The 286,534-nt window shown below is 44.7% G+C and overlaps 7 protein-coding genes, 3 long non-coding RNA genes and 2 pseudogenes across 28 annotated transcripts in view; 6 read left to right on the forward strand and 6 right to left on the reverse strand.

Moving 5' to 3' along the window:
* Window positions 1–1,784: 1,784 nt before the first annotated feature.
* FOS (Fos proto-oncogene, AP-1 transcription factor subunit) lies at window positions 1,785–5,238 on the reverse strand. Its single transcript, XM_008138816.3, has 4 exons — window positions 4,927–5,238; window positions 3,879–4,130; window positions 3,355–3,462; window positions 1,785–3,229 (listed from the first exon to the last, which is right to left on the reverse strand). Exons 1-4 carry the CDS (start codon window positions 5,065–5,067, stop codon window positions 2,588–2,590), a joined length of 1,143 nt encoding a protein of 380 aa, XP_008137038.2. The 5' UTR covers window positions 5,068–5,238; the 3' UTR covers window positions 1,785–2,587.
* A 15,224-nt stretch (window positions 5,239–20,462) lies between these two features.
* Window positions 20,463–22,285, reverse strand: LOC114230580 (uncharacterized). Its single transcript, XR_008556062.1, has 3 exons — window positions 22,234–22,285; window positions 21,757–22,063; window positions 20,463–20,691 (listed from the first exon to the last, which is right to left on the reverse strand). It is a non-coding gene; the product is annotated as an uncharacterized LOC114230580 (long non-coding RNA).
* A 45,893-nt stretch (window positions 22,286–68,178) lies between these two features.
* LOC129149111 (60S ribosomal protein L29-like) lies at window positions 68,179–68,655 on the reverse strand (annotated as a pseudogene).
* An 8,125-nt stretch (window positions 68,656–76,780) lies between these two features.
* Window positions 76,781–117,238, forward strand: TMED10 (transmembrane p24 trafficking protein 10). The gene is made up of 5 exons (XM_008138818.3): window positions 76,781–77,093; window positions 97,444–97,555; window positions 103,162–103,235; window positions 113,042–113,168; window positions 113,851–117,238. Exons 1-5 carry the CDS (start codon window positions 76,866–76,868, stop codon window positions 113,970–113,972), a joined length of 663 nt encoding a protein of 220 aa, XP_008137040.1. The 5' UTR covers window positions 76,781–76,865; the 3' UTR covers window positions 113,973–117,238.
* Window positions 103,846–105,384, forward strand: LOC114230581 (eukaryotic translation initiation factor 1-like; annotated as a pseudogene).
* Window positions 117,239–123,898: 6,660 nt separating the features above from the next.
* NEK9 (NIMA related kinase 9) lies at window positions 123,899–162,832 on the forward strand. Of its 2 annotated transcripts, XM_028141366.2 has the most exons (22): window positions 123,902–124,432; window positions 126,860–127,037; window positions 129,404–129,459; window positions 129,987–130,057; window positions 131,566–131,671; window positions 134,162–134,293; window positions 136,141–136,251; window positions 137,499–137,563; window positions 139,730–139,780; window positions 140,240–140,432; window positions 143,111–143,255; window positions 143,870–144,070; window positions 144,392–144,438; window positions 145,644–145,799; window positions 146,885–146,993; window positions 147,485–147,646; window positions 150,905–151,075; window positions 152,247–152,306; window positions 155,113–155,321; window positions 156,400–156,549; window positions 158,544–158,756; window positions 160,375–162,832. In XM_028141366.2, exons 1-22 carry the CDS (start codon window positions 124,217–124,219, stop codon window positions 160,495–160,497), a joined length of 2,925 nt encoding a protein of 974 aa, XP_027997167.1. In that variant the 5' UTR covers window positions 123,902–124,216; the 3' UTR covers window positions 160,498–162,832. The 2 variants fall into 2 exon arrangements, with proteins under 2 accessions (XP_054571883.1, XP_027997167.1); XM_054715908.1 differs by lacking the exon at window positions 160,375–162,832 and having other exon boundaries at window positions 123,899–124,432; window positions 156,400–156,553; window positions 158,544–158,719.
* A 40-nt stretch (window positions 162,833–162,872) lies between these two features.
* On the reverse strand, window positions 162,873–173,055 carry ZC2HC1C (zinc finger C2HC-type containing 1C). Of its 2 annotated transcripts, none has more exons than XM_054715909.1 (3): window positions 172,892–173,055; window positions 170,432–171,764; window positions 162,873–166,190 (listed from the first exon to the last, which is right to left on the reverse strand). In XM_054715909.1, the coding sequence occupies exons 2-3, from the start codon at window positions 171,743–171,745 to the stop codon at window positions 165,927–165,929; spliced, it is 1,578 nt and encodes a 525-aa protein (XP_054571884.1). In that variant the 5' UTR covers window positions 171,746–171,764; window positions 172,892–173,055; the 3' UTR covers window positions 162,873–165,926. The 2 variants fall into 2 exon arrangements, with proteins under 2 accessions (XP_054571884.1, XP_054571885.1); XM_054715910.1 differs by lacking the exon at window positions 172,892–173,055 and adding an exon at window positions 172,762–172,871.
* Window positions 172,523–222,612, forward strand: LOC103283568 (acylphosphatase-1). 12 transcript variants are annotated; one of them, XM_008138825.3, is made up of 14 exons: window positions 178,187–178,301; window positions 178,710–178,807; window positions 191,788–195,112; window positions 197,627–197,725; window positions 198,730–198,815; window positions 199,575–199,679; window positions 200,777–200,849; window positions 206,484–206,555; window positions 208,242–208,353; window positions 209,359–209,518; window positions 217,040–217,063; window positions 217,166–217,244; window positions 219,442–219,593; window positions 222,213–222,612. In XM_008138825.3, the coding sequence occupies exons 2-14, from the start codon at window positions 178,718–178,720 to the stop codon at window positions 222,330–222,332; spliced, it is 4,497 nt and encodes a 1,498-aa protein (XP_008137047.3). In that variant the 5' UTR covers window positions 178,187–178,301; window positions 178,710–178,717; the 3' UTR covers window positions 222,333–222,612. The 12 variants fall into 12 exon arrangements, with proteins under 12 accessions (XP_054571882.1, XP_008137047.3, XP_027997171.2 ...); XM_028141359.2 differs by lacking the exons at window positions 178,187–178,301; window positions 178,710–178,807; window positions 206,484–206,555 and having other exon boundaries at window positions 191,806–195,112; XM_028141360.2 differs by lacking the exons at window positions 178,187–178,301; window positions 178,710–178,807; window positions 197,627–197,725 and having other exon boundaries at window positions 191,809–195,112.
* On the reverse strand, window positions 190,189–194,850 carry LOC114230582 (uncharacterized). 3 transcript variants are annotated; one of them, XR_008556063.1, is made up of 4 exons: window positions 194,579–194,674; window positions 193,342–193,425; window positions 192,317–192,454; window positions 190,189–190,707 (listed from the first exon to the last, which is right to left on the reverse strand). It is a non-coding gene; the product is annotated as an uncharacterized LOC114230582 (long non-coding RNA). The 3 variants fall into 3 exon arrangements; XR_008556064.1 differs by lacking the exons at window positions 193,342–193,425; window positions 194,579–194,674 and adding an exon at window positions 194,802–194,850; XR_003616492.2 differs by lacking the exon at window positions 193,342–193,425.
* A 6,305-nt stretch (window positions 222,613–228,917) lies between the features above and the next one.
* On the reverse strand, window positions 228,918–237,210 carry EIF2B2 (eukaryotic translation initiation factor 2B subunit beta). Of its 2 annotated transcripts, none has more exons than XM_008138826.3 (8): window positions 236,974–237,205; window positions 236,734–236,854; window positions 236,444–236,592; window positions 235,101–235,264; window positions 234,375–234,470; window positions 233,212–233,349; window positions 231,955–232,021; window positions 228,918–230,759 (listed from the first exon to the last, which is right to left on the reverse strand). In XM_008138826.3, exons 1-8 carry the CDS (start codon window positions 237,134–237,136, stop codon window positions 230,602–230,604), a joined length of 1,056 nt encoding a protein of 351 aa, XP_008137048.1. In that variant the 5' UTR covers window positions 237,137–237,205; the 3' UTR covers window positions 228,918–230,601. The 2 variants fall into 2 exon arrangements, with proteins under 2 accessions (XP_008137048.1, XP_054571886.1); XM_054715911.1 differs by lacking the exon at window positions 228,918–230,759 and adding an exon at window positions 231,790–231,849 and having other exon boundaries at window positions 236,974–237,210.
* Window positions 237,201–240,079, forward strand: LOC114230583 (uncharacterized). The gene is made up of 3 exons (XR_003616494.2): window positions 237,201–237,466; window positions 237,874–237,907; window positions 239,725–240,079. It is a non-coding gene; the product is annotated as an uncharacterized LOC114230583 (long non-coding RNA).
* A 32,690-nt stretch (window positions 240,080–272,769) lies between these two features.
* PGF (placental growth factor) overlaps window positions 272,770–286,534 on the forward strand; it is a 13,978-nt gene continuing 213 nt past the window's right edge. Inside the window, exons 1-7 of one of the 3 annotated variants that reach the window (XM_008138827.3) lie at window positions 272,770–273,160; window positions 274,362–274,404; window positions 278,628–278,824; window positions 279,619–279,695; window positions 281,783–281,812; window positions 281,918–281,980; window positions 285,947–286,534. The exon at window positions 285,947–286,534 is cut by the window's right edge and continues 213 nt beyond it. In XM_008138827.3, the coding sequence (XP_008137049.1) occupies window positions 273,086–273,160; window positions 274,362–274,404; window positions 278,628–278,824; window positions 279,619–279,695; window positions 281,783–281,812; window positions 281,918–281,975 (480 nt within the window). In that variant the 5' untranslated portion in view covers window positions 272,770–273,085 and the 3' untranslated portion in view covers window positions 281,976–281,980; window positions 285,947–286,534. The remainder of the gene's footprint in view (window positions 273,161–274,361; window positions 274,405–278,627; window positions 278,825–279,618; window positions 279,696–281,782; window positions 281,813–281,917; window positions 281,981–285,946) is intronic. The other 2 variants (XM_028141373.2, XM_028141375.2) reach the window with 2 other exon arrangements.

A 286,534-nucleotide genomic window follows, 5' to 3' on the forward strand; every position in this document is an offset into this window, starting at 1 on the left:
CGATGAGAGAGAAACATCGATCAGCTGCCTCTTGCACACCCCCCACCGGGGGGGGGGATGTGCCCGCAACCAAGGCACATGCCCTTGACCGGAATCGAACCTGGGACCCTTGAGTCCGCAGACCGACGCTCTATCCACTGAACCAAACCGGTTTCAGCTAGATGAGGTCATATTTAAAGGCTACAGAAAATCTACCCTCTGAGCAGCAAACAGGGAGTCTTTATTATTGCCAGACAGGAAAACATATTATGCAAGTGGTGTGTGATATATCAGTGCTCTTAAGAGCCTAAAGTAAGTTGCTTTTAAATGCCAATTATAATGTAAAAAGCAGGGAGATGACAGGTAAGAACATCAGCCTCAATGGAATTGTCATTTTAAATTAAAACTTTCAATTTGACGGAGTGTGACACCCGTAACCACCCAGTGATTTTCATTATCACCAAAGCATGAGAAGGCTGGCCCCGAAGCTGCTCTGTACCCAGCATGTGTGCAAACATGGTCTCTGGCTTCCGAGCCGGTGCCCACGGGACACCTGAGCACGGGAGGAAGGGCGCCACCTGCTTTCTTTGTGATGTGGACCTGTGCGTGTAAGTGCCCCATTACCAGAGGTGTCCCAGACAAAGGTCATGTTCTTCTTTCAGATGATAAACTTCTAGGGTAAAGCTTATTCAGAGTCATGCTGACTTCTCATTAAGCTGTTACATAATTTTTTATTTACCAAATGATCAACCATTATTTGTACAGTTTGAGATCGCTTTCAAATTCTCAGAGCCAACTTTTCTTCCCCCAGTGTAAACTAAATGGCAGGCATATGATGTTAAAGAAAATTTTTGAAGTACAATGTGTTTATTACCAAGGGGTAGGGCAACAGCCTCCTTTCTTTCTGAGAAGAAAAATAATCCAACTAAATAAATGTATGTTAGAGTTAAGGATGGAAAAGGTCGGGGGGTTGGGAGGAGGTTCTAACCAAATGAAAACTTTTTTTTTTTTTTTAACCAAGTATTAAGAGAGAGTTCAGCCCGACCTGTGTGTCTCAGTGGTTGAGCATAGACCCATGAACCAAGAGGTCACAGTTTTATTCCCAGTCAGGGATCATGCCCCAGTTGCAGGCTCAATATCCAGTAGGGGGGCATGCAGGAGGCAGGTGATTCTCATCATTGATGTTTCTATCCTTCTCTCCCTCTCCCTTCCTCTCTCTGAAATCAATAAAAACATTTTTAAAAAAAAATTTTTAAAGAGGTAGTTCAGCCTGGTCGATAGGATAATGAGTGAGGAAGATTCCAATCCCAATAATGAGACATTGAGAAAGTCATGCATTCTAACCATTCTTCAATTTGCTCACCTTAAAAGTGGAGGTAACCCTTCACATGATGTTGTTGGATTAAAAAGTCAAAGTAGTTTGTGCACAGCTGAATTTTATTTGTGAAAAGGGTTCCTTTAAGATCAAGACATTTAAATTTAATATTGGCGTAACTAGATTTAAATATTCATCCCTTTGACTTTCAAAATAGAAAAAGAAGCAGGAAGACATGTACTCACAAAAGCTATCTCAGAGCGGGTTCCCGCCCTCAGGATTACAGGGAGAGAATCGTAGTAGTGCACTGTGAAGACTCCCAGTATTCATAACGTATTCCAGCATCCGCTCTAGAGTTTCCTTCTCCTCTTTGATAAGAGACCAAACAAAGGGTGTGTCCCCCTCCAGAAGCTACCCTTCTTGACAAACTGGTCTCCGAGACCTTTCAGAATCTTACCAAACTTCCAAAGTGAAAAGAGCACGAGGTTGGTCGCATTCAACTTAAATGCTTTTATTGACAATGTCTTTGAACAATAAGCAAACAATGCTTAAATTTTTCATTCAAATTCACTTTCCACATGTCAAAAGACCTCAAGGTAGAAAAAAATAAAATAAAAATATAAATATCTGAGAATCCATCTTAATAAATAAATTAAAAACACAATAAAACGTTTTCATGGAAAACTGTTAATGTCAGAACAATCATTCCACCTCAACAATGCATGATCAGTAACATTACAATGAACATTGATGTTGAAGAAAAACTACAGTACATGGATATAAGCTATTTACTTCTATCTACTAGAAAATAAAGTCCGATCTTTTCTTAGTTTAATATTGGTCATTGCTAATCAGAACACACTATTGCCAGGAACACAGTAGTTATTGTTAAAATCAGCTGCACTAGATACAATTTGAAAATATCCAGCACCAGGTTAATTCCAATAACGAACCCAATAGATTAGTTAATGCTATGAGAAGACTAAAGAGAAAAAGAGACACAGACCCAGGCCTGGCTCATCATGCTACTAACTACCAGTTCTCAGATGTGTCACTGGGAACAATACACACTCCATGCGTTTTGCTACATCTCCGAAAGAGGTAAAGACTTGAGTCCACCCGTGGATGCTTTCAAGTCCTTTGAGGCCCACAGCCTGGTGTGTTTCACGCACAGAAAAGGTCCTCCCTAGGTCTACGGGAACCCTCGAGGGAAGATGTGTTTCTCCTCTCTGTAATGCACCAGCTCAGGACAGTGGCACTGGTGTGTGCCGGCTGCCTCCCCTCCTTGCCTGCTCACAGGGCCAGCAGCGTGGGTGAGCTGAGCGAATCAGAGGAGGGCTCGTTGCTGCTGCTGCCCTTACGGTGGGCAGCCGCACAGCTGGGGAAGGAGTCAGCCTCGGGGTAGGTGAAGACAAAGGAAGACGTGTAAGTGGTGCAGCTGGGAGTACAGGTGACCACCGGGGTGCACAGGGGCTCCAGCTCTGTGGCCATGGGCCCCATCCCCAGGGAGCCACCGTGCAGGGGCTCCCAGTCTGCTGCATAGAAGGAACCAGACAGGTCCATGTCTGGCACAGAGCGGGAGGTCTCAGAGCCGCTGGGCCTGGACGATGCCGGGAACAGGAAGTCATCAAAGGGCTCAGCCTTCAGCTCCATGCTGCGCACGTTTTTGATGGGCTCCACTGCAGGCTTGGGCTCAGGGTCACTGAGGAGGGGCAAGGCGAAGGCCTCCTCGGACTCAGGGGTGGCAGCCTCAGGCAGGCCTCCATTCAGATCCAGGGAAGCCACAGACATCTCTTCTGGGAAGCCCAGGTCATCGGGGATCTTGCAGGCAGGTCGGTGAGCTGCCAGGATGAACTCTAGTTTTTCCTTCTCCTTCAGCAGGTTGGCAATCTCGGTCTGCAAAGCAGACTTCTCGTCCTCTAGTTGGTCTGTCTCCTGTACACAGAGGGATAAAGCAACGCATGAGACACCGTCTTGCTCAAGGACACCGCCCCTCGATGCCCAATTCTCCAACTTTCCCCTTAAGTTTTGAAAAGGGGCAACCCATGCCATCTACCTACCGCTTGGAGTGTGTCAGTCAGCTCCCTCCTCCGATTCCGGCATTTGGCTGCAGCCATCTTATTCCTTTCCCTTCGGATTCGCCTTTTCTCTTCTTCTTCTGGGGACAACTGGAAGGAAAAAGGACCAACAGTCAGTAACCGCGTCTGCCAGGAGCTCCGTTCACCTGCCCCAGTGAAACTGGCTCCCGCAGCTTCCCCGCTTCCTGACACCTCGGCTGCGAAGCCACTTCTTTCTAACCTGCGCTTTCAGGGCTTGCATTTCAAATAAGATGCTCCGCAAGAGAATGGAGAAGAGCCCAGTGTCAAAGCATGAGCCGGGGACCTCTTAGGGAAGGAACTAGTAGGGACTACCAGAGCCTGACTCCAGATGGAGTGGGCTTGGGGCCAGAGTTCCCCGTTCAGGATGTGTAGTCAGTTCCTTCATCGACTTCACCCTACCCACTGTGCTCTCCGTCTACACCAGTGCGGATCCCGCCCCCCCACTCCCTACCCCTAAAACACGGAGAGGGTGCGGGAGGACTCACCTGTTCCACCTTGCCCCTCCTGCCAATGCTCTGAGCTCTGCTTCCTGTCACCGTCTTCATGACGCCGGCCCTGGAGTAAGCCCCCGCCGAGGGGGCGGGGACCCCGTAGGGGTGGTGGGCTCTGGTCTGGGATGGGGCCACCGAGGAGACTAGAGTGGGCTGCACCAGCCACTGCAGGTCCGGGCTGGTCGAGATGGCAGTCACAGTTGGGATGAAGTTGGCACTGGAGGACGCCAGATCCGTGCAAAAGTCCTAGAACAAAACAGAAAGGAGACGCTGACGTGAGCGAGCAGGTTCGGGACGCAGGTGAGGTGAGTGTCCCAGCGCCGCATGCAGCAGGGGCGGGGGGGGGGAGGAGACATGGCCCTGCCGGGGACTGCTCGTGTCTTTGTATATTCCCCTCATCCAGGATGAAAGGTCTTCCCCTTTCCTCCAAGAATTCCGGGGCGCAGCGCAGTGCCTTTCTCCTCCATCCCGCTGCTGCGTTCCCGTTATCCCTTCAGCATCGCTTGCTTGAAAGGGGGTTTGTTATAAATATCCCTGACGTCTGCGCTGACGCAGGCGCCGCTCCGGAGTCTCCTGAATGAACTCGCTTTTTATCAATGAAACTGCCTTACACACCCGCCTGCTGCGCCCTCCTTCCCCGCCGCTGCTTCAGGCTGGGAGCGGAGGGGGGCGGGGGGGTTGCCCCTTTTTGCCGCCGCCCTGGGGGAGTCAGGCTCTAGTTAGCCAGTCTTTGCTTGGGACAAGTTTGCCCCAGCTGGTATCAGAGACCAGTCAGAGCGCGCGGGCCGGGGGCGGATCAGAACCAGCCTGCCGCGGGAAAGGAGAACCAATTCTAACTTTGAAAAGCGCGTGTGCGCTCCCGACAAGTCCGGGGCTCCCCAAATAGGGCTGCTCCGGCCGGGGCAGCCTCCCTCCCCGGCCCAAAAGGAGTCCCCGACTCAAAAGGAGTCCCCTTCCTCATCTTACTGAGCTTCCCGTCCCGGCGTCTCCTCCCCGGCGACCCCGAATCCCCGTCCCCGCGGTGGCGCGGAGCCAGCCTTACCTGCGCATTGACAGGGGAGCCCATGCTGGAGAAGGAGTCGGCCGGTGAGTGGTAGTAAGAGAGGCTGTCCCCGGCCGGGGAGGCGCTGCTACAGCGGGACGAGGACGCCTCGTAGTCCGCATTGAAGCCTGAGAACATCATGGTCGCGGTGGGTCAAAGCCGGGGCGAAGGGCTAAGGGGACAGAGGCAGGTAGCAGCTTTGGGGCAGAGCTGGGTGGGAGCGCGGTCACTGCTCTCCTGCTGCGCCGCCGCCGCTGGCTCTGTCTCCACTCCTCGGCTGCTCGCTGCAGATGCGGTTGGAGTACGAGGAGCCGCAGCCACCGCTTTTATAACAGCATTTTATGAATGAGTCAATGACGTCACAGCGCAACCATTGCCGCCCTGGAGGGGTGGCGCAAGAGCCTAAACGTCTCTGCGGCCTCCCGGTTGCCCCTGCCGCTCTCGCGGCTCCCTTTGCGGTCCCCGGTCTTGCTGCGTTTCCTTATTTTATTATTGTTTAGCCATCTGGGTGTTAGGGGTCCCTCAGAACCCCCTAGGATGAGGGGCTGCAGGGAGGGCTCCCCCCACGACCGCAGGGACCGGCCGTGGAAACCTGCTGACGCAGATGTCCTAATATGGACATCCTGTGAAGAGGGAGGAGGGATTGACGGGAACTGCTCGCCGGCTGCAGCCAACAACTGGGGTGCAGCGCGGGGGGGAGGCGAGAGCTGCAGCCGGGGGAGGGGAGGCGGGAAAGGCACAATACGAGCGAAGAACATTCGTCCCGGTTCTATGGGAACCCTTGTTCCCGCCGCAGGGGGGTGGGGTGGGGACGCCTTTTTACCGGTATTACTACCATCCAGGAACAGTTCTGAGCAGAGGGGAAAGAGAAACAGGTATACAGCCTGAGGGAAGGTATACAAGCCTTCGCCCGCGAAGTCAGGCGCCTCTACCCCCATTCCCAATTCTAGCAAATTCTGTGCAAACTGTACACCCCCTTGCCTCAAGCCCCCAAGCTCGAGCCAAATACTAGGGCTGTTGCTGCGTTGGGAAGCAAAAAGTAGGGGAATCCAAAATACAAGGATAACCGACTTGGCCTTCGCTGCTAAGGATTTTAGCTTTATTATTATTTTGTTGTTTTTAAGGGGAAAGGCGCTTTTATTTTTCTCAGTCGTATATGGGTCTATTCCTGTTACTGTCAGATCCCTGAGACACTAGACATTAAACATTAGGCAGAATCTCCACGCAAGGCTGTCTGAAGGCTTCAGTTGCCTGGTTCTGAGAAGAAGCCTGGGCCGTGGGATAGGGATAGGGGGTGTTCTGTAGACAAGGTCGTCAGTTTGCTCTTGGGGGGGCCGAAAGTCTGAACGGGGGGGGGGGGGGAAGCGGGGGCGGGGGAGGGGGGGTGATTCAGTCCCCCAGGAAACTCGGCTTACGGGGAGCCCGCATCGGGTGATTTTCCAGCGAGGCTTGGAGCGGGAAGGACTGGGGTCCCCGAAAGGACCTTTGTGCCCAGCAGTGCCTCAGGTGCGGCTCCGTGCCCCGGCCAACGGGGCTTTGGAGCTGCAAGGTGCTCAAGAGTGCCTTGCGCCCCGAGACGCCCCCAGCCGCCCGGTTCCACTGCAAAGGACAGCCGGGTCACATTGCCCGGCTCGTTCCCAGGACCGGCCACCTCCAGGGGGGGGGGGGGGGGAAGCCGTAGGTTCCCGCAGAGCCCCTTTGTCTGCCCGCCCCACCCACCCCCTTCTTCGGGCCCGGGGGTCACGGTGGGCACCTGAAGAGGTGGCGGACGGGATGGGCAGGGGCGGGTCCTTGGGGATGAACTGGGAGTGGGGCCGCCGACCTGCCTCCAGCCGCCGCACCCCGGAGCCGGGCGATCCTGCTATAGATAGTAACAGGGAAGCTGCTGTTTACAGCAACACTGCGCCGCCAGGGCCGTCTCCAGGCGACGCCGTGCGGCCGGGTGCGCCGTCGTCCTGGCGAGGCCGCCCGCCCTCCCCGCTCCCCCGGGGCCTCGGCCTCCCCGGCCCGCTGCGGCCGCTCCCGCCGCCTGACATCATCCGCCGGGTCCGTGGGCTGAGCGCGGCTCGCGCGCGCGGTGGTGCGCTAACCTCCATTCTTAGAGATGCGAGCCCGGCGGGATCAGGGAGGGCAGGGAGGCGGGGATTCGTGGAACTGGGCCACTTGCTATTTTTGCATTCCCTGTCACTGGCAGAGGTGAAAACAGAATTTCATCATTCTATGTCACTGGTTTATGTTGGTGGGAATTTAGGCGCTTTATTTTTTCCTCACTTCAAAAATGGGAGAGAAAAGGAAAATCACATAAAACAAACAGACTTCTTGGAGCTGCTCTGAGTCCTAAAGTAATTCTGCGGCCTTCGGTTCTCCTAAATCATGTAGTCAGGCTGGATCACTATCTTTGATTACTTCATTTCCCAAAAAGTTTATGAAGGCAGCTCCATGTCTCTCTAATTAGCTTTGGACAAAGTAGGTCAAGCTTTGGATTCCTGGGTCTGGCCTTGCATTCCATTCATAACTGGATCTCGGGCCTCTTCAGAGGAAACCTAGAATGATTTCATTTACTTCCCCTCCAGACTCTTGAATCTGCTCAGGCCAACACCTAAAGGATGTTTACATCCAGGGTTTATCTATTACGTGACTTATCCTCCCTCTGCCAATAAAAAAGAAAAAGGGTCCTTGGATAAACATGTCACCTCTGGATAGCTTAACTTTTTCCTTCCTGGCACCGTTATGACCAGAGAGTCGGAGACAATAAATCATCCTCTGGAAAGGACCATGAATATATTCATTCATTTATTTATTGAACACAGAACTACTGAGAGCCACCTGTGGCAGGGGCCCGGTGCCAGGGCTGGCACTTACTGAAATGAACAAGGTGGACCTATTCCTACCCTCAGAGAGACCCCAGCCTCCTGGAGAAGACCAACAAGTCCATAGAGAATTGCAGGGCAGCAGTACATGGGTTGACAGTTGAGAACAGGGTGCTATGGAGCACAGAAGGGGGTGTGAAGACAGGTATCCGAGGAAGTGACTGCAATACAGAGATGGGAGCTGGAACCCCTGTCCTCTGCGAAACAGCATGATAAAGATTGACATGCCAGAGCATCTAGGGAAGCAAGTGCTCCGTGCCACGCAGTCGTATCAGATGATACCATCACAAGCTTCCTCTAACATCTGAACCTGTGATCATTCTGACATACTCTCACACGTCTCAATCTACTCCTGGTATCTATTTCAGGACTGTAAAATCACATCTTTAATGAGGAGCTCACATGATGTGGCCTTAAAATAAAGAGAAATCAGAACCAACATGTGAAATTATCTTGGCCATTTGCAAAGGTCAGGGTGAGCACAGAGCTGCCTTCCAGCAGGGCAGCGGTTCCATGTTCTGTTCAAGGCTGAGCACATAAGACCCAGACTCACGTAGTTTGTGATCTGTGTGCTGAGTTCCTCCTATTTGGAGATCCAAAAGGGAAAAGGAGGGTAGAACCCCAGATCTGATTTTTAACCCAAACTGCAAGCAAATTTATTTCTCCTCAGCAGTGGTTCCTTATCAGATAGAGACTTTTCCAACTTTGCAGTCTCTGGCACCTGAATTAAGAGACCTGACCCACATTGAACATCTCTGGAATTCAGTGCACATGGTTTAGCTTGGTGTTATTGCAACATTAAGTGAAAGGCTGCCGTCTGTGCCGCCTACGTAAATGCTGCCACACACAATCCATCCCCAACATGCAGAAGTAGTTATTTATTTGGGGAAGTGTGGTCTAGTGGTGAAGGGTTGTGGTCAGAGCACGGGACCAGAAGTCAGGAAGACGCATGTAGCAAAAGCAACTCCTTCAGGGACTTGGGGGAGTCGCTTCTTAGTTTAGCATCTACATGCTTTTGCCCTTGTCTTTTTCATGTACTGATAGTCACTTAGCACCTAGCACAGGGCCTGGCCCAAAATAGGTGTTCATTAAATATCTACTGAATGGATGAATGCCATCATCCAAGCAAGGGGAATATATATTATTGTCCTTTATGCGTATTTAGAAATCAAATAGATAATGTTCTTTAATCTTTGGGAAGTCTGAACAAGCTGAGTCTGTCATTCTTGAGTATGAATAGGCAAAAATTGGAAAAGAGAAATTAACAAGATGCTAGGGCTATTTTTAGCTGGTGCAACCTCTGTGTATGAAGAACACCCCAGTGATTCGTGATAGAACATCAAACTTGCCCTTGTTAGTTAGCCCCGCACATAAATGCTACATTGTCTGCAGTGATGATGACCTTGTTACCACCACCCTCTAATCTATTCATTCTAAATGTCTGGACCCAAAGGGGAGAAGCATTCCACAATTTCTGCAGGACTCACACACATGTGAGCCCAATTAAGGGTCTTGGGGGTCAAGGTTACTCACCCTATGGCTCAGACAGCAAATAAAAAGACTGCCTGTTTTAAAAGAGTGGAGACAGGATTAACAGCACCATCACCACACACACACAGCCCCCACCACCACCACCACTACTAATTAGTACTAAGGATTTAGCCTTTTTGAGAAAAACTGTTTTCATTCGGAACAACTCTTGGCTTTGTGACAGGAGATGATGATTCAATGGGATCCCCGTCCTGCTGCTAATGCCAGCATTTAAACAAAGATCTGTGTGGTCCCCGGGACACGCTCCATCTGGAGCTGATGAAACTGGGGAACAGCTATGGTGTCCAAGAAGGACACAGTTCAACCCAAACTGGGGCACCTTTCACCTCAACCAGCAGCATGGGACCCTCATTCTGTTAGCCATGCTGAACTCAGCTGCAGAAACCAGAGCTCCCCATGGGCAGCCAAAGTCTTCTCCAGGCTGTCAGCAACTCAGGTGTCCTGAGCTGAACTTTCAAGGCTCTGGTGGACTTAGCTGCTGGAATTCCAAAGGAACTCTCTCTACGTCACTAAACCTATAGACAGCACACCCTGACTAGAAACCTCAACTGCAGGCTCCCATCCACAATCAGCAGGGGTGGGGCGGGAATGGGGGGGTGACGGCTAACATGGGCTGGCTCATGACGTGCACCAGAGTGTTAGGACATCTCAAGCATAGTTTATACCAGTTTATCCACTGCCTTACTCAACAAGAAAGATCTTTAAAAAAGGCATTAGTATTGTAACACACCACACACACACACACACACATACACACCTCCTTACCTCCTTTCCTAAGCAGGGAAAATCCTGACCAGTCAGTTAGGCTGCCTTCTGACCTACAGATTATAGTTTTATCCTGAGATGTGAGCACTTTTTGTCTCAGTTCACTACTTGATTGCGTTCTACAAACGAATTTCCAGTTGCAACTCCCAGCTGAGGTTTGGTTTCCTCCACTGACGTTTTACCTGGAGTGTCAGTGAGTTACAGATCACTTGTGAAAATCCCCAAAATGACTCCATGAAGAATTCCACCTTCAGGCTTGGACCCAAGGAGATTGTGAAGTAATCAATTAATACAGGGACAGATCGAACATTGACAGAATACTCCTCCACTTAGTGGGGTTCTGAATTAAATCATAACACTAAATACTAAGTCATAAATGCCTCCAAACCTTTTAGTGGCCAATACACAGAATTATGCTAGGGGGTTGGGATCTATCTTTCTTATGAAGTCTACCAAGTCTGGGTGACCCCAGGTCCTGCCTAGCCCTCCAGTCTCATCCTGAACCACTTTTCCTCTTCGCTCCACTTCACCCACACCGGCCTTCTGTCTGTCCCTCAAATATGCCAAGTTAGCTCTGCAGCTGAGCCCTTGTACTCACTGTTTCCTCTTCCCTCCCCCCCCCCGATCTTGACATGTTGATTCTTCTTCATGATCAATATCTGCTCAAATAGCACCTTTTCCCAGAAGCCTGTGCGGTCCCTCCTTGTCCAATGTTTCATCCCTCCTCCTTGCCCCTCAGTCACTTTCAGTCACACTACCTGGTCTTATTTTCTGTCTAGTGCTTACCACTATGTTACCCTGTTTGTTAATTTAGAGACTTCCTACTGTCTGTCTTTCTCTACTAAACCATAAGCTCCACAAAGGCAGGGATCTTATCTGTCAGATTCAGCAGGCATCTATCCTCGGTGCCTCGTTTCTGTACACTAGTAAGCATTCCATAAATATGTGTGGAATGAATAGATGTTAAACAGAAAGCTCCTCAGCTCTTGTCTAGGCTGAGAAGGCAGCAAGGATTCCCTTTTTAGATAAAGGGCTTGATGGGTGACTTCTTACCTCGGGGGAAAGGAACGAAAATCCTGAACAGAACATTTCTCTCTCTTTTTTTTAAATCAGACATAATAATTTAGATGCTTATAAACCAAGGGCTGCACCGATTCTTAGAACTCTAGATCCATCATATCTGCTGTCTAAATACTTCCACTACCACCAAGAGGATATCAGTGCTGTAGTTTAAATAATAGGTTTTTAAATTTTATTTTAAAGAGACAGTAAGGTGGAGAGAGAGAGAAAAAAAAACCAACAACACTGATTTGTTTTTCCACTTATTTATGCATTCATTCATTGGTTGACTCTTGTGTGTGTTCTGACCAGGATCGAACCCACAACTTTGGTGTATCAGAGTTACCCAGCCAGTGCTGAGTGCTGAAGTTTTAAATCTGCAATCACCCTGACCAGAAGCTATCAGCACAATAAAAAATTTCATCTCGCCCTAGCTGGTTTGGCTCAGTGGATAGAGCGTCAGCCTGAGGACTGAAGGGTCCCAGGTTCGATTCCGACCAAGGGCACATGCCCGGGTTGTGGGCTCGATCCCCAGTAGGGGGCATGCAGGAGGCAGTCAATCAATGATTCTCTCTAATCATTGATGTTTCTCTCTCTCTCTCCCTCTCCCTTCCTCTCTGAAATCAATAAAAAAATATATATTAAAAAAGAAAGAAAGAAAGAAAGAAATTTCATCTCGAGCGGTTATCTCCCAGATCCTTTCTTTTCCACAAGCAGCCTGATCCCACAGTGACTTTTTAGAAAATATTTGGGCATAAAAATAAAAACCTAACCAACTTTTCAGTTTAAAAGTGCCGAGAGTAGGGCCATAATAAAACTTCCATGGCCCCAATCCTAAAATGATTATGGTACCCTCCCAAGCAATTCTCAATATTAAATTGTAAAATAAATATTTATTTAAAAAAACTAAAACTTACAAGTATGATGAAATGATGCCAGGATGTAAATTCCACGCGGGAGAGGGAAATTGCTGTTTCCCCAGTGCCAAAAGCAGTGCCTGGCTCAGCAGCAAGCACTCAATAAAGAGGAAAATGGACACAGCTTTTCTAACTCTTCCCTGAATGCTTCTTTGAATATCCCACTCCCTCCCCAGCATGTGCTCACTTGGCTTCTTGGGCAAACCAGCCATGATTGGTCACATGGGCGGGGCCATGTTGGCATTTGTTGATTGTTTGACTTACGCAGGGCAGAAGGACTGGGGCCGTGGTCAGCAAACTTCGGCTCGAGAGCCACATGAGGCTCTTTGGCCCCTTGAGTGTGGCTCCTCCACAAAACACCATGGCCTGGGCGAGTCTATTTTGAAGAAGTGGCGTTAGAAGAAGTTTAAGTTTAAAAAATTTGGCTCTCAAAAGAAATGTCAATCGTTGTACTGTTGATATTTGGCTCTGTTGACTAATGAGTTTGCCGACCACTGGACTGGGGTATCACAGGATCACCTGACACCTAGATGCAGCGGCCACATCAGCCTGATGTGCGGCAGCCCAGGTCAGATTGCTTAGCACGGAGGGAGGGAGAGGATCAGTCTGCAGGATTCTTCATTTGAATCACTTGGCAGAACCAGTATATTCCTTTCTCCAGGTTAATCAAGTGGTTTGGAATATTTAAGTCTTGGGTTACCTGTGAGTGGAGAATCTGCTTTCCCCTAGTCTCTGTTGGCCATGAACAGGAAACTTCACAGGAGGTGGAGATTTGGGAGTTGGTCCTTCGCCATCAGAGTCAGGTTTATTTGAACCTGGGGCTCCATCCAGCTGGTGTCTGTCTGAGCTTGGAACTTGGGAAAGAGTGAAGCAAGGGGTTGTGAAACAGGCTGGGAAAATAGAGAAAATCTGATGATCTTCAAATAGCACTTCTCTCATTGGCCTGCCAAAACAACAGGCTCACCAAACAACACCTTCAAGCCACAGTGAGCATTTTGACACCTCCTACCTATTTCTGGCCCATATGGTAAAATGACCAGATAAGTGCACAAAGAATAATAATGGAGAAAACCGAAGAGCTTCAAATTAAGTGATTTTAGATTGTATGTGTGGATAAGAACAGCCCTGCGGTGTTTAAATCACACATTTGGTGTGAGATTAATTTTGTTGTGTTCTTATCAGATATCTTTCTCTTGCTTTCATGTTTCCATTGGTTTCAGAATTCCCTCCAGGGAAGAAAGAGGTGTCACATGCTTCAAGTTATTATTATCTTGCATAAGAGCCAGAAAAAACAGTTACCTACATGCACTAGGCCCTAGTGACTAGGGTATGGGCTCTACAAAGTTAATCCTTTCTCAACTCAAATTATACAATCAATTACTTTATTCTTTCTTCTGCATTCAATGCCTTTATTGAGCACCTACTCTGTGCCAGTCACTGGACTCAGTAGTAAACAAACAAGCTTCCTGCTGACATGAAGCTCACAACTAGTAATTAAAATGGAGGGATGTGTTGTGAGTGGCTGTGTTGCTACTTTGGATTGAGGGAAAGGAGGTAACATTTGTCAAGAGCATTGAATGACAAGAAGGAACCCACCATGGAAGGACGGGGAGCGAAGCATTCTGAGCAGAGGAAGTGTTTCCCAATGTAAAGTTAAATACTGAGAAACAACTTGATTTCCCCTAGCTCTGAACCCAGCAAATCTTCTGTCTTTGCAAGGTGCACCACAAACCCTACTGTCTAAGTTATCAACGAACCATCTCTCCCTCCTCCAGACCATAACCAACTTTGTGATCAGTGCTACCAAATTGGGAAATGTCCCAGCTCTTCCCAGTTTAGTTTCTTTCTTAGCTGTCACTACACTTCAAATAGGACATGGATGGTATCTATTTCATTCTCACACAAAAACCACCCATATGGATCTTATGGAGGGCTCCACACTAAAATCAATGGTTAATAAGATCTCTCTCAATAGCTTAAGAGTCTTAAATGAAAGCACTGACAAATTGATGTAAATTGCCCTAAACCAGGCTTTGAGACCTTCCAGGGCCCTTTTCAAAGGAATTTGAAAACAGGCGAATTCCATTTTGCCTTTTGTTAGAGAGCTATTGACAATAAACAGCTCAGCTTAGAATCTGTGCTGTAAAACAGCAGAACATGCAACAAGCAAAGCTTTCTCACTCAGGGCAACACTCCCCTGGGTGCTGCTGATCCTGACACAGGGTTTAAGCAAGTATACTTGGGAAGTTTATGAGGAACTAAACTCTCAAAGTATTTGTTTCTTGAATTCTTTGTTATTTTGACTGTATGGAGACTACTTCACAATCCATTATTAGAATCCGCCCATCTTCAGTTTCTGTAAACATTATGTCTACACAGAACTATGTGAATTATTTCATGGCTGGAATATGAACCAGGCTGTGAAAACTTGCTAACAGGTCTTACATAAGAAAATTAAAACTTAAATGAGAGTAAAATGCAGCAGTCAAAGGAAGAGTGGCTAAAGGACTATGTATGGGTGTGTTGGGGGAAGGAGCTACCCGCAGGAATTGATTATTCAGCCCATGCTTGCTTATTTAAATCCAGCAGCAAATGTATGCTGACACATTCCTGGGGGCACAAGGGTGACTTTCATTACAGCAAGTGAAAGAAGCTGAGTTCAGTTCCCAGCGGTCATTCTTATCATATTTGATACTAATTGTTCCAAGCAATGAGGACCAAGGGGAGCTGGGGCCGTGACTGGCAACTGTCAGTTAATTCCTGGGAAAGAACAGGCTACAGGCAACCGCTGTCATGCGTTCTGGAGCTGAGGGCTAAATTCAGTCTGGTTGCAAAATTCAGTCTGATTCGCCCATCTTTGGCAGTTCCAGCCTCTGCAACACTTGTGGAAAGGCACTGTAACGTGGAAAGACGAATTCAATATGTTACTAGTATTGTACATATGTTCTCTACTCCCATCTCCTCAACGAAGCCTACTCTTACCCAGGTCTCAAACTTAAAATGTCATAGAGGACTTCTCTGAGCACCCAGGCTGAATTAGGAACCCTTTCCGTAGAAGCCCTCCTTCCACCCTAGCTTTGCATTTATGACACATAAGCACCCACTGTCTGTAATAATATTTATTTAGAAAGCAATCGGGCTAGCATCCAAAAGATAAGTTCCCCAAGGGTAGGAATCTTTATTTTGTTCATTCTCGGGCCCCCCAGCACCTAGAGAAGGCCTGGTATGAGTAGCTGTTAATTGTTGGTGGAATTTGTTTGGTGTCTATCTCTTCATTCCAGGAAGGCAGAAACCTTGCCTATTTCACTCATCATTGATTTCCTAGCCCCTAACATAGTATCTGGTCACATACTATCTGCTCAGAAATATTTCTTGAATGAATGGAAATACAACAGCTAATATTTATTGAGTGTTGGCTCAAGGCTTATGCCGAGTGCTTTATAGATATTGTTATGTTATTTAATATTCAATGATATGGGTATAGTATTATGCCATTGTGGTTGAATAGGTTCAATAAGAATTAAAATAATAATCCTATAATTCTCTAATATACAGTGGATAATTGAGCTACATTTTCTTTCCAGGGTAGTAGGTAGTACCCTGGTGACTTTCCTGAAATAAATAAATGAATTTATTTCCCTAGGTTTTCACTAGAGAGTGACTGATGAGAGAGAAGCTCAGTCTCATGGGTCTTAAATATGCTTATATTGCTTAGAATTATAGCCTTAGCTTCTATTTACATTGGGCTTTGGAGAGCAAAAATATATATGAGATGATAGATAGATAGATAGATAGATAGATAGATAGATAGACAGACAGACAGACATGAATGTTGTACTGGTTGCATTGGGTTCACATACAAAACATGTTGAGCATTTCCAGTTCTATCAGAGGGAACTGGAAGCAGGAAAAAACATATCGGCCAGATCTTGCCCAAGATGCTGGTTAAACTGGCTCTGCCTGTGTCTCCTGCACCTGCCTGGGACACCAGTTGAAGGCAAGTTAGTTCCCTCTTCTGGGAACCATGCCAGTCTCCCCTGTTCAACCCCATCTGATCCGGCTGAACCAGGCATAGAGCAGCCAACAATCTCACTTTCCCAGGTAAAACGGGAAGTGTCTGAGCAGGTGGAGCATGCTCCACGCAAGAATTAGACCAATGGGAAACAAACTGATTTGCCCTAGAGCGGAAACAGGTCCCAGGGAACTACTCAAAATATTCTATTTCCACCACCAGGAACCCATCCTGGTGAGATTATGTTATTTACTTTTACCAAATAAATTGACCCGAAGTGCTAAGTTCAACAAGCGGTCAGTTTGATTAAGGCAGAAAGGGTCTGTACATGTGTGTGTGCATGCGAGCACATATTAATTTTTGAGTCAGACTTGGATCTCTTCTTGATTTCTCCATGTGCTTTTTAAAATATACATATTTTTATTGATTTCAGAGAGGAAGGGAGAGGGAGAGAGAGACAGAAACATCAATGAGAATCACTGATCGGCTACCTCCTTCATGCCCCACACTGGGGATCGAGCCCACTACCCAGGCATGTGTCCTGACTGGGAATCGAACTGTGACCTCCTAGTTCATAGGTCGATGCTCAACCCTGAGCCATGCCAGCTGGGCTCTCCATGTGCTCTTCACCATTGTCAGCACTATGCACGGAGAATGAAGAAGTTATAGAACTGTCAAAGGAAGGTAGGAAAAATCAAAACAAAATGGAGTTTTCACAAAGCTACATATATTCAATTTTAAAAGCCTGTCCTTTAGTCTTAGATCATATCCTCTTGACTTTTTAAAAATGTCTTCTCATATATATATATATATATTAAATTATATATATATATTTAAATTGATATATACTGTATATTTTTTAATTGATTTCAGAGAGGAAGGGAGAAGGATAGAGAGATAGAAACATCAATGATGAGAGAGAATCATTGATTGGCTGCCTCCTGCACGCCCCCCCACAACTTTTAAAAAAACATATCCACAACCCAGGCATGTGTCCTTGGCCAGAATCGAACCTGGAACCCTTCAGTCCACAGGCCAACGCTCTATCCACTGAGCCAAACCAGATAGGGCGTCTTCTCATTTATAAAATGATGATGATAATAAAAGGTGATTGTTGTCATTTGGTAAAATTAAAAGTTGGCAACCCACATCAGTTTGACAACTTTTTAAAAACTTGGCTGGTTCCTAAAATCCAACAGTCCTCCGTTTTAGTGTGCATCAATGTCCTAGGAGGCTTTGAGTGAGGACAGAAAGGAGCCTCCCCCTCTAGTGTGTGAGGAGAGCTACAGGTCTGCTGGGTGGGCTCGAAGCATCCTGTCAGCAACTGGCACAACCGTGAGGGTGAGGGCCGACTTTGAATAAAATGAACACTCCTCTCTAGGCTCCTAACATCCTGTTTCTCAGACCTACCCACAAGTCCATTGTTCCTGTGTGAGAAGGAAACTGTTGCTAACCTAATGTATGCTAACCTTTAGGAGCTCACTACTCATAAAAGAATCTGTGTTTCAAAAGTAAGATCTGAAGAGCCCGGCCACTATGGCTCAGTGGTTGAGCGTCGACCTATGAACCAGGAGGTTATGGTTCGATTCCTGGTCAGGGCACATGCCTGGGTTGCAAGGCTCGATCCCCAAAGTGGGACATGCAGGAAGTGATCCATCAATGATTCTCTCTCATCGTTGATGTTTCTGTCTCTCTCTCCCTATCCCTTCCTCTCTGAAATCAATAAAACATATTAAAACAACAACAACAAAAAAACTAAGACCTGAAGAGAGTGGCAAATGCTTACTCCAAAGGCATATATTGCTGACAACAGAATTTTAGGGACAGTGAGGAAGCACACCAAGATATAGGACGTATCAAATCCTAGGTGGGCATTCATCTAGCCTGTCTATAAATTACGCCCCTTGCCCTGGCTGGGTGACTCAGTTGGTTAGAGCATCATCTCATACACCAAAAAAGATTGAAGTTCAATTTCAGTCAGGGCACATACCTAGGTTGTGGGTTCCATGTTCGGTTGGGGCACATACAAGAGGCAACTAATTGATGTTTCTCTCTCTCTCTCTCTCTCTCTCTCTCTCTCTCTCTCTCTCTCAAAATCAGTTTTGAAAAATATATCCTGTCCCAGCCAGTATTGCTCAGTGGTTAAGCATCAACTCATGAACCAAGAAGTCATAGGTTCGATTCCCAGCCAGGGCACATGCACGGGTTTCGGGCTTGATCCCCAGTGGGGGGCATGCAAGAGGCAGCAGACTGATGTTTCTCTCTCATCAATGTTTCTATCTCTCTATTCCCTCTCCCTTTCTTTCTCTCCAAAAATCAATAAAAACATATAGATATATTTTTAAAAAACATATTCTCGAGTGAGGATTAAAAAACGAAGTAACACCCCGCAAGTCCACCTACACATAGTATCATTTACAGGTCACCTCTTCTTATAAAACATTTTTTTAACTTGAAAATGCCTTCTGCTTTATGGTTTTCAAAGCCCTTTCATAAGCATTACCTAGCATGACTCTCATAACTGTCCTGAGAGGTAAGCAGGGCAGATAGCAATGCCTTCGTTTATATAACAGGAAAGCCAGACTTGAGGAGTGTGAGTTGCAGGGCTGAAATCAGTCAGCAAATAAAAAGTACTGGCGAGGATGTGAAGAAAAGGGAAACTTGATGCACTGTTGGCGGGATTGTACATGTAAATTGGTGCAGCCACTAAGAAAAACAGTATGAAGTTCCTTAAAAATTTAAAAAATGGAACTACCGTAGAACCCAGCAATTCTACTTCTGGGTATTTACCCGAAGAAACTCAAAATACAGATTTAAAAAGATATGTGTACCCCTATGTTCACTGCAGCATTATTTATGATAGCCAAGATGTGGAAACAACATAGTCATCCACCAAAAGATAAATGGGTATTAAGATGTGGTATATAGGTAGAATATCATCAGTAAAAAGAATGAGCCCTAGCTGGCTTGGCTCAGTGGATAGAGCATTGGCCTGAGGACTGAAAGGTCCCGGGTTCAATTCTGGTCAAGGGCACATGCCCAGGTTGCGGGCTCAATCCCCAGTGTGGGGCGTGCAGGAGGCAGCCAATCAGTGATTCTCTCTCATCACTGATGTTTCTATCTCTCTCTCCTTCTCCCTTCCTCTCTGAAATCAATAAAAAATATATTAAAAACAAAAAAGAATGAAATTTTGCGATTTGCAACAACATGGATGAAACTAGAGGATAGTATGTTAATTGAAATTAAGTCAGACAGAGGAAGAAAAACAATATCATAATTTCACTTACGTGTGGAATCTAAAAACAACAACAACAAAAACACAAATGGACAAACAAAACAGAAACAGTCTTTAAAAAACAGACAAACAGAAACAGACTCAGATACAGAGCACAAACTGATGGTTGCCAGAGGGAATGGTGGTAAAGGGATAGGTGAAAAAGGTGAAGGGAAAGAAGAGATACAAACTTCCTGTTATAAATTAAGTAGGTCATGGGGATGTAATGTATAACACAGGGAATATAGTCAATATACAATATTGTAATAACTTTGTACAGTGACAGATGGCTACTAGACCTATCATGGTGATCACATTGTAAGGTATATAAAAGTCGAATCACTTTCCTATACACCTGAGACAAATACAATATTTTATGTCAACTATACTCTAATTTTTTTTTTTTTTAAAGAGCTGAACTCAGTTATGGCTGGGATGTGGAAAAGGTATGGTGTGCACTTGCCCCTTAGAAAGCCAGGTAGGTCACTGCTCCTATACCTTCTGGCCTGGAGCAAGGTCTCTTTACTGTGGAAACCTGGTGGGAGAAGGCTCCATGCAACACTAAGTCAAGGAGGTATTGGGGGAAGTTGAACCCATTAATAATAATCAAGCATTTATATACTAGTTGGTATTTCCACAGTATCGACTAATGATCATTACAATCCTCTTAGCAAACATGTGGGGTCCTTAAGTTCTCCAGACACCATTTTATAGCAGGGGAAATAGGCTGGGTAGATTAATCGCCTTGTGGTTTGAGGAAATCAGTCACATAGCAGGATATTAGGTATCTTAGGTTGAACGTGGTCAGCTAAATGGAGTGTCTCAGGCAAACCACAGGGCAGAAAGGGGTCTGTACATGTGTGTGTGTGTGCATGCAAGCACATATGAAACAAGCTGTTTTTAGCACCATCAGAACTATAATCTATTTGGTATTTTCTAAATTAAGAACTCCCTGGGCCACACACATGGCCCAAGACCATGTTCGGGTCATGGTCAAAAGAACAACAACAACAAAAAGAAACTAAGGAAGAAACAAGTCTGAGAGATGGAGAAAACAGAAAAGCTTTGAGGTTTTAATGATGCCGTTGGACAGAATCGTAAAATCAAGTTCATGTGCTGAAGTCAAATCTAGGCACTTAGAGATACTGTCATCTTCCATCTTCCTCCCCTCTTCCTCTTCCACACTGAGAAAATTCCCTCAGTCCCCTCTTCCAGCTTTTCAGGTCATCTTCAATGTACAATGTCAATATTGCCTCATTATTCCTGTTTCGGTGTAACCCAGATATATTGGCTCTCAGAGACCATGACACTGTATTCCTGGAAATGAAAAGAGAGATGATAGAATTAGAAAGGGATGTTTGATGGTCTAAAAATGACCCTATATCAGACTTTCAAATATTCCCTGGCAGTGTAAAGATGAGAGGGAGACTAGCCTGGCAATTTAATATATTTACTGGGTAAATAGTAAGCATTTGCAGTCTCTGTGACTTAATTAGAATGAAGCTAATTTCGATAAAGAGCTGTGCCCTTTGGTCCTATTTGCATTAAGCAGGCTCCCAATTTCATTTATTATCACTCACATCTAAGGAAACTGTAAGCTATGGGGTTGGCTAAGGGGTTAACTGGGGGAAGGGCAGTTAGTTAGGATATTCGCCAGGGCAGATAAAGGGGAAAGGAGATAGTGGGTAAGATTAGAGCAGAGAGAACAGGTACCCTCCTTATCAACTCCAATCTATGAAAGTAAGTTTTTAACTTGAGGTTTTCATCAGTGTCTATCTCTCTCTGGGTTTTGAAAACATATTATCGGTTAATCTAAATCTTTTATGAACCATTTCAGACTTGTGTGTGCATGAGCTAGTGGAGATTTATTATATTTGACACCATAACTAAAGATTTTAAGGCATTCTTTTAAGCATTCAGCTTGTCTGAATCCCCTGAGGCTGCTAGATCACTATCTCTTGCCAGATGTTAACTTGGTTTCACTGATGGGAGCCCAGGATAAGGTTAAAACTTGCTGTAAACATCATTTGTGCCTTGGAATGTTTAACTCCATCAATATATTACCATTATATATGAAGAAACCTGGGGTTTTACGACCAGAATTCTCCCCCATCCCACCCACATCTCTGTCCTCAATTTATTTCTATATCTTTTGGAAAAGGCAAATGGCCCCTCTTCTGAATTAAAAGAGGCAGAAGAGCAGAAGAGTCCACGAGGGCACGAGTAAAAATACCAACCCATGTTCTTTGGTATCTGCTCAGAACACAAGAAAGCCGGGTATCTCTGGGTGGCAATATGCATACATGGTGTCGTTCAACAGAATTAGAACCAGACCGGGAAGGGTAGCCCAATTCTGCAGGGGATAGCTCTGATAGCTCTCACCAAAGGCCCCCGACGGCGCTGGCGGGCCTAAACAGGTGTAGGTGCGAAGGCAATGCCGTCTCTGGGGTGAGGCTTGGAGGGTACTAGCATTTCTGAGGAGCGATGTGGGGTGGGGTCGGGGCCATAACACCACATATTGGGCCTTGAGGGTCGCCCGGCCTGGGGGGCCTGACTCCCACAAGGGACTGAGCCACAGTGGAAATATGTCATCTGCTGGACTGGGATCGGTAGGCGCAAGCTGCACGTTGTGCACGTTTTCTCCAGGATTTCATCCTTGGCGACGGAACAGGACCTCAGGCTCCAAGATCTGTTGGAGAAATAAACAAGTGGGAGACAAACCACCAAAACAGCAACACGGCGGAGTGGCGGGGAGCCGAGGCCCCGCCTTTGGAAGCCCCGAGCCAATCAGAAGCCTGTTGCTGGGGCCCGGTGTTTGGCCGCCTGACGTTGCCATGGAGACAGAGGAACGTTACACACTAAACACGGGGCGACGTCGAGGTCTATGCATTATATCCTTGGAGACGACAGAGTAAACGTCATCCCGCCCTCCCGCCGCACGCCAGGGGCGGAGGGAGCGACGCAGGCGTCGCCGTCACGTGCGGCCCGTCCGGAGCCAGGCCGGGGGGGCGGGGCCTGTCGCCATGGCTGCGGCGGTGGCTGTTATTGTTTGGTGCTGGAATTAGAAAGCGCTGAGGCGGCTGTGGAGCCAAAACCGATTCTGGGACAGCGTCTCCCGCCCCCGGGCCAGAGAGGGTTCCCCAGCCCCTGGAAATCCAGGACACCCCTAGGCTGTCCCGACACGCCTCAGCCCGGGTCCTGAGCCAAGATCGCTGTGCTGCCTGTGACTCCAGACTGAGGGCCGGACCAGACCAACTCCCTCCACCCTTCGTTGGCCATGATTGTCAGGGTGACCTCCCCGAACCGCCGCGTCCTCCAGACAGCAGCCCGCAGAAGAGCCACTGACTAAACTGCCTTGCCCGTGAGACGGGAACAAAACCCAGCGCTGAACACTTTCCCACTCTAGGAGTGAATTCCAGAGTCGGGAGGAACTGGAAAGTTTATGTTTGTCTTTTATGCCCGTTAAAGGCGGCAGGACGCTGGACATTCGTTCCCTAGACCTTTGCTGAAGACTTGAGGGAGGGGTGCCTCATTAACCCCATTCAAAAACACTTCTTCTCCAAAGGAGAGAACATTTAGAAACCCCTGAGGCCTGTGGTGCTGAAAAGGGGGAAGGCCTGAAAACCCTAGGCCAATAGGAAGCGAAGCTTTGATTTGTACACGCTTAATTTCATCTTGACTAGACAAGCTGGGGGGGGGGGGGGGGGAGTGTGAGAAATCTCTGGGCGCCAGCCTCCTCTCTCTTCACACAGCTCTGGAAACCGTTATAGGAAAGTTGCAGCAACAACGTGTAAACAAAACCAGATCAAGTAGCAGAGGAGTGAAGGAAGGATTGAGATGACAATATGAAAGCAACCACCCTGAACGAAATGTAACCTTTGAATGAAGGCTAAGGCGCCCAGGACTCTGAATTTTCTCCCAATATAATCTTCCAGCCTGGCTGAATTTAAATCCAACTTAAAAAGTTATTTTTGAAGGACAGCAGAGGGGGCGTTATTTGCTGGAATTTAAAAAATAAGCTGTTGAGGTGAGTATGTCGTGTTTTTCTGATGGCAGGAGCATAAAGAAGGATTTCATTTAAAAATGAATGGCGTCAGGGATTGGTTGGGATTCCTCATTTACTCCACCAACACATATCCAATCCCATGTTTCCATCTTTGACGAATCAGAACCTGAGGGTTCCCGTCCTGTTACTCCACGCTAGCCCTCCCTGGGCTCCCAGGGAGGTACTTTATCACCTGCCCCCAGAGCATATCCGTTCCCTTTCAACATTCCCTTGCTCCATCCTCTGACCTACCTATTACTCACTTCCCCGACACCCTTCTTTAAACAGTTCTCCCTTCACTCGCTTCCCACTGTGCGGCCACACCCCAGGTTTCTACCCACTAGACCAGCTCTCCCCCAACCCTTGCCTCATCCACCCATCTCCACCATAGTGTTTTTCCTGTCTGGTTCTTACTTAATAGAAGCTAAAGTCTTTTGTCAATGTTGACTAAACACAGGAGGAAGCTGAACCAAGTCATCTGAATTAAAAAAAAAAAAAAAGCCAGAAAATGGTTGTGATCCATGCCACATATCCAAGCATTATGCGATTCTGCTTTTCACAGGACCATAGGCAAGGCAGCGAAATACTAATTCTGACATTTTCAGGGAAGTAGTGATAATTTCTACTTTTTCTATCAACTGATGATCAAGTTAGACCCCACAGGAGTGTCAGTTTCCCTTCCCCCAATACCATAAGGCCGATTGAAAAGAGAGAAACCTCAAGTTCAAATGGATTGGAAGGTCTGGCTCAAGGGTAGATTAGATGGCATCAGTTTTGGCATGGGAATGAAGTGGTTTGTGTTTTGTTTCAGATGGGAAAGTAAGGCATTTATTTGATTTACCCCCCCACCCCCCGGCACATAAATAACCTATTTTGCCATCTAGGGGAAAAAAAAAAAGTGGAGCCGCAGTCCTTCTTATCTTCCCTACTTTAAACTCAGACATAAGTTAGAATAAGACAGTTTTGTTTACTGTAAGATTATATATCTCTCTCTAGGTCTCTCTTCTAATTCTCAGGCCAATCAGGGACCCAGCAAGCAACTGGCAGAGTGTGGGGGAAGGAAAAACTGAAGACAAGATATATCTACTCTTTAATGTGCCAGGACTGTATAAAGTGCTCTCATTTATGCTCTCAGATCCTCCCAGCACTTCTGTGAATTAGGTCTACTTTTTAAAAAATATATATATATTTTTATTGATTTCAGAGAAGAAGGGAGAGAGAGACAGAGATAGAAACATCAATGATGAGAATCATTGATTGGCTGCCTTCTGCACACCCCACACTGGGGATTGTGTGGATTGAGCCCACAACCCTGGCATATGCCCTGACTGGAAATGAACCGCAACCTCCTAGTTCATAGGTCAATGCTCAACCACTGAGCCATGCAAGCCGGGATGAACTAGGTCTTCTTATGCCCATTCTGACAACCAAAGAAACTGAGGAGTTAAGTAACTTGCCCAGGTTTCCAACCCAGGTGTCAATTTTCAGAGCTTCTGCTCTTCCTACATCCCCACGGTTAGGTGGAATGCAGGAAAAAACCTCTACTTGGATCACTTCACAAGTTTACCTTTCTTTTTTTTATTTTTATTGTTAACAGTACTACAGATGTCCTTCATTTCCCCTCTTTGCCCCTCTCCCTCCAATCCCCGCCCCACCCCAGGTTTTCACCACCTTATTGGCTGTGTCCATGGGCTATGCACATACGCATATATGTTCTTTGGTTAATCTCTTCTCATCCACGGAGACTCTAGCCGCTTTTTCCAAATTCGTTAAAAAGAAAAGGTGGAGGGGAGGGATGGAAGATCAACGGCTAGCAGGGTCGCCTAAGACCACCGGAAAACACAGATATTTATATTATGATTCATAACAGTAGCAAAATTACAGTTATGAAGTAGCAACGAAAATAATTTGATGGTTGGGGGTCACCACAACGTGAGGAACTGTATTAAAGGGTCGCCGCATTAGAAAGGTTGAGAACCACGGTGCTAGATCGTCGTGAAAAGGTGCTGACACACAAAGTAAAAACATTGATCCATCCCTGCCTCCTGGAACTAACCTATATTTACTTATTGGCCCAAGATCCAAGAGGCAAAGAGAGACATGCCCCAGAGCACACGCAGCTGAAAGGTCTGGGCGAGTTCTGGGAGAGTCTGACCCGCCCCAGGCTAGGGAGGCACTAGCTGAGTTCGCAGGCTACCTGGAGAACGCTGCCCAGATTTCTGTGGGGCTGTACTCAGTGCTGGCTCTCCTTCTCCCCTTCCCCCTCCCCCAGGCCAGACCCTGCAGAGAAGCACGTCGAGCACGAATTCCTCCAAACCTCACATGCCTTTAGAATTTTAATGTGTCTAAAGAGTTCCCTCCTTGGCACGCAGCATTAGTCAAGTAGAGTGGGTGGGAAGGGCATTTCCCGGTGATCCAGCGCTTGGGGGAAGGGGAGACCCTCCTCCATTCCAGGCTTGGCAAGCAGCTTCTGGAGAGATCTGTGTGGGTGGCAGTGAGTACAGACAAGCGGGAGGTTTGCTTGCTGGGCAGGAATGCCCACGGGCCACACCTTCCTCAGCCTTCCAAGCACCCCATCGTGTCTGGACCCGTGGAGGGGGTGATGGTGCCAGGGAGTGGGTTCGCCTGTGTCTGGCTCCAACAACCGGTTTATTGTGATGATTCTATTTGTGTTCCCTGTGTTCTGTTTGACTTGGCAGCGAGGGAGGGAAAGGGCAGCAGGTTCACTCTGGTTTGCACTGGGTGGTTCCTGCAGCCACACCCAGGCATTAAAGCCTGAGGCTTGCACCGGGATGCCTTCACCTGGGGGCCCTCTGAGTGCAGAAGCAAGGTGTGGGGAAGTATTTCCTTTTTGTGGGCCAGCCAGGTGTGGCTGGCATTTCACCTATTCCTGTATTACTAACTCCACCCAGATCCAGGTCAAAGGGCAGGCTTAGGAGACCTCCAATCACCCTGGGATCTGGGACCCGGGGCCTATTGATCATGTCCGTTGGGGCTGGATTACACTAAGTCCCTACTACCTGTGGGCACCTTAACTTTTAGATTCAAAGCGAACATCCACGCTGACAATTGTGTTTTACTTCGGGGGACTCAGGTTCCCACAGCTGAAATCTAGACTTTCCTAAAGCATCCAAAATAGGGCTTCTTTTTATACAAGGCGGTAGGTAGCATTCAAAGACAACAGACTTCAGGGCCAAACAGGCTTTAGTCTAGAACTCTGGATTTGCCCCCTTATTTATCTGATCCTCCATCTAGAACGAAAATCTCTGGCATGTGGGAAATAACAGCTAACACTTATGCCGCATTCCTGGCATTGTTCTAAGCATTTTTATGAAAACTCCTTTCAGCTTCCAAACAACCTTAAGAGGTGAGGAGGTGAGTAATATTATCACCATCCCCTTTTACAGATGAGAAACAGAGGCACAGAGAGGTTAAGGCAATTACCAAAGGCCACCCAGCTAAGACAGGGCCAGGATTCCACTGCAGGTCATCTGGCTCTGGAATCCGTGTGCTTAACCACCATGTGGAAGCGCCATTCCTAGAGAGCTCACACTGTACAGGGGCTAGAGATGCCATGGAGAGCAGACACAGATAGAGTCCCCGGTCCCCACCCTGCTTTCCCCACACTTTACTTCCGAGGCTCCCAAGGCAACTTGGAAAGAGCCTTCCTATCAAGCCTAGAAACTTGCCCTTGCCCTGGACCCCGGGATAGCCTTTTGTGAATTCAGGCATTTCCTAGGACAGGTGAAGGTAACATCATGGGCATCCGGCCAGGTCCTAAAAAATGACCTTCAGAACAATTCGCTTTCATGGAGCAAAGCCTTGCCCAGACGCTCTCGGGGCCTGCCTTGAAAAAGCCTTCTACTGGGCAGGGCAGTGTGTGCCTCTCTATGTTCCTTCACATTCTAGGGGGTGGCAGAACCAGGCCAGGGTGCAGGGAGTCACCAAGCATGTCCAGCAAGCAAGGCACAGAGCCCTTCCCTGAAGAAAGTGGCCCTGACCCAGACAGCCAGGTGATGAAACCATTTCCTCTTCCAGAGAGGCTTGCAGGCCTGGCAAGGCCACGGGCTTTGTTCAGCAGGCCGCTCCCTACCGGATGTGATAATGTACACCGTGGGCTGGAGACAGTTAGAATTACTTTTTAAATGGAGGCAAGGTGTAGATAATTGCCATCGCCCACATTTATTGAGTGCTTGGCATGCTTTATGTGGTTGATATGGATTCATTTATTTAATCCTTAAAACAACACTGTGAAATGGGTTCTGTGATTATCCTAATTTGACATTTAAAACACATGGAAGCATAGAGAAGTTAACTTCCCCGAGTCTGCACAGGCAATAAGTGAAATTCAAACCCAGGACGGGCTGACTTCTGAGACCATGATCTTAACTATCTAAAGCAAAGGGGAGGCCCTTTCCTCAGGGTCGGTGGAGACGGGGGACCAGGGAGGAGTCTTGAGACATTGCCATATTGGACTGGCGGGGGGGGGGGGGGGGGGGACAGAGGGGGAAGGAGCGGGGGGGAGGGGGGAGGGGGGGGGGGGGGAGGTCAAGGCTCCAAAGTCCAGTTTTCTGGAGATCCTTAGGACCACTAGATTCATGTCTCCGGAGTGCCATCTGATTCTCAGGCTCTCACTGGCCACTTTGGAGATCCATGAGCCGGAGATGGCTTCAGTAATGCCCCCAGGCTAACTAGATCCCATACTAAAGTCTAAAACTGGGCTCTTTGTCTAGGGGCTCCAGTTGCGCAATCGGTTAGCGCGCGGGTACTTCTAAAACTGGGCTCTTTGTCTGGATATGCCCTGTCCCTCTGCATTTGGGTTCTGCTCTGAGGCTGGGATGGCATCATGCAAGGCCAAAGTCAAAATCCCCAAGGCACCCTTCTATTCCTGGTCCTTTTATAGCACATCCTCTCCCTCCACCTCTTCTCAATAAAACACACACACACCTTGGTAGTATTTAACACCACCAATCCTGGAGCCAGACTCCCTGGTTTTTAATCCTAGCTATGCCACTCATTTGCAAAGTATTAATCTCCCAAATTAATTACTCTACCTGTGCCTCAGTTTTCTTATCTGTAAAACGGGACTAACAATAGTACCTTCCTTATAGTGCTGCTGGGAGGACGGTGAAATACTGTATGTGTATGGCAAATGCTCAACAAATGTTAGGCATTTTTGTGGTGGTAGGTTATTATTTCTTTGCATCCTTCTTTCTCTGGATTTGAGATAAGTGGGTAGAAATCTGGCTCTCAGCTATCATTTTCTGGGCTATTGTTCATACTCCTCCTTCCATGTTCTCCTGCCGTCAACCCTTACGTAGTCCTTTCTGAAGAGATCCAGGATTGGTATTCTTAGAATGGGGAAGAAATCCTTTAGATTAGGTCAGGGGTCTTGGGGAAATTGATTTAAGATAATTTTCCTGAAAATTTTAATAGGTCAACTTGGGCAGGCAGCTATTAATTCATAACAGCTGCTGAGAAATTGTTGTCAACACCTCGTAGAGGTTAGGTTGGAAGTCATGAAACCTGAAATAATTATTGAGCAACAGCAATGTAGGGGATTACTGATGGCAAAATAAACAACCTGTAAAAAAAAAAATCCACCAGCCCCACCCTTGGGGTTCCCCTAGAGACCTCACCTCCTTCTCTTAGATTATCATCTCAGTCTGACTACAAACCATGTCTGAATAGATTTTAATTTCTTTTTGACATCTAACAATAGAGCTATACAAACCCAAGTGCCTACTAAATATAAGCTGATGATGATATGGGCCTAGGATAGAAAGTGAGCAACTAAATGGGTGAGTTAGTGCTGCAAAGGAGGGTCAAGACAAAGAGGTACCTTATCTCAAATCTGAACAAAGGAGTATATTTCCTGTGAAGTCTGATGAGAAGAAAAAAAAAAATGTGGTTTGACTCCATCACACAAAGTAAGTTACAGTGGGTCTTGCCCTGCCGTAGAACTTTAAAGGCCTGAGCAGCACATTTGTGGTTTGGTTGTGTTACCCGATTCTGGGGCTTAGACATGCTGCGCTTAGTTCATGGCTATAGAGTTTCCAGTCCTCCTTTCAGCTCTTACGTTATGGTTTCAGGTTGGCCACACATCTCTCCACTATTCAGATGGAACAGCTGCCAGGTATCTCCCAGAGAGAACATATTAATAATAATAGTAGCTGCCACTGAGCTGTTGCCAATTGCCAGGCATTGCTGCATCTTCTTTCTTTCTTTCATAGAATTTAGAGAAGGGGGTTGGGGTGTGTGTGTGTGTGTGTGTGTGTGTGTGAGAGAGAGAGAGAGAGAGAAACATCAATTTGTTGTTCCACTTATTTATAGCATTCTGTGGTTGCTACTTGTATGTGCCCTGACCCAGGATCGTATTCTCAACCTTGGCATATCGGGACTATGCTCTAAACCAGGGGTCCTCAAACTTTTTAAACAGGGGGCCAGTTCACTGTCCCTCAGACCGTTGGAGGGCCGGACTATAGTTTAAAAAAAACAACAACTATGAACCAATTCCTATGCACACCGCACATATCTTATTTTGAAGTAAAAAAACAAAACAGCAAAAACACCCGCATGTGGCCCACGGGGCCGTAGTTTGAGGACACCTGCTCTAAACAAGTGTGCTACCCGGCCAGGGCCTATGTGTCATTCATAAAATGCCCACTTCATAGGTTAGGAAACTGAGGCTTAATACAAATAAAGTAACTTATCCAAAATCACACAAGTAGAAAGGTGTCGATTCTGCATTCACACCCAGGACCATGCCAGGCGACTGCCCAAACGGAGTACTTATACACTAGGTTACACACCATCCCTGTATTCTTTCCTCCTTCCACACCTTTGCCTTTGCTGCGCTTTGCCCTTTTCTCCTGCACCCCTATTGAGACCGTCATCTCCACTCTATCCACCCTTCAAAGGCCTTCTCTGTTCTGCTGTCCCAACCATTCTAGTGCAAAGTAATCTCTCACTCCTCTGAACGTTTTCATTGGGACGATTTATTTTTGGCACTTAATTATGCATCATCTTGTATTTTTATTCAAATGTTTTATTGCATAAACTACAAGCTCCCGAAACCAGGATCAGTGTATTCCCCCAGCACTCAGCCTAGAACTGTGAACACAGTAGATGCTCACTAAGTGTCCAAGTGAACGAAAGAAAACTCAAGATAAATGTCTCAAATGTGGCCTCTGCACAAAGGGCATTTTCAACAAGTGAGAAAAGTTTTGAGCTCAGCTCCTTTGAACTGTAAATCTTTCTGTAGCGCCTGGTCCAGTACATAGGTGGCAAATAAATATTTGAGGAATGAATGAAAGAACGAAATTCCCTCTCCATCACTTATGAGTGACTGGGGCACATTAGCTGAACTCCAAGTCTCAGTTTCCTTCTCTGTAAAGGGGGGGATGATTCCTAGAGAGTTTATGTGAGCTTAGAGACATGCAAGGCGTCTCCCCTCACAGTCCTTAGCACATGAGAGCTACCATCATGATCATTCTCACCATTATTACTTTCTAAACCTTTCGTGGGAAATAATCCAGCAACTCAAAAACAGAGGACTTGGGTCACTAGAGAGAGGTGGGAAATTGCTACCCGAGGTGAACAAAACAATCCTGAGCAACCATATGACCCACAGTCTCCTGCATGGTGCTGTTTACCAGGTTTCAGGGTTACGTTTTGTTTTTGCTTGTGGCCAAGTCTGTGGCTAAGTCGGAACCCCCATGGTGTCTTCCTATGGAACCCAGCATACCGTTGCTGCGGGGGCCTGCTTTTCCTTTCTTTATTAAGAAAAGGAAACAGGAAATCGAATGTAAAAACCCTCGCACGGTTAGTGTCACACCAAAGTTGTGAATTTAACCACACCCCCGCCCGGAAATGAAAGTACAGTTCTCACAGTGATGTTCCCTCTCCTTTGTGACCCACACAGTGTTTTTCAGATTTTAGTTAGATAGTGCAGGTGAAAGGGCTGAACTCTGGGCAGCGGGCTGTCATTGGGTATTTGTTGATTTGGGCCTAGAGTAACACAGATTTGATATTGCACAAACGGAGAAGGGACTTTCATTTGCTGTAGGACAATGTGGCTCCATCAAACTGTGGGGTCCACAGCAGATTCTGACCCACAGACAGGTTTTTTTTTGTTCCAGCTTACATAACGTATTTTGTTTCTTTGTTAATCCTCACCTGAGGATATTTTTCCATTGATTTTTAAAGGGAGAGAGAGAGAGAGAGAGAGAGAGAGAGAGAGAGAGAGAGAGAGAGAGAATCAGTGTGAGAGAGACACATCCATTTGTTACCTCCCGCACATGCGCCCAGATGGGGGCCAGGGATCGAACCTGCAACCCACATATGTGCCCTTGATGGGGAATCAAACCTGAGACCCTTTGGTGCATGGGTCGATGCTCTAACCACCGAGCACACCAACGAGGGCTACATAATGTGTTTAAAAATTTGCTTCATTGCCAATGTTTAAAAACCGAGATTTTGCACATTTGCACACACACACTCAGTATAGATTTATGGCCTTCCTTGGGGGAAGGGGACTGGTGATAGTGGGTGACAGCTGCCCCTTTAAGTGGACACATGTCTTTGACTTGGTGCAGTCACAAAGCTTTGGCTGCCTTTTAGATACACAGAACATAAGCCTGGTAGCTCAGTGGGGGCAGGCAGGTGAAACAAATGAGTGCAGCGGGTGGGCTGCTGTTGCTGTGCTTTTACCCTGTTGACTATGACCTGTCCATGCGTTACTAGCTTCCTGAGGGCGAGGACTGTGCCTTAGCCCCAGTTGTATTTCCAGAGCCCAGTACAGTGTGCCTGGCCTGCTGGCACAGAGTAAGTGCTCAATAAACATTGAGTGACTAGGCGAAGGGATCACTTGTTGAGTGTTTAGGGCCAGGGAGTCTAGAAATGAGACTCACTCGGAGTCCTCTATGGAGTTGCTGCTAAGTTCTAAAGGTGACATCACTGACCTGGATTCATGAGTATTTTTTTTAATAATGATGTCATGCTGACGTTCATACAGGATTTCCACATTGTTTCTCTAATTCTTATGCAACGAGCTGAAACACACACCTTGCATACCACCAGCAGACAGATTTAAAAGGGCACCTGGGCTACTACAAAGTGGTATAGAATAGTGGTTCCAAGTTTGGGATCTGGAGCCAGACTGCCTGCTCTTCCACTCACCAGCTGTGTGGTCTTGGGCATGTCACTTTATCTCCCTGTGGCTTCATTTCCCCATCTGTGAAATGAGGATATTAAGGGTACCCACCTCTAACATGAGGATTGCCTGAGCTGCTGGATGTAGAATGTTTAGAAGAACAGCGTGCAGTTAGTCGTCAACCAACATTAGGTAGGACCCTCACTATCGAGAACCCCTTTATGTGAAAGAAAGAAACCAAAATAAATGACAAATAGGAGAGACAAATGTGCTACTGAATTTGAAATATCTTACATACTGAGCACAGAGTATATTGTTTTAACTTGTTCTCATCCCTGGAAGATGTTCGAATTCATTATTAGTTTCTTGGCAGTAAAGCATGTGTTTTTCTAGGTGATGGCAGTAGTGCCTAATACACATAATTCCTGTAATACCCACCCACTGTGTAAACCGAGTCCCCTTCCCTCCTTGTCATGGGCTGCAGGATCTTCTCTCCCTTTCCCGTAAGTGGCCCAGCGTCATTTCATTCAGGGGGAGCTACTCTAACCACTGCAGCTGTTCTAAAATTGTGAGCATGCCAGCATCCGTCCTCCTTTCCTCTCGGCTCCCCCAGGCTCTCTCCTGTTCCCTCTCTGTCACAGCAGGGTGAGTAGCTGTCAGGATTTATGAGCCTAAAACAGGCACTCTTTCAGTTCTGAAAATTTCCCAGGAAATGCCAGTTATGTTCCCACCTCCCCCATAGCCAGTTTATTCCTGGGTGGATATCATTATTATTCTGTTACCAGGAGTCAACTCTGAGATCAGGGACAAAGGACTGAAGACAACACATGTGTGTGCACATGCACACAGATTTGTCCTTGGAAGATCAGTAGGCAGCTTCCAACACAGTATCCAGTGAAAATGTTTGGGGTAGTGATGCCTTGAGAGTGTTGAAAAGACAGACCCTACTTTAATAAAGCCCAATACATGGAAGTGCGAATATTAAAACAGATGAATTAAGTGGTGATTAACCATCTTTTAAAAAATCATTTCCTATAAGAAGGCTGCATCAGGGATTTAATTAAAGAGCCTTTCTCAGAACATTTGAAATCAGATTTATAGTACAGGGCCTCCTCTAATCCTTTCTTCATTTTCTCAAAAAAAAAATATGAGCATCAGCTGACACCCAGACCCAAAGAGCCTAATCTCAGTTGCTCAGTATGAAGTGCTCAGCACACGGGTTTCCCTCCTGCGCCTGTGGCCAGCCTCTCCCCATGTGGCAGAGCAGAGGCAGCAGCCAGCCCAGTGGGATGGAGATGTCGGGTTCTGGTGGTGGTGGCAGAATCACAGCTGCTTGGCAGTTCCTTGATGGCACCACGGGGACAACATGGATGGAGGTCTGTGGTCCTCCAAGAAGGACATTGAAGTCCATACGCAAGTCCTCCCCTTCGTTCCACAGATGGATGGTAAAGTGGGTGCCAAAAAGGTGGACCCAGTGCAGACTGTGGGAAAGAGGCTAATCAGTGATAGCTGATCATTGTGGTGAAATGGACGTCCCGCTAACTATACACCCCAAGCAGCAGTCCTGCCTGCAGTGCCACAGGAGTGGGGGGCAGGGCAGGTCCCTCTGCCTTAGGCTTTGGAGACAGACATTATGGGCCCATGGGTATTATTCAAGTTCAAATTTCTCAGGACCTGACCTTGCCTCTTCAATTTCATCTACACCTGATCCAGGCCTAGAGGAGTTAGCACAACTTCCTAAAGAAGGTGATGTTTGAGTTGAGGCCTAATCCTTTAGGGAGGAAAAAGGAAGGCATTCCGGATAGATGGAAGGGTCCATGCTAGCACACAGAGGAAAAGAGAGTTTATCGCATTCAGGGAATTGCAAGTGGTTCAGCAAGCTTTAAGGTATCTGGGAGTGGAATGACGGGGAGAGGGAGGTGGCAGGCTTTGGGGAGGGTTGAGAGAGTTGCTATGTAAGCCATGCCAGAGAGAGAAGCAGGCCCCAGATCATAGAGAGCCTTGTGTGCCTGCTAAAGCATTTGGGTTTTATCTGGAGAGAAAAATGAAGACCCTTTGAAGAAATTTATACAACGGGGTGACCAGATTTGTGTTATAGAAAGGTCACTCTGACGGGAAAGGGGGAAGGACTCGGGGGAACTAGGAGGAGACCACCAAGGAGCCAGAGTGGTAGGTGCCTGCCCCCAGCCAGGGGCAGAGGGGAGGAGCATGAGTGGAGAGATTCTGTTGGTCAGTTAGTAATAAACTAGACACAGTGATTCATTTATACCTTCCCCATTCCTAGCTTCATTTCCCCATCCAGCCCCTACAAGCCGTCTTTGAATCTCGTCCAGTTCCCTTCAGCTCTAGTAGCAGGCTGCCAGATTCCCCTGGTTTTCTTCATGGAAAGCTCCCGAATTTTTCTCTCTAAAATCCCTTAGAAGTGCTTTGGCCAGTGGAGGAGAAGGGTCTTCAATGCCTTTATAAGAGCAGCTAAGAAACAGCGCCTTAGTCAAGTAATGAGAGCCCCATTGCTGTGCTAGCTGCCAATGACAGAAAACCCGAATGAGAAACAGCCGTGCCAGCCTCAGGCCTCACATTCTGTCAGGATGTAAGAGCCAAGCTGTGTGTGCATGCCAAGTCCTCACTCCCCTGGGTGATGCCTTATGGCCTCCATCATGCCAGCCAAAATATACCCTGGGCGATTCTATGTGGGAGACACGTGGCCCACTGAGCACAGAACGTCTCTCCCCTGCTTGTGTTGGGGGCCAAGGCAAATACCTGTACGGTCAGCTCATCAAGCTCCTTTAGGCTTGCTCTGCATGAACAATGTATGTTTTGGGAAGCCTGGTTCTTTCAAATTCATAAACTAATGAGCTGTATTACATTAGGATTCTGCTGTATGTTCATCCATCAAAATGTACATGTCTAAAAATATTTATTAAGATTTAATACTGGGGGAGACAAAGATAAATTAGATATCAGACATGACTAATTCAAGCAAGCCCCAGTCACAAAACCAGCACTGTAGGGCTTTTTGATCTGTGAGGAAAATTTTCCAAGTAAGATTTGTCCCCAGTGATGCAGGAAATGCCATCTTCTTGTCATCGGTCCAGCCCTAAATTCACGCTTTCGTGTTTGTTTGTCTAACTGCTGCTCCTAATTCCAGGTGAAAAATTCCTGCTATTCAGAGGCAGAGCTGTTTGTCTATAATTTATGAAACTCTTGGGTTCCTTCCCAATGAAAAGAGCTACTGAAATAGAAGTTATTCTCATTGCCATGCCAACAGCAGATCCACAACATCATCTCACAAACACACTCTGTCCTACAGCCCAAGGCACATACACTCACGTTCCTCCATCAGGAAGATCTTTCCATTTCCTTCAAAAACAAACCTCCTTCCCGTACAATTCCCCACCCTAGTAGTATATGCAGGCCTCCTCCCCCAGCGAGCTGGCAGAGGTGTACACACGTGTGCACGCACACACAGTCCTCCGGCGCACGCCTCCTTTCTCGTTCCCCAAGAGCCCCGGGGATGTGTGTGTGAATGTCTGCACTGATGACATATTGTGACAGAACGCGCAAGAGTGAGGCACAGCCACAAAGCAATGCAGGTCACGGCAATAGGCTTTATATAACCCAGAGCCACGGAGAGACCCAAAATAGCAGCCTCCCTGCTGCTCAGTTAGTCTCCTCCATCAAGCAGGGATAAAATTAGAGCAGGCACTGACGCGCACCTGCGTCTGCAATGGGACTCCAGGGAGACAGTGAGAACAGCCTCGACACTCTGCCATCGGCCATGCAGACTGCCAGATTCTTCAGGCCCAATCTGTCACCAGACAGAGATGTGTGCGTGCATGTGTGTGTGTGTGTGTGTGTGTGTGTGTGCGTGTGCATTCACACGGGTTGTACGTGTGCACCATGTGGAGCCCTGCTCTGAGGAGAACATTTCAAAGGAATGACCTGGAGATGGTGTAAGGAGCTTGGCTGTTTGGGGCTGTGAAAGGGATGTCCCAGTTCTTCTTCACTGCCCTCCACATCACTTCTCTCTGGCCCATAGGGGGTCAAATTTGGCTGGGATGTCCCCCCTTTAGGATTCCATTCTGCAAAACAAATAAGCAAACAACAAAAACAAAATCAAAATCCTACTAGGTTTACTTCAGTCTGACCAAACATACACAATCTGGTATTATATTAGACTAGAGGCCCGATGCACAAAATTCGTGCAAGGGGCTCAGCCCTCGCAGCCACGCTTCTTTGGCAAGGTCATCCAGAAGGACTTCTGGAAGGATGTCGGGAAGGTTGTTCAGCTGTCCGGTCTAATTAGCATATTACGCTTTTTTTTATTATTATTATATATTGTTCTAAGACATCAAGAGGAGGGACTAGGCTGGGTGAATTTAGCTGACTGTTCTGTAGGTCTCTGGACCTTGACCTTGTCTGGAAGCCAAGATCATTGCTCACAAGTGTCATGGGTGGAAATGCTGTCCAGGTGAGGCAGGGGAGTGATCTGTTCATTCTCTGCTTGAATGTGGGCAGGGCAAAATATTTCCCCCCCCCAAAAAAAAAAATGTAGTTAAATGTTTGTTATCTTGATCACTGGGTACCAAATATAAATTCCAAGGGAGGGCCGGGACCGGTTTGGCTCAGTGGATAGAGCATCGGCCTGCGGCCTCAAGGGTCCCAGGTTCGATTCCGGTCAAGGGCATGTACCTTGGTTTCAGCACATCCCCAGTAGGGGGGTGTGCAGGAGGCAGCTGATCGATGTTTCTCTCTCATCGATGTTTCTAACTCTCTATCCCTCTCTCTTCCTCTCTGTAAAAAATCAATAAAATATATTTTTAAAAAAATAAAATAAAATAAATAAATTCCAAGGGAGGAAACAGAGACCAGAGAAACTATATGAATAGCACAGACAAGATAGAATGAAACTGGGCTGTGTCGTTTTGTTTTATTTTTAAGAAAGAGTCATCATCCTATGCTATTACTTCTGAAATTCTACTAGTACACAGTCATTTCTTGGTTTAGAAAATACAGGCCCTCAGTATCTGGGGGTGTTTCTGTCCCTGGAGTTCTCTTTTAAGTAAATACTTCAGAGAACAGTAGGTAACATATTAAACTATTTCAAATGGAGACATTAGTGATTTATCAAATCCTTTTCCTTTTAAGGTAACCCGAATAAATCCTGGAGCTCCCAGGAGGCCCAGGATCTGCACAGTATCATCTTCCAAAAAACAAAATCAACATATACAGCCCAAATAATCTAAACTAAAAACTTATTGAAATTTTTATTCCCATTTTTACTTAAATATTGAGAAGAGCAAAAATAAAATTAAAAAGAAGGATCTAATCAGTAAACACAGCCACACTCTGAACCTCCCCTTTCCTCTCCTCTCTAAACCTTACAGCTGCTCTGAGCCCCCTAAAGCTTCCAGACACCCAGACCTTGTGAATATTTCTTTCTCTCCCCCAACTTCTTCTCTCTTTTCGTGTAGATTGACTAGCTCTCTGGCTTCTTCTGGTCCTCTCCAGTCTTCCCACTGTTTGGCTTCTCCACACACATACACAAAGAGCATCCAGAAGATGACTCAGAAGCAAAAATCTGTTCCTTCTTAGAAGCCTGGGCATAAAGGGCTCAGGAAGAGTGTGGATATTCATCTTGTTAGACCAGCAGAGCTGTGATGCACTGATGGGTGAGGTCAGGGATCCCTGGAGAGAGACTTCCCAGGAAAGGACCTCTTTAAAGGAGATGGGATGGAGGAATGGAGAAAGGCAAGTGGAGGGAGCTTCCAAGTGAAATTATTATTGTTTGACAGTTTTTGTCTCTAGCTTACCCTGTACCGTCACCAGGCCACGAACTCATTCAAAGAACATGGTGTTCATGACTTAATATGTCTTTCTTTTCTCAGTCCCATCCCAACCTACGGTCCCGCTGAACAACGCCATGGCCATTGAACAGGTTTCTTCATGCTCTTGTGCCTTTGTTTATGGTCTTCTGTCTTTCCAGAATGTCCTTTCCGTACTTCCATCTTCCCTATCCAACCACCTCCCCTCCCTGGCAACCTAGAGCACTTAAATTCACTTTTCAACACTCATCTCAAAGGTTACCTAGCCTGGTACCTTCCTCTTCCTTCTCCCTACCCTTCCCTACCCTACCCTATCCCACCTTTGGTAGGCAAAATTCTAAAATGGAACCCAAGATTCCTGCCCTCTGGTGTACATGTATCCTGGTATGGTATACCCTTGAGTGTGGGTAGGATCTGTGAATATGATATGATATCACTCCTTTGGTTATGGCAGAAGGGATTTTGCTGATGTAACTAAGGCTCCTGATCTATTGATTTTGAGTTAATTAAAAGAAATATTATCTTGGGTAGGTCTGAGCTAATCAGATAAGCCCTTCAAAGAGGAATTGGGACACACACACACACACACTCTCCTGAAATTAGATTCTCCTGCTGGCCTTAAAGAAGTAAGGTGCATGTTGAGAGGGGGCCTATGGAAGGGCCATGTAACAAGGACTTGATAGCAGCAGAGGTTTGGAGAATGGTTCCCACTGGCAGCTGGAAGGAAAATAGGAACATCAGTTATACAGGCTCAAGGAACTAATCACGTGAGCTTGGAAGAGGACCTGAACTCTAGAAGGGAATGCAGCCAAACAGGCACCTGGATTGCAGCCTCATGAGACCCTGAGCCATGCCTGGACTCCTGACACACAAAACTATGAGATAATTAATGTGTCTTGTTTTAAGCCACTAAGTTTGGTAATTCGTTATGCAGCAATAGAAAACTCCTACCAACCCCTTTCCAAGAATGAATTTATCATCCTCTGGACTCCACAGCATATTATACTTGCCAATATCACATCATGTCATAATTATTCCCTGCACATCTGTCATCCCCATTATCATTGCACCCCTAGTCTCAGTCTTCTTTGGGCCTGGCCCTCAGTATCTGGAAGTTAGTAGGTACTAACAGTCAGAAGTAACACGTTTGTTGAATTCATGTCACACAAAAACAAAAATCACTTTAATCTTTACTTGCTAGAAATTTTAAGCAGAGGTCATCTTGTTGACCTCATATGTGGGCAGGGTTGGCTCACTTCTCCATGACATTTTGTACATATATAAATAGATTCAATTATTAATATAACATATCCCATAATAGCCCCTAAAACAAGATATTGTTTCAGATCTCTCCTCTAGCTTTAGGCTATAACATTTCTCTTGGATGTTCCAGGAATATCAGATCTTCTACAACAGCATCTTTAAAATCACACATAATAATGCTGATCCTTAGTGGGCTGTGAGCAGTTGGCAAATCTATGCTTCCATATAAGGACTCCACTCTTAGCCAAATATTGTCTCTCCCAGAGGCCTCTAGGACATCCCCCAGAGCACACCAGAGCATCTCTGCTTAACTATTAGCCAATATAGCCTATGTACCTCATATAGCGGTACCAGTTTCACTATTGCTATATTGTCCCCTCAAAGACAATTGTAATGGCCCGTCCATGAGGCCTGACTTTTGGTTTAGAAAATACAGTCACTAAAGCTACATATGACCCTAAAAATAGGGGACAAGTCTATGAGGTTGGTTTGCCTAATTTCTTCCCCACCTTCATAAACACGTGTGTGCACGTACATAGGTACAGGCTGCACACACACACACACACACACACACACACACACACACACACGCCTTCTTCATTGGCTCCACAGACAATATAAATACCTATAGCAGGGAACAGAGCACTTTATTTCTCTCCGTGTAAAAAAATAAGTACGGAATTAAAGCTCCCAAATGGCACACATTTCTTTGCCACCATTTTGCAACACTGCTCAGAATTTCCTTTGGCCTTAGACAAAAAGGAGGAGGGATTTCTCATGGATCAGGGAATCTATGCCAAGGGCCTTGGGGGCAGGGACAGAAGAGGAAGTGAGGGTGCATGACAGGCACCTCTCTGTGCCTTTGATTCAGACATTCCTGGTGCTTACTGGGTGCAGACACCTTTCTCTGAGCCTATTCCCTTGCATGCAAAATGGGCGTAATAATCACACTGACATCATGGGGTTGTTTTAAGGATTATATAAAACAATGTACGCAAGGCAGACAGCTCAGAGCTTGGCATACAAAAAGCCACTCAGTGCCCTTTAGCTATTACGATTATTTGACCTGTAATCAGGTTCAAAGGGGGTCTTTTAGGGTCTGAGAAATTGGGTGGATACTGGCCCACCCCCAGAGTTGCTGGTTGCTCATCAGTCTTAGGGTCTCTGGAAGGTAAGTCTGACAGACTCCTCATTACAGCCTGTTCCCCAGTCACCTCACCCCCGTCCCTTCCCGGGAGTGGCAAGGAAGGCATTTGGCAAGAAACCCAGGAGTGAGACAATAGGTGTGAATAAAACAGGAAGTTTGGTTTGGAAGCAAGCACCAGCAGAAAACCACTCATGTCGAACACCTGAGTCAGGCTGCTGATTGGGTGCTGAGCCATCACTCAGCTCAAGCTTCAATGGGAAGGTTTATACCAGGGCCCCCAAATTAAAGAATGTTGCCCTTCAGGTCACCAGGGAAATAGATTGAGTTGGGGACCAAGGGCTCGTTTGAGACAGCACAGGCTTTGGCCTTCTGGGTTCAAGTTTGCTGTCACCCAGTTGTTATGTAACCTTGGGTAGATTATTCAACCTTTCTGAGCCTCAGCTTCCTTATCTTTGAAAGGGGTAGGGCTGTTGGGAGGGTTAATGGGAATAACATGCAAAGAACCGAGCACAGCACCTGGCCCACTCCATAAATGTGCGCCCATCCCACTTCCCCTCCCAGGTGTCTGGGACACCCGCCCACCCCTTCCTTGTCTCCCAGCTGAAGACAGTCGACTATGATGTCTGAGATGACGCTGGTTCTTGATTATTTGATATTGCCACATATCTGGCCTTATCACTGGTTATTGACTGTAAGACCGGCTGCTCTCTTCTCTACCTGGCTCCTTCCTGCCAGGCGGTTTCTCTTGACGCACTTAGACAATGATGAAGGGTTGGGCCAGGTCACCTGGTGGCACCAGGATTGATATGAAAAAGCTTCTGCTTAATATTCCAAACCTATGGGAAGGAATTACTTTAAAAATGCAGATATAGCCCTAACCAGTTTGGCTCAGTGGATAGAGCGTCGGCCTGTGGACTGAAGGGTCCCAGGTTCGATTCCGGTCAAGGGCATGTACCTTGGTTGTGGGCACATCCCCAGTAGGGGGTGTGTAGGAAGCAGCGGATCGATGTTTCTCTCTCATCGATGTTTCTAACTCTCTATCTCTCTCCCTTCCTCTCTGTAAAAAATAGATAAAAAATATATATTTTTAAATGCAGTTGTGCTAGTATCTCTGAACCTATAACACACCCCCCTTGACAAGTTGACCTCTTTAGGGTGCCCTGGCCCCATCCTCCCTATGAATGCCCTGCCTAGTCTTTCCTCCACCGTTTTTGTGGTTCCCAGGATTCTCTTCAGGATACTCTATGGGTTCCTCTTCCTTATCCCATCTCCTAAGTGTTGGGATTCCAGGGTTCCACGCTGAGTCTTCTTCTCTCATCCTCCCCCACAGAGATCATCCAGAACTTCAGCCACAGCCATTCTCTGTTGACTTGCTAATCCATCTGTCCGATTCACACTCCTGACCACAGGTTTGTGTATACAGCTGCCTCCGGAACATTTCTGCCCAGTGGTTCCGCAGCCCCTCAGACTCAATCTCCTCAACAACACCACCAAGCAAAACTCCTAATTGGTCTCAGTCTTCTGTGAATTCCATTTCCTTAGTCTCTCTTGACTGTATCCCCTCCTTTCCACCTCCATCCCACAGTCTACATGCAGGCCATCATCTTATCTCCCTTGGAATATTGCAACCCCTGACCAAGTGGACTCCCTGACTCTGCTTCATTCTCTATAATTGCCCCTAAGGAGAGCTTTCTAAAATATAAGTCTCCTCATATAAGCATGGAACAGACTGTAAAATCTCAAAGGGAAGGCAGGGGAAGTAGGTGGGTAGATGGGAAGATATCAACCAAAGGATTTGTATGCTTTATGGGTAACCCATGGACACAGACAATAGTGTGGTGAAGGACTGGGGTGGGGGTGGGGGCGCGATAGAAGGGGTCAATGGGGGGAAATGGAGGACATATGTAATACTTTCAACAATACAATTTATTTTTTTTAATATTAATTTTTTAAAATAAATTAATTAATTAAATGTATGTCTCCTCTTAAAATCCCTCAATCCCTTTCTATCAGTCAGGGTCCAGCCAGAGAGCTAGAATCACACCAGTTACTCTAACAGAGCTCATTTGAGAGTTAAGATTGATGTCAGATCAATTATTTACTAAGTCTACAGTTGTCAACTAGAAAAGTGAAAAGACAAAGAGAATGCTAAGGTATCGCTGAGGTAGCAACTATAAAAAGGCTGTACCACCCACCCCTCTCCCCCAGGGCACACAGGGAAGAAGTTGGGATAATTAATTCCCATTACCTTCATGATAAGGAAACAAACTAGTTTGACATGCAGAGCCCTTACTATCTCCTGCTTATTTCCCTGTCCTTCTCTGCAGACACAGCACCAGCTTCCCCAGCCCCAGCTCCAGTCTGCAGTCATTCTGCTTTCAATCCTCCAAGCTTCTCTTCCTGTACTGAGCATCTGAAATGCTGCTCTCCATCCTTTCCTGCTAACTCATCCCTCAAGAAAGGCTCAGTGAGGCTTCGTATCATTCAGAAAGGCTTTCCTGACCACTGCCCCCACTGCAGGCAGAGTTCCGTGGCCCCCTTTCTTAAGGGTTCCGGTAACATCCTGGTCGGGTCATCACACTGTGTTGTCATTGTCATTTTAACCACCTCTGAGCTGCATGGGGCAGGACAGAGCAGTCCCTTTGTCCTCTTTGTATCCCCAGCTTTCAGCACAATGCCTGGCACATAGTATGTGCTCAATAAATTGTTTAATGTTAAAGTTAGACCCATATTGCCTCTCATGCAAATAATCTCCCCCACCTGCTTTCCTCGTCAAGTCCATCCTTCCTAAGGGCAGCTCTGATCATGTCTGTCCAGTGATCAAAAAATCTTCAGTGGCTCCCCATTGTCTGAGGAATAAAGTCCAAACTCCTGAGCATACCATGTCTGGCGCTTGTCTCTGACCTTCCTATCTTGGCTTATTGCCCTCTACACCCCTGCATGTACCATGAGCCCCTCCCATGACGAGCCACCCACTAGTTCCTCAGTGCCTTGGACTCTTTCCCTCCGGATCAGAGTTCACTCTGTTACCTTCTGGGGCTTCCTTTGCCTGCTGCAATTCTCCCCAACCTTCAAAGCCTAGTTCATAGGTCGTCTACTTCAAGAAACCTTCCTGCATCCTCCTTTAATGATGGAAGATAAAGTCCAAATGGTCAGCAGGCCTTTCACATCCCTGTGGCGCCTGACCCCTGCTCACTGGTCCAGCCTTATCTCTCTCCACTTTCCTCCTTGCTCTGTCTGCCCAGGAATGCTGGCCTGCGCCCGTTCCTGGGATGTGCCATGCTCTTTCACCCTCCTGAGCTTTGGCACAAGCTGTTCCCTCTGCCAGGGAGGCTGTTCCTGCCTCACTTATCCCCCTCACTTTCCTGAACCCCAGACCAAGTGAGTTCTCTGTTACACTCTCCTAGCACCCTGTGTTGTCCTTTTACTCAGCGACTGTCCCTGTGTCTATAGGCTAGATTATACACTGCATGTAAGCAGGCCTTATGTGTGTCTCATTTATCATTATATCCCTGGCAGGGTCCAGTGCCTGGCTCACACTAGATGTTCAATCAACGTAATAAAGGTTTATTCACGAACAAGCTCCCTCATTTATAGTGTTCTAAGCAGTCTGCAGCAAAGTAGTTATTTTTGTACATTTCTCCCCATCTGGATCATAAGCAAACAGAAAAACCCACCTTTTTATTTTGGACATTTTCAAAGATACACAAAAGTCAAGAGAATCCCATATAATAAAAGCCTAATATGCTAAGTGTCTGACCGTTCGTTCAACCATTTGACCAGTCACTATGACGCACACTGACCACCAGGGGGCAGATGCTCCGACCGGTAGGTTAGCTTGCTGCTGTGGTCCAGCCGATGGGGACTGGGCGAGATGGGCCAGACACGCCCTGGAACCCTCCTGTGGTCCCTCCCCGGCCCCAATCGTGCACCAGTGGAGTCCCTTGGCCTGGCCTGCGCCCTCTCGCAATCTGCAATCCAGGACCCCTCAGAGGATGTCAGTGAGCCGGTTTTGGCCCAAACCCCGCAGGCCAGACCAAGGGACCCCACCAGTGCACAAATCCATGCACCAGGCCTCTAGTAATCTATAATAATAAAAGGGTAATATGCTAATTATACCGGACGTCATTCCAGATGTCCTTCCTAACAAAGCCGGGGCCCAAGGGAAGCTAACCGGGTACCAGGTGCCTGCAGGCGGCCTGAGGGAAGGCAGCCCAGGTTCCAGGTGCTAGAGGGAAGCCAGTGCTGGCAGCCTGGGGAAGGAAGGCCTACTTTTGCACGAATTTTCATGCGTTGGGCCTCTAGTATATAATAAACCTCCTTTTCTCATCATGCTGCCTCAACAGTCGTCAAGAGTTAGCCAGCCTTCTTTCTTTTCACCTGTTCTCCCTTTTTCCCCTAGATTATTTCAAAGCACATCTCAGCATCATAAACACTTCTTAAAGGTTGATGTACCTTGTTCATCTTTACTTTTCATATAACCCTTTGCTTAACATCTGGCCCCTAATAGTTAATAAATGTTTATGAATTAATTAGAGAAAGCGTCATTCATTCATATATTCATTCATTCACAAATTCATTTGACAAAGACTTACTGAGCAGCCAATATATGCCAGACACTGTTGACATTGGGGATAGATTTCTAGTGGGAGGACACAGGGAATAAATGAGTGAATGAGTGAATGAATGAATGAATGAATGATGACATTTAAGAAGTACCCCATAGTGGTAAGTTCTATGCAGGTCATTAAACTGGATGATGTGATAAAAGTGATTAAATGGCTACTTAGAACAGGTGGTTAGGGAGAACCTCTCTGAGGAGGTGACTTTTACACTGAGTGCGTAATGGCAAGAAGGAACCAAAATGGGAGTGAGGGGAGAAAGCGGTGCAGACGTAAAGAACAGCAACTGCAGTGTCCTGAGGAGGGCCTGGCTTGAGTGTTGGAGCCACAGACCACAGGGCAGTGTGGTGGACTGGGGAGGCTGGGGAAGTGACAGGAGCTGGGGATGAGGAGCAGGCAGGCCACATCCTATAGGCCTTTATAAGCCAAGGCAAGGAGTTTGGCTTTTGTTGAAGGTTTGTTAAGCTGGGGAGTGATATGATCTGTGTAAAAGATATTTTTGGCTTTGGTGTGGATGATAAACCACAATTGCAACAGCTTAGGAGAGAATGAGGGTGCTTTAGACCAGTTTAGAAGCAGTGACGGTGAACAGATGTGGAAGACTCGGGTGTTTTGGAATCAGAGTCGAGAGATCTCACTGAGGAGCTGGATCTGTGGAGGCGAGGGGAGGATTCCTGGGAGGAAGAAGGTCACTAAGCATCTGGCAGGGGAGAACGTGATCAGGAAGTGCCTGCAAGTGAACGGCAGTGTGGCCACACGTGACACCAGGTGGAATCAACTACGTTCACATAGTTTTACTTTAGAGGCTTCCACACCAGCCTCAGTTTCCTCTTCTGCCCATTGGGCATGGTGATACCATCTTGAGGGTTTATTTTGAAGTTTAAATGAGAAAGTGTGTAAAGGGCGGGCAGTGTCTGGCACAGAGTCAACACACAAGAAATGTGAGTTCTTATCTACTGTCCCACCCCAAACACTCCCCACAATCCATCAGCCTCGGTCTGCCTGAGGATTCATCCTGGGGAGTGGGTGTACTTCCGTCCTTCTCTGGAAGTGTTACAATCCCCCGGGGAGAACCGAATCACCCACTCATTGTTGGGTAATTCTTGCACTTTGGGTGCTTCCGATAAGAAGGGCTGGGACAACAGGGAAATTGTTTCCCCAGGGCTCAAGTTCTCTTGGATGAGTGAAATTCAGAATTCCTGGGGACCCAGACTTCCCCATAGAGGGGTAGGCATGAGAGGGGGCGGGAAGAGAGAGAGACTAGGCACTGCCCCTTAGTCCCATGTGGGGCCCAGGGACATAGGACCCCCTAGGGACCTGCTGCTCTCTGCTCAGGGTTCCTCTCCACCCCTCGATGACTCAGTGAGCACAAAGGGCCCTAGGAACTTTCCTTGACCAGCCCTTAGGGAAATGCATCTGGACCTCCTAGAACCAGAACCCCTGAGCAGGGGCCAGGGCATCCAAGAGTTGCTCCTCCTAGTTTCCCCCTCCCCCAATGGCGCACATGTGCTAATCTTTTTTCTTTTTAAGTTACATATGTATGTGTCTACATACACACATGCATGTATATGCACACACATATGTCACATTTTATAAGTATGTATATGCATAGAAAGACAAAAGAGACATACACTGAAATGTTAAAGGTGAATTTTCTCTGGGTGGCTAAACTAGGAGAGGTTTTCCTTAATCTTTGTGCTTTCCTGTATTTTCCACAATGCAGCATTTCCTAAGTGCACACAATCTTCCATGATTCTAATCTGTTCCTGAAACAGTCTTCCTCGGGACACGCCTGTGAGAAAGTTCCTGAATAGCAGAGAGCATTCATTCGTTCACTCACTTATTTCATTCACTGCTTTATCTGACAAATATTTGAGTGCATAATGGGTATTATTGCCAGACTCTATGGTAATACAAGACACATAAGATAGAGTTCCTGTCCACAAATTTTTAAATTCCGATTTTTAAAAAATAAAGCAGAATACTGCAAGGAAATAAATGAGTAATGCAAAAAATAAAGGGTCCTGAGGAAGATGAGATGGCTTCCATCTGAAAGCATAGTGGATAATTACATACAAGAAACGGGGTTTGAACTGGGCCTTGAGGGGTGGGTCGGACTTGGGTAAGTGGAGCAAGTGGAAAGTTATTCCAGACAAGGTGGATGGCACAGAGGCAGGGAAATGCCAGGGGTGCATGGAAAATAGCAAATAAAAGACTGTCTCTTGGCTGCCGTGGCTACAAGGTTTATTATGTATAAATATATATACACTCACTCAAGAGTTTGCTCAGAGTAATCCAGTAACGTAGATGGGGCAGAAGCATGCTCTCATTTCACAGGTGAGGAAAGTAAAAGTCTGAGGGGATAATGACTTCTGTCCAAGTCCTCCAGGTAACAATGGGAGAAACAGAAGGAGAAAGTTCTCAGATCTCCTGACCCCAAGGGTGCTCACACCTGGGAAAGAACCTGTGGCTAGAGATAGAGGGTTTCTCATGAATGGAGAAAACCAAGTCGCTAGAAATATGGAGCAGCATTCTGTTACTTACAAACAAATGATCAAACAAATAAACCAGCCCTTTGTGGGTATGTAGGTAGGTAGTCTCATTGCTTGGGCATAGAGAAAGGTGTAGAAAACATATGCCATGTTGTCAACATTCGTTTGGGTGGGGAAAGCTGCAAAAAATAAAATAAAATAAAGAAGGAAGTTGGTGAAAGAAGAAAGAAAACAAAAAGTTTTAGAGAACACAGTTGGGAAAAGCATAGATATGTACAAATATGTTTGTTAGCAGGCGTAGTTTATAATGGCAAAAATAGGAACACCTAAAATGTTTAGGTCTAGATTTTAGTTAAAATTATTATGGCATATTTGGACCACAGAAAAACTTTTAGCCCTTAAAATGAGAAAGAGCATATGTAATTATTAACATGAAATAGTGTTTAGAAGACATATTTTAAGTGAAAAAATATGGAATAGTATGAATAATATGAGTCCAGCTCTTTGTTAATTTGCACATGGAAGGCATGTCAACGATGGCTGTCAATGGCTATGAGATTACATATTTTTAGCAATATCCTATCTAATAAAAGAGTGATATGCAAATTGACCATACCTTTGCTACACCCACAAGCCATGTCCACCAGCCAATCAGGAGCGAGTATGCAAATTAACCCAACCAAGATGGCTGCGGCCACAGAGAGAGCAGGTGGCTTGGGTTTCCCCGGCAATGGAGGAAGCTAAGCTTTTCACCTGTCCTGGCCTGCCTTGGCCTCTGCTTAAGGCTACAAAGTTTCAATTATAGAAGATAAATAAATCCCAGATACCAAGGCCTCCGCTTGGGTCGCCGGGGAGCATGGCCGGCCTGCAAACCACCACAGGCCCCTCACCCAGGCCGCCACACGAACCCCCACCCTGATCTGGGACACCCTTCAGGGCAAACCAGCCGGCCCCCACCCATGCACCAGGCCTCTATCCTATCTAATAAAAGAGTAATATTCAAATTGACTGTCACTCCAACACATAAGATGGCCACCACAAGATTGCCAGCAGGGGAGGGCAGTTGGGAGGGACCAGGTCTGCAAGGGAGGGCAGTTGGGGGCAATCAAGCCTGCAGGGGAGGGCAGTTAGGGATGACCAGGCCTGCAGGGAAGGGTAGTTAGGGGTGACCAGGCTGGCAGAGGAGGGAAGTTGGGGGCCATCGGACCTATAGGGAAGGGCAGTTGGGGGGGACCCAGGCCTGCAGGGGAGAGCAGTTCGGGGGGGACCAGGCCTGAAGGGTAGGGCAGTTAGGGGCAAACAGGCTGGCAGGGGAGCAGTTAGGCATCAATCAGGCTGGCAGGAGAGTGGTTAGGGGGTGATCAGGCTGGCAGGCAGAAGTGGTTAGGGGTAATCAGGAAGGCAGGCAGGCGAGCAGTTGAGAGCCAGCAGTCCTGGATTGTGAAAGGGATGTCCGACTGCCCTTGTTGGCCCGGTCCTACCTGGATCAGGCCTAAACGGGCAATCGGACATCCCTCTAGGGGTCCCAGATTGGAGAGGGTGCAGGCTGGGCTGAGGGACACACACCCCCCCTCCCCAAGCACGAATTTCGTGCACTGGGCCTCTAGTATATACATATATACATATACACATATACACATATATTTAGCAATAGATATTTTTTTAAGATTGGGAAAATTTGCAAGAATTTGAATCTGCTTTTAAATTACATTTGTTTACTTGCTGGAATTAATCTCTGGCATTGACCATCCTTCATTTTCCTAATTGATCTAACACCCCTTAGAGCTCTATGAGGAAGGATGCTGCTGGTGCTGCCTGCTTCCTGCAATGTCCCACATGTGGGAAGACTCATCCTGCTGCCCATCCTGGGGCTTATTCACAACAGATCCTCATCCCCAAAATAAACACCCGGGGTGTTTCCTCTTCCTAAAGGGGAAGCAGAAGCCCCTGGTGAGCAGAGGGAAGGGTGAGCCTGTCTAGACCATCATCCAGGGGGAATTCTGTCCTCACAGTTCCCCCTGGAAATCCCCCAGCTCTGCTGACTCAGGCCACCCATTCCGATGGTGCCTTAGATGCCAGCTGTGCTTCCCTAAGGAAAGGCAAATTATTCCAGAGCCATTAGGGGCAGGGTGACCTTTCAAAGGAGAATTTGCTCAGATAAGGTAATAGGTCCAATTATGGCCTCCTTGATTGATGGCCTGTCAAGTTCAGACTTGGGTCTTGCCTGGAGATATTTCTCCCCTGCCAGGCTCTGAAAACAACAATAAGAACAAACAACACCCATCCAGTCAGTGTGGCTCAGTGGTTGAGCATCGACCTATGAACCAGGAGGTCATGGTTCAATTCTCAGACAGGGCACATGCCCAGGTTGCAGGCTCAATCCCCAGTGTGGGGCATGCAGGAGTCAGCTAATCAATGATTCTCTGTCATCATTGATGTTTCTGAATCTCTCTCCCTCTCCCTTCCTCTCTGATATCAATATATTTTATAAACAAAACAAAACACAAAACAGACTGGAATGGCCTGAAGGGACTCAAAGAACAAAGACATTTCAGGAATGCAGGCAAACAGGCCCCATTTTAGTTTCTGAGTAAAAGAATCCTGTGCAGTGATTCCTGACTATGGCCAATGTGCCCCAGGAAACATTTGACAATGTCTGGTGATATTTTGGGTGGCCACAATTGGAGGGGGTTTTGTGTGTTGCTGGCATGCAGGGAGTAGAGGCCTAAGGTGATAGGAAACATCCCACAATACACAGGATAGCACCCTCCCTTGTCAAAGAATCATCCAGCCCCAAATGTCAATAGTGCTGGAGGTTGTGAAACTGGGCTCTAAGGTGTGTTCTAAGCTTTATAGATGCAAAGAAAGGGGACCCTGGGAAATCCCCAGGTGTGGGGATATCGGCAAAGGAAGACCCACTGGGAATAGGATCTTCCTAAAGGTAAGAGGAATGTTTCCAAGCTGCCAGCCCCCACCAAAAAAAATAGTATAACTATTTCAAAAGCATTTTTTTAAAATATGTTTTTGTCCTAGCCCGATTGACTCAGTGGATAGAGTGTCAGCCTAGTTTGATTCTGGTCAAGGACACATGCCTGGGTTGCCGGCTCGATCCCCAATAAGGGGCATGCAGGAGGCAGCCAATCAATGAATACCTCTCATCATTGATGTTTCTCTCTCTTCTTCTCTGAAATCAATAAAAATATATTTAAAAAATAAAATAAAAATATGTTTTTATTGATTTCAGAGAGAGGAAGGGAGAGGAAGAGAGAGGGAGAAACATCAATCATGAGAGAGCATCATTGATCGCTGCCTCCTGCATACCCCCTACTGGGGATCAAACCCACAACCCCCAGCATGTGCCCTGATTGGGAATTGAACCATGACCTCCTGGGTCATAGATTGATGCTCAACCACTGAGCCATACTGGCCAGGCTCAAAAGTATTTTTTAAGTGATTGTCTTATAAGTACTTAAAAAAAAAAAGAATGTGGGAAAAGGGAGAGGACAGGAAGAAAAAAAGGCTTGGATTCTGGCCACTAGCTTTGCTCTGATTCTGAGTATTTGATGATTAAAGACAGATTCTTTTGTCAAGAACCCAGCAAATAAAGCAAAAGAGTGAAATTCTTATTTGTCTTGTTAATCTTTATAATTGTCTGGAATCTTGGAAATGTCTTTGACCATGCCTGAATGCGTACCAACACAATATAAACTGAACTAGAAATATAATAACATTGAGTTAACTAATAGGTGGTCAAATGTCTGCGGTTGAAGTTGAAGTTGCATCAGTGAAGGTTTGAATTAACTATGTCTGGAATGATCATATCTGCCACATCTTCGCTTTGCTTCTCTCTACAAATCTTTGGTACTTACTTGGATATTGTGAGCCTCTGGTCGGATGCTGCTGTGTGTCCTCCTCCTTGGATTCCTTTCCCAAGATCTAATGGTATTCAACAAGCATTTACTGTGCCCTCCCAAAGGGCCCAACAGTATGGTAGCTGCTGTGGATATGTGCACGGTGCATGGATGCTAATTGGGACTAGTCTAGAATTTTGAGACTGAAAGCTTGAAAAGAATGTGTTGCTTCTGATGGAAGAGATACTAGGTGAGTGAGTGGGAGCTGGATTGGGCTGGAAGATAATGACTCGGGACACAAGATGATCAAGGACATCCCAGTGGGAAATGTTCATGAAGTCGTTGGACTTGGAAGGTTGAATCTCAGGTAAGAACATGAGCTCAGGATCTAATTATGGAAATCCCCCACGTAACAATGAGTCCATTGAGATAGGCAGAAAATAGGACAGAAGCCCAAAGGCTGGACCTTGAGGTGTAATTCATAGTTGAGGGGTAGGAGGAGGAAGAGAATGCAGCAAAGAAGATGACTAAGAACAATTAGAGAAACAGGAAGAAAACCAAGAGAGCACAGCACTTTTGCAGTTGAGAAGGGAGAGTATTTTTGTTTTTTTTGTTTTTTTAAGGGACAGTCAAAAAATGTCCAAGATGCATAGCATGAACCCTGAGAAAAGGACCCTGGGATATAGGGTGACCCCAAGGCTGTCCTGGTTTTAGTACTGAAAGTCCCACATCCCAGAAACATCTCAGTCCTGAGCAAACAGGATACTTGGGATGTGCAAAGCCTTGAGCTAGCCACTAAGTTAGGGCACCCAAAATGAATAGTTCAGCAGCCAGTCATGTCAATACATACCTTGTAAGAGACCACATTTTTAAAAAGTCAGATTCTGCATTTGCCACATCCTCTGAGCATGGCCCTGGCTCAGACACAGGCCAAGGTTAATAAACTGAACTCGTTGGAAACAGTCTTTGAAAACCTTTGATCACTTTTTGAGGTTTTTGGCCTGCAAGCATTTCCTATCATAAAATTTAGTTAGCCAAACTCTAATTTGGCTCAAGTACTGCTTCTCTGAATTGCCTCCACTCAAGTGATTGATTTTACTGGAAACTCAACTGTCAAGATAGAGTTGATGGCCTTTCAGAAAAGAAAGTATGCCTAAAAACTGATGCAACTGATAGAAAGATTAAAGAAAATTAGTTCACTCTATCAAAGCTACAGATTCAATTTTGAGGAAACAAACTGATTTGGGGAACTACAAGGTTGTACATCTCTGACAAACTTCCAAAAGCCCATAGCTTTTCTGAAAACCAAAGGTATTGTGTTTTTGTGAGCGATGTTGCAAAGCTCTTTTTCCAGGCTTATCTTGCGATGCTTGGAAATCAGAGGAAACTGTGAATGATTTTCATGTTTTTTGGTTTTGTTTTTTACATGCTTCTGGTTCTGCCCATTTCCTTTAAGCTGGAGGCCAGAAGCTGGCAGCCAGTGGGCCAACTCAGCCTGTGAAAGTGTTTTGTTTGGCCTACAGGGTGTTTTTTAAAAATTTGAATTAGTTGCCAGCATTTAAAAAACAGGACATTTTATAAATAAATAAAAAAAATCCAGATTTCCTGCTTTTCTTGAAAAATTGGAAGATCCAGGACATTGGGGCTGGGTGTACAGATGGCAATAATCCACAGGAGCTGAGCAGCAGCTGCCTTCTTTGGACCAGGCATGTGCCCTTCCCTATGCCCCATCCCCACTGACCTGCTACCTTCCATTACCTGCTAGGCCCATCCCAAGACTCCACAGAGAATGAAGCTCCCAAGTGCCTCAGTCATTAGCTCTAAACCACTTGCCTTGACCTGTTTCCTGTTCCACATCACAACATGTTCCCAAGTCTTGGAGGTTCTGATGTCATTATTGATTTCCTGTTTGTGGATACTACTCATCCCCTTGGTGAAACATCTGGCATCATTCCCCTAGGTTACCTGTGCTTCCTGTCCCTGCCCCTCTAAACCAGGGAGACCCACCCCATGTTCCATGCTGTTAGCAGCCATAAAACCAAGCCACAGGCATCCCACTTGGTTTGCTCTCACTTTGTATCTGTCTGTGCTCTTATTCCCCACTTGCCACTTCTTCCAGGGCCCAGCTGGTTGCTGATTCTTCAACTTGGTCTCCTGTTTCCATCCTTGAAATCATCCCTTGAACTTGACCATAGAGCTCAGCTCTTGTTTGAACTCTGGGCTTCTCTCTCTTGAGCTTTGCTTGAGACTCTTCCTACTTACAAAATCTTCAACTCAATCCAGTTCCAACTCTTGGAAATGTATTAGTCAGAATAATGCCAGCTGTTATAACAAACAAATCCTCAACATTTCAGTGGCTTAACATAATAAGTATTTATTTCTCACATAAGACTCAAATGGGAATATTCTTGGCCTGACGGCAGGACCCAGGGTCCTTCCAGCTATGGCTCCACAATCCTTGAGAGCCTCAGAATCCTCTTTGTCCAGCTAGTGGGTGGTTAAAAAGGGGAAAGTGGCAAAGGAACCCCTACTTCCTAACTGCCTTCCAGCCTGGATATAACACACGTCACTTCCATTCACATTCCGTTGGTGAGAACTAACCATGTGTTCCCACCTCAGTGTCAGAGGAGATGGGAAATGTAGTCTGGGGGTAAGGTGCCATTCCCAGGGACAGTGTCATGCAATGGATGAAAGAGGCTGAGTTTGGGGAGGTCAGCTGGCTATCTCTGCCACAGCACCCATCCAAGCAGAAGCCCGCACAATTGGTTCCCTGCTGAGCTGATACTAGTCTCCATTAGGTGTGGATAGAAAATTGCACATCTCTCTCCAGGATTATAGAACTTTCCATGGCAGAACACTCTATGGCAACTGACAGGAACCCAAATCCACTTAAGAAAAAAAAAAAAAGGGCATTTGTTGGCTATCATAACACAGAAGTTCAGGGGATGAGGTGGCCTAAAGTACAGTTGGGTCCAGACACTTAAACATGGATGCTAGGTCTCCCTTTCTCTCTCCGTTTCCATATCTTGACTCAGGCCCTCTCCCCTCGTGCAGATTTTCTCCATAGGGCAGGGCAGGTGGCTGACAGCTGCCCTTGCATCACATCCTCCCAATGCCACACTCTCAAAAGAAAGGGCCCCTTCTCCTCTAGCTCCGAGCTTTAAAAACTACAGAAAAGGTCTGGTTGGCCTGGCAGAGGTCACAATTCTACCAAGGAGGCAGCTGAAGCACTAAATACACAAATTGCTGACCACGCCACCTCTGACCATACCTCTGAGGCCAGCCCAGACCCCGGGCCTCAGTGCACATCCTGGGGAGCAGCCTCTTGAGACCAGAGCACATTCACTATGCACCGAAGCCACGGTTTCCATGAGACTTACTAGGATCTTCATGACTTGCCATGAATTCACCAGAGTTGGAAAAAGCCTGTTGATAAGTTTTTATAAGACCTGAATATCTTGTAAGTCCCATCAAAGTGGTATATTTACATAATAAAATATTATTGGAAAATTCATATTTTTCAAGCAGGAATTTACTTCAGATGCGGAAGTATCTCCTATATTCATCCATTCTTAACAAATAATTCTTAAGAATCTGTAATGTGTCCAGTTTGCAGTCAGGTACTGCACATACAGTGATGGATAAGTTCAAGGCCATGGTCTCACCAGGTTTAGGGCCTCTAAAATATAAGGAAACACAGTCAAGGCAAAATGTGATACCAAGATGAAGTCTTCACAAACATAAGACACATTGAATCTTGAATATACAATCAAGAGATTTTCAAGAATGGAAGAAATTATTGGTATGCTGAATAAATAAAGTTAGGGGTCAGGAGCAAATTCATGATGTATGGCAAAGCACTTCAGAGCATGCTACCTTGCCAGTATGCCATAGGACCAGCATTGGACTCTCAGTATGCTATTTGAGAGTGTGGCATTAGGAGGATGTGTTGCCAGGGCAGCTGTCAGCCACCTTCCCTGCACTATGGAGAAAATCTAATGCCTTCCTCCATTGCTACTGAGTTTTATTTGGAAATTTTCCCCCATGAACACACATTATCAATTTTTTATTAGGTCAATGACAGTTGTTTTACATTTTCAACAAAAGTAATACTATTACACAAAGTAAAGAAAACCTATACAGTCTAGCTCTGGATTCTTTTAATAAACTTTTTATTGGGGGAAAATCTTAGATTTACAGAAAAGTTGCAAAGAATAATACAGAGAGTTCCCATATTCTCCTTATTCAGTTTCTCCTAATAGCACATTTGTCAAAACTAAGAAAGCAACATTGGTACCTTACTATTAACTAAACTCCCTACTTTATTCTGATTTCACCACTTCTTCTACTAATGTCCTTTTTCTATTCTAAGATCCAATCTAGGATGCCACATTGCATTTTGTAACTCTTGATTTTTTTAAAAATATATTTTATTGATTTTTTTACAGAGAGGAAGAGAGAGGGATAGAGAGTTAGAAACATCGATGAGAAAGAAACCTCCTGCACACCTCCCACTGGGGATGTGCCCGCAACCAAGGTACATGCCCTTGACCGGAATTGAACCTGGGACCTTTCAGTCCGCAGGCCGATGCTCTATCCACTGAGCCAAACCAGTTAGGGTATAACTCTTGATTTTTAAGGATGTTTTTCTTCAGGCCTTTGTCAACTCTGACTCTCTTCCTCCTTCCCTGCCAATGCTTTAGACATTTCATGGTTCGTTAGTACCTGCTCTAGAGTGTAAGCAAGGGAAGGAAACAATTTTGAAATGCAAATTAGCCAAATGTTGTCATTTATTGGTTTGTGGCAGTTGGCTCAGTTGGCAATAAGGCCAAGGTTATTGGTTTCATCTCTATAAATAAGTCAGCTAGCTTAGCAGTGACAGAGGAAATTTTGTCCTGTGGCCATTATCTGCACCCTAAACCCTGTCCAGCTTTTCTTCAATGCAGTCTTTGACACAATGGGGTAATGGTGGGAGTGCCTACCCTATTACCTGGATACTCAGAGTATGGTTCATAGACCAGCAACATCAGCATCATCTGGATCCTGTTAGAAATGCAGAATCACAGGTGCACCGCCCTCCCCGCTACCCCCCGCCCTCCAGATCTAAGAATCAGAATCTGCTAGGTGATTAAAAAGCATGACCATTCATTCAAAGTTTATTGAGAACCTACCCTGTGTGGATGCTGGAGTTTCAAAAGAAAAAAAAAAATTCAAATCTTGCCATCATAGAGCATACCATCTGTCTAGTAGGGATTCTAGACAAGCAAAATGATAATACAATTACAAAGGCAACTGTGAGGATGTGTGATACATATACACAATAGAATACTATCCAGCCATAAGAAAAGATGAAAGACTGCCATTTGTGACAACATTGATGGATCTTGATGATATCATGCTAAACGAAATAAGTCTGACGGAAAAAGACAAGAACCATATAATTTTACTTACATATGGGATATAAAACGAAAGAAAGAAAGAGAGAGAAAGAAAGAAAAAAAGAAACTGACAAAAAAGAACTCAAGATAGGGCCTAGACGGTTTGGCTCAGTGGATAGAGCATCAGCCTGCGGACTGAAGGGTCCCAGGTTTGATTCCAGTCAAGGGCACATGCTCAGGTTGTGGGCTCGATTCCCAGTAGGGGGTGTGCAGGAGACAGCCAATCAATGATTCTCTCAAATCATAGATGTTTCTATCTCTCTCTCCCTCTCCCTTCCTCTTTGAAATATATATATATATAAAGAACTCATGGGCATACACAATAGTATGGTGGTTACCAGAGGGGAAAGTAGTGAGGAGAAGTTAAAGAGGTTAAAGGAGGTAAATATATGGTGATAGAAGGAGACTTAAGGTTTGGGTGGTGAACACACAATGCAATATAAGGATGATGTATTATAGAATTGTATACTTGAAACATATAAGCTTCTTAACCAATGTCAGCCCAATAAATTTAATTTTTTTTAAAAGGCAGTTGTGGTGATGGGGTCCTGCCAGAGAATAAAAGAGAGCCTAAGCTTCAACTGGGGGACCAGAGCAGACTCTTCAGAGAATGTCATATTTGAGCTGAGAACTGAATAAGATTTAGCCAGTTGAAAGCGAGGAAGGTACAGGGATGAAGGTGGAGGAAAAGCAGGTTAGGGGTGAAGGAACTCAGAGGTAGCAGACCATGTTGTCTCCTGGGAACTGTTCATAGTGCAACATGGCTAGAATGTTAAATGCCAACACTGGGGATTATCCAGAGATTTTCTTCTCTGTGTATTCATCAGCATCATCAGCACATATTATTGAGCACCAACTATATGCTAGGCACCATGCTAAGTGTTGGGGATATGGATAATAAATGTCACAGTCCCATTAGATATGGAACTTCAATCCCAGTCAGTTAAATATTGTAATTACCCAAACAACTGGAAGGAAGAGGTACACGACACATTAGAAGAATGAATCCTCAGATGGAACAATCCAAGGGAGGCCAGGCCTGGGTTCAGATAAGGTTAATAGAGTGTGACAAATATTGAGGGGCAAAGGAAAGGGGTCCTAGCTAAAGCATCCTATAATGAAAGGGTACATGAGTTCCATAGAACCAGAAGGTGATGCCAAAGTCAACAGTGAGCAGGGCGTGGAAGGTATAGTTTTCTATTGCTGCGTAACAAATCACCACAAATTTAGTAGCTTAGAAAGCCACCCATGTTAGCAGACAGTTCTGTAGGTCAGAAGTCCAGCAGATTTAGTTGGGCTCTCTACTTTTTTTTTTTTTTTTTTTTTTAAAAATATATTTTATTGATTTTTCACAGAGAGGAAGGGAGAGGGATAGAGAGCTAGAAACATCGATGAGAGAGAAACATCGACCAGCTGCCTCCTGCACGCCCCCTACCGGGGATGTGCCCGCCACCGAGATACATGCCCTCGACCGGAGTCGAACCTGGGACCTTCCGGTCCACAGACCGACGCTCTATCCACTGAGCCAACCGGTCTCGGCGGGGCTCTCTACTTACTAGTAGGTTCTCACAAAGCTGAAATCAAGGTATTATCAGCCAGGTTGGGATTTATCTGGAGGCCCTGTGGAAGAACTCATTTCTAAATTCATCCAGATATTGGCAAAATCCAGTTCCATGTGGCTGTAGGACTGTAGAGCCTGTTTTCTTCCTGGCTGCCAGCCAGAGTCTCTTCTCTGCTCCTAGATGCTGCCCACATTCCTCAAGTGACTTCTTTCACCGTCAAAGCCCACCGCAGTGCATTGAATCCTCCTCATGCTCTGAATCTCCAACTTTCTCTTCTGCCATCAGCCAGAGAAAGCTCTCAGCTCCTAAAGCCCCTTATGATTAGATTAAACCTGCCTGGATAATCTCCCTATCTTAAGGTCATCTGTGCCAATAACATACCACAACCATGGGAGTGATATATTCAGAGGTTCCGAGGATTAGGACATCTTTGGGGACATCTTTAGGACATCTCCAGTGTCAAGTGGAACTGGAGGCAGAGGAGGGGGTGGTGGTACCTGATCCTTGGATTGCAACTGTGATGGCGAATTCTTAAGCTGAGCCCTCTCATTAGCAGCCTCCTGATTATGGAGGAGTTGCAGTTCCCCTGGCAGATCCGTTTTTGCAATGTTGTGATATTCATTCTGAGAAGGTGCTAAGTCTTCCAGCCTTTCTGATAATTGTAAAATCATTGATTTCCTTCTTGGTTAAAAGATCTTGGGTGGCTTTGGTTTCCACCTCTGAACTTTAACTTCTACAGCAAAAGGTTATAAAAGCATAGTTTTTCACTAAATAGACTCTCAAAAAAAAAAAAAAAAAGGTTAAGATAGATATCCAAACTGTGATGAATTGAGGGTCTGGCACCACATGCCTCTTAGTATGTAGGCTTTTCTAAGATAATGTTTCCAAATGATACTTTATGTTCCATAGAGACACAAGTATGCTTCTCTGATGATACGTATCCCTCCCTCTATGGGAGGATTTTAGATAGTAGGCAGGTGGACATTTACATAATTTTAATAGGTGTGTATTTATTTTAATGCGTACTAGAAGAAAACTTACAGGCAGCATATCAGACCTGAATTCATGAATCATTGACTTCATAAATGTTGTTTTATGGCAAGGCTAGAGTGGGTGGTAGGTACTGCAGCAAAACATGTTAATTCATCTAATGAAAAATGTTAAGTAAATAACAGGTAGATGGCACACAGATCAGGCAAAAAAAAAAACAACCACATGAGCATGGTATTTAAATGGCTGAGGTTAGGGAAACCCTTTTTCTAGTTACTCATTCTTAGGAGTCCCCTCTCGATACAAATGGAGAGGAGGAATTTGAGACCATAAATTCTGTTCTCCAACCTGCACCCCATTCCCAAAGACCACCATTCTTTTTAACTACAGATAGTACTGAAAGTCCACACTGCTCTGAAATGCTGTGGAGAGAACACCCAGAACCTGGGAGTTATCACGCGCCAAGGCTGGATCAGCTCATCAGCGGGACCAAAGGGTGGAGTAGGGAGGAGAAGCTGCAAAATGAGTCTGGCTCTAGGAACGGCATGTGTTCAGCACAGAGCCATAAGTTCAGAAATACCAGACTTGGGTGTGTTTGTTATGGAGACTTAGTATAGCAAAAGGGAGGATACGAATCCAGGATTATTCCCCTCAAAGGGGAAGCTGGCTAAGTCATCTCCCCAGAGTCCCTATCAAAGGCCACTAGCCCCAGACACACTAACAAAATCAGGGGACAGCTAGGAGCCACCCGACCTTTCTGTCCTTGTCTTCATCCCTCAGACCTCAGAAGAGATACTGCAGATATATGACTCTAAATGTAATGAGTACAAATTGCAACTACTCAAAATATATACCTTGATAATGCTTAACTGCAACAGCAGAGAGATAAGACAAGAAACTGGACTAGAGGACATTTAGAAAAAAAAAAGGGCCTAATAGGTCAATGATTTCCAAATGCCCATCTACAGATCAGTGTCCAGCTGGCTACAGAATAATCACTATCTGGGAGTTGGGTGTGTGTATGTGTGTTTTTCATTTATTTCCAATTTTATTGAGATATAATTGACATATAACAGTGTGTAAACTTAAGGTGTACAATATGTTGACTTGATATGCTTATATATTGCAAAATGACTACAACTATAGGGTGGGTGTGTGTTTTAAAATTATAGATTCCCAGTCACCACCCAGAGAAAATTCTGGTTCAGATCAACGATAGACTTTCAGGATAGGTGTCTTTAACAAGCTAGCCCGATAGTTATAATAGTCTAGCTTGCAAACTACTTTTTGAGCCCTTGTGCCTCACGTCTAGTTGCTTCTTCCCATTCCCCATTGGCCCCACCTAGTTCATTCCTTCCATGTTGGTTAACTCTAACAGCTTGCTAACCCATCCCCTGCCTCTTTCTTTCTTTAAACACTTTAGAGCCAAACCAATGACTCTAAAGAACAGGAAAATCACATCCTGTCCAAAAAGAGCTTTACCTCTTGGGAAAAAAGTCATGTAACTTCTCAAAACTGCAGTTTTCCTCATTTTTAAATATAGGGATTAATAAATGTGCCCACATCACTAGGTTGTTGAAAGGATCAAACAAAACTATTGATTCAAGCACCTATGACATGTGATCTAAGTTAATCACATCATTCCTATGCCCGGAAGCATATCGGGCTACTAGAACAGACATGTCTTGTCTGTCTAGACAGCATCTCTTCCTTTGGAAACTGTTTCCCTTTCCCTGTTCTACAAGATTCTGGTGGACAGCCAATTACAGATACTCTGAGGTAGGCACATGACCTAAGCTAAGCCAATCTGATTCTTTCCTGGGAATTTGAATGTTGAGTGGGGATCCCGGATGAGAGGTTTGAAGGTTTGTTTATTTGTTTTTAAATTTTAAAACTAGTTTATTAATTATTCTGGGGGGTTTTTTGGTATGTGTTTTTTATGAGAGTTTTAAAGTGGAGTCATGAGTTCATCCTCTGGAGATCCCCTCTTGCCTGGTCAGTTCTTCCTTCAATTCTGTAAACTCCCCGATATCCTTCTAACAGATTGCCCCCTTTTTCTTTTGTTAACTCAGAATTGGTTCCTGTTTTCTAAAACCAAGGAGCCCTAACTGATACAGCTCCCCACTGTCTACAGAATGAAGGATACAAACGTCTCATCCTGTTGTACAGATTTTCCACATTGTGTTTATATCTCACTGAATGGCCCCTCCCTAAACTGAAGCCCTTATGTAACAATCCCATGAGAGCCAGTTATTAGACTATTTGCATGTTTATGGGCAAGGAGGGTGTCTAACTCATCTCTGCCCCATGCTAGATGGCTTGATATACTAGTATTCTCATCAGATTTAATTAAGAACCAGCTCTAACATTTAAAAGAAGAAAAGGCATTCTGTGGCTCAGAGCAAAAATGCTTCCCAGAGATTGGGAGAATCTGGGGGTGAAAGCAAGTTCTGGGATATTCTTAAATTATATGTTTAAGGGTATGCTCTATTATTTGGTGAGAAATCAGATCACAAAGTTTAAGATAGGCGGCCCAGCAGAACTAGCCCACTGACGTTCAATGAAGCCAAACTCCTATGTGTTCATATGCTATAACCCTCTGGATTAAGCATGTTAGTGTCCAGAAAGATTATTTGTACCCTCAGGACATCCTGAGTACTCAGGAAATCTTACTAATAAGTATTGAGTTCTGTGAACTTAAATAAGTAGAGGAGTGCTGATCACAAATAAAATTAAGAAACAAGGTTGATTTTAAATTGACCTGGCAACAAGACTATTAGTAAACTCTCTGTCCCTTCCTTATCTGTCCTGCTTCCTCTGTTATTAGCCCTAGTCACAATTAGCCATTGCTATCTGGGGCCCCATTCAGCAGAGGTTGTTTTATTCCCTGATAGTGGAGGAGGCAATGATTAAGGTAATTCCTCCTTCAAGAGTGATTCAATGAACAAGGCCGCCTTGGAGTCCAATAAACTTGGGTTTATATCCTGCTCTGGCACTTGTTTATAGTTTAACTTGAAGCAAATTATTTCCCCTCTCTAGGTCTCAGTTTCTTTATCTGTAGAATGGGGATAATAACGCTGGCCCCCATATCCAAGATTCTCATCCTGTTGGACCATGGTGGCTGTAGGTCGTTGGAATTTTGTTGACAATGGGTTGTTGTGAGGATCAAATGTCTGAAAAGCCCTAGAATGGTCAGTGCTTCAAACATGTTCATTTCCCTTCTGCTCTGATGCCCTCTTCCCTAATACCATCTGTTCATTTCCACTGCAGACCTCGAATCATATTATATACAGGTATATACACATAACATACAATTTTAATATATAAACATATACTATGTACACATTCACTCATTTGTTCAACAAACAGTTATTGAGGATCCATTTGTGTTGGCACTGTGATAAACCAGTTAGACAGGTTCCCTGTTCTCAAGGATCTTACTTTCTAGCAGGGGAGTATTCCTGGCGATGTGATAAGGAGGCACCATGTCTGGGAGGGGTGCCACGTGGACTAGGCATGTGAGGGAAGCTTCTCTGAATAGGGGGCCTGTGGGACCCAGAGGATAAGGAGGAGCCAGCCACCAACCAGGCTGGGGAAGAGCACCCCAGGCAGAGGGCACAGCAAGGGCAAAGCCCCAGGGCAGGAATAGCGTGGTGTGTTTGAGGAACAGAAAGGGTCTAGTGCCAAGAGAGGTGAGGGTGAGAGGGGATGGTAGGTCCCTGCCGGCCGTGGTGAGGAGTTGGGGTTGAAATGGGACACACTGGAGATGCTAAAGTGAGAAAGGGATGGGATCTGATTTATGGTTGGTTTTCTCTTGTTTTTTTTTTTTGTTTTTTTTTTATTTATTAACTTTAGAGAGAAAGAGGAAGGGGGGGAGAGAAAGAAAGAGAGAGAGAGAGAGAGAGAGAGAGAGAGAGAGAGAGGAGAGAGAGAAACATCAATTTGTTGTTCCATTTAATTATGCATTCATTGGTTGAGTCCTGTATATGCCCTGACCAGGGATTGAACCCGCAACCTTGTTATATCAGGTCAATGCTCTAACCAAGTGAGCTACCCAGCCAGCCAGGGCCCTGATTTATGTTTTAAAAGCATTGCTCTGGCTGCTGTGTCTCAGAATGGATTGCAAGGAGCCAGGGTGGAAGCAAGTCTCTGAGACGACCACACACCCATCCTACCAGATGTGTGGACTCCCAGAGTTAGAAAGCACAGAGGAGCCTGGGAACCCGGGTCCTCATCCCCACCTGCCCAGTGCAATCACCTGGGGGCACTGTTAACAAAATTCCAAGGATCCACAGCCACCACCACAGGCCAAGAGAATCAGAATTTCATAGATGGGGGCCAGGCTAATGGGATTTTTTACAAAACTCCCTGGGATCTTGTATATGCATTCAGGATTGAGAAGCATTGTGTCTGGGTAAACTCTCCAGGGCCCAAGTTCTCACTGCGGCCCCAGACACCGTTCCAGGGTCCGACATCCTGTTATTATAGCGCCCTTTTTCAAGGTGAGCTGAAATCAGCCTCTGGGTAGCTTTCCTGGACACCTACTTAATGGAGCCAACCAGCAGCTCTCTTTTTCCTGCTAAAGTTACCTTCCCTTCACCCCCATTGCCTCGCCCAAGGCAAATCTCAGCAAAGGGGAGTGAAGGAACCCAGAAATAGGAACCCTGGATAGGAAAGGAACGGTCAGGCTTCTGGGAATTCCCCCCACTCTCTTGTGGGCGCCATCTAAAAGGCTCTGGCACCCAGGGGCACTGCATGTGCTGCTCAGAGTCGGCAAGAAGTTCCCAGGAGATGAATTGACTGATGACTGTCCTCCCCCACCCACTCCACACGGAGAATTTGTAAACTGGAAGAAGCTTTAGCATAAGTAGTTTAATTCTAATTTAACCATGGGTTGGCAGGGGAGGGAAGCCAGGCCCTAAATATAATCAGTCTTGTATTTCTAAGGTATTCCTAGAAGCTTGAGAGCGGGTAAGAGAACTTACCACCCACTTTCTGGCAGGCTCCGTGTTCTTTAATTTGCAGTCCTCACAAAAGCTCCATAAAACAAATGTTATTTTCATTCAGGGATTAGGCAACTAAGGTTCAAAGAGGTAAAGTAACTTAACCGAGGTCCTGCTGAGGCCCCATGAGGACTGTGTTGTCCTCGCACTAAAGCTGTGTCCTCTTGATACACTTTTCTAGAATATTCCTTCAGTGGAGGGATGGTCAGCACCTCACTTTCCTCTTATCACCCCATTTGAGGTCAGGAGGGTACCTGAGCCAGTTCTTGAATTTTCGCTACTCCTTGCGCATCATTCTGTCTCTCCCATTCCCCCAAGTGCCCTCTCCCAGTGTCCAGCCCTTCTGGCTCCTCTCTCCTCTTCCTCCCCCATGTTTCCTACAAACCCAAGCCAGAGCCCAAAGCAGCCCTAAAGTGTTAAGAAAGAATCAAACACGGAGGTTGAAAGGTTGTCCTTTTTACTTGCACGTTTTGTTTTGTTTTTAAATAATGTTTTTATTGCTTTTAGAGAGAGGGGAAGGGAAAGAGAAACATCGATCAGGGTCCTGACTGGGAATCAAACCACAAACCTTTCAGTGCACAGGACAACGCCCAACCAACCAACCAACCGAGCCACAGCAACCGGGCATTTCTTGCATATTTTGATGAAGGGGTGTAGGGAGGGAACTGTTTTTACCCCTGTGTCTTGACATGCCGCTGATTGCTTTGCCTGGGTTGCTGTGATTTTGCATACTGACTCCTCAAGAGCAAGGAATTTCCAGCTACTCCAGGCCTCCAGTGATCTCTCCTTTTTAGGCTGTGTCTACAGAGTGAGCACTTGTCTAGGAAATCAACGGTATCATGTAACGTTCTTTTGCTGTTGCACATGGACATGTTATGACTAACCATGGTCACCACCCCACATTTGTGTTCCTCAACACCCTGACTGGCTGACCCTGTCATATGCAGGGACCACTCAATTTTTATTTGAAAGGTGGCACCACACCTACTCCTAGACTTCAAAAGAGTGGGGAATAGAGAATAAGCCATTCTTTATGGCATTTTGCTTTCAAGGCAAAATTCAGTCCCTGGAGGAAGCCACTCCTGTAACCACATTCCTCTTCCACCTGAAGGAAGCCTCTTCCAGCTCCTGGCAGGTCCTTCCTCGTCCTCCCTCCCCTCCCCCAGGAACTCAGGTACTCTACCAGACCCTCTTTGGATCTTATCTTAGTTAATTCTCACAACAAGTGAGGCAGCATTATTCTCGTTTTATAGCTACTGAAACTCGGGATCAGAAAGGGTAACTTGCTCCAAGGCACAGACAGTTAGTAAGGAGCAGGTGTGCAGGGCCACGAAGCATCAGGACATCTGACACTCATTTCTGTGCTTCGGCTCCACCAGGGTCAAGGTTCCTCAAGGTGGAGCCAGCTTTGGGTTCCCCGTGGGTCTTAGTCTATGGCAGGGGCACAGAGAGTGTTTGCTCAGTAAATTGTCAGAGGAAGTTTACCCTGATTACCTATTGTGTGAGAACTAGTACTGGGGGAAAGAGGAAGTGTTTGTGTAGTGATAAGGCTTGTGTGCCTGGTGGTGGTCCCATGCTCTGAGCCAGGACATGAAAGGGGAGGGTGGACAGCAGAATGGCACAGGGTGAGAGGTCCCGCCCTGACAGGGGCTGAGGGAAGGGTAGGAGTGACCAGAGACCTGGGATTTAGGGATGATCGGGACAGCATCTAAGGGTTGACTGGTTGTTGGCTTCTCTGGCCTCTAGGCCGACAGGGGTCCCCACCTGAAGGAGCTATAGACCTGAAGGGAGAGGAAGGCAGGTTCTCAATGGACACAAGGGTCACCTGGGTTGTAGGAGAAACCCACCAGAGTGGCTGTGTGTGAGGCGGAGATTGGTTTTGGGAGACCCTAGGGGCAGATGTAGGATTTGAAGGCGCTCCCAAGGAAGATGGAAGAGAAATGAAGTTTTTTGTGTTTTTGTTTTTTATTACCATTAATCTTATGTTTATTTTGACATTTTTGATGAAACAATAACTGTAGTTTTGTTTTTTTTTAATTTCTTTATTGATTAAGGTATCACATATTTGTCCTCGTCTATGAAGTTTAATTCAACGCCTCTAAAAAAGGACATCTCCTTGGAGGGCCCCAGACTAAGAAGGCAAAGCACGGGGAAGCATGGTTTGAAAGGTTCAGGAAAGATGGAACTTGATGTGTGGAAGCTGTGTGGGGAGGTTTAGAAAGTTGGTTCAGGGATGGCTGGGCCTGATAAGGGTACATGGAATGCCTTCGGGGGGTGAGAGTGGAAGTACAGGGTAGCAGAGACAGCAGGGACCCAAACCGATACTTCACATCCCCCACCTCACCTTTTTTTAAATATATTTTTTTTTATTGATTTTTTTTACAGAGAGGAAGGGAGAAGGATAGAGAGTTAGAAACATCGATGAGAGAGAACCATTGATCAGCTGCCTCCTGCATACCCCCTACTGGGGATGTGCCTGCAACCAAGGTACATGCCCTTGACCGGAATCGAATCTGGGACCCTTCAGTCCGCAAGCTGACGCTCTATCCACTGAGCCAAACCGGTTAGGGCACCCACCTCACCTTCCACTGCCTGAAGGACTTGGGGCAAGTTACTTAACCTGTCTGACCCTCAGTTTCCTTGTCCATAAAGTGGGAGATCATAATATCATCTGCCTTATATAATTGTTGTGAGGGCCAAATGAGATAAAGCACATACTTAGCACAGTAGTCAGACATAGTAATAACTGATGATGATGGAAAGATCAAGATATGTTCCTGGGAGAGAAGTTTCCAGGAATATAGAGAAAAAAATAAGCAACTGCCAATCTGTTCTATTTCATAAGTTCAGTTTAAATGTACTGATTTGCATTCCTATTTCTCCTGCCAGATCCTATTCTCAGTGTTTTATGTTTTATTTCTTTTAATCCTAACTATAACTTCATGAGGCAGGCACTATAATTATTCTCATTTACACAAGGAAACAGAGGCACAGAGAGTGTATGTAATAGCCTGGAGTCACAGTTACTGGGTAGCAGAACTCAGGCATTCTGACTCCAGGGCCACACACTTATTACATGCTGCCTCTCATCAGTTAAATACATATAAGACATCTTGAGGTACATCAGAGAACTGGTCATGGACTCACAGCATGGCACAGGGCTTCCCAAACCTCTGGTGCATCAGAATGTCCCAGGGAGATGATCTAAAATGCATGCTCCAGGGCCCCAGGCCCAGGAAGCCTGATTCTGGCAGCAGTGACTGTAGTAGGGGCTGCAGCAAGGACAGAAATTTGTTGTTTGTTTCTTTTTCTTTGACTGACAGTGCCTCAGGTTTATTTGTACAAACAGCACAGAAGGACACCAGCCCAGGGTTCACACCAGTTCTGTCCTCACATCATCAGACAGAGGCCTCTATTCTGGAGCCTTCGGAGGGGTCTGGGCACCTTTGGGAGCCTGAGCCTGAGCTGGAGTCAGAGCTGTAGATACAGCCACAGCTGCAGACTGGGTCTTGGTTTGAGCCTTGGACTTTGGCTGGCAGAGCCTGAGACCCTTTGATGTGGGCACAAACACTTTTCCCAAGCGTGGGGTAAGAGATGTAAGCAACTTGATTGAACTTGTGACTGCTATTCTTTGGGATCCTGGGCTTGACCTCCTTGGGCTTTACGAGGGCCTTGATAGCCTCGGCACATGCACTGATGGCCTTGGCGTTGTTGGCCTGCACCTTCTTCAGGCCCTTCTTGTTTGCTTCTTGGGAAAGCACATGTTCCTCAGGAACCTGAGGTCCATTCCCTTAAGAGATTCATATCTTTGTGACTGGGGTTTCTTGTTGCTCTTCCTGCATCATTTTCAGGACCGGTTGTGCGTGGTGTGGTTTTTGGACTTGGCCATGTCTGCACCGAAGCCCATGGCTCCCCAAGGGCCTCAGAAGTTTATATTTTTAACAAGATCTTTAGGGGATTCTGATATAGGTGATCTAGAAAGAGGGGGCATATGGGCAGTTCAGGAATAACTAGATGGCCCAGTGGAGATATCTAGGTAATGTGAAGTAGCAATGTCTCCTAGATAATCGGTGACATTTGACTTGGGGTTAAGGATGGATAGGATTTTGTACATCCCTCTACCCTTCTCTACTTGTATTGGGTTGAACTGTGTCTTCACAGAAGATAGGTTGAAATCCTAACCCCTGGAACCTGTGAATATGACCTTATTTGGAAAAAAAAAAATCTTGGCAGATGTAAATTAAGGATTTTGAGATGAGATCATCCTAGATTATCTGGGTGGAACCTAAATCCAATGACAAGTGTCCTTATAAGATAAGATGAGAGAGACAGAGAGAAGTCTACTTGAAGACAGAGGCAAAAATTGGTGCTATGCAGCCACAAGCCAAGGAGTACCTGGAGCCAACAGAAGCTGGAAGAGGCAAGGATATCTTCTCCTCTAGAGCTTTGGATGAAGCACGTCCCTGCTGGCACCTTGATTTTAGATTTCTGGCTTCCAGACTGACAAAATATATTTCTGTTGTTTTAAGCTACTAAGTTCATGCTAACTTATAAGGGCAGCACTAAGAAACTAATACAGAGGCTTTCATCCTAGTCACACCGTTTGTCCTGGGAAGGTCTTTGCAATTAGACACGGAGTTGTGGAGGTCAGCTATGACTGCCAAGTCCCCGGCCAGGACAGCAGACCTTAAAGGCGGAGGCAGAACACAGCTGGTAATGATGTAGTGGCATCACCTTTGCAAGCTTGCGACTTCTCTTTGGATGTAGGCTTGTAAGAAGTCAAAGAAAGGCTCTGTCTTTAGTTGTTGGGCTTGTATTTTACAAAGAAGATGTCAACACCTAGAAAGTATAGTTTCCAGCTCAAAGTGACCCAGTAAGTGGGCAGCAGGGCAGAGCCAGGACCGCTGTCTAGAGCATACATCATTGGAATGCCAGTCCATGGCTCTCAGTGTGGGTTTGCCATGAAGCCCTGGCTATTACAATATCTGTAATGCTGTCACTTTAATTTCATTCCAAAGAGTCCATTGTCTCTAATGACTGCTTGGTGGACCGGTCTTTCTTGTCCCTGACCAACAACATGTGGGTAGTGGCTTTTGACATCTGGCTTAGAGACTCTGATGATTCCCTTCCCCATAGCTGTGTCTTCTGCTTTAGGGATGCAAGTTGATCTATCTTCGGAAGCTGCTCTCCAAAATGCAGAAGTTGGCCATCTGTAGAACTGACAGCACTGCTTGTGGTCTATGAAACACCAAAATCTTGGAGAAGTACCTCTTTAGAAAGCTTATTAATACTTCCCCTGTCCATGTGCCACAATGACTTTCTGCAAAGGACAAGAAAAGGCTCCCTCATGTGCCTGCGGAGAGAGCGCCCTCCTCATCTGAAGCTCTGGCTTCCCATTCCTCCCTCTTGGCTAACACTGGAGCTGAGAACACAGCCAGCAGAGGAATGAACCTTGTCCCTAAGCTGGTGTTCCAAGTACTTCAGTTACCAGAGGACTAATTTCATGTCAGGTTCTAGAAGAAAGGGCAACAGAGTTTCAGCAGGAGACACAGGAATGCAAATCAAACTGAGAAATATCTATTGAGCACATGCCACTTGAAAGGCATTGAAGGGCTCAGTGCTAAAATAGGAGTGGACAAGGGTTAGGTTGGAGCATTCATGTTTAATCCTGGACGCATATTGGATCACAGGAAAGATTTTAAAAACCCTGATGCCATGGTTGTACCCCATACCATTTACATCAGAAAGTCTGGGGGACATTCTGTACTTTTTTAAATGATCCCCAGATGATTCCAATGTGCAGCAAAGTTAGGGAACCACTGAAATATGATATCCCCATGGGCCATACGCAGATAGGCTGTTTTCAATGCTCTGGGTTGGATCCTAGGTGGGCCCTGGGCATGGGCAATTTTTTAAGGCTGCTCAGAGGATTCTATTGTGCAGAGGTGATTCATGTAGCTAATAAAGGGAAAGACATACAACATTATCAAGGTGTCTGCAGCTAGTGCTCTTTCCATCTGCATGGTCCCTATCTCTCACAAGACGGAGCTTTTGTTGAAGGAGAATGAGTTTTGGTGGATCTCAGATACTGCTTAATGGCCTATCAAGGAAAAAAAGCATTAGAAAAGAAACCCAAAACTTAGAACTAGGAGCAAAGGCTGAAAACAGTGTAGTTTTCTGCTCTAGCAAACTTTAGGGTCTCCAAGCGCTTTTGAAGGAATCTCAAACTCTATGAGGATCTATACGTGCATAGTCTTCAGGCATGGCTGTGTCCAGGTGTAGAGTGCAATACAGCCACATGCTTGAGGGTAGATGCCATTTGACTCTCTATTAACTCTCCTTTGGAAGGCCTCAACTCAGGGGCTACTTCACAAAGCACTAGACAATTTTCCCATTTCTTCCCTACCCGACCCTACTTCCTTCTCCCCTGGAGTCCCATCTTTGCAACTCTTCTTTTTTGTCCCATGGTTCCTCCACTTCAACTGATCCAGGGGATTCCTGCCCCCCGTACCCCCTCCACCCCCCCATCTCATTTCTGCCTTGGAATTTTGCCTTCCTGTACTTGCTCTCTCTGCACTGGGCTCTGGGGCTGGTGTTCTCCACAAGCAAACAGTGCTTATGGGGCAGAGGAGATGCCTCTCTTCTCATCCTGTCCTTTTCAACTTGCTTTTGCTCTCAAAGCCTGTGGGTATTGGTGATGGTTCTGATGTTTCCCCAAACTGATTCTTCTGGGACACATTTTGTATCTTTTGCTTGCATCATCTCCAAAGTTGTTCCTAGTGAAATTTTTGTTAAATCCAGGCTCCTCAGCTCACATACATCACTAGAATAACTTTGATGCTGGCAGTCAGCATTTACAGGCTATAGAATATAAGGCAGGGTCTTGATAGTTTATCTTGGCGACATTGATGAAGGACATTAATTGTCATGGGGAGTTAGTACTGGGGTTCATGTTTTCCACCCAGGAAGATAAAAAATTAACACCATGGAAATCTGGAGAGAAAGATAAATCTTGTTTTTCAGGGAAAGTGAATTCAGGGGAGATACTAGTAGATGCTACAAGTTTTGTATTAGTAACATCTTCATAAATATTCTAAAAGACTTATATTCACTTAAAATCCAAAAAAAGCTGAATTATAAATGTGAATGAGGGTAGAAAAATATTGCCCTGAAATATCAAACTTCTTAGTAGAGTAGGAACTAAATAATAAGTATCATGTTTTATCAAATGTAATGACAATTATGTCTGAAAACTAGTCTGCAGTTAAGAGCTCTCGTTTCTATTCTCAGCTCTAATCCTGACTCATAGTATGGATTGAGGTCAGTCACTTAACAGCTTTGGATCTCAGCTTCTCCACATGAAAAATGGCAATTAAAATACTAGATAGAGGAACTAGCATTTATTGAGCAACTGCTCTATGTTGATGTGCTAAGTGGTTTATATGTTGTATCATTTCATTTATTCACTCGGCAAATATTTTTTGAACGCCCACTACAGATTGTGTCTGGTTTCAGGGATCTATCAGGCACAAAACAAAGACCTTGCTCCCTTGGAGATTAAATTCCAGTGGGGCTGGGTGGTAATAAACAAGAAAACAAATAACAAGATACTCTCAAATAGTGACCAGTGCTATTTAGATAATAAAACCAGATCATGTGATAGAAGGTAACCTGAGGACAGGCTTACTTACACTGGGTGGGCTCTCTCAGAGGTGATGTTGGGAGTTGGAGCCTGAATGAAGAGGCACAGCCTGCAGAGTCCAGAGTCCATGGGACAAGATCTGGGCAAGAGAACTCCAAGTAGACAGTAAGTGCAAAGGCCCTGATGCATGTAGGCATTTAAGCTGTTTGGAAAGCCTGGAGATTGAATGTGTGGGTGTGCTGGGAGGAAGTGGTCACTGAGATTAGGGCAGGAGCCAGACCACTGTTGCCTTTTGCACTGTGGTAAGGTATTTGGGCTTTATTTTGATTGATCTGATTTACATTTTGTTGTTGTTGTTAATCCTCACCTGAGGATCTTTTTCCATTGATTTTTAGAGAGAGTGGAAGAGAGGGGGAGAGACAGAGATAGAAACATCAACATGAGAGACACACTGATTGGTTGCCTCCCACACACTCCCTGACCAGGGACGGGATTGAGCCTGCAACTGAGGTATGTGCCCGACTGGAATCAAACCCGGGACCTTCAGTCCGCAGGCCAACACTCTAACCACTGAGCCAAACCTGCTAGGGCCTGATTTACATTTTAAAAAATATATACAGTCAAGGTATATTAAGGAACATGATTACAGGGAAGTTGTCTAGGTGAGAGAAGCAAATTTTTTGGGAAAGAATCAGATAAATATTTCAGGTTTGGTGGGCCACATAAACTCTCTAAGGCACAGCCTTCTCCTCCCCTCTGTCTGGCACCTCCTCCTCCTTCTTTTTAACCCTCTAAAAATGTAAAAATCCTTCTTAGCCCTTGGGCGATACAAAAACAGGCGGTTGCATGCTGGATTTGGTCTGCCTCACTGAGCAGTAGTTTGCCGACCCCTAGTTCAGAGAAAAGTAGAAACTGATGGCCATAAATTTAGGACACAGAACTGGTAGGATGTGCTGATGAACTGGCTCTGTGGGGAAGGGGTAAGAGAAAGAGGAAACAAGGATGGCCTCAGTGAAGAAGTAGAAGGTGGTGTAATTTACCGAGATGAGGAAGAAGCAGATTTGGGATGGGGGGAAGGGGAAATTAAGGGTTAAGTATGAGTTGCCAATTAGTCATCCAAGTGGAGATGTCAAATAGGGAGCCTGATACAGACTCTGGAGTTTAGGGAAGAAGGCAAAGCTGGAGATCCACATTTGGGAGTTATCGCCTATGGATGCATTTAAAGTCTTGGGACTGGCCTAGCAGGTGCGGCTCAATGGTTGAGCGCAGACCTATGAACCTGGGAGTCACGGTTTGATTCCTGGTCAGGGCACATACTTAGGTTTCAGGCTCAATCCTACGCGCAGGAAGCAGCCAATCAATGATTCTCTCTCATCATTGATGTTTCTGTCTCTCTCCCTATCCCTTCCTCTCTGAAATCAATAAAAATACATTAAAAAAAAAAAAAGTCATGGGACTGGATGAGATCACCCAGAGTGCAGTGCCAAGGGGGTTCTGGAACTTAAGGACCCATAAAAGAGGTCCTTGGAATCACTCTCTGGGTCAAAAGTATGACACATGACAAATGGTGCCCAATTGCTGCCCATCTTGTTTTAGCTACCTAAATACACGCTGTGAGTGGGACTGTACACATGAATGAGCAGGGACACTAGAATTAGGAATCCTTGACCATTTTTGCCTTGGACCTGGGGAGCATCAAGCCACAGTGGAGGATTAGGCTGGTTAAAGGAGGTGTTGAGAGGGAGGAAGCGCTTCCAAGGATTCGAAACCACAGAATCACCCAGCAAGCTTATTACAAATGCAGATTTTTAATAAGAGCTTTGAATTCTGGGGTGAGGTGTGTTTTTAAAATGCTCCCTCTCATACAAACAGAAGGTTGAGAAATCGGTGGATTAGGGATAGATTGGGTGGAGGGTGTGTCCTCATGACGTTTCTTTACTTCCAGAGGCTCAAAGCTTCAGGAATCTTAGGTGGGTCTGGTTGTGGAAGTTTCAGGATGAGGGGATGGCAGGGGACTCTTAGGCCAGGAAGAAATGTGTTGGGACACTTTCCATTTGCTCTACAATTCAGAATGAGGCCGTTTCCCCAGAGTGATGTAAAATGGTACATTTTTCATGCAGATGCAATTTAAAAATTTGGGTTCCCTAGGAGTATCTACTTAGCCTTGTAGTTCCACAGCATAGAGGGGAGATTTTTTTTTTCCTGTCTTTATATGAAAACAAGAACACATTTTTCAATTCAAATACAAGATATGCATATTGTTGATGAAACTGAAACCTCACTTTATATACATTATGGATTTGTGTGAAAACAGCTAAGGAATAATGTAAGGAATTTGCTGTTAGCCCTTCTGCTAGGAGCTAAGGAGTCAATCTTGCGTTCATTGAACTGCTGTTTGTTTTGCCTTCTAAATGCCAGTCACTATTTTAGATTCAGAAGATAAAGCAATGAACAAAATAGATAAAAATCCCTGCCCATCACAAAACAGATTAACCTAGCTAGGGAAACAGATTCATAAACATGATATGTAAAATGTATATTATATTATATAATGGTGAGTGCTAAGGAGAAAAAATATAAATGAGGGAAGGGGGTAGGAAAGAGTTCGGGAATGGGATAAGTGAGAATACAGGACAAGAAAGGATTTGAGACCTGTGATTTAGGCAAGTAACAGTTTCTCTAAGTCTCAATTTCTTCATCTGTTAAATAATAAATAACAGTGCCTTCCTGAAGAAGGCTCGGGCCCTCAGACTGACTTTGTCACTTTTAAACTTGGGCCTCTCAGAATTTCTTTGGCTTCTCTGAACCTGTTTTCTTATCTCTGACATGAACAGACTTGTCCAGTCTATGTCACATGGTTTTCGAAAATATCAAATGAGATCTGTGAAAACAGCTAAAAATATAGATGTTGTTATCTAAATGTAAGATAGAAATTTAGAGAAAAAAAAACCACACAGCTAGTTTATGGACTGCAAATCTCTTGCTGATGGTCAGCAGAGCCTCGGGACTGATTACAAACAACGCATTACATAACTGCTTGGTACTGATTCCCTACGCTGCAGGGAAAAGGCCAACGAAAATTATCAGGACATACCAGTGGACTAGCAATCTTATCTTAGATCAGGAATAAAATAAACTAAATGTTCCTAAGTGGACACCTCATAAAATAGTTGTAGTATGTTATTTGTCGAATTTTAAAATGCTTTATTGCTCCTTTATGTTTGTTCTTATTTTGTTTGTGGGACTTCAGTTCCAGGAAAAGAACTACATGGATTGCAAGCAGTTATAAAGAACAATCATTTAAATTACCAAGAGCAGATAGTCCATACTCTGGGTATTTCTGTAGATGCTCAGTAAACATTAACCAAAGTAGAAGATTTCAAACATAGGCTGGTGTGTATTCCTTTTTCATCTTTATATTTCTTTCGGTCCTGAATCTCTGATAGCATCCCAACAGTGGTCTGTTCAATCAATAAACATATTGGTATGCACCGCACCGCATGGTATAGCGTCTGGCACATAGCAGGTACGCAGTAAATATTTGTTAAACAAAAGCATGACTACTGTTGTCAACTTGCTTACTAAAGACTAGCCAACTGGATCCCTAAAATGTCTGTGAGTTTAAAACACACAAATACTTGCCTTCCCTTGACAATGCTCCTCTGGGAAACCGAATTAGGTCCTTCTCTGAGACTGGATTAAAACAGTGTTTTATTCCATTGAAATACAAAACCCAAAGTTAGTCTGAACATTACCTAGTATAGTAGGCGCTCAATGTTTGCTAAATTAGATGCACATTCAGAAAGCAAACAGTTACTGCAGCCCAAATATCCCGCTCAGGAGCCTGAACTGGCCGCCTGTCCAGTTCACATCTCCCAGGTGACCTCTAGAGCTTCTCTGAGGCACCGGCCCCCGCTCGCCTCCCAGCCACAGAACCTTTCCGCTCAGCCTCCCCAAGTTTTCCTCTCCAGCGGTCAAGGTCCCAGTTGTCATTCAGGCGGCTTTGCACTGAGACTGCGCATGCCCCGCCTCCGCCCCGCGCGCCCCGGTGGCAGCCCGACCGGCCCAGCAAAGGGCTTTGTGGCTGTTTCCTATTGGGGCTTGGTTGCCATGGTATCACACCCTCCCTAAAACTTGCAAGCACTGCTTCCGCAAGTTGAAGGAGAATTACTTCCGGGTCTGCCCTCACTTGTTATGGCTGACTGAACCGTCATTGAACGCAACAAAAATTAGTTTCCCGGAAATTTTCTAGAAATTTTCATTTAATCACTCTAACTTGTTGGTGTGGCGTGGTATCATATCTTTTTTTTCCCCTTTTATAAGATTGACTATATGTTTCTTTGTCTATTTGCCAGTCTCCAAAATGGCGCCTGCGCCACCGGTAGGCCAGAGGTGAGTCACGTGGGCCCTCCGGTTCCGCCGCGGCCGAGGCCCGGGTGTTAACAGTCTCCGGCACCATGTCTCGTTTGTCTGGCCTACAAGTCCAGCGTGGCCCTTGCCAGTTAGCTTTGCTGCTGTTACCTCTCCTGCTCGGCCCCAGTTCGGTTCTCGCCATCTCCTTCCATCTGCCCATCAACTCCCGCAAGTGCCTCCGCGAGGAGATCCACAAGGACCTGCTGGTGACCGGCGCTTACGAGATCACCGACCAATCTGGGGGCGCTGGCGGCCTGCGCACCCACCTTAAGGTGCGGCCCAGGGCGGGGCGGACGGGACGGGACGGGAAGACCTCTGGCGTAGGCGAGGAGAGGCCGAGGATGGGGGTGGGGGGCGTCGGGCCTGGCCTCCCCGGAGCGCAAAGGGCGGGCGGTGGAGACCGCCCCCTCACCCTGAGGGTTGGCGTTGGCGGAGCGGGGCTGGGCGCCAAGGCGGGGGAACCCGGAGGAGGGCGCGAGGCCTTGGCGGATGTGGTGACAGCCGAGCTGGGGCGACCTCCCCTTGGGTCGTTGGCGGGACCCGTGTCTGTTTGGGTCTTAGGTACCTGGAGCTGGAACTTGATTCTCCCAAAAAGTCTTTAGGTGTTGCATGCTTGTGGGGATTGACACAGAGACACGTTGAGACCTGCGAAACCTGCTTGATCGCGGAGATACAATTAGATATGACCCTTAATAAGGAAGATAATGGAGGCGCTGAAGCTGACTGTGAATAATGAAGCCTGTTATTTATTGAGCACTAGCTATGTCAGATCTTGTGCTACTTTCCTAGCACATACGTCGCCATTTAGTCCGTACATTCCTCTATGGAGTAGGTACTATTTAGCTTCAGTTTACACATAAGGAAACCGAGGCTCAGAGAGGTAGTAGAATAAACTGATGCCAGAGCTGGAATTGAGTCTTAGTTTGGAAGTTAAGTAAAGTGAAAGGAAAGTGCTGGAATTTTGTTCTCGCCTTGCTTTTTATTTGTAATTCCTGTAATTGACTAAAATTCAGTCCATTAAAACTGAGACCACCCATCAAATGGTCTCAGTTTCCAGTGCTTTCCTTCCTGGTACCCCAGAGTCTGGACTTGGCCAAGCTCTATGCACATTTCAGCCATTCTCTAGTGGTGACAACTACTGCCAGAATGCTAGTCTGGTCCCATTTTGTCATTAGAGTGATCTTTGAAACGCTAATATAATTTGGTTTAGTCAAGGTTGATTGCGTTTGGGGTAATTTTGTTCACTCACAATAAGCACATGGTTTTATTTTTAACAGAATGGGCCTTAGACTGAATAGTAAGAAACATTTTTACTTTTTAATAGCACTTAGGTATAAGAAGACCATAGTTTCTGTGTAGGGTTTTGGAACCCAGTAGTGGTAACAGAGAGAGAAACTATTTTCAGGGATACTGCTCAGTGACCCATCCTTTTATTAGTCTCTTCAGGTACCAAACTGATGTCTAGCCAAGAAAGCCATGAGGGCGTAACATTTTGGGGTCATGCTTCTGGCTCTTCGACAGATGTTGTGCACAGAATCAGAGGATTTGAACAGTGAAAGAGAGACTTTACTCTCATTTGCAGTGCTGCCCCATCTGATTTGTAATTATATTTTTTAAATCCTTCAGCAGCTTACTTGTGCTCATCTGATGAAGCTTCAATTTTCCAACATGCCCTATAGTGCACTTCATGATCTGTTCCTGAAGCTTTATATACTTTGTCACTCCATACTTTGCATTTTACAGATGAGGCACCCTGAGCAGTATCCTAAACTCACTTACTTTCATCTTACATTGTAACCACTTATGTTTATACCTTGTCTTCCTTAGATTGTTAGTATCCTGAGGGCAGGAATTATTTTCATGTTTGTATTTTCCAGAATGTCAAGCATACTGCCTTGCTTCTAGTAAGCACTTAATAAATATAAGAAGCATGGTGTAGCAAGGCCTTATGGGAATTATATCTATGTCCAAAGCTGCTGAAGGAACGTCAACAGTAGGAGTCTGTATATCTATATGCTAGCACTTTGCCATTGTTCAGTTTATCTCCCCATGCCTGCGCTGTGCTCTTGCTTCTCACCAGCTTAAACACATTACTCCTGGAGTCCTAAACCTAGTTGTCAAGTAAGTAGCATAAATGCATGAACTAAGCCAGGTATAAGAAAAAGGACAGCAGTGATGATAAATGGGGGATAATTGGGAGTATTGGAAACTTAATTTGGAGTGGTCAATGGTCATTTCTTGATATGGGCCTTGTTGCCATATCCGATTTTTCAAACGAAGTCAGAAATCCAGATTTTTATATGAAAGCTTCTGATTTTTAAATGTCACCAATTAATTCACATTGGTTTTGGCATTATTTGTTTTCAGTTTTATGGAAAAGAGCACAGTCAGTTGGCCATATACCCAATAACTAGATTCACCAACCAATAGGATCTTGCCTCACTTTTTTCATTGTAATTGCTTCCCCTTTCTCATTTTATGCTGAATTACTTTAAAATAAATCCCAGATATCATGGATTTCAGTCCTACATACAGCTGCACGAATTTCTTATGAACAAAATCACAATGTTATGCAGCTATAATCACACCTCACAAGATTTTTAAAAATATATTTTTATTGATTTCAGAGAGGAAGGGAGAGGGAGAGAGAGATAGAAACATCAATGATGAGAGAGAATCATTGATAAGCTGCCTCCTGTACGCTTCCTACTGGGGATTGAGCTGGACACAGGCATGTGTCCTGACTGGGGATTGAACTGTGTGACCTGCTGGTTCATAGGTTGATGCTCAGCTACTGAACCATACTGGCTGGGCCGATGTGGACATTTTGGATGGTGTGGGAGGGCAGGGGATGCCATTATTCTGCCTACTGAGATGGTAGTGCCCTGAAGCCTCCATTATAAAGCTTCCCATTAATTTTTCTCGTATGAGTCCATTGATGACTTGTATGAATTTATTGTTTCATTAAGGTTATGAAATTATTTTCTAATTCTGTTATTCCTTCCATATTTATTGGCTGGAATTATTCTTACAAAATTTAAGACTTGGTTACCCTAAAATTTATAATTCATATAGGAAAGGCAGGAAAAATGCAGACTTCATTTCTTTTTTCTTTTTTTTAAATCCTCACCCAAGGATATTTCTTTTTTAGAGAGAATGGAAGGGGGGGGGGAGAAAAAGAGAGAGAGAGAGAGAGAGAGAGAGAGAAACATTGATGTGAGAGAGACACATCAATTGGTTGCCTCCCGCTTGCCCCCCCGACCAGGCCTAGGGATGGAACCTGCAACTGAGGTACATGCCCTTGGCTGGGAATTGAACACGAGATCTTTCAGTCCACTGGCTGATGCTCTAACCACAGGGCAGAATTCAGTTCTTTTAATTGACATTTTTCAGAGTAAGGCATTTTGCCCTTGTCATTTCCATTGTAGTCCAGAGGGTTAACTATTATTCTGAAATTATTTTTTGTTGTTTGTTTCAGTTTTTAGAGTCATTGGTTTAGTCAGTTGCATTCGTTCCTTATGCTCACATGTCTCTGGCTTTGTTATCCTTTTGACACAGTCCCATTAGGTTTTGATAGTTTCTCTGTTTTGTAGGACAGTAAGGTGTCCTAGGCACATCTTTTGTATGTCCAACCCCTGATCTGGAAGCAGCTATTCCTCCAAGGAGTTCTGGTTCCTTTTTGTGAGGAGTGGTATTTTAGAGACCACAAGCTGGGTATTATTTTAAAAATTTTAATATACTGTGTAGGCCACGTAATACATTTGTGGGTTTGATCCAGCTCTTTATCACAGTTTGCAACCTTTTTCATAGTATCTGTTCACTCAGGTGTGCTTTCTCTTAAATTTTGACCACTTGTGGACCAGACTCTGCCTCAATGATTCTCTCATTCAACTTCTGAAATGCAGCTCCTGAGCGTAAAAATCTGATTGGTTCGGCTCCTTTTATGCCAGGCCACATTCTGGGTCTTCTCTTTGGTCATATGTCCATCTCTGGTTCAAGCAGCAGTAGTTTGGGTTGAGGTTAGGAGAACTGGAGACTTCGTGTAGTGCAAAACCTGGTCAACTGGGATTGGCATTTAGCTGTTGCTCTGAATGAAGCAGTCTCTCTCAGAAGAATGGAGTGCCTTGATTGAGCTGTCTAATTCACTTTCTTCCTGTCAAAGAGCACCTTAATGTCCAGTAAATACATCAGTGTTATCATATGTCACTCTATGTTGTACTGTGTGTTTACCCATCTCCTCAGATAGACTAAAAGCTCCTTGAGCAGAGACTATCTCATTCATCATTGAAATGCTTGTGTCTAATACAGTGCCTGGCATATAGTAGGGCTTCAGTATAAAGGGATAAATGAACATAAATGAATTGCCACTGTCCTAGCCTCATCTCTCATCTTTGCTTCTCCCTTCCTCTTCACTTCCTCCTCCCACTCCCAACTCTCCCGTACTGAACACCTTACAGTTCTTTGAATACAATGTTCTCTTAACTTGGACCAGTCTTTGCCCGTACTCCCCTCCTGTTTGCTCCCATTACATCCTGTTTGGCAAGGCACTTTTCATGTAATATGGTGCTTACTTTGTGAACTCCTTAATGTCTTATTCACCTTTGAGTCCTCAGTTTAATGTACTATATATGCATTATTGTACAACTAAGTTAAATATCTTAGTGTTACTGAGAAGCAGTGGAAAGAGACTGACCTGGAGTCAGACAGTTTGAGGTTTAAATCCCAGCAGTTCCACCACTTATAGGGTGCATGGTCTTGGAGGAATGGCTTAACTCTTCCTTGGGCCCTTATCTATAAGATGGGGATAATAGATCTCAAAGAATTGTTAGAAGGACTTATTGAAATGTATTCTTTATTGCACAGGGCTCATGGTAAGCCATAGATTTTAGTACTCTTTCTTCTCTCTTGAATGATAATTGACTTGCTAATCTGACTTCCCGGTCATAAATCATTGTAGCGACCAGTTAAAGAATAGTTTAATGGGAGGAATTCTGAGTATTTTGTTGGTGATTCTTCCATTCATTCAGTAAATATTTATTTAATATTTAGTATATTCCAGACCTAGCTGGGGATATGGAAATGAACAGCAAAGAAGGTCCTTGAACTCTGGTGGAGAACAGAGAAAAAACAACTTAACAAATACACATAATTTCAGGTAGTGATTAAGTACTATACTGAAAAATCAAGTGATATAGCTAGGGCATGATTGATGGCATAAAGAGTATTTGTGTGGTCAGGATCTCAACTCTTGATTTTGAATTGAAAATCACATTTCAGTAAGTCTAGATGATACCATCATAGTTTAATAGGCTCCAGTACCATTTATTATTTAGGGTGCTTGTTAATAGTGGGAAATGGAGGATGAATTAATTTTAGGGGATGAGATGAGTTGTTGTCTAAGGGTGATTTATATTTTGGAAATAAATTACAGAAAGAGAAAAAGCAACTGTGAGTTGTCATAATCATCACCAGAAAGGAAAGAAAAGCCCAGTGATAATAATTTAAGTCATTTATACTTGTTCAGCCTCTTCCAAATAATCTAATTGGTCTACATTTTTTTTGTCATTTTTCAAGAGAGAAAATTAACAATTCATTTTGCTGAATGAGATTTTTAAATTTGGATATTTACTCAATTATGGTCCCTATCTTTCCTAACTAGCTTATAGATGAGAAAGCTAAATAGATCATTTGAAGAGTTCAGCCTTGAGTCACAGGCCTATCACAATTTAAGCCTAAAAATTATCAAGAAGCTTCTTGGCAGTTGAGAAACCATTGGCTTATAAGCTTCTATCCCTCCACTAAAATCTGTATGAGAAAAGATAAAAGACATGTGTGCATGTGCATGCACTATAGTTTTGAGATGATTTTATTTGGAACAGTTATATTTCAGCGTATTACTACCGGTGTCTATACTGAGGGCTGACCTTTTTTTGTTGGGAAAGCTATGTCTCTTTCAAATTTATATTTGCTGTGACTGTTGTCCAATGGGTTAGAAACAGGTCAATAAATAGGTGGTTTAGTACAGAAGGGTAATGGGTACATTAGCATTCAATAGTATTAAAATCTAGTTTCTTTCCGTACTGCATCCAAAATTTCTAGTTTTAAATTAAAATCTGACTTTGTGTTTTCTTCTCCATAAAAACTACAAGGTATGATACATCATTTAAATCTCTCCTATTCAGTGAACAGTTATCCATAGTCATATCTGTTTTGAACTAATCTAGAGAAAGGGATCGGCTTAGAATTTGAAATTGTATGCCATATCTTTTTTATGACATCTGAAGACTGAATTCAGTTTCTAGGGAAATGGAACAGATTTATAGAGGTAATCTAGTGGGGTGCGGTGACTTCTATGCTGTTTCTTGTGTGAATTGCTGACTGGTGGTTGATCCTGAGCCATTGCCCCCATACGCTTACGCAGCCTAGCAGCTTGGACAGTAGAGCCCTCTGTAAAATGAGCCAGCTGGCCACAAACCAGAATTTGGGCTCCCAAACAAATCTCTGACTTGAGGGAGGTTGATGTCATCTGCTTTATCCTGTGCTGGACCTCATTGTTCTACATAACGTGTGGGAAGTCAAGGGACTAGCTGTTAAGAAAGAACAAGGCTTTGTTTGTGCCTAAAAGGGACACACTGGAGGTTTTTACCGTAAATAACTTTGGAACAGTATGAAAAAAAACATTTGATCTGGCTTCACCCCCGCAGTAGTATTGTTAAGGCAGTAACTGGTTTTTCCTTCTCCCTTCCTCTTTCTCCCTTCTTCTTGTCCCCCAACCGCCCCTTCCCCTCCTCAGTCAAGCATGACGTATTGCATATGTTGAATTAGTAGCAAATGGTGATAGAAGCAGGAAGAGACCATCTATCCATAATCATACCAGTGCCTGGAAATTTTCCATTTCTAGTTTTCAACACTTCGACAAGCCTCCTTAAGCAATACTTCTTTGCTGTGCTATGCCATCGCTGACTTGTGTTGGAAATTTTAAAGAATTTAGTGTTGCTAAATGCTGTTTGTGGTCTAAGTTTGACTTTGTTTTGGGTGAGCTCTAGATGTGATCCTTTGATTTCAGGGATTCAGACGTGAAGTTGTTATTTGCTCTTGTTTGAATGATCAGGATAAATTCATTTTATGCCATTAAATAATAGCTTCTAGGCTGTTAGAGTTGTCCATGTTCCTCATGTTAGAGAACAGCAGTGACTTGTGGTAGTCTTTTGAAGGTATTTCTAATACTATTTTTCTAGTCTAAAATGACAACATATTCAATGATTGGGAGTTCTTTCTGCTTTTTTTATATCTTAGAGTAAATGAAGAATATAGACCCACAACCTCTGGTCATTATATATGCACACACCATCCTCTCTTCCCTCCCCCAGGTAGTGTATTACTCATCAGGTTAAAAAATACGTGCAGGAAATGCTGGAGTCATCTTGTATTTCTTGCTATCCCTGTTAGCTAAAGGTTTTGTTGAATACCTGCTCTGTTAGGCATTTTGGTAACTCTTCAGGCTCTAAATCTTGCTGCTACTTCCTTAAGAGTTTACCTGTCTGTCTGTTTCTGTTTTCATGCAATACCCGTTTGGGACCTAACCATCCGGGATTTAGTCAATGTAGCAAAATTTATTTAGTTTGCCGTCCGTTAGCACTGTTAGGTTGGAACTGTGGTTGGTGTTCTAAATGTTTATGAAGTTTTTAATTATCTCTAACAAACAGTTATAATAATAATTCGAACAATGACAATGATAACATTATTGAGTGCTTGCCATGTGCCAGACTCTGTTCCAGGCCCTTTGTATTAAATTTAATCCTCACAGTAGCCTCATAAAGTTCATACCGTTGTCCTTATTTTACATATGAGGCACAGAGAGGTTAAGGAACATACCCAAGGCCTTAAAGCTAGTAAGTGGCACAATTCTTATTTGAACACAGACCTGAGGTCGGACTCTAGAACCTTTACTCTAACTGCTATGCGTTACTGTCTCAAAGGGAGAAAAGGGTAGGTATCTCTGTTTCAGTTCATTTTTATTCAATGTATAGAGCTCTACAAGGGACTTGCTGTTTCTAAATTCCCGAGTTTGTCATTAAGGAGCTACAAAGTTGATGGTTTTCCTTAAAATATATGTACACATTGTATATTCAGTATTAAACTACAGACTGATCATAAACCTGATGGAGTACAGGTAGGAACCTATTTGAAGGAGATTATACCATCAGATTTTCACCAACTACAGCAAAGCCACAAGCTGATTGACCTCTGCTGCGATGGTAGCACTCCAGGAAAAGGTTTTTTTTAAAACACACACACACACACACACACACACACACACACACACACACACTCTACCATATTCTTGGACTGGTAGGATATGAAGCTGATTCAACAAATGAAAATACTGTGTGACCTATACCAGTAGGAAGACACATACTTACCACCTCCTCCATGGATCATATGTCATTTTTCCAGGAGTAGGTTTAGACTTGTTCAAATTAACTATTTGTAATATACCTCATAAAAAATATGTGAAAATGTTTGCTTGCTTGGCTCTGAGTAGACTAAGAATTTCTTGAGAATCTGGAGATATGTGTGTGTGTATAGTGTGTTCTTGCCTTTATTCTTTTGGATATTACACTATTTTTTTATATATATATTTTATTGATTTTTTACAGAGAGGGAGAGAGGGATAGAGAGTTAGAAACATCGATCAGCTGCCTCCCACACAACCCCTACCAGGGATGTGCCCGCAACCAAGGTACATGCCCTTGACTGGAATCGAACCCAGGACCCCTGAGTCCACAGGCCGACGCTCTATCCACTGAGCCAAACCGGTTTCGGCTACACTATTTTTTTAATAAACTTTTTATTTTAGGACAGTTTTAGATTTACAGAAAAACAGTGCAGATAGTACAGTTCCCATATACCCCACATTCAGTTTCCCCTATTGTTAACATCTTACATTGGTATGTACATTAGTCACACCGAGTGAACCAGTATTGACACATTATTATTATCTAAAGTCCATACTTTATTCCTATTTCCTTAGTTTGTGCCTAATGTCATTTTTTTCTGTTCCAAGATCCTATCCTGAATATATTTATTACATTTAGTCATATCTCTTTGGGCTCCTCTAGATTATGACAGTTTCTCAGAATTTTCTTGTTTGTGACTACCTTGTGAGTTTTGAGGTGTATTAGTCAAGTATTTTATAGGATGCCCCTCTGTTGGGATTATGGATCTGGGGGAGGAAGATTGCAGAGGTAAAATGTCATTTTCATCACATCACACATCAAGGGAGCTTGCCGTCAACATTATTAATCACTGTTGATATTGACCGTGATTACCTGGCTGAGGTTGTGTTTGTCAGGTTTCTCCATTGTCAGATCACTCCTTTCCCCTTTCCATACTGTGCTCTTTGCAGGGAAGTCACTATGGGCAGTGGGTAGTTATTCTTAACTTCCCTGAGGATGCTGTTTCTATATAAATTATTTGAGAGTCTCCTGCACAGGAGATCTGACTCTTTTCCCTTGTTTGTTTGTTTAATTTATAATAGTATGGATTCATGGATATTTATTTTATACTTTGGATTATAATCCAAATGCTACTTTTTTTGTTGCTCAAATTATTTCATTTTAAAGAAAATATATTTTTATTGATTTCAGAGAGGGAGAGAGAGAGACAAAAATCAGTGATGAGAGGGAATCAGTGATTGGCTGCCTCCTGCACGCCCCACAGTAGGGATCGAGCTTGCAACCTGGGCTTGTGTCCTGACCTGGAATCAAAAGGTGATCTGGTTCATAGGTCAGTGTTCAACCACTGAGCCATGCTGGCTGGACACTCAAATTATTTCAGCTTTGACTATAGGGAGTACTTTCATGTGGCTCCTGTATCCCTTTGACATATCTCCATTCTTGTTTTTCTGTTTTGTTTTGTTTTTGAGCACTTCCTTACTTTTTGGCACTACAAGCTCCAGGCTCATGTTGTATATTTCCTGCCTCAATCTCAGGATCAGCCATTTCTCCAAGGAGACCTGGTTCTTTTTATTGAAGAATGGCATTAAGACATGAGATCTAGCCGAAGCCGGTTTGGCTCAGTGGATGAAGGGTCCCAGGTTCGATTCCGTTCAAGGGCACGTACCTCGGTTGTGGGCACATCCCCAGTAGGGGGTGTGCAAGAGGCAGCTGATGGATGTTTCTCTCTCATCGATGTTTCTAACTCTCTAACCCTCTCTGTAAAAAATCAATAAAATATATTTTTTTAAAAAAGACATGAGATCTAGGTGGATAGTGTTATTTTTAAGACATCTTTTCCTGGCACCTGTTTTTTGTTTGTGTTTTTTTTTTTTAAACAGACTGGTAACGGCGAGTGGCCAAAAGTAGTCTCAGCTTTCTTGCAACTTTAGAGTAAGGCTGGGAATTCTATGAGCTGCAAGAGGAGCTAGAATAGGGAGAGAATTGCTGAAGGACAGAGAACTAGAGCACAGGAGCATTCATCTAGTTCCTTCAGGTCCCTCCTCTACATTAGGTCAGGCAGATCATGTGAAAGGTTACTAAACGCACCCATTTGAACTGTAGGAAGGCCATGGTTGAAAATGGAGAGTCTATTGGTCACAGTCCTTTTGCAAGGACCTTCCTGATAAGTTGTTCTTGCTGTTTATTTCCAGGAAAATTATCTCTGAAGATAAATTTGTGAGATTTCATCAGAAAATAAATTATATGTAACCCAACTTGTGTTTCTCTTAATCTTTTAATCTTGGCTTCCAGAAAACTTGAGTCAAATTTATAGTGCAGATTTCATTTGCTCAGTTCAGGTTCTTAATGGCGCCTATTTGTTTTCTTCTTCCAGGAGAACTCTATTCTTTTTTATTCCTAATTGCTTTATTTGCCTAGTGTTTGGGCCAAGCTACTTTAAAATCCTTTTGAAGTAAGCAGGTATTTATTATCTTGACTGTTTGGTAAAGGAATAGGAGCAGGCTTCAGAAGCTGGACCTGCTCAAGAACCCCTTTTCCAGCCACTGCCTGGAATGGTCCAAGAAAATTTAGTTCTAAATGAGTTTATATTCCCAGTGGCCTGTATTCTCACATATTTGACCGTTTCAGTGTGAGAATATTCACATATTCTTGACATCAGCTACTCTGCACATACAATTAACAGCTTTTCCAGTACTTTTTAAGTTGTGACCTTTGGTTTGCTTTTCTTCAGAAGGTGTTATCTGGAAACAAATCTTTATTACTTCCTATCCTTTGATGTTATATGGGCAAATTTTATAGCTTGATATTACCCTTATTTAATTAAGAACTTTATGATGTGTATTACACATGTTTTTATTGTTAAAAGTGAAGAAAGGAATCCTTCAAGGGCTTGCTGTTCCAGTAGGTGAAAGTGGCAGTTATTTAACACTACCTAGATGGTTCTCCAGTAAAATTTAAGAAGAAAAAAATAAAGTCTCAATTCTTGAGAAACCAGGTGATCTTTTAAGGTGATCTATAATTAGAACATCTTAATTAAAAGAAATTTGAAACCATCATTTTGGCCTAATAGAGTTTGCCAGTTCTAGCTAGTCACTTAGGTTGGCCCAGTTTTCTATACCCTAATTTTAGCTACCTGCTGATTTATGTAATTATGTTGGGGTCATGTGATTTTTTTTTTTTTATCCTTAAGATCAGTGACTTGGCTCCTAAAATAGCTGCACAGTTATGAACTACATGGAAAATCGACTGATTTCAGAAAAATTCTAGGATCTGTTAGAGCCTGACCTGAAGGTTAAGTTGTCAAGTTGTCTGCATGGATTTCCAAATTTCTAGACAAATACCCTTATATATAGTTCTGTCAACTCAATATCATAAGGGATATAGAAATGTGGAGGCCCCAAGGGAATTGTGATCATTATCACGCACTATTCTGGGAGGTAAATTTCATGTTGAAGAAGGTACATGCAGTGATGGGCCCTTTATCTTCAGCCTCTTGTAAAGCATTTGAGTTTTTGCCCTATAATGAACTTTTAATACATTTTCAGATATTATAGAAAGAAACAACAAAGCAAGAGGTTCTACCATGATTATAGTTCCTCAGTACAAAGTAGAGGAAAATTTAAACAGTTTTTATCCCTTCGAGTACCAGTTAGAGGAGTGGATTGTATCAGAGCCTTTCAGGAAAACATGACAGACTTCTTGATTCATTTTGCAAGTTACTTGATAAAGGATTTTTGCCAATACCTTAAGAACCCATTTAATATCTTAGGAGAATACAAAGAGATCATAAGCTATTACTCTAGGACAGTGGTTCTCAACCACTGTCTCTACCCACAGGTTGAGAACCGCTAGCAGGGTCGCTAAGACCATCGGAAAACACAGATATTTACATTACGATTCATAACAGTAGCAAAATTACAGTTATGAAGTAGCAAGGAAAATAATTTTATGGTTGGGGGTCACAACAACATGAGGAACTGTATTAAAGGGTCACGGCATTAGAAAGGTTGAGAACCACTGCTCTAGGACATAAGATGGCAAAAATGTGTGCCAAATCTTGTAAGCCCGATTAAGTTGGGCTGTTTGTTGTAGGCCAGTGACCGAGCCTCTTTCCTTGACTGAAGATGATGACTTCTGTGATGACTCTTCAGTACTTATACCCTTGATGTTTATTTCCTGCTGTCCTCTACTGGTTTCATTTACATTTAAACATTTCTAGCAACCTGTAATCCTTTCCTTTTTCCCTTAAGAATTAAGCTAGTACACTGAGCAAATCTGGAAACTTATTTTTATCCAGGTGTGCCTTGGAGAAGTTCTACATTTTCTGTAACTTTATTCATAGAAGCCAGATCCAAATTAAGAGTTTTTAGATCAGCTTAGAATGTGAAAATCTGTTATTCCTAGAGTCTGTCTTTTTGAGATTGCTCTTTACTCTTAGGAATTGTCATTGTGCTTTTGGGGGCTGGAAAGTGGGGAAGTGTGAATATCTGATGGGTGAATAGATTCTGAGGAAAGGAAGAGTGGCACCATACTGGTGACTACACATCACTGGGATTTTATTCATTCCCAGACCTGTTTGCCCTATAATATGTTTCCCAGGTTCTAAAGTAGTTCTTTATTAGTATTCTTCTTTTAGTTGAGGTCTTTTGGAATCTTTAGGGCTATGTATTCGCTTGCAGATTATCTATTAGTTATTGCTGACATCAAGGACTCTACCTTGTGGCTGCCTGCTAATCTCTAAGGAGGAGAATGCAAACTGAAAAGTGCCGTGTCCCACTCAAGAGCACTCTCAGGTTCTCTGACATGCACTGACCCAAATAATTCATCAGATTCTGTTAGTCTTTCTTAGCAACTTTGCATACCACTTCTTTCAGACATTCCTTTTGTGGGGATGCAACATGGAATGTGAAAAGAACATGAGTTTTAGACTGCTTCAAATGCACATACACAATTTATTAACTCTGTGATAATGGACAAGTTACTAAATTTCCTCGTCAGTAAAATGAGGATAATAAGACTGGCTTTTATGGGGTTGTTGTGAGGATTGAAGAATATGTATAAAAAGTTTATAGGAGAAACCAAGATGGCGGCATAGGTGAAACACCTAACCTGCAGCCGGGCACAACAATTTCAAAGGCACAACTAGAGGTCAGAACGAACATCGTCCAGAACCACAGGAGAGCTGGCGGACTGAAATGCCCACAGCTGGGGGGAAGGAGAAGGCCACGGGGACAATCGGGGGAGCCGTAAAAGCCTGAGGTATGGAGAAACTGGCGGAGACACGAGCACACGCGCCTGCGGGGAGGATGGAGCCGGAGAGGAAGGGGCGGCTGACGGCCTGGCCGGCGTTCACTGGCAGGAAGGAGATAAAGGCTCCGGAGTGCGCTAAGCGCCGGCTCCGACTGCACTGAGCGCCAGTTCCGGGCGAAACCCTGGGAAGCCAGGCGCAGGCTGGGGGAATGAATCTGGGCTGTGGGGCGCAGGCACAGAGGAGCGGGGGAAGGCAGAGCTCCAGAGGCGCGCACGGGAAGGGGCGCAAAGGACGGACTGTTGCCTGCGCCACTGAACTGCCCTAGCGGGAAGGAGACATAAGCTCAGGACCGTGCTGAACCCCAGTTCCGACTGCACTGAACCCCAGTTCCGGGCGAAACCCTGGGAAGCCAGGCGCACGCTGGGGGAATGAATTTGGGCTGTGGTGGCGGAGGCACAGAGAAGCGGCGGCTCCAGACGCGCGCACTGGAAGGTGCGCAGAGGACGGACTTTTGCCTGCGCCACTGGGTGGCCCTGCTGGGAAGGAGACAGGGACGCCAGACTGCGCTGAGACCCAGTTCCAACTGCACTGAAACCCAGTTCCAGGCGAGAATCTGGGAGTCCAGATTCATTAGGGGAGGGACTGGACTGTTTGGCAGTGGGCGAAACTCCAGGGCGCGTTTCTCTCAGAGGTGTTTGCAAGGAATACAGAGGGACACAGACACAGGAGCCTCATAGGGCGGGGCTGACAGGAAGCCAAGGTTGTAGGCTCCACCCTGTAGCTCCGCCCCAGCCAAGCTGAGCAGAAGCTTTTTCCTGCTGAGTGCCTCAGGTAGTGGCTGACCCACACTGCATTGGAGACCCAGAAACGAGGGCATCTAGTGGTTGGTGGGAGATGACACCAGATTTCAATCACTTGCATAAGGGAGGCATTCTAGAGGCAGACTCAGTGAGCGCCAAGGCATTGCTGCATCAAGACCCGGCCCACAAACATGTCTCCTGCACAGCAACTCTTCCTATATGGACAAAGAGGGTCCTCACGGCCAATTGGCCTGGAGGACAATTCCTCCCAGTGACACCAACAACAATCAAGACTTAACTGTACAAAGGAGGACCAAGATGGAGACATAGGGCGGCAGCCTGATCGTTGCCTACCACAACAATATTGAGACTACGACGGGAGAGCAGAGCAGACACCAGCCAGAAAGACCGGGGGGCTGGCTGAGCAGATGCTCTACAACTAGAATAAAAGAGAGGGGTACGCAGGATGATGCTGATGCCGGTGACCCAAAGTCCACACTTTAAGAACTATGGCTCAGGCGACACAATGGTGGCCAGGAACGTGCTCGGTGCAGTTCCCCCGGCGGTCTCCGGCTGAGGGGACGGCTCCACTCGCTGCCGAGCACGGACAGACGAGCCCCTGGGAGACATGGGGTGGGAGACTCCGTGCTTGCTGACCTCCGAGTCCTTCAAGAATCTCAATGCCCCGAAGTGGCCAGGTGCGCACGCTCAGCGACTGGCCACCGTTGCAGACCCAAGGGCCGACGCAGCGACACCGGACCAGCCCACCGCCGGGCACCGGGCACACCAGAGCCTTGCCGAGCCCGCCGCCCAACGAGTTCTGCGGCAGCCGCCCTGGAGCTCTGAGAAAATGACCGAAGGAATTGCTGAGAGGGAATTGACCAACAGGAATTGGGATCAAGAAGACGAAACCCCGCTGAGACCCGAGTCCAGGCGAGCCTGCGAGCCTCTGGGCTCAGATGTGGTCACACGCCTCTGGGTCTAGGTGAGGCCTCACGCCCCTGGGTTTGGGTGAGGCCACGCGCCCCTGGGTCCAGGTGAAGCTGGATTCCGGGTTCGGGTGAGGCCATGTGCCCCTGGGTCCGGGCGAATCTGAACCCTGGGTCCGGGTGAGGCCGTGGGCCCCTGGATCCGGGTAAGGCTGGGTCCCGAGTACGGGTGAGGCCGTGAGCCCCTGGATCCGGGTGAGACCACGCGACCAGGGGTCTGAGAGAGGTAACGCGCCCCTGGGTCCGGGTGGCTTCGTGCACCTAGGTCCAAGTGAGGCCACGTGCCCCTGGGTCTGAGAGAGGCCACGCACCCCTAGGTCCGGGCGCGACCATGTGCCCCTGGATCCGGGTGGGGCCTCGTGCACCTAGGCCCGGGTGGGGCCGCGTGCCCCTGGGTCTGGGGGAGGCCAGGCGTCCCTGGGTCCGGGTGAGACCATGTGTCCCTGGATCCGGGTGAGGCCTCGTGCGCCTAGGCCCGGGTGAGGCCACGTGCCCCTGGGTCTGGGGGAGGCCAGGCGTCCCTGGGTCCGGGTGAGACCGTGTGTCCCTGGATCCGGGTGAGACCTCGTGCACCTAGGCATGGGTGAGGTCACGTGCCCCGGGGTCTGAGAGGCCAAGCGTCCCTGGGTCCGGGTGAGACCATGTGTCCCTGGATCCGGGTGAGGCCGCGTGCACCTAGACCCGGGTGAGCCCAAGTGGCCCTGGGTCTGGGAGAGGCCAAGCGTCCCTGGGTCCGGGTGCAACCATGTGTCCCTGGAGCCGGATGAGGCCTCGTGCACCTAGGCCCGGGTGAGCCCAAGTGGCCCTGGGTCTGGGAGAGGCCAAGCGTCCCTGGATCCGGGTGAGACCATGTGTCCCTGGATCCGGGTGAGGCCTCGTGCACCTAGGCCCGGGTGAGCCCAAGTGGCCCTGGGTCTGGGAGAGGCCAAGCGTCCCTGGGTCCGGGTGAGACCATGTGTCCCAGGATCCGGGTGAGGCCTTGTGCACCTAGGCCCGGGTGAGCCCAAGTGGCCCTGGGTCTGGGAGAGGCCAAGCGTCCCTGAGTCCGGGTGCGACCATGTGTCCCTGGATCCGGGTGAGGCCTCGTGCACCTAGGCCCGGGTGAGCCCAAGTGGCCCTGGGTCTGGGAGAGGCCAAGCATCCCTGGGTCCGGGTGAGACCATGTGTCCCTGGATCCGGGTGAGGCTGCGTGCACCTAGGCCCGGGTGAGCCCAAGTGGCCCTGGGTCTGGGAGAGGCCAAGCGTCCCTGGGTCCGGGTGCGACCATGTGTCCCTGGAGCCGGATGAGGCCTCGTGCACCTAGGCCCGGGTGAGCCCAAGTGGCCCTGGGTCTGGGAGAGGCCAAGCGTCCCTGGATCTGGGTGAGACCATGTGTCCCTGGATCCGGGTGAGGCCGCGTGCACCTAGACCCGGGTGAGCCCAAGTGGCCCTGGGTCTGGGAGAGGCCAAGCGTCCCTGGGTCCGGGTGAAACCATGTGTCCCTGGATCCGGGTGAGGCCTCATACACCTAGGCCCGGGTGAGCCCAAGTGGCCCTGGGTCTGGGAGAGGCCAAGCGTCCCTGGGTCCGGGTGCGACCATGTGTCCCTGGATCCGGATGAGGCCGCGTGCACCTAGGCCCGGGTGAGGCCACGTGCCCCTGGGTCTGGGAGAGGCCAAGCGTCCCTGGGTACGGGTGAAGCCAGATCCTGGGTCCGGGTGAGGCTGTGCGCCCCTGGATCCATCCGGGTGAGGCTGGGTCCCAGGCCCGGGTGAGACCACGCGCCCCTTGGGTAGGGGTGAGGCCACGTGCCCCTTAGTCTGGGTGACGCCGTGCCCCTGGGTTCGGCCGAGACCAAACCAGAGGGAGTCGGACCTCCATTACCACCATTTGTCCACCATCCAGAGCTGAGGGGTCAGTGCTGACATGTACACATAAGGAACTACTGGACATTGAAATTGGGTCTCAAAAGAACTGTTGGTCCAGGGGGAAGCTCGCTACAGATTGATTCATTTGCCTGTCAGCATAACTATTATTGCTCGTCTCACATTCAGTTCTTATTAGTATATATCTAGTGACATATGATCTCGCTCATCTAGGGGAAATGATGAACAACATAGACTGAGGAACAAGAACAGAACCAGAAGCAAGGAGGCATCGATCGGACTATCGGGCCTCAGAGGGAGGATAGGGGAGGGTAGGGGGAGGGTGGGGGGAGGGGGAGAGTTCAACCAAAGGACCTGTATGCATGCATATAAGCCTATCCAACGGTTAAGTTCAACAGGGGATTGGGGCATGAGTGGGGAGAGGGGTGGGATGGGAATGGGGGGATGAGGACAAATATGTGACACCTTAATCAATAAAGAAATTTAAAAAAATAAAAAATAAAAAAAAAATAAAAAAAAAAAAAAAAAAAAAAGTTTATAGCATAATTCCTTAATCCCCTTAGCCTTCCAAACCATTCAATTGCAGAACCCCAAACCTAAATCACTTAATACTTTTCTCTGCTCCTGCATCCTGGCTGCTAGAAATCTATGGTCCATGATCTCAGCTGAGACCTTAGTGTTGTCCCCCAGTTCTTTTATGTAATTTTAGTCAGTTTTCTTCCTGTCCTATGCAAAGATCAGAAATTGGTAGCTCAGAAGAACTTGGTTCTATAGACATCTTTTGTTTGGCCTTGAGATAGTTTTTCAAATGTTGGGATTGGTTGTGAGGATTTAAAAATTAGATTTCAAATAAAAGTTAAAATGTCCATAACTTCTTTTGGAAAATTGGATGATTTGAAAACCTGGCATGTCATGGCTGTCACTGTTTTCTTCCTTAAGACAAACCCATCCAGTTTTCCACATGGTCAACCACACCCTATGGACTTATACTGGTCCATTAGACTCTGTTATGTTGCTCACTTGATCCTTCAGGGCATTTATTTTTTGGTCTTATCCTGTGGTCCCTCCCTCCTTAAAATCCCTCAAATCTGCCACCTTTTCTCTATATTCAAAGCCGCCCTAATAGTTTTTATTTTATTTTATTTTTAATATTTTTATTGATTTCAGAGAGGAAGGGAGAGGGGGAGAGAGATAAAATATCAATGATGAGAGAGAATCTGCATGTCCCACACTGGGGTTTGAGCCTGCAACCCGGGCATATGGCCTGACCAGGAATTGAACCGTGACCTCCTGGTTCATAGGTCGACGCTCAACCACTGAGCTACACCAGCCTGGCCAGCCCTCATCATTTTTAATCTGGAGTACCAGGATAGTGTCCTAACCCATCTTCTTATCTTTAGTATTGTTCCTCTTGAGTCTGTCTTCCTAGTAATATCTGATTCATCTTTTCTGAATTGCAAATTGAATCACAGCACTCTCTTGTTTCAAATTCTTCATTGCCTTTCCACTTTGTACTAAGTGAAGTTTGAACTCCTTAGCATGTTGTTGCAGTACTACATGATCGTGTCAGTACCTCTCCAGCCACTTAATCTTTCTGAGCCTCACTTTCCTCCTGTGGAATATGGGGGAAATAATAGTTCTTACCTATAGAGTTATAGTAAAGATTAAATTAAAATGCATATAAAGCACCTGGCATAGTACTTGACACTTAGTAAGTGCTCTATAAATACCAGCTATTAGTATTATGATGATACCATGTTTGTTTTGTTTTGTTTTTTCCTGGGCCCCAGGCATTCATATTTGCTGTTTCTTGTACCCTGAATGCCTTTACCCCAATTCTTCCCTAGATTGCAACTCATCCTTGAAGACTCAGCTCATGTGTCATCTCTTTCATGATGCACTCCCTGACCCTCCATAATCCCAGGGCACCTGTGCATACCTCTAGTAATGCACTTTTCACGATGTAGTGGTCTCCTTTCTTATTCCTCTTCTCATTTAGATAGGAACTATCTTACACATCCTTGTATCCCCAATGACCAATGCAGATTGAGGCATCTTAAATGCTTGACAGTCATGAATGATCAGCATCATTCATGGCAGAAGATACTTGATTACTATTACTACTGTTATTTTTAGGGAATTTAGAAGATGTCATAAAACCTTTTCAATTAACCCATCATTTAAAATTTGTCTATCTGTGATAACTATTCTTTAGTTATTATGTTTTTCCCCAAAAAACGAAATAACTGTTTCTGAACATAAGTGATATGTGCCTTTGTAGAAAACTAAAAGTATAAAGAAAACTCACTACTCAGAAATAACTAGTGAAGTGCTTTATATGTGTGCTACTCAGTTTTTAAATTTAAAACCTTACCTACAAATGAATCTTGTTTTAAAAACAGCATTAGAACATCCAGTTTAATATAATGAAGCCACTACTTTTGTGTTTCACATTGCAAGTAGTTTCTGCCTTAGATAATGAAATTGCCTTCTGCTGAGACAGCCATGTGCTCTGGAAAAGAAGCCTGAGACCCAAACTGTCATGTCACCATGTAATTCCCTTCTTTACAGGCCATTCTCGAGGATTGGAGCAGTTTAAGTTTGGAGACCTAAAGCTAACAACCTATAAGAAAGGCATTACCATTTGTGGAAGCCAAGGATGCCTTCTTTAGGAGAACTTCTTGTTTATCCCTGGGCTTCTTTCCCATCCCAGGTAGCAACTGACAAATTAACATGACATTTGGAGGAATCCAGCTACCAGATTTTCTTTTCTGTGTATGCCGCCTTTTCCTTCTCTCCTTATATCAGATATCCCATTCCACTCTCCACCCCCACCTCAACCCTATCAAGAATTATTTTACAGAAGAGATGTGTTCTTATGTATCTTTATCCCTTTTGTAGTATATTCTTTTGGTAATCGTCCACTTCAATTTTTGTGACATATCCCTTTCTGGGAAATACTGTTCTACATTCTATAAAGTGAACCTTTGCTACTAAACCCAATTTATATCTCAACTGTCATTCTAAAGTGGCAACAGATAATAACTTACAGTGTGGATAGGCTGCTTGAATGAATGAAATTTGCTGTATTTGGGCTTCATCCTCTAATCCTATTCCTGTCTTTGGGAATGGTTGGAACATGGTCATCATTATGATAAATGTCTTTTATAGACAGTGTTTCTTTCTTTTTCTCCAGTTTCTATCCGTTTTCTTCCTGAGTGTTATTTGCTGCCTGCTCTTACTTACTTTTTTATTTTAGATCACAGATTCTGCTGGCCATATTCTGTACTCCAAGGAAGATGCAACCAAGGGGAAATTTGCCTTTACCACTGAAGATTATGACATGTTCGAAGTGTGTTTTGAAAGCAAGGGTAAGTAATCAGAGTGTTGTCTGTCCCTGAATTAAGCATCTTCTCTCAAGTAAGAAAGAGCATGAACTTTCTCTCTTAGGCCAGCAGGAAGAGGAAATGAAAACTACACTTGCTGGGGTGCACACACATATAAGTGAAAGTATCATTCTTCATGTGCAGGAGTAGGCATTTTCTAAATGCTGTGATACACTGGGCTTGAATGAAAAGAGTTTAATTTGGGATAGATGCTAGAAAATATAGTAAGTCATCACTTAATGTTGGTTGTTGTTTTTTTAATACGTATTTTTATTGATTTCAGAGAGGGAGAGAGAGACAGAAACATCAATGATGAGAGAGAACCATTGATAGGCTGCCTCCTGCAAGCCCCCTACTGGAGATCAAGCTCACAACCTGGGCATGTGTCCTTGACTGGAATCAAACCTGGGACCCTTCAGTCCCCAGGCCAACACTCTACCCACTGAGCCAAACCAGCTAGGGCTAATGTTGTTGATAGGTTCTGCAACTTTAAGCAAAACGACATATAATGAAACCAGTTTTACCATGGGCTAATTGATATAAACAAGAGTTAAGATCCTATGGCATGTCATCAACATTATCACAAAACTAGAGGCCCGGTGCATGAAATTCATGCACTCAGGGGTGGTGGGGAGGGTCCCTCAGCCCAGCCGGCACCGTCTCGCAGTCCAGGCACCCTCGGGAGATGTCCGACTGCCACAGAGGTGGGAGAGACTCCGGCCACCACTGCTGCGCTCGCCAGCTGTGAACCCCAGCTTCTGGCTGAGCAGTGCTCCCCTTGTCGTTCCGCCATTTGGTCGATTTGCATATTAGCCTTTTATTATATAGAATAACATTGAATGAAATGTTATTCAGTATCCTCCAAAGTCCAAAGCAGTTTTGGTCTCCAGAGCACTTGTTATTTTCTAGTCCTAATATCTTTCTATGGAATCTTCTGTGCATCTCAGACCAAGATCCCATAGTAACTTTTAGGCTGATTACCTGACGGTTTCTGATTATCATTGGTGGATGAAAAGGCAGATTCCCCTTCACTTCCTGTTCTTTCACTCTAAGGACACTAGATTCTAAAAGCTGTCTGTATTTATACTTGTTATATTATTTGGGACCCTTTTGGGCTACAAGATACAAAAAATATAGCTCAAACTGGCTTAAAGAGAAAGAAGAGGCTCAGCTGGCAGGGCTCAGTGGTTGAGTGCCGACCTATGAACCAGGAGATCTCGGTTTGATTCCTGGTCAGGGCACATGCCCAGGTTGCAGGCTCGATCCCCAGTATGGGGCGTGCAGGAGGCAGCCGATCAGTGGTTCTCATCATTGATGTTTCTATCTCTCTCACCCTCTCCCTTCCTCTCTGAAATTAATAAAAATATATTTTTTAAAAAAGAGAGAAAGAAGAGGAAGACCATTTGACTCTCTAAACTGGGAGGTCTTATGGTGGTGCTGACCTCAGGCTAGGCTGGATATTGGGGTTTTAACAGGATTGTTGGAACTCTAGCTCTCATTTAGCACTTCCTATCCTTTCCTCCATTTGACTTTATTCTCAGGCTTTCTCTGTATGGTAGCAAAAGGACTCCTGGCAGTTTCACATTTATAGACTGTTCAGAGTATCTGATCATAGAAGAAAAGCAAGCACCTTGGCCAACGGCTCTAGTAGAGTCCCAGGAATAGCAGATCAGCTTGGTGCTTTTGACAGTTAACCAAGAATTGACTCCTTTGATCTAGAATGGGTCAATTGAGCCTAAAAGCTAAGGGTGTTTGCCTGAAGTAAATGGAATAATAGATTAAGAATAGAAAATTAAATACTTTAATAGCAATTTCATGACTGATAACCTTTTCCCTGCCCCCACCCCTTCAGTTCCAAGATGTCTCAACAATAGTCTAGACATTTCGACATGGTTGTGCCACTCTTACCTCAAAACTAAGATGTCATGAACTTCTTTCAAACTAGTTCCCCTCTCTCATCAGTATTACCACCATCCTTCCAGTTACTTGGGCTCATATTTTTGAAATTATTTTTGTCTTTTCCAGTCTATCATCAAGTTATGCTGATACTTCTTTCAAAATATCTTCTGTATCTGTCACCACACAAATCTGAACTCTAATCTTTTAAATCATGAATTATGTCATTAGCCTTGTAACTAATACCCCTATTTTTAAAATATCCAAATACTGGTTCCAGATTTATCTCCTAAAACATGTCTTTCATTATGTTAGTCCCTTTTCAAAAGCTTTCCCTTTTCTTTTTCTTTTTTTGGTAAAGAATTGGAAATTTATTAGATCAGCTGGAAACCAGATGGGCTGAGCCCCAAAATGGCGCCTCCCTTTTTGGTAGTAGCAGTAATATTCCTGATCTATAAAATGAAACCTAAATCATACAATTTTTGAGCTGGACGGGACTTTAGGTGTCATGGTATTTAATAGTCCTTATACTCTCACTCCAGCCTTATCTTCCACTACTCATCAGACCCCCAGCCAGTCTGGTTTGCTCTGCCCTCTAAACATGTCACATTTACTCATTTACTGGAATGCTCTTTTCCCATTTAAACATGAGTTTACCTTTAATTCTTTTAGAGTACTTTCCTCAACATTCTAGCCTTCTTAATTTCTCAGTCAGTTAGTTGATTCATTTAGCAAATAATTGTTAAGTGCCCTATATATTAAGTACTGTTCTAGGTGTTAGGGATATAGCAATGAATAAAACGGAAGTCTCTTCTCTCTTGGACATTACATTTTCATTGGAGCAAACAGACAATAAACAAATAAATATAAGTCAGATGGTAATGAGGTCTTTAGAGAAAAAGCAAACACTTTGAGATGCTGAGCATGTCTCAGAAATAGCAAAGAGGTTAATGTGGCTTCTTCTAATAATACATCACTTATTAGTTATTTAGACATTTGAAGATATATATGTAAAATTTAAGTATTTAAAAATATATACAGGGTGCCCAAAAAAATTTATACATACTTTGAATGATTGTAAAGTCGGTATTTAACATACAGTTCATTTTCAAAATTTAAAAGAATCTACAGAAATAATTTTTTTTGTCAGTGCCTGTTTTCAAACTGATGACCATTCTACGGTCCAGGCACTGCTGATAACATGAAGCAATGGAATCACAAACATCAAGAATCATTTTGTTTGGTATTTGTGTGTCCTCAATTCATCGACTGTTGCTGGTTTTGTACCATAAACTTTTATGTACAAAAAGTTTAATAGCACTTTAGGATAAATTTTCTTTGTTCAGAGCTTAGTCTGGCTTCACCCATTATTTTAAATCAAACCTGAAAAGGAGTGAAAATTAAGTTATCAGCTGTTAAAGCATGTACACATTTATTGGGACATCCTATATATCTATATAGATATGTGTCTCATGTACATAAACTTTTTTAAAAAGTTTAAATTTGCCAATTTTAAACTTTTAAGAAAAGTTTAAAATTAATCCTAACCCTAAATCTAAACCTAGCCATTAACCTATTCTAATTCTAACCCTAAACCTTACCCTAATCCTAACACTAAACCTAACCATAACCCTAAACATATCTTTTGTTCTGAATTTCTTTCTTATATGCTGCTTATGCTGTGCATGCAGATGCCTAGGAACTAATTTTAAAAATATATAATATATATATACTTGCACACAGACACATAATAAGCATTCAATTTCTAATTTACATGTGTTCTCTATTTATTCTGATATGGAGAACTTAAGAACACTTTTTAAAAGGTTGTTTTTTTTGCCAGGAAAATTTAGAGAGAAATAAGTGAGTCTTCTTACAAAGGAGACCCTTTATGACCTTGATATCAGCTAAGGGGATTAGGTTGGCTGTTTTGTGCAAGAGATTGTATAGTCTGGACTCAGACGAGCCTGAGTGGCTTTGTGGTTTCACCTGTGTTTGAATAATGCTGATGCTATGCTGTGGCAAAAGAAAGTGGGAAGAGTCTTAGGAAGAGAATATCTTGATCATTTGGACCAGGTAGGGCTATGTGCTGCTTGGATTTAACAACTTTTTAAATGAGAAAGGAGAAGCAAAATTTTGCATTGCATCTCTATGGGCAATGCTGACATCAGGATTACACATTGGGATTGGGGAGAAGAGGCTTCTCTGGATGCAGCTTTTTGTTGTTTTGTTTTGGAGACTTACTGGCTTTAAATGCTCAGAAGACATTGGTGACCTGTCATAGTTTCTCAATCCTACCTGTTCAGTCTTATTTCTATTGCTTTTAAATTGATGTTTCTAGTCTATCCAAAAGAACTTTACTGTCATTTAAACATGTCCTACTCATTTCAATATCTGAGCCTTTCCTCATGCTTGTCTTCTGCCTAGAATACTTTGTCCTGCCTTCAGGTGCTCCCTCTTCAGTGAGGTCCATCTATAACTAATCTCTTCCCTCCTCTAACCTTTGCTCCATAACTGGGATTATCTGAACTAGTTTGGGTTTTTTCCTCTTAAAGTTTTATACTGCTTTGCATTTTCACTGTAACTGTTACTCGTGTTCATGTGTTAGATCCCCATCGAATTATTGGAAGGCAAAGATTGTAATCTCCAGGTCAGTTCTAGCACCCAGTGAGCTCTCAGTGAGTAGTTATTGCATTGACTTCAGCCTGTTTCAGAAAATCTCCAGTGCCTCTCAGGCTGCAGAAGGTACAGTACCATTCTCTGTGGCTTCTGGTCTCAGGAGTCCCAATGCTTATGTGGCGCTGTTTCCCCAAAGTCCTAATTTCATGCAGGCAGTTTTTGTTTTATAAATAATCAGGTAAATTCCAGGGGATTGAATTCCAAAGGACTGAGCAATTTTGGGGGGCTCTTGGAATCTTCATTTCTCTTACTTGATGATATAATATTAGAATTCCTTTTTGATCAAGCTGTATCAGATTACCTTTTTAAATATGAACATGGTTCTGTTGGCCCTACTATAACCAAATAGACATTTCTCTTTCTAAGAAGCATCCCTGAGAATTGTACTCTTATTATCAAGTTTTTTCTTGGCTCTGTGGGAATAATTCTACAACATTTTGTTTATTTATTGAAATGGCCTTACATTTACCAAAATGTTTGAATTAAAGTGAAATCTTAGATAAATCCTGTGTTCTTTTCAGTACTAGTTTATATTAAGTAAATCCAAGCTTAGTACATGCCCAATAATCCTTTTCTCAAAATTTGACAGGACAACCTTTTCAGGTGTGGAAATGTATCTTTTCAACCTAAGTTGGTCCCCACTACTTGTTGGTCTATATATGCCACTCTGTTTTATACTATTTTGACTTTTATTTCCTAGTCCAATAAGCCTGCGTGTTTTCTCTCCTTCTTTCTGTTCCTCTGTAGTTCCAGCCGCAGTATCTGTCCCGCCTGCTTAGAGATGTTTGGCAGCAGCATGTTCTCTTTGCTTCCCAGCACCCCGCACAGACAGAGGCTTTGTCTGGAATGCTTGTGATTTTAGCCAGAGCCAGGAATTTTCTGCAGCTGAGTAGGGGGAGGAGTTTGCATCTGTTTCCCTCTATTGAGGGGGGAGGTTTAGAGAGAGGGAGGCTGGGTGGGTGATTTCCCGGAATTTTAAATATTCCGCACAATGAATCCTTTGATTTCTTTCTCAGGAACAGGGCGGTTACCTGACCAACTCGTGATCCTAGACATGAAGCATGGAGTGGAGGCGAAAAATTATGAAGAGGTATGTCTCACTGTAACAGCCAGAGGAGGCAGTCGTGTGCTGGGCCGTGAGGTTTCTGTGACCTACTCAGGCCAACAGGCTGTGCTTTGACCAGAAGGCTATGGTTTTCGCAGCAGCCATGTGACAGCCAGCTACGATTTTACTGATAAAAAAAAGTTGTATTAACAGCCCTAAACAATAACTCTAGCTGTGCTGTCAGCCAAATGACTAACTAAACCAGCTGTCCCATAGCAATGTTGGTGTGATAGAACACTCAAGCATATGCCATTAGCACTCTTGAGACAGCAAATAGATCTATATATTTATAATTTTTAAAAGTTGGAATTCATTTAAATGTTAATGTCCAAGGTTAAGAAAAGTGATTTGTTTTTAAAATCTAAAACTTTTATTCCCAGACTGACAACTCTATACAGGGTGGGACAGAAGTAGTTTTGAGTACACGAAACAGAGTTTCTTCTTTATTATCATTTATTTTTAATTTATCTTTATTGTTGAAAATATTACAGACATCTCCTTTTTCCCCCACTGACCCCTCCCCCCTGCCCCCGCCCTCCCCCATTATTTATTGATTACTGTATTTTCCATACAAACTACTGTAAACCTTCTTTTGTCCCACCTTATATATATCTAAGGCATGGATTCAGCACTGTTTAGACTTGAGCAACTGTGCTATATTTGAGAAACAACAATAGTCATAAGTAGCTTTTAGGTAAAATGATTTCAGACTAAGGAAGAGAGAAAGATGGAAGAAAAAACTGCAAGGGACTAGGAATAGTGATCATGAGAAATTTTTGCTGACGGGAAGTATTATAGAGAATAAAATCTGACATTTGGGTAGTAGGGAAGTAGAGGTGTGTATAAAACAAGGGGAAGGGGGACTGAGCCTTTTTCATCTCTATTACGAGAGACTTTGGGGGCAGCACAAAATGGTTCTTCAAATCAAGAGCACCTTTGAAAAACCACAAGAACTATTTAAGACCAAAGGATTGATCTTTACAGTAAGATAAGAGTATTTTTACCCAGATCAGAGTCTTTACTAACAGTATCTGTGGGCAAGAAGAAGAGGTGGGGTACAGGAAATGTAAATAGCTTTTGGAGAATGTAGACTAAAATAAACAGGCTAAGTTGCTTTAAGTGATTTAAGAGACTTTTCTAGGAGGGACGGAACCAGAAAATTGCTCTAGCTTTCATCAGGATTTGGAACAGAATATCCTAAAATGGAAGAAGATTGGAAGTGACTGATTCTGCAACAGGAAGTAGTAGTACAACGGTTGCAGGTCTTCAGGTCTTTTCTCTTTTTCCTAGTTTAAGTGTTCAACTGAACAAAACTAGATTGAGTTATTTGTAGGCAGTAAACAGGAGCAAGTATGCAGTAGTGAATGGAAGAGACTTTGATTTGCTTGTTTCTGTCTCCAAGCTAGTTTAGTTAAAAGAAACAAAGCAAGAGAGAGACTCTGTTTGATGAACTTAGAGTAAAATGAGACCCCAGTCACTGAGCCGCTGCCAGCAAGGACTCCCTTTGAGCCTCACCTCGCTTCCTGAAGCTCTGCCCCCACCCGATCCCTCCACCACCCACCTTTCTATGTGCCAGAGGTAAAGGAATCAGCCTATGGTATTATCGAATGTTCGCTGACCAGAACCTACACTCTTTCAATTCCTTTGCTGATGCAAGTATTCCTTTGCTCATGATGATCTGCTTTCTGCTGGCACTGAGGATTATATCCATATAAAAATTTAACAGAGAAGTAGCAGGAAGACCCTTTCTACTGTCCAAGGGATCTCTGATGATTGCAATCAAAAGAAACTAGTGAAGGTGTTTAAGAAGAAGTTTGTCTGCAATTGTACTTTAATCGAGCATCCAGAATATGGAGAAGTAAATCAGCTACAGGATGACCAGCGCAAGAACATACATCAATTCCTGATAGAGATCGGTCTGGCTAAAGACCACCAGCTGAAGGTTCATGGGTTTTAAGTGCTTTGGGCTCCCTGAAACTAAAGTGCGGATTTCCTTGCAATGAGTAGAATTTCCCTTCTCTCCCTTGTCACAAGTTAAAAACCTCATAGCTTATATAATGTAACCATTTGGGGTCTGCTTTTAACTTGGACTAATGTAACTCATTCATGCAATAAACTGAAAAGAACCATGCAAAAAAAAAAAAAATAGTAAAGTGAAAAATCCTTTTAAACTTTCATGATTTAGAAGAATCTTAATTATATTTAAATAAGATAACATATATTAGAGTGCTGTTGTAAGGTATAAAACACTAATAAAAAGTTTAGTTATTTATTATGAGGTGGAAGAATAGGTAAAATGATTTTCAGGTTTTAGGTACTGTTGCTATATCCTCCACTTCAGACTATTCTGTAAGCAAGCATTCATTGAATTCCTACTATGTGGAATTTCCATTATCCTTGGACTTTGTTGACCCTGGGAAAGAGCCATTATCTTTGCTGACCTTTTGCTTAACCCAGAGGGGAATCCCTAGCAGAAAGCAAACCACAGCCCTTCCTTTGCGCCGTTTCCTGATGTGGAAGTCTGGCACGTCCTAAGCATTTCTTTACGCACATGGTTACAACATAGCTCTAAATACTGTTTCTTAACCAAAAAAACTCCACCCACTACTTTCTTTGGCAACGTCACGCCTCCCCTCCCCCCCAAAAAAGCAGATCAAATTAAGATGGAAGAGGAGAAGTAGTTATGACACAAGCCAAAGACCAGTCCTTTTCTCATTGTATGGCTACGCTCCCTTGAACTTTGCTTAGATATAGCTGTTAGTTGTCTCTGGGCTAATGACTAGGACAAGAAAATGGACAATAGAACCACTTGTTCCCTGGTTAATTACCAGGGAGCACTGAGCATATGTAGAGTTTTTTGAGACATTTAATTTTAGGTCCTTGAGATAATGGAGAGGCTTTGTCTCCAGTGGATTTGGGCCCTTTGGCATCAGTATTTACTTTATTTTTTTAATATGTTTTTATTGATTTCAGAGAGGAAGGGAGAAGGAGAGAGAGAAATAGAAACATCAGTGATGACAAAGAATCATTGATCAGTTGCCTCCTGCACATCACTCCCTGGGAATGAGCCTGCAGCCTGGTCATGTACCCTGACTGGGAATCACACCAATGACCTCTTGGTGCATGGGATGACGCTAAATCCACTGAGCCACACCGGCTGGGCCTCCCTTCCTTTCTCTCTAAAAATCAATTTTTAAAAAAACATATTTTGGGGTGATGATTTACAAAATAAATCCTGTTTTGCCTGGTGGTTCTTTTAGTCAGTCATTTGCTATCAACAGATACACACACGCACAAAAAGTTTCCCTCATTGGAGCAACAGCTGAAGACTTCCAAAATGTCTATTTTTCTGAATGCCCTCAGGAAGGAAGAACTCTGTTTCTGTGTATTAGATCCAAAATCCCTTTGTTGATATAAGTTAAATGAAATAACATGGGTAAGGCACCTGACACATATTTAGTCAATTCAGTAGATTTTAAAAGCTTCCTTCTCCTACCCTTTCTGGAAACTGCCAAATGGCTATGAGAGAGTAAATAGGATCTTAATAAATTTCATTTAGTCCTATGTTTGGCAGTATTATCTGGACTTATTTTGGCACATTGACCTTTTCAGCTTCTGTGAAGAGATCTGTGATTCACATACCCCACATGCAAGTAAACTTGTCCTTGAATGTGGTTCTGTCTTCTTTATCTTCATTGTGTTAAACTGGATGATCTTCAAATTTATTGCCATGCTTCTCAAATTTTCAGGGGCTGTGGTAGAGGGTGTGGAGGTAGCAAAGTAATTTGACTGAATTTGGCTTACCACAAGAAGCTTCTCTTTTGAGTCTCGGTGCTCTACCAAGGAAAATAATCCAGTGATTCTCTAGACCAGTGGTCAGCAAACCACGGCTTTCGAGCCACGTGCGGCTCTTTGGCCCCTTGAGTATTCTAACTCCACTTCTTCAAAATAGACTCGCCCAGGCCGAAAACCAACTTCTGCGCATGGGCCACGAAGTTTCAATCGCACTGTACGTGCGCGCCTGCACGTGGTGTTTTGTGGAAGAGCCACACTCAAGGGGCCAAAGAGCCGCATGTGGCTCGCAAGCCGCGGTTTGCTGACCACTGCTGTAGACCAAGGTGGGGAACATCCAGCCCTCGGGCCATATAAGGCCCACAAAATCATTTGGTCTGGCCCTGCAAGGCATTCGGGGTGAGTTAATTAAATGTTTGACCAAATATAGCAGGCTAATTTTTAAGTTGATAATTTTGTATGGCCTCAGAATGATGTTATAAATATCCAAATGGCCCTTGGCAGAAAAAGGTTCCCCACCCCTGCTCTAGAGGCTGGTTTCACATGTGTTTTTATGAAGCAGTTTTTTAGAGTTAACACCTTTCTTTGGTACAATTACATATAATTGTATTCTTCAGATTCAAATCATCATTTGAGGAGTGCAAGATTTGGAATGGGTTAAGGAGTAATTTTACAGTTATTTTGGAAGTGTTGTAGATATGTAGGGAAAGACTTTATAACTTTTTTAAAAATATATTTTATTGATTTTTACAGACAGGAAGGGAGAGGGATAGAAAGTTAGAAACATCGATGAGAGAGAAACATCGATCAGCTGCCTCCTCCACACCCCATACTGGGGATGTGCCCGCAACCAAGGTACATGCCCTTGACTGGAATCGAACCTGGGACCCTTCAGTCCGCAGGCCAACACTATCCACTGAGCCAAACCAGCTAGAGCGACTTTATAACTTTTAACATTTCCAAACACTGCCAGTGAGTGTGATAGTGAGAACTTTCTCCTAGACAGTGGGCCTCCTGAAAATAGATGTAGGGTGCTCAGCATTCAGGAAACGCTTGCTTCAGGGGACCAGCTGCACTTATCTGCTATAAGAAAGTTGGCTCCTTTGAAGAATTCATAGAATGGTCAGAACAGGTAATTTACAAGTGTTTGCCATGTATCAGGTGTGTGGCTATACAAAGTATACATTTTTAAAATGTCCTTGAGCTCTGACCGGTTTGGCTCAGTGGGTAGAGCATCGGCCTGCAGACTGAAGGGTCCCAGATTTGATTCCAGTCAAGGGCATGTATCTTGGTTGCAGGCACATCCCCAGTAGGGGGTGTGCAGGAGGCAGCTGATTGATGTTTCTAACTCTATTCCTCTCTGTAAAAAAAATCAATAAAATATATATTTTTAAAAATAAATAAAATAAAATGTCCTTGAGTTCAGGGCCAAACTAGTGTAGGGGGAAATGATAAAAATAAAAACAATGTAAATATGACAATGTATGATTGAATCTGAATTGTGTGGCTAGTGTAAGTTCTGTAGGGCTTTAGGGAAGAGGGAATCAGTGTGGACAGGAGTGGCTAAAGGAGTCTTCATGATTAAGGTTTGAAAGATAGGTAGGATTTGAATATACTAAGTGTGTGTATTTTTGCAGGTCAGGGATTTGGTTTTACTTGCATTTTACAGCAGAGCTTTGCAGTTTTGATGCTGAATAAATGGTTTGGTAACCATGGGTAGGGAGTCAAAAAGACCATGGATCTGCTAGTCGTAGTCCTCTCCCCAAAGGACTTAGTAATTTTGTAGTATCTTCAGTTTCCTCATTTGCAAAATGAAGTCCCTTGTACTAATATTTTTTTGATTACTTAACAGCTAGATGCAGCCTGCCAAGGGAATGCTACCCCCTAATGGAAAACCTATGATCCACACTGTCAAATAAAATAAGCCTTGCTCTTAGCAAGCTGTTGGCAAAATACATACCATCCTTCCAGCTGTGGAAGAGAGAAGATAGACTAGAAAAATGATCTGCCTTCATGAAACATGTATAATTTAACATTCTTACAGGTATTTTGAACATTAAACAGATGTTTAGAAGAGCACAGCAGTCAGTGGGGATTTTGATAGAAGGTTTTTTGTTAGCTTATACTGACTATGATATTAAGTATTGATGATATTCATTTAATGCTTTGTCCTGGGCAAGCAAAGAGGGTTTTTCTGAGAATACTTGTGATAATTTGTTTTAAAATTTTATTCTCTTAGTCTGTAAAAATTAGAGTAACAGCATGAAACCTAGGAAATTTAACTAATAAACTGGACAACTACCCAGATCCTTGTGACCTAATATAGCTCATTCACTTCACCTTTGATCCAGAAAACACTTGGTGTGGTCATCAGGTTTTCATCATCAAATTTCAGTGCCTACCGAATACAATGTAAAGTCAGACATGGATTCCAGTTTCAGCTCCACGAGGTTCTGAGACCTTGGGAAAGTTATTTAATACTCTGAGCCTTAATTTCTTCACCTGAAAAATTTAAGGGTGATAATATTCACCTTGTATAGGGTTATGAGGATTAAGTGAGGTTACACGCTCTAAAATACATATCATATCACATCCTGGGTATATACTAATAGGTCTAATTCATTATACTACCTTCTTCATCATCTTAGCTCCAACCTAACTTTTGAGACTTATATTTGCTATTACCCACCACCATCTTCTTAGCACATGTGTGTGTTGACATGAGTGCATGCATAAACATACATATCCATGCACATCAGACTACCCATAATTAGACTACTCATGGTCTTTTAAGCATGGCCTGCACTTCTCTCCCTTTGTGTTTTGATTTGCAGGTTCCCCTCAGCCTTGAATATCTTTCCTTCTCATCTTTTTTCAAAATTCTACGCAACTTGTGAAACCCAACTCCCCACTTCTATTAAGTTTTCCTTTATTCTTTCAGCTATATAATCTCATGCTACTTTATTCCTGTTCCACTTTTAATGTGTGCCTTTGTTGTAGACGTTAATATATAATGCCCTATATTATGGTTACAGCTTTTTATGTGAGCTTCTTCACCAGACTGTGGGCTTCTGAGGAGAAGAGGTCATAATTTAATTCGGTGCCTTGCACACAGTAAGCACTAAAAAAAGCATTGTTGTTAGGGTCTTAAATGTTAAAAAACAAAAACCCCTCTTTACATTTGTTTTGATTTCTAGATTTAGATTAAGCATACAAATATATTCATTATTGTTGGATTTTCCTTTTGAGTGTCCATATGTTAGATGATTGAAATAGCAGGTTGGTTTTCAATATTTAGATTCTTTAAGCTTCCCAGATCTTAAATTAATATAAGAATAAAGGTAGTTATTAGGCAGAGAGGTTTTTTGTTTTTTTTTTTTTAGGAAAAGAGACCTTTATCCCACCTGTAGAAGTCTGAAAATAATTTACTGGATTAAGGACAGGATTGAGTAGGGATTTCATTGAGATAATAAAATTGACTTGGATGATAGGAACTGGGCTGTTTGGTTATGAATAGAGTCTTCAGTAGGACCTATACTAGAAAAGGGGTTGGGAAATTGGTTAAATAGAAAATGGCCTGGATGCAGTATGGAATACTGTGCAGCAGTTAAGAGGGAGGTGAATCTGCAGGCGCTGGAGTTTTTGGAAAGACCTTAAGTGGGGAAAAGAAAAGCAAGTACAACAATGTATACATACATTATGATCCTATTTATAAATAGTTTCAAATTAATTTTTCTGTGTACATTTATGTTCATACAAAAACATAAATAGTGTGTAACTTCTGACAAGGTCTGGAAAGATATACACCAAGTTCATAATCATGGTTACCACTGAGAGGGAATATGTGGATGTGAGAATTGAGGATCTATGAAAGTGGACTTGCTGTTTTTGTTTCTTGTGCTTCTGAATATTTTAAATTCTTTAGCAGGAGAACATATTTGTGTTGCTTGTACAACTAAAAAAATAAATGAAACACCAGAAAGGAACAGCATTGGGGACACGTTTTTTTGGGCTCTAAACTACAAAAGCCACCTCAATACCAAATTAATTTTAATTCCATCATCCATTTCAGGTTTTAGACCTTTGGGCTATTGCCATTTGAAACACACACACACACACACACACACACACACACACACACACACAGGGAGGAGCTTAGAAGTAGTCTTCAGAGTAATTTTTACAGGTATTATTTTCAGCTGGCAGAGGCACAGCCATAGTTTCACTTCCAGTTCTTTTTGCAAGTTACTATTTAGGGAACTTTAATCATTTATCTCTAAAGAAGTATCATGCCATTGCTTTTATACTATCTCATAGGAAGCTTTGGAGAGGGAACTATAGACCAGGAGGGAAAACAAAATGGTAAACAGATTAAGGTTCAGCTTATTATATGTCTCTTGTATTGTTATCTTTTTTCTTGGGGAATTTTCCTTGTTCTGTGGCTCTGGATGAAATCAATCAGCAGATATATATTCTATGTTAATGACAAAACCTGGCATTTGGGGTTCCAGCTAGGAGAGTTAGATCTTATACCCATTTAGCCTAGTTCTGTTCTGCAGCTGTCAGTCCCACCGTTAACTCGAGCAAAGATTTGACAAATGTAAAAAACAATGTACATCCAGTAAAAGACAACTTAGGTGGGTCATTGCAAATCTATCACTATATTTTAAGTACCTTAAATATCAACTCAATTTTTATATCCTTATCCTAACAGCGGTTTTCTAGTTAAGTGAAGATTACAGATATGCAAAGGGAACGTTAGAACACTCTTAAACTCTTCCCATTCACTCCATATTAACAGCTATTAACATTTAACAGAGAAAAAGAACAAGGAAGGCGAATTGGACAAGAGAGAAGAAAAAGTAAGGAGTTCTAGATTAATGTATATTGAATAGGAGCAGATGTAGAAAAAGCAGCAGATGTAGAAAAAGAATTTTTGAAGAATTCTTTATATAGAAGAATTTAAGAGCAGCTGGTATTGAGTTTTAAGATCGGAGTATCCCCATTTTAAAGCAAATGATAATTTAAAAATTGATAAGAAAAACTATTAGAATAACAAAACCCTTGCTTTTGTCAAATCTTGGGGATTTCAGATGTCTAGGTTGAGAAGGGAAGATAGTTCATTTCTTTCTCACATTCCTCATTCTTTAGCATACCAGGAAGTCCCTGAAGATTTTTTTTTATAATGAGCAGTGTCATTCTAAAAACAAATGCAGCCCTAGCTGGTTTGGCTCAGTAGATAGAGCATCGGCCCCTCGGACTGAAGGATCCCTAGTTCGATTCTGGCCTAGGGTACATGCTGGATTGCCAGGCTGGATCCCCAGTGAGGGGCGTGCAGGAGACAGCCGATCAATGATTCTCTCTCATCATTGATGTTTCTCTCTCCCTCTCTCTTTCTCTCTGAAATCAATTTAAAAATAAAAATAAAAACAAAATGCAGTGCAATTATTTTTTTATTTTTTCTTTAGCAGACTTAAGATTCATCTGGGCTCTGGATCACTAAATCTAAAGTTGTGGCATTTAAATGAGCAAACCAGAATTCTCTAATTTTGTAGTCTGGGTTAATTATCTTAATGCTATAGTTATGCCTTCTCTCTCATTCCTGTACATTCCCTATTGAGAATGTGGTGGTTTTTCTTCTAAAAACACATTTGGCTAATACTTTGACTCACACTTATTATGCTAATAATATTGTTTATTTCTTAGACATGATTGGAAAGGTAAAGTACTTTATTAAAGTCCGAAATCGTGCGAAAATAGTATATCTTACTTTATAGCCTACCACATTACAGTACTTCCGAGGTTTTAGTCAAAATTAAAGTATAAGAAAGTCTGAGATGGAAACATAAACATTTGTAGGGAAGGGAAGAGGTGCTAACTTTAGAATGATCGAAGAGTTTTTAAGTTTGGTAAAATATTTTAAAAGACTCGTTGTCTTATGTTCTTGACCAGAGCGATGTTTTTTCAGGGAGTGGGTTCATGATTCCTTTCTTTTCCAGATTGCAAAAGTTGAGAAGCTCAAACCCTTAGAGGTAGAGCTACGACGCCTAGAAGACCTGTCAGAATCTATCGTTAATGATTTTGCCTACATGAAGAAACGAGAGGAGGAGATGCGCGATACCAATGGTGAGGGGATGGCAGCTCTTGTTTCTCAACAAGAGAACCATAAAGGAATCAGATCACCAGACTTTAAATTCTGTGTACCCTTTTCTCAGTTTTGCCAAGGGTGGGGGAGGGGTGGTGTGTGGAAAGATAATTGTTAACTTCAGTGTTGCTGCTACAGGTAAATGAGCCTTGTTCGATTTTCAAGAAAATAGAAATTGCTTCCATGATATGCAGTTGACCATATTCTCAGTTAGCTTACCGTGTATCAAATTGATAGGATTAATCTTTGCAATTTTTTTTCTTAAATATATTTTATTGATTTTTTACAGAGAGGAAGGAGAGGGATAGAGAGTTAGAAACATCAATGAGAGAGAAACATCATCAATCAGCTGCCTCCTGCACACCTCCTACTGGGGATGTGCCTGCAACCAAAGTACATGCCCTTGACCGGAATCGAACCTGGGACCCTTGAGTCCGCAGGCCGATGCTCTAGCCACTGAGCCAAACCGGTTAGAGCTAATCTTTGCAATTTTTAACATTTATATATAGAATAATGAAAATTTAAGAAAAAGCTAACTGAAATCCTACTCTTAGACCTAGGGACAGAATGAAGTTAATTAATTGCCTTTCCTCCCTGGCCATCGTTTAGCCTGCTGAGCTTTATTTCATTACATTTACAATGTTTTTGTTTTGATTTTTTTAGAATCAACAAACACTCGGGTCCTATACTTCAGCATCTTTTCAATGTTCTGTCTCATTGGACTAGCCACTTGGCAGGTCTTCTACCTTCGCCGCTTCTTCAAGGCCAAGAAGTTGATTGAGTAATAAGGCCTACTCTCCTCCCACCTTGTATCTCAGCCAGCAGAACATCACTGGGACGTGCCTGGCCTAAGGCATCCTATCAACAGCACCATAAAGGCACGTTGGAACTTACTTGCCAGAACTGATGTCTCTTGGTGTGGGAGGACATGGGTTACCACCTACACCCAACAAGTCATTGAGGGACTTCTTTTTAACTTGATAGGATTTGGACTGGTTTTGCAACAATAGGACTTAATAGAGTCACCTGTGACAAAAAAAATAGGGGTTACCTAGATAATGCCAAAGCCAGCATTTGTACTGGGTTTCCTCATGTGATCTGTTTGAACCATGTTTTCTTTCCTTCTCCCACTTGCTCACCAGCTTGGGCTTCCACCCTAGTTCCTTTACCAAGATTTGAATGACCATGTGGAACTTGTTTCATTCTCATTGTCCTCTTTGGATTTCCGTGTGAAAACACCCTTAACTTTATCTTAACCGTTAGCTGAAATGTTTAGGTAGCTTCTGGAGGTGTCCTTCCTTAATTTTATGTCTCGTAAAAGGGTGATGGATGTGACACCTCATAGAAATGAGCTTTGAACTATAGATAACTCTTTAAAAACTTTTTCATTTTAGAGAATTAAAACATTTGTGCTCAACTGCTTGAATTTTCTTTTTGTGTATTTATGTGTATTTAGTTCTATGCAGTTTTTATTACATATGTAAATTCATGTGACCACCACCACAAAATGGAAAACAGTTCCATCACAGGGATCCCTTGCTACCCTTTTATAGCTACAGCCACCTCCCTTCCTTACTCCCAAGCCCCAACCTCTGGCAACCACTAATCTGTTCTCTGTCTCTCTAATTTTGTCATTTCAAGAATGTTAGATAAATCAGCAGTCACCAACCTTTTGGACCACCGGTTGGCAACCATTGATATAAATGGAATTATATAGTATGTAACCTTTCGAGATTAACTTTTTTTTTTATCCTCACCTGAGGACATTTTTTCCATTGATTATTAGAGAGCGTGGAAGGGATGGAGGGAAGGGGAGAGAGAGAAACATCAATGTGAGAGAGACACATCTATTGGTTGCCTCCCACATGTGCCCCAACTGGGGCCAGTGATCAAACCTGCGACCCAGTTCGTGCCCTTGACCAAGAATCAAACCCTTGACCTTCGGTGCAAGGGCTGACATTCTAAACATTGAGCAATACCGGCCAGGGCAAGATTAAATTTTCTCACTCAGCATAATGCCCTTGAAGTCAATAGTTGGTTCCTTTTTATTGCTTAGTAGTATTTCATGGTATTGATGTACCACATTTTGTCTATCCATTTACCCATTGAAGGACATTGGGGTCATTTTCAGTTTTGGGCCATTACTAATCTTCTGTGAACGTTCATGTACACGTTTTTATGTGAACATAAATTTTCATTTCTCTGGGATAAATGCTCTCAAGAGGGCAATTGCTGGGTTGTATGGTAAGCATGTTTAATTTTTTTAAGAAACCGCCCTACTTTTTTTCTAGAGTGAGTGCCATTTTATTTATGTTCCCACCAGCAATGTATGACCAATCAGGTTTCTTCACATCCTCACCGATATTTGCTGTTATTTTTATTTTAGTCATTCTGATAAATGTATGTAATGAGACCTCATTAAGATTTTTACTTGCATTTTTCTAATGGCTAATGATGTTGAACATCTTTTCATGAGCTTATTTGCCATATATAGCTTCTTCAGTGAAATATCTGTTCATGTTCTTTGCCCATTTTCTAATTAGATTATTCTTTATACTAATGAATTTTGAACATTCTTTATATATCCTACATACGGCTCCTTTGTCAGATATGTGGTTGCTTGAATTTTTAACATAACAGGTACCAAGGGAAAAAATTAGAAAATTTACCAAATCTTATATGGCCAGCCACTGAGTTAATTCCTGACCCTTATATGTCCCCGAGACATATGATGTATTTAAAAAAACAACACTGGAAGGATCATCATGAATACAGTAAATACTTGAGAATACATGTTGTGAAAGCAAAGCCAAGAATCACTATGAGTATGAGGTACCTAAAGGCCAATACTGATAAAAATAATGTGGATACAAATTACCATGTTTGTAAACAGTTATGAAAAATACTATCACTTGAAATTTTCCCCACTGCTCCCAGGAAAGGAGCTAGGAGTTCATCCTTTCTGCACTCTCTTTTTAAAACCCTGCCAACTGTTGTTACAGGGCTTGTCTAATCACAATGGCAAGAAGTATAGGACTTAGGGCCGTGCAGCTTGCAGTTAAGCAGCAGCATGTTGGAATTAACAGAACACTGCGGTGATGACCTGGATAAAGTCCAAAGGTGGAAGAGGGAGTGAGTTATGTTGTTAAAATCTCAGGCAGTTCTGTTAATGTTCCAGCTATTGTGAACCCAAAAGCCTTTTCCCCTCTTCTTTTGACTCCATGTATGCATTTCTCTGGTGTGGCATAAAAGTGGTTCCTTAATTTGTGCAACATCGCCATCTGCTGTTAAAAATTGATAAGAACTACCTTTGAGGACCTCGCAGCAAAATCCTTGTCATAAAGGCAGCAGATGTAGAGGAAATCTATCTGTGATATTACATTACTAAACGACAGAAGATACATCCAAGTGAAGAGAATGACCAAATTTGTGGGTTAAAATTTCCTTAGACGTTTAACGGTGAAGTTTTGTACCATTGGTCTAATAAGATGCGCTTTCATATTTCTGACTGGTGCCTTTCCTCTTTTTACAAGCAATGAAAGCTACTTAGTTGGTGATCGTACTCTGCTCTGACAAAATGTCAAAGAAGAAAATAGAATAGGCAAATATTTTATTTTGCTGATGTTTTTGTTCCCAAATGTGATTTATGAAACTAAAAATCCTTTCATGTCCTTTCCTTTTATTCATGCCAAAACTATCAATGAGAACATTTGTGTTTTTGGTATTGTTATTATTTGGTTCATTGGTATTATAACTTGATGTTATCAAAAAAGTAAATTTATTTGCCTTTGATAAAAGGCTAGTGCAAGAGCAAATTAGATTTTAAAATGAGGATGTTATCTGGTTCCCTCTGTTCTTGAGCCTATTTTTCAACAGGGTGTATAAAATATAGATGAGAGTGATGCGGTTTAAGTCAGCTTTGTTATACCATTGTCATAAACCATTTTTCTGTTTGTTTAATGGAAAGAAGCATGTGGGATTTATACAGATTCACTTGTGTTGGATGGGGATTTTTGTGTAAATTTTCTCAAATAAAGGCTAGCAGAAACCATTGTAGGTGTATTTTTCTGTTGTTACTCTTGAGTACCTCTTTGTTTGGATTGGCAGTAATTCCTCCACATTCCTTAGTTTTAACATATGGCAAATTATATGTGATAAAGTAAAGAAAAAATATAATTATCCATAATTTACTCCAGATAGATAAAGTTTATATGAGCTAGCAAAAGTTTATTATATTTTATATATAAATTTATAAATGTATATAAAAATAATTATACACCTTGAGAAAGACCAAATAGGGTCTGAAAGCCAGGCAATCTTCTGTAGTTTCCCTCTTTTAGAAACTGCTACTGGAATTATTCCTTTAGAGCAGGAGTGGAGAACCTTTATTCTGCCAAGGGCCATTTGGATTTTTTAAAATATATTTTTTTTTTATTTTAGAGAGGAAGGAAGAGGGAGAAAGAGAAACATCAATGATGAGAGAGAATCATTGATCAGCTGCCTCCTGCAAACCAGGCATGTGCCCTGACCAGAAATCAAACTGTGACCTCCTGGTTCATAGGTTGACACATAACCACTGAGCTACACCGGCTGGGCCCATTTGGATATAACATCATTCGAGGGCCATACGAAATTATCAGTGTAAAAACTAGCCTGCTATATTTGATCAAATATTTAATTAACTCACCCCTAATGCCTTGGGAGGGCCAAAACAAATGATTTCACAGGCCTTATATGGCCCATGGGCCAGATGTTCCCATCCCTGCTATAGAGAACCTTCGTCCTTGCCCTCCTTTCTTAAAATACCTCTCCCAATTTAGAACCCCTCAGAACTTGCTTATTTTGGCTCATCACATCTATGCAAAACCTCACTCCAGCAAGTAAAGGCCATTTTCTCCTTTTACTTGCAGTTGAACATCCTATATAATAAAGAGCTATTATGCAAATAGTTGTCACACCCTCCTGCCCCGGGGCCCGGGGACCTGAGGCTGCGCCCCCCCACCTCTGCGCTGGGCCGGAGGACCTGAGGTTGTGTGTCCCCTCCCCTCTCCCCCCCCCCCCCCCGCCTTGTGGGGCTTGACAGGAGACCTGAGGCCATGCCCCACCCCCACCCCCGCCAGGCGGGGCTTGAAAGGGGACCTGATGCTGCACCCCCTGACAGGTGGGGTTTAATGGGGGACCTGAGGCTGCACCCCCTGCCTGGCACCGAGCCAGGAGATCTGAGGCTGTGCCCCCCCACCCTGCAGGTCTTGACAGGGTTGGGGCCGGCAGGGTCTGGGTCTCGCACAGGTGGGTGGGGACTTGACTCTGGGTCCTGCGGTGTGCCCCAGACTGATAGGAGGGAGATTTTCATATACATTTTACTAATTTTCTTTCATCTCTGACACTTCTATTATAGAGAAAAGGCAAATAGCAATATTAAAATATTTCTTCTAATTCCCTTTTAATGTGCACCGTGCACAGGGCCATTAGTCTATAATAATAAAAGTATAATGTGCTAATTAGACCAGATGGCCGAACAGCGGAACAACCATCCGGATGACCTTCCAGACGAAGCCAGGGCTGCAAGGGCCGAGCCCCTTGCAAGAATTTCGTGCATCGGGCCTCTAGTTTTTCATAAAGCTTCTTTCCAAGAGCAACCTGAAGAGCTTTGCACGCTCACTGGCTGACCCTCCACTTCCAGTACCCAGAAAAATGGGTAATTTGCCAGTGAATTTATACAAAGTAATGGTTCCCAATATCTGAGTATAAATAATTTAACATCAGAAATGTCTTATTTCTCATTGAAGTTTTACTTTCAGAGAACATAATACAGCAGAACTTATCAACGAATTTAAATTTAATAGTTTCAACAGTATATACTTGTTAAATGGTAGTACTTTTTCCCATTAAAAACATAAAATTAATAATGTATTTAGTTTAATATATTCAAAACAGCATTTTAATGTGTAGTCAATATTAAAATGATAAATGAGATATATTATCCTACCTAATAAAATGGTAATATGTAAATTACCATCATTCCACTACGCCCACGATTGGGCCAGCGGGAGGCGCAGGGGGCGGGACTTGGGGTGGCCGGGGTAGCCGATTAGGCCAGCGGGACACTGAGCTCCGTGCCACTGCGAGCTCAGCGTCTGCGCCATGGCTGTGCTGCGAAACAGAAGGGGCCTCTGGGGCAGCGAGCTCACGTCCCACCGGGGACCATCAAAAGCGGGGGAGCTGGGTGCCTGTCTGCTCCGGCACCAGGCCTTTCGGAAGCCTCCGCCACACCGGCGGACAGGCACCCAGCTCCCCCACGATCGAAAGCGAAAGCGTGTAGGGGACCCTACACGTGCATGATTCAATCATGCACTGGGCCTCTAGTTTTTTCATATAAAATCTTTGAAATCCAGTATGCATTTGATAGCTACAGCACTTCTCCATTCAGACTAGCCCTAATTCATGTGTTCAATAGCTGCATGTAGCTAGTGGCTGTCAGATCAGACCATGGAGGTATAGATTTTGCTTGGTGCTTTGGTAGATTCTTCAATCTTTTTTTTTTTTTCTTTAATCTTTACAGTAACTCTGTGGCCCCTGGGGATCTGCATTCATAAGTGAGAACTTTTGCTATATAGCATCTTAACTGTTCACTTGTTAAAATATAACATGGAAATATCTGTTTTTGACCAAAGGCGCTTTAAAATCAGTTATGTCTTTAGAATGTTGAGTTTTTCTGGACTTATGAATATTCAAAGGTCAGATCATTTAGTTTTATTTATACCCATTTTGAAGAAGAAATGAACATGAGTGTTTCTGTTCTGTATCCTCTTAAGATGGAATGGGACATTTGTCTGTTAAGCTTATATCAATGCATTGTAAGTAGAACAATGCACAATATCAGGCTAACCAAATTATAGAAATTATCATTGCAGAGATGCCAGAAAAATGAAGCTTTAAGCTTTGGCTGAACCCTATTCAATTTCTCTAAAGTGAAAGTCAACACTTCTGGTTTTAAGTGATTGTTTTTTCCATTCTTTTTACTCAAGAAGACATTGATTGAATATCCTTTTTAGTGAACTGAACTAAACTCTGGAGTAGACCCAGTAAATAAGCAATACCCATCCTCAAAGTGCCTTCTAATTAATAGAAGGAGGTAAATGGAATGATCTCCCATCCAAGTACTAACCAGGCCCGACCCTGCTTAGCTTCCGAGATCAGACGAGATCGGGCGCGTTCAGGGTGGTATGGCCGTAGACTGGAATGATCTCTATCCAGAATTATTTTCCTACTTTGTTTAGCCATTACTGACTTTACATTTTGAACAGCCCTCCAGGAAGCCTTCACTAACCCATTAAGTTTGTCTTGGAAAAATGTCCCTCCTAAATGCCTTTCTAGAAATCTTATACATTATAACTTATATACAATTATCCTTACAATTACTTCATTATCTGTCTGTTATATGGACTGTGAGCTCCATGAGAGTAGGACCATGTTTATTTTGTTCTCTCTTGTAACCCACCATCTGGCACAAAGTTGGTACTCAGTGTTTGTTGAATGAATAAATTGAAAATTCAAAAATACCTGTACAATATAGAACTCTGGAATGGAACCTACAAAATAAAATGTAATGGGTTATCAGTCAGTCTTGCATTTAGGTTAAAAAATGTTATATGCATACAAGACAATAGCAACATGATACTCAACAAATAATTTTTAAGCCTATATTATCAGGCACTTTTCGAGGCCCTGATGGTATATAGCTGTGGACAAGAGCACATAATCCTCTCATGGAGCTTATATTCTAATGAATGAAGATAGCCAATAAAGTAAACATAAACAAGACATCAGTATCCTATCTAATAAAAGAGTAATATGCAAATTGACCATACCTCAGCTACACCCACAAGCCACGCCCATCAGCCAATCAGGAGCGAGTATGCAAATTAACCCAACCAAGATGGCTGCAGCCACAGAGAGAGCAGGAGGCTTGGGTTTCCCCGGCAATGGAGGAAGCCAAGCTCCTGCAGCCCTGGCCTGCCTTGGTCTCCGCTTAAGGCTACAAAGTTTCAATTATAGAAGATAAATAAATCCCAACAAAAATGGCTGTGGCCACGGAGCAAGCAGAAGGCTTGGCTCTGCTCAAGGCTACAAAGTCTCAATTATAGAAGATAAATAAATACCAGATACCAGGGCCTCTGCTTGGGTCACCGGGGGGCGTGGTGAGCCTGCAAACCACCACAGGCCCCTCACCCAGGCTGCCCCACGTCCCAAGGGAGCCCCTACCCTAATCTGGGACACCCTTCAGGGCAAACCAGCCAGTCCCCACCTGTGCACCAGGCCTCTTATCCTATCTAATCCTATCTAATAAAAGAATAATATGAAAATTGTCCATCACTCCAACACACAAGCTGGCTGCCCCCATGTGGTCAAAGATGACTGCCCCCATGTGGACACAAGATGGCTACCACAAGATGGCCAGCGGGAAAGGGCAGTTGGGAGGGACCAGACCTGCAAGGGAGGGCAGTTGGGGGCAATCAAGCCTGCAGGGGAGGGCAGTTAGGGGTAACCAGGCCAGCAGAGGGAAGTTGGGAGTGACCAGGCCTGCAGGGAAGGGCAGTTAGGGTGACCAGGCCTGCAGGGGAGCAGTTAGGCATCAATCAGGCTGGCAGGGGAGTGGTTAGGGGGTGATCAGGTTGGCAGGCAGAAGTGGTTAGGGGCAATCAGGAAGGCAGGCAGGCGAGCAGTTGGAAGCCAGCAGTCCTGGATTGTGAGAGGGGTCCCAGATTGGAGAGGATGCAGGCTGTGCTGAGGGACACACACACCCGTGCACGAATTTCGTGCACCAGGCCTCTAGTTTTATAGATAAGCATTGTGAAGAAAATAAGGAGTGATGTGATCTGGTGGGAGGGCTGTGGTACTTTATGTATTTTTTTTGTTTGTTATTAACCCTCACCTGAGGATATTTTTTTCTCCCTTGATTTTTAGAGAGAGTGGAAGGGAGGGAAGAGACAGAGAGAAACATCGATGTGAGAGACACACCAATTGGTTGCCTCTGGCAGGCATCCCAACCCTGGCCAGGGATTGAGCCTACAACTGAGGGACATGCCCTTGACTAGAATCAAACCTGAGACCCTTCAGTCCACAGGCCAAAGGTCTAACCATGAACTGTATTATTTTAGATTGACTGGATGTGAAAAAGGTTTAGTTAAGTGCAAGCACAGTGTAAGCAGACCATCATTATAAAGGCTGGTACACTAATAGAACAGAAACATTGGATCAAAGGAGACAGAAGACCCTTTTACTCTCCTATTCAGACCCAATGTTATGCGGAGTGTAGGGTACTTTAAAAGGAATGCTGATGAACTGTAAAGAGGTCAGAGAAATGTGAAAGGATTAGTTAGCCCTCACCCCATTATACCAATTTTCTTCTTCTAATTTGCTGTCACTATCACCTACTTAAAAACCTGGAAGTGTTTCCTGGACTCTCACATTTACCTCTACAACCATATCCCTCCTGACTGATCACAAAGTTTAAATGTTCCTTGGATGGATTTCTTCAACCTGGACCTCTTCACCTCCACTCCACACTGATAGCACCTTAGTGCCTCTTCTTAGAATATAAATTGCCTCTTAACTGGTCTTCCTGCCTCCAGTCTTTGTCTTCCACATTGTCATCAGAGTTCTTTGTAAAATATAACTTGGATCTTATGTAAGGTGACCATATTGTTTATTGTCTGAGCTGGGCACTTGAGCAGAAGAAGGCTCTATTATGCTGGGGTAAGGGGAAAGGTATAAATTGGGACTTTCCCAGCAACTAGGGACATATAGTCATACTAATCATATACTTCCTTTAAAATCTCCAATAATTTTCCATTGCCCACAGGAAAAGCCAAACTATAAAACTATATCTGAGGCCCTGTCTCTTTCTTCTACCCCACATGCACCCTGTCCTCCAGCCAGGTAACCCTCCTCTTAGCCCCAACACATCCTGCTCTGTGAAGAGATCTGGAGCCAGATTGTGGGGTTTGACTCCCAGCTCCCCTTACTGTAACCCTGAGCAGGTTACTTAACCTCTCTGTGTCTCAGTTCCTTCTGTAGAATGGAATAATAGGGTTAAGGGGGATGACATGAAAAAACAAAACGAAACTTAAGAACGGTGCTAGGAACACAACACTCTATAAACGTTAGCTGTTATCTCTCTGATGCAGATCATATTACCAACTTTACAGATCAAAAAATAAGCTTGGAGGTGTGAAGCTGCCAAGGTCACATAACTGATGGAACACGTTTACCCACGGTATTGCAATTCTCTTAGTAGCCTGAGGCCAGGGAGATCCCCCACCCCCAAACACAGTGACACCTACTTCTCCAAGAATGTTGCATGAGTTCAGATGGTCAAAGACAAAAGAATGCTAAATATGAAAAAAAAAAAAAAAAAAGATAAGAAGCATGTCAGGAGAATTGGCTTAACAAGTTTCTGGAGTTGTGTACGTGGGAGGGACCTAGGGTGGCCCCGGGAGAAAGGTGCACCCACTGACTCTTAAGATGACAGGAGACAAATACGTCCGCTTCCTACAGTATCTCCCTTTGGAAGGGACTGCTTCCCCCAATCACTGCCCAGAGAGAGGCCAGGCGCCAAGATGAGGCTGGACGAACTGCGGACTTCCAAGCTGCCTCGGGACCTGGCCAGGGGTCGGGGAAGTAGTCTACAGACCCGTCGGTGATCCCCTCGCTCCTGCCGGAGCCCGACGGTTCCACGCGGTCGCTCCCACGCGCCGGCCCACCCCGAAGCGAGGCCTCCCTTGCCCCGCCAGCCGGGAGGAAGGGAAGCCCTGGCCCCGGACTTAGGCAGTGGGCCAGCGAGGGCGGAGGAAACCCCGCCGGGCCGGAAGCACCCGCAACTGCTTCCGGGTCAGGAGGCTGGGGCCACCATGGAACCTCGCGGGGTGGCGGGGCTGACCGAGCCGCGGGCTGCCTTTTGAAGCGACCGAAGCGCCGCGCGGCCGGCGCCCCTGGTGACACGCAGGCCGGTCCCGCGGCCGCCGCCATGTCGGTGCTGGGCGAGTACGAGCGACACTGCGATTCCATCAACTCGGACTTTGGGAGCGAGTCCGGGGGTGGCGGGGACTCGGGCCCGGGGCCCAGCGCCGGTCCGGGGCCGCGAGCGGGCGGCGCGGCGGAGCAGGAGGAGCTGCACTACTTCCCCATCCGCGTCCTGGGCCGCGGCGCCTTCGGCGAGGCCACGCTGTACCGCCGCACCGAGGTAGCGGCCCGGCTCCCCGCGCCCGGCGCCGGGTCCTCGCTTGGCGCGGGGCGCCCGCAGGGTTCTGTCTCGGGGGTCCTCCCCCCGCTGCCAGTCACCGCACTCTCCTGACTGGTCGTTTCTGTTTAACCCGGGGAACGGAGCGAGTCATTGAACCTTCTGGTAGCCTTAGTTTCCCCATCTATAAAATGGGGTTAGGCATACCTCCCTTTAGAATAAACTTGAAAGGTTCTTTGGAGGGTTAAGCGACGATGCTTTACAAAGTGTAAAATTAAAGTGATATGTGAATGTGAGGTGTTGTCAAAACTTCACTTCCTCTCATGCTGTGTAGCTCTCCAAGGTCAGGGTGGGGAGGATGGGCATAGCTTCAAAATTCCCATGGCAAAGGCAGCTCCCGTATCTTTGCCTTTATCTGTAAGTTCCGAGGTGAACACTCAATTGGAGATTTTTCTTTTTTCTTTTTTTTTTTTTGGAGATTTTTCTTGAAGATCCGATGGGAGGTCGTGGTGTGTTAGTTTCTTCATTAGTGTTTATCCAGCAGCTTGATGCCTGGATAATACTTTTTTTTTTTTTTGTTATATTCTAAGCCAGTAAGTTTTAATTTAGAGGGGCACCAGGACTCCTTTGAGAATCTAATGTGAACATAATCGCCCCATCCACATTTGCACCCCTACATATTCTTGGAAGAGATCCGTGGGTCACTGACCCTTAAATTCACAATGTGTACTAACTAAAATCCCGAAGTGGTGACTCCACTTACAAAAACTAACCATAAACTGATTTTGATCAATAAAGCCTCAAAATTTAAGCTTTAGGATAGGTAAGCATTTAATGAGAACTTGCTGGTTACTGGAGCTGATTCATCCATCAGTGATCCATCTGTAGTTGTGTGTGTTCCAAGCTAACCTAGTTTTAAGGCTGAAAGATGCGGGAGAGAGGTGGTTGCGGGAGAGTATCTTTACGTGTTCTTTTTTATCCTAATTCACATTAATGTATGATGTTAAGTTACTGTTAGTATTCTAGTTTCTTTTTTTTAAAGGTATGTTTTTATTGATTCAGGGAGAGAGATAGAAACATCAATGATGAGAATCATTGATCGGCTGCCTCCTGCACGCCCCCTACTGGGGATGGAGCCCAAAGGGGGCATGTGCCCTGACAAGAATCCTACCTTGACCTTCCTGGCTCATAGGTGAATGCTCAACCACTGAACCACATCAGCCAGACAGTATTCTGTTTTCTTATTTGTACTCATAATATGAGAAAGAGGACATGAGCATTAGTGTACCTATTTATAGTTAAAGAAACCAAAAGTATATTTAAATGACTTGCTCACTTAAATTAGAAGTAAATCTTTGGCTAAACAAAGTTCTATACCTCTTTCCCTGTGCCTTTCCATTATTATCATGTTGAACTTAATTACTGACATTTTAAGTTAAATTTAATTACACTTTCCAAAAACTATGTAACATTATCCATATCACCAAATATTTATTAGATCTGTGTATTTACAAAGATTTAATTAGAAGCAGCTCTTTCCTTCAAGAAGCTTCTATTTCAATGGAAAGACAAGTTAGTAAACAAATAACATGTAAGTTGTATGTATATATGAAAAGAATGGACAAATCATTTCAGGGTATGACCTCTGAAAATGAAGGGAATGGTTGCATTGAGTAAATGTACAGCAGAAGGTTCATTAGGACCTTCCCAAAAAGATTTAATGGCCTATCAGAGTCATGTTAAAGTCTGGGGAGGGTTGTTTAGGCAGAGATGTTCCTGGGCTGGGGAGCAGTGTCAGGGAAGAATTAGAGATATTATAAAAGAGGATATTGGGAGCTGCAGGTAAGTTTTCATGAATAGAGAAAAACATGTAATACATAAAAGTGACAGGAGATAGAGTTGCAAAATGGGCAGCATGAGTTAAATGAACTCAAAGGGCTTAGCTATGACTTCTTAATCCAGAAAGGGTATACAAAAATCACTAGAGAAATCTAAATTGATAATATTAGAGGCAAGTTTAATTTCCATTTTATAAGAAACTGGTCACCCATAGATAACTACTCTCCAGTTCTCTATTTCTCCAATATTCTAGCCCTACTACAATGCTCATCATAACTAACAGTCTGTCGTAATGTCACTCAGTCATTCAACAGAATCTTTGAGATTACTTCCATCCCATATTTTTACATGGAATTGACATGATGCAAATTAAGTGTAGCAATAAGGTTCTGCAGCAAATTATGATGCTTAATTGTATGCGGAACCTTGAAAGTCTGTTCATGATTTTTGTTTAAAGGAAAAAATAGAAACAGTCAGTCTCTTCCCATTTAGGAAGGTTTTTTTTTTTTTTTCTAGGTTTACAGATCCATGTGTGGATTCATTTGCTACCAGGCAAGAGGAAAACACTATAACTCTGTTGCTGTGTTGTAGGATGATTCATTGGTTGTGTGGAAGGAAGTTGATTTGACCCGACTGTCAGAGAAGGAACGACGGGATGCCTTGAATGAGATTGTTATTCTGGCACTGCTGCAGCATGACAACATTATTGCCTACTACAATCACTTCATGGACAATACCACCCTGCTGATTGAGCTGGAATATTGTAATGGTAAGGTAGAATTCAGTGGGACTTCCTTTAGCAAGACAGTCTGTTCATACTTACCTTAAAGTGGATTGAAAAAGAAAAGACAAATACAGTGATAAGAAGTTTAAATGGATTTCTTGAGTGTAGAGAATTAGTTCAGGCCCTGCAGAGTTTTGAAGTGATGCACAAAATAAAGGGAGGGATTTTTTCCTACATTCTCAAATTCTGCCTTGTGATTATAGTTTTATCTTCAAATTATATGTTCAGTTGGATTTTACATTCATTTTTTCAAGGTGTTTTTTTTCTCATGAAATGACATGAGTTAGGCATTAGAGACATACTGTGGCTTGATAAAATACTTAATGAAATCTTTTTAATATTTCTTTATTGGTTTCAGAGAGGAAGGGAGAGGGAAAGAGAGAGAGGAACATCAATGATGAGAGAGAATCATTGATTGGCTGCCTCCTGCAGGTCCCCTACTGGGGATCAAGCCCACAACCTAGGCATGTGCCCCTGACCAGAATCGAACCTGGGACCCTCCAGTCCGCAGGCTGACGCTCTAGCCACTGAGCCAAACCAGCTAAGGCATAATGAAATCTTATAAGTGATACTGATTTATATTGACTTCAGTGAAAGCTATCCTATTAAGAAGTGGTCCAAAGGTCATAACTGAATGAAAATGATAATATAGTAAAGCATGGCCTTATTTATCTGGTCTCTGATTTCTTGGGACCATTTTGCTTGTAAGATAGCAGTATGGTCCAGACTCTGAACCCACATCCCAAGCTTCATGACTTTAGCTCTGTAACCTTGCACAAGAAACTTAACTTTCCTGTGTCTCAGCTTATAAGTTTGTTGATAACAGTTCATAACATACATCCTGGGGTTATTGTATTAAATGAATGTGTAAAGACCCTAGCATTGTACTTGGTATCTAGCAAATGTTTGATATATACTGTACTAAGTAGTATCCTTCTTATTACATAAGAGAATCTCCTCAGTCCTTTCTTGAGCTGCATGCTATAGTGGTCTCACCATATTCTTCATTCTAAATCTCTAAGAGAAAGCTCCTAGATTCTAACTTTCTTGTCTAGACTCTTGTATATCATGGTTGTCCTGGTTCTGATCAACCCTACGTGCACAAGATTGTAATAGAGATTTCTGAAGTAGCAGAAGCCTCAAGTAGTTAACTTCCTTTGTGGTTAGGAGATCTAGAACAAATGGTACCTTTATTGAAACTTCTAGTTACTAAATTACCGGGGGGTGAAAAGGAGGAGAAAGTTGTGAAACTTAGCCAGGGCTAAAGTGTAAGTTATATTTGCAAGTAGGAAATAAAATGACCCATGATCATTTATAGTCTGTCCTAGAGGCCCAATGCACAAAATTCATGCAAGGGGCTCGGCCCTCACAGCCCCAGCTGCCTCGAGGCCCCGCCCACTGGTTGTTCCAGAAGGTTGTTCTGGAAAGTCGTTCTGGAAGGTCATTCCACTGTCCAGTGTATTACCATTTTAGCTCTTTATTATATAGGATTAATTGGAAAGGGAGAAGCAAATTCAGACTTATTCTGCAGTAATGAGTTAGTAAAGAGAGTAATGATTAGAAACAGTCTAGGGAAACGATTTTTCAATCTTTTTTATCTCAAGGCACAAATAAATTAATTACAGAATTCTGTGGCACATCAAAAATATATTTTTTGCAAATCTGACCAAAAAAAAATATATAATTTCGATTCACACACACCAGATACTATTGTGTTGGTTGTTGTCATTTTTTTTATTTGACAACCTGAGGGAAAAGAGGTTAGTGCCCTGACTAAATAGTCAGGTATTGAATGTTTTAAAAGTTCTTGCAGCACACCAGTGTGCTTCTGTGGCACGTCAGTGTACCGCTGCACACTGGTTGAAAATTGCTGGTCTAAGGTGTTCCCTAAACTTTGGGAAATATTTTCAGTGGAAAGAAAAAGAAGTTTATATATACCTGTAAATACAAAACATTTTATCACTGTTGTTTTAATAATCACACTGAGAGAGATGTTATAAAAATGTTGCAGATTCTTTTAAAAGAAGTTCTAGAAAAGAAAATCTGACTTTAAAGACATTCAATATATTTTCACTAATTGGGGTACTATAGAAATGGTTTTTACTCTCCTCTTTTCAAAATGTCTTACTTCCTGTTTTTGTATTGAGCCTCTTCCATTAGGGAGGGGAATCTCTGAAGAATATTTTTGATACAGTACTTGAAAGATGGAAAAGTCAAGAGGGAAGAAGGGATTTCCTTTGGAGAGGAAGCAGAATGCTTCATTTGTGTTAACTGTTAAAATCCTAGTAGATACAGGAGCCAAGCTTTAATCTCTATTAAGCAATTCAAACCTATCTCTTGTTTAATTGCAGGAGGGAACCTGTATGACAAAATCCTTCGTCAGAAGGACAAATTGTTTGAGGAAGAGGTAATTCATATTTCTATGGTAGGAAGCTAGAATTGTAATTTGTTGTATTCTGATTCTGTATTAACTCTTCCAACAATGAAGAGGTTTTTTTCCTTTTGTTCACACTTCTTCCAGGCTCTGGTTGATATTCATGAGAAAGGAAACCTCTAACAAGGAAGCTGTCTATAGCTGCTTCCTAAATGGTTTACCACATCATGACTCTCTATGGGCTTTCTTTTCCGGTTCTGTTACTGCATACTGGTATGCCCAGTTTTCTATACCTTTGCATTCTTCCCAGATTTCTTTCCACAAGCCTGCTTCACCATACTATACTTTATAATGACATTGGAACTATTTTATGATGACCTGCTTTTTCTTTTTACCCCTACCACTTTTCTTTGCCTGTTCAACCTACAAGCAAGAGAGGTCAAGTCATGTTGAATCGTAACTTCTGGTTGCAGCTTTTTTCATTTTATTTGTTTGAGAAAGTGTTTAAATCAAATTTTTGTTTGTTTCCAGTCCAAATATAATTTATTTTTTCTCTGCAGATGGTGGTGTGGTACCTGTTTCAGATTGTTTCAGCAGTCAGCTGTATCCATAAAGCTGGAATCCTTCATAGGTAATGAGTGAAAGAATATGGGATTGATTCCTCCCCACCAATCCAACCCCTACCTTAGGTGCCTCCCATCAGTACTAATATTTTCTTGATTAAGCAGGCAGGGCTTTTACATCTGTATATTTTTAATTTTTTATTTATTGATTTTAGAGGGATATGGGGAAGAGAGAGAGAGAGAGAGAGAGAGAGAGAGAGAGAGAGAGAGACATCGATTTGTTATTCCACTTATTTATGCATTCATTGGTTGATTCTTGTTTGTGCCCTGACCGGGAATCGAACCCTCAACCTTGATGTTTCAGGACAACACTTTAACCAACTGAGCTACCCAGCCAGGTCACATTGATATATTTTAGAAAGGAAAGTGAATAACAAAGGGTGTTATATTTTCCTCCTGAAATTAAACCATGTTTGTGATGTAAGAAGAATTTCCTTAATAGCTAAGTACTGCTCAGTCATTTTTTAAGAGAGATTTTAGAGTTCATTTCATTAATTCATCAGTAAAGCCTAGAAGCCACTATGAGAAGTGGTATTCGATTGGTTGGAATTCACATAAATGTTTTCTCTGAACTGTAATTGGCCATTGTTTTTAATTCGGTAGTACTTTTAATTTGAATAAAAGGCCTATTTATTTTGTATAATTAATTATACACTTGTACTAGACCTTAGGGTGGAGGAACAGTTTTCTGTTCATTTCTAGCTATAGGAGAGAGCCATTATGAACATTGCTGCATCATTATATCCTGTTTTTTAAAATTTATCTTTATTGTCAAAAGTCATTATATCCTCCTTGAATCATTAACCATTGCCAGAGATTAGTGTGTCTACACCAGTATTTCTTTTTGGTTGGTTTATTAATTGTTGACTTACATTTCTTGATAGCTATTGAATGACTGCTGTTGCATATTATTTTCTTTTCAAAAGAAAGTTACAAAGAATATTGTTCTGCTTTTTTTGCATTTTTCAGTAAAGGAAGCTAGAGTGTAAACCAGGCACAGCTTGTTTAACATGTGGCCAATTCATCTCTAGAAAACTAGCCAGTATCGTATTACGTGATCTGTACAGCCTGGTCATGTTGCTGCGGGGATAGGCAGCCTCTTCTCTTACCTTAACAGATTTGAAACTTTGACACCAACCAAATGTTAAGATTGCCTTGATATTCCTTCATTCAAAGCATACATGGTAATTGAAGAAGTAGTATACCTTATAGGAATTATAATTACCTGGGACAGGTAATTATTTTTTTGTCTTACCCTCTTAACTTTTCTTACTGGCTTTAATGGTATGGGAGGCATGCCTGTGCCATGAAGCCCTGGAGAATGAAGTTTAATTTTCTACCTCACTCTCCCAAGTCCCCTTTTCAGTGTGAAAGTGATGACCGTTGTTTGGATTCATAGCAGTCTGAGCAATGGTGACACACTCATTTTCTCTAATCCTGGCTGTGGTAGATGAGATGAAAACAATCGACTGTATGGCCTTGCTATCCAGCATTTTCTTTTTTTTTTTTTTTCCAGAGATATAAAGACATTAAATATTTTTCTGACCAAGGCAAACCTGATAAAACTTGGAGATTATGGCCTAGCAAAGAAACTTAATTCTGAATATTCCATGGCTGAGACGGTAAGTGTATGTTGCCCTTGTCTTATTTTTTTCCTTTTCCTTTCTAGCACCATGAGATACAACTATTCCCCCTAAATATTGCATCCTTTTCTCAGTATTCTTGCAAATTCTCCATACTTTTAAAACAAATCTACAGGAGTCTTTTTCCTGGGCTCACTAACAGGCATTTACATGCTCAGATGTTCTTTCAAGAGTCATTGTCTGCATTGTCTGTATGACCTCAAATCCCTTTCTGACACTTACAAGAGACTTTTCTAAAAAGCCACAAAATACTTTACCCTTTTTCCAGCCTAAGATCTTTAATAGATTTCACTTTATCTCTTAACATTTGAGCTTATGATGTTACACATCTCTTTTTGTGTTTCCTTTGAAATTTTCTGGTTCAGAAGCCATATATTACAAATAAAGGCTGATGCCCAGAGAACAATTTGATCTTTAATATTGTACATAGTCTAAACTGCAGGGTTCCCTTCTCACCTGATCCTAAGAAAGACCATTCTTCAATAAAGCATAGACATAAGTTGACCTTTAAGGACAGTGATCTCATCCTTTTAGGAATTATAAAACCCAATTATTACTCTACTGGTTTCACAATTCTCTGTCCTAAAAAGAACTTGAAAATGTAGGTTTAATAAAAATTAATTTTGTTCTGATGATATTTTTTGATAATGTTGCAATATGCCTGCAAGCAATATAGAGACATTCAAGGATACTGATAGCCAGGGTTGAGATTCTCTGCTTCAGGGATTCAGTCTGATTGTATGGTGGTGCCATATGGAGCTTCTGGAAGCAATCATGTTTTAAGTAGATTTTTTTGCATCAAGAATAATCTGATAAAACCAAGATTTGATTTTTCTTAGCCAGTTAATGCAAAGAAGGAATGATAACATTATAAATGCTGTGTAAGCCATCTGAAAATTTCTTTGCTTTGCTGATTAAAGATGGGGCACTCATTGTCTCTCATCTTAGGAAAGACATGACATTCAAGACATTTTTATTTCCAAATTCATTCTTGAATTCAAGAAATCTTTTTCAAATTTAAAAGAAATTCACTAACTATATTAGTATTACAAATGTCAAATTGAGCCATTTAAAAAATTTAATTGCTATGCATTTCAGTTACAACTTTATTCATTTACCTTCTCCCCACTGCCAGCTTCCTCCCCGCTTGTGAGCTTTTACTAAGTGTGTCTTTATCTGTATGTCTTTATCTGTATGAAATCTTAGTGGGCCTTGAATGCCTACAAGCCTTTATGATCCAGACATCACAGAGCTGTTGTGGCTCCCAAATTATCACAGTGCCTTTACCACAGAGATTATCCTATCTAATAATAGAGTAACATGTAAATTACCATCACTCCACTACGCCCACGATTGGGCGGCGGGAGGCTGGGGGGCGGGACTCGGGGTGGCCTATCCGGCCATTGAGAGGCACGGATCCGCTGCCACTGAGGGGGGCTACCCTGCTGTTGAGAGGCGCAGGTGCCTCTCAAAGGCCAGAGGCGCAGGTGCCTCTCAACGGCCAGATCCGCAGCCGCCGAGGGGGCCTGCCATGGACACCCAGCTGCACCTCTCAACGGCAGGGTAGCCAGGTGTCCGCGGCAGCCCCCCTCAGCGGGACCCTACATGTGCATGATTCAATCATGCACTGGGCCTCTAGTCCTATCTAATAAAGAGGGAATATGCTAATTGACTTCCCCGCCCTCAAAGATGGCAGCGCCCATAGCCAATAAGGAAGGAATATGCTAATTGACTGTCCCGCCCAAAAGATGGCAGCACCCTCAGCCAATAAGGAGGGAATATGCTAATTGACTGTACTGCCCTCAAAGATGGCAGTGCCCACAGTCAATAAGGAGGGAATATGCTAATTGACTGCCCCACCCTCAAAGATGGCGGCGCCCTCAGCCAGTAAGGAGGGAATATGCTAATTGATTGCCCCGCCCTCAAAGATGGCAGTGTCCAGTCCTCTCAGCCCCACCGGGGTGGCAGGCACATGGCACACCTGCCTCCGGAGTCCCTCAGTCCCCCAGCTTCCCAGGGCCGGCCCGAAGCACAGGCAAGCCTCAGATGGCAGCTACCCAGCTGCCCAGGTCCGCCCGAGGCTCAGCTAACCAGTGCCAGCCAAGGCTTGTGCTGCCGGCAGTGGCAGCAGCAGAGGTGTGATGGGGTGTCACCTTCCCCTGATCGCCGGGTTGCCTCCCGCCCCTGAGGGCTCCCAGACTGAGAGGGGGCAGGCCAGGCTGAGGGACACCCCCTCCAGTACATGAATTTTCATGCACCGGGCCTCTAGTTCCTTTATAATTGGCTTTATAAGTGAATAAGATTTCTCCCCATAGTGACATCATCTCACAGAAACCATAATGGGATATGCTGATGAATGTTTTATGGTTGTTATCACTAGTTCCTAGGAAATTTAATTTAGTTGTTGAAATATTAATATGGTTACCCCAGAAAAGAAATTACTATTTGATTGTTTTCTTTGTTGTTCAGCTTGTTGGAACTCCATATTACATGTCTCCAGAGCTCTGCCAAGGAGTCAAATACAATTTCAAGTCTGATATCTGGGCAGTAGGCTGCGTCATCTTTGAACTGCTTACGCTAAAGAGAACATTTGATGCTACAGTAAGTTGATGTATTATCTCCACATTGTCCTTGTAAATGGTACCACTTGATTGAGATAATCAACTTCATTTATCCCTGAGCTTTTTTTCTTAATCCTCACCCGAGGATATTCTTCCGTTGATTTTTTTTTTTTTTTTTTTTTAGGGAGAGTGGAAGGGAGGGGAGGAGACAGAGCAAGAGAAACATTGATGTGAGAGAGCCACATTGATTGGTTGCCTCCCACCTGTCCCCCGACGTGGGGCCAGGGATTGAGCCTGCAACCAAGGTACATGCCCTTGACCAGAATCAAGCCCTTGACCCTTTAGTCCGAAGGCTGACACTCTTGTCAACTGAGCCAAACTGGTTAGGGCTAAGCTTCTGATTTCTAGAACAGAAATCAACTGTAGGCAAAAATAACAACTAGTATCCTGGCACTGGCTTAGTACTGTATTGTTAGAATACTGTAGACCAGATTTATCTCCAATTTGAATTCCCCATTGAATAATCATCAAGTAGTTCGAGCACTGTGCTTGAATTTGTTAACTATAATTTTAAAACTGGCTCTAGGATCGACTGTGATGCTACAGTTTAGATAAGCCATTTTATTTCTTATGCTTCAGCTACATCATTTTTTTAAAAAGCTAAGGCAAATTATATAATACTCATTAAAGTGTTTTGATCTTTTTTATGAAAAATTTACTCTTATTAAAGATTGTTATCGTCTTATGGATAACAAATCTCTTTAAGTTTTTTTTCCTTTTCTTCTTAAGTAAAGCCCATTGTAAGACAGTGCTTCTCAAATGTTAATACACACGAGAACATAGGAAATCAGCTGGGCATCGTGTTAAAATGCAGACTGTTTGAGTAAGTCTGGGACAGGGCTGATAGCTTCCAGATGATACTGATGCTACTTGTCTATGGACCACAATTTGAGTAACAAAAGTGAGTTCACATCCAATCACCTTTACAAACCAGGTGTGAGAACTTAGGCAAATCACTTCATCTCTTTGATCCTCTATTTTATTATCTATAACAAATAAAAAATATATATTCCTCTCACAGAAATGCTCTGATTAGTGTATATGAAAAATGCAAGTGTTAGTTGATGCAAATTCATTGACTTTTCATGAGACCTCTATTTATTTTTCTAAATTCTGAAGCTTATTCTGGTGTATTATCTAATTCTCCTAAATATTATAGTGAAAGGAAAATGAGTTTTGGAGTCAAATAGACTTGGTTTGGAATTATGACTTCATTTTTTACTATCTGTAGTCTTGGGAAAGTTACATGTCTGAATTGGTAAGGATAATAACCTCCTTGTGTAGTGTTTGCAAGGGTTAAAAAAGATCAAATACATAACATGCCTACCTAATACATACTGGTCTCTATAAATGTGGTGATGATATTATAATAGTAATATTATAATTACCAGCTTATTATTATCATTCACTACCTTTTCTGTTGGAGCATACTATTAGCTGTATATCCATTATTAGGACATATAAATTAGGAGGCAAATTAATTGGCAAAAGAATTTAAAGCCAAGAAGCATAGCTAGCCTTGCTTACCTTTTTGAGGGGATTCAGTTGAAGGGTCAGATTATAATACAGTCTGAATATTAATGCTATTGGCCACATAGTCATATCTCCATGTTGGGCAGTTGGCTTCATTCTATCTGATAGCAGTAGTGCATCCCTAACCGTTTCTTGTTGATAATGCATAGTAATAGTTATAAGAATAAGTCAGACCTAATGCAAAACTATTGCCACTCCTTTAAATAATAGCACAGACATCTCAGAGTCCCTAATGGTATTTTATAATGCCATCTTTATAAAACCAAGAACAATGCAATTGTCATTTTGTTATAGAATCCACTCAACTTGTGTGTGAAGATTGTGCAAGGAATCCGGGCCATGGAAGTTGATTCTAGTCAGTACTCTTTGGAACTGATCCAAATGGTCCATGCATGCCTTGACCAGGTAAGTGTGACTTACATAGTGATTTCAGTTTAGTGTTTTTCCTCCCAGCTTTAGTGTTTGAGGTATGACATAGGTCAGTGGTCGGCAAACTGCGGCTCGCGAGCCGCGGTTTGCCGCTCTGTTGACTTATGAGTTTGCCGACCACTGCGTAAGGCATTACCCTTACCCAGAAGTTTTGACTTCAGGTTAAAGACATTAGTACATTTTAAAATGTTTTTTAAGTGTTTTTCCCTAAGGCAGTGGTCGGCAAACTCATTAGTCAACAGAGCGGCAAACCTCGGCTCTCGAGCTGTGAGCCACAGTTTGCCAACCACTGATATAGGTGAACCTGCACAAAACCACATCCTCTTTCCCAGGTAGGACGTATTTGTAGCTAGACCCAGAAGGATAGGCCCAGAAGGGAAATTACTGATAGTTGTGTGCTTCAGCCAACAAATTCGTATTTTGTTATGCTTTATTCTTTATTACTTTATGAAATTGTGCTCCTCCTTTTTTTTTTTTTTAAGGGATTTCCTTATGCTTTTTTTTTTTTTTTTTAATCATCACCTGAGGATATGTTTGGGGGCCGGGGGCGGAACATCAATGTGAGAGAGGAACATCAATCAATTGCTTCTTGTACGTACCCCAACCAGGGATCGAACCCACAACCTTTTGGTGTATGGAGCAATGCTCTAACCAACTGAGCAACCTGGCCAAGGTAGTGCTCCATTTTTTATGATCAAGATTTTTGTAACTTGATTTTATAAAAGTATAGTCAGAAGTAATTTAGAGTTCCTAATGTACAGAATATATATAGTTCTAGTATCTCACAGTTTGTCTTTCAGTGTCGCTCTGGGTCAGTATTATTCCAAGTATTGTTCTTGAACCACAGACATGGTTGGAGCATTTACAAGCAAATTATGAAGATTCATGGGCCCCAACCCAGACCAACTGGATCAGAATCTCTATGGATAAAGCCCAGAAATCTTTATTTGTAACAAGCACTCCACAAGATTCTTACGTTCTGTATATATTGAAATATAAGTGAGGAAGTTGCATTTTCACTCATGTACCAGTGTTGATGTTAATGAGATAAACATGAAGCATGGAGTGTGACATAGGAGATTATGTTTTTTAAAACCAAAGGATAATGTACTGTGGTCTTTGAATAATTAACCAATAGCCTTCTAAAAGGAAATAAAAAGCCTCTTTAGATCCCATTTGCCCATACCCTTTATATTAAAACTAGCTCCATTTGTATTCTTTAGGATCCTGAGCAGAGACCCACTGCAGATGAACTGCTAGATCGCCCCCTTCTCAGGAAACGTAGGAGGTAAAGTACAAAAAAGTCACTCTGTTGTCTTTCCGTAGGTGGTTGACTATTAGCGATCTGATCAGAGTACCACAAAGCGGGTGGTGTTTCCTGACTTAGCCGCTCTGGTGCTATTTTTTACCAACATCTCTGCCTTTATTATTTGGGGGTAGCTCCTGACTTTTACCTCCTTAGCCTGTGCTATTTCTTCTAAATTTATACTGATGAGACCCTAAGACCTCCCACCCCCATCTATGAGTTTTAATCTAGAGTTAGGCATTAGAGTTTTAGTAATTAAGGGAAGACATCCTTAGGTTTGTATCTGAGTTCTGTCATTATATTTGTCAAGTTATTTAACATCTCTGTTCCTTAGTTTTCTCCTCCATTAAGTGAGGTGGGGTGAGGATTAAAAGAAGGCCTGGCACAAGGTGCTCAATAATTGTTGGATAGGAGCGTGGATTTGGACCAGACCATTTTTTTTTAAGTATATTCATTTAGATAGTAGGTTAGAGTTGGAGGATACCTTTTCCCCATTTCCTAAAGTCAAGCTTGATTGATTCCTAACAGGTTGTTTGCTGAGATTTATTCTATTAGAGGGCTCTAGAGGTAGGAAAGAGGGCCTTTATCCCTCACCTCCTACAGGAGGCTTCAAACCCTTGCTTAAAGGAAGAAGTGTTCTTTATCCTTCTTAAATGTTCTAGTCTGTATTTCATCCTGTTATACTATTTTGCCTTACTACCCTTTTTTCTCCCCTACCAATTCTTTGTTTCTGTATCTTCCCAATATTCAGGCATTTACCATGCTCTTTTTCAAACTTACCCTTTAGATACATTAAGTATATACCTAGTTCCACAATCTTTTCTGTTTGGTCAGTACCTTTATTCTGTTAGGTCATTTAATTAATCTTTTCTGCTTCTTTTCCAAAACAGTGTTTTAGTGCCTAGAATTATGTGTGATACTCCAGGTGCAGCAGTGTGACCTTACATTTATGTTCTGTTTATATTCAGGCAGTGTCACTCTTTGGGGCTGATTAACATTTAAATTTTTTATCTGATTTATTTCTCAATAGTATAATCACTATTTTAATCTCTTATTTAAATATTTCTATTTATAATTTTAATTGCAATTTTTATTGAGATAGTTGTAGATTTACATACATATATTCTATAAAACTTTGTACTTTGATGGAAAAATGGTAAGACAAAGAGCTTTCCAGATGAAGCACACACACACAAAGTTGTGGGAAGTATTCAGGAAACCCTAAGTCCTATTTGGCTAGATTAGTGGTGGTTATAGTCACAGGGTTCTCAAGAGCAACATTTCAGAAGCTTTCAAAAAATATTGATGCCTAAGACCATCCCAGGAATTCAGCTATAATCAATTTAGGCAGAATGAGAACCCTGGGCTAAAACATGGGCAGTAAATAGAGGGAAGGATGGCTGGAAAGGTAGGTAAAAAATGTTGAGTGCCAGACAAAGGAAACTGTGCTTAATTCAAGATATAGTACAGAAGTATTGGATGTGTATGAGAGGACAGTTCATGTGATGAGAGGCAGCCTAAGAGTTGCTTAACAATAATAATGTCAGTGTTACATCAGTATAGGGCTGGGTAAAGTGGATTGGAACTGTGGTAAGACCAATCAGAAAGTGCTATCATATTCCAGGTGGGAAGTAAAGATGCCTAGAAATAAGGTGGTGAGACTGGAACAGAGGGGTGAGTATAGAGGACATCGTATAGGGAGAATCTATAGAACTTGTTGATTAGGAGAATGGGGTTGGCAGTTTTAGAAATAGGAAAGTCAGAAAGAAAAGTTGTATGGGAGAGAGATAATGAGCTGAGATTTAGAGATGTTGAATTTGGCGAGTCAGTGGGCAGACTAGATGGAGATGTTGGCAGGTACTTAAAAGTGTGCATCAGAGATCTCAAGGTTCTCTGTTCCAGCCTGGAACATTTCTCAGAGATAGAAAACAAATGACCCCAAACTGCTGGCCCCCTTGTATTTAATGAATTGTCTAAAGCCAGGCCTATATAACTGAGTTGTATCAGGGTTCTTTCCTAAAAGTACTGTAATGTTATAGGACACATACAGTTTATAGAGAATTAAATCTGTGAAATATATTAAAGAGACACTGGTGCAACATAGGGTTATATTATTTTGCTCATGTATCTTTGCCTTTCTTTTGGTAGAGAGATGGAAGAAAAAGTCACACTGCTTAATGCACCTACAAAGAGACCAAGGTAAATGTTCAAGATACTCTTGAAAAGTAATATATCTTAAATTATCACCAGGGTGTCTTTCTTTGTTGGGTCTGTGCATTGTTTGATCCTGGTAATTAGCCTTTGGCCTCCTTTCAGAAGCCAACATCTGCTTAAATGTCAGATAGTTATTTCTGAGAAAAGGAAAGCTATAATTTCACCCTCATGCTAAAGTGGACATCATTACCATGATGAATGTTGAAAAGTTGAAAAGTGTAGGTGTTCTGGATCAGACTGGAATCTGATCTGGCTGAGCTGTGATGAAGCCCTGAGGCAGGAATTGCAAAGCCTGCAATGATTGAAGGTTAAAATAGGTTGTCAAGAAAGAACATACTTTCTCATACCATAATTGGCAGTTCTTCTCAGGGAACAGACTGGAAGCATTTTTCTATGATACAGTTTTTATGTTAAATGTGTCTTTGTTCTGGGGGTTGTTGGCAGGTCAAGCACTGTGACTGAAGCACCCATTGCTGTGGTAACATCACGAACCAGTGAAGTCTATGTTTGGGGTGGTGGAAAATCCTCTCCCCAAAAACTGGATGTCATCAGGAGTGGCTGTAGTGCTCGGCAGGTGTGTGCAGGGAACACCCACTTTGCTGTGGTCACAGTGGAGAAGGAACTGTACACCTGGGTGGTAAGTGAAAGCTAAGTACTTTAGAACAGTGATGTAAGCATAATTGTTTACCAGACCCAGATGTCTAAGTTGAACGTGCTGCAGGAGTAGCAGCATAGGCTGATGGAATATAAAGAACATCGATTTTTGTCTTTTTAGAATTCACTGATGTATGTCCAAAGCCTAGTACATATTAGTAAATTTTTTCTCTTGTAAATTTTTTTTTTTAATGAATGAGAAAGGGGGAGAGAGAGAGAGAGAGAGATAGAGAGAGAGAGAGAGAGAGAGAGAGAGAATTAAAAGAGCAGAGGTTTGGCCCAGCCGGCATGAGCCATGAAGTCACAGTTCGATTCCTGGTTAGGGCACATGTCTGGGTTGCAGGCTCGATCCCCAGTGTGGTGTGCAGAAGGCAGCCGATCAATGATTCTCTCATCATTGATGTTTCTATCTCTCCATTGCCCTTCCTCTCTGAATTTTTTTTTTTTTTAAGAGCTCTAGGTTTGGACTTAGGAAACTGGACTCTCGTTTAAGAAAGTCACTTAATTACCTTCTTCTATTACGATGAGATTCAGAGCAACTAATAGCTGTGAAATAGCTTTGTAAACAAATGAAGCAGTGTGCCATGGCAGGAAAATTCCAAGACTTCCATCAGTGATTGAAGATGGCTAGGTATATCTAGAGTAGGATTTTCCTTTGTTCCCCTCTAGATTCCATCCTATCTCTCACCTTCTTGAACAGATCACCTGTATTGCTATTTCTTTATCTCCCACTTGTTCCTCATTCACCAACAATACAACTTTCATCTCTGTCATTTGATTGAAACTACTCTTAACAAAGTGACTTATAAATTGTGAAAATAAAACAGGTGCTTTTTATAAGCAAGTCCTTATCTTGCTTGATCTCCCAGCAGTATGTGATACAGTTTAAGTTGACCACTCTCTTCTTGAAGCTTTGTCTTCCCTTGGCTCCCATGAGAGCATGTTCCCTTAGCTTTCCTCCTGTTTCTTCAGCTATGCCTTCTCAGGCTTGTTTTAGACTGCTCTTTCTTTACCCGATCTTGTCTTAGGCCCTTGGTTTTCACTCTTCCTCCTCTTCCTGAGGGAGGTCATTTTTTTCTAGTAATTTTCTGTAGGCTTTAGGAGGACAGGCTTTAAGTGGTGAAATAGTAGAGAAACTCAACTGTTGATTGATAGAAAGAAAGAATGAATGATATGGCATCTATTGTAGAGTGGTAACTTGTTATTTCATAAAGCACTATCCCTGAAAGAACTAGCCCCTGTGTGTGCTGCCAAAAGTAGAGTGAAATTAGTGCCTTAAAAAACATTTATATAAAGACTTGCCCTGGCTTGTGTGGTTCAGTTGGTTGGGCAGCAAAAGGTTGCCAGTTCAATTCTCCATCACGGCACATGCCTGGGTTGCAGGCTCAATCCCTGGTAGGGAGCATGCAGGAGGCAGCTGATCAATGTTTCACTTTCACATTGCTTTTTCTCTCTCTCCCTCTACCTTTCTCTCTAAAAATATAAAAATAAAAAATTTATATAAAAATTTAGAGTTGAGTTATTGAATGAAAAGAATTACTTATCTCTATTAAAATATTGGAAAGTCATTTAGGACTATTTTCTGTGCTGTATAGCAGCCTCTTTGATGTAGCCAAATTCTTTAGAACTCTATATATTTCAGGGAAACTGTGACCAAAATTTGTAAAACTCCTTTTTTTAAAAATATATTTTACTGATTTTTTTACAGAGAGAAAGGGAGAAGGATAGAGTTAGAAACATCAATGAGAGAGAAACATCGATCAGCTGCCTCCTGCACACTCCCTACTGGGGATGTGCCCGCAACCAAGGTACATGCCCCTGACCGGAATCGAACCTGGGACCTTTCAGTCTGCAGGCCGACGCTCTATCCACTGAGCCAAACAGGTTTCGGCCAAAATTTGTAAAACTTCTAGTGAGAATATCCAAGAGGATGTACTCCAGTAGAAAGTAAATTAGACTATATAAAATAATTTTTTTATCATCACCCATAATTCTATATAATAAAACCCTAATATGCAAATCGACTGAACGGTGGAACGACTGATCGCTATGACACGCACTGGCCACCAGGGGGCAGACGCTCAATGCAGGAGCTGCCCCCTGATGGTCAGTGCGCTCCCACAGGGGGAGCACCACTCAGCCAGAAGCTGGACTCCTGCCTCTATGGCAGTGCTAAGGACCCCTCAGGATGTCTGACTGCTGGCTTAGGCCTGCTCCCACTTCTCTTAGGCCCACGGGGAGACATCCCCTGAGGGGTCCCAGACTGCAAGAGGGTGCAGGCTAGGCTGAGGGACACCCCACTGCCCTCCCAGTGCACGAATGTTATGCACCGGGCCTCTAGTTAAATATATAGTTCACCTTAGAATTAAAAGAAAAAGGCAAAATTGGAACTGTGTCTTTTTAAGACCTGGTGGATATCAATTTGGATACTTTTAAGTCTTTACCTGCTGGCAGGGGTTTTTTACTACCTACGATTAAAAGGTTTAATCTCATAAATAAATAAATAAATAACAGTTTAATCTCCTTATCCATTTTTTTTTTTCATTTCTAAATTTCCAGTTGATATTTTTCCTATTGTTTTTCTTTACAACAAAAGTTATATTGAAGATTAGCATTTTGGCATGAAAAGTTAAAACTTCACAAGACCTCTTTATTTCACAGAACATGCAAGGGGGCACTAAACTCCATGGTCAGCTGGGCCATGGAGACAAAGCCTCCTACCGACAGCCCAAGCATGTGGAAAAGTTGCAAGGCAAAGCTATTCATCAGGTGTCATGTGGTGATGATTTCACTGTCTGTGTGACAGGTAAGCCATCAGCAGAAAGCACCCAAGTGTATTTAATGTGGGGTATTATACTGTGTAGTTTTAGTTGGGATTTTATAACAAAAGACAGTATTCACAGAACCAAAGACAGTGAGCAGATATACACATTAATAACAACATGCTCAATTTGCTATAATATTAGGGGGGTGATGAGCAAGGAGAATGTAGGTGGGTAACAGAGAAGAGGGGATGTGGAATGTCCCAGGTATGGAGAAAAATAACTTCACCACCTAGTCAGGTGTGGATAACACTAAATCAAGAATTAAGAGCTAAAATTAAATTTTGGTCTTGTCAGTACTCAATTTATGATTCGTTAGTAGTTCTCTTTTTCTCTATAAAATAGAGATGACTCCAGTAAAAAATGTAAGCCTTTAACATGAGGATACTACCACTTTTTAAAACTGTTATTGTAACAGTACAAGTGATCCTATAAATACAACTTTAGACTTGCACAGCCTAGCCTTCAGATTTCTCTGATGTAATCATCTCATGTGAGCTCATTGGCTGGGGTAGTCCTCATTTCAGTCCTGCCCAGCTTTCTGATTGGACAAAATAAGTCATTCTTTTGATGGGTTGTGCTTTCCTTCCTTTTACAGATGAGGGTCAGCTCTATGCCTTTGGATCTGATTATTATGGCTGCATGGGGGTGGACAAGGTTGCTGGCCCCGAAGTACTAGAGCCCATACAGCTGAACTTCTTCCTGAACAATCCAGTGGAGCAGGTCTCCTGTGGAGATAATCATGTGGTGGTTTTGACACGAAACAAAGAAGTCTATTCTTGGGGCTGTGGTGAATATGGTAGGTGCAGCCCTGTCTCCGTCCACTTATTCCCAGGCACACAACCTGCTTTCAGGCTTGTGTGCATCTAAACACATCTTGTAGCCTCTACTTGAGAAGTGTTAATTCAGCAAAGGAAAATCTTATGGAATATTTTCATTGGGAAGGAGGCCCTCATTTTTTAAAAATAATTCTTTATTGTTGAAAGTATTATATATGTCCCCTTTTTTCCCCCATTGACCCCTCCAGCCCGCCCCCGCCCCAGGCCCTCACCACCCCCTTCTCTGTGTCCATGGGAGGAGGCCCTCATTTTAATGATTTTCTTTCTTACGTGTGTCTCAGGACGACTGGGTTTGGATTCAGAAGAGGATTATTATACACCACAAAAGGTAAAATCAGAAGCAGCTGCTTCCTAAAGCCTATTTAGGCCACACAGACTGCAGGAATATGTCCTCTTTCTCTGACTCCTCATATCAAGGTGTTCATTTCTGAAATATTTCCTATCTAGGACACTGACAATCCAGGATTCCAGATTTAGCACTATGTGGTCTTGTCATCTGACTAAATCATAAAAAATTAACAAAGAGGATACAGCCTCTGTAGACACTGTGGAGTCACATCTTACTCGGGATGAGAGCTAAAATTAGCTTGTACAGTGAAAAAGTCACATCGAGCTAAATACACCCTGGAAAATTCCTTGGAAAGATATTGGAAAACAGCATACTGTCTTTTAGCCCAACACAGTCCTTCTCCCTCCTGTTTCCCCAGTTGAACACCAGTTGAACTAGTTTTTGTATTTAGGGGTCACATTGTATAAAACATAGTATCTAATTACTCCCATCACTGCAAGAGCTGGCACAGGAGCTGAAACCAGCTGAGGGAAGAGCACGGTCACCTCTCACACCCACCCTAGGGCACAGGCTTGCCTACTCCAAAAGGTTGGCTGTAATCCACTATCCCATTCACTGCATGTGTTTATTTACACTTAAAAAATTAACATGTATTTGTGGGGCTGTTCTCAGTGGGATTGTCGGTGGGTCCTCTTCTGAAAAGGCTGTAGTCGGAACTTTGAGGTTTGAGTTTTCAGGTGTCAAAGACATCCGTCATGTGTGTCCGCCCCTCCACTCCTGTCTGGTTAGTTGCAGGGGGATGTGAGCGTTCGGAAGTCCTGGCTGGTACCTCAGTGCTTTATCTCCTCACTTAAAACATGACCAGCCTGGGACCCCACAGGGCTGCTGAGTTTCTTTTATAACTGTCCTGAGCCTTCTGTCTCAGAGGGCAACATCAGCAATGAGTGAAGCTTCTCCTTTCCCAACTTTTCTGAGAAGTTTTCCTAAGTAGGACTGTCCTGAAAACAAGCTTTGACAGGGGCTGTCTGTTTAGCTGACCTGGAACTGTCTTTTACTTTATTTAAAAAACCCGAGTTTCTTGTTGAAAACAGTAGCCTCTAAGCTGCTATGCAGATCTGAAGAGCTTAGAGCAATCTTTACTTCCCTATAGTCATTCTGTTAAATGTAGGACATTTTTTTGAAAGAATCTCAGGGTTTTTTCCTAATACAAGTTACATTTGAGGGATTCTTTTTTTCCCTTGCAGGTGGATGTTCCGAAGGCCTTGATTATTGTTGCTGTTCAATGTGGCTGTGATGGGACATTTCTGCTGACCCAGTCAGGCAAAGTGCTGGCCTGTGGACTCAATGAATTCAACAAACTGGGTCTGAATCAGTGTATGTCTGGTATCATCAACCATGAAGTGAGTATCTCCTTTAGTGTCCTAGCCACATTGTCAGAATCTCTTTGGGAATGCTATTATTGGTTAGTGACCATGGAATTTGACTTAGGAATAAAGTGAGGATCTCATGGACATGTTTGGCAAAAGAAGCCAGCCACAAAAGAGTACATACTATATAATTCCAATTATATGAAGTTTAAGAACAGGTAAATTAACTTATGATGGCAGAAGCTAAAATAGTGGTTACTTCTGGGAGGAGGGTAATGGGTATTAACAGAAGGGGTGGAAGAGAGATTATAAGGTGATAGGAATGGTCTATAGCTTGATCAGGGTGATAGTTTTACATTTGTATGCATACAGGAAACGTATCCAGCTGTGTAACATTTTATAGTTTGTTATACCTCAATAAATCAATTGATTACAAAGAATCAAGTGATGGAATTCAGGTTCTGTCTTTTCACTGAAATAGGCATAAGAAAATTAACATTATGAAAAGAATCATATTTCCATGTGCCACATCTCTGGAGAGTTTTTAGATTTATTGCTCCCAAATCACTGATCCTATACAGGCTTATTACATGTAATTACCATTTACCTCCTTCAAGGATGTCATGAAATTCACCACTGATGCTAAGTTTTAGTCTCCTCTTTGTGATAGTATGATGAATTTTTATCATTTTTCTAAAGAATCAAATATAAGAGACAAAAGTTTTCTGACTCAATGGAAAAGATAAGAATTAATTTTTAAAGCTGTCTCTGAAGTAGTGATTCTCAAATTCAAGACAAGTCTAGGGAGGGTGTCTGTGTGGTTTGAAAAGGCATATTCAAAATTACCATTACAGAAGTTCCCCTTTATCCACTGTTTTGCTTTCTGAGGTTTTAGTTACCCACAGTCAGCCTCAGTCCAAAAATATTAAATGGAAAATTCCAGAAATAAGTAATTCATAAATTTTAAATTGCCCCACTGTTCTAAGTAGCATGATGAAATTGTGCATTTTCCCACAATTTGCCTGAAAGGCCTTTTGGTCATTGTGACAACATTTTCAACCTGTTACCCCTCCATTTTTTACCTCATGAGTCTCCACTTTTGTTTTATCTTGTTTCAGGCATACCATGAAGTTCCCTACACAACCTCCTTTACATTGGCCAAACAGTTGTCCTTTTATAAGATCCGAACAATTGCCCCAGGCAAGACTCACACAGCTGCTATTGATGGTGAGTTGATTTACAACTACACACAGGCCTTAGTAGCTCAGGCTATCAAGTGTAAGCTTTTATAAACAATATATACATTCTCCTGATTTTCCACTAGCACCCAGTATATTCTCATTAACAAATTAAGGCATTCAAGTAGATATTTATTGGTACTTATAAATGCATAATCAATACATGCCTTAATGAGAATGTCACACTTATAATGCAGACAACTACCATCTGTAAATTTTCTAAGTTAGGTAGTACCCATTTTCTACATTTTAAATACAATATTAGAGAGAAAATAGAATATTGAGTCACTTCCTGGCTCTAATTGGTCATAGTTCTATATACCCTAGCTCCCTCGGTCCAGGATCGTGTGGCTAGCTTTGTATTTGTGCATGTACTCTTAACAACCAGATGCTAGTCCGTGGAACTCTGTATTGGCTGTTTTTTCCCTCTGTTCCATTGACCCATTTGTGCCTGGTTACTTATTTTTGCTTCTCTCTCAGAGCGAGGACGGCTGCTGACCTTTGGCTGCAACAAGTGTGGACAGCTGGGTGTTGGGAATTATAAAAAGCGTCTAGGAATCAACCTGTTGGGGGGACCCCTCGGTGGGAAGCAAGTGATCAGGGTCTCCTGCGGTGATGAGTTTACTATTGCTGCCACTGATGGTGAGTCTGAACACATCCTTCCAAGCTTTTTGGACGGATGGCAATGTTTCAAATTTGGTTGGGAAAGAGGTGGACTAGTTATTTGTGAAGTTGGATCATATGTTAACCTTTTAATTTGTGTTGAATTAGTGGCCAGTTGTTGTGCATGTGGAGCGTCATTAAGTTTTCATGTGTTCAACATAGTGATTGTTTTAAAAGATCAGATTTCTAGATAATGTCAGGTTAATATTCTAAGTACCTGCTTTTTTTACTTTAACAAATTTGATAAAATGTTTTAAGAATTATTAAATAGTTATATATACCTTGTCCAGCACCATATGGGTTTCAATAAATGTTGGCTAGGGGACTGGAGAAGAGAACAACATAATTTGACCTTACTCCTTGACATTGGGGTCAGCTGCCACTGCAGTGATGTCCTGAAGGACTGTATACTGTGTCTCTCAGTTTTCTGAACTGGTCTCACTGAATTTTCTTCCTTCCTCTCATAGCTGTTTCTTCTCTGCAGCATATTCTTGCTGTTATCACCACTTCTCTTTTGTACTGCCACTTCTGCTAGTCTTCATTTCCTTCCCTTTTTCTTCTGCTTTCTTTTTCTTCTCTTTTTTCTAACTTTCTGTAGTACCTTTTGAACTTTTTAAATTTTTGTAGCTACTTCTTTCTTGAGACTGGTAAATAAGTCACATTGCATCTTTTTGTTTTTTCACTCATTTCAGCTTTTTTTTTTTTTTTTTTTTTTTGGTGTAGTTCATGCCCTGAGATGTCTTTGTTTTCTTCTACTCTACCTGATGTATATACATAAAGGATCCAGGGATAGTGTCAGATTAGTTATCTGTTATCACCATATTAAGTGAACCAGCTATCAGAGTGGCATATGAACCTTCTCTGCTTGTCCTAAAACAAGGGATTTTAGGAAGCAAACTGTTTAGTCAGACTAGGTAAGTGGAAATGTTACCTAGAAAGACAGTCAAGATGTCTCTAAGGATTAAATTTAGTGCAGCAAGTGCACAGGGCCTCAATGTTTCTTCAGTAGATCTGTGTACTTCATGAGTTAAACTTCAGAATGAGGGAATAATTGGATTCTGTGGCTAGGCATATTACCTCTTGACCAACGCTCCTGTACTCTTCTAAAATGTATTGATTGCCTCATTCACACAGCAAACAAACTCAGTGCCTGCTATGCTCCAGGTCCTCTTTTAGGCTCTGGGAATAGAGAAGTGTGTCTCAGAAAGGCCCTGTCCTTAAGGAACTCACATTCTAGGAGGGTAGGAGAGATACCCATATAAACAGAGTAGTTCAGGCAGGTAGGTCAGGTGCCATGGCAGTATCAAACTCCTAAGCCCTGGAGTGCCTGGGGCTCAGTCCTTCTGTCTCTCCAATGTCTTCCTTTACTCTCTAAGTGAGCTCATTATCTTAAATCCCCCCTATATGCCGATAGCTTTATACTTATCTCCACACTCACTCAACAGCCTCTCGACTTAGATGTCTAAAGATAAGGGGGCTCTATAGCCTAGTTTTCCTAGGTGGGTCCTGATTCATGCCTATTGTCCTGGCTTCATCATTAATCACACCCCCTTTTAATTCAAAACTGTCCTGATTTGGATAAGAAGTTACAGGCATCTCAAACAAATTTACTGTATTCAAAATCAAACTTCTTATTTTCTGTACAAACCTGTTTCACCTGCAGCCTTCCTGTCTCAGTAAATGGCAGCTCCACCCTACACCCCATATCTCATCCATCAGCAAACCTACTAATTATCTTCTGATTATGTCCAACCACTTCTCAGCAGCTTCACTACAACTGGTCTCCGTGCTTCCATTCTTGGTCCCTTATAGTTGTTTCTTCTCATGGTAGCCTGAGGGATTTTTTCAAATACCTACTATTCAGAAGCTCTAATAGTTTCCTATCTTGATCAATAAAAATTAAAGTCATTACAATGGCCTGCATAGGTCCTACATGACCAGGATCCCAGCCATCTCCTGATCTCTTCTCTGACTACCATCCCCTCTTACTTTGCTCCAGCTGCAGGGTCTTTCTTGTTCTTTGTTTGAGGTGCTCACGTTACCTACAGGACTTTTGCACTTACTGTTTCCTCTGCCTGGAAAGCTCTTCCCCTAGATGGCCACATGGCTCTCTCTTCCTTCAATCAGGTCTCTGCCAAGGATCAGCAAGTATTTCTCTGACTATCCTATCCTATATAATAAAAGGCTAATATGCAAATCGACTGAACGGTGGAACAACCGGTTGCTATGATACGCACTGACTACCAGGGAGCAGATGCTTAACGCAGGAGCTGCCTCCTGGTGGTCAGTGCGCCAGAAGCCAGGCTCATGGCTGGCAAGCGCAGCAGCGGTGCCAGAAGCCTCTAAGGATGTTTGACTGACGGCTTAGGCCCGCTCCTTGTCAGTCGGACATCCCCCAAGGGTTCCCAGACTGTGAGAGAGCACAAGAGGGCTGAGGGACCCCCCCATCAAGTGCACAAATTGAATTGCATGCACTGGGCCTCTAGTCTATATATATAAAAGCCTAAACGACCATCTGACCAGTAGCTATGATGCACAATGACCACCAGAGGGCAGACACTCCGAAGGTAGCTATGACGTGCACTGACCAGCAGGGGGCAGACACTCAACCCAGGAGCTGCCGAGCTGTGGTGATTTGGCAGCTGACTCACCTGGAACCAGAGAGGAGGGAGCCCGATTCTGGGGTGCATCACCCGAGAACCGCTCTCTCACAATCTGGGACCCCTCGGGGGATGTCGGAGAGCCAGTTTCAGCCCAATCCTTGCAGGCCAGGCCAAGGGACCCCACTGGTGCATGAACCCGTGCACCGGGCCTTTAGTCTAAAGTAATAATACCTCCCTTTTTTATTTCCACTACTTTTCTATTTATCAGTCTTCGCCCACTAGTATGTCACTTCCAGAGGGCAGCGACTGTTTTGTTCACTGCTCTGTCCCCAGCACCTCAAGCAGTGTCTTTCATGAAGTAGATGCCCAGTAAATATTTGAATGAATGATCAAAAAAAGTTGTTGAATGAGTAGAATGAATAAATGACTGGATGGCAGTATGTAAGAATGGTAGTCATTTTCACCTGGGGAATATAGGAATTGTTTAGGCTTATATAGGGGAGTAAACAGCTTTCCCTTGTTTTGTACATAGTGGGGAAACTTTCTAGCTCTAGGGCATAAAGATGGGAAACCCAGAGTTAGGAAGCCAGCATTCTAGTAAACTATCTGCTGTTTAATGTGTGTTTTTTTCTAGATAATCACATTTTTGCCTGGGGCAATGGTGGTAATGGTCGCCTGGCAATGACCCCTACAGAGAGACCTCATGGCTCTGATATCTGTACCTCCTGGCCTCGGCCTATTTTTGGATCTCTGCATCATGTCCCAGATCTATCTTGCCGTGGCTGGCACACCATTCTCATTGTTGGTAAGGATTTCACATGTGGGGGTTGAGGTGGCTTTGACAGAGGATAGACCTGCACCTAAGATACTGGTGGCTACATTCTTGGAAACAGAAGTGTCCTGAAGAAAAGAGGCTGCTTCTCTAAGTTACAGTGTCAGTGATGCATGCCTAGTGGTAGAAACAGAACATTGTCACTTCCTAAGCTTTATCATTTGCCACCTCTTGACTATTTTAAAAATAATTTTTTTTTATTGCTTTCAGAGAGGAAGGGAGAGAGAAACATCAATGATGAGAGAGAATCATAGATCAGCTGCCTCCTATACACCCCCCACTGGGGATAGAGCCCGCAACCGTGCATGTGCCCTGACCGAAAATTGAGCCATGACCTCCTGGTTCATAGGTTGACACTCAACCTCTGAGCCACACCAGCTGGGCATTTTTTAACTTTGTCCTCTGCCTCCCTTGCCATTGAATTTGTTACTTCTCGTTCTCTACTAATGCATTTGTTGTGTGTTGATGCTGTTGTGAGAAACATTTAGTACACCTTTAAAAAGAAACTAAATCATAACTGCTTTCTGCAGAAAGAGTACTTTGTTATGAACTAAATTATATAAAGGCCTGCTGTGAGATTTATAAGTTCATTCTTTTAGATCAGTGGTTCACTACCTTGGCTGTACATTAGAGTCTCCTGAGGAGCTTTTAGAAATCCCTGTCCAGTTAAACCGAATCTCTAAAGCTTCCCAGATGATTCCAAAGAACAGTTAAGGAGAATTGCTACTTTATATAGTGAATATAGTTAGAGTAGCTAGTGGTGCTTTGTTTATATTATTAATATCTAAAACAGTAATTAATTTTAGTTTATCTGGAGTGAGGGATAGCAGTTATCTCCTAGATCAGTGGTCGGCAAACTCATTAGTCAACACAGCCAAATATCAACAGTACAACGATTGAAATTTCTTTTGAGAGCCAAATTTTTTAAACTTAAACTTCTTCTAACGCCACTTCTTCAAAATAGACTCGCCCAGGCCGTGGTATTTTGTGGAAGAGCCACACTCAAGGGGCCAAAGAGCCGCATGTGGCTCGAGAGCCGCAGTTTGCCTACCACGGTCCTAGATCAACTCCCTATCCTAGTTCTTCTCACTTTTTCCTGCCTATAGCTGTGTATAATGTTTAACTACTGAATTTTTCTCCTCAGAGAAAGTATTGAATTCTAAGACCATCCGTTCCAATAGCAGTGGCTTATCCATTGGAACTGGTAAGTAGCAATGTCTTAGGTACCAGTAGTTTTGTGAGGTGTGGAGCTTTAGGTTGGAATCCATACAGTCTCTCCCAAAAAAGGAAATGATCTTTTGGAAATGGGAATACAGTGATCAAGAGGGAGGATTATATTTTGGTGGGTTTCACAGTAAGTTATGAACATTGTGGTCAGAGGGAGAGTACATCTTTGCCCCCACACATATGGAAGTAATTATGTGGCTTGCCCAGTATTGTAATGTGACTTATGTATTGTCTTTTTCCTGACGATGCTTAGGGGCTGCATATTCTGTCTACCCTGTATTTCCATGGTATTTCTAGGGATATTCTACTCTATAGAAATAGTTCTTCAAAACAAGCCCTCGGAATTAAAAGTTGGCGAGACTTCCAGGTGGTTAGGAAAACTAGCTTAAAGCTCTCTGGTCGTTTTCCTCTGGCTTCTTTGTTCTTAGTGCTGTGTTATTTGGGATCATGCCAGGAAACTGGATCTGTGTTTCTTTTTGGTTTTCCATTTGCTAGAGTACCTGTAGTCTTTGATGTCTCAGAACCTGGGTTTTGATATTTTGTGGAATCAAACAGATAAAAACCCAGAATAAAAGCAGATTAATCCTCCAAAAAGAAGTAGTTGAAAATCTGATCTAGAGTTGTTGAACTTTAGTTTACAGACTCACACACACATTATACCTCTTATTAGACGCCTTTAGTAATTCATTGCTCAGCATCTATTTGTGCATATTACTACCTGTCACAAATGATAAAATATCTTTTTGCAAAGCACAGCTGTTCTATTGGAGCTTTGTTTTGCTGGAACAGTATTTAAAGGAAAAACATGAGATTAAAAGCACATGTCCATTGGCTAGAAAATATAAACTACATAATGGCAGGGATTTTTGTCTTTTTTTTTTTTTTTCCAGAGAGGAAGAGAGAGAAACATCAATGGTGAGAGAGAATCATTGATCAGCTGCCTTCTGCATGCCCCCTACTAGGGATTGAGCCGCAATCCAGGCAAGTGCCCTTGACCAGAATCAAACCTGGGACCCTTCAGTCCCCAGGCCGACGCTCTATTCCCTGAGCTAAACCGGCTAGGGCATTTTTCTCTATTTTTATTCATTAATTGTATCCACATTGCCTAGAAGAATGCCTGGCAAATGGCAAATGCCCAGTAAATAGTTGTTAGTTGAATGTGTTGTTATCATCCAATAGCATGTTATATAAGAGTGACAAATGAACATCTACAAATATTTCCATAATGTAAAATGTAAAAAGCAGCCGAAACTGGTTTGGCTCAGTGGATAGAGCGTCGGTCTGCGGACTGAAGGGTCCCAAGTTCGATTCCGGTTAAGGGCATGTACATTGGTTGCGGGCACATCCCCGGTGGGGGGTGTGCAGGAGGCAGCTGGTTGATGTATCTCTCTCATCGATGTTTCTAGCTCTCTATCCCTCTCCCTTTCTCTCTGTGAAAAATCAATAAAATATATTTTAAAAAATAAAAAAATAAAATGTAAAAAGCAAATTACAGCAGACTACATGTCTTATATAAAGTCCAAAACCCAGCAAAATAAATAACATACTGCTTAAGGATACATACATATGTGATAAAGTTGTTTTTCAAATAAGAAATGACAAATACAAAATTAAAAAGTGCTTACATCTGGGTAGGAGGCGAGAGAAGGAGGGACTTCACAAAGCAGGCCGAGTGATACAGGTAATGTTCTAGTTCAGCACTGACCACCACTCTTTCTGCAGCAGTAACTATGTTCTGTATGTGTGCTGGCCAGTGTAACAGCCACTAGCCACATGTGGCAATTGGGCCCTTGAAAAGTGGAGACTGACTGAGGAACTGAATATTTAGTTCTGTTTAAATACCCATATTATTAGGCTACCATATTGTAAAGTATAATTCTAGTTCTTCAAGTGGTAGATTCATGTGTGTTTTATTAGGCATCAAAACTTATCATTTAAAAATCATCTTCTGTATATCTCAGATGTAACGTAATTTTTAAAAACGATTTAAAACAAAAAGCAAGCTTCAGAATTATTTTGGCATCTATAGTTCTACTAGTCTAGTAGGACTGCACTGGTCAGTATAGTTGTAGTCATAAACAGTCCTTTACATTTAACTTTGGAATAGACCATGCAAATTATCTTTTTTTAGCTTTGGCAAAATTTACTTTTTCAATTATATTTTTCTTTGGCCCATAGTAAAATTCAGTTTCATTTCTTGACTGCACATCAGCTAGTCTTCATTAAGGTAACTTGGACTATGCTTCATGATATGAAAGAACCAGCCATCATATTTTTTAAATTCTTACAAATAGTCATCAAAGAATTTAATGACTGTAATGGTTGAAGACTTCTTCATTCAGATGTTTCCCCAGAAAGGGAGTTGGTAGTGAGTTTATCTGGCAACTTTAAGTGGTTTTTGGCTCAAATGTGAAAGAGCTTTGTATATAAGATGAACCTTTGTGGAGGATGCTGGAGTCTGGATGTATCTTTTAAAGCGTGGATGCTAGATTTGATGAGCTGTGCTTGGGGTGATTGTTCAGTTATGGTTTAGAACATTGATCATCTGCTGTGAACATAGGGATAAGCAAGTTTGGAAAAAAGTAAATTATCATTATGAAGATACTGATATCCAATACCTTGTGTAAAAACTAAAAAATTTAGTCCCAAATACCTGACTTACATGTTGCTATTCTACTTCATGCAACTCTAGTAACATCTTCCTAAGTCAGTGGGGCTATAAGGTGGTAAATCTTTCTTGCTGCATAGCAAAGTTGTCTATTTCTGTGCTGTGTATCTGTCAGTGGTTCAGAACTCTAGCCCGGGAGGAGGAGGCGGCGGCGGTGGGGGAGAAGAGGAGGACAGTCAGCAGGAATCTGAAACTCCCGATCCAAGTGGAGGCTTCCGAGGAACAATGGAAGCAGACCGAGGAATGGAAGGTTTAGTCAGTCCCACGGAGGCCATGGGGATCAGTAGTGGGGCCAGCAGCTCCTGTCCTGGCTGGCTTCGAAAGGTAATTCCTTTGTAGAGGTACCTTAAATACAATATCAGATCCTTTGCAGGGACTGAAAAGGAGTTGTCAGAATCTTTCAGTTTCCCATGTCCTATTCGGGTGTTTTGTAGCAGGCACCTGGGTTTCTCATTTCCACCTGGAACAGAATCACCAAATCTTGAATCCTTTTTTCTTCCTGACAAGAACAGATGCAAAATGTTCTCATACCTGTATTACTTAAATGAATATAAATTAATACAGGTAGTTTTTGTAATCCATGTGTGCAAAGATTAAGCTTATGATTTTGTACTGTGGTTTGGGCAATTGGAATGCTTACAATAGAGAAATGGATTATGAAAGTTGAAGTGCAGACAGTAAAAATGTTGGAGTAAATTTATTTATATGGAAAGTTGGAAAGTTGGTTATAGCATATGGCTATGCATAAGAGGATAGAATAACACCTATGCAGTATGATCCCATTCTTTTAGCAAATATGTAATGCATAGAAGAATGTCTACTGTGAAGACTATATTAATTATTTTAACAGCGGTTATCTACGAGTGATGGAATTGCTGGTGATTTTTATCATCCCCCTTTGCCCATCTGTATTTTCTCATTTTCTACAGTGAACATTTATAGTTTGTGAAATTTTAAATTTTTTTACCAAAAAGATCAAATCTGTATATTTACAGCTCCCTGTATAATAACTTGATAACCAAACTTGATAGCTGTACAAGGAGTCTAAATGGAGGAAGCAGTACACTGTACTATCTCAGCCTTTAGAAGCCTGGCAATTGCCTCGCTAATATCACTTTAGAGCTTCCCAAGTCACTGACTCGCCTACATAGAGTAAGTGTGTTGGGGAAGCATGTCAGGCACTCCAGACTCTGTTCTTGAAGTTAAATTCCTATCACTGGAACTCCTCTGAGGAAGGGCTGACTGACAGGTTGTGGACAGGTAGGGAGAGCTATGTCATAACCACAAGTGTCCTACCCACTAGAGGGTGCTGATGTCACAATAGAGTGAAAGCTTATAGCAAGAAGGAAATTTGAGGTAAATGGCTCAAACAGAACTAATGAGATTCTCTCTATATACATAGGAGCTGGAAAATGCAGAATTCATCCCCATGCCTGACAGCCCGTCTCCCCTAAGTGCAGTTTTTCCAGAATCTGAGAAAGATACCCTGCCCTATGAAGAGCTGCAAGGACTCAAAGTGGCCTCTGAGGCGCCTTCAGAACACAAGCCCCCAGTAGGTGCCTGAGTAACTGAGCTTTTTGCCTTTCAATCTCAACTAGATACAGTGGCTGCAAGCTCTGCCCAGTTCTCTTGGCCTCATTGTCTCCTCCTCTAGTTTCTTTGGTCTCCCAGCTGCTCTGTATCAATTCATTACGCTGTCTATTTGGTAGTGTTTAAAGCAGGGGTCCTCAAAGCTTTTAAACAGGGGCCAGTTCACTGTCCCTCAGACCGTTGGAGGGCCAGACTATAGTTTTAAAAAAAACTATGAACAAATTCCTATGCACACTGCACATACCTTATTTTGAAGTAAAAAAACAAAACGGCAAAAACATCCGCATGTGGCCCTCGGGCTGTAGTTTGAGGACGCCTGGCTTAAAGCCTCTACTAAAGGGTAAACTGAATTGTGTTGGAAAAATATTCACTCTTTCACATTGCTGACAGGCAAACACTTTTCTATAGCAGAGAACTATCTTTCTTTTCTTTCTGCCTCAAAAGTACCACCATTGAAATTACACAATTCAAATCCAGTTTTTCACAATACTGGTAGGGTGGGTTGGAGGCTTTAAATACAAGGTGGGGCAAAAGTAGATTTATAGTTGTGAGTACGTGAAGCACAGAGTTTGTTCTTGTATTATTTAGTAATTATTGTATTATTTTCCATACAAACAACTGTAAGCCTATTTTTGCCCAACCCTGTATAAGTAAGAAATAATGCTTAGGTCCAACACATGTCATGTATACCTAACCTTGATAGAATTGTGGTAAATACCTAAATAAAACTGTAAACCAGGGGTCATCAAACATTTGGGGCCACATTATATTTATTTAAAGCTTTGTGGCCATTCAGTCTCTTTAGCAGCTATGCCACTCTGACATTAGCCGCCATAGATAATACATAATGAATGAGTATGCATGTATTCCAATAAAACTTGACAAAAACATGCAGTAGTCCTGATTTGGCCTATGGACTGTCTTATGCTAAACCTTGCTATAAATAGTGTACAATAGAAGAAGGGAAAAAAGTTCAGACTAGCAAAATTGAAAAGCTCCCCAGAAGAGGTAATGCAACCTTTGAAACTTTAAGGTAAACCTTTAAATTCCTCTGTTAGTTGTTTTAGAAATCCTGTTTACTGAACACCTCTCACATCTCTTCTAAAGGGTGATCCGCTACATTTCATGCATATTGACCCTTTGGATCACAGTTTCCTCAGTGATTGGAAAGACTTGTTCCAAAGTAAATTATGCTTCCCCACCTCAGCATTTTGTTTGTTTATTTTTAATCCTCACCCAAGGATATTTTAGAAAAAGAGAGAAACATCGATGTGAAAGAGAAATATAGATTGGTTGCCTCCCGTATTCACCCTGACTAGAGATCGAACCCACAACCTGGGTATGTGCCCTGAACGGGAATCAAAACAGCACCCTTTTCTGTATGGCACGATGCTCCAACCAACTGAGCCACACTGACCAGGGCCCCATTTCAGCATTTTAAATGGGAAGATATCAGTACACTTTAAAAGGTTTTCATGAAGTCTTCCAAAATAGATGATTGGTTTTTTACCTTAGCATAATGGAGACTGAGGCAGAGTCCTCTTCCCCTATTATGTTAGGGCCAGGTGCTCTTGTAATCCTGGCTATTTTCTGTTTCTCTTGCATGGACTTCATGTATGTGTTTTATTATATATTTTTTAAAATATCTTTTTATTGACTTCAGAGAGAGAGAGGAGGGGGAGAGAGAGAGAAAACATCAATGATGAGAATCATTGATCAGCTGCTTCTTTCACCCCCCCTCTGGTGATCGAGCCCGAAACCCGGGCATGTGCCCCAGCAGGAATCGAACCGTGACCTCCTGGTTCATGGATCGATGTTCAACCACTGAGCCACACCAGACAGGCCTTATCTTATTATTTTAAAAGTAAAATCTGGTAGCACTTAGAGGAAATTTAGATTGGGGAACTGTGGCATCCAGGTAGAACCTACTGTGACCTCTCTCTCTCCACTCTTTAGCCACCTCGGCTGAATCCTGCAGGAACATGTGCTGGGAAGGGAACACCGTTGATTCCTCCTACCTGTGCCTGCAGCACTCTGCAGGTAGAGGTTGAGAGATTGCAGGGTCTGGTGTTAAAGTGTCTGGCTGAACAACAGAAGCTCCAGCAAGAAAACCTCCAGATTTTTACCCAACTACAGAAGCTGAACAAGAAGTTGGAAGGAGGGCAACAGGTGAAAGCATTAAAAGAATAATTCAGTTTCAGATTCTGTTTTTGAAGACTCACAGAAACAAAATGCCAAGGACCAACATGTACTTACTCTTTTATAAATGCTTCCCTTTTAATGATGTAACTTTTTGAACTAATTCCAGAAGCCCTGGGCCTGGTTCAAGCACCTGGATTGAATGATTTTTTATCACCTAACTTCCAATGTTTTTTGTTAGTCTTTGTGGTTTTCTTTCCTTCTTATTATGAAAATTTTAAATATGACAGTTCAATCAACACCCATATATCCACCATCTAGATTCAACAATAGTTAATATGTTGCCATATTAGTTTCGTGTGTGTGAGTGTGTGTGTTTAGAATATGTGTGGGTATATATCTGTGTGTATTTAAAGTATATGTATTTATGTTTATTTTGATAAATCATTTTCAAGTAGGTTATAAAAGTTATGACATAGCCTAAATTCTTTCTTACACGTATTCAAAAATAAAGACATTCATTCTCTTGGATAACCACAATACCATTATCACATTTAACAAAATTAACACTAATAATCTCAGTTCTTATCCAGTATCCAGTTGATACTCAGATTTTCCCAGTTTTCCCATAGAAATGTCCTTAACTGTTTTTATCAGACCAGAATCCAAAAACCCCACATCACATTGTTATGTCTCTTTTTTCTCTTAATCTAGAGAATTCCCTTCACCACCATCACTTTTTCCCCCATGGCATTGACTTAAAGAACAGGGTCAGTTGTTTAACAGAATGCCCACATTTCTGGATTTGTCTTGTTTTCTTGGGGCATTGCTTAACTTGTTCTTTTGTCATCCTGTCATTTCTGTAAACTGGAAGTTAGATGCAAGGCTCAGTTAAATTTAAGTTAAACATTGTTTTTAAATCCTCACCCAAGGATATGCTTACTGATTTTAGAGAGAGAGGAAATGAGAGAAAAACACTGAGTGTGAGAGAGAACATACATTGGTTGCCTCCTCAAACCCACAACCTTTCAGTATGCAAGACGATGCTTCAACCAACTGAGCCACACCAACCAGAGCTTAAGTTAAACATTTTTAATAAAAATCCCTCACAGGTAATGCTGCATGCATTGTTTTTAATGAGCCATAGTACAGCGCAAAGTAGGATAGGGAAATATGGTTCAATCCTTGGCTTTGCCATTAACAACTTCTTGTGTTTGGACAAATTACTTTGTTTTAATAAGCCCTGATTTCTCACCTAAAAAAGAAAATAATACCACCTACTTTGTATAGTTGTTTTGAGGATTAAATGAAATAATGTCTATGAAAATACTTTGGAAAGTAATGCTTACTAGAGGTAAGCAGGGGATTGGCAACTATAGCCGACTGGAGGGTTGTTTGCCTAGGGCTGTCTCAGTTTTTAAACTGAGAGTTCTGAATCCCAGAAAATCCTGCTGTCTGCAACAAACCAGGACAGTTTGCCCTCCTACCTGCAGCAAATGCAAAGGGTAGACTTTACCTAAGGTAGTATTGTGAACTTCTCACAATACTCTGGCCACAAATCCCTAGAGTTTGACATTGAAAATCTAGTCCTGAACTGCCATGATAGGTAGCAGTAGTGTTAATGTGGAACTGTGTTTTATCTGGACAGATGGGGATGCATTCCAAAGGAACTCAGACGGCAAAGGAAGAGATGGAAATGGATCCAAAGCCTGACTTAGATTCAGATTCCTGGTGCCTCCTGGGAACAGATTCCTGTCGACCCAGCCTCTAGTCTCCTGAGCCTGTATAGCCTCCAGGAAACTGGGATCCAAAGAACTTCACAGCACACTTACTGAATGCAGAGCGCGCTTTCCTGGCTTTGTTCACTTGCAGACAAGGAGCGCAAGGCGGAGGCTCTGAAGCACTTTCCACATACACTTGGAGAGTGGCATTGCCTATTAGATAGGATCTAGGAGTGGTTTTGTTTTGGAGAATGGAAGGGCCCCATGGCCTGGCTTGGTCCTCAGTGACTGCCATAGCAACAGCAGCTCTGTACCTCATCTGGTGATCCCACCTTTGAAGAGGAGACACAATGCTCACCTTAATTTTGCTGGTAGCAGCTTATATCCCATTTATCATTTTCACCATTAATTGGAAGCTGCCTTGGGAATTCAACACCAGGCATTGCACCTCTGGGTGGAGGAGGGAAAAGTGTGAAGCTGGAATGGGCTGGAACCAGGTGGGGCCCTCCCAGGGTCCTCTGTGGAGAAGTGAAGTGCTCTGAGCCCTCTCAGGAGTTCTGCGTCCAGGGAAGACTGGTGGAGTCAGTCTCTAGGGCCAGTTTTCAGAAAGTTCAGTTACATCGTGCAGCTCAGTGCTTTAGGAGGAAAAACGGGCTTCAAATGCTTTTCCTCTGAGGTTGGTTGAAATTTCTTCCGTGAGGAGCAGAAAAAGAAGGGCAGGTCCCTCCTCATCACACAGCTGGACCAGTGCAGGGTGGGCTTTCCTAGCTTTGGATGAAGCCTCTGAGAGAGGAGGTGGCTTGTAGAGAATTGAGCCAGTCGGGCAGTAGGAATGGCCTTAAGAGAAAACCATGAGGGAGAGGAAGTCCTTTAGCTGCCTCTGCTTGCATGTTTGAGGGCCTGCAGTGACAGTCTTCTGCCCAGGCGGCCTCTCATGCCTCTGCCTCCATGGCTCTTAGGTTCTGATCTTGACATCAGCAGCCCCATCCACTCCCTTTCTATATGTCTAGTCAGTATTTTCCCCCCTTTGGTGTTTATGACGCCATATCAGTGAATCTGTATTATCTTTCCTACTGGAGTGGCCCAAAGCCAGCCCCCAAACCTGGTAGTCCCTGAAGCGTAACAGAACAGGTAGAACCTGCCAAGTGAAAGGAATTTGGCTGAGCTCCCTTCTAATCCCGTAGTCACGTCCTTATACTGGTAGACCGGAGCAAGCTGGCTTTCCCAAAGAAAGTGTCCTAGAGCGTTTGATGATTTTACTTAAGGGTGTGAGCTTGGTATCTCCACCTAGCCTTGTGCAAGGTTCACGGAGCTGCCTTGAAGAGTTTCACATCCTACCTTCCTAGAAACAGCTCCATTCAGTTTTGTTTCCTTTTCCCTAAACCAAAACATAAATGTTGAATGTCTTTAATATTTTGGAAGGATCTGTGCAATGGAAATGTTGTCATTTCCCTGAAACTGATGATGTAAAGGCTGATGTTCCGAGAAAACCCCATAGCTGGGGATGGGCAACTCTGTCCAATGGGATCTTCTTTGGTTTGATGTTCCCATTGTTTTCTCAATTCTGGGAAGCCTAGTACAATGGTACTAATGTAATCACTGAAGCCTTTTCTTAAAATAAGGGAAGGGGCCAACCCTGGATTAAGCTACAAATTCTAGGGACTTGGGGGTTTCCTATGCACCCTAATAATGGGTTTTGGTTCATCATGTAAATGCAACTTCGATTTTTTTAAAGGACTGACTGGCCTTTCACATTCTGTGTCCCTCATGCTTACCATCTCAGCAGGCCTGAGAGGCGGGTCAGTTTGGGTGTTAAATCATGAGTGTTGCTTCTGCTATGGATCTGAGGAACATGGGACGTTGCTGAGACTGGGGGATGGAAGTGAGCACTGAAGGGAGGGTGAGACCCCTGTCCTTGTTCCGGAGGGGAGTTACTCTCTAGCAGTGGAATGCTGTGGTCATTTTCTCTAGCATGTTCCCTTGGGAAACCTAGGTTTGCTATGAATCTGGCTGAGAATCTAAATTCTGTGCCTTAGAAACAATTTGCACTTTCCCAAATTGTGCCTGGGACAGCCATATTATTTTCCCCACCAAGCAGCTATGCAAACAGAAACCAGTTCAAAGGTGGCAGCCATGCTTAGATAAAAAGTGAAAAGTGAGGTAGCAGAAATGTCTTTGAATGGTTTTCTGTAATTTTCTACTTCTCTATACAGTGCTAGGTGTTTTAAGTTTTCCGTAGTATTGCTTTTGAGTTACAGTATAACCTGAGTTATTCCTCTGCTCTGACATTGTTGCTGAAGAACTAGCTTATTGTTGGCCAGATGTTTGAAAGGTTGAGGGTGGAGTGGTTTGGCATTTCTATTTTAAATAAACATTTAAACTCAATCAGTGCTGTGCCTTAGTAAGTCTGTGCATGGACCTTGTCACGGGATAAAACACTCAGATTCCAGGCCTTCATGAATCTTTTAATTCAGTGGTCTGTAACAAACAATGCAAGGGACATTTGCACAGAAATAATCTTTGCCTCTTTCCAATTTCTTTTTCTTGCTAACAGAATCATTTCTGCTGCTACAGTTCTCTCCTCCTCCCACCCCCCACCCCCCCAAAAAAAAACCTTATGAAATACAGTGCTTAAAGTGCAGAGGGAGAATAAAATAAGCCATTAGAAGAGGAAGGACCACTTCTTGTACTTGCCTCCCTGATCACAGTGGGCTTTTTCAAGTGATAATGCCAGTTTGTTTATAAAACTGGTTTCCCTCCGAGAGGGTGAACTGTGTTTTGGTCGCCCTGGCGTAGCACAGCCAAGTTACAACTTCTCTAGGCTGAGCACTTCCCTAGAGTGTAAAGCAAAGGCAGCCTTAAACTCATTTCATTTGGTTTGCCATATATTTGGAAACATCCATAACAGACCAACTCTGGAGCAAAGATGTAAATAATTTCTTTCAAAAAAGTATCCCTGGGCCTATAAAGAAGTTTTATTCATGATAGTGTCAGAGCAGAGTGGGCTGTAGTCAGGGCTATAAAATGTGTTCCTTCATGCTGCAAAGCCAAAAATCATTTATTGCTTCAATAACTAACTGGAAATAAGCATACTGATCACTAAACCTCACAGAATCATAACATTAGGGAGAAAAACACTATCACATCTCAGCTACCTCCTGTGCAGTTGTGAAGAGGGACAAGTTGATGACAAAAAGAAAATGCTAGCCAAAAGGTACTGTGCTGCCTTAAATACACCACTGTTAAGCACTATGTTAGCATGTCTGCCCACAGTGAGTTACTATGAGATTTTTCCCACTGCTTAGCCTTTTGAACTTTGTAACACATGGACTAAAGGTTCTTGGATGAAGTAATATAATATATAGACTAACAAGCAGCATTTATTTCTCCACGCATCATCCTCTGCTACCCAGGAAGAGACTTAGAAAAAGGTTTCCAACCTCTTCCCAAAGATCAGATCAGGCTAAATTTAAAAGACTGCTATAATCAAGGCCTAAGCATGTTGCAATTGAAGGGAACATTAAGACATTGACTATTGTTTTATTTCTCTGGCAACATAGTGAATAACTGCTTCCTGTGTCTCTAGAAAGCACCCTGCCCCCTACACACACACACATTTATTCTCCCCGGAGGGCCCTGATCTGTGACCTTAATAACATCATGCAGGGATCTCCAGCCCAGTGCCTGTGGGGCCAGGCAGATAAGGCACATAAGTGGGGCTGTGGTGATCTGACTGTTCTCCCCTCTCAAGGAGCAACTGGTTCTGACCTTCATTCAATTAGTGCTATGCAGGGTGGCTGGCCTGGTGTTTCCAGAACTTCCAGTTATGTAAGAGATGCTCCACATCCCAGTTTTTAAATGCCAGGTTATATTTTTAGTGCTGTGCCAGCCAAATAAACTGGGGGGCAAAGCAGTCCACAGGCCACCACTTAGTAACGTTGGCCACAGCTCATTTTTGCCATCTATTGTTTCTACCATCAAGTATGAAACAAAGTGGACCTCGTTAAACTTGCCTGGGAAATGTCTATGTTGGATTAAATATCCAGTGAGTATGTGAGGCTTCTTTAAGTGGCCAACTGAAAGCCCTGTTATGTGATACTCTTTTCTTTGCAACAGAAAAGCATGAAACAAGTCAATATATGCTGTTTTTAAAATATGTAAATTTTTTTTCCAGCCTAGTGTCCTATAAGCTTCACAGCTAGAGTCTTAAACTCACATTTTAAAGGGGTTTGATCTGTTAGCCCAGCCACTCAGCAGAAGCTGCAGTGGAAATGAAACAGGAGTGAGTGGCCATCTGTTGTTGAGTAAAATACGCTTTTGTGGTGTGCCTAGTCCTCTTTGCCCGGGTCAGGTTGGGTGACTTTTTTCCAATGTTTTAAACTAATAATTTGAGTAAATGCTCTCAGGACAATGACCCTACTGGTATTATTTCAGGTCTGTTATACCAGCTGATACTACCCTGTCAGATATACCTCATCACTGCTCCCACTTGGCAAGCTGAGGACTCATTATTTAATTTTAAATCCCACAAACGCATTTATTGAGGGTCTCATTATAAAGGTTACTTGCACTAGGCATGATTCTGCACAGAGGAAATGAAAAAGATCTGGTACCCTTTCCTTCAAAGTTTGCTTTCTAAAAAAGAAGTTACCTGTGGTATAGTCAGCGAGGACATGTACATAGCAATGTACAGCTTTGATGGTACATTTTGCTGCTTCATTTGAAATGCCATCCATCCAACTTACCAACCTGATTTGAAAGCAGAGTGCTAGCAATAGCTGAAACTGAAGTTTCTTCCCCTTCTTTGACATTAGAAAAGAACAACTACAGAGACATATAGTGTGTTTTTCCCCATCCCTACCTGTGACGTAGATGAAGATGAGGTTCCCTTTATGACACAGTACACCATAGGGAGGGTTTAGGATGTATTGGCACTCTAACCTTACATACTTTGTATTGGTTTTTAGCCAGGACCATGCACCAGGGAGGTCCAGGATAGACTTCCATTTGCCTTACAACGAAATCGTGTTATTTTTTATGAGATATCATCTGGGTGACCTTGATCCTCTGACACCAACTCATCCGAATGAGCCAACTTCTCGCAAGAATGAGAAGAGTTAACAGGAGCCACAGACAGATGCAGGCACTTAGCTAGCACAAACCACAAGCCAGCTTGTGAGAAGACAGCTTTAATGTAGGCTGCTTGCTACTCTTAACCGTCTTCACCCACCAGTTCTTAGGGCAATAACATAAGGCACACCAGCCTGAGGTGGTAATTCAGTGGGAGGCTGAGGCTTCCTTCTGCCTCCTGCTGCTTAGCAGTGGGTTTCTCCTCCCTGGTCTCAGCTCTGCAGGCAGATCTGGGAGATGTAAAAATTCTAGTTCTTCCTGCTTTGCATCAAATCATTCTACTCCAACTTACTGCTCAAGAGAAGCAGAGCTTTCTGGAACTATTGAGGAGGTGTCCACTGTTGTCTGCTCAACTGGAATGCTTCCTTGGAGGCAGAGGACGGTTCTTGATGGTCTTACACTTGGGAATGTGCCGCTCAGCCACCTTGGGAGCAAAGTGACGGCTACAGTGAGGACACGGAATATAGTCGGGATTTTCTGCAGGCAGGATGGGAGGCAAGTCGGCGGGGTTTCCACCTTTGGCAATTACCCGCTGGACCTCTCGAGCCTGGCGGAGGGTGCGGATGAAAGACTCATGCTTCTGTCTCCAGTTGCTCTTCCGTGGAGCTTCAGCCTATAAGGAGAAGGCAGACCAATCATTCAACTTGGCATTTATCTCATCTCCTGAGTCTCCACTAGAACGACGGTAAGGAAACAGGGTGTTAATCCTGACTTGCCTGTGTGGAGGCACTTATAGGAGGGCCTACAAAGGGGGATGAGTACCGAGAAGCAAGCCATGATCCCCTGCAGAGACCTGGAGAGCCTCAGGGCTGGAAAGTGCCAGGACCCCAGGGCTGCTATCCCACCTGCACATCCACACCCTCACAGGAGAACAGGAGAAATTGAACCCGACAGGTGTCAGATTCACGAAGTCCAGGCACAGGCGGGAAAGGGTTAATCTTGTGGCTGAAAATAGGGAGCAAGTACAAGTGTACGTGATGAACTGCAGAACTGTCAGCCTCCTTCCCTCACTTGGCTCCCAGGGTGCCAAACGCATGGCACCTTCTTAGGAGACTGAAGGGCTCTCTGGATGCGCCAAGCAGGCAAGAGAAAAGCCATCAGACGCTGGCTCTGGGAGACAGCAATTAAAAGGCTCACTATTTGATAACCCTAATATGAAGGTCCTTACTCAACAAGCCCAATTAAGCTTAAATGTGAATGGACAGCCAAGTATTACCAGATATTTGAGTAAGCTCGAACATGAGAGACACCAAAACAAGTATACAAGCAAATACACTCAGGAAGCAGCAACAAAGCAGGTACCAGGAAAACATTTTTTTAAATGAAAAACCATAGTATCAACAAAGCAGTATTAGAAGAAATTGTGTCAACAAAGGAGTATTAGAAGAAATTATGAAAAAGGAACAAAGAACCAGAAAGGTCTGGCAGGTGTGGCTCAGATGGTTGAGCATCATCCCATGTGCCAAGAGGTCACCTGTTTGATTCCTGGTCAGGGATCAATCCCCAGTAGGGGGCATGCAGGTAGCAGCTGATCAATGTTTCTCTCTCATCAATGTTTCTCTCTCCCTCTCCCTTCCACTCTATCTGAAAATCAATAAAAATGTTTTAGAAAGAACTATTATAAATTAAAACTGATAGCTGAAAATAAAAATAAAAATGTTGCAAAATAATGTCAAGAAGATTATGCAGAATGGGAAAGAAAGATCAAGATGGAAAGTAGAAAATATAATATTAAAAAATTAGAAACTCAATCCAGGAAGTCCAACATCTGGCCAATAGGCATTCAAAAAACAACACACAAAATAAAGAAGGCAAGAGGAGGAAATTATTAAAGAAATAATATAAACATTCCTAGAGTTAAATGTCACTACTCTTGAGATTGAAATAGCCTACCAAGTATCCAACATAATCATCATAAAATCAGAATTTAAAAATCCTGTAAGATTTTAGAAAGAAAAAAAAAAACACAGAATGGGTTCCTATAATGGAGCAAAAATCAAAATGGCATCAGATTTCTCAATAGTAACATCGAATGCTAAACACTAGTGGGAAAATGCCTCAAAAATCTGAACAGAAACTCATTTTCCACCAAGAATTCTATACCTGGCCAAATCATCAATCAAATTATAAGGCTATGACATAGATATTTTCATTCATTCCAAGACAAAAAAATATGTCTCCCATGCATCTTTCTCAGTAAGCTTCCACAAGGCAAGGAGTATAGCAAGAAGAAGGAAGACAAGGATGCTGGAAACGGGACCCAACGCAGCAGAGAAGCAAAGAGAAGTCCCAAGACAACAGGTCTGCACCAGGTGTGGAAATAACCAGTGCAGACTAGAGCAGGAGGAAAAGGAGTGGTCAGAGGGAGCTTTCCAGAATTTAAAAAATCAAACTGATAGATTGTGAGATGTGTTTGAACAATTACAAAAACTTTAGCAGGTGTCTAACATCAGATGAATCATTTAAAAAAATTTATCGAGATAAGGTACATTTGAAAACATGAGTCAATTATTAACTCCAGGTGCATGTGGGCAGGACAGAATTTGTTCACTCATCAGTGAAAAAAAATATATGTGGTTATTATAATGTAAAAGCTGACCACTGATTTAACACAAAATTGTAATTCCACTACAATGGCAGTACACATGGTTATAAAAATGTATTCAAATATTTAGACTAAAATAAAACCACTCTTAAAAAGAAGGCAAGTGATGCAACATCATTAATGATGAATACTAGGAAGAGATGTCATCAAAGGAAAAGGAAGGCTCCATCAGGAGAGTCTTATTGAAATAGACAAGAAGGCAAGAGAATCCGTGTTGGAGGTGGTGTCCAGGAACTGAATTAGAGAAAAGTTTGTTACTATATGATACTTATATTGTTCGTTGTTTTGACATTTTATTCAATTAGCACGATCACAAAGTACCAAAATGTGGCCTCTATGCTCAAATGCTTATGGTCCAGTGGAGAGACAAGAGGTGTAAGTATACTGAAAGTTACATGAATATTATATGATATAAGAAAAATCACCTGTTCTTCTGAATACACTAGAACAGGTTGGCAAACTGCGGCTCGCGAGCCACATGCAGCTCTTTGGCCCCTTGAGTGTGGCTCTTCCACAAAATACCACGGCCTGGGCAAGTCTATTTTGAAGAAGTGGCATTAGAAGAAGTTTAAGTTTAAAAAATTTGGCTCTCAAAAGAAATTTCAATCGTTGTACTGTTGATATTTGGCTCTGTTGACTAATGAGTTTGCCGACCACTGGTCTAGAAGAATGAGGAGACACAAACTACTCAGCTTCTAAGGGCACAAACTTTGGGAATAAGACAGGATATTCCAAGGAGGGGAGTGCATCTTAATGCAGATCCCTTCTGCCTTGCTGCCCTCAATGCAACATATTCCCCAAAACTAGTTTCCACAAAGCAAGGGTATCTGACCTCAGACACCCAAATCTTTTGCTTCACTGCTACTGTATTTAAGAATTTAAGAAACACAAGATTCTTTTATATTCTGGCCAGAAATAAACCACTATACTGTAGTAGTGCCCTGGCAGATAGCTCAGTTGGTTAGAGCATTGTCTCTATACACCAGGATTGCAGTTTCGATCTTGGGTCAGGACACATACAAGAATCAACCAATAAATTCATAAATAAATGGAACAACAAATCGATGTTTCTCTCTCTCTGTCTCTGTTTCTCTTTCTCTCTCTCTCTCTCCCTCCCTCCCTGCCTTCATCCCTTCCTCTTTCTCTCTAAAAGAAATTAATTTTAAAAAATGAAAACAGAATGATTCTCACATGTTGCTAGAATATTAGAGCTGGATGAGGCTTTGAGATCATGTGGTTTAGACTTTCACAAACGTTGATTATAAAGTGATGCATACCACATTCACTTTATCCCCCTATTAATATTTTTCTTTAAATTCATGATTCTTAGAAATCAAGGGCATAATATGTTGTAATTTTTAACAAACACTAAAACTACTAAAATAAAAAATGTTTGACAGCATGCCACACTTTGAGAAACACTCATTTACAAAATAAGTGGCATAACCTTGACAGGGTGGTAGTTATTCAGGGGACAATCCCCTCCAGATCTAATGGTCCAAATGTGCCACTGAAGGTCCCCTAAGCTTATCATGGAAATGTCCCAAAATCCTCACTTTTTACAACCTAGGTTTTCTGAAGCTAGAAATGTTAACCAAAAGTAAACTCATTTACCTTTCAAGTGTTTACACTCTAAATGGAGAGAAGAATTCCAAACTTAATTGTGTTTCATGTATTTTACTTAGAAGGTATATAAAAACTGAGCTAATCTTGAAAAAGTAGATGTGGTTACAGGAGTAGTAACAGATTCTAATCTTGGAAGGTGGCAATATTGCAAAGTGAAAGGAATTATCTCAAGGTAGTGAAATGCAGAATAGTTTTTTTCTTTTAAATTGTCTGAAAGTAAATGTTTATCACTTTTATAATAAAAGAGTGATAAATTACATGAAAGTGATAAATTTCCTCTAGGTATCCTGGGGTGAGGATTAACAACAACAAATGACTAGATTTTGGAGTCATTCCAACCCAGTTTTATATTCTGACTCTGCCACTTAAAGCTGTAATCTCAAGCAAGTTGACCTCTCTGAGACTTGATTTTTGAATTGATAAGAGATCATGAAATCCTCACGTTTGTGGTAAGGGTCGTATGAAACTCCTGTTCACAGTAATAACCAATAAATGTTAACTCTCATTTTCTCCTTTTATAACAATTAAATTTTTTCTTAAAAAACAAACAAACACCATATGGGGATATAACAGGTCCTTACAATGATCCCCACTCAAGGTCAAATCCATAAGGTCCTTGTTACCTTGACTGAGGCTGGTCCCTTCCAGTTCAAGTACTGCTCTAGTTCTGTGCCCTTGGCCCGGGCCCTGGAGGAGTCAAACACTTTCCTCTTGGAACCCTGCATCCTGCTGCAGACGTTGGAGTGTCTCTCCAGCCTGAGCAAGAGAAACTTGCGTCCACAGTGGCTGCATTTGCCCAGTTCTGGCTCTTCAGTGGAACAGCTGGAACCTGAGGAGTGTGGTGCCCTAGACAAGTTAGAGTTGCTGGTGGACCCTGGCCAAGCACTGCCTGGAGCTTCTGTAGGCTGAGAAAACTTCTTCACCTGCCCCGAGGCTTGGTCTCGGATTTTGTTGTTGTTTGCCACTAGTGTTTCCCTTTTGAGCTTCTGTGTCCCATAACCAGAGAACTGGAATGGACTACAATTTTCTTGAGAACGTCCCCAAGTTTCATCCTCTCCACTGAAGACCTCCTTAGAGCCATACTCGGGGGAGAAGACAGGTCTGTGAGTGGGGTTGCTATTACCTTTAAGTCTCCTCCTGGGGAGCGTCAGTCTCTGTAACTCTCTTTTTTCATTTTCCTCAGCCTGCTCTTTTTCCTTCTGGATCCTTCTGAGTTCTTCTTCTGTCTTCTTCAGCTTTTCCCGCAGGAGGGTCTCTTTTCTTCGGATTTCCTCCTCTAAATTCTCCCCTGCAGCTTCTAGTCTTTGGATCTGCATCCACTCAGTCCGGTTGGGGTTTGCCATGGGCCTCTCCTCCTGCCTGGCAACAGTACCAACCACAGACGAACTGGCCCAGTTCCTCACACCAAAGCCGCCGTATGAAAACTCCCTGGGCTCAGGGGGTCTCGGAGAGACGTTCTGGTCCCCATCCATGCCAGTCTCACCTGTGCTATGAGACTTCCTGTGGAACACAGGTTTCAGTGGGTATGCCCGGTCCACGCCAACTCGCTTCTTCGTAAAGGGGATGAACTCATGGTTATTTGCCTTGGGATACCGGGACTGAGGGCCTGATGAGTAAAACAAATCCTTTGCTTGGCTCTGGAGATGGCTTTTTGGATCTTGCTGGCTGAGTCCAGCACGGTGGGGATAGAAATAGCTCCCAGCTTTCTCACAGGTGTTCCGTTTGGAGGGAGTGTAGAGATGATTCAGCGTCAGCTCTTTGTTGCTCAAAAGCTTCTCCTGGGAATTATTCCTCAGGTGCCCCGCTGAGGACAGCTGGGGAGAGTCACCTTTTTCATAGGGGTCTTGCTTACTTGAGTGGAGCCCGGGAGCTTTTGTTTTATTATACGGGAGCATCACACCCACAGGCAGAGGTGGTGCCAAGTGGAGATCCGCCATTCAGGGTCGGGATTGAAGCCTAGAGGAGATTTAAACCAGATACAGGTGAGAAGTTTTTTCTGAGGTTCACCTTGGTCATTGAAGCAAACTGTTTCTACATTTGTCCTTCCCACGTTTTCCTTTAAGCTTCTTAGGGACAGTGGTGCTGGGTCTGCTAGAGCTTTCCTTCAGTAAGCGTTAGGTGAGGGCTTATTTTGTCCTGTGAATGCTTATTAGCTCCTGAAGATAGAAAAATGAACGTGAGCCCTAACCAGATTGGCTCAGTGGATAGAGAGTCGGCCTGCTGACTGAAAGGTCCCAGGTTCGATTCCGGTCAAGGGCATGTACCTTGGTTGCCAGCACATCCCCAGTAGGAGGTGTGCAGGAGGCAGCTGATGGATGTTTCTCTCTCATCGATGTTTCTAACTCTCCCTCTCCCTTCCTCTCTGTAAAAAATCAATAAAATATATTTAAAAAAGAAAGAAAAACAAATGTGATACAGGTGTTCCTGCCACCTACCTTTCCCCTATCCCAGTACCAGCCTCTGCGTACACAGGGATGCTCCTGGCATACACAGTGTACTCCATAAGGGTGCAAAGAGCTACTGGAAAGAGCTATTGGACTGGAAGTCAGGTTGTAGTTCTGTAACACAGGACAAGCCACTTCCCCTTGCTGGCTCCAATTTTTCCACCATAAACTGAGGAGTTGGCTCAGTTACATGACTGTAATTTAGGGACCTTACGACTACAAGTCCAGCCCCATCACGTTACAGGTGAGAAAACTGCGGCCCGGAGGCAGGAGGCTGGCACACAGAGCTCCCAGGGCTTCCCTCCCGCTGGGTCCGTGCTCGACTCCAAGGAGCAGGGCAGCCGCACGGGGCCTGCAGCAGGTGCCTGGCTGTCAAACCCTCACCCAGGGAGTCCCACCGGCGCAGCGGCCGGAGGTTAGTAACCTGAAAAGGGGGGGGGAGGGGGGCGGGAGGTAGGGGGCACCTGACCCGACCGCCGCGGGTTTTAGGTCCGAAACACGGAAGTCACATTCTGTCCCGGAGGGTCAGCCGGGGCGTCCCCATTGGGGACTCCGCTTTGGAGGCAAGCCTTCATTTTGTCCATCGGGCCCTCGGGAGGGCGAGGTGCGGACCCCATGTCTCCCCGCCCTCCCGCGTACCTGAGGCTCTCCGCGACAACTCCAGCTCAGGGACAATCCCGGGACCAAACCCCTCCACTCACCGCCCGCCGCGCAGGCGCCCTCAGCTGGCCCCTGTTATCCCCGTTGCCTGGAGACGCGAGCGCGTGCGCGCGCAGCCCCGCTTCTGGCCGGGAACGCCGTGAGGTGGGGGGTGGGGGAGGGGAATCGCGCGCAGGCGCAGTCAGAACCCGATGGGGAGCGGCCCGGGAGGGGCAGCGGTCCGTTTGACTGTCCCTTGACCCCGTGTCCCGCCAACTCTGCTGCTCCGCGCCCTTGGGGAGCAGGGGAGGGGATGGGAGAGGCTTTTCTGGGGCTTCGTCAAAACACTTGTATTTGTCGGAGAGCAGTGACACCGGACCCGGGGCGTGCCCTTCCCCGGCCGAAGCAGGAGCCCCCAGCTCTGCGCTCCGGTCCTGGCGCCGCGGGTTCCGAGGTCGGCCCACCGCGGGTGCGGGCTGCTGGGGGCGGGCCCCAGGTGTGGCTATGCACTCTCTCTCGGTGCTTTTCCCGGGCCACGGTTAGACTTTGCGATCAGATTTTAGCGGTTTGGCTTCGCTACGCAGGATCTTTCTGGGGTAGTTCTCTAGCCAATCTCATTATTTTGATACAGTGTTTTCCTCTCACGTGGTGCCTCTGGCAGTCTCTTCTTAGGGCCCGAGAATGACTCAACCACACGTAATGATGATAAAGTTAACTACCAGATCAAAAAGAATCAGGCTAACCTGGCTTCAACACTAAATGATATTCGATGACTTGTTAACATCGGAAGAGTTTATTTGCCTCGTGCTTCAGGTCATGTGTGCAAGCTGCTTGGCAACAGGCAACTTTTTTTCTTGCAACTACTTAAAAGATTCCTGCACATGGAAAATAGTATAGACAGCAGCAGGCGGTGTTACTACTTTAACATGTCATATTACAGCTTTTACATTTACAAGGAAATCCCTTGGTGGGTCCTCCAGGGCTTTTTGTTTTGTTTTGTTTTGTTTTAATTCTTTGTTTTCTTCCCTAGTTGACTCTACTGCCTTCTCATATGCAGTCCCAGACAGTTCCCACTCTTCTTAAGGTTCCAATTATCTGAGCAAACAGGCCTGCCTGTCATCAACTCAAGTAGCTCCCTTCCAGTCTGGCACAATTTCCTAGCTTGCCTCTCTCCAACTTGACATCTTTCTTTCTTGTTTCTGGGGATGAAGAACCTTTCTCTTTCCATGAGCTTTCTTGAATTAGTCCCTTTCAGGAATGGAGTCCATCGTGTTAACTTCAAGTTGTATCTGTCCACATACTCTTTCAATTTGGTTTTAAAACACAGGGGTGAGCAAAAGTAGGTTTACAGTGGCGAGCACACGAAACAGTTTGTTCTTGTGTTATTTTTTTTTTATTAAAGATTGTATTATTTATTTGTATTACAACTGTAAGCCTACTTTTGCCCACCCCGTGTATGCTTATTTCCCCTGCAAAACAAACCTTATTTCCCTTGACCTGCTGCCTTTTATTTACAGTTCCGTTCATTTCTCCTCTTCTCCACGACTTCTTGGTAGAAAACTTTCCATTTGCTGCCCCCTCTCTCTCATCTCCCCCTCATGGTCCAGTCTGTTGTGGTGTGGCTTCCACTTTTTCCACTTTATTTAACTGTTAGGTACCAGTGACCATCCAATGACCAAAGACAAAAGCTGCTACTTCTTCAGCCTACTTATTTGATATTATCGACTTTTCACTCCCTTGGACCTCTCTTCTCACTTGCTCCTGTGCCTTCTGTCTTCTTCCACTTGCCTTCTTCTGGCATTTGTCTTTTCCTCACCTGCCCCCCAAGTGTAGATGTTCTCCAAAGCCCTCTTATTTCTCAGACATAAATGCAGGTCCAGACATTCTCTTCCTTAGTGGTTTCAACCAGATGCTGAAATTTCAGGTATCACCTATGTTAAATGATCTCCAGCTTCGCTCTCTCTCCGTAGTTACAGACTCAAATTTCCAACTTCCCATTTAGTCCCTCGGGAATCTCGAACTGAATATGACAGAAAACAAACTCATGGTCATCTCCTCACTCCCTCAGTCCACTTCTTCTCCAGTGTTCCCTCTCATACTGAAAGCATCAGTCACCTTCTACTCTTCCCTCCTTGTCATCCCTTCCCTCTCAGGAGGCTCTGTTGAATTTACTCTGCAATGTCTCATATATGACTCTTCCTTTACATTTCTACTGCCCGTAACCAGTTCTTCCTCACTGCTCTTTGGGACGGCAAGCATCACTGTCCTAACTGCAATTCTTATCTCCAAGCCCATCCTTCATGCTGCTGTCAGAATATTATCCTAAATGTGCCTGATCCTATCATTCTCCTACCCAGAGGCTTCTGCTTTGCCTATGGAATAAAGTCGGGATGCGTAATTTTAACCTGGTATTTCAGCCTCCAGCCTGCCTTTCAAGCCCTGCCTCCCCAGAGTCTAGTCCGGTGGATTTCCACGCTGGCTGTGCTTTCGTACTACCTGGGAAGCAATTTCTGGGGATGCCTGCCGAAACCGGTTTGGCTCAGTGAATAGAGCGTCGGCCTGCGGACTCAGGGGTCCCGGGTTCGATTCCGGTCAAGGGCATGTACCTTGGTTGCGGGCACATCCCCAGTGCGGGGTATGCAGGAGGCAGCTGATCGATGTTTCTAACTCTCTATCCCTCTCTCTTCCTCTCTGTAAAAAATCAATGAAATATATTTAAAAAAATTTTAAAAAGCTCTCCCTAAAGTTGTTTTTTTTTTTAAGTCCTCACTTGAGGATATGTTTATTGATTTTTAGAGAGAGAGAAACATTGATGTAAGAGAAACATTGATAGGTTGTCTCCCACACGGGATCAAACCCACAACCTAGTTATTTGCCCTGACCAGGAATTGAACCCACAACCATTTTGGTGTATGGGACAACACTCCCACCAGCTGGGCCTCCTCCTGAAATCTTAATGTGCAGCTAGGATTGAGAAACCCTGGCATAGTCACACCTGACTACCTGCACTATCTTACCTCAGTGGTACTTCCTCACCTCCACCTCCACATCCTGGGAGGCGGTAAAGCATAGCATGTATGGGAGTGTACTTAGACTGCTTGGAAGTAAATCCCAGCTCCATCACTTACTGGTTGTGATTGGGTAATATGCTGTTTCCTCCAAGAATGTTTTCTCAATCTTCTTTGTCAGAATGAATCTCTTTGCTCCTTTGTGCTCTCGTGATATTTTCTGTTCTTCCTCTAGCACGGGGCGGGCTCTTGATGAGCTCTCAATGGATGTCCGTGGAACTGAATTAGCATGTTGTGCATTGTGTCGTCATTATTTGCATGCATATTTGTTCCTTACACTGAATTTCAAAACTCTTTGAGGACAAAGGTTACATATCATTTATCTTTTTAAAAAATATATTTTTATTGATTTCAGAGAGGAAGGGAGAGGGAGAGATAGAAGCATCAATGATGAGAGAGAATTATTGATCGGTTGCCTCCTGCACACCCCACCACTGGGGATCGAGCCCGCAACCCAGGCATGTGCCCCTGACCGGAATCGAACCCAGGACCCTTCATTCCATAGGCTGACGCTCTATCCACTGAGCCAAACCAGCTAGGGCTATATCATTTATCTTGATATATTCTACAATGTCCTCTACATAGTAGACACTCAATTGGTTTTTAATTCTATAGAGAAACTAGCTTTTTAAATGAGTCTTAAAGAAACAACATCAGCCAGGTTACTCTTTAGCATTATTTTCAAATATTGCCAAGCATAACGTTCAATTCCGTTTCCCACCCCACCCCACCCCAATGCTAGCACTGAGGTTATGTGACTCTCCAGGATCCAGAGCCTCACTCTGTAGGGGGGAACTGATGAAATGATTAATACCCATGACTTCCAAGGCAAACCTGTCTCTCCTTGCCAAGTCTGCCAACACCGCATACTCACACATGGAGTCTCTGGTCGTGAGGAGATGTAATGTATACAAACAACCCAAAGGCAGACTCTGGGCGGCAGTTTCCAGTAGCACACACAGACGGACACATAACCACCATAGGTCCTCTTATACATTTATCTCCCCTCCTCCCCGATCCAGGCTTAGGCAGGACTTAACACTGAGAACTGAAAGGAGAAGTCCAGGCAGAAAGGTTGCAGGCGTCCTATTCAATTTATTCGTGATGTTTAATGTTTATCGTCCGTTGTTGTGGAGCGGATGCGAGTGAATGACCACTGGAGCCCAGACCAAATTAAAATTTAGGGAGCCTTTATTAGCCGGGTGGCCGGGCGACCCGGCGACTGCTCTGCCATTCTCCACGCAGGGAGACCAGAGAGCAGCAGCGACCCTTTGTGTAGGACCGCTTTTAAGCACGTTAACCACATCCGGTTTTTGCAGAACAAGTAACCCTAGACAAAACAGTTTTTCCCAAGCAACGTCAGGATCATGCCAATGACGACCATGTTATTCACAGGGTCACCCTGTTCTTCAGAAAGCTGACAGTGTTCTGTGAAAGAAGGCTACGTGATGGGAAGGGGCCATGAGACCGTATCTCAAGGCCTGGCCTAGTGTCAGCACTGACAACTCTATCTGGGGCACAGTCCACGGCCTCTCTGGAAGCATGCTCAAAAATTCCCACTCTCCAACACCGTCTCCACCTCCAGAACGTGAGCTCCTCCAGGAATCCTTTTTGTTCACTGGAGTATGTCAGCTACTACCTAGGACTGTGCCTGACACACAGAGGCTCTCAGTAAACGTTTGATGAATGATTGAATTTATCTCGTGTTTCTTCGTCTTTCTCCCCACGAGAAAATGAGAACAGGGATGCGGGTGGGAAGAGATCAACCAAAGAACGTGTCTGCATGTATGCAATAGCCGTTGGACACAGACATAGGGTGGTGAAGGCCTGGGGCGGGGGTGAGTGGGGTGGGGGCGGGGGAAGGAGGACATATGTAATACTTTCAACAATAAAGATTTTAAAAAATAAAATTTTTAAAAAAGAGAAAGGGTCTGTGGAATCCGAGCTGACACCCTGGGACAGAGCCCCTATTTGAAGCAACAGTTGCTGTTGGGAACTTTATTATCATTTACATCACTTACAATACCTAGTGCTGACAGTAGCCGTTTTCTGAAAAGCCGGGATAATTAAATTAAAAAGTCACGCCTCGTGACAAGTCCTCCAAGCCGGAGGCTCCAGAGCGGTCCCAGGCCACCGGGTCCCCACATCCCACCCTCTGGGCGGGCTCTGGGCCGAGCGCGCCGCCCCTGATTGGTCATCAGACGTGATGGGCATGCGAAACAGCGAAGGAAGAGCTGCGCTCTGAGCTTCCGGAGCGGCGGTTACGCGGCTGGGGGAGCCGTTGGCGTGGTGGTCGGTGGTTGCCGGTGCCGTCCCGGCCCCCGGGCGGGAGGGTCGAGGGGGTGAGCCCGGGCCCGGGGGTCGCCCCTCAGTTCCATCAGCCTTAGCTGTTAGTGGGAGGGAGAGGATTCGGGCGGCGTGTGGGAGCGAGGTCCGTGGGAAGCGGGAGGGGTGGGGAGGGGGCGGGACGGTGTGGGGAGGGAACTGGACGCAAAGGGAGTCGGCCCCGGGAGAGGCCGCTGTGGGCCGCGGCGACCCCAACTCCCTCGCCCAGGTGTCTTCCTGTTCCTTCGCTCGCCCTCGCTCTCGCGTGTCCGCTTACAGACCCTGAAGTCCGGGGGCCTTAGGTCGGGGAGAGGTCGCCGCGTTAAGGATGTGGAGTGTCGGGGTGGCCTCTCTGCCCTGGATTGGGGGTTCCGGTGTAGGATAACGAGTCCTGTCTGCTTCTCTGTTTTTCTGGTGCCCGACAGGGTTGAGCATGAACATGGCAGAAGGGGACACCCTGATATCAGTGGATTATGAGGTTTTTGGGAAGGTGCAAGGGGTGTTTTTCCGCAAGTACACGCAGGTATGTGGTCTGCGGGCTTCGGGATGTGCGTGGACGCGGGGGGCGCGTTCCTGGCGAGGTGCGGTGGGAGGAGCGGGCTGTGGAGCCCCGCGGCGGAGGGGGTGTGTAGAGCAGTGGGCGTGAGCATGCTTTGCAGTGGGCAAAATACAATACAAATGGCAGGTTTCTCTGCTGTTGTTATGGTTATTTTTTAATCCTCACCCAAGGACATTTTCCCATTGATTTTTAGACAGAGTGGAGGAGAGAGGGACAGAGAGAAATATCGATGTGAGAGAAGCACATCGATGGTTGTCTCCTGTACGCACCCCGACCAGGAGCCTGCAACCGAGGTACCTGCCCTTGACCGGAATTGAACCCCGGGACCCTTGGGTCCGCAGGCCCACGGCCAAACTGGCTAGGGCAATCTGCTGTTATTCTTATTTTCCTAACAGTGCTGCTTGAGCACCTAGACACATATTAACGAGCTTCTCTCTTCCAAAGGGGATTAGAGGGCTTCCCCAGTTCTCTCTGTTTTGGCATCATCAAACCAATCACAAGTCGTGTAGGAAAGCTAACGTTAATCAAGGAGATAGCATTTAGATGAACACATGACAATTTATGTAATCTACTAGAGGCCCTATGCACGAAATTCGAGAAAGAGCGGCTGTTCGGTCAATTTGCATATTATTATAGGTGGAATAGCATCTTCTGTAGCTGCTGCATTTTCTTCAGACCTCTCTTACTCCTTCAACCTTTCCCCATTCTCTCAATTAATTTCTACTCATTTTGTCTTTGAAAGAAGAATCACCTTTTCTAGCTGAAGCTTTTCTAATGAAAATACTTAATCCATTCCAGGGTAAGTAACGGTAACACTGAACATGGAGTCTGGTATTCCTACTAGAGTACTAGGGAGTAATTGAGGGGATGAGCAAACTACTGACAGCTTCTACCTCTGCCTTAATGTCCTTAATCTCCCCTTAACATGCAGGCAGAAATGCAATCTCGATTTCCCTTCTGTCTTCTGTAGGGGTTATCGGGCTATTGCCTGCCCAGGGTATCTCCAGCCCCAAAGATAATGAGTTAAGACTGCAGAACTTTCCAAATGTCACATTCCCTGGACTGTAGTACTTAAAATTCATCTTGAATCTTTGAAACATGAATGTTAAATGCCACTACCTCTTTTCCCAATTACTTGCAAATCATTTCCTCCTGTTTCACACTCATAGAAGTACCTGTTGAAAAAAATTATTGAAAATCATAGTAAAAGAGCCATGTTCTGTTAGCTTTGCTACCATTTATGCAGGGTAAATTCCTGTAATATGGTAAAAGGAGGTGACAGCTTCAAAGATTAATTAAAGTTGTTGAGGGAAAAGGACCAGATAGTAATATAGTTCATTTTTCTCTACTGCTATCCCCACCCCGCACCCCAAATTTAGAGACAATAAAAGAATGCAGAAAAATAAATACTGATTTGGAGAACTTTAAGGGAAATGCCATCTTTTTTCCCCCCTTAATTAGACTTGTAGCTTATTCTTTACTACTAAAAATTACTTTGTATATATATGTTCATTTTAACAATTGTTTTGTTTTGCTACAGTCTGTTTGCATGTTGATATAATCTAGCCTCTTAATTAAATTCCATCACTCCTAGGATGACTGATGAGAATACTTGAAGGAACTTTTTAAGTTGGAATAAAATTCACATCCATAAAACTCACCTTTTAAAAATGTATAAGTGAGTGGGTTTTAGTATATTTACAAAGTTGTACACTAATTCCAGAACATTTCATCACCTCCATAAGAAACCACATATCCATTAGCAACCCCCCCCCCCCCCCGCCCCCCCGACCCCTCCAGCCCCTGGCAGTCACTAACCTCATTTCTGTCCCTATGGATTTGTCTATTCTGGACATTTGGTGTCAATGGAATCACTATGTGGCCTTTTGTGTTGGGTTTCTTTCACTTTATACAGGGGTAGGGAACATCCGGCCCATGGGCTGTGTAAGGCCGGAGAAATCATTTGGTCAGGCCCTGCCAAGGCATTAGGGGTGATTTAATTGCTTGACCAAATATAGCAGGCTAATTTTTAAGTTGATAATTTTGTTTGGCCCTTGGCAGAAAAAAGTTTCCCCAACCCTGACTTAACACAATGTTTTCAGGGATTATTCATATTATAGCATATTAGTACTTAATTCTTTTTTTTTTTATGGCTAAATAATATTCCATGTATGGATATACCACATTTTGTATATCCATTCATCAACTGATGGGTATTTAGGTTATTTTCACTTTTTGGCTATTATGAATAATGATGCTGTACATTTATGTACTTTCTTTTATGCAAACATTGTTTTCAATTCAATGTATATGACAAGGAGTAGCTTGCTGGGTCACATAGTAACTCTGTGTATAACTGTGAGGAACAGCAAAACTATTTTCCAAAGCAGCTATATCATTTTACATTTTGCATTCTCATGATGAATGAGAATTTCAGTTTCTCCAAATCCTTGCCAACAGTTATTGTTTGTATTTTTTATTAGAGCCATCCTAGTGTGTGTGAAGTGATATCTCATTGTGGTTTTTTTGTTTTGTTTTGAGATTTCAATGACTTTAAAAGGATTGAAGTCATACAAAGCATGTTCTCTGACCACAATGGAACTAAACTACAAATCAATAACAGAAAAATAACTGGAAAATCTCTAAATATATGGAAACTATATAATACACTTTGTTTGTTTTTTGTTAATCCTCACCCAAAGGTATTTTTTCCATTGATTTTTAGAGAGAGTAGAAGGGAGGGAGGAAGGAAGGAAGGAAGGGACGGGAGGGAGAGAGAGAGAGAAACATCTATGGGTTACCTCCTGATAAGCACCAACTGGGGATTAATCTCACAACTTTTTGGTGTATAGGATGACCCTCCAACCAACTGAGCTATTCAGCCAGGGCCCTTTGCCCATTTTTAACTGAGTTATTTGTCTTACTGTTGATTTGTAAAAATTTTTGTATATTCTGGATATTAGTCCCTTATATTATTTGCAAATATTTCTCCTGAGGTTTTCTTTTCACTTTCTTGATGAAAACTTTGAAGCATAAATATTTTTAATATTGATGAAGTCTAATTTATTTTTCTTTTGTTGCTTGTGACTTCAGTTTTATATTCAAGTTGGAATATAATTCTTTGCCTTAATCCAAGGATGAAAGAAGGTTCATGCTTATGTTTTCATAGTTTAATCTCTTAGCTTTAGGTCTTTGATCCAGATTCAGTTATTTTTTAAAATATATTTTTATTAATTTCAGAGAGGAGGTGAAGAGGGATAGAGAGAGAGAAACATCAATGGTGAGAGAGAAACATTGATCGGCTGCCTCCTGCACACCCACTTGGGGATCGAGCTCTAAACCCAGGCAGGTGCCTCAACCAGGAATTGAACTGTGACCTCCTGGTTCATAGGTCCACGCTCAACCACTGAGTGGACCAGGCTAGTTTCAGTTAATTTTTTATGTGGGTTGAGGTAAGGAGTCCAGCTTTATGCTTTTATTTTTATTTTTTAAAAAGAAATCTTTATTGTTCAGATTATTATAGTTGTTTTCTCTTTTTCCCCCCCAAAGTTCCCTTCCACCCGGTTCCCACCCTCTGCCCTTACCTCCCCACCCCCCACTGTCCTCATCCATAGGTGTACGATTTTTGTCCAGTGTCTTCCCGCACCCCCCACACCCCATTCCCCCCGAGGATTGTCAGTCCACTCCCTTTCTATGCCCCTGATTCTATTATATTCACCAGATTATTCTGTTCATCAGAGTTTTTATTCACTTGATTTTTAGATTCACTTGTTGATATGTATTTGTTGTTCACAATTTTTATCTTTACCTTTTTCTTCTTTTTCCTCTTCTTAAAGAATACCTTTCAGCATTTCGTATAATACTGGTTTGGTGGTGATGAACTCCTTTAGCTTTTTCTTACCTGTGAAGCTCTTTATTTGACCTTCAATTCTGAATGATAGCTTTGCTGGGTAGAGTAATCTTGGTTGTAGGTTCTTGCTATTCGTCACTTTGAATATTTCTTGCCACTCCCCTCTGGCTTGCATAGTTTCTGTTGAGAAATCAGCTGACAATCATATGGGTGCTCCCTTGTAGGTAACTAACTGTTTTTCTCTTGCTGCTTTTAATATTCTCTCTTTGTCTTTTGCTCTTGGCATTTTATTTATTTTATTTTTATTTTTTTTAAAATTTCTTTATTGATTAAGGTGTCACATATTTGTCCTCATCCCCCCATTCCCATCCCCCACCCCTCCCCACAGATGCCCCCACCTCCCTGTTGTCCCCAACCATTGACTAAGCTTGTATGCATGCACACAAGTCCTTTGGTTGATCTCTCCCCCCTACCCCCACCCTCCCCTACCCGCCCTCTGAGGCCCGACAGTCCGATCGATGCCTCCTTGTTTCTGGGTCTGTTCTTGTTCATCAGTCTATGTTGTTCATCATTTCCCCTAGATGAGTGAGATCATGTGTTACTAGAAATATACTTATAAGAACTGAATGTGAGACGAGCAATAATAGTTATGCTGACAGGCAAATGAATCAGTCTGTAGTGAGTTTCTTTCTGGACCAATAGTTCTTTTAAGACCCAATTTCAATGTCCACCAGTTCCTTATGTGCACATGTCGGCACTGACTTTTCAGCTCTGGATGGTGGACAAATGGTGGTAACGGAGGTCCGACTCCCTCTGGTTTGGTTTGGCCCGGACCCAGGGGCACGGCTTCACCCGGACTCAGGGGCGCGTGGCCTCACCCGGACCCGGGACCCAGCCTCACCCGGATCCAGGGGCGCACAGCCTCACCCGGACCCAGGTGTGCGCGGCCTCACTCGGTCCCGGGATCCAGCCCCACCCGGACCCAGGGGCGCAAGGCCTCACCCGGACCCAGGATCCAGCTTTATCCGGACCCGGGACCCAGCCTCACCTGGATCCAGGGGCGCACGGCCTCACCCGGACCCGGGATTCAGCTACACCCAGACCCAGGGGCGCGCGGCCTCTCCCAGACCCAGGATCCAGCCTCACCCGGACCGGGGACCCAGCCTCACCCGGATCCAGGGGCGGACGGCCTCACCCAGACCCAGGATCCAGCTTCACCCAGACCGGGGACCCAGCCTCACCCGGATCCAGGGGCACACGACCTCACCTGGATGCTTTTGGCATTTTAATTATGATGTGTCTTGGTGTGGTCCTCTTTGGATTCCTTTTGTTTGGGGTTCTCTGCGCTTCCTGGACTTGTAAGTCTATTTCTTTCACCAGGTGGGGGAAGTTTTCTGTCATTATTTCTTCAAATAGGTTTTCAATATCTTGCTCGCTCTCTTCTTCTGGCACCCTGATAATTTGGATGTTGTACGCTTGAAGTTGTCCCAGAGGCTCCTTACACTATCTTCATATTTTTGGATTCGTCTTTCTTTTTTCTTTTCCGATTGGGTGTTTTTTGCTTCTTTATATTTCAAATCTTTGACTTGATTCTTGCAATCCTCTAGTGTGCTGTTGGATCTCTGTATATTATTCTTTATTTCAGTCAGTGTATGTTTAATTTCTAGTTGGTCCTTTTTCATATCCTCGAGGGTCTCACTAAATTTATCGGCGGTTTCTAGAAAATTCTTGAAAAACCTTATAACTGTGGTTTTGAACTCTATATCCAGTCGTTTGCTTTCCTCCATTTCTTTCATTTGTGACCTGTTTCTTTGTCTCCGCATTTTGGCTGCTTTCCTGAGTTGATAGAGTGGTTTTGTGTGCTAGGTGTCCTATAGGGCCCACTGGCTCAGCCTCCCCAGTTACCTGAGGTGGGACACTCTTGGTGCACCCCTTTGTGGGCTGTGTGCACAGTCTTGTTGTAGTTAAGCCTTGATTGTTGTTGGTATCACTGGGATGAATTGACTTCCAGGCCAATTGGCTGTGAGGATTAGCTGTGTCTATGATGGGAGAACTTCTGTGCTGGAGACACCCTTATGAGGCAAGACTTGCTTCAGTGGGGCTTTGGTGCTCACTGAGTCTGCCCCCTGAGTGTGTCCCTTATAGAGCTGAGGAGTTGTAATCTGGATGGTCCTACTCTGACCTCTGGGTACACTGGCTCTTGGATCTCCAAGGAGGTGCTAATTTAGCCTCTGCCTGAGGCCACCCAGCAGGAGCTACAGAGAGATCTGCAGATTCCTCTTCTTTATTTCGGGTTTGGAAGTGCCCAGATGAGGCCCAGCTGTGAAGCAATGCAAGCTGCTGTGGGGCCTTGGGCCTTCTTTTGGATGATCTGGGTCTCTCTGACTCAGCTGCAGTTTGTTAGATTTCAAAGGAACCAGGCCATTCATATGCAAAAACCTCTGCGCACAGCTTGTGTGGGGCGGGGTCTCATGGCGGAGCAAACAGCAATGGCTGACCGTCGGCCCTGCCCTAAGAGGCCCCCGGGTCTCAGTGTCCCTCAGTAATTGCTGTAAGCACCGCTGAGAGACAGTCGCCCTCGAGTTCCGCCTTATGCCAAACAGTCCAGTTTCTCCCCCTATGAGTCTGAGTCCCCAGAGTCTTGCCCGAAACTGGAGTTCAGAGCAGTCGGGAGCTTGTGTCTCCCTCCCAATTGAAAAAGACAGCCGCGTACTCAGTTGCCAGCCCTTTCCACACGTGTGCCTCCGTACCTCTGCACTTTACTTCCGCAGCTACTCTGAGTCTCAGTGTGCTTTTCTCCTTCCTTCTAGTTGTAGAGTTTCCACTCAGCCAGCCTTCTTGTGGTTCTGGATGATGTCTGTTTTGTCTTTTAGTTGTAGTTTTGAAGTGGTTGTGCGAGGCAGCAATTTCAGGTGTTTACCTATGCCGCCATCTTGGTTTCTCCCAGCTTTATGCTTTTAAACATGACTATCCAGTTGTCCCAGCACCTTTTATCAAAAAGACATAATTTCTCCTACTGAATTGTCATGGTACCATTGTCAAAAATCAATTGACAATAAATATAAGGGCTTATTTCTGGACTCTAATTATATTTCATTGATCTATATGTCTATCCTTATGCCAGTACCGTACTATCTACTGATTATTGTAGCTTTGTAGTAAAGTTTGAAATCAGGATATATGAGTCCTTCAACTTTATTCTTTGTAAAGATTATATTTAGCTATTCTGGGTCCCTTATTTTTCCATGAGAATTTTAGAATCAATTTGTCGATTTCTGCTATGAAGGCAGCTGGGGTTTTGATAAATATGGCATAGCATTTGTAGATCAATTTTGGGAGTATTGTCATCTTAATAATATTGTCTTCCAATCTATGAACATAGGATGTCTTTCCATTTATTTAGACCTTCCTTAATTTCTTTCAATAATATTTTGTACTTTTCCATATGTATTCCAGTTCTTCCATTAAATTTATAATTTTATTATTTTGATGCTATGATAAATAGAATTGTTTCCTTAATTTCACTTTCATTATTGCCAGTATATAGAAATAGAGTTTATTTTTGTATAGTGATCTTGTATCCTGTCACCTTATAAACTTGTTAGTTCTAGCGTGTGTGCACGCACGCGTGTGCATTCCTTAGGATTTTCTGCATACAAGGAATGTCATCTGTGAGTGGAGGTAATTTTACTCCTTTCTTCCCACTATTAATGCCTTCTTTCTTTTTCACTGCCCTGGCTAGAACCTCCAGTTTAATGTTGAGTAGAAGTGGCAAGAGCAGACATCCTTGTCTTGTTCCTGATCATAGGGCAAAAGCTTTCAGTCTTTCACCATTAGGTCTGTTAGCTGTGGGTTTTTCACAGATGCATTTAATCAGGTTAAGGAATTCCCTTCTGTTCCTAGTTTGTTGAGTGTTTTTATCTCAAAAAATGTTGGATTTGATCAATACTTTTTCTTCATCTATTGAAATGATCATCTGGTTTCTGTTTTATTAACTAGAGGCCCATTGCACGAATTTGTGCACCAGTGGGGTCCCTTGGCCTGTCCTGCAGGATCAGGCTGAAACCGGCTCTCCGATATTCTGAGGGGTCCCAGATTGTGAGAGGGCGCAGGCCAGGCCGAGGGACCCCACCGGTGCACGATTGGGGCCGGGGAGGTACCACGGGAGGGCTCCAGGACATGTCCGGCCCATTGCGCCCAGTCCTGATCAGCTGGACCCCAGGAGCAAACTAACCTACTGGTCAGAGCGTCTGCCCCCTTGTGGTCAGTGCACGTTATAGCGACTGGTCGACTGTCTGCCCTGAGTGCATGTCATAGTGAGCAGTTGAGCGGCCTTAGTATGTCATTAGCATATTACTCTTTGATTGAACGGCTGACCAGTTGACCGGACACTTAGCATGTTAGGCTTTTATTATATAGGATACGGTTTTTTATTTATTAATATGGTGCATTGCTTTTTATATGTTGGCCCAACCTTATACAAAGTCGGTTGGATGTGGAGTCTTCCTCAAAATCCATTTTCCACATGTTTTTTAAAAAATATATTTTTATTGATTTCATAGATGAAGGGAGAGGGAGAGATAGAAACATCAATGATGGGAGAGAATCATTGACCAGCTGACTCCTGCATGCCCTACATTGGGGATCAAGCCTGCAACCTGGGCATGTGCCCTGACTGGGAACTGAAGTGTAAGCTCCTAGTTCATAGGTCGATACTCAACCACTGAGTCACACTGACTGGGCTCCATATGTTTTTATGTCACCATCTTCTGCTCTTAAGGCATCCCTTAAATTGCTATTTATTTGACTGCAATCTATTTTGTTCATGATGCATTATATCTTTACTTTGAACATATGATTTATTGGCTATTTCAATTCCTCATCAAACATGGTTTTGCTGCGCATAACATTTTCTTTGGCCAACTCCAGGAATTTCCCACATTTACTAGGTCACTACTCTGGCATTTGGGCATACAATCATGTTAACTCTATTTTCTTTTGTAATCCAATCCCTTCTATTTAGATGTATTACTTTAACAATAACTTTTATAATATCCTTACTTGTAAATTTTACAAAAATAAAATTACCTCTAAGCACTGGTACCTTTCCAAATATTCAGCGATTCCACAGTTTAATGACTTTAAGGGAAAACACTAGAAAGGGTAAGAAAAGAGCAACTACAATGATTAGATGGTCTTCATAAGCTTATTCAATTTAGACAGAAGAAAAGAAAGTGCAAATGTAATCTCATGAAACTTTGGTTTTCAGAGTCTGATCACCAGTTGCCCTTCCTTCTCTAGGAGGATGATAGAAAGTGGGCTTTGGATGCAACATAAAGACAGTGGGTTAGACAGTTTCTCCACAGGGAGAACAATGGAATGAGTTGCCCAGGAAATTGTGAAATACTCTCTAATGATCTTTAAAGATATAATGGACACTTACTCATCTGGATTTGTTTAGGTGTGGTCCTGATTAAAGACAAAGACAAGGATCAGATAACTTTATGCTTTTTCTATTTAATATACCCAATAGATTCTTGATTAGAAGGAAAAACGTATAAGATACATACAGCCTAGCATCCTAACAATTAGCATTAGGGAATCATTTTGAAAGCATCTGATTTTATCTTAAGTCATTAGTATTACATAGTGAAAAATTCTACTGGCTTGGTTTTATAGGGTAGAAGAAGGAAATGAAGTGAAGTGGCCAACATTTCATATTAATATCAGCATTGAGATTCTTCTTCTTGTTCTGTTTTGACTGTTCTGGACAATATCAAATTAGTTTCAGTGGCTTGATTTTAGACCAAGATTCTGGCAAAGATTGCAGTCTCACTTTGTTTTGTTTAATCTCACTGGATTTCTCTTTCTTGTTTTTTTCTTCCCCTTAGGCTGAGAGTAAAAGGCTGGGATTGGTAGGCTGGGTCCAGAACACAGACCAGGGCACAGTGCAAGGACAATTGCAAGGTCCCATCTCCAAAGTGCGTCATATGCAGGAATGGCTTGAGACAAAAGGAAGTCCCAAATCACACATTGACAGAGCAAACTTCAACAATGAGAAAGTCATCGTGAAGTTGGATTACTCAGATTTCCAAATTGTAAAATAATGCCCTGAATTCAGATTTTCCAAGAGAAACTCAGAGGTTTTGCTTTTATTGTTAACAGAGATAGAATTATTCTGAGTAATATTAGAATTTGTCAGTAAGTTATTTTAGTTTCAGATACCTGAATGTTACTGTATATAATATGTATGATGGAAGGAATGATTACAACTGTACACAATTCTAATAAAAACACATCAGAACCATCTATAGGGCGAAATTCATTTTGGGCAAAATAAGAGATATTTACTCAGTAAACATCTGTGGGAAGATAATTTTGAGGTAATTTAAAGAGGTCTGAAAGAAAAAGCAGTTACTTTGAATAATTTCTTTGAATGGTTTCCATGAAGTTTTCTTCAGGAAGTTGCACACCTAATAACAAATCCCACAAGTTCAACTTGTTAGCTGCTCAAATGATGTTTTGGACTAATTACTTTTAATTTTCTTGAGTTTCTGTCATTCCTTTTCCCTGGCTAAGGAATTCACAAAAAGCAGTTGGTATGGGCTAAATTATGTGCCTCCTCCCAATTGTTATGTTGAAGTGTTAACACCTAGGACCTCAGAATGTGACTGTATTTGGAGATAGGGTCTTTTCAGAGGTAATTAAGGTTAAATGAAGTCATTAGGATGGGCCCTAATCTAGTATGTCCTTATAAGAGGAAATTTGGTCATAGACATGTGCATGCGCAGAAGAAAGGACATGTGAAGACAGGAGAAACCAGCCATCTACAAGACAAGGATAGAGTCCACAGAAGAAATCAACATGTCTCGCAGCTTGATCATAGACTTCTAGCCTCCAGAACTGTGACAAAATAAATATCTGTAGCTTAAGCCACCCTGTCTGTGGTGGTTTATTGTGACAAACTGATACAAGCAATACTCAGGATTTTGCTTCATTAGCCCTGAAAATCTCCTGACTGGTTTGGTCAACCATTAAGCAGGTATACATAGAATGCTTACTGGGTTTGACAAATTTGTCACAAATTCCAAATTTTAAAAATATAAGGTTTTACCCAGCCAGAGTGGCTCAGTGGTGGAGCATCAACCCATGAAGTCACTGGTTTGATTCCCTGTCGGGGCACATGCCCGGTTGTGGGCTGGATCCTCAGGGGGCTTACAGCAGGCAGCCTATCTGTGATTCTCTTCATTGAAGTTTCGCTCCCTCTCCCCCCTTTCTCTAAAAAAACAATAAAACATTTTTTAAAAATATACAAGGTTTCAATGAAAATGAGAGTAAAAACTGGTTGAAGGGAGTCTAGGTGTTCTGGTCCGCAAATTAAGAGAATTGAGGTAGTTTCTCAGACTTCCCAGCTCTTAAACGCTTTCATTTGATAAGTCAGGCATTGTTCTTGGCCATGGGGATACAGCAATAAACAGACAAAATCCTTACCTTCATATGGTTTTCATTCTCGTGAGAGAAGACAATGAGCAAATAATATATTGAATTAAATGGTAGTGCGTGCAAAGGAGAAACGGGAAAGAGGAAACACAAAGGTAAAAATTACTAGAAACAGTTTTTCATGCCATGCTAAAAGGGGATAAGGATTGGGAATTCGGGAATACCAGTGTGAAAAGGCCTGGGGACTCAAAGCGTGCGCGTGCGCACTGAAGTGTCTCGGAGGAAAGGGACTTCTCGGCGAATCTCCGAAGCGCATGCTCCCGGCTCGCGCGTGCACGAGCCTCGCGAGCCAACGAGCGCACAGCCGGCATCCGAGGCGGTTGGTATCTCGAGTTGGTGAAGGGTGGTTTGAGGTGACTTGGGGGAAGCACGCGACGAAAGGATGATTCCGGGAGCTCTTCTAACACCAGAAGGGTCGTGACGTCCCTGCGGGCCAGCTCTCCGGAGCCGGCTGCGCAGGGGCTCCGGGAGGCCCCGGTCTTCCTTCGCCGCGGGCGCGCACGTCGGGGCGGGCCTGAGTTTAGGGTTGGGAGTCAGGGGAGGGGCCGGGCGGAGGCTGAGCCTGGAGGGGAGGGGCCTGCGGCCGCGGTCCCGCCCCTCAAAGCTTTGCGTTGCCATAGAAATAATCAGATTTGCACTGACAGCTCGGATTTCCCCCGGGTTTGAAAATCCAGCCCTACCACCTGAGAGAGGTCTAGACTATGCTGCCCTCTTACCTATGAAGAAGAGCTAGGACCTTTAATTGCACCATAATCTTAAACTTTTCCTTTTTTACTGGGAGAAATTTTAAAAACCCAGATCAGACAGCCCCCTACCATCATTGTTATTACCGAGGTAGTTTGTAAAGACCAAAAGAGTATTAACACAAAAGGATATTAATAATAACCGTCTGAAAACTTTTTACCAAAGTAAACTAAAATAATTCAGAAAGGCTTATAATGAAAAGGAATTTTCCTGCCTTATCCATTCCCATTCCCTCCCCTTGAGGTTACCTACACTTAACTATAATAATAATAATAATAATAATTATTATTATTATTACTAATCTCTTAATCCCATCTTTCCTTCATACAATAATTTGTCTTTATTTCCTCCTGTTCTTTCACCTTCTAATTACAGTGTCTTAGTATTTTATTATGAGTTTTTTCTAAAAGTCATGGTTATTGTGTAATGTATAAATGTTATGAAACTAGCTTGGATTTTTGTGTGTGAATAATTTCTAGCTAATGTTAGTGGAATTTGGGCATCTGTTTTTGGTAAAGTGATTAGAATTTTGAACACTATCTCCACGGGTCAACTTCAAATGTGATTATGATTTCACTTTAGGGCATGTGGGATTTAGACGGGGTCAGTGAAAATTATGAAATTATCAGAGCAGCTTTGGATGTTAATTAAGTCGATTGCATCAAACCTGAGCTGTGTGATCTGCCTAGAGAGAGCTGTCATTTGTTTTGTTTTGTTTTACAATGTGGTTTAATAAGAAATTTCATTTACGTCAAATGGTATTTTTTATAATGCCTCAGGAAAATAGGTAATGCTGTATAACCCTGAAGCTTTCATATGTGTATGTTTTTGTTTTATTTTCCTCCCAAAGGCAATTATTTACAGTCACAAAAGGAAACCGTTGCCTGGCATTCTCACCAGTTTTCTACCTGCCATGATCAAGTGCTTGTCAGCTGAAGTACAAGCCAAATTGCGTTCTGGTTTGGCTGTATGCTCCTTAGGCCAATGTGTGGAGGAGCTTGCCCTCAACAGTATTGATGCTGAAGCAAAATGTGTGGCTGTGAGACTGAACATGGAAATCTTCCAAATCCAAGTGATAGACAGTGGATTTGGGATAGGGAGGGATGATGTGGACAAGGTAGGAAATCGTTATTTCACTAGTAAATGCAACTCCGTACAGGACTTGGAGAACCCAAGGTTTTATGGTTTCCGAGGGGAGGCCTTGGCCAGTATAGCTGACATGGCCAGTGCTGTGGAAATTTCATCCAAGAAAAATGGGACAATGAGAACTTTTGTGAAACTGTTTCAGAATGGAAAAGCCCTGGATGCCTTTGAAGCTGACTTGACCAGACCAAGTGCTGGGACAACAGTAACAGTATATAACCTATTTTATCAGTTACCTGTAAGGAGGAAATGCATGGATCCTAGACTGGAGTTTGGGAAGGTTAGGCAGAGGATAGAAGCTCTCTCACTCATGCACCCTTCCATTTCTTTCTCTTTGAGAAATGATGTTTCTGGTTCCATGGTTCTTCAGCTCCCTAAAACCAAAGACATATGTTCCAGATTTTGTCAAATTTATGGACTAGGTAAGTCCCAAAAGTTAAGAGAAATAAATTTTAAATATAAGGAGTTTGAACTTAGTGGCTATATCAGCTCTGAAGCCCATTACAATAAGAATATGCAGTTTTTGTTTGTGAACAAAAGGCTAGTTTTAAGGACGAAGTTGCATAAACTCATTGACTTTTTATTAAGGAAAGAAAGTATTATATGCAAGCCAAAAAATGGCTCTGCCAGTAGGCAAATGAATTCAAGTCCTCGGCACCGGTCTCACCCAGAACTCCATGGGATATATGTAATCAATATACAGTGCCAATTCTGTGAATATGATGTGTGTATGGAGCCAGCAAAAACTCTGATTGAGTTTCAGAACTGGGATACTGTTTTGGTTTGCATTCAAGAAGGAATGAAGATGTTCTTAAAGAAAGAAAAATTATTTGTGGAATTATCAGGTGAAGACATTAAGGAATTTAGTGAAGATAATGATTTTAGTTTATTTAGTGCTACTTTTCAGAAGCATGTGTCTTCTGATGAGAAGTGTGACAAAGTCAGTTTCCAAGAAGCATGTAATAATATTTTGGATTCCTATGAAATGTTTAATTTGCAATCAAAAGCTGTAAAAAGAAAAGCTACAGAAAACATAAACATACAGAATTCTAGGAATTCAGAAGCTATCCAAAAAAAGACAAATGACTCATTTTTGTATACTTATGAATCTGATGGTCCAGGTCAGAGTAAAATGACAGAGTCAACTTTACAAAACAAAGATAGCTCTTACTCAGAATCAAGGGTCTTAGAACAAGAGAGACCTGAAGCATCAGAATCAGGAGAAAATGAGAAACATAAAAATTCTTGCTTGGAACTTAACTCTTTAGAAAATCCACGTGGAACCAATTCAGAAATGCCTGCAAGCCCTTTTCAGACATTAGATCACTTTGAGGAGAGTGGAGATCTAGAAATACAGAAAGCAAGTACTACTGTTAATGACATGGCTGCCGACATCCTGAAAAAGAACAGAATTCAGAATCAACTAGAGACATTTAAAGGTGCTACTGAAATGGGCTGCCAACCTCTGCCTTCTGAGACAACATTACTGAGAGTACATGGTGCTCAGGGGGAGGAAGAGAAAAGAAACAAAGAACCTAGTAATTGTGGAAGAAATGTTTTTAGTTATGGACAAATTAAATTATGTTCCACTGGCTTTATAACTCATGTGGTACAAAATGAGCAAACTGAAACAGAACATTTATTTAAAAATTGTGTTCGACCTGGTCCTGTGAGTGCCAAAGAAACACTTGGAAATAGAACACGCCATTCAGTTGAGACTCCAAACATCACAGATTTAACTAGCACTTTAAGTACAGAATTTGCTCAATTGTCCAACAAAAAATTGTGCAGAACAAATATAAGTTCTAGGCTAGAGAACAAACCTATAACAACTTACAAAAATTTTGCTATTTTGCAGGATGGTAGTAAAAAATCACACACAGGTGGCTTATTACTTGACACATCTTCTTTCTCTTGGTGTAGGCATGTTTCAAATGATAGTAAGAGAAAAGATAAGTTGATTGGTTTATCCAGACCCATCGCCCCTAAGAAGCTAAGCTTAAATTCACAGCTAGGATCTTTAGAGAAGTTTAAAAGACAATATGGGAAGGTTAAAAATCCTCTGAATACAGAAGTAGAGGAAAATAATAATTTTGAAATCACTACCAATCTCAGTCCTCAAGTTGAACCTGACATTCCATGTAGAGACAAAAACCACGGAGACAACTCTGATATGTGTAAAATCACTACTATGAAACATCATGATTCAAATGGTAGTTGTCAACCTATAAGTCACATCTTTTATTCGGGAAACTTTCCATTCTCCAAGGAAGAAGACTGTTTAGAACAACAGATTCCTTGCTCAGGAGAAAGTCCTGTAACTCTAAAGGATCTATGTCATTTGAACAGAAAATCTTTGGATATTGAGAAATCACCTGAATCACTAGCCTCTAAATTATCCAAAATGAAAGGTTCTGAAAGAGAGACTCAAATAATGGAGATGAGTCATTTTATTGAACGTCCACAATCAGATTCCAGTAGAAAAGACAGTGACTTACGCAGTGGGTTATCCCTAGATTCTTGTATGTTATTTAAAAATGAGTTTAAAAACACAGAGAGTATCATCATCCCAATGCCAGACTCTGTCACACAGGATAATTCCTTCAATAAAGACAGTGAAGCATATTCTAACAGCACAACAGAGAACTCTGTGATACCAGAAACAAGTTTGGTAGTACCCTATAACAGCTCTGCACTTAGTAAAGATTTAGATGTTCTTACAGTTTCAGAACAACAGATGGGAAGTCCTGACTCTCCCAGTAGAATGTTAATGAGTCACAAGGACGATTCCACAGCCAACCCAAATGGAACTTGTTTTCAGAGTGAGGAATCTATAGCAACTTGTTCTGAAAATGAAGAGTCAAACACATGTTCTTTGGATTGGCAACAGCATTTTGATGTAGCCCTGGGAAGAATGGTTTACATTAACAAAATCACTGGACTTAGCACATTCACTGCTCCTGCTGAGGACAGTCGGGCTGCTTGTACTAAGGATCTGACAACGGTGGCTGTGGATGTCATACTTGAGAATGGTAAGTATAATATAGTGTTCATGGCATGAAATGCTTTTGAAGGTTATCTCAGCAGATGGAACATTTTAAACTTTAATTATAAAACATGTTTTATGGTATATGAAGATTCTCTAGGTCCAATACTATTTAAATCTAGAAATACAGTGAAAGCCTTATAGAATGGAAGTGTACATATATGTGTCTATGAGTATGTATATGTGTAAGAGGGTGAGACAGTTTGTAATGAAATGGCATTATTAGTAGAGAAGGTCCACTATGCTTCTCTAGTTTGCTTTCCCCTCTCTTCCAAACTCAACTTCCTAGAAATTTAAAGGCACCTGCAATGCCCCAGGTAAACAGCCAGAATGATCCTGTAATCATCCTAGGTTTTCAAGTAAAATCTATGGTTCAGTACAGTACTATATATGTTTTTGTTATTGTTTTTTGGTGTGTTTTTTTTTTAGAAAATAGGACTTGACCATAAATTTTCTGAAATCTAGGTTAAATATGTACTTTCATAAATATACTTTTCAAATGTACTCCATTATAATGCATTTGTTAATCCGCTTGACCTGTTTATTGTGTAAGTAGCTGTTATCAGGCTTTTAGATCATTCCACAGGGCTACATCAGAGCCTAGACTAGGACTCTGAGTTCTCAGGTCTAAGTCAACATTAAAAGTGACATCATTTTGGCAGTGTGTTTAGAGCCAGATGTTGGGAGATAGTAAAGCTGACTCCCATCTGGCGATACTCTCGGTTTTGCATCAGGAGGATAAACATTAAGTGTGCATCCAAATGAAAAGTATTGAATGTTGCAAAAGAACGTAATTATATGAATGTAATTGCAAATTATAATTTATCTTTAGGATTAATAACTCTGGCAGGTGGCTCTGATTTAAGATTAAATTAGACCTTTATTTTTCAATGGGTTGGTTTTTTTTTCATTGTGAAAAAAATAACCACTGTAGTAACTTTCAAAGCATTAAATAGGAGAAAACCCCTTTCTTTCAATATGCTCCTGAGACTATCAGGTTGCTCTTAAAAGACACATGTGTTTTTCAATCTATGTAGTTTTATGTCCCGATTTATACTGAATGTTTATCAGAGGTAAATCTAAGGAACTGGCACCTCATCTTCCTGAAATATAACTGCTTCTGATATAGTAATAAAAAAATAACTGGATTACATTAAACTGAGATGCCTGTTGCTAAACAAAGGCAGAAATCTTGGTTGGCTGCCATACTCAACATAAGCATCTGCTCCTGTTAAATAAATCTAGATATTTAAAAAAACACTTCAACCTATTAACTTTCTGGATTAGCAAGTCTTGTAATGAACTTTTGAGGGTCATGTTGACCCAGAATTTCATAATGAAAAATAAAGTATTTTGGATACAGAAACGAGTTCCATTAAAGATAGCTCCAAAGTACCCTCCATTTCTGGAAATGGCTGAGGTATATATAGCAGGAGATTAGGACATTGTCGAACCATACATAAAAACATAAGATGAATTGTTAAGAGGTAAATTTAATTGTACAGAAGAGAGGATATATAAAGGTAATTTTAAGGAGTTATGATAACTCTCCAAGCCCTGGCAGTATTTCTCTTTAATGTTTTTAACTCTGCAACTTTATTTCAGTTCCCACTTTAATTTTTATCATTCTGAATTTATCTCTCCCCCATATATGTCCAACAGATTTATCTTTTTGAAATAATAGTTTCATAGTGTTTTGCTCCTGTTCAAAAACTGTCAAATTCAGCATTGTTTCTAAAACACAAATCTGATCATCCTTCAGAAAGGGAGGTAGATTTGGAACCAGATTTTACTGGATTTTGGAGTTTAAATTGAGAGATTTTCATTCATTTATCCATTCATTCATTGATTGATTATTCACACAGTGCTAGGCCCTGCCACATTGTAGATTAACTGACTTTGCTTCTAGGAGTTCACAGTCTATTAGAGAAGATAGCTGTCTAAATATAATTAGATGAGATAAATGTTATAATAGATACATGTTTTGGGATAAGAGACATAAATTGGGGACTTGTGAAGATTGTACTCAGTAGTGAAGGATGATAATTAAGTACCACTATATGTTTAATACAATGTTTCTCAGCTGTGGCACTGTTGATATTTTGAACTAGATAATTCTTCGTCTGATATATTGTATAGGATATTAGCAGCATTCCTAGCCTCTATCTGCTAGATGCCAGTGGTACCCCTCACCCAAGGAGTGACAACCAAAACTGTCTTAAGATATTGCCATATGTCCCCATGCAAAACTGCCCCCATTGAGAATCAGTCATCTATTCATTTTAGGTCCACATTCTGTCTAGTATAGATGGGTAATGGGACTAAGCAGTAAGGTAGATTACTAAATTCATTAAGGAACTTTTGACTCTCAATCTGGTGTTTAGTAGTCTTCCTCCTTATGTCTTGATTCAGTTTGTGCAGAAAGAGGTTCTATGTATCTTAATTTTTAATAGTTTATTCTTTGAGTTAAAATGTCCAGGTTTTTCTTTTTTACATTTAGGATCTCAGTACAGGTGTCATCCTTTTAGAAGCGACCTTGTTCTTCCCTTCCTTCCTAGAGCTCGGGAAGAGAGGACTGTGATGAGACAGAACAACAGAGGTAGGGGCAAGAACAGAGATTGCTGAACACCTAGTATATAATGTACCACCTAACTTAAAAAAAAAAAAAAAAAGCAGGGTTGTATTATTAAGCTTGATCAGTGTCAGCTGTGCCTTACTGGAACCAGGAATGTCCCATGGTCCTATTTAACAGCAAAACTAAGTAATTCGGTGCATGCATGTAGATCAGAAATTACTTTTCCAGACTTGAGGTCAATACTGGATAATAATGCAGTCTATGGTATCTTGTGACTGAGAAATTATTTATTTTTAAATATTGGAGTTGTACTCCATATTGTGGTAGTTTTATATAAGCAAAACTCTTACACTGAGTGGCCAGATTATTATGATCTCTGAACACATAATAATCTGGCCACTCAGTATGTGTGTGTGTGTGTGTGTGTGTGTGTGTGTGTGTGTGTGTGTTTATTAGAGGCCCGGTGCATGAATTTGTGCATGGGTGGAGTCCGGCCAGCCTGGCCAGGGGGAGGGGACATGGGCTGTTGGCCGGCCTGCCTGCTGGTCGAACTCCTGGTCGAGGGGACAATTTGCATACTAGCCTTTTATTATATAGGATGTACACTGAGTGGCCAGATTATTATGCGTTCAGAGATCATAATAATCTGGCCACTCAGTGTATTTTTGTAAAAAGCTACAGACATTTATTATTTTGTTTCTAAAAATAGATAAGGTATATATTTCTTTTACTAAAGGGAGTGAGGCTACTAATTTGAACCAGTTTCTTCTGGACTTATATTCTGAAATATCTCTTGAAAATAGTTTGGAGAAAAAGCTATAATGCCAGAAGGTACAGTCATCAACTGCAGTTTAAAAAGTAATAGTTCAAAACAATTTAGAGGTACAGCAAACACTGAACCTTTGTAGCATGTTGGAGCAATGTGTCTGATCTTTGGTCTTGAGGCTGCACCACACCAAATAGGAGATGCCATTCACCTTTTTCCCTGAGGCTCTTGACACCAACTGTACCTGTCCCTTTTGCACTAGATACTGTGGATGATGCTGTTGGTAGCGGATCGCTTCAGTCTTTGTTCTCAGAATGGGACAATCCAGTATTTGCCCGTTATCCAGAGGTGGGTCTGCGCAGTTTTTCTTTGCTTGTTATTTTAAAATTAGAATTCATTTAAAAAATATTATCTTTATTGTTAAAAGCATTACAGATGTCCAGCCTCTCCCCCCATTGAGCCCCTTAGAATTTTATTTAAGTTGGGTGTGGGCATGACTGACTATACTAATTTGAAATTATGAATGGAAAGTGGGTACGTTTCCAAGTAATTTATTTGGAAATTAAAAAAGGAGGAATCAGAATTCATAGCATTTGGGGAACTCAGCTTTAAGTTTGGATTAAACATATGTAATCAGTGTGGGAATAGTGAAAGTGTTTACCACTCTTAAAAACCCTGACTTGTAGCTATGGCAGAGTATTTAGGATGGTGATAATTTATTTATCATTAAATAAAGTAGTGACTCTTTTACTGGAGGAACAGTTCATCATGTATGTTCTCTCTTCAGTGGGTTAGCACAGAATGTACTTTGTGTGTTATAATGAGGGTGTAGAATACATGAGCACTTAATTATTGATTCTTCAGTGAAGATGTCATTAAGGACTTGATTATGGAGCCCAGGCAAATTGTTATTCTGAAATGCTGGTTTTTGTCAGTAATTTTGGTCATAGAGCCTTTTGAATTCCTGTAAGTTCTTTGAATTCAACCCACCTCTAGTAGACTCTATGAAAAATGAATGTTTTTAAGGCACTTTGAGATCTTTGGTCAAACAGTTCTACAGACATAAAAATATTTAAATTTAAATGATATTGTGCTGTGTCTTTCTAGGTTGCTGTCGATGTAAGCAGTGGTCAGGCTGAAAGCCTAGCAGTTAAAATTCACAACATCTTGTTTCCTTACCGTTTTACCAAAGACATGATTCATTCCATGCAGGTAAAAGGTTGACTTTGAAATCTCATTATTTATACTAGTATATAAGCCCTAAGTTAGACGAACTGTTGTGAAATTGGATATATTTAATGATGTAGACCACCCAGGTCAAAGCACATGTGTTGTTGTTTTTTTAATCTTACTAGTACTGGAACTTTATCATGAGAAGAAAAAGAAAAGGACTAAAATTAATTACAAAGAAAAAGATGTCCCTAGTAGTGTGAGCAAGTTTGGAGGGATGAATGATGACTTCAGGTTCAGTTTCACGGTTTATATAGATTTATATTTTGACAATAATTTATAAACCAACTAAGTACTGCAGAGACATTACCTTTAAATGTGCAACCATGTCCCTTTTTAAACAACCCTCAATAGTGTGAGGCTACAGATGACACGGCGGTGGAGGAGTTCCTTTAATAAGAGGGGCCTCTTGTCTCATCGGCTAGATTGCCCTCCCTCTACACCACGCTCTGTCTCCTTGTTTTCAGGGAACACATTAGGAGGTAGGCAAATCTAGGTAAACTCCTAACCTGGCATGTTTGACCTGGTACCAGAGCAAACACTTGATCCAGAAATAGGCCCTGGGGTAGGGGTACAGATTAGGCATTGTGGGGGGAGCCTTGTCAGTACCTGGATAGAAAGGAGCCATCAAGGCCTAAAGCCACAGGTGGCTTTTTCACTTACTGCTTTAATGGACTAGCTCTTCCAAAATGCTTTTCTTTGCTTTTGTATATTTTTTAAAAATTTATTTCAGCCCTATTTGTTAGCAGTCTCTGGTCATATTAATAATTCTCTGGTTATACCCATTAAGAAGAGTCATTCTGTTGGGAACATTTCAGGTCTAATGCTAAAGATTTTTGTAGCATACCCCTCTTAGATGCCTCAATCTGTGTTCCGTTTATGTCTTCTGATCACTCTACTTCCCATCCTTTTTTCCTTCCTGGTCACTCCCTCAGGTTCATCAGCACCTAGCTCAGTCTTAGATATGAAAGTTATAATGCAAACAACTCTAAATTAAGTACAGTTTTGTCTCTTTCTATACAAATAAGCCTTTATTAATTTTTATTTATCGTTGTACCATTTATTTCAATGTATGGCAGGTTCTCCAGCAAGTGGATAACAAGTTTATTGCCTGTTTAATGAGCACTAAGACTGATGAGTTTGGTGAGGCAGGTAAGAATGGAGTTTAGCCTTTTATGGTTAGTTTATTTGTGTGTACACACACACACACACACACACACACACACACACAATATCATTGCAATGACTTGGAAAGATTAGGGAAAACCAATCTAAATTAATATTGTGGAATGATAGTTTTTTTTTCCCTGTAATGATAGTTTTAAAACCCATTTAGTTTTATAAACACACACATCCATATATAAGACATACATATATAAACTACATGTTAAGCTATTAAACAGTAGTTACTTTGGGAGTGAGAATGGGACTGGGAAAAGGGGGAATTTCATGTTTTACTCTTTAAAATATTTTGTATTGTTTGACTTATAAATAATGATTTTTGTTTTTGTTTTTTTAATCCTCACATAAGGCTATTTTTCCATTGATTTTTAGAGAGAGTGGAAGAGAGAGGGAAAGACAGAAATATCGATATGAGAGAAACACATCGATTGGTTGCCTCCTGCACACGTCCTGGCCAGTGCCTGGGCCAGGGAGAAGGCTGCAACCAAAGTACATGCCCTTGACCATAACTGAACCTGGGACCCTTCGGTCTGCAGGCCAATGCTCTATCCACTGAGCCAAACCAGCTAGGCTAAATAATGTTTTAATGTATTCCCGTTATAATAATAGAAAATTTAGCCCGATCTGTGTGGTTCAGTGGTTGAGCGTCGACCCATGCATTAAGAGCTTGCCAGTTTGATTCCTGGTCAGAGCACATGCCTGGGTTGTGGGCTCGATCCCTAGTAGGAGGCAGCGGATTAATGTTTCTCTCTCATTGATATTTTTATCTCTCTAAAAATCAACATAAACATATTTTTTTTAAAAAAAGAAAGTTTATATAATGAACTATACTAGGTTTATAAAAAGTTAAATACAATCTCCTGGTGACCTGCTTTAATAAAACAATAATAGTTTGTAAGTCCTAGTAACTCATTCAACAAATATTGAGTGCCTTTTGTATGCCCAGAACTGTATTAGGCCCTAGGGATACAATGGGGGGGAGGGAGGGAACATGCAGGAGAAACAGATAATTACAGAAATCCTATATAATAAAAGCCCAGTGACCGAACGGAATGACCAGAATGACCAGTCAACCAGTTGCTATGATGCGCACTGGCCACCAGGGGGTGGGACGATGGGCAGGAACCCGGGCTGCGATCATCGCCTCCTCGCCCCAGGCTCCTCCTCCTCCTCGCTCCCTGCCGCCTTCTCTGGAAGCCTGCAGGCCGCACAGTGCCCCCCTCCCCGCTCCTCCTCGCACCCCCCCCTCCCCACCACCGGGCTCACAGAGCTGATCCTGGAGGCTGGGAGGTGGGTTCGTGGCCACCGCAGGACTGAGGCCTACTGCTGCCTCTCAGTGCTATCTGTGACATGGAAGACGGACTGAAAAAGGGTGAGGGTGAGAAAAGGCTTTCTCCTTAAATATATTTTTATTGATTTCAGAGAGCAAGGAGAAAGAGAGAGAGAAACATCAATGATAAGAGAGAATTGTTGATTGGCTGCCTCTTGCACACCCCACACTGGGGATCAAGCCCGCAACTCAGGCATGTGCCCTGACCAGGAACCAAATCGTGACTTCCTGGTTCATAGGTCAACACCCAACCACCAAGCCATGCCAGGCGGCTTTTTTCTCTTTTCTTTTTTAATATTTTTATTGATTTCAGAGAGGAAGGGAGAGGGAGACAGAAATAAAAACATCAACGATGAGAAAAAAAAATCATTGATCAGCTGCCTCCTGCACGCCCCCTACTGTGGATTGAGCCCACAACGCAGGGAATTGAACCATGATCTTCTGGTTCATGATCTTCAATGTTCAACCACTGAGCTACACTGGCTGGGCTACATACTATATTTTCCTAAATCAAAATGTGTTTTGCCCTAGCTGGTTTGGCTCAGTGGTAGAGTGTCGGCTTGTGGACTGAAGGGTCCCGGGTTCAATTCCAGTCAGGGTACATGCCTGGGTTGTGGGCTCGATCCCCAGTAGGGGGCATGCAGGAGGCAGCCGATCAATGATTCTTTCTCATCACTGATGTTTCTCTAGCTCCCTCTCTCTCTTCCTCTCTGAAATTAATAAAAAAATATTTTTAAAAAAATGTGTTTACTGTTGCTCATGAATACCAAAAGAACCTATTCCTATAACTGATATTTTAATATCAGCCCATATTTTTGTAATGAACAAATATGTTATTGTTTTAAATTATAGTGAAATTGTCATACATTGGCATTTTTAATTGAATATTTCCACCTACAGTAGTTTTTCAGTTATGATACCCTAAAGAATAAAGATTCATTCATTTATTCTGTAAATAATTATTGAGTGCCTATTATGTACCTAACTGCTGTTACACATGCTGGAAATATAACAGACAGAAATCCTTGCCCATATGAAACTTGTATTTTATTGTGTTGGAATATTAAAAATACAGCTTCCAGCATTAGTAAATTACCTTCATATATTCTGCTTCATTCAAGGAATGAAAAAGGTTGTGAATACTATCTACACTATTAAAAGAGTAAGATGCAAATTGACTGTACCTTTGCAACGCCCACCAGCCAATCAGGAGTGAGTATGCAAATTAACCAAAAAGATGGCAAGTTAATTTGCATACGCAGGCACCGAGCGGCCGGGGGCAGGGCGTTCCCCACTGTCCGAGCCGCTCCGGCCCTCTGGGCAGCATGGGAAGGCGGAAAGGCGACTCCGGCCAGAGTGAAGGCAGTGCTGGCAGCCAGAGGAAGGAAGGCCCATTCTTAAATGAATATTCGTGCATCAGGCCTCTAGTATAGACTATAAACCATTCATCCGGAGTCAGGTACAGGATTGATTTTTTAGGGTCACTGGCTCTTGGTAATTCACATTGGCTCTAGTTTTAAAATTTGAGGGCACTCCCTCACAATTTATTTATTCCATTGTCTTGCCCAATACAGGATGTTCAGTATTCATCACAACCAGCTGCAACTCCTCCTATCCTCAAAGGAGTTTACAATTAAACTTTTTGGGGCCTGTTCCTGTGTTTGAACATGCTGTCAGAAAAATTTTTTCCTTTTTTCTTTAAGTCTTAAGCTCTCATGCCATGAATTTGATAGTATCATAGAAACAATTTTTAAATCTTTAGTTCAATCTAGGAACTAAATCAGGGGAAACAGGCATTATCTGTTTTGATCACATTCAAGAGAACTTTTATTTCAATATAATACATAGCAATAAACCTCAACCTTTGGCCAAAAGTTTTAAAACACAAGCTAAGTTGGCTCAATGGATAGAGCGTCGGCCTGCGGACTGAAGGGTTCTAGGTTTGATTCCGGTCAAGGGCATGTACCTCGGTTGCAGGCTCCTCCTCGGTTGCAGGCTCCTCCCCAGGTCCTGGTTGGGGTGTGTGCAGGAGGCAACCAATCAATGTGTTTCTCTCACATTGATATTTCTCTCTGCTTTTCCCTCTCTCTAAAAATCAATGGGAAAATATCCTTGGGTGGGGATTAAGAAAAAAAATTACAAGCTAAAAAAGATCCTATCTAATAAAAGGATAATATGCAAATTAACCATTGCTCCATCACAAATATGGCGGTGCCCATAGCCACAAGATGGAGGTGCCTAGTCCTCTCAGCCCTGCCAGAGTCCCCCAGTCCCAGGGGGATGGCCGCTGAGAGCGGGCAGCGTGAGCAGCCTGGTGGAATGCTTGCTTCATCGCCGCGGTGACAAGGCAAGCGTTACGCGCCTGGCCGCAGATGGGCCTCTGGCCAGGCTGGGGTGTGGAACACTTGCGTTGTCGCTGTGGCGACGAGACAAGTGTTCCGCGTCCAGCCATGGATGGGCCTCTGAGCCACGGAGAGCCTCTGGGCAGCGGGCGCGGAGCAGCCAGGCCCTGCAGAGAGCTACTGGCACACGGATTCGTGCGCAGGGCTACTAGTATAGTAACATATTAGTAAGTGAAAAACAGTGGTCTTGTCAATGAGAAAAAGATTAGTTTTGGCTTTGGGGTCAGGACATTCTGCCTCCTCTCTTGGACTTGAGCGTCTAAAGCAGTGGTTCTCAACCTTTCTAATGCCGCGACCCTTTAATACAGTTCCTCATGTTGTGGTGACCCCCAACCACAAAATTATTTTCGTTGCTACTTCATAACTGTAATTTTGCTACTGTTATGAATCGTGATGTAAATATCTGTGTTTTCCCATGGTCTTAGGCTCTACAGCAGCAGGGTCACCTAAGACCATCCGAAAAAACAGATATTTACATTACGATTCATAACAGTAGCAAAATTACAGTTATGAAGCAGCAACGAAAATAATTTTATGGTTGGGGGTCACCACAACATGAGGAACTGTATTAAAGGGTCGCAGCATTAGAAAGGTTGAGAACCACTGGTCTAAAGCCTTGCTACTCCAAGTCTGTAAATAGCATCATCACCTGGGAGTTTATTAGAATTGCAGAAGCTTGTGCCCCACCCCTAACTTACTGAATCAGAATCTGCATTTTAATAAGATCCCTAGGTGATTCGTAGGCCCATCAAAATTTGAGAAGCCTGATTCTAAATCAGGGCAAACTGTGGCTGGTGGACCAGATATAGCCATCACCTGTTTTTATACAGCCAGGTCGATAAGAATGGTTTTTAGATTATTAAATAGTTGGGAAAAAGACAAGAATATTTCTTGATACATCAAAATTATACAGCCCAAACTGGTTTGGCTGAGTGGATAGCGTGTTGGCCCACAAACTAAAGGGTCCCGGGTTCAATTCTGGTCAAGGGCATGTACCTTGGTTGTAGGCTCGATCCCCAGTAGGGGACATGCAGGAGGCAGCTGATCGATGTTTCTCTCTCATCAAATGTTTCTAACTCTCTATCCCTCTCCCTTCCTTTCTGCAAAATCAATAAAAATATATTTTAAAAAATTATACATAAAGTTTTATGGGAACACAGCTACAATATTCACGTATTGTCTGTGGCTGCTTTGGTTCAAAATGAAGAATTGAGTAGTTGGACAGAAACCATATGTCCCAAAAGCCTAAAATATTTACTCTCTGGTCCTTCACAGAAAAAAATTTCTGACCTCTGATCTAAAGTGTAGTAGAATTATATTCTTCATGGGTTCCAGGGTAGCTTGCAAATTAAGGTCAGCTGATTATAATAAAGTATTGTTTAATGACCCTTTGTTTTATCAAATTTGAATTAATAAAGCAAAATCAGTTATTTAAAGCTTAAAATGTAGGGTTAGCCTGGCTACGTGGCTCAGTGGTTGAGCATCAACCTGTGAACCAGGAGGTCTCGGTTTGATTCCTGGTCAGGGCACATGCCCAGGTTGTAGGCTTGATCCCCAGTGTGGGGCATGCAGGAAGCAGCTGATCAATGATTCTCTCTCATCATTGATGTTTCTATCTCTCTCACCCTCTCCTTTCCTCTCTGAAATAAATTTTAAAAATATATACTTAAAAAAAACATAGATAAATTTGTTGTAGTTATTCCCCATAATTTCATTTATTTTTAGGAAATAAGGTAAGTTGTTACTACTCAGTATGTTTCTCTTATGCTCACCTGTTAAGTAGTGTGAATTAATTTTTTTCTCAACACAACATGATTATTTTAATGTTGATCTGATAATGTGAAGCTTCAGTAATCCTTGCTAATCTTCTAGGTGGAAATTTGCTAGTCTTGGTGGATCAGCATGCTGCCCATGAGCGTGTCCGTTTGGAGCAGCTTATTATTGGTAAGAATCTGTTTGGGATTAGAACAGATTTGAGACTCCAGCAGAATTAGTATGACTGAAAGAGTTTTTCTAACTGTGACTGTTGTAAGGAAAATGAATTGTATGTTTAAAAAGTTAAGCTGAGCCCTAGCATCAGCCTGTGAACTCTCAAGGTTCGATTCTGGTCAAGGGCATGTACCTCCTTTGCAGGCTCCATCCTGGGGGAGGAGGGGGACATGTACAGAGGCAACCAATCAATCGATGTGTCTCTCTCACATTGATGTTTCTCTCTCTCTCTCTCTGTCTCTCCCTCTCCTTTCCTCTCCCTCTCTCTCTCTCTCTCTCAAAAAAAAAAAAAAAAAAAAAAGGAAAAATATCCTCAGATGAGGATTAAGAAAAAAAAACAAAAACAAAATTAAGCTAAAGTCTTCTGGTTTGCCTTTTTTATTACTGAAAGAATGTAATAGTTCACTTTACTAATTCAAACATGTAGATCTTACATTGTCAAAGATACATTTGCTGCCCAGCCAACGTGGCTCAGTAGTTGAGCATCAACCTATCAACCAGGAGGTCACAGTTTGATTCCCAGTTGGGGCACATGCCTGGGTTGTGGGCTCAATCCCTAGTGTGGAGCATGCAGGAAGCAGCCAATCAATGATTATCTCTCATCACTGATGTTTCTATTTCTTCCTCTCCTTTCCTCTTTGAAATCAATAAAAATATTTTAAAATTTTTTTTGTTAAGATACATTTGCTATATATTTATCATCAACCTTAAGGATTGGGTGTCTAAGGATTAGGCTACTACTGCATGTCATCCAGCACAAATATATGCCCCTCCACATGCCCATATGACCACGATACACCTTCTTTACAGGTCATCAGGCACAGACCACCAGTACCTCAGAAGGCCCAATCGTTTTCATTTTAAATTTTGTGTTTGAATAGGTAGTATAAACAAATAGGTTCAAGTCTGAAAGGCACAACCGGGAATCTAATAAAGTCTTCTTTCTACCTTTGTCCCTCATCCCACCTAGTTTCTCTCCCCAGAGGCATCCAGTAACATTCGTTTGTTATGTATCCTTCCAAAGGCAATATGTGCTTTTAAATCTTTCCTCCCCATTTTTTCTCATCATGAAGCAGTGTGTTCCCCAACAGGTAAAATATCAGGGAAATCTTTACTCCTGTGGTCAAGTAATAAAAAACCTAATGTCAAAGAGTTAAGTGAGGACCTAGGAGATATTTTACTCCATGTTCGGTTTTTCTTATAAAACAAAGACCCAATTGTTGGAAAAACTTACTTGCTATAGGCCCTGGACCATTTGAGAACAGAGACTGGGAAACCCTTCTGAATAAATGGGAACGCCTTCTTGAGCCACAGGACTGTGTAGTAAACCCGTTTTATTTCCTCAGTAATCCACATTATTCACCTCTGTGGATTGACTATCTCCAGGAGCATTGCATTGTTCATTTGAATATAAGATTTAAGTCTTAACAGTTCTTATTTTTTAAAATACTGCTAAGATGAAATAACAGCTGGCTATTTACTAGTTTTACTTTAATAATGGAAATTCAAAGCCTAAAACTAAATTGAACACAGTGCTGTGCACTGTAGTAATTACATGGGTGTACCTTACCATGTTCATTTTTATCTGAATCTAGAAGACTTCACTTCGTACTCTTAACCTAATCATCTTTCTCCCAATAGATTCCTATGAGAAGCAACAGCCACAAGGCTCTGGTCGGAAAAAATTACTGTCTTCCACTGTAAGTCCTCCACTAGAGATAACAGTGACAGAGGAACAAAGGAGACTCTTATGGTTAGTACCACCATGAGGATGGGATGTTGATAGTGTAAGTATTCACAGTTCTGTGAGGTGTAAGCATAGCTATTGTTCATTTTTTCACATGAGTCACCTGAGACTAAGAGAGGTTACATGACTTATTCAAGGTCATAACAATGATTAAGTTGTGGAGTAGGCACTCAGATGCAGGTTTTCTGACTCCAAATGCTGTTCTTTCCACTATATCACAGCTGTTGAGTATAGGATAGAGTTTCCCTGATAAATTTTTCCAGCAGTTGGCCTAGAATAATCTTACCATTTCTTGGAACAGTCAGTGTTTATGCTGTGCTGTTTCTGAAAGCAAAGTTACTGCAGTAATTGCTTCCATTCTGCTTTGCTTTGGTGCATTCTAGAGTCTTAGTTTTCATTATCATAATCATACTGGGAAGAAAGTAAAACACTGGGCCACAAGGAAGGGGCAAATCATATAGTGAATCACAAGATAGGAAGTTTTCCCACTTTTGGGGTGGCACAGATTATTGGAAATGAAAAAGAGAATTGTCTCTGAATTTATTTCAGCTTTGTGAATATGCCATTGCCATAAAATCTTTTCTCCTGGGGCATAATTTATATTAGAGGCAGATCCATTTATTTACATCCTATTAGTCAGGACTTCTCAGTTCCTGGGGCTATTCATTACCTCCCAGCTTTAATGCTGATTCCAAACACTCTCAGCCCTTTTATTTGTGCCAAACTCCTTCAAGTGCCAGCGTGAGAAGTTAGCAATTGCTCAGTGAAGAATAAAAACTTAGGAACAAGACTTAGTACTAAGTTGATTCTCTCAATGGAAAAGAGGGTGAAAAAAGAAAGTTACTGTAATTCAAAAATGAAATAATAAAATTCTAAACAAATACTCCTAAATGTGAGAAAACAGTATAACTTAAAAAGCTTGTGGCAGCTTTTGAGAAAATATCAGGTATTTGGAACCAGTAGTGAAATATGAATGAAGTAGTGATTTTACATTTGAGGTTGTCTCTTTAGGTGTTACCACAAAAATCTGGAAGATTTGGGCCTTGGAATTATATTTCCGGATACGAGTGATTCTCTGGTCCTTGTAGGAAAAGTACCACTCTGTTTTGTAGAAAGAGAAGCCAATGAACTTCGAAGAGGAAGATCTACGGTGACCAAGAGTATTGTGGAGGTAAGGCATAGTTGCAGATGTTAAACTGCTGAGTCATAGTAACCTATTTTGTTTAAAACTATATTTATGTTTTATTCAGTAAGCATTTATGAAATACCTGCTGTGTGCCAGGTACTAGAGAGCGAAAGATGAATTAGCTCAAGGTGAGGAAGAAGGACATTTAAGTAATTATAACAATGACATTTGGGCAGAAGTATGTTCAAAAGTGCTATGGCCCTGGCTGGTGTGGCTCAGTTAGTTGAGTGTCATCCTGTGCACCAAAAGGTTGCCAGTTCTATTCCTAGTCAGGGCACATGCCCAGGTTGCAACTGAATTCCCAATGTGGGTGGGGGGGACATATGGGAGGCAGCTGATCAATATTTCTCTCTTATATCAATGTTTCTCTCTCTCTCCCTCCCTCCCTCTCCCTTCCTGTCTCTCTAAAAATCAATTTTAAAAAATATCTTTATAAGTGCTATGGGCCCTGCTCAGGTCGTTCAGTTGATTAGAGTGTCATCTCATACGCCAAGGTTGCAGATTTGATCCCCTGTCAGGGTACATACAAGAACCAACCAATGAATGCATAAATAAATCGAACAAGTCGATGTTTCTCTGTTGTCTCTTTTTCTCTCCCCCTACCTTCTCTCTAGCGTCAATAAATAAAAAATATATAAGTAAAAATAAAATAAAAAGGAAATGTCTTGTAAAACAGCAGGAGCCTGCCAAATACAGAAGAGGGGAGAAGGGCATTCTAAACAGAGGAACAGATATTAGAGATTTGATGCAGATCCTGTGTATAGGGAACTACCAATATAAATGGTTCAATTAAGATATATATGGGGTAGTGGTGGGACCAAATGAGACTAGATAGGTTGACAAGACCAAATCATAAAGGGATAGCATATTCTGCTCAGTAGTTTGCATTTTATCCTATGGGCAGCCAAGAAGAGTGAGATACATTTAGTACATTTAGTACAGCATTTTAATACGACTACACATATATGTTTTGGTAAAGGTCTGGAAAGCTGCTGCTGGGATGTAGCATTGTGGGGGTTGAAGAGGACCATTACTTCTTACTTATGTTTCTTTATCTCTTTTAAAAAAGCATAATTTATTTTGTCTTTATTGCCTTTTTTCCCTCCTTTTCTGTTTTCTATTAGCATTTTCTTCATTTCTTCCCCCCCTCTTCCATTGGCCTAGAAGTTAGATTTGCATATTTAACAAAGTTCAGAAGAAATTTGTTTCTCCTTTTTCTTCCTACACCACACAAAAATCAACCATCACTCCTCTCCCATTTTCCATGTTGTTGTTGCCTATTTTAATTTCACCTTATTTTTAATCTCCCTGGAAGTCATTAATTTTAAAATCAATATTTATTTAGACCAGTGGTCGGCAAACTCATTAGTCAACATAGCCAAATATCAACAGTACAATGATTGAAATTTCTTTTGAGAGCCAAATTTTTTAAACTTAAACTTCTAACGCCACTTCTTCAAAATAGACTCGCCCAGGCCGTGGTATTTTGTGGAAGAGCCACACTCAAGGGGCCAAAGAGCCGCATGTGGCTGCGAGCCGCAGTTTGCCGACCACAGATTTAGACTAACCAAAATGTTTAACAGTCTTTGTTCACTGTTGCTTCTTGCATCCTACTTTGTGTTAATTTTTTTTACTGAAGTAAATCTCTTAAAAGTTCTTTTAAGAGTCCATTAATGATAATCTGTCTTTGAAAACAACTTTATTTTGCCTTCACACTTGTATGATTGTCTAGCTAAAAACAGAATTCCATGCCGAAACCGGTTTGGCTCAGTGGATAGAGCGTCGGCCTGCGGACTCAAGGGTCCCAGGTTCGATTCCAGTCAAGGGCATGTACCTTGGTTGCGGGCACATCCCCAGTAGGGGGTGTGCAAGAGGCAGCTGATCGATGTTTCTCTCTCATTGATGTTTCTAACTCTATCCCTCTCTCTTCCTCTCTGTAAAAAATCAATAAAATATAAAAACAGAACTCCATATTGTCAGTTATCCCTCAGCATTTTGAAAATATTCCATTACTTTTTTTGTGTGATGACAAGGAGATTAATGTCTAGATTGTTGAGGGAATGATTTATTCCTTCAGGAGCATAATTTACACAGAGACCACTAATCTTAACATTAAATATTAAAGAAATAAAATATTTAATTAAAAACAAAAACCAGTCTTATCTCCAAACTCAAATAAATACAATATTCCATTACTTTTGACATTCTATTTTTGCTATTAAAGACCATTGTCAATCTAATCATTATTTTGTAGGTAATTTGATTTTCTCTCTGGTTTACTTTAAGATTTTGTCTTTGGTATTCTGCACTTTCCCTATGATTTATCTTTGTATGAATTTATTTTCATTTCCTTCTTGAGATTCATCATACTTCTTCACTATGGAAAATGTACACTTATTATCATTTCAAACATTGCTTCTCCCTCATTTCTTGTCTCTGAGAAATCCTGTGAGATGTCTACTTGACCTTATCTTTCTCTTTTCCGTGTCTTTTAACTTTTCTTTCATACTTCCCATTGTTTTATCTTTCTCTGATGTTTTCTGGGAAATATCCTCATCTTCCAGTGAACTAAATTCTCTTTTCACCTACTATCTAATTAGATGTTTAACTTGTCCACTGAGTTTTTTAAAATTTCAATCACTCTTTTTTATTTCTAAAATTTTAGTTTTTAAATCTATCAGTTCTTTTTTCATGGTATCCCATTTTATTCATTATGGTTTCTTACTCCTTTATCTCTAGCACTTTCTATTTGGAGCGCATGCAAATCCACATCAACTTAGTGTACCATTTTTCTAGAAATCTGAATTACTTTATACTAATAAAAGGGTAATATGCTAATTAGACCGGGTGACCAGACATTTTCCGGATGTCCGACTTCCTTCCGGACAGTTAGGGGGCGACCAGGCTGGCAGGGGGGCAGTTGGGAGGCGACCAGGCAGGCTGGCAGGGGGGCAGTTGGGGGACAGCCAGGAAGGCCAGCAAGGGTGCAGTTGGAAGGCAGCCAGGCTGGCAGGGGGGCAGTTAGGGGGCAATCAGGCAGGCAGGTGAGTGGTTAGGAGCCAGCAGTCATGGATTGTGAAAGGGATTTCCGACTGCCAGCTTAGGCCCGATCCCTGTGGGCCTAAACCAGCAGCCGGACATCCCCTGAGGAGTCCCTGATTGGAGAGGGTGCAGGCTGGGCTGAGGGACCCCCCCCCCCATGCACGAATTTCATGCACTGGGCCTCTAGTTAATATATAAAAATAAAAATTAGAAGATATACTTAGTGGATAAATTGTGAGATAGGTTGATATGGGAAAGATTTGAGGTAGGCAGAGCAGCTGAGAGGTTATTGCACTGGTTCAAATAGGAGAGGATGAGGATTGGACTAATCAGTAGCAGTGATAATGCAGAGGAGGAACATAATTTGGAAGGTAGAATCCAGAGGACCTAGTAAGCAATCCTATATAATAAAACTCTAATATGCAAATTGACCGAACAGCGGAATGATCAGTCACTATGATGTGCACTGACCACCAGGGGGCAGATGCTCAATGCAGGAGCTGCTCCCTGGTGGTCAGTGCACTCCCACAGGGGGAGTGCCGCTCAGCCAGAAGCCGGGCTCACGGCTGTTGAGCGCAGCAGTGGTGACAGGAGCCTCTCCCGCCTCCACGACAGTGCTAAGAACATCCCCCGAGGGCTCCCGGACTGTGAGAGGGTGCAGGCTGGGCTAGGGACCCCTCCAGTGCATGAATGCCGTACACCAGGCCTCTAGTAGAATATAAAAAAACAGATAAGTAATGATTCTGAGGGTTCTAACTCAGATGACTGGAAGGAAGGTGGTGCCATTGCCAGAAAAAGGAAATAGAGGAGGAGGAGTACTGGTACACCTGGGGAGTTCAGAGTCTAAGCCTAGGTTTACTAGTAGATACGCTGAATGTCTTCAAATGGGGATGTCCAGTAGATAGGCAGACCTACAGACCTAGCACTTGGGAAAGAAATCTGGGCTACCCATCTCTATTTGGAAGTTAACAGTATATATATATATATATATATATATATATATATATATATATATATATACTGAGTGGCCAGATTATTATGATCTCTGAATGTATAATAATCTGGCCACTCAGTGTGTGTGTGTGTGTGTGTGTGTGTGAAAAAAAATATATATATATATATTAGAGGCCTAGTGCATGAATTTGTGCATGGGTGGGTCCGGTCAGCCTGGCCAGGGGGAGGGGACATAGGTGGTTGGCTGGCCTGCCTGCTGGTCAAACTCCTGGTCGAGGGGACAATTTGCTTATTAGCCTTTTATTATATAACTAGAGGCCCGGTGCACGAAATTCGTGCACGGAGGAGGGTTGTCCCTCAGCCCAGCCTGTACCCTCTCCAATATGGGACCCCTCAAGGGATGTCCGACTGCCCGACCACCGGGATCGGGCCTAAACGGGCAGTCGGACATCCCTCTCACAATCCAGGACTGCTGGCTCCCAACTGCTTGCCTGCCTGCCTTCCTGATTGCCCCTAACCGCTTCTGCCTGCCAGCCTGATCACCCCCTAACCACTCTGCTGCCAGCCTGTTTGCCCCCAACTTCCCTCCTCTGCCGGCCTGGTCACCCCTAAATGCCCTCTCCTGCAGGGTTGATCACCTCCAACTGCCCTCCCCTGCAGGCTTGGTCCTTCTCAACTGCCCTCCCTTGCAGGCCGGGTGCCTCCCAACTGCCCTCTCCTGCTGGCCATCTTGTGGTGGCCATCTTGTGTCCACATGGGGGCAGGATCTTTGACCACTTGGGGGCAGCTATATTGTGTGTTGCAGTGAAGATCAATCTGTATATTACTCTTTTATTAGATAGGATAGAGGCCTGGTACAGGGGTGGGGGCCAGCTGGTTTGCCCTGAAGGGCGTCCCAGATCAGGTGGGGTTTCCCTTGGGGTGTGGGGTGGCCTGAGCGAGGGGCCTGTGGTGGTTTGCAGGCCGGCCACGCCCCCTGGCAACCCAAGTGGAGGCCCTGGTATCTGGAATTTATTTTCCTTCTACAATTGAAACTTTGTAGCCTGGAGTGGAGCCAAGCCTGGGACTCCCTCCGAGGCCGGCAGCCATTTGTGTTGGGGTTATAATTGAAACTTTGTTGCCTTAAGCGGGTGGGCCCGGCCAGGGTGTGCGGAAAGCTTTGCTTCCCCTGTTGCTGGCGGCAACCCTGGCCTGCTCTCTCAAGCTCCATTCTGCTGCCATTTGTTTGAATTTGTTTACCTTCTATAATTGAAACTTTGTAGCTTGAGTGGAGGCTTAGGCCTGGCAAGGGCAGGCAGAAAGCTTGGCTTCCTCTGTTACCTAGGAAACCTTGCTCTCTGTGGCTGTAGCCATCTTGGTTTGGGTTAATTTGCATACTCGCTCTGATTGGATGATGGGCGTGGCTTGTGGGCGTGACTTGTGGGTGTGTCGGAGGTGTGGTCAATTTGCATATTTGTCTATTATTAGATAGGATATCAGAAGCTGGTAAAGGGTCTAAAGGAAGTGAGATTGTCCAGGGGAAGTATGAAGAATAAAAAGAGCAAAGAGCGGAACATTTAGCAAATGTTTTAGCAAAGGTCTGGAAAGCTACTGCCCAAAAGAAGAAACTGTAAAGGATCATTGAATGTATTTGGTCAGCAAGGGAGGAGGAAAATTGGGAAAAAGTAATATTGCCCAAGCCAAGGAAAGTTTTAAGCAAGAAGGAAATGGTTAACAATAGCAAGTTGGATTTGGCAGTCATGAGGACATTGGTTACCTTGTGGAATCATTTCCTGGGAGTCGGGTGAGACAGAAGACAGATTGCTATGGGTCAGGGAGTGAGTGAAGGGAGGGGGAGTGGAACTAACTATACTACTCTTTCAAGAACTTTGGCTGCATACAGAAGAGAGCTTTTGGATTATGTTGATTTTACCCTTTCCAAAACCGCCCTTTCATCAGACAACTTTTGCTTTGTTTTCAGCATTGCTCTTTTCTCCCAACATAGCTTATTTTTCCAAGGCTCCTCCTCCAAATTGTCTTAAATCCAAAAGATAGGATCTGTTAGAATCTTTTGTTATTCAATCTCTAAGTATTTAACCAGAAAATTACAATAAAAACTTTTCATAAAGTGACTTCAAAGACTATTGGTAAGGAGTTTATTACAGATTGAAACAAAGCTTATGGTTTCAGAAAATCTTGATTATGTTAAGTCTGGCTGATCAGGAGAGATTCTGTTGATGCTGGAAGAAGCTGGAACCGTTTTGGTATCTTAAAGAAAAGGTAGCTACTTGGACCCTAGCAGTTGAACGATCACCAATACATCTTCCTATAAAGTTCTATCCTCTAGCCTGATGAATGAGCCATTTTAATATTTAAATTATCTAGCATTAATTGAATGATTAAAATATGAAATAAACAGACAGTAAGATCTATCTTCCCCCCGCCAGGCTTACTAACTTGTTTTACAAGTCCCAGATATACAGGCACAAGAGAGAATAGCAAAGAAGTTAGGTTTTATCTGTATCCACACTAAGCCTTGTTAGTGGGTCAGGTATTATATCTTTCTGTTAAGATTTGTTTGGAAAATGGGTGGCTTTTAAAAAAAATGCATAGTATTTACAACCTAGCTGTTTATAACTTTGCTCATTTATAAGCATTTTGGACTAGAGTGTACATGGGATGGGGAGAGAATTTTCTGAGTCTGGTCTAAAAGGAAAATCTACCACGTTGTAATCTTAGGAAGCTAACTTATACATTGACATTTCTAGGAGTAAAGAAATCCCGTGTTTTCTTATAATGAAATAATTATATATGCCAATCTCAAAACAGTTACTTCCAGAAGTTAAACAAAGTGGTAGTGTGAACTAGTGTCTGCTTTAAATTTCTTTAAAGTCCTTTTGTAAATATTAACATCTTCAGGGATATAACTGCTAAAAAAGGCTGCCCTTGGGACAGAGATATACTAGTGAGGAGAAACGTCTCAACAAGATTCCTTAGAAAATATGCTTTTTGACCTGAGGGGAATTGTAAAAAAAAAAAAAAGCCCACGGGAACGAACATGACTACTTATGTTTACGATATCTAAGCAAGTGTTATACTGAGTGCACAGTTGTGTTGATGATTCTTGTATATTTATTCAGTTCCTGTGTAATATTACACTTGTTCTGGTTGAGACTATGAATACAAACAGACAGCCTCTTAGTGAGATGCCTCCCTACTATGTAGAATCAGTTGAATCATCAAGGCTACTCTCACCAGTTACATAACCTCATGAGTCGATGAGCTGTCTCTGGAGGAACTTTCAGTAGCTAACATATTCTCTATTCAATAAGAGTTCTAGTCAGTTGTCTTTGTATTTCATATTTAAAGTGCCTTACAATAAATAAATTATTTGCACCTAAGTGCTGTATTGCTGGAACTCTCCTTCAGGAGGCATATTTTAAAGAAGAAAATTGGGATATTTTGTAAACTATCCAAGGGCAAGTATAATGTAACAGTAGATTAATGCCTGTTTTCCTTTTTGCTTTGTAGGAATTTATTCGAGAACAAGTGGAGGTAAACTTTTCTCTTCTTTGGGGTTTCACACAAGGGCACCACACAAAAGGCACCACTGTCCCATTTCCTTTCCCATTAATAAAGCCTGTGTTTATGCATTAGCTACTCCAGACCACAGGAGGCATCCAAGGGACACTGCCACTGACGGTCCAGAAGGTGTTGGCATCTCAAGCCTGCCATGGTAAGACTCAACAGCGACAAGCACCTCTGCATGCTGAGCACTGGTCGGGGTACAGCACATATGAAAGAAGTGGGAGGCACATTTACTACCCCTCTGGGCGGGCACAATTCAGGTTAAGAAACTGAACACACTCAAATTGAACACTAGAAAACTACAAAGCAAAATACCAACACACAGATTTTACTATAATGCAGACTGACTTATATGAGTGGAAGAGTAACTCTCCTAGAGGAGATATATTTTGAGTCAAGTTTTGAATGAATTGAGGGACATGGATTCACAAGCTAGAAGAAAGTTTACTGCAGGGGGAGGAAATAGTCTATGCAGACCAGAGGCACAAATTAGTTATATGAGGCACAGCAAAGAGTACCAATAAATTAGACTGGTAAGAAAGAAGCCTAGAAGATCACAACAAAACCTTTAAATTTTATACAGAAGGCATTAGAATCATCAAGGGTTCTTGAGTAGGGTAATATGATAAAACTAGAGGCCTGGTGCACAAAATTCATGCACAGGTAGGGTCCCTAGGACTGGCTGGTGATCAGGGCCAATCAGGGCCTTCCGTCTGCTGGCCAGGGCCTTCCTTCCCCGGCTGCCAGCTTGGGCCTTCCTTCGTTCCGCGCCGCCCTTGGTGGTCAGCGCACATCATAGCAAGTGATCAAACTTCTGGTGTCCTGGTCAAACTCCCGAGAGGACACTTTGCATATTGGCCTTTTATGTATACATATAGATATAGAAGGTGGTGTTGGAGGAACTTACCTTAGGGGTCCTGACAGCTACAGAATCCCCTGCAACTGTCATTTGACCACAAAGGGGTCTCCAGTTAACTGACACCCTCCTCTGATCTCTCTCCATCAACCTTCTCTTCTCTTCACTTCCTGTCTTTTCTAGCTAAGTAACCAGTCACTCATTAATTTGTCTCCTGTAAATATCCTAGACTCCTTTTATCCTGTCTTGACTCCTCATATGTGCACCGTCACCAAATTTCACCATCTCTACCTTCAGAATGTATCTTAAAATGGTCTGACACCATCTGTTTCCACTGCCACCTCTCTCATTCTTGCTGCTTGAATCCTCTTACTTAGTCTCCCCAAATCCATTCTGTGTCTGCTTCGAGCTACTTTTCCCTCAGCACCCAGAGCAATCTTTTTGAAACGTCCCTTTGAGCATGTCATTCTTCTAACTAAAAGCTGTCAAGACTATTCATTGCTATAGGATAAAAATTTTACTCCTCACCCTGGCTTGCTGGGGGCTTCATGATCTGGCCCCTGCCTCTCGTTTCATCTCACTTTCCACCTTGCCCTTTACATTCTAGCCTCCTCCTTGGCCTAGTTCTTATGTTTCGGCACCTCCGCATTTGCCCTTTCCTCCGTCTGAAATGCCTTTCAGTTCCTTCTTGTCTTTCTAAACCTAAGGTCTCGGATTAAATATCATTTTGCCAGGGAAGCCTTCCCTGACCTCCTAAACTGGGTTTTTCTATTACATTTCTTTCATGCTCTACATTTTACAAAACTTATAATTTATAATTTAAGTCTGTAATATAAAATGTATTTTATATACTTATATATAAATATGTATTTTACATATGTAATTTATCATTTAAGTTATTGTGTAATTACTTATTTAATGTTTGTCTCACCTCTTAGACCCATTAGATCATAAACTTCATGAGGGTGAAGATCCTTTTCTCATTCACTGCCTGGCATAGCTCCTAATACAAAGTATATACTTATAAGTATTTATTGATTAAGTTAATGTGTGCATAAAGGCAGTTCTGACAATATGCATTTAGATTAAGATTATTATGGAAATAGAAAAAATAAGCAAATGAAATGGACATTGTAGAAAACAATCAGAGATCTTGGTGCTAGATTGGCTATGGACAAAGGATGACCTTGACTTCATAAACATATAAGAAGTAGGCAAAAATATTGCTCTTGCCTCTTTGAGAAAAACTCTGAAAGCAAAAACCTACCAGTTAAGGAATGCCTCCAACAGGGATCAGAAAGACAAAGGCTCCATAAGGAAAAGCTGAGAGAGAGGTCAGTCCTGAAGCCTGAGTTTCGAGCAGTATTAGAGTCACATGAGAGAGCCTCAGAAACATTTTACTTTTCCCAGATACTTGGCTCTGACCCAGGGTCAGCATTGGTTTCCCACCATATACACCATAACCTTCTTGTTTCTGTCTTTCGTTTAGGGGCCATTAAGTTTAATGATGGCCTGAGCTTAGAGGAGAGCTATCGCCTTATTGAAGCCCTGTCCTGGTGCCAGCTGCCATTCCAGTGTGCTCATGGGAGACCTTCGATGCTGCCGTTGGCTGACATAGACCACTTGGAGCAGGAAAAACAGGTACAGTGATGACTAACAGAAGAGGAAGCAAAGTTTATCTGCTTTTCCTTTTTCAGATGCTATTATTCAAATGTAATGTCTTAATCCTTCCCAAAACAGGAGATTTCTGAAAATTACACATTGGAAGTTTATGTAAAGTCTCACCATTTCAGCTTCTAGCTCAAATTCAAAATGGAGCTTAGGCAGAACTGTCAGATTATACACATGATGCCTTTGTATTTTTTAAGCTTAACACATGTACACACTGGTGTATTCTGAACATCTGTTGCCTATTGACTCTAGATTTGATAAGATGCAGAAATTCTGGGGTTACAGAAAGTTGGTAGAAACAGCAAATTCACTGCTGGCAAATGGAACCCAAACAGCCGTTGCTTGGTGGCACTTGCCGGAAATGGTAGCTACCTCCAAGGACCTCTAGAGTTATGATTTGGGCATCATCAGGCCGGGGAAAGCAAGCTTAGGAGATTTCCACATCAAGCTTTGGCCCTGATTACTCAGCAGCCCAGGAACAATGATGTCGATAATACATTAAAGGCACAGTGCTTAAATTAAAGAACTTTTACTGTCCTTGTTACAATCTTAAATGAAACAGAATATGAGAGTATGATAGGCATATCCATGTTGCTGCTTTCCAAAATATTGTTTATACTAGAGGCCCAGTGCACGAAATTCATGCACAGGGGTGGGGAGGGTCCCTCAGCCCAGCCTGCACCCTCTCTAATCTGGGACCCCTTGAGGGATGTCTGACTGCCCATGACCAGGCTGGCCTGGTCGCCCCTAACTGTCCTCCCCTGCAGGCCTGGTCGCCCCCAACTGCCCTCCCCTGCTGCCCTGGTCACCCCTAACTGCCCTCCCTTGCCGGCCTGGTCACCCCTAACTGCCCTCTCTTGCCAGCCTGGTCCCCCCCAACTGCCCTCCCCTGCAGGCCTGGTTGCCCCCAAATGGGCAGTCAGACATCCCTTTCACAATCCAGGACTGCTGGCTCCCAACCACTCACCTGCCTGCCTGCCTGATTGCCCCTAACTGCTTCTGCCTGCCAGCCTGATCACCCCTTAACTACTCCCCTGCCAGCCTGATCGATGCCTAACTGCTCCCCTGCCAGCCTGATTGCCCCTAACTGCCCTCCCCTACTGGCCCGGTCACCCCTAACTTCCCTCCCTTGCCAGACTGATTGCCCCTAACTGCCCTTCCCTGCTGGCCTGATTGCCCCTAACTGCCCTGCCGGCCTGGTCGCCTCTAATTGCCCTCCCCTGCCGGCCTGGTCGCCCCTAACTGTCCTCCCCTGCAGGCTTGGTTGCCCCCAACTGCCCTCCCCTGCTGGCCTGGTCACCCCTAACTGCCTTCCCCTGCAGGCCTGGTCCCTCCCAACTGCCCTCCCCTGCAGGACTGGTGTCCACCCAACTGCCCTCCCCTGCAGGCCTGGTCCCCCCAACTGCCCTCCCCTGCAGACCTGGGTCCCCCCCCCTGCAACTGCCCTCCCCTACAGACCCGGTCACCCCTAACTGCTCTCCCCTGCAGGCCCGGTTGCCCCCAACTGCCCTCCCCTGCAGGCCTGGTCGCTCCCACCTGCCCTCCCCTGCAGGCCTGGTCTCCCCCAACTGCCCTCCCCTGCAGGCCTGATCACCCCCAACTGCCCTCCCTTGCAGGCCTGGTCCCTCCCAACTGCCCTCCCCTGCTGGCCTGATCACCCACCACTGCCCTCCCCTGCCAGCCATCTTGTGGCAGCCATCTTGTGTCCCCATGGGGATGGCCATCTTGTGTGTTGGAGTGATGGTCAATTTGCACATTACTCTTTTATTAGATAGGATGTTTTTAAATCCTCACATGAGGATATGTTTTTATTGATTTTAGAGAGAGAGGAATGAAGAGGGAGAGAGAGAGACATTGATGAGAGAGAGACATCAATCAGTTACCTCCTGTACGCACCAGGGATCGAACTCACAACCTAGGCATGTGCCCTGACTGGGAATTGGATCTGAAACCTTTTGGCATATGGGGGATGATGCTCCAACCAACTGAGCCACTTGGCCAGGGCCTAAATCTTTTCTTTTGCTTACCTTTCCTGCTAAGGGCTATAAAGTCTTTTCTTGTATGGAGTTTTCAGGTATTGATGTTTTCTGACTAATCCAGTAGATTTTACTCTATTAAAAACTTCTTTTGTAACTGGCCAGTGTGGCTCAGTGGTTGAGTGTCAACCTATGAATCAGGAGGTCACAATTCGATTCCTGGTCAAGGCACATGCCCAGGTGTGGGCTTGATCCCCAGGAGAGGGCATGCGGAAGACAGCCAATCAATGGTTCTCTCTCACCATTGATGTTTCTATCTCTCCCTCTCCCCTCCTCTCTGAAATCAATAAAAACCTATTACAAACACACACACACACACCCTTTTTGCTTTACATGACAGTGAAAAAAATGAAAAAAAGTTTTGTCCTTATTCCTGAAGAGATGGGGATCTAGACTTAAAGTTTTCAGTCCCACTTATCTTAGAAAATCTATACTCTCTCTGAACCCAGAAATTAGAAATCTAAACAAATTTGAATAGTGATAATTAGGAAATACTTATATGCCACTTGGCTTTTCCTACTGGTAATTGGAATTACTTTCTTTCTTCCCATAGCTTAAACCCAATCTTGCAAAACTTCGCAAAATGGCCCAGGCCTGGCGTCTCTTTAGAAAAGAAGGATGTGATACAAGGCAAAGCCTGCAGGTATCCATGCCTCCTTGTGAGCCACTATGAGGACAGAATTACTGATCTATAAGGAACCAAAAGGGATGCTAACTATATGCCTCTGAGCAGAGAGCATAAACAACAGGTACCAGCAGTCTTGACCGAAGCAGCCCAGTGCACCCGAGCAACATGTCAGTCTTCCTTGAGCCGATGATCCCTCTAGTTGAGTAGCAGATGGAATTCAAGCCTAAAGACACTTCATTCATTTGCATCCATGGACACAGGAGGATGCCCTATAATATCTACTTTTTGTAACTTATTTAGGGATAAAATTTAATGATTTGTCTGATTGGTTGGTTTGTTTATGGTTTTCTTGGGATGTGGGTTTTAGTTTGTTTTGCAATTTTTTCCAGCCTCATAATTTGCATTGATGTTAATTTACCTAATGCTGAACTCCCAGGAATCAAGTCCACCCCCTAGACTGCCCAGGGCCATGCTCTAGCTTTCCCCTCCCTTCACTTCCCTCTGCTGCTGATTTACATTCTAAAACTCAGACTTAAAGAGTTTCTCTACCCTCAATAAAACCGCTCTCTGTAGTCTTCCATCAGACCTATAGTTAGATTATTTTAGGGATAAAAACTATTGATGAGAGAAATAAGAATAAGGATAGAATAGAGAAATTAAAGTTCTTTTCTTCATTTTTTGTTTTATTGTCACTTTAAAAATTCAGAGTAATGTTGTTCATATTCCAGAGTAGTAAAATGATGAAAGTACTATGAGCTTGTTTTTTTAAAATAGTTTTTGTACTTTATAAAGTATCTCTATGTGAAAGCAATTTTCATATCAAAATGCAGCATTTACTCTTTCAACCTAACCAGGTGTGTTCTCTACATTTTTTCAGGAGTCAGGGTTCTTTGGGTCCCTTTCAAATTATATCTTGGTTTTATTACAATATGTGTATCTAATTGCCTCATAATCTCATTTGGGATTTTTCTGCAAATGCTTGTTATGCCACTTTTAACTTGTATTTCCCCCACCTATTTAGATGACTTGATTTCTGGTTAATAAGACTCAATAGACTAAAGTCCTATAGCAGGGAAAAAGGCAAAAGAAACAGCTGGCAATGTTTATTGCAACTGGGATGTTATACAATGAAAAAGATGATGCAATGAAAATTTCCACTTTTTTATTTCCTGACCAGCCTGCTCAAATTGGCCTTTGTATCAGTGGAATTATTTTCCTCCTTTTTAAATACAGGAAACAAACTAGTGCTCATGGAAGAAAAGTTTGTTTGCCAATAGCCCTGCAGTGAATCTTACAGGAGCAATGAAGTATTGCATTCATTAGTGTGTGCCTCAGCGAAGGCTCACGGAAAGCCTTCACTGGTTTTCAAGGGGATCCTTGTAGAATTACATAATTGGAACTCTGAAGAATAGGCACCACTGTCTAGAAATGGTCTTTCTTCTTCTAAATACCCATAGACGGTTTCATAGCTGGGAGAGAGGACCTCAGAAAGGAGGGTGCTTTCAGGGGGGTTTGCAAGGCTGTCAGGGGCTCTGCCTCCAGGCCCAGCGGGGGTGCCCTGGCCTCTGGACCTCTGTCTCCACTCTCCAGAGCTACATGGAGGCCAACTGTCTTGGGAGTTTTGAAATCTTTTCAGATCAGACCACTGTGTAGGATTTAAAAAAATGTTACAATACCTCTTATATAAGGACAATGGGGTGCAATTTCAAAAGGTTTTGCTATAATCCCAAACCACTGTTTACTGGAAATTAAGAGAGGATTCGAAAAAGTTCTCCATAAATTATGTAACCAATTTTTCTAGCTAGCCTGGATCAATCAATGTAAGAGATAATTATCCTATTTTATTTTATTTTTATTTATTTATTTAAAATATATTTTATTGATTTTTTTACAGAGAGGAAGGGAGAGGGAGAGAGTTAGAAACATCGATGAGAGAGAAACATCAATCAGCTGCCTCCTGCACACCCCCTACTGGGGATGTGCCCACAACCAAGGTACATGCCCTTGACCGGAATCGAACCCGGGACCCCTGAGTTCACAGGCTGACACACTATCCACTGAGCCAAACCGGTTAGGGCATTATCCTATTTTAATAATTTATAAACTCAGTAGCATGTATCAGCATAAAACCAACCTATTAGCCAAAAATATCTAACATTACTTTGATTATTGCCTATTAGGGTTCTGTTCTGGTTTGTTTTTAACTCAGGTGCCATAAGAGTAAAGATACATTTAAATTTTCCAATTTATCAATGGAATTATTCCATTGATACAAAGGCCAATTTGAGCAGGCTGTTCAGGAAATACAAAAAATGGAAATTCTCATTGCAACATCTTTTTCATCATTTTTAAGGTTTACAAAATAATTTTTATATACCTTTTCTATCTTATTTGAATTTCCTGGTAACCCATGAGATAAGGTGTATTATTCTCCCCATTTTACAGAGGGGGGGGTAAAGCTGAAAAATATTAAGTGATATTATCTAAGATTATACAGCTACTAAGTAAAGCTGAGAGCGGTAACCAAGTTTTCTAGCTCCAATAAAAAGAAGAGCTACCATGTATACATTATTTCAGTCCTTACAACAATCCTCTTAGGAAGCCAGTATCTCTTTTTTACAGTGAGACTACTAAGGCTCAGAGATGTTAACTAGTTTGCTGAGGACCTAAGAGAGCCGGAATTCAGACCCAGGGCTGTGTGACTTTACATTATACACTCCTTCCCATTATTACCTCCATATGCTGCTCTATGTATTTTTAACTTATTAGTGATTTATCAGTTTGAAATTTAGTAGTTCATTTTTATTAGATTCTGGTTGGTGGAGGCTTCATTAACTTCAGAGTAAAACCTGAGAGATGAGATGGGCAGTGAAGTTGTTCCTGAGAGTTCGTATTTTTGGTAATATCTTTCAAATTTTTATTGAGAAATAAAGGTACATAACTAAGAAACGTATATAACTAGTAGCTGTAGTCAGGGAGAAAGGCAAGGAAACTGATGATAGAATATGGTAACTTCTAGGTTTAGAGATCACCGAGTTACCAGCTGTATCTTTATTATTGAGATAAGAATCTGTCAGAATTGAGGCTAAAGCGGGCAATAGGAGAGGTCTCAGAAAGCTTAGTGTGTAGGCTAAAAGGAAGGGGAGAGACTGAGGAGAGGGCTAGGGCAAGGTTCTGAATGTAGCTGGGCATCTGGAACTCCACGAGTAGTTGACAATGGAGAGGTGTTAGCCATCAGACTTTGGAGCAAGGCAAAGGGTCAGAACAAATGAACAGCTGGGGTCTGAGTCTAACAGAGGGAAAAAAACAAGTCAACCAGAACAGGGCCAAGGAGGGGGGCCAAGTTCTAGAGATGTGTAGGGGGCTGAGGAAGTCATGCCAAGTGAGAACAGATGCAGCCAGTCAGTTCCTAGAGAGCACTGACAGCCAAGCTCAGCTGACGCTTCACCGGTAACAGCACATCTGAGAGAAGGGAATGGCATTTTCTGGCACAAAGAACTTTCTCCCTGCTCCCACCTGAAGTCCCACCCCATTCCATCAAAACTCTTTACAAAAGCAGGTTAACAGTGAGAACTGACTGGCATGTTTGCCACTGTATGTCCTATTTTCACCCTCCCTGAGCTGAAGTTGCTCATTAACAGTGAGATGGCAAAAAGATGAGCTCAGAAGAGAGGAAAAGAAGTCTGGGAAACCAAAAATCTGGATAATGTGTACCAAATAATCTCTTCCTTCAATCCCTCCATTAATTCCTTTATTCATCTTTCAGTAACTCCTGAGTCCCTCCTAAATATATTGCATCAGAAATTTTGGAGGGTATAAAGAAAGAAGGGGTTATCCTATGGCTTGGTATTTTTCAAACCCTTGGGCATTTTCAACGCATGCCCATTTGTCAGAGCACTCAGAAACATTTGATAAAGTTCTGGCAACCCCATCCAAGCCCGTGGGAATCTGAGTGTCTTACATATTGGAATCTATGGAGCCAGGAAGCTAGTGACTCAAGTAGCAGTCTGAAGAAGCTAGATTTGGCCTGACTCTGCCCACACAACTTGCCTGACTAAACAAGTGCTCTTGTTCCCTTCAAAAGCAAGTAATGATGGTCCCACAAAAAAGTGGTGTGGAGTTAGCTACTGTTATTAGTTTATCATTATTCAAGGTAGCTCATCACCTCTCTTTTGTAGTAGTAAATTGCAGAATTTAACATATAGATTATGAATTTCAGGAATCTTATCAAGTTTTTCTAGGCAGGTCTTAATACTAAATGTAACATGCCTGAAAAAAACAAAAACCACTACTGAAAGGCTCCTTCTCTTCCACACAATATCCTCCTATATAATAAAAGGCTAATATGCAAATCAACCAAATGGCAGAACGACCAGTCGCTATGATGCACACTGACCACCAGGGGGCAGACGCTCAATGCAGGAGCTTCCCCCCGGTGGTTAGTGCATTCCCATGGGGAGCACTGCTCAGCCAGAAGCCGGGCTCACAGCTGGCAAGCACAGTGGCAGTGGTGGGAGCCTCTCCTGCCTTCATGGCCTTGCCAAATCTAGCTTCTTCAGACTGCTACTTGAGTCACTAGCTTCCTGGCTCCATAGATTCCAATATGTAAGGCACTCAGATTCCCACGGGCTTTGATGGGGTTGCCTGAACTTTATCAAATGTTTCAGACATCCCGAGTGCCCCCAGACTGCGAGAGGGCACAGGCTGGACTGAGGGACCACCCCCCTCCAGTGCAAGAATTTCGTGCACTGGGCCTTTAGTTTAATATAAACATCAAGCAATCATCATTTCAAGTGTGGTTAGGCTCAAATGCTGCCCTGCACTGTGAGAGTGGTGTGAAGACTGAAAGCTTAAGACTATAGCTCTTTATTAATAATAATTGCTTAGCCATTGCACAATACCCCGGAACAGCTGTTTGGTGAATGAAAGAATAATTCAAAGCAAAGCAGGCCAGATATAAAACACTTCCAAGGCACATTTCAAAATAGCTCCTTTATGTGAACTAGGTGCATGTCTGCAGAGGGAGTTTTTGTGAGGACAGGTGGATAATATGGGGCCTTTACAATAATTACATCACCATCTGGCCCCATCTTTATAAAGGCAAAGCAGTTCTGCTGTACCGAGTTTTACATATGTGGTATTATAGAGCCACATAGCTCAACGACGAAACGGTGTGACTAGCAGCCTTCATTAACCCACACACTGATGCAACAGATTGCTTTGAGAGATGGGTTTGAAGCACATCTGTGATCCTTATGATCCTATGGGTACTGGCATTTATTTCTTTGAGGTATCACTTTACACTTAAGTTTTTCTTGGTAGAGTATTTTTCAGACTTCTCTTTTGAGGCTAAATTAGGAATTTCTGTTCCTTATTTGAGTTCCAAGAATTGTGCCTTTCCTGCCCTCCGCCCAAATTGGAAGATACAAACCGTGGGAAAAAGTGTCTTTACAAACTGTATTGAGTAAGTTATCTAACTTGGTTTATTTAGCATAGTCAGGAAACCTTTCACATGCTTGGCATCCTTTCTATTATTTCTCTCTAAGCTAAAACAGTTTTGTTTTTGTTTTTTAATGAGCTTCTGGGTTCTTACTGCGAAGGTGGGGAGTAAGGTGGGCACAAGGCTGACAGGTAGTAAGTCGATGTGAAACTCCTGTTTCTTCCTGTTCAGGTCAGTCTCCCTTTCCAATATTTACTCTTCCTCAAATAGGAAGAGGGAGTGCGGAAAAGAGAAAAAAATGAGACATATAAATAGCTTTGTGGGATTTACTTGAAGTCTAAAGAATATTCATTTATGCAGTTATGTTCTAGGCACTGAAAAGCTGACCGAAAAGAGAACCTCTCCCCTGTAACCTTCATCCATCCCAGTTATGCCTGAGAAGGATGTTGGTGCTAATTTTAACCGGGAGACTAAGATGCACAAAGAACAAGTATCATAAAGCATTTTTGGAGCCAGAAACATTTAAGTTCCTTGACTCACTGCTGCTCTTACTCCAGACCACACAATTATATCCAAGTGAATTGCTGTTAGAATTAGTGCCTTCAGAGGAGACGATTGCTTGTAATTGGCAGCTATAAACCACTTCACTGAGAAAGCTGGGGTCTTAGATGCTGTGAGAAATAATTGATAGACTGAGGCCTGAGTGAGTCAGGCTCTTGTGAGTCATAGCACTTTTAGGTCAGTCTTTTAGATGGACTCTCCAGATCTTGCTTTTTTTCCTCCCTCAGGGAAGGCAAGTGCCCCAAGGCAAAGAGCTAAGTAGATATCAAAAGAGTAGAGTGCCTCTGGCCAGTGTTTACCCAAGTGTGGTTATCAAATCCCCTGTTAAAGTCCCGTGGGGTGCTTGTTAAACGTGCAGACTCCTGCTGCTCTTTCCACCCCACCGCCTAGAGGCAGGAGGCCAGCCTCTGAGACAAGCATTCCAGGGGGTTTCCCTGCACACTCAAATCTGCCTTGGACTTCTGCTTCCCAAACACACAGATCATCTGGATAACCTGGGGAGACTTTTTAAAAGATGTAATTACTAAAGTAGTACACATAAAATATGGAAACAATATATAAGCATACTAAAAAAAATTAGATGTCTTCCTGCTTGCCCATGTTTGGTGTTATTCTGACTTTTATCCTATGCAAATACATGTTTTGTTTTTTTAAATATATTTTATTGATTTTTTACAGAGAGGAAGAGGGAGGGATAGAGTTAGAAACATCAGATGAGAGAGAAACATCGATCAGCTGCCTCCTGCACACCCCCTTACTGGAGATGTGCCCGCAACCCAGGTACATGCCCTTGACTGGAATCGAACCTGGGACCCTTCAGTCTGCAGGCCGACGCTCTATCCACTGATCCAAACCAGTTAGGGCTACATGTTTTGTTTTAATGAAGGATCATATTAAGCATGTTGCTCTGCATCTTGCTTCGTTTCCCATCTTGTTTTTAACAATATAAAATGGACTTTCTTACAAATCTATGCCATTCATTTACACAAGGCTCATATATCAAATGCCTTACAGGGGTTAGGCAGATAACATAAATAAGTTAAATGGAGCAGGGAAGAACTGCAGAAAACTGGAGGTTTTCCATCTAATGAAATGAGAAGCTACCCAACTCTAGCCAACTGCTGCCTCTTGGGAATGTGGATTCAGAATCGCCAGACCTTTTGAGTTCTCAAAAGAAGCAAGAAATTAAATTTGTTTAATGTGCAATCTCCAGATATTTAAGTATTGATAACTAATTCAAATTAAATACTGGGTGAACCAGCCAAAATGTCTTCAATCCAGACACTGCCCTCAAGTCACCCTTTTGAAACCTCTAATGCAGTGGATACATAATCTTCCATGGTATGTCATTATTTTAAAACCTTTCTTGCTTTTAACTAACAGAATACAAAATGTTATTGCTGAACCCTTAAGCTATATTACAGCTGCTAAAATAGACAGTCTCGTCTATAACTTTGTGCGCTTGTACAAATAATTCTAGAAGTACAGATTCAAAACTGCCCTAGAAAAGACTGTACCAGTTTACAATCCTATTAACAGTACATGAGGGAGTCCTTTTCTAGGGAGCTTTAAACAGATTCCCAGGTGCCACCCTGGAGATCAGATGTAGTGGGTCTGGGATGGAGCCCAAGAATGTTTGTTTTTTTAAGCTCCCAGATGGTTCTAATGATCAGAGAGGTTTTGGAACCACACTCTTAGATTACTAACAAGTTGTTTGGGACCATTTCCAGTAAATTATAAAGGAAACTGTAAATACTTCATTTGTACTTCTCTGTTTTAGACTGTTCCTAATTACAGCCCTCTATGGAAACACGAAAAGGCTCTGCTGCTGCTGTTTCAGGCAGTTCAATCAGAGCAGAACAATAAATAAACCAAGTCAGGAACCTTCGAGCAGCTTTTATTGGCACAGCCTACGAAAAGGTGTGGTAGCCATTCTGAGCAAAAACCTGTATCCCAGCAAGCTGTTCAGTGTTATGTTTAACACACCACCGAACCAGAAAGTTCCTGAAACAGACACCCCAGGTCACTAAGAAGCTCCAAAAACAATAGGTTAAGCCCTGCTGCTCTGTTAAGACCTGAAAGGCAAACACGCAAACTCACTCTCTCTCTCTCTCTCTCTCTCTCTCTCTCTCTCTCTCTCTTTCCTGGATGTGCATCCTTGTTATAGGGTGACTAAAAAGGTACGCAATGGTATCCATTTTTTTTAGGTTGACTCCAGTTCACTCCCCCATTACAAGGAAAATACATTTCAGCAGTGGCACTGAAGTCTCCATTCTGTGTTTGCTAAGCAGTTTCTGCTCAGGACGAGTGGTGTCATAGGACATGATCATCAGGATGGTACAGTTCACTCATCAGGCGGTAGATGTAGGAAGGTGCGTTCCCACCAATGTTGGAGATAAAGAGGGTAATGAGCTCTGGGGGAACATAGTCAAACACAGGGCAATGAACGCTGACTTTCTCCAGAATGTCCCCTGAAAGGCAATCACAGGTTATAAAGATAAAATTGAGGATCCTGCTCTAGTGGTTTAGTAGCATATAGATTCTAGGCTCAATAATGCAGGCATACTTGCTACCCCAAGGAAGGGAAGCTGCGACAAATGCAAACCAGAACAGATGACTTCAGATCATAATCCCTGTTTAAAACTATCCAATGCTTTTCTTTAGCCCTTAGAATAGAATTCAAACTTGGGATTGCAACCTTCAAGATCCCACCACACTACACTAATTACAAATCATACCAGTTTAGCTCTTGCTCATGCCTCTCCAGTCATATGGCCACTTTTCCCCCAAATGGCTAAACATGTACCTAACTCAGTCCCTTTGCACCAATGCCTGGAAAACTCTCCCCTTGACCTTCACGTGAGGCTCTACGCATTCAGAACTCAGCTGAAATGTCATCTCATTAAGACACTTCTCCAATCTAAGGTAGTCTCCTAGCCACTTTCTATCTCAACATCATTAGTTTTTTTTCTCGAAAGCATCCCATGACCTGACATTTCATTGTCCATCTGCCACAACAGAATGTAAGCCCTGTGGGAGCAGGGCCTATCTGTATTGGTCATTGTCATGTCCCTAGTGCCTAGAATAGTGCCAGGTATATAGTTGGTGCTCAATAGATGTAAATATTTCTGAAAGAATGAATATTTAAATAAATGGATGAAGTTATTCAATTTCCAAGAAGAATTAGCACCCCAAATACTATGCTTTGCTCCCAGAGGGTGTTTAAGGCCATGTTAACTTGATGAGGCTCACTGAACACAGCTGCTGCCTCAGAAGTCAGAGAAAGGACCCCAACACACAGAGGGTATCATCCAAGTTATAGGCAAGTTGTGTCAGTCAGAACATTTCAGAGCCCGCTTCCTTTGGCAGCCACATCACCAAAATGACTTCTGACAGCAACTGGAAACAAGTACATTTCCCACTGGGTTGTTGCCTGTGTCTCAAACAACATGCAAAGCCGAACCCAGTCAGTGCTGGGTGATCCAACCCACCATAGCCCCAATAACTCACCTAAACTAGATCAGGTCTCCAGGCACTCTACGGTGCTGAAGAGAACAGTCCCTACAATAAGTATGATAAAAAGCACAACCTGGTAGCATTAAATTCCACTGACCACCGAAACCAAAACCAAAATTCCAAATACACACACACACACACTTTTTTTACCTTCTGTGAAGGGCAGAACTTCTTCAGGAGCCACAAACTTATTAAATGAATCTTCTTCATTGGGGAACTGGAAAAGAAAAAAATTTTTTTAAAAAAAAGACCCAGCAATTCTATTTCTAGGTATTAAAAAAATATATGTTCACACAGAAACCTGTACACATATGCTAATAGCAACATTATTCACAAAAGCCAAGAGGTAGAAATAACCCAAATGCCAATCAAGAGATGAACAGATAAACTGTGGTATATCCATACACTGGAATATTATTCAGTCATAAAAAGAAACCAAGTACTGTGCTGTAACTCAGATGAACTTAGAAAACATTATGCTAAGCAAAAGGGCCCTTATTGTATTCTTTTCATATAAAATATCCAAAATAGGCCTGGCTCAGTAGTTGAGAGTCAACCCATGCACCAAGAGGTCACTGGTTCAATGGGTTTGGGACTTGATCCCCAGTAGGGGTTATGCAGGAAGCAGCCGATGGATGTTTCTCTCATCAATGTTCTGATCTCTCTCTGTTCCTCTCTCTCTCTCTCAAATCAATAAAAACATATTTTAAAACAAGCCAAAAAAACCCCCCCATACAAACAAAACAGGCAACCCCACAGAGACAGAAAGCACATTAGTGATTACTAGGAGATGAGGCCAGGGGAGAAAAGGGAATGATTACTTAATGGGTACAGAGTGTTTTCCTGGGATGTAGAAAAAGTTTTGAAACTACAGAGTGGTAGATGCACAATGCTGTGAATGTAGTAAATGCTACTGAACATTTTAAAATGGTTAATTACGTTATGTAAATTATACCTCAAAAATATAGAGACCTATAAATAGATTGACATTTTCAAAGCAAATAGTTTTATCACTAATGAAATGACTCTTCAGTTAGTAACTCACATTCAGGCTTCAGAGGACAGTCCCTGGAACTATGACAAATAAAACAAATTGTATGTTCCTAGTTTTAACTTGCTTGGCATTCTGAGAAGTGGTCAGGGTGATGAGGAGTGGTGGCAATGTAAACAGTGGGCCTTCCCCAACTATGTATCGTCCTGACCTTCCAATTTTGACTTCTTAAAGCTGACAGGTTATAAATATCAACTGTTTTTCCTGGATCAAGACTCATGTGGCTTTTTCCAGCCTCCACTGGATCTAATCCATCGAGAGAATGCAGATAAGAAAAGTCCTAGAGTAGGTTGAAGGCCCAGAGATCAAGCCTACCCTTTGGCTTCCTTATCTCTGTTAAAGGCAGACAGACATACCTGTGGGGAAAGCTTGAACATAGGGGCACAGACGATGAGTGGGGTGGAATGGTGTTTTGCTGCCAATGCTAGAGTATGAGTTCCTGTTACAGCTCTCAGGGCACCATTTGCCAGGATGGTCTTCGTGCCAATGATCACCTGAGATAGGAAGAAAAATGAGACAGGAAGGAAGGCGGGAGATGTTGGGTGGGTGGGAGGTAATCAACCAAGGACCTTGTATGCATATATGCATGGCCCATGGACACAGACAATGGAGAGGTGAGGGCCTGGTTGTGGGGGCGGGGGGAGAGGAAGGGGAGGTAGGCTTGAGGAGGTCAGTGGGGGGAAAAGGAGGACATATGTAATACTTTCAACAATAAAGAATTATTAAATTTGAAAAAAAATGTCAGCCATCCCAGGGATAAAGCCTTAACAGGATTGGGCACAACAGCCTAACTGTCAGGCCTGAGTCTTGGCCTCCTGAGGGGTCACACAGAATAGAAAGAAAAGGATTCTAGGCTTTGGACCACAGTTCAAGCTTAAAAGTGGGTTCTCAAGGAAAAAGTGAACAAAGTACAGAACAGGAAATTACAGTATCTACTTTTAGCCTTGTCTCTAAAAACCTATATGCCACACCTCCTGAGAAGTGGGGAGCTTTTCTCATTTTCCATCTACCACCGCCAAGCTCTCTAAGCACAAGCGGGGAGCCCTCTACTGGATCCCTAGTAGCTAACCTGCTTAGGGTAGTCCCACTTCATTCTTTCAATGCTTTAATCAAAGAGAGGCTATTCCAAATGAGGACCAATGATATAGACAAAGGGAAAATAATTCAGTTAATAGAGGTGAAGTATGTATTTTCAATGCCCGTGGCTCAGTGGTTGAGTGTCGACCTATGATCCAGGAAGTCACGGTTCGATTCCCAGTCAGGACATGTGCCCAGGTTGTGGGCTCGGTCCCCAGTGTGGAGTGTGCAGGAGGCAGCCAATCAATGATTCTCTCTCATCATTGATGTTTTTATCTCTCTCTCCCTCACCCTTCCTCCTGAAATAAATAAAATCAATAAAAAAAAAATATTTTTTAAAAGGTGCTAAAACCTCTTCCCATAGGTATTATGAAAGAAACTAAAAATCAATATTTTAGAGGTATAATCTTCATAAATTCAACATAACTCCAAACACACCCACCTTATTGACTCTTGACATCACAGCAAAAATGGCGGCATCAGTCATGACAGTTGTCTCAATACCTGCTTTAGACAAATTGACTGCCATTTCGTGACCCTGCAGAAGGAGAGAGAGGCTGATTGATGCTGGGACAAAGAGTGAGAGAGAGTGAAAGACCTCTCAAATGTAACTGGATCTGGGGAGTTTTGTAATACTGAGCATATCCAACACACAATTTTCAACATATAATTAACTCATTGTTGTGCCTGTAGTAGGTATTCTTTGGTAAGCTGCAAGGAAGCCCAGAGAAAGCTAATAAATGTTTAATACTCCACAGCAGTGCCAAAACTGGAAATACTACTTGCTTGCATAATCAGGCATCGCTGATGAGAGCTTCTGGCTCATTATTTTACAACATTCTGCCTCCTTATAGATTTCCTTTCTTGAAACCTATTATTTATCTAGGGATTAAGTGAGGTTAGACCAAGACTTGGTCATCCTCAAGGTAATTTACCCTATTTTGATCCTTAAAAAAACCTATGTTTATCTTTTGATGGACCCAGCAGTTCACCCAACTTTCTTAAACTAATGTTTAAGAATGTTCACGGAATGAACAACTTGAAAATTCCCTTAATCTTTTACTGATCTTCTGCTTATCAATTCAAAGTTAGCATGGATCCCATCTATCACTCCGTTATTCTCTCCTCAGTTTTCATTTTTCTTAGCAACTCCCACAGTCCCCCCTACCTGACAAAAAGGAGCACACTCAGCCACAATGACATGGAATTTCCTCTTCCGCGCAGCCTCTTTGAGGAAGGCCTCTACTGTTCGGGAGAAGCCAATGGTCATGATCACCTCATTAGAGTGGATGTGCTCCTGAGCCTGGGCTGCAATGTTCTCCGTTGTCCCTTCTGCAAGAACAGCCAGTTTTACAAGGAAAATATGAAACCGTCATGGACAGACATGACAGAGCACCAAAGGGAACGTGTGGCCATCACACAGACTGCCCACCTAGCTGATGCTGGTAACAGGGGGTTTACAAACTTAATATGAAATGTCACATTTTCTTAAAAACCCTGCTCCTCCGAGATCTTCCGTCTCCCAAGTTCTCAGCCTGCCCTCCTTTGCAGCAGTGCCCCCTCATCATCAACTCAGCCCCCTGCTCTGGCATGACACCAGCTCCCTTACAAATGATTTTGAAGACAATGACTTCAGGCAAGAAATGATCCATTCTGGGAAATCCTACAGTGCTGAGAATGGGGTAAACAGAACTTCCCCTTAAAAAAAAAAAAAATCATCCCAAAGGTGGCCACACCTCCATCTGAGAGGGAGGCCACAGAAGAAAAATAGGGAGGAATTTGGAAGCAGCAGCTCAGTGCACAGACCCAGCTTCTTCCTCCCCCGAAGAACTCTGATTGCAGTAAGTACCTGCAGGTCTCCTGGTTCACAAAGAAAAGGGGAATGGAGGTGGAGTGAGTGGGTATAAAAATCAAGAGGAAGTTTAGGGAAGGAGGATCTACTAGCTATGGTTTTGAGAGTCCATCTTCTTTAAATGAAAATAAAGCATCCTGGCTGGTTTCTCTCAGTGGTTAGAGCACTGGCCTGAGGACTGAAGGGTTGTGGGTTCGATTCCAGTCAAGGGCACATACCTCGGCTGCAGGCTTGTGCCCCATGCAGGAGGCAACCAATCAATCGATGTGTCTCTCTCATCGATGTTTTTCACGCTGTCTCTCCCTCTCCCTTCTACTCTCTCTAAAAATAAATGGAAAAAACATCCTCAGATGAGGATTAACAACAACAAAAAAAAATTTTTTTAAAGAAAGAAAAGAAAGCCCTGTCCTAGTGGAGTCTCTGCCACAGTGGGTTTGCAATCTACAAAGGTTTGGTCTGTAAGGTAATGTAGAGTCCTACACCTGTTATCTTAGTCCTACCGCCTGTTCTAACCCTCCCTCATCAGGATGGAGGGGAAACCTCTGGAAACCAGAGTACTAGGTATCGCCCATCTCTGCTGATGAACAACGCCGAGGGACTCTGTTGTCCCCTCATTTTTCTGCAACCGGTCCCGCCCACCTAGGAATCAGGACTCTTACCCAGTTCCACAAGCAGCTCATTAATTGCCTCAATGATGTTGGACTGGAGTTGGGCATAAGGAGAGCTGAAATCCTCGCTTAGGCCTCCGGATGTCAAGAGTTTGTGTAGGGACTCCTGCTGGTCGCTCTCCTCGCTGCGTCCGTGGAGTCTGCGGAGGCAACAAGACCACAGAAGGTGAGAAGGCGCTGTGACGTGCAACAAGACCTGTTCAGCTCCAATAAAGGCTCCAAGGGGCCTCGTGCCAACAGCGTCACTGGATCCAAACCGGAGCCCAGGACAGGGGCCTGACCTGCCATACTCCTCCCGGATGATCCTGAGCACTCTCCGCACCATGTTGCCCACGGTGGTCTCTGAGGGCTGCGCGGCCGTCATCCTCCGGCCTTCTCTGCGGATTAGCTCCATCAGCTCCCCTGAAGTCCAAGGCAGAAAGGGTGAGCAGAGCAAGTGCTCCGGGAGGCCTGGGCGACTCTCCGCCGGGAATGGAGAACGGAAAGTGGGGAGGGACGCCATGGAGCTAGGCCTGCCTTACCTGCGTTGCTCCAGCGGTGGTCCATGATGATCCGGCGCAGCAGCCCCAGGGTCTCCCGAGCCATGTCCTCAGAGCTGCGCCGCCCGCCGCCCCGCTTCAGGGCCTCCACGAAACTCTCAATCCTCTCGGACAACTCCGAGGCCTTGTCCGCGGCTCCTGGCATCTTGAAAGAGGCCGCCGAGACCGCGGAATCCCCACCTGCACGACCTCCGAGTTTGCACTTCCGGGACGGACCAGGTCGGCTTCCGCTCCGCGAGGAAAACTCCAGTGGTGTCTACGTCAGGCCACGCCCCTAGCTGTCTGAGCCAATCAGAGGCGCGGAGCTCCAGTTTAGTTACAGCCAAGGCTCTGCAAGCCTCTGGACCCGAGAAGCGCACTGGCCTTTGCTGGACCCTCGGACGCTACAGAGGTGATTCGAGAATCCACCAGAGCTTGGCCTGTCCTGTTGCTATGGGAACAGCCTGCGGCCTTCTTTCCTGATCCCCTAGCTCCGGTGACTGCCCCATCTCCCGATACAGATGCTCAGAATGCGCGTCCAGGGCCCACTGCCCGTGGGCAGACCCCCCTTTATAATGCCTCTCTAATAGATTCAGCTTCCCGGGCCGGGATCGTATCTTTTTTGCCTTTGCATTCCCAACGCCTAGCACACCTAATATAAGACAGGGATCAGAAATGAGGAGACCCATACCCACCAAAATAAGGAGATTCAAAGTGGGAGCCAATATGGGAGCAAAAATGATGCCCTTCCATTTGGACAGACTACAGAGGCTGGACAGTATAGTATAATACAATACCAAGAGCTACCATTTACTAAAAGCTTACAGATGTTGGGCAGTGTGTGTGAATTGTCTCATCTAATGCAACTCTTGTGAGGTATGTCCTCTTATTCTTATTTTACAGGTTAGGAAACAGAACCACTGAATCTACGCAGCTGGTAAGGAAATGCATTTATATTTAAATCCAGGGCCATCTGACTATTTCCTTATGATAAATTCTTAGAAGTGGAATCCTTGGGAACATACATTTTTAAGACTTGTTACAATGGACAAATTGCCTTCCAAAAAGATATATCAATACCAAAATCAGATGATAGGTCAAGAAAACCACAGTATCCCTCATGAACAGCAGATGCAAAAATCTGCAACAAATTATTAGCAAACCAAATCCAGCAATACATGAAAAGATTAATACATAATTGCCAAGGAAAATTTAAATGTAGAATGCAAAGCTGTTTCAATATTTGAAAATCAATCCATTTAATAAACCATATGAACAATCTAAAAAGTTAAACCACATGATCATATCAATTGATGCAAAAAATATTTGACAAAATTTAATTTAAGAAGAAAACAGCTCTCACAAAACTTGAAATAGAAGGGAACTTCTTCAACTTGATAAAGGGCATCTACAAAATCCTACACCTGACAACATACTTTATGTGAAAGAATGCTCTCTCCTTAAGATCAGGAACAAAGCAAGAATGTCTACTCTCACCATTTCTATTTAACAGCATTCTTAAAGTCCTAGCCATTGCAATAAGGAAAGGAAAAATTTAAAAATATACAGAGTGGAAAAAGAAGAAAGAAAACTATCCTTGCTCACAGAAGACATAATCATCTACATAGAAAATCCCAAAGAATCAATAACAAAAATAAACAACTCCTAGAACTAATAAGTGAATTTAGCAAGAATACAAGGCTAACACATTATATTTCTCTATACTAGCAATGAATAATCAGAAACAAAAATTGAAAACACAATAGCCCCAAAAAGCCATAAAATATATGTCAATATTACTGCATGTTGAATTTTAAATGTCTTAAAAATTGCATCAATTTACATGCTAGCACCTACCGTGTTCTGGCCAATTTTGGATATTGTTCTTTATTTTTTCAGAGCCATTAAAAAAATAAGGCACATACTATTTTATACATATAAAAATATATGTGTGTGAAATATATATGGAAGTTATGAAGCATAACAATAAAATGAAAACCCATGTCCCATCTCTCAACTTAAAAACTAAAATTCTCAAATTTATAGACACAGAAAAAAGAATGGTGGTTGTCAGGGGTTGGAGGGAGGGGTGACTTATTTTTTAATGGACATGAAGTTTTGGTTTTACAAGATGAGAAGAGTTCTAGAGGTGGATGGTAGATAATGGATGTGCCCTTACATCACACAACAATGTAAATGCCACTGAACTGCACACTTTAAAAAAGCTAAAATGGTAAACTTTATGTTATGTGTATTTTACCACAATTTAAATAAATACAGGGGTTGGCAAAAGTAGATTTACAGTTGTGAGTACATGTAACAGTTTATTTATTAATTATTGTATTATTTATTTGTATTACAATTGTAAGCCTACTTTTTTCCATCCCTGAAAATATGATATGTGAAAAACACCCCTCCCTAAAATACTGCCAATACCGTCACATCAATGTGTGCTCTCCTTTTAACTCATTTTCCTGCCTTCTCCCATACCCAAGGATAAACACTTAACTAAATTTTGATTGATGTTCTTTTGCTTTAAAAAATTATTATCTGTTTACAATCCATAAATAACATATTCGTTTTTCTTATTTTGAGTCTTTTACAAGTTGTAATTTTTTTTACCATTTTTCACTATGACATTCCTGAAATTTATCCATATTGTTTCATGTACCTGTAGTTCTCTCACTTTTACAGCTGCATAATATTCAGTTGTGTGACTATACCACAAGTTATGTATTCATTTTCCTTCAACAGATGCTTGGGTTGTTTCCAACCTTTTTTGGGGGTGGGTGACTGTAAGCTCATATACCAGTGGAACAGGTGAGTCATAGCTATGTGAATGTTCACCTTTACGAATAGTGCTAGTCTTCCAAAGTGGTTAAATCAATGTATGCTCTCTCTCTCTGGCAGGACTTAGAGAGTTCCAGATGTACATCCTTACCAACACTTAGTATTATCAACTACTTTAGTTTTGGAGAATCATCCTATATAATAAGAGAGGAATATGCTAATTATCCGTTATTCCTTGAGGCATAATGACCAACCGAATAACAACCAGATCATGGATCTGCAGAAGGGTGGGGCATCGAACTACAAGCGGGTGGCAAAAAGCTACAGGAGCGGGCAGGGCAGCAAGCTATTGGGGGGGGATGGAGGTGGGGGGAGCTATAGGAGGGCAGCAGAGAGCTACTGGCACACGGATTCGTGCGTAGGGCTACTAGTGTGGATATAAAAGACTGTCTCATTGTGATCTTAATTTGTTTTCCTAATTACTAAGAGTTGTTTACCTTTTCACATGTTTATTGGCCAAGTGCTTTTCTCCTGTGTGAAATATGTTTGTGTCTTTTGCCTACTTTCTTTTGGCTTTAAAAATATATATTTTTAAATATATTCATAGAAGTTCTTTATTCTTTTTCAGTTATTTGTCATATAAATATCTTCTCTCAGTTTATGCTTGTTTCTTTTTGTTTGTTTTTTGTTTTGCTTTGGTTTTAATATGGTCAAATGTATCAATCTTGTCTTTCATAGTTAATATCTATGCTAATAAAAGGGTAATATGCAAATTGGTCATGACACCCTCACAGTAACAACCAAACAAAAGGCTGCATGGGGTGACCAGGCTGGCAGTGGGGTTAGTGAGGGACGACCAAACGACTGACTAGCAGGCTGCATGGGGCAACCAGGTCAGCAGGGGGGTTAGCGAGGGACAACCAAAACGACTGACCAGCAAGGGTGACCGGGCCAGCGGGGAGGGTCAGTGAGGGGCGACCAAGCCGGCAGAGGAGGGCAGTGGGGGCAACCAGGCCAGTGGGGGGGCAGTTAGGGGTGGCCAGGCCAACAGAAAGGGGCAGTTGGGGGCAACCAGGCTGGCAGGGGGGGCACTAAGGGGTGACCAGGCTGGCAGGGGGGCAGTTAGGGGTGATCAGGCTGGCAGGCAGAGGCGGTTAGAGGTGATCAGGCTGGCAGGGGGGGCAGTTAGGGGTGACCAGGCAGGCAGGCAGGTGTGCAGTTAGGACCCAGCAGTCCCAGATTGTGAGAGGGATGTCCGACTGCCAGTTTCGGCCCAATCCCAGGGATCGGGCCGAAATTGGCAGTCGGACATCCCTCAAGGGGTCCCAGATTAAAGAGGGTGCAGGCTGGGATGAAGGGACCCCCTCCCTCATGCACAAATTTCATGCACCGGGCCTCTAGTTTTATTATAATTAACTAGAGGCCTGGTGCATGAAATTTGTGCACTGGGGGTGGGGGGGTGTCCCTCAGCCCAGCCTGCACCTTCTCCAATCCGGGATCCCTCTCACAATCTGGGACTGCTGGCTCCCAACTGCTCGCCTGCCTGCCTGCCTGATTGCCCCAACTGCTTCTGCCTGCCAGTTTGTTCACCCCCTAACCACTCCACTACCAGCCTGATCAACGCCTAACTACTCCCCTGCCGGCCTGATTACCCCCAACAGCCCTCTCCTGCCGGCCCGGTAGCTCCCAACTGCCCACCCATGCCGGCCCAGTAGCTCCCAACTGCCCTCCCCTGTCAGCCTGGTCTCCCCCAACTGCCCTCCCCTGCCAGCCTGGTCCCCCCCAACTGCCCTCCCCTGCTGGCCTAACTGCCCACAACTACCCTCCCCTGCAGGCCATCTTGTGGCAGCCATATTTGACCACATGGGGGCGGCCATCTTGTGCAAGGACATTAGGGTCAATTTCCATATTATCTCTTTGTATATAGGATGCCTTTTGTGTTTTATTTAAAAAATCCTTTTCTAATACAAAGTCATAAAGACAATCTAAATATTTCTTCTAAATATTTTAAAATTTTGCCTTTACACATAATTTGGAATTACTTTCTATGTAGGGTGAGAGGTGGGAATCCAATTTTCTTCTCTTTTTTCATTCATTCTCCAGTGATTTATATATATTTCAGAGAGGAAGAGAGAGGGAGTGAGAGACAGAAACATCAATGATGAAAGAGAATTATTGATTGGCTGCCTCCAGCACACCCCTTCTGGGGATCAAGCCTGCAATCCTATCATGTGCCCTGACTAAATCAATATGAGAGAGAGACACATCAATTGGTTGCCTCTGCAGGCACCCGCCTCAACTGAGGCCAAGGATCAAACCTGCAACCCAGGTATGTGCCCTTGACTGGGAATTGAACCCAAGACTCTTTGGTGCTAGGGCAGACACTCTAACCACGGAGCACACCAGCCAGGGTAGCTCAGTAAATTTTATAATTTCCTTTATGTAGGTCTTGCACATCTTGTTTAAGAGTTATTCCTATGCACCTTACATACTTTTTGCCATTGTAAGTGATTATCATTGTTTTCATCATTGCCAAATTGACAGAGAAAAATTTTTTTAATTAGTTCTAATTCGCATTTCTCATTAATTATTAATCATGATAAACATTTTTTTCATGTTTATTTACCATTTGTATTTCTTCTCTTATGAGTTCCTGGTACACATGGTTAGCCCATCTTTCTTATGTGATATATGGTAGACATTCTTATTGCCCACCCAATACCCGTTTCTTTCTTCCTTATTAAAAGAACTAATTTTGTTTAGTTTTTTACTCAGAGGGTAAGTGGTTTTAGCTTATGGTAAATCCTGGTTCCATACTTTCACTCATTTTCTAGTTAGTGGGATATGACTGTGGTTCATTTGGGACTTTTTGGAGAGGTTTCCTGTTCTGGGGGAGTGGGGAGGACAAACAAACAGAGCCTGGCCGGTGTGGTTCAGTGGTTGAGCATCAGCCCATGTACCAAGAGGTTGCTGGTTCGATTCCCAGTCAGGGCATATGCTTGGGTTGCAGGCTTGACTCCTGGTAGGGGGCATGCAGGAGGCAGTTGATCTATATCTCATCGATGTTTCTATCTCTTTCCCTCTCCCTTCCTCTCTCAATAAAATATATGTTAAAAAAGAACAAAGAAAAAACAGAGAAGACTACTTAGTCTCTTCTATCTCTGGTCTTCTTGGATGTGATGCTTAGAGTTACTGCAGCTGTGACAACTTAGATGAACATCCAAGGAAATTATGCTGAGTGAGAAATACCACTCTCAAAAGTATACACTCTACATAATTCCATTAATGTGACATTCATGAAATAGCATAATTATAGAGATAAAGAATAGATTAGTGGTTGTCAGGGTTTAGGGATGAGTGGTGGCATGTGATGGGTGTCAGTATAAAGTAGTGACCAAAGAATAGTATAGTTGTACCAATGTCATTATCTTGGTTTTGATATTGTACTATACTTGTATAAGATATTTCCGTTGGAGAAGGCAGGGGGAAGGGAGCATGGGACTTTGGTGTATATTCCTTTCAACCTCCTGTTAATCTACAATTATTTCAAAATAAATAGCTAAACAAAAACTTCATAAGCCAGGATTTATAAAATAAAAACATCTATTAAAAATTATAAAGTATTACATTATATTACTCTAGCTATAATCATTAAATGACTCAGTGCTAAAATAGGCAATAAAAGAGACTGTTTAAAGTCTGCAATTTTTCAAAGTAGGATGCAAAAATAATATATTTGGTGGAATCTCAGTTTCATTTAAAATATATGTTATTCATATGTATTTTTATATATAAATATATATATATACATATGCTCACATGTGCTTATACATATACACCTATATACACACACACACATAGTATACCATAACTATCTATATCCATATACTGTATTTACATATATATCTATCTCTAGGTAGTGTGATTAGAGGGTTTTTAGAGACCCCTAATTGCCTCAAAATTAATTCCTCTATAATAACAGAGTTTTAACTGGGCATATAGCCACCCAGAAGAAAGACATTTCCCAGGCTTCCTAGCAGGTAGAGGTGGTCACATGACTATGTTCTTACCAATGGGAGGGTATGGAAGCGTGTTGCTGATTTTGAGAACCTTCCCTAGGAGATAGCTGGCATGAGTTCTTGGTCTTTTTATCCCTTTCTCTTTGCTCTGCCAGCTTAGATGATGAGGATGCAGTCCACACTGCAGGGAGAGCAGAGTAAAGAGCTGGAAGGGGTAGAACTCCTCCTTCTAAGGCCTCTGTGGAGTAGAACTCCCATACTAGCCTGGACATTTGGACTTGATGTAGCTGCAAGCAAAATAAACATAAGTCTTGTTTAAGCCACTGTTTCCTTGGGGTTTCAATCACTTGCATTCATACTGAATCCTAACAAGTACAAGAGTTATTTTTATATGTGTACTGTTCTGTGTTTTCCAAAATTTCTACAATCAACATGTCCCATTTTTTATCAGAAAGAAAAGTTATTTGTAAGAAAAAGAAGAAAAGTAAATCTTTCATCAGGCTCCGTCTCTCAACCAGGAGCATGATTTTGTTGATTTTCCCAATGTGTCCCAACTTCGTAATTATCAAATCATAGTTTCCAAACTTAATTCGGAGAATGAGGTGATTATGATGATAATTCTCAACTGGAGGAAGGAACACCGATGAAAATATTTGTGTCTTTCTCCCCCTGTTCTAAAGAATCCCCTTTAAGGCCATCGGATCACTTCCTTTTCCTGAAGGGCTTTGACTTAACACTTCGGCATGTGAATGCACTACTGTTTTTATCCTTCTCTGATTGTTTTGGTGGATAAGTCATGTCTCTACGCAACCTGAGAACAAGTGCTATTGTGGTGGACACCTGTTGTTTTTGTCTGTCTTGAACACTCCCTTTCCTTTGGGAACTGCCCCTCCTCATGACATTCAGGTGGAACTGTCAATCCCAGAGCCTCCTGATGCCCACGTAGCCCTAGCCACAGGGATGGCACACTACTCAGGTCTGGTCAGTCACACCACTTCTATGCTGATTGGCTGTGCAAAGCCATTCAGTCCTTCCTTGGGATTTGCTATACGAACTCCAGAAGAAAGCAGGTTTCTCTCTTTGAGGTTATCTCCTATAAGGAGGCCGACTTGGGACTCAATGGCCAGCTTCCCTGCCTCAAGGAGAAGGCTTGTCTGCAGAAGAAAGTCAGGCAACTCCCCTAGGAGAAACAGAAGCAAGCAGAGCCAAGTTTTCGAGTGAGAGAAAGAGCAAGTAAGTTGATTATTTGAAATGAGCTGATATAAGCCCTTAGATCTAGCCAGGACTGAAGATAGAACTACCTTTGGACTTCTCAACAAATTCTCTTTTGGCTTAACTTTTTGAGTTTCTAGAGCCTTGACTTAAGCTTCTTTTTTGTCTTCCTGGGAGTCCAACCCTATTTTCAGCCAAGGTAGGAGTTCATTATTATTTTATTGATGCTGCTAGACTACAAGCTAATCTTGGTCTATACGTGGATTTATATTTTTGTGGAATCTGCTTCTGTTTTTGAGATTCCCTGCTACTTGAACATAGTTAGTTGCTAGGAATTTGGAGGAAAATTCTGATGACAGACATAGGTAATGGTACAGGGCATGTGATTAGAAAAAAATACTACCCCATTGTTACTAAAATTGCAGATTAACAGATGCTCTTTATAGATCAACATATTTAATATGTAACAAATATTTAGAGCATCTTTATGCCAAGCACCACATTACATATTAGAAAACAGTTCCTGGCCCAGCTAGTGTGGCTCAGTAGTTGTGCCTTGACGTATGAACCAAGCGGTCACGGTTCCATTCCCGGTCAGGGCATATGCCAGGGTTGCTGGGGGGCATGCAGGAAGCAGCCAATCAATGGTTCTCTTCCATCATTGATGTTTCTCCCTCTCCCTCTCTGAAATCAATAAAAAACATATATATTTTAAAAAGAAAAGAAAACAGCCCCTGTACTATGGGAAACTCATCCCTTAAACTTAAGAGTATTTTGCTTTTAGTTAAAGACTTTCCTATTCCTTATCCCTTTTGGTCACTAAATAGTTGAGTGGTTCCAGTCAAGTGATCCATTATTCCACAATTGATAGGTCCATCCTCAGTGAGAATTAGCCAAGCACATAGGTAGACAAAACAAATAGCCTGTGATTCTGAAAAAAAAAAAAAAAAAGTGGAGACCAAGGCCCATCGGCCAGTTATCCTCTTGGCTATGGTAGCTGCGTAGTTGAATGTTAAGTCGTTGAGAAGCTTGGGTTTGGAGGTCATATGGATCTCAGTTCCAATCTCAACTCTACCCCTCCCAGCTTGTCTGTGAGTGGAGATGATAATAATAGTGGCATCTGAAAATAGCAGTGTTCTCAAAGATTTAGAGACATTGTTCTACTAGTGATCTTTAAAGCAATAGGTCTGGATTCATTACAGAATTGAGAGCATTTATTTAAATCCCCATAAAAGGTGATTTGAGTGTAGTTAATAAGGACCTGGTTGTAATTTTGAAGACTAGATGGTCCAGAGAAAAATAACACCAGCTTTTATTTCCATAACTCCTCTCCCCCGTTCCCCTTCCACCCCCCCCCCCCCGCCCTCTCTTCTCTCCTTTAAGACTGAGTCAGTTACTGTTACTACCTGAGAGCGTTCAGAACAGCCACAGACCTTGTGTGATGGGATGGCCAAATAAGGAAGCCTAGTGCCCTGGTAGCTTCCCGCCACTCGGTGGGAAAGTGACACAGCGACTAACCCGCAGACAGAGGCTACTGGCAGCTCCCAAAGCCCAAGGCTCACCCTCTCCCTTCTGGCTTTCCTCCTTCCCTGGAATAGTTTCTATCTCTGGTTTGATGCCTGTGGCCAGGAACATCCCTAACAACAGTCATTGTCTAACTTCAGAGTGTAGTTTGATGAGCTGGTTCCTGACCATAGTGGGGAGGCGGGAAGGAGAGGCTCCAGCATGCTCTCTACATTGTGCATAATGTACTGGTAGCAAGTGGGGAGGAGGTAAGAACTGAGATCAGAAAGGTCTTTCCAATCTCAGCTAATTTGGGGGGCTTGGGTAATAAGAATCATAGTGTCCTCCAATTAGTAGGCACACACATCTAAACCAGGGGTGGGAGACTTTTTTCTGCCAAGGGCCATTTGTATATTTATAACACCATTCGAGAGCCAAACAAAATTATCAACTTAAAAATTAGCCTGCTCTATTTGGTCAAACATTTAATTAACTCACCCCTACTGCCTTGGCAGGGCCAGGCCAAATGATTTCTCGGGTCATATACGCCCCCCGATCCAAACCTTCCAAAACTCTACAAGGTAAATGCTAACTTCTTCATTTTTACAGTGGAGGAAGCTTTGGATCGGAGAGGTTAAGTGACATGCCCAGTTATATAGCTAGTCGGGTAGAGCTTAGGTTCCAACCCAGGTATGTCTGTCTCCAGAGAGTTCCACAGTGCCTCCGAATTCCACACCATCCACACCCTTCATGTTAGAATGGGAGGAATGGCCTTTAGAGTTCAAACAGAAGCCAGGCTAAGACCTTCAGGTTCTTGGCTCTGTGGCCGTAACCTTGTCACATGAGTAAGGCAGCACTGGGTGAGACTAAAGCTGGTACTGAGTAAGCTGGGTGGCAGGCTTCTGAGAGCTGTGCCCGGCCTTGCTAGGACGCCCAGCACACACCTGATGGTGCTGGGGGTGGACAGGAAAGAGCCCTGCTGGGTTCCGAATCGCTCCTGTCGGCCCCCACCCCCTGAAGGGAAGACTGCACAAAAGTTCCCAGGGCTCACAGGCCCGACCCTGGGGTGGATGACCAGTCACACTCCGTGGGAAAGCCGTGGCTCTGGCCTGCCTGGGAGCCACGGTGGTACCGCCTCCTGCCCACGGCTTGGCTCAGCAGGTTCCCAAGTGGTTTGGATTCTTCCCCCCACCTCCACCCCCCGCCTCCACACTTCAAAGTCCCCAGGGAGTCAGGGAGGCCACTGGCAAAGTTGGTCCTTGGTCCCCCAGGCCTTCCCGAACACCTTGAAGCCAGGTTTCCCCAGGAGAACAGAAGGCAGCCTTCAGACCTCCCGACAGCACCCCTGGTCTCAGTTCTGTTTAGGGCTGGCGGGCCCAGCTCCACTCCATTGCGCACTGAGGCTCCACTCTGGGCTGCAATCACAGGGCTCTGGGTACGGGCTGTTGTTTTTGCAGCTGGGCTGGGGCGGAGCAGCAGCAGGAAGGCGTCTCGGGCACTGACTACTGACTGTCTGAGAAAGCCCTGAGCCCGAATTCCCACTAGGACTGAGGCAGCCCCTTCAAGCTAGTGACTGCCCCGTTCCTGGGGGAAGGCCCCTTGAGCCAGGCCCGAAGCGTGGAGGGAAGGGAGAGAAAGAGGCCGGCGGGTAGGAGAGCGACAATCCAGGGGAGACCCCGCGCTTTCTCGGAGCCAGCCCTCCCCCCGGCAGGCTCTGCTTCTCCACTTCTAACTGCAGCTGGACAGAGCCTCCCCACCCCTCCTCGCACACATCTGGGAGATTCTGGAGCAAGCTTCCTTAAAACAAACAACAAACAAAACAAAAGAAAATCTCATTTACCAGGGGCAAAACGTTGGAAACGGAAAAGAATAAAGATCACCCATAATCCCTTTAATCAAGAGTATTCATTACAAACATTTTGATGTTTTTCCCTATGATAGCTTTCTTTTTTGAGTTAAAATATACATAGCACAAATTTACCATTTTAACCATTTTTTTAATTTTTACTTTTATTTTTAAAAATATGATTTTATTGATTTTTAGAGAGAGAGAGAGGAAAGGAGAGAGAGAATGTTGATGTGAGAAACACCAATTGGTTGCCTCCTGACTGGAGATGAAACCTCAACCTGGGTATGCGCCCTGACTGGGAATTGAACCCGCCACCATTTTAATGGTTGGGATGATGCTCCAACCAACTGAGCCACCCTGGCCAGGGCCATTTTAACCATTTTTAAGTGTACAGTTCAGTGGCCTTAAGTCCATTCACATTGTGTGCAACCATCACCATATCCTGAACTTTTCATTTTTCCAAACTAAAACTCTGTACCAATTAAACACTAACCCACCATTCCCCCTAGCCCCTGGCAATCACCGTCCTACCTCCTATCTCTACGGATATGACTACTCTAGGAACTTCATGTAAGTGGAATCATACAGTATTTGCCCTTTTCTCTCCAGCTTATTTTGAAGTATGGTAGCAATCATCTCAGGTAGAAACTGCTGTTTGGCTTCTGTACTTACTTGTTTGCTAAAACAATAGAAAGTTATTTTGATTTTCTGAACTTATGTATGCTATCCCAATACCTCATTGATGATGGTTTGAATATCCCATTGATTGTGATCTTACTGGTCATGGAAACCCATTCTTCTGGGAACCAGGACAGCTCAATTATCCTAAATTGCCTCAGTAGCTAGAGAATGGGTTTCGATGACCAGTGAGATCACAATCAATGGGATAACTGAGTTTCGGTTGACTCAGTGGTCCTGGAATCTGGACAGCACAATTATTCTAAATTGCCCCGGTGGTCCCAGATAATGTGTTTCTGTTGATTCAGTGATTCATAGATACTTTAGATAACTAACTTGCTCACGAAACAGGTTTCTAATTCCAGACCCAAAGATGTAATCAATACCTTTGTGATATTCTGCCAATATAAGCCAGAGTGGCAAGCTGTTGGGGGCTGCGAGGTTTGGAGCGCTTTAGCCCCTCGTATGCCACCGGCTTTTAATAAATGACTCCATAATTCGACTTCTTGAGGCGTCCTTTGTAAGATGGGGGTACACTACAACAATTTCACTTAGTGCAATGTCCTCAAAGTTCATCCACATTGTAGTATATGTCAGAATTCTTTCCTTTTTAAGGCTGAATAATATTCCATTATATATATTGTGTATATATCACATGTTGTTTATCCATTCATAAACTATTTTTTCACATAATTAAGATTATACAATGGCAGCAGTTAGCGTGAATTTTTTTTTTTACTCGGATGCTTCCATGTCATTAAAAAAACCTTTTTTTTTCTAAACATAATTTTTAGTGCTTACTCTGGACTTCCTTAGGTGAGTGGATATAGCATAATACACTTAACCAGTCCCCTGCCTTCGGATACTAAGGTGTCTTCTTATTTCGTTTGTTTGCAATTATAAATGACACTACAGAAATTTTTATGGGCTCTGTTGCAGTCCTGCCTGGCCTCTGGCATTTCAGATTATTCCCCAAGGAAGAGTACCAAAAGTGGAATTGTTCATCAAGGGGATAAACGCTCCTTGGTCTCAATAAATATCACCCCAAACTTTCTAGAAAAATTATACCTATTGCTCTTCCCATGAGCAGTGTAGGCAGTATGGAGGCTCTTCCTTCCTTCGCCACACGTTTCTGAGCACTCGTGGGCCTGGCACTGAGGAGCCAGGGTGCTTGTGTGATGCCTTCTCGTTCCCTGGAGAAAGGTAGAGACCTCCACAAGCAGGGATCAGGGTACCCAGCCATCCTCACATGCCCCCGAGGCTGCTCTTCCCCAGGTGGGTGGACTATTCTCATTTCCTGCTGCTTCTCACAGGGGCTCTGCTGGAGCCCTGAGGCTGGGGAAGAGAGAGAAAGACCTGTGGACCAGTGATGGTCCCTGGGGGTGGGATTTGGCCGGGCCCTTCGTGCCCAGCTTTGCCAAACCCTAGGCTAGAGCCCCCTGGCCACTGGGAATGAGGAGCGCTCCATGCCCCAAGGGGGCCCGGCTGGGGCAGGGGTGGAAGCAACCAGGGAGGGGGCAGCGGGAGACCGTGCAGACGGGGCCGCACACAGAGAGCCTGATTGTGCTGTGGACTCTGCTCTTTCGGAAAGTAAGTGTCACGAAGTCACTTTGTTTTGGACAATCTGGTGTCGCAGAGACCCAACGCCAAAGAAAACACGGGCCGAGGAGCCGGAGCCAGCAATGCTGCAGCCTGCAGGTGAGGCCGGCCCTTCCAGGGTCGGGCACCGGAGCTCCTGTGGGTCCCCAGGCTGAAGCCGGGCACTGACACCCAGAGCAGCCTCCTTGGGGTCCAGGCAAAGGACGGGCCTTGGGCTGGAGACATGACTCCGCAGACAGATGGGAGCGGGAGATCAGAGGAGTTCAGCGCTCCGCCGCTAACCCCCAGCTGTAGGGCCTGCATGCTGAGGGGCCTGCACGTCCGGGAGGTACTGAGGCTCAGAGATCTGCAGATTCCATGGGCTCCATCCCGGAGCTTGAGGAACAGGCATTGAGGAGCCAGGATGAGGGGGAGAGGGGGGCCGGCCAGGCCTTGAGCAATCCGAGCACCCTACAAGGCAAAGGAAGGCGGCTCAGTGGGAACCCAGGCAGGGAGGGGTGATCTTTTTTTCCGGAACAGGATTCCCTGTGGGGCACAGAGCAGAAGTCAGTGGGCTCCAGAGTCTGGGACGTGCCTGCTTGACTCTGCTGGGGTCAAGAGGGCGGCCCACTGGCCTGGCCTCACCAGCCAAAGCCAACACAGGAAATGCCTAGCAGACCTCAATGTCCGGGCACCTAATTTATTCTGGCTGCCAGGGAGCACCGCCTCCCCAGGCTCGGCTGTGCAGGCAGCAAGGAGGGCGGGGAGGGAGCAATGGCATCAGTGCTCAGGGGATGCGCAGTCCCCAGGCCTGTCTTGTGGGCCCTCCGCCCAGGCAGGAGGGGCAGGGGTGAGCACTCAAGAGACCAGCAGGCAGCAAGAGGAGCCAGGCGTCACCCTGGCCGGCGGCCACCAGCGTGTTGCTGGGATCCAGTTTCGCGCTCCTGCTTCTTGGAGGAGAGCTCTCAGGGGTCATTCCCTCCCGGACTCCCCAGGAAGGAGCCTGATGGGCAGACATTTGTCGCCGCCACCGTGGTGTTTTAGGCGCTGGAATTGGCCTCACAGCCAGACAGGGGCCCAGCCTGCCCACCGCAGCCACCAGGGTCTGCAGAACGGGGGAGGGGGCCGCTGGGGAACCCCAGGTGCTGTAACTGCTTGCGCTGATGGGATTAGTTTGTGAATTGACACTCAGTCATCCTTAGTGATTTCCTCTCTGGGGCCCCAGCCGAGGCTAGACCTGTGAGGGTGCGGTGGGGGCAGGGAGGAGACCCAGGCCTTTCCAGGCCCCTTGTCAGCTGGGCACTAGCTGTGGTGAGCGAGGACCTCTACGCTAGGTATGGCCTCAGCTTGGCCACAGAGCAGTCTGCTGCCCCTCAGGGACTGCTCAGCCAACCCCAGGCAGAGGGACCGGCCCATCTGTTGGTGGTAAGGACCCTCCTTCCCACATGCCCAACGGCGGTTGGTACAAGTGGAGCCTTGCAGGTGCACTGTGGACTCCCAGGCCCAGCATGGTGCCTGGCACAAAGGAAGTTGGCAAAGATCATTCTTCTCTTCCTCGATTGGCCCGAGTGCCTTGAGGGAGATTCTCTGTGATCTCCTTCAAGGTCTGGATGGTCCTTGTGGGAGCAATTTTCCAAACAGTCTCAAGAATGGACAGCTTGCCAAAACCGGTTTGGCTCAGTGGATAGAGCGTCGGTCTGCGGACTGAAAGGTCCCAGGTTCGATTCCGGTCAAGGGCATGTACATTGGCTGCGGGCACATCCCCAGTGGGGGATGTGCAGGAGGCAGCTGGTCGATGTTTCTCTCTCATTGACGTTTCTAACTCTCTATCCCTCTCCCTTCCTCTCTGTAAAAAATCAATAAAATATATTAAAAAAAAAAAGAATGGACAGCTCTCCAAAGCCTCCCCCTCCCCCGGCCATGCCCCTGTGTGTACGGGTGGCATCCCTTAAGCCATCTCTGATGGGCAGCGGTGCTATACTTGGCCGCGTTCTCCCTTTCTGCCTTAGCACGTGTGCACGAGTGTGCACGCGCATGTGTGTGCCCGCTCAGAAGGGACGTGGGATATTTTCTCCCCTGCCCGTCCTCTATGCTCTTTCAGTTGCCTGGGTTCCCTCCCTTGGCGGTCCCAGGCAGGGAGGAGGAAGGATAGGTGTCTAGGGTGGAGGCCCCTGGGTCATGACCTTTTCAGAGCCTGTCTTGTTTACACTGCAGGCTGAGGCACAGGCTGGGCTGCCCCCCCACCTGCCTGACCCCTCAATCACCTCCTTGACGGGGGTGCCCCAAACCCTCTGGGAGTAGGATCTGGTCCTGGCTACTCAGAGCTTTGACTGCATAAGGGAAGTCCCTTTCAGCTGGTGGACACGCTGCAGGCCAGGGAGCTGGAGGCTGCGGGGAATGTGGGATGATAGCCCTAGAGAGCGAACACAGGCCCACCTGGTCAGCGTTAGCAGGCAGGGGTAGTGGCCAGCACCCACCAATGGTGCTAGGCAAGAAATGTCCCTTGAGGCGTCGGGGGGGGGGGGGGGGACAACCAAGGACAGGAATGTGTGTGCCCCAGGCACGATGGGAGTTGAAATGCAACCCTCCCTTCCCTCTCACCTGGTTTGGTTTGAAAACCCCTCCACTGCCAGCTGCCCAGCCCTGTGCAGCCCAGGCCTCCAGGACCCTCGGCCCCTGAGCGTGAATACAGCGTGGGCTCCGGGGGACACTGGAGGAGGGGCACCGCTGCACCCTAAGCAGACCCCGCCCTCCCTCCCCAGCCTGCTGCTTCCTTCTCATTCTTCACCGCTCTCGCCCATCTCAACGCTCCCTCAGGGTTTTCCCAGCCTCCCTGCACCATCACATCCACCCTCCCAGGGAAGAGGCTGGACGCTGTGTCAGGACCAGAAGGAGGCCTGGGACGGCCATTCAAGCTTTCTGAATCTCAGTTATCTTCATGTTTAAAATGGAAGTGAGGAAGAGCCACTCTGCTTACTGCCCTGGGAGGATATTAAAGAAGTATTGCTGAACGAAACTGTAGATGCAGTACAGAATGCATTGCGGATGGTCTGGAAGGAGAGCCAATCCATGTTAGACAGATGTTACCCCTGGGGTATGGGAGTGGTGAGGGAGGAACAGAGTAATGAGTGTGGAAAAAGATAATTTCACTTTTTACTTAATATTCCTTGATATTGCTTGGATTTTACTTCAGTAAGAATGCACCTTTCCTTGTAATTAAAAAAATGTAAGGGTCCTATCTTAAAGGGTTGTTGCCAGCTTTAAATGTTACTATAGAGTTGTTGAATGAATGAATGAATGAATGAACGAATGAATGCCTAGTGCATGACTGGCTCAGCATTTGCTTCTCATTTCCCCTGTAAGCTAACTCCCCTCATTTAACCACCTTCTTTCCCTGAAGGGGTTAAAACAGCAGCACTTCCAAAGCAGAGTAAGGGAATCCAGAAGTCCCCAGTGGGATATGTGGGATGGCATGGAGGCGGCACCCCCTCCCCCGGCCACGCCTCAGGCCCTGGGCCAGCCCACTCCGCTCAGCTCAGGACCTGCTTCCAATTACCCATGAAATCTGAGCTGGAAGAGACCTATTAAAGTCCCATTTAGTTTGATCCCCCTGGGGGCCAGGGATCTTTTCCGATGACATCCCCCTCCTTGTCCGACTGGGACTGCAAGCCCTTTGGATGTTATCTCCTCCTGGGTCAATATTGTGACAACTCCAGCTGTGACCCAGGCCACCCTGGAGCCAGAGCTGATCTGGGCCTGTTGTGGTGCAGGGGCCCCCAAACCCAGCTCACTTCCGACCTGGGGGCTCCCAGAGGTAGAAGGGGGCAGCTACAGTCAGACCAACCCACCTCCAGCCAGAGCCCAGTCTGGCCTGCGCCCCTCTTCCCAGGTTGGTCTTGCAGGTCCTCCCATGGGAAGCTCTCACTGGTAGGGGTCATCTTCCACATATTCCCAGTCGTGCCTGGTACAAGGTCCCATGTTTCATAACACCCGTTACATAAGAAATAATAAATAACGGTGATTAATGGCCTCCTCTCGTCCCTGGGTTCGCCTGGGTCAGACCTCCCAGGGAAGGCACAGGAGCTGCAGGAGGAGGAGGGGGGAACCCATGGTGTGGAGGGGCAACCGCCCTCTCTGCAGATTCACCCCAAATACCTCTGCATGTCCTCTCCCATGGCCACTCACTAGGGAGCAAGAGGAAACCACCGGGAAAGGCAAGGCAGCGTCCCAAGGTCCCTCATTAAGGGGCACCCCAGCACTGAGGTGGTGGCCCCAAGGCTCCTCTGACCCCCTGGCAGGGCCCACCCTCACGTGAGGTGAGCCTCAGCTCCCCGAGGACCACCCTGGTGAGGGATCAGGCCCCTGAACCTGCCATTCCCCAGCCCTCCCCAGGCGCCACTCCTGTCTGGGCCTCTAGCACCTCTCCTGTGGGTGGGGAGGCCAGGGCTGCACTCCAGGGACCGGGCGGGGCGGGGCTGGGCCTTTGGGGTTGGTCTTCTGGGAGATTTGTGGCCTTCTTCCTGAATTTTGGAGCTGCAGGGAGGGAGGGAGGAAGCCACTCTGGGGGCAAGGCTGGGGCAGCCGCTTGGAGGTGAGAGGAGGGCAGCAGGAAACGGAGGATAAGAGGCTTCCAGAGGGAGGTGTGGAGGGCAGGATCCGGGGCCGGTGCACAGACGTGCGCCTGACTAATCCCCTCCCTGGCCGCCCTCTGGGTCCTCCCAGGGCTGCAGAGCACAGAGCCAGGACAGTGGCGGGGGCTGCTCACGGCCACCCAGGCCAGTCTGCTGCTGCCGGCCCCTCCGCCAGCCCTGTGGGTGGATATGGATCCTGTCCCTGGGATCTGTGCCGACGGAGATTTTGTGGCCTTTGTCCATGAAGACGCTCCTTCCTGAAGTCTAGCCTAAACGTGCTTGCTGTACTTTAAACCGGTATCTCCTTATTCCGGCTAAAGTGAGTTCACCTAAATGGCCTCCCTCAGCATTAACCTGTCGCTTTGTTCCTTCAAAGTTCACTCCCCAGAGGAAAGAAGGCCATAGCCCTGGCATTCCCTGCACACGCTGGCCCTGTCACCAACCCCACTGTCAAGACCCAATATATGCAGCTCCTCACAGGCCCGGGGGGGCGGGGGGGTGGTGGTGGTGGGGTTCGGTTGCCTGGGGCCCAAGAAAGGGCCGTTATCTCTTGCTGGACCCCTCCTGCGCCCTCCCAGTCCTGGTCGCCAGCTCAATGGGGCCAGGGGTGCTGAAGGCTGGAGTCCAGGGGTCAGGTCACCATGAGCTGCCACTCACGGCTGCTCATCGCCACGGCCTGGCAACCTCACAGGAATGCTTCATTTATCTCTGTCAAAAGCCAGGATGCAGCGTGCAGCCCCTCCTCACTCCTCTGGAGGTTGGGAGTACATGGAAGGCAGACTGGCCTTGGCCTCCCCCTCGCCCCTGGCTGGGCAGAAGGAGGCACACGAGGACACGTCCACCCACCTGCTCATACACACACACCTTCAACACACCGAACACTCATACAAGTTCACATTGCGCACACGCTTTGGCTCACGGGCCCTCGTTCACATGCACAGGCTCATGCACACACGTGCACACACCCAGTTTCACACATTCCCACACAGGTTCAAACACACACGTAACTCCCCATGCACATGCTTGTTTGTATCTTCCTATGAACATATATGTTCATCCGCACACCATGACACACTTTGTGTGCTCTCACATGGGACATGAACGGGAGGCTGTCAGCTGCTGCCTGGTTTAAATAATGGAATATGTGATGGGAGTTGTTCACACGCCACTGGCTCTGGACGGCAGAGGAGCGGGTGGGAGAGGAAGCCTGGGTCCCCAAGGGAGATTCTCTCATGTCTTTCGGGGGCATCAGCCTTCCACGGGGACAGGAGACCCAGGCCTTGCGTAGTGAGTAGGCTTCCCGTAGGTGAGGGTGGTGGCAGTACTTTCCAGGAGGAGGAGGTGGCCTGAGCAGGGAAGTAGAGAGGGACGGGTCAGGCCAAGTTTGGGGGAGAGCTAGGGGAGCACTTGATTTGAGTGGAGGGTTCTCTGGCACAGCCTAGGAGATGAATGATGAAGCGGAAAAGTGCAAAAGGCCTTTCTGGAATGGGGAGCCACGGAAAGCGTCTGAGCAGGAGAATGAGCTCAGAATGGCGCAGGGAGGCTCTATTCATAACCTCAGTGCTCTGTGCTAAGGGAGCACCGAGAGGGAAATGAGCGAGTCTGCCTGGGACACCTTCACTCGGACATGGGCCTCAACGGATGGACAGGAGTTGTCCAGACAAGAAAGGCCAGAAAGAAGGACCTGGCAGGTGCGGGGGGCGGGGGGGGGGGGGGGAGAGAGGGCTGTGTTATTTTCATGTGTGCGCCATAGAGCCAAGCACAGGTTGTCTTGAGGAGCTGAACACAGTGTTTACGCCGGAAGCAGGAGTCTGGGCAGCTATGACCAAGTCCTCTGGGACATGCAGGAAACGGCAAGTGATGCTCTCAGAAGCAGGCTGACCTGACCCCAGCAGGGAGAGGAACTGCTCTCCTGAGTGAGTGAGAGCCCGGGCTGAGGACAGAGGGGTGCCAGGGCCAGCCAGCTGACCTTCCAGAGGGATTCATTCAGGTCTCAGGGGCACCGGGATAAAAACGGGGACCACCAGGCCCTGATCCTTCGATACATCCCCTCCCTGGGAAACCTGACCGAGCTTTCCAGCCAGCCTCCACCCACCTGTGACCCCACTATCCCGCCGAGGTCCATAGCCGAGGGGCTCAGCACTCCAGGCTCCAGCCCCACCTTGGCCCCATCTCAGCCTCCATCTCTTTAGAGCGGGAAACACCACATCCCAGCTGTCTGTCCCAAATCCACCTGGAGGCCAGCCAGCTTGGCTGAAGCCCAGCTTAGTTAGGCCAGACCCAGGAGACACTGCCGGGAAGAGGCAAGGACTAGAAGGAAGTGACTGGGCCAAAGTTGGGCCCCCTTCTAGGCCCTACCCTGTAGGGTTCCCCTTGGAGCACCCATAGGCTTGCAGATTGCCACCCACTTCTGAGCCCCTGCCCCCTGGGCTCTAAGCCTTTCTGTGGGGTCCTGAAGAGGACCGGTTGCCATCACAGCTGGTAGTTGGACTCCACCCTGATTACCAAAAGCCCGGAGGCCTGGCCGTGAGCCTCACTTGGGACAGAAATTAATCTGGTTAAGAACCCGGGGTCACCTCTTGTAGACTTGAAAGCTCCTCCACAGGCTTACCCAGAGACCCTCACTCTGAGAACAGCTCCCTCCTCCCTCCCGGCCCTCCCATCTCCCCGAAGCCAGCAGCTTGCATCAGCAGCAACAGCTGCTCAGCCCTCGAGGCAGCTTGGGGCCACCGCTGCCACTGTGGAAGATGAAAGGGGGCTGGGCGTGGGGCTCAGGGCTGCTGTACCCTCCCTTGTTCTGGGGAACAGGCAGCTCTCGTCCTCCAGACACCAGCCCCACTGACCCCCAACCCCTGGAAAGCTCTTCCCTCCCTTCCCCTCTGCTGTGTCCCCCTCATTCAGCTCCCAGCCAGGAGACACTGTTCTGCTGCCCATGGTAACTGGGTGCCCAACTGGTTTGCCACGTTTCATGCAAATTCTCTCTTAGCCTACCAGCGAGAAGAGCCAAAGAAACCCAGGGTCAGGGCATCAGAGGCAGGCTAGGCAGCCAGAGGACACAGCATTGGAGATTGACCCCAAGGAAACCTGGTGGGGCGCAGAAGACACAGAAGAGAATGGCAAGACAGAGGCTTGAGGTCAGGTGACTCCCCCTGAGCAGGGCCACATAAGGGACAGCTCAGGGGCTCCTGTGGGACAGGCCAGCACGGAGACAACCCGATGAGGGCAGTGAGCTGGCCCTTCTACTTTCCCCACTGTTACTCGCAGCCAGGCCTGGGCTCTGGAAGGGCCCCCTGGTGGGCAGTGGGGCGGGTGGGTGAAAAGATGTGACAATTCTCGGGGGTGGTGAAGGGGTGTGGGGGGTGCGGGAAGAGACTGGACAAAAATCGTACAACTATGGATGAGGACAGTCCGGGGGGGGGTAAGGGCAAAGGGTGGGGTGGGAACTGGGTGGAGGGGAGCTATGGGGGGGAAAAGGAGGAACAATTGTAATAATCTGAACAATAAAGATGTATTAATTAGGAAAAAGAAAGAAAGAAAGAAAGAAAGAAAGAAAGAAAGAAAGAAAGAAAGATGTGAGCTTGGAAGTCAGACTGGTAGGCCTGCCCCTCACAGGCTGTGTGAGCCAGAGCGTGTGCCTTTCACCGCTCGGTGACTGCGCTTCCTCTGAAAATGGATCTACTGCCGTGCCCACTCTTCTTGGGATTTGGACAAGTTAACATTTGCAGAGTGTTCGACAGAGTTTTGAAAACTCAAAATCACTGGGTTGGGCTAAAAGTACTCTTATTTTGAGCTTTGATCTCCTTGTTTGTTAGAGGGAGATAATGACATATACATCTCAGTGGCTGTGGGGAGGGCGCGGTGCATTCAGGAGATGTCAAAGCAGAGTCCCACACCACGTTGGCCTGCCCCAGGGGCCGGGACCCAGCCCCACACCTCACCCTGCTGCCAAGGCCTCCCGCAGGCCTCGTGCCCAGTCAGGCAACAGGTGGCAGAGCCGGCCAAGCACAGGTGCAGCCTCGCAGGGGATGTGGGGTGGTCCCGCCGCTTCCTCCCCAGGCACTGCTTCCCCCAGCTGCTGGCTGGACAGGCTATGCCTGGGAGGAAGGCTGGGAGGAGGGAGGCAGCAAACAGCCACGTGCAGCCGGGGCTGAGTAAGCACCGCTTCCTGCCACCGCCGTCAGCAGCCTTGGCAACAGTGGCCAGTGGGTGGCTCACAATGCTTGCTGGGGCAGGAGCTCTGCGACTGGGCAGGGTCACTTCCCTGAATTGTCCTCGCCGCCAGCTCCCCCCAGCACACCTGGCCTGCCTGCCTGCCTGCCTGCCTGGAGATGGGCAGGGTGCCTAGCGAGGCCTGAGAACACCATCCTGGGTGGCCATCGGCACCCAGCCCTCACTGGGCCAGGAGGCAAGGGCTTGGCTGGGCACTTGCTCCGGGGTCTGGACACAGCAGGAGGTTGACAGGCTGAGTCTGAGTTGGACCCCAGCCCACTGTGCCCTCAGGCAGGCAGCAGCCTGAGTGTGGAGGATGCTGGGCTCTGGCATCAGGACTGGGCTCGGGCCACCGCTCTGCAGCCCTCACTGGCAGCATCTCTCACTGTCTCGGTGCGCTCGGGGTAGAAAAGACCCCAGCAGACACTCAGCCAGCAGAAATGCAAACGGCCAGTACTACTATGGAGAAACGTGCGCTTGATTGCCTAGGCGCTAAGGAAACATATCCAGCGCCTCCTGAGATACGACTGTCATAGCTCAAACAGCAGAGATGTAAAGGCACCCTCACCAAGGCCTGGGGGCTGCGGCGGTCCCGGCACTTGGACGTTGCAGGGCGGAGTGGAAACCGAAGCGGCCTTTCTGGAGGGCAACTTGACAATGAGCATCAAAAGCCTCTGACCCAGAAACTGTACTTCTAGGAACTTAAGGGACAGCGGCAACAAACGTGTATGAAGGTGCTCACTGCAGCCTTGCTAATAATGGAGAAAACATTAGATACAGCCTAAATGCCCAATGATAGGAGGATTTGAAAAGAAAAATTTAGTCAGATTTAGGTAAGTATTCCCTAGGACAGTGGTCAGCAAACCGCGGCTCACGAGCCACCTGCGGCTCTTTGGCCCCTTGAGTGTTCTAACGCCACTTCTTCAAAATAGACTCGCCCGGGCCGAAAACCGACTTCTGCGCATGGGCCACGAAGTTTCAATCGCGCTGTACGTGCGCGCCCGCATGTGGTATTTTGTGGAAGAGCCACACTCAAGGGGCCAAAGAGCCGCATGTGGCTCGCGAGCCGCGGTTTGCCGACCACGGCCCTAGGAGTACAGCCAGGAAAACTGGCACCAAATACCAGCACTCTCAAACTTGAAGGCTCATCAGAATCACCTGGACCTGGGGCCAGGGGTGGGTGGGGTGGGGGTGGGGTCTTGGTAAAATGAAGATTTTGACTCAACAGGTCTGGTGAGGCCTAAAATGTTGAGTGTCCAACAGCTGATCCCTGGACCACACTTGCAGCAGCAAGGCTGTAGGATTTCCACGATTCGTATGAAAAGGCATGACCAAAATATGATAGCATGAAGAATAGCATGCTATAAAACAATAGGATGCCATTTTTAATGAAAAAAAAAAAGATACACATGCATAGAAAGAAATTAAAAAGATAGATAACAAAATATTAACAGGGTTTTTTTTTCCTGGATAATAAAAGGTGATAATTTTAATTTTTCAATTGCAGTTTACATTCAATATTATTTTGTATTAGTTTCAGGTGTGCAGCATACTTTACAAAGTGTCCCCCCGATATTTCCAGTCCCCACCTGGCACCACAGTTAACACAATATTATTGACTCTGTTCCCTATGCCTCATTTTACATCCCTGTGACTGTGTTGTAACTACAGAAACTGGGTGATTTTTATCTTATTTTTTTCATGCTAATTTGTATTTTCTACAACAGGTGTATGTTGCTTAATTAAAACAAAGCGGCTGGCTTTATACTGCTGGGCCATACCCCACATGTCAGAGGTGGGTCTCACTGGAAGGAGTGGCATTGCCGAGACCAGTTCTGAAAAGGGTGTCCCTCGGCGAAAGCGCCAACCCTGAGCTGAAGGGCCTGGCCAGGCCGGGGCCTGGGGGCAGTGTTCTGTGGACCTGGGCCGTGAAGAGGCTGCAAAATGTCAAAGGAGCCGCCAGGTAGCGGGCTAGCACCTGGGCTGCCCACGGGGAGGCAGGTGCAGGCCAGAAACTGAGCTCTTGATCCTGGAGGGCAGGCATCTCAGGCTCTGGACAGTGACCCATTCCCATTCCCTGGGTGCTTGTGTCTCCTTTGTCCTTCCTTCCCCTGAGTCCCCACTGGGACCAGCGGGGTGGGAGCATGGGAATGAGGAAGAGAGGGACTCCCAGGTGGCTCCTCCCAAAGCCCTTCCTCCAGGACCAGCCTGCAAGGGGCTGGGTTGGCTGGGACGGAGGAGGGTTTCCTGTACCAAGCGGATGCTGCCTTCTCCTACCTGAGGGTGGCTCTAGAGCACCATCAAGCATTTGCTCAGCATATTGTGGGATAACCAGCTGAATGACCCTGGGTAGGCCTTGCGACCTTCTCCACCTGCGCGTTCTCAGTCACAGTAGAGAGGAGAGTTACCTGGATCTTGCGGGCAGTAAATGCAGGCTCTGGGGAAATCATAGGTCCCTGGAAGGAAGCTATGGAAGGGATTCAGGAGCCATGATGTCTTCACGACCCAGGAGTACTTGATTCATCATTTGGGAAAATTGGACTTCCCAAAGCTTCCCTGATAAAAAAGCTAGAGCTGGAAGGTGAGAGAGTGAAATTGCAGATGTCAGCTTCCAGATCGACTGCACCTCCAGTCCCACCCCAGGCCCTCCCACCTCACCCCATTATACCCAAGGCCGGAGCCAATCCTGCCCCGGAGGGTCTCCTGGGCTACAGACTTGAGGCCGCTGTTCTCCAAAGGAGAGGAGCTGGAGGCAGAGGGGGATCTTTGGAGAAGCAGCCAAGTGTTCTTTGACTCATAGGAGAGCCCGAGGCCCGAGGGGCCAGCTGGAGGTCCGCTGTCTGTCTGCTAAAGCTCCGCTAGACTTTCTGTCTCCTCCACCCCTGGGAATCCAACCATAAGAGAAACCAATCTGGCTCCCCTCTGCACCCCTCGCCCCCAACACAGTTTCCTTCCTGTGCTCTCTGGGGGAAGAGGGGAGCTGGGAAGGGAGGGATGCGGCTGGGGAGGCAGGTCCAGCCCAGCTGGGCCACAACATCTGTATCCTTAACAGTGGCCTCTTCAGTCCAGCCTCGAGCTGAGAGGGAATGGGAGAGCCCCAGTTCTTCCCAGGAAACGTAATATGACTCACTCCCCAGGATAAACCATGGAAGAATGCAGCTTCTTTTGTTTTGTTTTTAATAGACTCTTATAGAACTGTGGAGCTAATGTTCTCACCTTTGTAAGGTAAAATGTGGAACAACACATAGGTTAACAGAAAACTCCAAAATATCAGTGACTTAAACAAGATAGAAGTTGATATCCCCGCCCCCCCCCCCCCACATCAAATACTTTTGGGTGGAAGCAGGCCAGGGCTGGTATGGCAATCCTGTAAAGTTTTCAGGGATCCGTTTCCTTGCAACTTTTCCTCAAGATCCAAGACGACTCTAAGAGCTCCTACCATCATGTTTGAATTTCAGGCAAAAGCTTGGCAGATAGCGAAGTCACATGCTCCTCCCTTTAAGGAGGTTTTTTTTCAGAGGTCAAACCCACCCCTTGCATCTGTACCCAGAATCCTAAAAATCCCTAAGGGGCAGGGATTGGCCAGAATTTAGTCACAGGCCATAGCCAGCTCCAAATAAAGCTGGAAATGAAACTTTTTTTTTTTTAAATCCTCACCCAAGGATATTTTTCCATATACTTAAAAAAAAATCTATACTTTTATTGATCTCAGAGAGGAAGGGAGAGGGAGAGAGAGATAGAAACATCAATGATGAGAATCCTTGATTGGCTGCCTCTTGCACACCCCCTACCAGGGACTGAGTCCGCAACCCTGGCACGTGCCCTGACCAGGAATAGAACCACGACCTCCTGGTTCATAGGTCAACACTCAACCACTGAGCCACGCCAGGCGGGTGCATTGATTTTTTTAGAGAGAGTGGGAAGGACGGGGAGAGACACACAGAGAGAAATATAGATGTGAGAGGGACACATCAATTGGTTGCCTCCTGCACACTCTCCAACCAGGGCCAGGGATCGAGCCTGCAACTGAGGTATGTGCCCTTGACCGGAATCGAACCTGGGACCCTTCATTCTGTGGGCTGACACTCTATCCACTGAACCAAAGTAGCTAGGTCTGGAAATGAACTCTTTTATCTGGGTGGCATTGGGTCCCATCCCATCTCCTCCTACAGCTACTGTTCTGATTCAAGGCACTCTCAGTTCTACAATAACAACAGATCTGGTCTTCCTGACTCCAGGCCAAATCCTCCACCTGCCCTGAGTTGTTTCTCCAAAATGCACATCTGGCCGTGTAACGCCCTTGCTCAAGAACCTGCAAAGGCTCTCTGGAGCCCTTGGAATAAACTATGAACTCTCAGCACGGTCTTCAAAGCACTTCACACACTGACCCCGGCCTTCCCTTCCAGCCTCATCTCCAGGCACAGCCCCTCCTCCACCCTGCAGACAGTCCAGCCCCTCCAGGTTCCTCAGTGTCCCTCGAATAGTCCATCCTTCACCAGGCTACTCGCCGTGACTGCAGTGCTCTTTCTGCCCTTCTGTTCCTGATAAACTCCCATTCGTCCTGTGAGATGCTGCACAAGCCTTACCATCTCCAGGGGAACCCTTTCTTGCCCTTCCTGTGGGCCTCGTCGGCAGTCCCGGGAATGCTCACACGAGAGCGAGCACAGCCAGCTAAGGTCTGGAGCCACTCACTTGCCCGCAGTCAGGAGTCTGCAGCGAAGGCTCCGAAGGGCTTTGTTTTGCACAGACTTGGTGTTATTTAAGATAATATTAAGCCTTTCCCACTGGACTGGCAGCTCGTCCAGGGCTATTCGCCTCTTGGTGGCCCCAGCCCTGAGCCCTGGGGCTGGCACTGGGTGAGGGACCCACGGGAGATGCAGCTCTCTCCTGTCCTCAGCTCTGAGTCCTGCTGATTCATCAGGGCTGGCCTCCTCCCTCTGAAGTACAGAGTGACAGCTTGACCAGGAGCTAACACTCCAAGGGATGATATTAAAATGGAACAGATACAGGCCCTCACAGGGATCCTCACCCAGATTCACGCTGTTCCAATTATGAGATGTTTAGTCTATGCTGTCTCCACTGACCTTTCAACCCACAGCAGAGACAGCGTCATTCCTGACCGGAGCGGAAGTCCCTCGCCACCCCTGGTTCTGGGCAGTCAGGGTGAGCGCCAAGTAGAGCCTCCAGGCCCTTCACCCCGCTGCCATCTCTGCAACCCTGAGCGAAGGCCCTTGGGCCAGACTGGCTGCTTCCCCAGACTCTGCAGCCTCTGGACATGGTGTCCTGAGCGTGAGGGGCGGGGATGGATCTTTTGGTTATTTTTTTTTAAATATAATTTTTTTATTGATTTCAGAGGTGAAGGGAGAGGAAGCGAGAGATCGAAACATCAAGAATGAGAGAGAACCATTGATCAGCTGCCTCCTGCACACCCTCCACTGGAGATCGAGCCTCAACCCCAGGCATGTGCCCTGACTGGGAATCGAACTCTGACCTCCTGATTCAGAGATCGACAACCACTGAGCCACACCGGCCGGGCCTTTTGGTCACTCTTTTCCTCTGCTTCCCACAAGTCCCTCTGCAGGTGCTCAGGGAAGTCCTTCACTTACTATCCACAAAGCAGGCATTACTTTTTGTTCCTTTTGGGGGAGCAGCTAGAGAAGACGTTTGTCACACTGACACCTTGAAACATGGCTGGGGCACTAAGCACTCCTTCTCCAGAAGCCTCAGGCCCTGGTTCTAGGGCCCATATCCCTCCCCTTTCACAGAATCCTCCCACTTTGGGGTGGGTGCCTCCCCCTGGGGGAAGGGATGGTCAGGATTCACAGGCCAGGGGATCCAACATTTACTTTGATCACACACACACACACACACACACACACACACACACACACACACGCACACTTCGGCATCTTCCCCGCCCTTTGTGTTTGCATAGTACTTTGCACCCTGACTGTGATTCTTCAGATGTTAATTCATAATGATCTGTAATTGTCTATGAACTGGAGCATAACTGCCTTGTGGTGCGACTGGCACAGAGAAGGGGCCCCATGGATGTGGGTGCCCTCTTCTCTCCCAGCCTCTCCCCATATTCCCGCTCTATGGAGAAGGAGGTTTCCGAGGTTGGCTCCACCCCTCGGAGGGCAGAGAACTAACCTGGACGCCTGGCCTCCTCTGGGATGGCTTTCCTGCCACCATGGTGACCATTGTCCTGGTGACCATAGCAGGGTCTGCTTGAAGTTTGGTGGGAGTCAGCTGGCCCACCTCTCTCCCCTTCCCCCAGGAAATGATCATAATAGTTGGAGTTATTAAGCTTTTCACAGCACAGCAGGCACTGTGCCATGTGATCAACTTCCACTTTCTCATTTAAACTACCAGCCTCAGCCCTAACCGGTTTGGCTCAGTGGATGGAGCGTCGGCCTGCGGACTGAAGGGTTTCAAGTTCAATTCCGGTCAAGGGCATGCACCTTGGTTGCAGGCACATCCCCTGTTGGGGGTGTGCAGGAGGCAGCTGATCGATGTTTCTCTCTCATCGATGTTTCTAACTCTCTCTCCCTTTCCCTTCCTCTCTGTAAAAAAATCAATAAAATATATTAAAAAAAAACGCACACACACACACAAAAAAACTACCAGCCTCAGAGATGGGGTTACAAAGCTGGGAAGACTTGCCCAAGGTCACGCAGCTATAAAAGGCAGCTCGTAATCCTGCCCAGCACGGCCTCCTTGCGCAGCCTCAGCCTGTCCTGGTCCGCCCCTCTCACTCTGCTGCTTGCTGGCCAAGGGAGCCTGCACGAGGGACTTCACGTGGGGCAACCTCCGTTTCCTCACCTGGGACATGAGGCAGCAACGCTTCCATTGAAGGAGGTTAGAAGATTCCCGTGTATCAAGTGTGTCAACACAGAGCCTGGCACACAGGAGGTGAGACATGGGCAGGAGCTACCACCCGCCATCACCCCTCGGCCTCCCCAGCAGAGGGCGGAGGAGGAGGGTGACCTGCCATCCCCAACCACCCAGCTGTCACCGAGGCGGGACAGCCCCAGGCTGGGCTGTCAGCAGGCTCTCCAGTTCTCAGAGAGCTCCGTTCCACATCACAGCCGATTAGTTACAAATAGCTTCCTCTCCTCCTGTATCACTTACGCAGCAGAGAGAAAGGGACGATTGTTCCCGAGGAGGGAGGTCTCGCGGCCCCTCCCACCCGGGCGGCTGAGAGACGCAATCGAGAGGAGGGTCTGGGAGGAGAAGGGGCACAATCGCAGGAAATGAGGATGTGGAGGGTCCCTGCAGGTGGGAAGGACCAGCTGAGTGTCCACTCCCAGTGGGCAGCAGGCAGGCAGGGGACCAAGGGTCCTGAGCTGTGAGGGCACGAGGGAGGCAGTGTGGCCCCAGCTCGTGAGCCTGATTCCCCGACAGTGGCTTGCCAAGTAGCCCCCCGTGGGAAGGACCAGTAGCCGGAGCTCAGCAGGTGCCCGGCCTCTGGATTTCTCCGGGGCTTTGGATACCACTGGGATCTGAACAAATGCCCCCCTCCAAGCAGCCACGACTGGCTGGCCTTCCAGCCCCTCTGGTTTCAATACAGCCCAGGCCAGAGCCTGGAAGACCTGGAAGGAAGCTCAGTGTCAGGGACGCTGCTGGACATGAGGTGCTGGCTGTGGCCCCAGAGCCCCCCGCTTGGCCCCTGATGGTCCTTGACTTTGCTGCCACCACTAAGCTAGATCCCTCGGTTAAAGCTCAGGGACAAGAACATACAGAGTACCCCTTTGTCGTTCCTCTTAGCACAGCTGAGACCAGCTGGCATTTTCACAAAGGGCTTCACTAAATACTAAGGGAGAACAAAAGGGAAATAATTACAGAAAACACGAAAAACCCGGTCCTGGCTGCCAAGTTCCCAAATGCCTGGGACGAGGCTGCGGCACCTCGCCTGGCTTTCCTTGTTCACAGCCCTCGTGGCGGGTGCCATCTCGTTTCCCGCCCCTGGGAACCACTTGGTCGCCCGTGGCCTCTGCTCTTATCTCCCTTCCAACTGGGCCCCACCCTAGGCCTCCCATGGCGTTCTGGTCTCTGGGCCAGGGCATGAGCCTTGTCCCCTGGGGGCTGGTGGGGCTGTGGTGACCAGCCCAGGGCATGATTACACAGTAACACGAGGTTGTCCTCCCATGCTCTGGCCCCACCAGAGAGGACCACCCAGGTTGTCTTGAGTATGGGGTCTAGGAAGGCTACTTCTGGAGGTGCAAGGACATTCGGGGAAGGAATAGGCAGACTTGGGACATTTTTCCTGTGTGGAGAGGAGAAAGTGCCCTGAGGACTGGCCCAACTTAACAAACACGAAGTAAGCCCCTACTGTGTGCCAGGACTACACAAGGTAGTGGGGAGCCAAAGGTGAACAAGCATCTGACCTCTTGGATCTTACAGTCTGCAGGAAGCGAGACAAGCAGCTGGGGAGTGATGAGACTGAGGGCCAGGTCATGATGAAGGCAATTCAAGGTGCTGTGGGAACCTGGATGAGGGACATCTCTCCCAGTGGTGGTGGCCAGCACGGCCCCTGGAGCCTGCCTGGATGGAGAGGGGCATGAAGAGGGGCTCAGGGTTGAGGTTGAGTGGGGCCCAGGAGGCAGGTGGAGAAGACAGAGGCCAGCCAAGCATCTTCTTGCCGGTGACTTTGGGTAACAGGCGGCTATCGCAGGTCTAGCCTATGAAGTGGAAAGACTGTCAGCCCCCGCTGCCCACTGCTGCTCTCCCTGGCAGCCAGGAAGGGGGACAGTCTAGCCCTTGGATACTCTCCTTCCCACCCACCTGTTGCCCTATTCAGGGACAGGGTCAGAGGGAATGTGCTGACCTAGGGCCACCTTAGGCACCGCTCTAGCACAAGCTGCCAAATTGTCGTAAAGAGAGAAGGCAAAGTCATAGTTGGGAAATGGTTTAGAAGGCCCTGGCTGGGTAGCTTAGTTGGTCAGAGCATGTCTCATACACCAAAAGGTTGCAGGTTCAATTCCCAGTCAGGGCATATACCTAGGTAGGTTGCACGTTCGAACCCTGGTCGGAGCACGTACGGGAAGCAGCCAATCGATGTTTCTCTCTTCTCTTCTCTCCCCCCTCGCCCCCATATCCTCGGGTGAGGATTAAAAAAAGACATGAAGAGGCCAAAATGGGAGAATGAGTCAGGAAACCAAAAGCCAAGAAATTGGGATGGATTCAGCCAGGTGCTTCAGGCTAAGACCATGACTAATGCAAGGTGTGGGAAGCCTGTGTTTGGGGCAGCCTTGGGAGGCAGGAGCAGGCCTGGCAGTATAACATGCACGGCTAGTGCTCGTGGCTGCTCAGGATGACTGTTGTCGTGGACCCAATTGTTTCTACTGCCTACACCCTTGTGTTCACCTGTATTTTCTCCTTGTGACATGGTCAGCTCCAGGCCTGGGATGAGGGCTTCTCCCTCCCACACATCACCCTACCTTTCAGAGTTTGTCAAACACCTCCTCTGCCCCAGCAAGGGAAGGCCCAGGCAAGGTTTGAGACACTGGCCCTGCTTTCAAGGTATTTGCAATCTGGATGGTAGGGAGAGCTTGTGCTCACTGTAAAGAGCTCTGGAAAAAGACTAGGATGATTTCCATCTCTGTTCCTTCCTCAGCAGTCAAGCGACTATGGGCAGATTACTTACACTCCCTGTGCCTCCATTCTTCTCATCTTCAAAATGGAAATAATTAAAATGTTTGTTGGGAGAATTTACTGACTTGACGTGTTTAAAGCACCAGGCACACTGTTTGCCACATAATAAGCGCTCAATAAATATTATGCATTTATTTATATAAAATATAAAACAACAAATGATTGTGATGGTACACAGTTAAATGCTGAGTTCTGAACAGACTTGGCCAGTAGATCTACTCAGCACCTGAGTCTACTCAAAAGCTTCGAGGACAGCCAAAACCAGTTTGGCTCAATGGATAGAGCGTCGGTCTGCGGACTGAGGGGTCCCAGGTTCGATTCCGGTCAAGGGCATGTACACTGGTTGCGGGCACATCCCCAGTGGGGGGTGTGCAGGAGGCAGCTGGTCGATGTTTCTCTCTCATCGATGTTTCTAGCTCTCCATTCCTCTCTGTAAAAAATCAATAAAATATAAAAAAAAAATAAAAAAAGCTTCGAGGACAGCTGAGGACTGATCGCCTGGACGGTGATGGTGGGAATTTGTGTGTGCGAGTGTGTGTGCACGCACCTGCAAATCCCCCAGCCTTTTGCTCCTCTGCAGTTGGCAGAAGCCTGAGATTATTTTCTGTTTCGTTCCATGATGACGACTCTGCTCTGTCACTACCGTGTTTTTATATCTCTAATTAGAATCCGAAGTTTATTAGAAACCATGCCTAACAACTACCATTTCCTGCACCGCAGGTGCTTCAGCACTCCTCACCTATGAGGTAAGAACTATCATTATTCCCACTTTCGATGGAGACAGCGCGGCTCTGAGAAGTAAAGGAAGTTACTTGAGGTTATAGGGCTGGAGCCACCTGCACGCGTGCCCTGGACCGGATGTGAGCAAGAGGAAACTTCCGTTGAACCCATGGACAGTTGGGGGTCTTTTGGTTTCTACCACCTACCCTACCCGATTCATCTCAAACCCACGAAGCCATGTTTAGAAGGGTATGGTTCTCAGACAAAAAAAACACGGACACACACTTGTGGGAAAGGCAGACATTGCCCAGACACTCCAGAGTGTAAAAGAGAGAGCTGTGGCCACCTGTACCCGCCACCTCTCATTAACGTAAACTTCCAGGGAACCTCCATACTGCATGCCCAGCACCTGGAACAGTGTCTGGGAAGTATGGTAGCAATCATCTCAGGTAGAAACTGCTGTTTGGCTTCTGTACTTACTTGTTTGCTAAAACAATAGAAAGTTATTTTGATTTTCTGAACTTATGTATGCTATCCCAATACTCCATTGATGATGGTTTGAATATCCTATTGATTGTGATCTCACTGGTCATCGAAACACATTCTTCTGGGAACCAGGACAGCTCAATTATCCTAAATTGTCTCAGTAGCTACAGATAACTGAGTTTCGGTTGACTCAGTGGTCCCGGAATCAGAACAGACCCTAAATTGCCTCAGTAGCTACAGATAATGCATTCCGGTTGACTCAGTGGTCCCGGAATCTGGACAGCACAATTATTCTAAATTGTCCCGGTGGTCCCAGATAATGTGTTTCTGTCGATTCAGTGATTCGTAGATACTTTAGATAACTAACTTGCTCAGTTTCACTTCTGTAAAAATGCTTTTCGCGAAACAGGTTCCTCATTCCAGACCCAAAGATGTAATCGATACTTTTGTGATATTCTGCCAATACAAGCCAGATGTGGCAAGCTGTTCGGGGCTGCGAGGTCTGGAGCGCTTTTGCTCCCTCTTTCGCCACCGGCTTTTAATAAATGACTCCATAATTCGACTTTTTGAGGAGTCCTTTGTAAGATGGGGGTTACACCACAACATCTAGAGCATACTAGGGCTGAAGCAATATCTGTCCTTTGAAAAAATGAATGAATCAGCACAAACACACAAATATACAAATATACACAGCCCTATACATACACAGTTATAGGCAAATATGCCCTATAAACAAATGCTCAAAACACTCAGTTATAGACAAGCATATACAATAGATACTTCAATACACAAATAGAAAATAAAGACACATATGAACACATGCTTATGTATGCACAGATATTATGGGCATACACATATGGTCCAGATATGCACAAATACATATCTATTCATCTCCATTCACGTGAACAGTGATTCCCAGACGCCCTCCACCATGACCCCAGGCCCAGAAAGGAGTCTGCCTGCTCCATGAGCCCTAGCGTGTTGGAGCTTGTCAGAAAGTTCCTTACAGCCCCCGCTTAGCTGACAGGTAACTGGCTCCTGGACCTTCGGGCTTGGGGTTGGCCAGGCAAGGAGACAGCATCTCTAGCAGCCTCTCGTGGGTGGGCAGGCAGGCAGCAGACGCAGAGGTCACTGCGGTGAAAGCTGGGGCTGCCCTGGCCTTTTTGCTTCTGGCTGGAATGTAGGGGCCGCCTCCCTGGCCTCCCTCCTTTCCCCCAGCCATCCACCAGCTCCAGGCCTGGGCCAACCCATGACCCCAAATTCTGCCAGGCTCTTGCAGCCGGGGAGCTGTGCACGGAGGGTGGTGGTGATGAGCAAGTGAGGACCATGGGAGGGCACACACAGATGCACAGCGATGCACAATCACACACAGAAGTTGGTGCCAATATTCACACGCGGAGCAAGGCCCACGAAGACAAAGGAAGACATGCAAACTCACAACCCCACTGAAATGCACATTCAGACACCCTCCCAAACACACCTGGGGACACAGCGGACACACACACACACACACACACCGTCACAGAGCTACCAAGGGACCAGGTCCACACACAAGTGACAGTTGTACATACAGCGGACACACACAGACACTCAGACCCCACAGGGACTCATAGCACAGGTGGGTCCTCACAGTCACACGTAAATGCCCCCCACACACACACACATGCACAGACACGTGCACACACAAGCACACGTAGACCCCTGCGGGCAGACCCCTGCCAGCGGAAGCATCACCTGCTCCTGGGACCAGGCGGAAGGCTGCACTAGGCCACACTCCGCTCTGCCTGTGGTGGGCTCGCAGGGAGGGCTGAGGACACTGCTTCCCACGGGGGCCCGGCTGCCCCGCTGCCTGCGCGCTTGGCCCGGAGGAGGCTGCGCGGGGCAGAGAGGCGGCTCTGGAGCCAGGTGGCTTGGGTTTTGTCTCTTCAGGGACACACACGCCCACTCTCGGAGTGCATACGCACAATATACACATGCAGGGGCACTCTTTCACCCCCGAGGATTGTGGGGACGGCATAAGGTGGCACTGGAAATAAAGGGCCAGACCAAGTTGCCGCCTTCCTAGAGGTAAGACGCCACCAACGTGGGGCTCCACAGCTCGAAGCCCCGACGCAAAGTCGCCAGCCTCGGAGCGCAGGCGAGGAGCGGTGAGCCCCGTTCCGCGGGCAGCACGGGGTCCTGGCGCCGCGGGCACCAGGCTCCGGCGGCCCCGGGGTAAACTGCGGGCTGGGCTCCCGCTGGGGTGAGCGCGAGGGTCCGCGTGCCGAGCGCCCCTTCCACGCACGGCGCTGCGGGACGAGCGCACTCAGACCGCGCCGCCCCGCCGCTGGCCCGGCCGGGCTCGGGGCTCGGGGCTCGGCCGCTCCCAGAGAGCCTCGTCCGCGGTGGGCGGGGCGGCCCTGGAGCCCCGCCCCGTTCACGGCTCCCGAAACCCCGTCGCCGACCAGCTCCAGTCCCATAAGAGCCGCTGTCTGAGCAGGAAGCCGCATCTTCACTGGCCCGCGGGGAGGCGTGGGGTGGCGCGGAGAGCCCGACGAACCTCCCCCGGCGGCCGCCTGCCCGCCCCGCCGGGCGCTTCGCATCAGGTTCCCCAGCCGCAGACTTACCTGCGGGCTCCCAGAGGATGCTCGGGCCACCAGCCCACTAGCGGGGACCTCGGGGCAGCAGGGAGGGGGGCATCCAGCCCCCGACTCAGCTCCTCGCCTCCCGTACCAGGGACTCCCCCGGCGGGGTGAGCATGGTGATTTTCCTCCGGAGCCCCCTGCCTCGGGACGTCTGAGAAGATGCCTACCATGAGGCTGTTCACTTGCTTCCTGCAGCTCCTGGCGGGGCTGGCGCTGCCAGCTGTGTCTCCCCAGGTAAGACCCACACCCCACATCCCGGCCTGGCTCCCCCGATCTCCTCAACCCCAGCACTCAAAGCCCGGGGGGCTCCGACATCACGGACCCGCTCCCTGGAGCGGCACCTCCAAGGATGTGCACACATTTCCCAGGAGTCAGGCTGGACCACGCTGTCTGGGAGGAGACCTCAGAGGCTGGGCTGTCCCAGACTCCAGCTCTGGGGTCTGTCGTGGTGGGGGCAGGGAAGCCACAGGGCCGGGAGGGAGGCTTCCTGTCTGGCCCCTGGAGCCACCGTGGCTTTGCTAAAAGCATCTCTCCACTAATCCCAGGCCGGTCCCTGACCTTGTGGTCAGGGTGGAGGCCTGTGACCAGGCAGGCGCCCCCAGGACCTCTGACCTGGGCTGGTGGAGGGGAGAGCCAGCACAAGAAGCCATTGGTGGGGAGGCTGGGGCCTGCCCGGGGCTGAGCGCAGGGCTCCAGGGAGGGTCTGGGGCGAGACAAGAGGTCCTGCTGTACCGGCTCTCTCCCGGGTGGGCAGCCCGAGGTCCCACGTGCAGGGCCTGGGGAAGTGAGCAGGGCCCTTTTCCCAGGAGCCGGGGGAGTCTGGCCAGGAGCCAGCTTGGGCAGTGAAATCCTGACAAAGCCAATGAGCTGCCTTCCCACTGCGCTGTCCCGCTGCCCTGGGAGTCTGCAGCCCCAGCCCAGGAGTGGGTGGGCTAGACAGACCCTGGGGCAGAAAAGCCCCAGCCACCCGCGGCTGCGGGGCTGGCCAGAGGTGTAACGTTACCGGCACACCAGCTCTTGGCGCCACCCGCTCCAGCCCCTCAGCTCCCACCAGCTGATCACCTCTCCTAGGCTCTGGCACCCAGCCAAAGCAGGCGGCATAGGGCCCAGCAGGGTGGCCAGGGGGCTGGGGAGGAGGAAGACCCCAAAGAATTGCAAGATCTTTGAGACACAGAGAGCAAAGTTCTCCAAAAGCCGCCAGACTCCCACCCTTTTCTAATGAGGAAACTGAGGCCAGAGTGAGGGCTGGGACCCACCCAGGGTCCAGTGAGGTTTTCGTTGGACATGGAAAGAGACAGCTCTGAGACAGGGCAGAGAGTGTGTGCAGTGGGTGGGAAGGAGCCCGGATGGCCCGCTGTGCTCTTGGCAATACACTCGGCCCCAGGGCACACGGCCCGTGATGGTCCCCCTCATGCCTGCACCTTTCTGTCCACAGCCATTGGCTCTGTCTGCTGGGAACAACTCGTCACAGACGAAAGGTAAGCAAGCTGGGTTGGTGTGTGTGCTCACCACGCCCTCTCCTTTCACGCCTCTGCAGAGGGTGGGAAGGGACTGGCCTGGAGGGGGAGGGGGGGTGCAGGATGATATTAAGTTGGGGAAAGTCTGCAAGCTGGCTGATGCCCGGGCTGACAAAGTTGGCAGAGCTTGAGAACCCTCCGCGCCCCCCCCCCACCCCCATTGTGACCCAGAGGCCCAGAGAGGTGTATTCCTGGGCCAGGGTCACCCAGCGAGCAAAGCTGGGGCCAGGAACCCAGGGCTGGTCTAGTTGGTTCAGAGCCCCTTCGCAGCATGCTGCCGGGGGTGCCGATGAGGTCTTGGAGGGCAGTGTGGGCAGTGAGTGCCAGGGGCTAGACTGGTGGTCTGGGAGCTGGGTACAGTGGGCAAACAATCAAGAGAATCAGGAGGGGAGAAGGGACCTTCCCAGCAGCCAGCCCTTCCCAGCAGCCAGGCCTTTTCATTGATTACAAACAGACAGAACATGAGTCGCGCCCTCCCTGGCCCCTCCACTCTCCACCCAGGGTTGCATCAAGAGGGAATCTTCAAAGGGCTAGATGGTTGCCAAAGAGACATACGTGCAGAAGGCAGGATGCTCATGCCAGGCCCCCTGCCTTGCTCCTCCCTGTCTGCCTCTCCAAGACGTGCAGTAAGGCCACACACCGTTTCTGAGGCGTCCCTCTGCTCTGTGGAAGTGGGGGTGTGTAGGGACGTGCACACGCACAGGCATGATAGCCAGTTTGGGCTGGGAACACCCTCTCCCTGCTGGCCTGCCTGTCTGGTAGTCAGCTTCTCCTGGGCCTGGCCACGCTCTCAGGCCTGAACCCCAGGTCCTGAGAAGGTGGGGGAGGCAGCAGCTCTTGGCTTCATTGATACTCCCTCTCCCCTTGCTGTGCCCTCTGAGACTGGCACAATATTATGCTCGCTTAGATTTGGGGAGGGACCCACCACCACCTCCACCCCATATCCTCTTCGATGCTTTCAGCGTGTTTCAGGCAACAGCTACTGAGGAAGCCTGAGCCTCTGTTCCCTCATCTGTAAATGGGAGCAGTAGACTACATAATCGCTAAGGCTTTCTCTAAGTTTGTAGGATTCTCTGACTCCATGGAGGGGACTCAGGAGGATATATTTTCCAGGGACGAGGGTGAGGAGGCTTGGAAGTGTCAATTCATTAGGGCAGCTAACCTGCCATCCTCACCAGTCAGGGAGCCTGTATTGTGGCCATGGGAAGTCCCATGAGATTTGGACCCCAGTTGTCAAAATCTGAAAATGCCGCCCCCTCCTGCTAACCCCAGAGAAGAGACAGCCTGGTCTGTACTTTGCAGCCATGGATGCTGGTTTTTACTGCCACTATCGTGTAAGAGTATTGGGCATTTACTGTAATTCTGTGCTGATCACAGGCTGTGAACTAGGAAGGCACTTGTATTCTCCCGATTTTATGGATGGAGACTCTGAGGCTCACAGAGGCCCTTGGAGTTGCCTAAAGCCTTGGACACTCCTCCGTATCCATGGCTCATGGCTGAGCAGGCATGAGCAGCGTGTCCCTCGCAGCAGGCTGGCTGTGCGCCCCACCCGTGGCGATGGGGAGGACACCTGCCGGGCTTGGGCTGTGGCCAGCAGCTCTGCCCAGCCCTGCGGCCTCCCCAGGAGCTTGCTCTCAGGATCAAACAGTTCCCTTCTCGAGTCTCCTCCGTCCTGGGGGTAGGCAGCTGGAACCACAGAGGAGGCTCACCCACAGGGCTGTCAAGAACCCACTCGTGGCCCTGGGAGCAGCCTTTGCTGCAAGGCCTCGCCCTGGCCTGGCACTTCCCTGGGCGACAGCCTCCCACTCCTCCCACCCCGACCCCTGCCTCTGGGCCCAGAGCCGCTGAGCAGAGCCCTTTCCTGAGGGCCTCAGCCCACGGCTGGGAGTGGTCACGACTTTCTCAACTGGCCCCTTACCCAGCCGGCGCCCTTTGTTTCCCCCACACCCCCACGCAGCGGCCTCCAGGAACCGATTGCCCCCTTTCCTGGTGGCTGCCGGGGACGCCAGGCCCCGCTCACCTCCTCGGCCTTGCCCCAGCGCCGTCTGGCCATGTGGTCCAGAAAGTGGCGGGTTTCAGGGCCCTGCAGCCCGGGCCCCGGCGATGCAGTCTGTGTGGTGGGGCGTGGGGGTGAGGAAAGGAAATCCCTTCTTTTGCCGCCAAGCCTCAGCTGGCTCCGCTTAACCTGGCTGTGGCCCCAACAGCCCAGCTGGATGGGAATCTGTTTGCAGACTCGTAGGGGGCTGGGATACCCCTTCTCTGCTGCTGTCCCCTCCCTAAAGGCTGCTCCCGGGGAGGATCCTGAGCCGTCCACGGCACTTTGTCAGCTGGCTGTTATTTATGTTTTCCAAGGTAGAGATTAAACGCTCGGAGTTGCACAGCCTCAGGAAGAGTTCAGACTGAGCAGGCATTCCCGGAGCTATGATAGGGAGGTGCCCCTCTGGCCTTGCACTGCAAAGGCTGGCTTCCCTGGGGCTTCGGGGCTGCTTGTGGGAAGAGGGCCTTGTTTCCCCCTTGGGGGCCCAGGGAGAGTGCCCCAGTGACCTGGAGGGGCAGGGGAGGCACTGGTCTTTCTCCCATGCCCGGGCCCAGCCCCAGTGCCCCCTGAGCACACAAAGCAGAACGGAGCAGCAGACGCCCAGATAAGCGTGGTTTATTGCCTCTGCGGCCTCCTCGGCCGGCTCCACGTGGACACACCGCCTCCTGGGTGTTCCCCACCAGCTCGCAGCCTTTCCCCAGGGCCTCTGCGAGGGCTGACGTTTATTTTTCCTCTGAGATTATCCTGAGACTCACATCCTCATAGGCTCAGTGGAGTGGACTTTGGCCCCTTCTGCCTCCTAGAAAGGAGGTGAGGGGCTGCTGGGAGAACCATTGCTCTGGGGCAGAGGCTTCAGGGCCCCCAAGGTGACCCAGATCCCATGCCCTCTGCCGCCAGCTGAGGACAACCATCATGTGTCGGGCAGCATGACCCAGGGCCGGAGATGTTTCTCTGCCCACGGTCTCAAGGCTGGACTGGGTTGTGTGCCCGGAATCACAGACTGTCTGTCAGAGCTGGGACAGACACCTTAGCAACCCTCTGTTCCCAACCGGCTTCTTTTTCCCCAGCCGAGGAAACTGATACACCCAGAAAGGTGAAGTGACCTCCCCAAGGTCACGCAGTCAGTGTAGGGCCAGGACTAGAAGCTCGGTCTCCTGCTCCTGGTTACTCACTTCCTGTGCGCCTCTCTTTGGGGCCAGGCCCCAGGCCTTCCCCTGAAGGAGTTGCATGTTTTGAGAGATTCCAGATCGGCCCCCCTGAAAGCTCTTGTTCATGACCACAGGACTTCGTGGGGGTCAGGGGTCAGGGGTGGGGGTGGGAGGTGTCCCCGATATTCTTCAGTGAACGATCATCTGATCAATAAGTTATTATTTATCCTGTGTTTACTGGGTGCTTGGGTGCCTGTCCTCACAGAGCCTCGACTTGCTTGTAAAGGAGATAAGAGCCCCAGTGAGTGAGATAAGGCCAGCCCCTGGGGCCTAGTTGTACTCAAAGGAGGAACATCTGTTCACACTAGGAAAGTTGGAGAGAGCTTTGGCGAGGCGGGGAGGCGGGCCTTGAGAAATGGGTGGTAAGCTTTACTCGGTTGGACATGAGAAGTGGGGGAGGAGCACAGCCCAAAGGTGGGAGTGATGGTGACGTGGCCCAGTTTGGTTCAAGGGCTGGTCCAGGTAACAGGAGGCCTGGGGACGGAGCACGTTGCTGGCTGCAGGCTTGGCCGCCTGGCGAAGGAGCTGGCCCAGCGAGGGGCAGGAAATAAAGACGAGGGCGAACTCTGCAAGCCAGTCTCACAGAATGTACAGAAATGTTTCCTGCAAAGTCCCTGGGACCGGGAAGCACCAGAGCGGACCTGGGGCACGCTCCTTGGAGCTCCAAGGACCCTAAGGCAGGTGTGGGTGCCTCACTGAGAAGACAGGGGAGAGCTCGGGACACTGGGAAATTCTACCGGACCATCGAAAGGTCCAGCAGTCTTCCCAGAGGGATTGCATCAGTTCAGAGCAGAGGGGGGGCTCCGACAGGCTGAGGGCTTCCTGGAGGAGGAGGTGCGGGCTAAACCCGGAAGGCTCTGCCAGGCCGAAGGAGCCAGGATGGGGGCATCGAGGAGCAGCCGCTCCTGGCCTGACCAGCTGACTGTGCCCTCTTGCAGTGATGCCCTTCCAGGTAGTGTGGGGCCGCAGCTACTGCCGGGCAATGGAGAAGCTGGTGGACATCTTGTCGGAGTACCCCCACGAGATGCAGTACATGTTCAGCCCCTCCTGTGTCCCCTTGCTGCGCTGCACGGGCTGCTGTGGGGACGAGGCCCTGCACTGTGTGCCGGTGGAGACGGCCAACGTCACCATGCAGGTAGGGAGGGTCTCCTCTTGTCCGGCCTGCCCCCTCGTCCACACCCTACTCAGCGGTTCACCGCACCCACCTGCCGGAAGGGACCTGGAGAGGGAGGGAGGGCAGGCCGAGGTCACCGGACTGCAACCGACTCTCAGGCCCGGGCTCTTTCCACCCAGCACAGCGCCCCTCCTTCCAGCCTGCATCCCAACTTTGGGCCCCCTCACCGCCTCCCTTATCAGCTGTCCCAGGCTCTGGCTTAGCCCCACTCCAGGTCCAAGGCTATCTGGCAGGGGATGGGAGAGATTTGAATCTGCTCAGACTCGAGAAATCCCTGTTTATACCAGGAGTGCTTGGCGCCCTGAACCTTACACGCACACGCACGTGCACGCACGCACAGCACAATGGTCTGTGGAACACTGACTGAGGAGTGCCAAGCACTGTGCCAGGCACTTCACTACCTCAGCGTTCAGCCTTCAAGGCAAGTCTTATTCCCATTTTACAGATGAGAAGCGTGAGGTTCATGCCTCGCTCAGCAGGGAGAAGAGTCACGATTTCAACATGTGTCTCCGACTCCAGCGCATGGGCCCCCTTGGTACACGGTTGCGATGCTGGTGGCCGCCTCCCTCAGATCCACAGGCTGATGGGAGGGCTGTTTGCCCCACACCTCAAAGCAGAATGAGGGCATGTAGTCCAAAGGGTGGGGGGGAAACATGGAGTCTGGTCCTCCCCCACCAAGGAGGGTGTGGAAAATGTTGGAAACCCACGGCCACCCCCCACCCCCAACCCAGGCATCCAACCTTCCTTTCCCGCAGATCCTGAGGATCAGCTCTGAGCAGCGGACCTCCTACGTGGAGATGACGTTCTCTCAGCACACACACTGCACGTGCAGGTAGGTCCTCAGGGAGTGGCGGGCACAGGCCCGTGCACGCGGCAGCCTTAGTCCCGTGGCTGCCGTCTCTGCGGCAGGCCACGCTTCCTTCCTGGCTGAGCGAGGCCGGTCAGGGAAATCGGGGATCAGAGGCAGCTGTGTTTTGTCCCCGCATCAGCCAGTGTTTGCCTGAGAAGGTGGTCCCAGGAGTTGGAGCACAGCTGCCAAGAAGCCACAAGGGTGAAGGAAGCCCGAGTCCCTCCCACACTCTCAGGGGCTCAGGGCACACCACCCCCTCCCTGAGATGGGAGGCAGTTGCCACAGCCCTGGAAGAGATACTGAGGCAAGGACGTTTCAAGCCTGGGCTCAGTGCTGGGCCAGGCTGGTGCCTGCGGAAGGGGACAGCTAGGCAGAGGAGCAGAGGGGAGGACAAGCTGTGGCAGGAGGAAAGGGGCAGAAGGAAGAAGGCATTGGGGTTTCGGTACAGTTGCACCCCCACCCAGCAGAGCCTCTGCCCAGCCCGTTCCCAGGGCATCTGAGCATTCCTTTCCCGGAGAAGCAGGCCCAGCACTGCCGACCAGGCCTAGGGAAGAGAGAAACCGCTGAGGTGCTGTCCTGGTGGCCCTGGGCTGGGGATGGAGGCACCAGGCAAGCGGTCCTGAGCCCTATCCTGGGGTGGGAACAAAGGGCCACCACCGTTTATTGTGCCCTTCTGTGTGCCTAGCCCCACACGAGGCGCTTGAATGTGTTTTCTCATTCAGTGTTCAAAGGTTCTCATTCTCGTTCAAATGAGAATTAATTGAGCACCTACTGTACGCCAGGCTCTGTCCTGCAGCCTGGAGACGGAGTGGTGAGCAAAACAGACAAGGCCCCTGCTCTCAGAACAACCCTGGGAGGCCGGTACTATCACCAGCTCCATTTTACGGATGAGGAAACTGAGGCTTGGTGTGGTTCCATGATTCGCCACCGCTTACGAGTGAACCCATGCCTATCCAACACATAAGCCTCCCTCTTTCATGCTACCTCTCCTGGCCCTTCTCCAGGAGACCCCGCACTGCCCTGGCCTTGGCTCTGCTCAGTGTCCAGGGCTCTGGCCGCCACTCTTGGACCCGAGCCCAGGCTCTAGGCCCTCTTCACTATACTGCCGCCAGGGGCCCTGCCTCAACCCATTTTCCCCCATTTCCCCCCATTCCTCCCAGCCAGGCTTAGCCATACAACAATAGCTCAGCAATGGCCCCTCCCAGGCTCAGTGCTGACCGGTGACCTTTCACGTCCCACACCACCTTGGCCCTCACAGCCACTCCGCTGGGGCAGGCAGGCGAGGAACTGAGGCTCCATGAGCATCTCTGACGTGCCCAGGATGGCATAGACATGACCAGGCAGTCCAAGAGGCCCTGGTACCCTGCCCTGGCTCCCTAGGGCAACATTCCCTGGCCAAGCTGCCCTACACCCCCACCCCTGTTCCCAGGGAAGACTGAGGCCCTGTCCCCTTCCAACAGGCTGGCCCACAGGGACACCTTTCTTCTCACTTCTGGGCCAACAGCCACAGCTCCGGAGGCAGGGCCAGGACCTGCCTGGTGACTGTGGGGCTGTGCTTACCTCCCCTGCCTCCGCCCCTCACCCGCTCCTCCTGCTGTTGCCCGCAGCATCACAGCCCTGGAGCAGAGGTGGCAGGTGTGCCCTGACAGGCAGCCTTAGCTGGCAGCAACCACCCTCCTCTCCCTGGCCTCACTCACTCTCCTTGAGGAAACTGGGTGCACCCTGGAACGAAGAGCAGGAACAAGAGAAAAAGTAAACAGAGAAAGGACAGGCTTACAAATCCCCAGATTTGATGTCAAGAGGCTGAGAAGTGCAGAAGGTTTTGGAAAGGGGCCCCAAGGGGAAATTCGTCTCTCTCTCTCTCTCAGAGGGGTGACGGGAAGTCTAGAGTGGGAGCTGAAGCCCAGAGGCCTCTGGCCATCTCTTCCTCACTAGCTCCATGCTACCCCCTAATGGTTTCAGCGCCAACTGCAGGACCAGGACTCCGATTGTCTGAGGGGAGGCGTGTGGGTGGCAGGCAGCCCACACTTAGCACTCTCCTGATTCTCGCCTGCCCTCTGTTTTCCCAGGCCTCTGCCGCAGATAACGAAGCCAGAAAGGTAAGTGGCCTGGCTGGGGCTCCAGACTGTTCCTGGGCCTGCCAGCCCTGTCCTAGCATGATAAGCTCCCAGCCACTCTGTCCTGATGCTTTTGGCTTATTGCAGGAGGAGACCCAAGGGCAGTGGGAAGAGGAAGAAAGAGAAGCAGAGACCCACAGACTGACACCTGTGAGTGTGCTGGGGGGCCCAGGGATGACAAGGAGGCTGAGCCAGAGGGGAGCCCCCACCAGCAGGGGTTAATGCTGGGGAAGGGGAGAGCAAGGCCCAGAGCAGTCTTGGGGGCCAGACCAGGCAGGTGCATTTTTAGAGATTCTAGGGCCCAGGAAGCCTCAGGGGGCCTTGGATCTTGTCCTGGCTTTGCACGAGTCTCGGTATGGCTTGAGCAAGTCATGTCAGCTCTCTGCGCCTAGTTTTTCTTTCTGTGTAAAATGAGGGCTCGGGGGCCCAGCTAGCATTTAGTCATTCTAGAAACAGTTATCCAGTACTTGACTGTCTGCCAGGTATACCAGCAAACAGACCAACAAGATTCTTGCTCTTAAGTGCTTACCTTCTAGTGATGAAAAGTCCAACAGCTGAAAACATAGCCAGGGCTATTTCCTAGAGGCCTTGGTGGGGAGCACCTGCCCACCAGCTCTCACACCCTGTATTTCTATCCCTCCCCCACCCCTGGGGGACCCTGGGTCCACTCCCTTCTATTTCCCTCTCAGTGTTTCCTGTCCATCTTGGCTTCACACCTGGAGACCCAGGGTGGAGCCCAGGCCTGAGTGGAGTCTAGGCCAGAGAAGGACTAGAGAAGGGAAGCTCAAATATGTGAGTAAATAGTGAAAATAAAATATTTCACGTCTACAGTAACTTAGTCACATGACAGCTCCTTTCGGCTCCAAGACTCCAGGAAATCATTTGGGGCTGTGGGCCTGGAGCTGGCCCCGGGGGTGCCCCTCCATGAGCGGAGGCTTCACCCCACTCCGTGAAGACAGGGGTTCTAGGGAAGCCGGTCTCCCACGGCGTGTGGCCCTCCTTTCTCCCTGGGCCCAGGCAGCAGCTGGGGGACGAGCTGGCAGTGCAGTCCATGCAGGGCTCCCCACAGCCAGGCAGGCCCGGCAGGCCCTGTGGCTCCATCCACCAGGGCAGCCGTCTTCAGACGTCTCCCAGGGAATCTCCTGAAAGAAGCTCAAAACCACGTGCTCTCTTGCTCACGTTTAAGTTAACACTGAACTTTTCCATCAACGTTGTAAATAGTTGCAAAGGTATCATTTCTGGCATGTTATAAATATCAATGTTTTAATAGAAAGCCACTAGACAACTCTTCAGATGGCATGCCTATGGGATAGGGCATTTTAATTTTTTAAAATATATTTTTATTGATTTCAGAGGGGAAGGGAGAGGGAGAGAGAGAAACATCAATGATGATAGAGAATCATTGATTGGCCGCCTCCTGCACACCCCACACTGGGGACCGAGCCTGCAACCCGGGCATGTGCCTTGACTTAGAATCGAACTGTGACCTCCTGGTTCATAAGTCGAAGCTCAACCACTGAGCACGCTGGCCCGGCAGGGCATTTTAATTTAATACCATCATCCACTTTAGAAAGAAATGAACAACAGCAATAAAAAATATAAATATGAACATTCTCCTCTAATAGTGGTTGCATATTTGCATTGCTTCTTTTTTCCTTGAACTCCTATTCCCATTTCACTTCCCCACAACATTTCAGCCTAATGTAATTTTAAAAAAAAACAAACATTTTATTGATTTTTCACAGAGAGGAAGGGAGAGGGATAGAAAGTTAGAAACATCGATGAGAGAGAAACATCGACCAGCTGCCTCCTGCACGCCCACCACTGGGGATGTGCCTGCAACCAAGGTCCATGCCCTTGACCAGAATCGAACCTGGGACCCTTCAGTCCGCAGGCCGACGCTCTATCCACTGAGCCAAACCAGTTAGGGCTAATGTAATTTTTTTGATGTTGAAGTCTTTTATATATCACTTTGTCATGTGTATCTGCTACAACAATAGCATATAAGTTTGAATTACTTTAATTTTCCTGTAAACATAAACTCTAAATTAAATTTTCTCCTGGAATGGATTATCACAATAATTATCTGTAGTACCAATTGATCAAAACAGCACAAATACATTATATTTTAATAAGTATTAACTATAAAAGTACAGTCAAGCCCGTGTGGCATGGTTGGGCATCGTCCTGTGCACCGAAAGGTTGCTGGTTCCATTCCTGGTCAGGAGACATGCCTAGGTTGCAGGCTCGATCCCCCAAGGGGCGAGCAGGAGGTAACCGATTGATGTTTCACTCTCTCATCAATGTTTCTCGCTTTCTCCCTCTCTCTTCCTCTTTCTCTAAAAATCAATTTTTAAAAATCTTTTTTAAAAAAATATCATCAATCTCATTAAGGATGCATCTCCATGAGATGGATGTGACTACCTCTTTCAATTAATTAACTCGTTAATGAATGTCACCTCCTGCCAGACTGAAACAGGATTCAGCATTAATTCCATTCCTGATCACCAACTTTATAGATGAAAAGGTTGAGAAACCATGCTCACATAAATAAGTAGATGGGACTAAATGTCACTTAACTACTTGAACTTGTCGACTTAAGAACCATCCATACCTGTAGAGAATTTTTAAAAGTTTAATTGAGTCAAACTGACAATTCCCAGGAAGCAAAATCTTAACGGATTGAGAAAATTCTCTGCAGCGTATTTTTATACATTAGAATCAAAGAAGACAAAAGAAGGGTTACCTGAAATTCACTGGTGCTCCGTAGATTAGGGAGGCAGGTGAAAGCAAAACGGGAAAATCTCTGGGATTGGGTAGAAAGTGAAATGGATAGACACATACTCCTTTTGCATTGGAGGGCGCAGATAGGAAATGAGTAACATTTACAGCACATAGAGAGGGTCTTCCGGGAACAAGATAACCACGAGGGGCTCCGAGGTCTCCTGATCCCGGGGGAAGTTGCTCCCTGAGGGGCCTGGAAAAAGAGATTACTCTGGCATTTCCAAGGTATGTTATCTTAGAAGCAAAAAGACTCTAGGCTCATTGAGGAAATGATTGAACCTTGTCAGAGAAGCTACAGGCCTCGGACATGACTTCCTGCCATAACTTGCTTTTAGTCAGGAAGTTTTATGTTCAGACTACCCTGTGTGGTTACTTTTAGTCTGAGTTTGTAGGGCCCCCAAGGGGACCTCCCCTGAGCTTATCAGATTTAGCATGTGACCGCTTTTTCATCCACAAACTCCCAAGTTATTTGCCAAAAACGTATCTGCTAACAAAGATTACTTCTCATGACATGTAAGCTGACAATTCGGTTGAGTTGTTCTTTAATTTGTTGAACGCAAAGACTTGGAAACCACCTGACTTGCAAAAGGCTTGGTTACCCAGTTATTTGCCATATTTCCTTTCTCTCTCTCTCTCTCTCTCTCTCTCTCTCTCTTTTTTTCTTCATATTTCCTTTCTCAACACTTACACCTTCAGTTGTTCTTTGTTCAGTGTTTGGCCTTGGGCCAAAGTATTGTCACGGCATAGGAATGGGCAGGATGCTGCCAGGTGGAAAGGTAATTGAGGTGAGCGCTCAGGATGATGGGGAAGCAGGCCTCTCAGGCAGGCAGCTTTCAGGTGGAGAACTGGAAATAGATTCTTTTAAAACCATTAGTACTCACATAGGGCTTGGACAGTTTTCATGTACATCTAGGGATACCTAGCACCCTCGTCTGAAGACTGCTGCCTTAGAGTAATCAGAGGTGTTAGCATAAGGAGCCAGACTGGGTTCGTGTCCCTGACTAGCTGTGTGACCTTGGGCAAGTTTCTGAACCTCTTTGAGCCTCCGTTTCTCATCTGCAAAAGAATGATAATAGCAGTGCCTTCCTCGTGAGCTATCGTGAAGGGTAGATGAGAAGGTGCTTAGCGCAGGGCTGGGCGCCTGGGGACGTGCTTGGTGAAGGGTAGCTCCCAGCTTCTCTTTGGCCTTGGTGCGAGCAGAGATCCAGGCATGCTGCAATCTCCCTGTGCTCCCTGCCCTGGCTTCCCCCTGGGTTTGTCCCCGCTCCCGTAGGAGGGACCCCACCCTCCACAGCGTGCTGATAGCTGCTTTCTGTGTTTGGTCTCTGACAGGTGAGTTGATACTTCTCCCCCAAGATAACCAGCCCCTCGGAGGAGAGAGACTCCACACCCGGCTCCTGTATTTATTATCGTCACACTCTCAGTTACCTCCTTGCTGGCACCTGCCCTCTATTTATTAGCCAATTGTATCCCTGCTGAATGACTCGCTCCCTCCAAGATGAGGGGCACGGAGGGATAGGACCCTCAGGAATTCAGTGCCTTAAGCAGAACGTGAGAGAAAGAAGACAGCCATGGCCCGTGTGCGCTTCAGCTCGGGAAGAAGCAAGGCGTGACTTTGCGAGGGCCAAGCCAGGCTCCGGAGGCCTGAGGCTCCCCAAGGGGCTGGAGAAGGAAGAACAGAAGAGGAAGAACCCACCGCCTGTCCCTGGGCCTTGGGCTCTGCATGGACCAGCAGCCCTTGCTTTGGGAGCTCTGGCTAGGATGCCGGTGGAGGAGCTTGCTCTGGCCGCCACGGCCGAGGCTGCGTGGGAAGGCAGGCAGCGGGTGAGGGGCCCTGTGGCTTCCTCCTCCTCCTGGCGGCGGCTCTGACCCTGGAGAGCAGAACACTCAGCTCTGGAGAACAGCCGTCGCCCGGGGCCT

This window comes from Eptesicus fuscus, chromosome 5 (genome assembly GCF_027574615.1).
Source record: "Eptesicus fuscus isolate TK198812 chromosome 5, DD_ASM_mEF_20220401, whole genome shotgun sequence".
Classification (NCBI taxonomy): domain Eukaryota; kingdom Metazoa; phylum Chordata; class Mammalia; order Chiroptera; family Vespertilionidae; genus Eptesicus; species Eptesicus fuscus.

Bases quoted from the DNA above. Each gene is read 5' to 3' on its own strand.
- LOC103283568 (XM_008138825.3), top strand. From the start codon at position 178,718: ATGAACATGGCAGAAGGGGACACCCTGATATCAGTGGATTATGAGGTT. The intron at 206,556-208,241 runs GTAAGAATCTGT...TTCTCCCAATAG, and splicing joins TTTGGAGCAGCTTATTATTG to ATTCCTATGAGAAGCAACAG. The intron at 217,064-217,165 runs GTAAACTTTTCT...TTTATGCATTAG, and splicing joins TTATTCGAGAACAAGTGGAG to CTACTCCAGACCACAGGAGG.
- TMED10 (XM_008138818.3), top strand. From the start codon at position 76,866: ATGTCTCGTTTGTCTGGCCTACAAGTCCAGCGTGGCCCTTGCCAGTTA. The intron at 77,094-97,443 runs GTGCGGCCCAGG...TTTTTATTTTAG, and splicing joins GCCTGCGCACCCACCTTAAG to ATCACAGATTCTGCTGGCCA. The intron at 113,169-113,850 runs GTGAGGGGATGG...TGATTTTTTTAG, and splicing joins GGAGATGCGCGATACCAATG to AATCAACAAACACTCGGGTC.
- ZC2HC1C (XM_054715909.1), bottom strand. From the start codon at position 171,745: ATGGCGGATCTCCACTTGGCACCACCTCTGCCTGTGGGTGTGATGCTC. The intron at 166,191-170,431 runs GTAACAAGGACC...TTCTCCTTATAG, and splicing joins AGGGACCAGCCTCAGTCAAG to GCTGAAGCTCCACGGAAGAG.
- EIF2B2 (XM_008138826.3), bottom strand. From the start codon at position 237,136: ATGCCAGGAGCCGCGGACAAGGCCTCGGAGTTGTCCGAGAGGATTGAG. The intron at 233,350-234,374 runs GTGGGTGTGTTT...TTCCTATCTCAG, and splicing joins TGATGTCAAGAGTCAATAAG to GTGATCATTGGCACGAAGAC. The intron at 230,760-231,954 runs GTAAAAAAAGTG...ATTGCCTTTCAG, and splicing joins AGTTCTGCCCTTCACAGAAG to GGGACATTCTGGAGAAAGTC.
- FOS (XM_008138816.3), bottom strand. From the start codon at position 5,067: ATGATGTTCTCAGGCTTCAATGCGGACTACGAGGCGTCCTCGTCCCGC. The intron at 4,131-4,926 runs GTAAGGCTGGCT...GTTTTGTTCTAG, and splicing joins GCTCCCCTGTCAATGCGCAG to GACTTTTGCACGGATCTGGC. The intron at 3,230-3,354 runs GTAGGTAGATGG...CTCTGTGTACAG, and splicing joins TGACTGACACACTCCAAGCG to GAGACAGACCAACTAGAGGA.
- NEK9 (XM_028141366.2), top strand. From the start codon at position 124,217: ATGTCGGTGCTGGGCGAGTACGAGCGACACTGCGATTCCATCAACTCG. The intron at 140,433-143,110 runs GTAAGTGAAAGC...TTTATTTCACAG, and splicing joins AGGAACTGTACACCTGGGTG to AACATGCAAGGGGGCACTAA. The intron at 143,256-143,869 runs GTAAGCCATCAG...TTCCTTTTACAG, and splicing joins TTTCACTGTCTGTGTGACAG to ATGAGGGTCAGCTCTATGCC.